At 44.5% G+C, this 288,358-nt stretch overlaps 1 protein-coding gene across 1 annotated transcript; it reads left to right on the top strand.

Annotated features, from left to right (window-relative positions):
* The first annotated feature begins 49,842 nt into the window (after positions 1-49,842).
* Positions 49,843-207,707, top strand: GASK1B (golgi associated kinase 1B). The gene is made up of 4 exons (XM_085641725.1): positions 49,843-51,209; positions 145,932-146,146; positions 191,620-191,846; positions 206,440-207,707. Exons 1-4 carry the CDS (start codon positions 50,264-50,266, stop codon positions 206,645-206,647), a joined length of 1,596 nt encoding a protein of 531 aa, XP_085497851.1. The 5' UTR covers positions 49,843-50,263; the 3' UTR covers positions 206,648-207,707.
* Positions 207,708-288,358: the final 80,651 nt, after the last annotated feature.

Genomic DNA, 288,358 nt, shown 5'->3' with positions numbered 1-288,358 from the left:
CCCCACAACGCCAGACCTGCATGCCTCAACCACCACCTCTCCTTCTACACAACCACCAGATATCTCTGCTCCCCCAAACAGAACCTGGGCACCATCCCAGGGATCCGCAAGACCACGGCTGAAGGAAGATCCTTCTCCTACCTTGCTGCGAAGACCTGAAACTCCCTGATGCTGTACCTCAGACTATCACCATCGCTGCTGCAATTCAAGAAGGACCTCAAGACCTGGCTCTTTGATTGAACTGCAGATCCACCCCTTCCCCTTCACACTGCACCTTGAGACCCTCACAGGTGAGTAGTTGCACTGTATAAGAAACCTGATTGATTGATTGATTGAGAGAATGAGTTCACTTCACAACAGCAACGGCAAGAACACAGCCTCGCACTGTGGGGGGCACTTTCAATTGAGCGTTTTCATTTTAGTGAGTACAATTGGTACAATCGTTAGTTGCCAACACTAATACATTGATAGATGTGTTTAGTAAAGCTTTGTACGATGAATAGTTTGGAGCCCTCATCTTTTCATTTGCTTCGTCTGCCTGCTAAGGAAACACAGGGCTTCCCCATGGAGACACACCCCGCTCATCCCATTGGTCCTGTAACTTGAAGCACTGCCAACTTTCCGCCCTCCACCTATTAGTAGCTGCACTTTGTACTGTGGTCATCCGTTGCTGAGCCTGGTGGTCCATTTATCTAGCAAATCAAATGGCCTTCTGGGAGTTGTAGTTGGATGATATCATCGTTTTCTTCTTAATGCTGAAGTGCGCATACAAAGATTGATCTTCTCTCTGCCTCTATGGATTCTTACACCCACAACATTATTATGCAGTTTAATGTAAAGCAAACTACTGGAATGATTTACATAAGCCCCAAATTACATTACACAAGTTCAGATTATTATTTTTAAAGATACCGGTAGATTACGTGATTTGCTCAAAATCACAAGATGATGACCATACGCCAGAACTCGAACCTGGTTCTCTAGTTCCAATGCCGGCAGCTCTCTTACCCAACATCGATCTGGCTGCACAATCAACGCGCACTGCTTGCTTTCATATGCGAAGTTTAATTATAAGCTCCATTTTAAAAGCGGCTTTATGGTGTGTATATTGAATTACGCAGGTCAACAATTTTTAAACTGCAAGCACGCCATTTATCAATCTGCATTGGTCATACCACAATGCATGATGGTATATTTTTGGACAAGGAGAAATTGGAAAAAGCCTAAAGTATGGACCAAAAATTAGATGGACCCAAACAAAAATCACAAGAGTTACTTAATGCAGCATGCCGCTCAACAAAAAAGGAAGAAAAACACAAGAGGATGGTAACAAAGCAAGCAAGAGGCTGTCACGCATCAAAATAAATGACAGTTTCAAATCAAGGACACTAAGATGCTGTGTATTTCACATCATACCCATGCTTACCGAGATATTTCGGGTTTCCTGTATTGATTCATGCTTTTGCTGCCCTCTCGTCCACTGGTACTAATGGATTTAAAATCCACCTGCCCTCTGATAGTTTCCTGTATGCATTTCTTCAAATATGCTTAACCTCGCCTTTTTTCACATCCCTTGTTCGCATATTCTCGTTATTTTTCATGCATTTGCCTTGCTTTGTAGCAGGCCTCCTAAATGCTTAAAATGCTAGGGTCTCCTCAGAACACATTTTCACTTACACTCTTTACACACTGCAAGCACTTTCGCAGAGCATCGAATGATGTGAATCTCCTCTGGAAAATGTCAACACCGGAACATATTATACCTTCACCTTCAGCTATTTGATATTTGGATAATGCTCTGCCCAAAATTCTGAATTGCTGTACATAGGCCAACACTCACAATTCTGGACAGCAGTCAACCTTTGCTTTGACTTGTTTTGCAGAATTCCCAAAACATTAACATGCTTACTTGACCTTTTGAAACCATAGTATTTAGGGCGCTCTTCCAATGCTCATTCCATTGAAATGGCAAATCAAACACGCTTTTACTTATTTATATTTACTGGAAAGTGGTCTGAAGCACTCCTTTCTGTATGAAGCCCCTTCTAATCCTTGAAATAGTCGGCCTCAGTTGTGTTTGCTAGCACAGCAACGCAGTATGATAGCCCTAGCACGCTCTGAACCTAAAACACTTTTAGGTCTGTTAAGTAAAGAGTAATGATTATTATCAGTGTGCTGATGCTCATGCAGTGCTTTGAGGCCTGGTTTAAGCGATGTATACTTGAAGCTGAAAATATAAAACATTTTACAGAACTATACACATGCCGCATAATTCCACTGCTCAATTCCACTCTACACCACACAGTTCCACCCCACACAATTAAAAATTCTACAACTGACAACGCAACCCACATAATTCCACTCCACACCACATACATCCAGTCCTCTCCAAACCAAAATACATAGGTAAAAGACAGTAATTTACAACACCAATAACTCTAACTCTAGCAAATGTGAGACCTATTGGCATTGCCAATGCTTGTTATTAAGATGTACTGTTGCTGTTCATTGTAAGTATGTTTTTTGCAGTCTCGGAGCATGAAAGGGTCGGCTCTTTTACTGATTGTAACTCCAGTAGTTAGTAAGCGGCTGCTCAGTAAAAACGTCACACGTCATTACTCTAGCTTGGGAATCTCTTTAGCTATTGGCTGTTTACAACGTAGTGAGCATGCTCCCCTGAGGAAGGTTTTAGTGCTTCCTTCAGCTTCATAAGGACTCGTTTACTTATGCGCTGTATTAGGAGTGTACCAGGACCAAGAGGGAGGCTGGGGATCTTTTGTTACAGTAGGAATCAGAATTAAAAAGTAATAAGATGAGATGAATGCTGTATCGTGGTTTAAGACTTTTTGTCATCAGTGTGAATCCACTTTTTTTTTAATTACTCGTTTAGAGAGTGAGTGCCAAAGACATCAGTCCTAGTCTTAGATAAAGGTTGTGCCCTACTGAATGTGTCCTCTCGTTCCTGATATTCATATGTAAAGGCTGATAGAGCCTTCTTCAACTTGATGTTCAAAATGTATTCCCTTCTGGGAACCTGATTTTATTTCATTAATTGAAAATATTTCTAGAAAATAATCTGGTTTTGAGGGGCAGCAGAGGTCTGTGTTTGGCATGTAGGAATTGAGTCCTGTATGTTGGGTTTCAGAGTTCTTGTGATAGGCTTACAGCAGACGTCGCAGGAGATGAACAGCAAAATAGGTCCATAGCTGATTTCGGTCCGGCTTGCCACGTAGTCAGATTTTTTAGTATGGAAGGCTTGCTGGTCATGGCTTTGTAGTCCACACAGGATGAAGTTGAAGCCAACGCAGTATTTTACAGTGAGGTCGATATGTTCGAATGCTCCCTTTTTGATGAAATACAGTAGCTGCTAGCAGGGCCGATTCTAGGTGTTTTGCCGCCCTAGGCGAGAATTGAAAAATGGCGCCCCCTCCCTTTTACTACCATCACTCTCTCCCCCTGTCATCCAGGCTAGAAGAATGAGTCACCCAACAAGACATTCAGCATCGGGAGTCTTAAAGGGGTGAGTGAAAAGTGAGAACATGTGAATTTACGAGCGGCAGAAAGAGTGGAGAGAGATGAGTGACAGATTAGAGGGAGGGTTCAATAGAGAGGCAGCCTACGGAGAATCTCTAGAAGAACCTCAAACAGGTGAGGTAATATGTGTGATCATAATAAGTAATGGTTGAAAATCGGCAAAAATAAATTCAGCATCAATATTAGAAACACATGTAACCACTACCTTTTTCACCATTTCAGCAGATAAGTACAGGGATTGCCCCTAGCAGAATGTGTGGTAGATGGAAATTCATCATTCTACAGAGGCGTTAGTATGGATGCGGTATTGAACCATAGTATGGGATTTGAAGATTGTTTACATAGCAGACCTAGTCTACAGACGCAAATACAACAAGGGTCAGGTTCAGAGTTTGAGCAGCAGAAGTATTATCTTTCTGCTGCAGATTTTGCAACTCTGCATGCTGGCAGAGGGAATGTTGCCATATTTTGACATGCCCCCTAGGATGGCGTAAATCACCCGGATGGATTCCTGCTAAAATGAGCAAACTTACCTGCCTGTGGAATTTCTAACAATGGCTCAAAGTCTGTGGCAGAATTTCCACCAATGTGTGTACTCGCTACAAATGCACCCCTAATGACAAGTTACACTATTTACACCCATATTCCCCATACCATGGTCTTGCTATGAGGCTCCCATGAGTTGAGTGCATACTCAAACTTTATCTTCCCGTTCCTGCCAGATATACATGGTGGATAATATGGACGAGAGGACAGCAGGGCCTGCTTACTGTTGGGGTGTAGGGAGAGCTAGTGAAGAGGGCACTGCCGGTCCAGGGGAGCAGGGTGGACAGGAGTGTGGAAGTTTTAACTAAGGTGTAGATGCTTAGAGTCTGGGGCGGTGAGGCAGGAAGGTTACCATACGTAGGTACCACAGCACTTGCTTTGGAACTAGCACCCACGGAGGAGTTTGGTATAGTAGTGTTTCACTGTGTTGCTGTGGTGCCAAATACAAGTATTGTGGAATTACTGTCCGATCAGCGCAAGCAGTGTAGTTCTTCTACTTGCTGATCCTTCAGATGAAGCAGACATCGACACTGAGTCGTAAATAGCCAGTGCTGTCATGCCCCTACCCTCCCCACCGGCCCCTTAAAAGGCAGCGGATAAATGAAACCGGTGACGCGCAGTGGGACCAGTGTGAATCCTACCAGGACACGCGGAGCACCATTGCATCATGCTCAGCTCATGACATAGCCAAGGAATCTCAAAGTGTAGGTACTCGGTATCTCAGAGTAACGGTTTGCTTCTGAGAAGTGCAGGTACTCCTGTACTAAAAGCATTGCATCACTGCTAAGAAGTGCAGGTGCTCTCCCCTTCGAATTAATGAAGTGCGGGTACTCAGTGCTGTAGTGGAGACGGAGTTCCATGTACACACATTACTATGTTAGCATAAGCGGCTTAGATGTAAAAGGCCATCTTGCTTCTTTTTTCTGCTTTTGCACACGACACTGCAGGTAGCTGTTATTACAAGAAAAACTGCTTGCTTGCTTTTTCTTCACATGAGAACAGTCTGTTGTTCACATCCCTAGACGTGCACCGTGACCTTAGTCTGAACACTGTGTGCAGAAGCCGTCAAGGTCAAATGACAATGTATGCTTTTGAATTCATGTTGATCGACCCACTCTCTAGCCATGCCATGCACACAGCTGCAAATATCTGAAACTCGGGTGCCTTTAATATTCCGTTTGCATGCATGATTCAGACACTTTTGGAGAAAGCCTTTTCCAGACACAGAGCAGAGCTGATCCTGTGATGTGATTCACCTAAGCTGATATTTACGGTATGGGGTTCCACATTCAAGCCTAGAGACCTTCCATTAGTTTCATAAAACTAGCTCACTAGCGAAGGGAGGGTGGTTGGATTCCACTATTCTGTGTAATATGATTTCTCCCTTCATTTTCTATAGTATTGTAACAATGCTGATGGTTTTTTTAATCATTTGCCTGCTTATGTAAGCCAAAGTACTGCACCTTAGGGAACAGTAGTTAAAAATAAACATTTTAAACTTTACCGTGTCTCTGATTACTCTTGTTGTGAACTGATATGAGAATAATAACGAAAAGGTGTTTCTGATTCCCACCATTCCTGAGAGTACTCTAAGTCACTTGTGATACGGAGAACGAATGAGACACTGATGCTAGTCGGATAGGGGTTCTGGGTACTGAGGTGAGTTTTTGGTACACCACAATTCACTGAGGTCCTGGTTTCCTGCGCATAGTTCTGTGCATGAGCAGAATCCCTGCAACATGGTGCCCCTAACGTTTGGTCTTATGATTGAGACGCCTTAGTAGTGCTTATATTAGTCCACAATACCCTCCCTCTTGTTTCCGGTTAGCGGGAGTAACAGTTTAAACCTTCCTAACTAGTTAATATATAGGTTCTCTCAAGCTTGACAATTAAAAAGGTTTCGTTTTATCTTATACCCTTTTTGTGCTACTTTTCATATAGATTGTTTTTCTTCTCTGTGTCCTTATGGCTGAAGTTGCTATTGCACTGCATAGTCGCACGCCTCTCCGGCGTCATTTGACGCAGTTCAGGGTGCCCGGCGATGGGATGTCTATTATCTTTGTAGTGACTGCCGATGCATCTTATCCCTATAAGCTTTTTACTCTTGCTTTACTTTGCCGGAGGTGATTACGGACGATGGTATGTTTCACTCATACACACCTACGGCAGTCCCGGCAAATTACACGCCATATAGGACGCAGGAAATTCCAATTTCCGCTTGGCAGCATCATATTTGGTTCAATGGCGCCTTCCCCCACACGGTTACACGCTTTGTTTGGGTCCCTTGTCCATTTCAGGGGCCACTTGGCCAGTTTTGACCGGGTTTACACCACATCCACGTTATTTGCAAGCCCCGGTGGATGACTTACGTTAGCTCCATACCGCCCTGATTACGGTACATCGGGCTTTAGTGCAATACGTTTCACGCAATGTCCAGGTAGGGGCACCTGTGGCTGCAGTGCAACCAGCTGGCCCGGCCGGGATTACTATTAGTCCCGTCATGGTTAATTCGGTAATGGGCAAGCGCGCCCAAAATAAGGACGATATGCCTTATTGGCTTGCTGAGAAATTTGACCAGCTGGAAGCAGTTTTTCCGAATTCTACTCCTGTGGAAAAACACAGGATTCTCACCATTAGTTTGCAGAAAGACTTGGCCCCAGAGGTAGCTGATTGTGATAACTGGGGTAAAGTGTTTGCAGCAGTCTACTCGAAGTGCTTCGGCACCCCGTCTATGGTTGTGCTGCCCTCCGTGATCAAACGTGTTCAGGATCAACACGGTCTGGAGGCGGCGTTCGAGTTAGAAATGAGGCTTGTCGGCTTGTTCGACGTAGTTGCCACACTCATCCTTGCTAACGTCAAGGGAGATGCGGTTAACTTTCAATTGTCAAATGCGCTGCGCCTCATCGACGACGTCGATAAACCCCGGCAGTTACCAAAGATTATTGCGGAGAGGTATAAGACCATTGGCCGCAATAGTTTAGGGGTTAAGCCTTTTGTTCAGACAACAACTACACAACCGCAAACTAAGACAGGGACGTCTTCTAAAGACGACCGTCCATCTTTTCCTAAATAATATTGGAAAGCTAAAAAACAGGGGAAGCAGCAACAGAAACAGGGGTCTCGTCCCTCGTCACCGGTCTAAGCGACTACCGAACGCACATATGATTTGCGCGATCGCACTAGGATTAGGTCTCCTGATAGATTTCAGGTTCCTGAACGACGTTCTCCTTGTTCTTCACAGGAAACATCGGTCTTACAGTTCGGTGGAGGAGAAAGTGGCAAGGGTCGGGGTGCCCAACAAGGACGTGAGCAGCCCCGCCATACTGATGGTAAAGGCAAGCAGGACAAATTTGCACGACAGCGACCCCCGTTTCAAAAGAAGAAAGTTGCTGCACTAACAGCGAGGTATGCCACAGATAGTGAGAACGCAGCTTTGGAACCTGACATGGGCACTAAAGCTGCTCGACAGCGCAGCAGAGGTTATAGTAGTGCGGCAAGCTCTGCGTCCATATCTGAAGGTGACAGCAACTGACACATTCATTACTGTAGAAACTGCTGATACTAGAGTGGCTCCCCCTGACAGACTATATGACATAGTCCTTTTAATAGAAGGTGAAATACAACGTACCATAAAAGGGATTTTTGGGGAAAATCTGACCTCTACATATGACATTCTGTTAGCAGAGACAGACTGGCCCCAAGTTTTCGTTTTGGCAGCTCCTAGGGGGGAGGAGGTAATCCTCCCATCTTTTGCGCACACTGTGCCGAAGGATCAGGCTCAGAACTTTGCAGAAGAGTGGGCTCAGGTACTAGCTCCGGCGTTGTACCGTACTCAGGTTGGGTGGGATAAGTTGTCGCCAAGCCATGAGATTCCATTACGGTCTATGCCCCAGCTGCAACCCCAAAATCCCATGCGCGTGAAGCTCGATCTCACGTTGCAGAGATCCTTGGACGATTGGAATATCAAGGTGTTATTGAAACATGTTTGTCACCCATGAATAATCCTCTATTCACTGTAACTAAACCTGATGTGTCACACCCCCTAGTTTTGGATTACCGGCATTTGAACTCTCATTGTCGGACCTGTGCCGTACAGAATACCCACAGTTCTGCCCTCGTTGATAGTCTCGTGAGAAAAAAGTTTAAGACCACACTTGAGATCTCCAATGGCTTTTATAGCCATAATCTGTCCTCGAATAGTAGTCAATGGACAGCCTTTACTTCCGGCGGCAAACAATACCAGTTTAAAAGATTAGCCATGGGCTACAAAAACAGTCCAGGCGTCTTTGCCGCTCGTGTTGTCTCTCTGTTAGAGAGCATTGAACCTGATGCGTACTCATATGTTGATGATATCTATCTCACAGATGACGAATTATGGCCGCATCTGTGTCGCGTTGACCGCATCATTGTCATGTTTGCGGACTTCGGTTACAAATTCAACTTTGCTAAGTCACGCATTGCAGAGTATACAGTGTTGTTTTTAGGCTATGAACTCACCAATGAAGGTCGAGGATTAGCCCCTCACTTCCTGGAGAAGTGTGCATGTTTGCGTGCTCCAACGACACTGAAAAAACTACAATCTTTGCTGGGTTTTTTAAATTTTGGGCGTACTTACATTCCCGATTATGCCCAGCGTATCAAGCCGCTATATGCCTTGGTACAACCTACTTTTTCCAAATCGAGCTGGCTGCCTGAACATTCACCCATCTTGCAATCTTTGCAGGCTGATCTTCTTGCTTCGAAATACTTACTGACGCGTGATAACCACACTAACCTGGTAAAAAGAATTGTGCCTGGAGCAGTGGGTTTCACGAACTTAACGTTTAATGAGGGCGACACAGTCCCCATTGCTTACAAATCTCACTTGTACACTTCGGCTGAAATGCGCTTTTCCACAGTCGAGAAAGTTTTGACTAGAGTGCAGATGGCGATTCTGAAAGAGAGAGCGCTGTCGCAGGGGTAACGCATGTTGGTTGTCACACCGTATCCTGCCCTAGAGGCGGTAACGAAAGCCAGTGTACCTAATTCTAAAGCTTTGCATCCACGTTGGATACAATGGGCCACTTCCTTGACACCGCCGGATGTCACTTACATCTTTGATGCCTCATTGCAGACTCAGGAGTATTTGCAGTATGAATTTGTTCATCCAGCTCCTCTGTCCTTGCGTCCGCTTGATGATTACCATTGTGTCATTTACACTAACAGTTCGGCGCAACCGGCGACGATTTCTAAGCATGCTTATTCAGCAGCCTGCGCAATAGTGGCTTGTACTTTCGTGAGTGGTGAATTCAAGTCTGATGTCCTGCACACACAGTCATTGGGTGATTGTACCGCCCAGTTGGCAGAGCTTCGTGCTCTGGTGCTTGCACTGGAGTTTGCTGATCCTCGAGTTACTACTCTTATAGTGAGTGACTCTTTTTACTGTGTTCAGTCTTTCAACGACAATTTATTATTTTGGTCTCAAAATTAGTATCGTGATTCCAAAGGTAGCACAATCAAGCATAAAATGCTTTGGGTTCGAGTCGCAGAACTTAAACAGCCTCTGCATCTCGTGAATGTAATTTATACTCTTGGGCACCAGCGAGTAGGTGTCCACGCTGCTGGAAACAGCTTAGCTGACGAAGCAGCGAAAACAGCAGTGGCAACATATCTAGTAGCAGCAGTTACAAGATCCAAAAGTAAGATTGATGATGACATCTTGGCAGCTATTGCTGCAACAGAGAAGGGAAGTGATTACCCTAGAGGTTTCCCTTCTAAATACTCTTATCATTTAAGTCCTGATAAATTTCCCTATGTGAGAATTAACGACGTTGGTGACAGATTGATTCCCAACGCGGACTGCAGGCTTTACTTGATAAGAGCGGCTCGCGAAGGTATGCCAGCAGATAAAACCTTCGACTGCTGCACGCCACCTCAAACACAGTTGTACATATCTAATAAACCACTTGGGTGTAATTATTTAGATCACTGCGGTCCTTTCTCCTCTGATACTGCGTATAAGTACATCTTAGTTGCAGTGGATTCGTGCACACGTTTTCTTTGGGTCTGGCCACAACGGAGTGCTGATGCTCGAACTGTCATCAGGTATTTGCGTGTCTTTGTGGGAATTTTCGCATGTGGTACCTTTCATTCTGACCAAGGTCCTGCGTTTGCCTCTAAGGCGTACAAAGAAGCCATGAGAAGTTTGGGGGTCCAAGTCAAATTTTCGTCTCCATACTGGCCTGAGGGCAATAGTGTTGTGGAGCGAATGAACCGTGACTTAAAGGAATACCGGGCAGCTAGTATTTTAGGAAATGGCAGGAACTGGTTGACCCATCTGTATAGCGTTCAACGTGCACTTAATAATCTCCCTAGAATGTCTCTAGGTGGGCAGACCCCATACGAAATACTCTTTGGCATAAAAATGTTTGCCCCGGACCTTGATGGTCTAGACATGGCGGGGTCGGCCGCATCCATTGACGTAGATGATCACTGTGCTATATTAAAGAATCTACAAGAGACCAGAGACAGTCTTGCAAAGGAACACTTGCCCTCCACAACTGATGCTGCGCTTCAGATTTCGGTAGTTGGCTGGCTACCTCGAGTTGGTGACCTTGTCCGTGAGAAGGTGGAGAACAAAAAGGAGTTCGGCCCCTCTTATCGTGCTCCGGTACTAGTGCTTGGCGTGCAGGGTACAAGAACAGTCATTTTACCTCCACTTCCTGGTCGCAAGGATAACAGGTACATCTCCATTGACAATGTCAAACTACAGCGAGTGGCCATTTCTTCTTAGCATGACTCAGGCGGTCTCTTGTCCAGCAATGCTGAGAAATTCTGTTTTGGCTCCGGCAACTACCAACAGGGCTGACATTGCCATCGAGATGCATACAGTTACTAATCCTTTATTGCCTCCACCGGCTGGTGGTCCAACTGAAGATACTGAGTATACTTATCCCACAGATGTGTCGTTGCCAGGTTTACATTCAAGTGCAGTTAACCAGTCTCGTTTTTCGTTTGACACTAACTCTATGACTTCCAATGCCCCATCGAAAATTTCTGTTTTTGCTGCTTGGTTTAAAAAATATTTTTTAATTCCCACTTGGAATTACATTTGGCTGGTGCTCATAACAATTTTTTTGTTTATGTCCATTGGATTTGTCGTTGTGTTCTTTCGTCTAGTAAATGGACACTATCTCACCGAAAGATCTACAATTAGAGTAATTGCTGGAACTTTGGCACCCCACTCCTCGTCACACATCATGAAGAGGGACCAGACTTTTGTGAATATTACTGCCTGGCCTGTGTTAGATGGGATTGTATGGGATGCTGTTAAATTTCAAATTCATGGTCCCACAGAGGTGATTAATGTCCCCAATGTACTTCGTGTTTCTATGGGAGATGTTGTGAAACAAAACATCCGCTCTGATGATTGGGATGTCCAGGCCGTTGAGGCTCATTTCTCTGATTTGAAATATTATGCTGCTTTTGATGCTGAAGATTTGTATTTAGCCACGGCTAAGTATGGGGAGTGGTTTTGCTACCAACACTATGGCAATCATTTTCTGCATAAAGCGAATACATTTAGTAACGTTGTCAATTATACGCAATGGGAAAATTGCCCAGCGCCCATTGAAGGCAGCTCCAAAACTCTAGTGAACAAATTTACATATTTTACTGACTTCAGCGTATCTAAACCTGAAGCCTTTTAAAATGACTTCTGAGTCAGCTTCCAAAGTTAGACTGACCCATACTAAATTGTTATATTCCAAATCCTTTATGGATGAATTGGCTATAGGGGGCTATGCGCTGTGGAAAGATACCATTGATCTTAAATCTGTTTGGGGTTTTAAAGCGTGGCAGGTACAAGGTACAGAAGCTCTGCATCGTGCTTGCCTTATCCCGACCCACATATTGTTTTTGGATTCTACCATTTTTCAAACCACCTGCTTTGGATTGGCTACTTCTAAAAAGAGGAATTCCCCCTCTATTCCTGATCTGGGCGCTTATCCAAAATGGGATAATCACACAAATCTGTCCCTTGATACGTTGCAGTCATTTATTACTAATACATCCTTTAACATTTCCAACTTAGATCCTGAAGGATGGTTGATATGGCAGAAGAGCTCAGACTCCTGTCAACATCGTTTTCTGGGTCTATACCCTGGCTATACACAGGTTAGAGTGGACCTCCGATTTGAACCTTCCCATTCTGTTACTTCCTATTCTGTCGGGAAGTTATATCAGAACTGGCTGCAACATTCCAACTTGGCATCTGTTAAACTTAATTTATCAAAATTAAATGACAAAGTAGATTTGAAGGATTTTGTTAAGGGTCCTGTGGGTGGCAGGTCCAAAAGATGGGTATATGCTATTTATAACGAAGTTTGGAAATGATCTCAAATTGAAGTTGCTTTCAGATTAAGAGCTATTGATCAAGCAAATTTGGAAAAAGTGCTAGCTGTCATCGATAATAGCATTAACAACCTTTCTTCCAGAATTTACACATTAGATAATATTGTTTCATCTGTTGTGGATATTGTACAGGATAGTATGTCTGTTTTATACCATGGTCAAAATCATTTGTGTTCTATAATGCAGTTTGCATGGACTTTGTAAACATTGAAGGCTGGGAAAGTTCCCTGGGACTACATGAATACATCATCTTTATTCCTGCTGTTTAATCTGACTGCAAAACAACAGTTCATGTCCATGAAAGATGCAACATACTCATTATTGCATAATGAAAAGTTGGAACCTTTACGTTTCTCTGTGGCCGAATCGAACTCAGCTGTGTGGCTTATCCACAGTTTAATCACCTTGCCGTTTCCATTGTTTAAGTTCAGTTCATGTATGAAACATTATGCCCAAGGCAGATATGAACCATTGGGTACTGCTTTCCTGCATGAAGTTTGGTCACTCCCATTTACATACAGGTGCATGAGAGAGGGTAAAGAAGTTTATTTAAAAGGAGAGGAATGCACTTCCACACCTGATCACTCAGTAGTCTGTAGGCACATCCAATTGCATGGCACCTGTAACATTCAGGCACCAAATTTAGCTTGCATTCTGAAAGGAAATCCTGTGCCAGCTATTACACCCACTTTTACATTGTTAGCTAACGGTAGCTATTTACTTTTAAATAATGAGGCATGCTGCGGGATGCTAGTGGGAATTCTGTACATTGTAACTGTCTCACAACGCGTAGTCTGCTGTAAAAATGTCCTTTTCCCGCCCCCGCATGGGAGACTAGATGTATCCATCTGGCCTTCTATCCCAACCTTGAAAGCATAGTTCAACAAGATGAGCAGAATAAGGGCTCTAAAGTCTAAAAAAGAAGTCGCTCTGACTTCCTCCCGTGAAACATTCTTCCTTCACGTGGCAAACACCCTCACCGAGGTGCATGCGCTTTTAAATATGGATCTACCCCTTCATTTCGGTGCTCTGATTCATACTATATTCAATGCCTCATCAACAACTGGCTTAGTGCCTTTTTCCAAAATTGTGTGCTCCGGCCTCGTGACCTCCTTCTAAACAATATTTGGTGTGATACTGGCATTTTTTAATTCTATTTTTTCCACCGTCTTTGGCGGGCTTCCATTGATTCTCGCCCTGACTGCTGGTGTGCTCCTGTTGGTCTGCTTGCTGGTCAATGGCTGCACGATATGTATCACACAACAGCCTACCCTGGCTGCTTCAACTGCATAACCGGATGCTAGAATACTATGGAACATTACCACTGGCCACTTTAAGCGTAGCCTATGGATTATCCTTCCAGTTCTCCTACTTTACTTGCGTGCAACCTGTTTTCCATTGCCTAGATTGTCCATTCGAATGGGCTCTGGATTTGTGCCTGTCGAACACGGCGTCTCCTGCCCCGGATTATGATCGACTAATGAGTCCCTTAGTGGCTCATGAGTTGGACTGTTCTGGCATTGGGATTATGATCTGTGGAGCGGCACACGGAGTCCTAGGGAATTGTGATATATATGCGACAGCTTATGACTTCTTGGCGAGAAGTTATGTTGAAGAACACGCAAGTTGTCCTCTGATTGTGCTAGAGGCTCCAGTTATCGAAGAACATGTATGTTCATTTACCTTACTTGACTGGATGGCGGAATCTTTTACACAACATTATAATGACTTCCTCTTAGAGGCAGTTGCTACTTATTGTGCTTATACGTTGATGGATTAAATTGGGAGTTGTCCTTCTTGCGCAAGTCCAAACCAAAGTTTTTTAAATGTTTTCTTTTTTACTCCACATTAGGCTCTGTCAAGCCTCTGCGAGATTTTAAGTTTTTGCTTTTTCGAACACGTTTTAGAACTATCACTACCAATTATATGGATTGGCAATGCAAGACCTTGGTTCTGTCTCAATCGAACTTGAACTCTGCGTTCCAGCTTTGCTTCCCTATCATGTTCGTGGTCCGATAAAGGGAGGGTGTAGTGGAGACGGAGTTCCATGTACATATATTTCTATGTTAGCATAAGCGGCTTACATGTAAAACGCCATCTTGCCACTTTTTGCTGCTTTTGCACACGACACTGCGGGTAGCTGTTATTACAAGAAAAACTGCTTGCTTGCTTTTTCTTCACATGGGAACGGTCTGTTGTTCACATCTCTAGACGTGTACCACGACCTTAGTCTGAACACTGTGTGCAGAAGCTGTCAAGGTCAAATAACAATGTATGCTTTTGAATTCATGTTGATCGGCCCACGCTCTAACCATAATACGCACACAGCTGCAAATATCTGGAACTCGGGTGCCTTTAATATTCCATTTGCATGCATGATTCAGACACTTTTGGAGAAAACCTTTTCCAGACACAGAGCAGAGCTGATCCTGTGATGTGATTCACCTAAGCTGATATTTACGGTATTGGGTTCCCCATTCAAGCCTAGAGACCTTCTATTAGTTTCATAAAACTAGCTCACTAGCGAAGGGAGGGTGGTTGTTTTCCACTATCATTTGTAATATGATTTCTCCCTTCATTTTCTATGGTATTGTAACAATGCTGATGGTTTTGCTTTTAATCATTTGCCTGCTTATGTAAGCCAAAGTACTGCACCTTAGGGGATGTAGTTAATAATAAACATTTTAAATTTTACCGTGTCTCTGATTACTCTTGTTGTGGACTGATATGAGAATAATAACGAAAAGGTGTTTCTGATTCCCACCATTCCTGAGAGTACTCTAAGTCGCTTGTTCTGGGTTGTCTAATCATTGGTAGCTTCGAGATGATACGGAGAACGAATGAGACACTGATGCTAGTCGGATAGGGGTTCTGGGTACTGAGGTGAGTTTTTGGTACACCACAATTCACTGAGGTCCTGGTTTCCTGCACATAGTTCTGTGCATGAGCAGTTTCTGCAAAAGTGTCTTGCAAATGTAAATGTCTTTTACTTTGTTACCGGAGAAACACACGAGAGTAGATCTGATTTCATATAAGGTGGTAATTTTACTTCTCAGAAGAACGGATGCTCCTAGAAGTGGGCAGGCACCTTGGAGTCAGCACAGGGTGCGGCCGTGCGAGCACAGAGGTCCAACTCTGATTGGGTCGAGAGCGAATCAGAAGTCGGAAATCGGCGCGCACGGCCCCCGCCCGTGGCGCCGAACGTGACGTCACGTTGAATTGTAGAAGGCGTTACCCAATGCGCTTTCGAGGTCAAAGGCCATTCAAGGGGATTCCTAAACTCATATTTTTTGCCGCCCCCCCCCTTTTGCCACCCTAGGCGGCTGCCTAACCTTGCCTAATGCTAGAAATGGCCCTGGCTGCTAGCTTCGGCCACTAACTAGAAGTTTTTGGGAGGAAGAAAGGTTTGCTTTGTTGCAGTAGGCTGTGTTTAATCTTATGGTATGGTGATTTTTTTTATTTGCTCTTAGAATGATTGTCTAGAGGCAATGTGAATGTTTGACGGTTTAATGCAGGTCGAGAGACAGGGAGAAGCCATCCATAATTATGCTATTGAGGCTATTCTTGGATCTGAGGTTACAGAGTTGCCATTGATAGAGTTGAGTGTTAGGTAAAGGGTGGATATCCATATCTAAGTGGTGTTCAATCACAAAACTGAGGGTCTAATATAGAGTTCAGCATACGGGGTTCTCCGTCACAAACGTGACGTATATCTCGTCCACTTTATTAGAAGTGCATTTTGTCCAGGGCCACTGGAATCATGCCATTGTGTGGCAATTTTTGCATAATTATAGATTTGCCGCATTTGCTACATAATCCACCATCTGCAGTATATTCTGCAGATTTTAACAAAAAAAGAACATTGTTTCTAGCTCAAACGATTCAAATGTTACTAAAAATGCAGTGACCTGTATTGCCACACAGTGAAAGGCCTTTTGAAAAGGTGGACTTGTCACTTTTATGTTTCTTATTGCTATATTTGGGTATTAAAATGGTACTAATGAAGTGCAACCAATGCCCAGACAGTGTTAAGAGTTAAACAATGACGAAATAATGAAGTAAAACTATTACAAAATGTGCCGCATTACTCCACATAATTTGCCTTTTATTGCTGCATAATTTACTTAACTCTGCCGCATAATTTAGCCCCCCTGGCTGCATAATTCCAGTGGCCCTGATTATATTCAATGGCACTTGTAATACGGCGGACAGGAAATACGCCACGTTTGTGATGGAGTAACCTGTCTGGCAAATTCTAAATCAGGCCCTGAGTGAGGTAAAGTTGTCTTGATGATCAAGCAATATCATGACACCCCCAAATTTGACAGCTTGAATGGGGTGGGTGCCACTGAGTGGCGCTGTGTAACGGGATGCATTTAAACAGTTTACAGCTCCTTTTACTCCAAACAGAAGCTCATAAATACTTCTGCAGGAGAATAGTTAATGCAGCTTTGGGGTGGTGCGACAAAGGACGGCAGGGGAGGAGGGAAGGCGTTTTAGATGGATGTGGACATGGATGTAAAGATATTGTGATGGATAGATAAACGGAAGGCTGGATGAATTTAGAGAAGAATGTATGGAAAGATGGGTGTATAGAAATGTCAGACAGACTAATGGAGCAATGGATTGTTTTAGAGAAGGATAGAGAGGATGGATGGAGAGATGGATAAAGTGAAGGTTAAACAGTTGAATTGACAGACCGATAAAAGGGAAGCTAGATTGTTATAATAGCCCCGAGATTGCACACGCAGTGCCCTATATAAGTTAGCATTCACGGCACCATTTTCTGTTAAGACACCATTTTGAATGATGATTGAAACTAATTCTTTGCCATTTCCGAGAAAAGCCTCAGCTACGTTTTATTTCTGAAATGTTGAAGCTTTGCCTCACTAATGAATAGACTGCTCATATTAACGCATACCTTTCGTACTAGATAGAGGCGCTCTCCCACTTGTCTGGTGGCGGGCGAAGGGTGAAACTACCTTGGATTGTGATAGGTTGTGTGAGATACCAGAACCGAAACCTATTTTGGGGGGGATTCACTGTCCAGATGCATCTGCCGGAAAAATTCCACCGTGGGTGTGTTTTTACCCGGTGATGAAATGTACATAATGTATCTCTATGTTTGTTGATTTCAGTTCCTTCTGTACCACTCTTCGAGACGGGGTTCCACTCTAAGTGTATCTGAATAAAGCAATTTTTAGTGTATTCTCCACTGTTCCTCCGACTCTTCATTTTGTATGGAAGGCTGGGATGTAGTTGGAGGTGACCCGGGTGGCCCTAAGCGGATCACTTCATTCAAGGGTGGATGGAGAGAATGAAGACTGGTAGAAGGAAGGAAAAGAGGATACAGACACAGAAGGATGCATGGACAATATGGATTACTGACAGAATATCGAGGAGTAAAATATCGACCTGCCGAAATATCGATGACAAAATATAGAATGACAGAATATCGACTTCCTATCTACAAACAGGTAAGTACAAAAATATTGAATCCAAAATATTGTTGTAAATAATATAGTTTGTTAAAATATCGAACTTTTTAAATGTATTAAAAGTAATGTAAAATAATGAAATAATACATATAATTAAGTAAAACATACTTAAAAATACTTAAATAACCTTAACATTAATCAATAATTTATGTAAATTAAAAAAACAATAAACATGCATTTTTATTTTTTAATACATATATATGTTACCTTAATATTATTAAAAAACTATTCAATATTTTTAGTGTTGGATAGCGGGAGGGTAACATTTGCTATTCCCACTCCAGTGAGTGCAACAGTAGGGAAAGCGTTGGATAGCGGGAGGGTAAAAATTACTATTTCCACTCCAGTGAGTGCAGCAGTAGGGAAAGCGTTGGATAGCGTAGGGGTAAAAATGACTATTCCCACTCCAGTGAGTGCAACAGTAGGGATAGCGTTGGATAGCGTAGGGGTAAAAATTACTATTCCCACTCCGGAGAGTGCAACAGTAGGAAAAGCGTTGGATAGCATAGGGATAAAAATGACTATTCCCACTCCAGTGAGTTTAACAGTAGGTAAAGTGTCGGATAGCGTAGGGGTAAAAATTACTATTCCCACTCCAGTGAGTGCAAGAGTAGGGAAAGCGTTGGATAGCGTAGGGGTAAAAATTACTATTCCCACTCCAAAGAGTGCAACAGTTCGGAAAGCGTTGGATAGCGGGAGGCTAAAAATTACTATTCCCACTACAGTGAGTGCAACAGTAGGGAAAGCGTAGGATAGTGGGTAGGTAAAAATTACCATTCCCACTCCAGTGAGTGCAACAGTAGGGAAAGCGTTGGATAGCGGGTAGGTAAAAATTACCATTCCCACTCCAGTGAGTGCAACAGTAGGGAAAGCGTTGGATAGCGTAGGGGTAAAAATTACTATTCCCACTCCGGAGAGTGCAACAGTAGGGAAAGCGTTGCATAGCGTAGGGGTAAAAATTACTATTCCCACTCCAGTGAGTGCAACAGTAGAGAAAGTGTTGGATAGCATAGGGGTAAAAATTACTATTCCCACTCCAGTGAGTGCAACAGTAGGGAAAGCGTTGGATAGCGTAGGAGTAAAAATTACTATTCCCACTCCAGTGAGTGCAACAGTAGGGAAAGCGTTGGATAGGGTAGGGGTAAAAATGTATATTCCCACTCCAGAGAGTGCAACAGTAGGAAAGTGATGGATAGCAGGAAGGGTAAAAATTACTATTCCCCCTCCAGTGAGTGCAACAGTAGGGAAAGTAATGATTTAATAATTAAATATATATAAATTAATTATCAATACCATTAAGAATGTATTAAAAATGAATTACCAATTACAAATTATTTAATAATTAATTAATTTTCAATACCAATAAATATTAATTATTAAAAATTAAATACCTATTAATAATTAGTTAACAAATTATTTTTCAATACCAAAAATGTATAAGTAATACAAAATGTTTCCCAATAGATAATGAATTAACGGTAAATTAATTATGAATACACAAAAATATTTTCAATAATTACTTAATTACAATTAAATTACTTCCCGCTCTATTCCCCTATAAACCCACAACCCGCTCCGAATAATAAATTAATACAATTAATATAATTATTAATTAATCAATTATTAAACATTAATTACCAATTAATAAAAATTAATTACCAATTAATAATTAATTAACAATTAATTATTTATCAATGCCAATGAATGAAATTAAATAAGTACTTAATTACAATTAAATTAGTTCCCACCCTATTCCCCTATAAACCCTATAAACCCACAATCCGCTACAGAACTAAAACGCAAAAATAAATTAAAAATAATTAATAATTCCTAAAAATGTATATTTAATTTACTATAATTAAATTACTTCCCACCCTATTCCCCTATAAACCAACAACCCGCTAGGGAATTAAATTACACAAAAATTAAAAAACATAAAATTCATTACTTTAAAAAAATTCAAACATACATTACAAAAATAATACATACTTTTAAGACATATACTAACACTTAAAACACTATAAAAAATATCGATATTTCTTACCTGAATTTCGATATTCTGCACCACTATATTTTTACAATTCGATATTCTGTCCATTCTATATTAAATACTCGATATTCTGTCCAGTCGATATTTTTTTTTCGATATTGTGACTAGTTACCGGACAAAAAGGATGGGTGGATGCAAAAGGAGGAGAGAAACAGATGTTAAGAAGACAAAAAAATACATCAGGACGGAGAAAAGGAAAGAAAGAGGGACAAATCCCTAAAAAAGAACAACAATCTGATAAATGACTGCTGAGTTCTTATTAATGCCATTTTAGATTTGGTGGAAAGCGGGGTCAATTTTATTTTTCCTGGCTACTTCCTTGCTCTGAGGTATAGTGTGAATGATCTGGAGGAAAGTATTGAACCCTTTGGGAAATTGCATGTAGCAATATGGATGGGTCCATTTTCACAAATTGTTCTATGTCGAAAATGCAAAGCTGCAAAACATTTCTGTATAGTTAGAGTGTTACGACATAGTGGATCCCTAGCTGTTTCAGGAGGTTGATGATGTCAAAGGGCTATGGTCAGTTGAGAAGCTTAAGGAGGCAGGGATAACTATTGTTTTAGCTATTACTAGCGATTCCTAAAATATTGTTTACCAACTGGACAGCTACCTAAGTGCTGGCTCCTGAATTGAACAAAGAGGTTCCGATCCCGATCGGGTAAAAAAAAAAAATTCCCGTACGACTCGTATCCGTATTTTTTTACGTACGATTCGTACAAGTCCCGTCCCACCGGTAAAGTACGATTCGTACGTGAAAAATACATACGAATCGCTTCGGGAAAAGTCTACGAGACGTACCCGGACAGTTTTACATACAAATCGTAAAACTGAAGTCCGAGCGCACAAGTACAATCCGTACTGCCCTTCCGAATACACAAGCGTATGTAAAACGTCCCGTACGGAGCGAACTCTGTACCACTTGTATCCCGGGTAAACTTGTGCCCGGGATACGAGTCGTACAGCCCCCCGCGTATGTCCGCACGTACCCCCGTATGTCAGCACCATACCCCCGTATGTCAGCACCGCACCCCCCATGTCCTCACTGTACCCCAGCCCTGTACTTGTATGCACCGTACCCCAGCACCGTATCCCAGCCCCGTACTTGTACGCACAGTACCCCAGCCCCGTACCCCAGCCCCGTACTTGTATGCACCGTACCCATGCCCCGTACTTGTACGCACTGTACCCCAGCACCGTACCCAAGTCCCGTACTTGGACGCACCGTACCCCAGCACCGTACCCCAGCCCCGTACTTGTACGCACCGTACCCCAGCACCATACCGCAGCCCCGTACTTGTACGCACCGTACCCCAGCCCCGTACTTGTACGCACCGTACCCCAGCACCGTATCCCATCCCCGTACTTGTATGCACCGTACCACAGCCCCGTACTTGTACGCACCATACCCCAGCACTGTACCCAAGCCCCGTACTTGTATGCACCGTACTCCAGCACCATACCCAAGCCCCGTACTTGGACGCACCGTACCCCAGCCCCGTACTTGGACGCACCGAACCCAAGCCCCGTACTTGGACGCACCGTACCCCAGCACCGTACCCCAGCCCCGTACTTGTACAGACCGTACCCCGGCACCGTACCCCAGCCCTGTACTTGGACGCACCGTACCCCAGCACCGTACTTGGACGGTACAACAACATCGCGTATGGACGCACCCTACATACGCGAAAATGACTCGTACTGAACCAGGACACTGTGAAACAGCACAAGGAGGGTCAATTCGACTTGCACAACACCACAAAACACGTCTACAGTACAGAAAACAGCAAAATGACTGACCTGGCACATCCAAACAGGTAAACAGAGGCCCAAACTCACAACCACCTCTTATAACACACCCACCAAAAATTCAAACTCAGGCCCACCCACAAATGGGCCAATAAAAAGGGCCCACACACACAAACCATGAGCCTTTGCTACTGCAGCTACAGAGCACACCCCAACAACTGCACCCATACACCTTAACATATACACCTTCACATACACTCCTTCACACAAACCCCCTCTCCACATTCACACCCCCACACCCACAACCATCCACACCCTCAACCCACACCATGCCCACAGACAAGAATCCAAAGTTCACAAGGGAGGAGCTGGACATCCTTGTAACGAAGTCATCAGAGTCGAGCCACAGCTCTTTGGAACATTGGTCAGACAGACCAGCATAGCCGAGAAATCACGCCTGTGGCAGAGGATCGTCGATAGGGTGAATGCTGTTGTGCCCATCAGAAGGACCAGGAATGAATGCCAAGCCAGGTGGTACGATCTGCGGAGGGCAGTCAAGCGCAAAATGAACGAGGACTACGCCCAGAGCAACATCACTGGAGGTGGGCTGCCCCGCAGACCGGTACATTACCATCCCTGGGAGGAGAAGGTGATGGCCCTGCTTCCGCCGGTGGGAGTACACGGAGTCGAAGGAGTTGCAGAGCCTGGTGAGTACACTAACAACTTACGTAACATGGGGGTAATGGCATCCACACCCCAACTACACAAAATGCACGCAACTACCCCCAAGCCCTCACCGGACACCACCACACTCAAAAACAACGCTCATACCACTAACACGTGTATGCCCCATCCACAAAGCAAGGCCATGCCATGTCCCAGGCTACACGAAGCACAAACCCAAGACTGGATGTCCGGGATGCTGGGTGGGTGGGGCTCACAAAACACATTGTTCAACTCTGAATCAGACACCATTGCCCTCAGCCCATATGGCCCAGGTACATACCCATGCACCATGCTCAATGCACAGGGACTAGCAAAGTACTGACAAGGTAGCTGACACTTGGCCCTGCTGTAGCCAGCACAAGTCCCTCCTGGGAGACCCACAGCCAAATCACACTACACCCACCAGCAGGCCCTGTCACACACACCCCTTACACAAGCACACACCCCCGGGGCAGCCAATGGATTTACCCACTCTCACAATGGACATGTTGCACAACAAGATCAATACATAGCCAAATAAGCATCCAAGCCAAAAATCTACATGGCAAACACTCAGGAGAACATATCAATCTGTCCCCCGTAACATACCCATCCACAAGTGAACAGTGAGGGGAATGCTAGGCACATACAACTACCTGGAGGAACTGTGCCAACTTGAATATGTATGAAACATGGATGTCGCATGAAACAGCATTAACATTGTCTCTCTCTCACACACAGGGCAACGTCATGAATCTCCCCCCAACAATAGGGGGGAAGAATCACAGTCCCAGGCTCGGGAGGAACCTGATCCCACCGGCAGCGACGCCTCTCAACACTCCGTGGATGACCCCAACCCACCTTGACCCTCTGGTGTCCAAGCCCCTGCAGCACCTGCCTCAGGTACATCTGTGCCAACCACCACCCCCATTCCTGCCACATCCCAGGAGACACCCAGGAGCCCTGCCCGCAGTGAACAACTGAGCCAGTCTGACCTGGAGGGACAAGGTTCGCCGGGCACACAGGAGGAGGCAGACAACCCTGCAACTGCCATCCCTCAGGGGTCCCATAGGCCTGATGTGCCCACAACGGCAGGCCAGGCTCGTAGGGCAGGGGTGGTGGGAGTGGAGGCAGGCGGAGGCGAGAACCTGACCAGCCAGCTGAAGGGACCGGTATGTCACACATACGCAACATCATGGAGGCATACCAGCGTGACACCAGGGCCATCAGCCAGGTAGTGGAGACCCTCACAGAGATTAAGAACCAGCAGGCCGAGCAACACGCCAGTCAACAACAACACCAAGGACGGATGGAGGCAAGACTGGCTGAGCTCCTGGCGGTGCAAACGGACATAAGCCGTTCACTCCGTCGGATCGCCAACAACATGGGCAACCCTCCCTGTGCCACCAGGCGAAGACCAACACCAGCCACAGGGAGGGAGGAGGAGGAGGATTCGTCTGACGGAGCGTCCCAAACATCGTCAAGGCCTGCATCTGAGGGTCCCGTGAGGAAGGTGGGTCGTCCACGGAAAAGACCGTGAGAGGCAGCGGACCATCCACATCTCCCAGGTCACCTGGCCTGGCACCTGGCCTTCATGCGCAACAGCAGCACCTCATCCACTGACATTCTCTGCCATATGGACTTGCTGGTCACAGTCTGACCAATGATGACAAACACTGTGTTCTGGACTCTGATGACTTCAAATGCCAAGGATCTCATCTCCCCCTGTGAACTTTGGATTCTAGCCACACTGTATAGCACCTATTTTCACCCACAATATACACCCCCCACCGAGAATAAAACAAACTTTCTTTAATTAGATGTTGTAGTCATTTTGCATGAGTCCACAACATACGTGTGGGGAAATGCCAAACTATGCCTGAGTGTTGAATGAACTCCAGCCATCCATACCCTTGGATCTGAGTCCGGTACAGGACACACATGGGTCACAATGTATCATCCAATACAGACATGGAGCACAATACTCCCCCGTGATGGCCTCAAGCTGCTGAGGGGGGGCTTGCAATACTGTGCGGACAGACCAATTTGGAAGAGCATCATTAAGGTGTAGAGGTCATGGCTCATGTGGAGGTGCCCGGGGAGGGAGTCCCAGGTATGTGTAGCCAGGTGGGAGAACTATGTCCTGCATGCTGGAGTGCGGTGGATGTGAAGAATGTTGGACAGGGCAAGGTTGGATGCACGGAGTTGGCCCAACGGGGTGTTAGATGACAGACGTCCAAGGTTGGTTTGGGGTCTGCGGTTGTGGACTGCCTCCTGAGTGTGGGTGAGGAGTGTGAAGGTCATCCTGCAGCAGACAGTGATCCATTGCAGCTATCTCAGGTGGACGGTGATGTGGCTGGGGTGCGGGATGTTGAAGCTGAGGTGTGCAGATGCACCCTGGATGTGGACAAGTTTTCCGGGAGTTTGGCTGTACTTGCTCTGTAGAGGGCGGGGCTGTAGTTGACACGGCTGGTGTCGTGGACCTGGGGGACGGTCTGTCTTGCCTTGGAGTGGATCTATCTGTGGGTCATGTGCATCATGCGGAGGGTGTTACAGCATGAGGTACAGATGCTGGTGAGTTGCATGGCCATTGCGAGCAACGAGTCCATGATTTACACCATCTTGTGTGCATGGCCACTGGGTGCTGGTGCAGTGCCCTGGCGGGTGGGACACAAAGAGTTGACCCAGCAGTAAGGGGACAATCCACAGATGATTACCTCAGTCATTTACAAGTCCAGCCTCAGGTGGATGATGTTCAGCCATTCATCAACGGACCTCATGCCTTCTTGAAGGTTGGAACTGGCAATGGCTGTGTCTTTGGTGAGGGTGAGGAGCAGCTGGCTGTCAATGGCATACGAGTTGATGATGAGGTTGTGTGCACATGTGATGGTGGAGAGGGTGGTCATGGACGCATTGAAGATTGACACGCTGAGAGATGAGCCCTGGGCCATGTGCCAGATGATGCCACTGTACTACATGCTGAAGGCGTGAGTCCCACTCCCATGGCCTTGCTGGTGAGCCACTTGGTGATTTCATCCTGGTCCATCCCCTGGATACCAGTGTTGGAGATGTGTGAGATGACAGTGTGTGACCACATCATGCATAATGCTGTGGAGAGGTCAAGGGGGGTAGCCTCACCATTGTTGAGCAGGGCAACCTCGTCGGTGTTGGATGGCAATGATGACGGTTGCAGTGGGGTGATTACTGTGGAAGACGGTCTTGTGCAGGTTGCCTGGAGCTCTTTGCGTGGAGGAAGGTTACCAGTTGCTCGTTGACTGTCGTCCTGATGACATTTGCTGGCTAGGGAAGCACGTTGAGGTTCTTTGAGAGCCAGCGTTCCTGCCGTCCATTGTCTAAGAAGGGCCTGGGAAACTGCATGCCTCTATCTACCATGGAATGTGGATAACTCCAAAGATACATACATGACGTGCTGGACGGGGGCTACAAGGATGGGGAATGATGTGGTTGAGATGTTGTGTGGGAAGGGGCCTGATGGAGATCCCCAGGGGATGTTGCACATGAGCAGGGTGTTGTATCTGCTGCTGATGGAAGTCCAAAACCTGAGGGTGGTTTGTCCCGCGTATAATAGTGCATTCTGCCTCTGTGTGCCAAGGCTTGCGTGTATGTCCATGAGCTTGTAGTGGTAGGAAGTTGCAAGGGATTGGCTCAGCCTTGCAAGGGTGGGGTGTCTTTTGGATGGAGAGCTGATGTCAGTGCACTCACGATGCTGATGAGCTCCTTGATGTCGTGCTTTTTTATGTCCTCCTCCGTATCTGACGGATCTCCAATTGTCCTTGCTGATGATATGGTGATGGCTGTGTGTGCCGTTTTCCAGGGTTGTAAGGCCACTGATGGGTATTTGTGTTGCAAGCTGTGCACAAGAGTCCTGCTAGACGTGTATGAGTCCAGTAGGTCTGCCTTGACCCAGGTGGCTTAATTGTTGATGTGCGTCACAGGAAAGTCCGTCAACGTGGCTAGATTGTTGGATCAGTTGCTGATCCAGTGAGTGAGGTTGCAGGGTGTGGCGGTGGTGTTGGCTCCAGTGTCCCACACAGCATGTCTGTGTTGACTTACATCAAGCATCTTTGGGGGATTGGTAGCGGGGTGTGTGGCAGTGTGTTGCCCGTCGGAGACGTGGATGCTAATGTGGATGGACCAATGGTGGATGCTGGTGTTGTTCTCATCCAGCCAGAAGTTCCTGGCCCACAGCCACATGTATCCTGTGGATGTGAGGGCGTGCGTGACGATGGACGTGTTGATGGCTTTGCAGAATTGTGGATGTAGGCCTGGAGATCTGTAGATGAGTGTTACTCTGATGGTTTGCAGGGGGTTTGTGCCAAACCGGATTTGTGACCCTGAGTGCGTACTTGGGAATAGATATCAATTCATCCTCCGGGATTGTTAGTGCCGTCCCTGCGGGTGCTCTTGCTGAGATGGCAATGAAGAAGTTGTGTGCTGAGGATGATTTCATCCAGGTCACTGCCATAATGGTGATGTGTGGGCCTGTTGTGTTGAGAAGGTAACAGAGTCCAATGGCGTGCTGTTGGACGGAGCCGGTGTGGAGTAGGAGGGACATGACCTGGTTGGTGTGACAGGGCCTGGAAGGCAGGGCAGCGCTGTGTAGGCAGTTGGAGTTGCACACTCAGCACACGTAGGTGTCGTGTGTGCGCTTAGGGTATGCCTGAGAGCAGGCGGTAGATTTTTGCTTGGACATTGCTTGGAGGGTGGCTGCAACATGAGGCTGTTGTGTGATGTGGGTCATGCAAGGACATGAGGGTCGTGCAATGTGCACGTTGCATGCGCTGACGGTCCTGCCATTGGCACCGCCTGGCCGCAACAGTGGCACAGACAGGCTGATGACAGCCTATTTAATGGGTGGAGGGAGGAAGGGAGGAGCATATTGGAGGCGTGTGGGTTGCAGAATCCGGGTACTTGGTGGGCCCTTGCCGCAGGGCCCGCAGCAGCAGGCGGCATGTACTGGAAAGTAGGCCAAAAGTAGCACACAAAGACAAGGATTATCCGAAAGGACAACTGCAACAGGTGCATGTTGAGGAAGGAGTGTCAGGTTAGTCATGGCTCACCCAGAGAAAATGGATGAACAATCACCAAAGATGACTGACACAGGATCAGGAAACAGAAGGCCGAGCTGCGCACAGGAGACACACCCTCAGCAGGCATTGATGGCCCGTTGGTGGGAGCAACCTCACCAAATACATACACAACAATGGACTTCATGCACAATAGAGATCATTATCCATGAAGAACTGCATGCATGTTGCCGAACTACACATACACTCATATGCACAATCATTGACAACTATGCCAGAGATGACGCATGCAAAGTGGCAAGAGTCCTGCATTGACAGAGATGAGGCACTTCGGAGGGTGAGGAACACCTTTATTACTCAAGCTCACACTGAGGGAAATGCATCAATATGAACAGACTCACAGGTCATTTGACTGAACATGTGGGACCTACGCTGGACACCCCTTCACAACACAGATGTAGTAAATCCAAATGAACTGGCACACAAGTTAAGGGGATTAGCCAAACACCTCCTGCTGCACACGGAGAGGCTGCAATTCCCCATTGAGCCCGTCATGGGGATGTCCCACACTATGTCCACCCGTAGCATTCCATATGTTTCAGAGGGAAGTTTTACTCACATTGATGCCTTAATCAGAATCCTAAATCCATTACAGATGACTGTCACGAAGGGTGATTGTCGATTCATGGGAGTCATACAACATGTTATGTGCCCCATGGTGAGTCAACATGTATGCATGGTAACACAACATGCACAGAGGCAGTCCCCACACATTCCAAACACGTACCACCCCCAAAATGCCTTGCTGCACTCCTTACCCAAAATGAAATGTTCCCATGTCCGTGCATGGAACGCTGATTCAGCACACGTTGCAATACTCATGAGGAATAGCAGGAGGACAACGATGACACGAGCAGTCAACATGCGCAAGAACCTGGGAATGACAGAAGCACAAGAAGTTAGCGAAAATATTTTTTCTCCGCATACATGGACATTAACTAAACAGGAACAATGTTGTCCCCATGCTAATTTAAAATAAACTGTCCCTGCTAAAATGTGTGGAATGACATCATCAATCGAGTCACACAGAACACACATCTAAGTCACTTAGCATACAGTCAGCTGGACACACACATTGCAACACATGCCACCCAAGCCTCCAAGCATGCACACTCATACCAAGTGACTCACCATTATGAGAAGAAGTTGCGTATGAGCTGACTCCGGATATCCTCCTCCTCCTCCTCCTCATCACTTGCCTCGTGACCAAGCCCTTCATCCTCCACGGGTGGATGTTTCTGCTCATCCTGCTCCAGGATGAGTGGCACTACCTTCTCCACTACCATGTTGTGCAGCATGCAGAACACGATGAAGATTTTACAGACCTTCGCCGGTGCATATGGGAAGGACCCGCCTGTCTTGTGAAGGCACCGGAATCGGCTCTTCAGGAGACCAAACATCCTCTCAATCACTCGCCTGGTCTGCCCGTGTGCATTGTTGTACCGGTGATCTGCAGCTGACCTTGGGTTGCGGAGAGGCGTCACCAGCCATGGCATGTTGGGATAGCCAGAGTCCCCTACATGGAAACATCATGTAAATAAGTGGGTCACGAGATGCCGTAAGAGCCAGAGATACCGCAACACACAGGACAAACAGAGTATACCCTCCAACAAGACATGCTCGTTCGTTGTGCAGCCGCAGCATCATTTGTGGAACCCTGCTACGCCTCATGATGTAGGCATCGTGTGCTGACCCTGGAAAACGTGCACAGACATGGGAAATCAGCATGTTAGCAAGACACACCACAAGGGCATTTATAGAGTGATAATGTTTACGGTTGCGATAGGCTACCTCCTGTGCCTGTGGTGGTACCAAAGCCACATGTGTCCCATCAATGGACCCAATGACATGGGGCATCCCTCCCAGGGCATAAAAATCACCCTTGACACCTGTCAACTCCTCAGGAGTCGGAAAATGGATGAATTCATCAAGGTGCTCCAACATGGCTGTCAAAACATCACGCAGGACATGGCTGAACATGGTCTGTGACATGCCACCAACATCAGCTATGGTGAATTGAAACGTACCTGTGGCAAAAAAATGTAGGGCTGCATCACCTTCATCTTGGGGGTCAGCGCAGTGGGATACCTGTGTCGCGGTTGGAGGTGTGGTGCCACCTTGGCGGTCAAGTCCTCAATCAACTGTTGAGTGAATCGGTAACGTCGGATGCAGGCACGTTCCCTCAAGGCACCCAAGTCTGGCATTGTTCGGGGGACAGGCGGTGCCTTGCAGAAATTTGTGATGAATGACGAGGATTGAGAGCATAACAACATCAATGTCAATGAACAGAGCACATGCTCAACTGCTACTACACATCTGCTAAATACAGAGTCTGGTGTGTGCAATACATCCAGGACACGTATGCTAGCTTGGTGATACTCCTACGAAAAGCCAGATACACCCGTTGATTGGCAAGTCTACATGACATGCCCTGAAATGAGCTTGGGGCCAGTCTGAGTGAACAGCCAGAGATATCACAGGAGTGAAATACGTCCACATAGCTGCATTTGTAGGATGTCATCTCATACAGACAGCTGACGGCAAGCTAGACACACAGGTCACATGGAAACTCATATGTACAGATCACACACATTGCCATGAAGGGGTACACGTGAAAACAGAAAACACAGACATTGAGACGACGCAGATATGTCCTGAGGTGAAAATATCATGTCCGATGCATACAGACCCTGTTTACGTGGGAATCCACATGTGGCATGGTGTGCGTAGATGTGTGCCATGCCCATCTCCACACAGACACATGTTGGATGCAGCAACAGCAGTTGTAGTTGACGGAACATTAACAGCAAGCTCATGGTAACACATGACACACACATGACATAGTCACATCGGGGTATGCTGATTGTGAAATGCCAGTTGTTAGTGTCCATGTCCCTGACATCAGGGGACAGTTGCGGGTGGTGGTGGTGACTGTGCCATACCAGTGATGCTGTGCTTGACATGTTTGTACTACAGGCACACATGTGCAAAGTGTGAAGGGGAAGTGTGCCACATAGTGCCCCATCACACATGACATTTGTACACAGGTCATTACACATCAATTGTGCAACTACATGAGGAGACATGTGTAATATCACTGCCTGGCACACCTAGGCCCTGCACATGAAAGTCTGCAATGACAATGACTTGATGTACAGCCTCGTGCGAGTCGGAGACCTCCATTCCTTTTGTGTGTGCCTCCTATCACAAGTGTAAGCGTGTGAAACGCACCATACACACGCTCTGAGAGCGTGTGTACGGTCCGTATCACTATAGTAGTGGTGCCATAGGAGTACGCGTGGTACGGACCGTACACACATGCGTACTCCTACGGCACCACTACCACAGTGATACGGACCGTACATGCGCTCTGAGAGCGTGTGTACGGTCCGTATCACTATAGTAGTGGTGCTGTAGGAGTACGCGTGGTACGGACCGTACATACGCTCTCAGAGCGTATGTACGGTCTGTATCACTATAGTAGTGATGCTGTAGGAGTATGTGTGGTACGGACCGTACACACGTGCGTACTCCTACGGCACCACTACCACAGTGATACAGACCGTACATGCGCTCTGAGAGCGTGTGTACGGTCCGTATCACTATAGTAGTGGTGCTGTAGGAGTACGCGTGGTATGGACTGTACATATGCTCTCAGAGCGTATGTACGGTCCGTATCACTATAGTAGTGGTGCTGTAGGAGTATGTGTGGTACGGACCGTACACACGCGCGTACTCCTACGGCACAACTACTATAGTGATACGAACCGTACACAGGCTCTCAGAGCCTGTGTACGGTCCGTATCACTATTGTAGTGGTGCCGTACGTGTACGGGTATCTGTGAAACGCACCGTACATGTTTTTTTGATTCAAAAATTGCATAGAGGACAAGTATTAGGCCCAAAATGCATGCTGGTTGTCATGGATACAGAGATTTCAGTTGCAATGTGGCCATCATGTGGGCTTGAAAAGTCAGTTGGCCCAAAAATTACAATGTTGCAAAGTGGTGTTTGCCTATGATGCTCAAAATTTGAACCATGCAAATTTGTGTCATTGGTGTATGTTTAAAGGGATTGGAGGAAACGTAGGATGCAAATGAGTCTGACGAATCACTCTGTACTCCTGTAAATGAAAGACCCCAGCAAGACAGATATACATCAGCCAGAATCCATGAGAGGGCACTTGCCTGCACAACTTTCCTGTCGACCACACTGCTGCTGTCTGTGCTTCCTCTGGCACCATGTCGCGGACTGTGGAGAGGGCCCAGCCATTCACCATGGAGGAGAATGAGGCCCTGCTGAATGTCCTCCTCCCACAGAACCCCAGCCTGCATGGGAGACCAGGGGAGCAGGTGAGTGCTGACCCCACTACCTTTGACAGTGCACCTGTTTCGTGGCTGTCACTTCTGGCATTGTGTCCAGGTGTGACAGACATGCAATGAGGTTTAGAGTGGGTCCCAGGGGGGGGAAGTCTTATGTCTGTCATGCAGAGCATGAAGTAATTCCTGTGTGCACTCCTCACTTGCATTGTGCTTACTGTGACATTCACTGCATAGTGCATGACACATTCAGCCTGGCAAATCCTGGGTGGCATTTTTTGGCTATTGTCCTGAGGTGATTCAGTGGTCCCCCCGGTGTGACAGGTGACTGTACCCACAGATGTGTATGAGTTGAGGGGAACTGTGGTGAGAGTGTCCAAGTGATGTGTACGCCCTCCTGGACATTGATGTGTGTGAAGGTTCCTTGTCATGTGGGTGAGTGTCTATGTGAAGTGTTGCACCACAGCTGCATGGAGGAGGCAACAGCTCTACGCATCTGATGTGAGGAGTAAGCAGTGCTGTGTGTCTGACTTGCTTGGCTAGCCCGACACCTGTGACACCCCACTGGCAAGTGGCACATGTGCAGAGTGAGGTATGTATCCGCTGTAGCCAATGGCAGGTGATTGATCTGTGCCTGTGTGTGTCTGTGTACTCTGCTGAGGTTGCGTCAGTGGGCTGGGGCATGTAACTGCTTTGAGGTGCTGTCCATCAGCCTGGTGTTGCATGTGATGCACAGTGTGTGCCATGATCAGGGATTGTGTCGCACCACTCCTGCCACCTGTGTACTTTCAATGCCATGTAGTGCATTGGGGCTTCCACAGAGGCCAATGTCTATATGAGTAAGATGGGATTCCTTGGCAGCATCCTATGCCCTTTTCAACATATCATCGATGTTCAAATGTGTGTCTCTGTGACATATAGCAGGTGTAGTTATGTTGTCTCACTTTGTCATCCTCACAGGTAACTGCCTATGAGAAGGGGGAGATTTGGAAGCGGATCGTCAGGGCCGTGAGAGTGGCGGGGGGTCGCAGTCAGCGCCTAGCCCAAGTCAGAAAACGGTGGCAGGATATCCGGTTCTGGACCCGGCGGATTGCCCGGGTCCAGCTGGGGCTCTCACCTCCACGCCCCCACGGCGGGTGCCGATGCCTGACAATCCCACATGATGCGTGTCCTGGCAGTGGTGTTCCCTGACCTGGATAGGGATAGGGGTAGGCATACACGTCCACTTCCATTGTTGCGTGATGCAGGGATTGGTGGACACGCCCCCCCGGAGTGACCGGACCCTTGAGGTAATGTATGTCCTCAATATTGTAGGTTTTAATTTGGGTAGGGGGTATGTTTCCTGCCGCTCACCCCCCTTGGCCCCTGGGTGTTGTGCTCACCTTCTGCGGCGTGTGCATCGGGTTCGATGCACCAGGTCGTAGGCTAAGAGGGCCGGGATGACACGTAGGATTTGGTCCATGGCTGTCCGTCGCGTACCGGGGCTCCGTTTTCGCCTCGGACTCAGTTTACCGGCTTTTGTTGGCTGCCGTAAAAAAATAGCTGTGCGGAGTGACGTAGGGACGAATCGTACTTGCTGGTCCGTAAAACGCTGCCTGACTCCGTACGGACGTCGCGTATGCGCTGTCCAGGATCAGACTCATAGGTAATTTTTAGCCGTACAGTGTTTTGTACGATTTGTACGGAAATGGTATTTCTGTATGAGTCGTACTTGCTGGATTGTACGGTAGATTTCCCGGGTACGGGTCGTATGGAGAATACGCTCCGTACGACGAATCGTACTCGGGTTTTACAGGATCGGAATTGGCACCAGAGTGATAGGATCAGAGTAGTTTGTGGAATCCTTTACCTATTACTTTCTTAAGGATCCTCTATTGGAGGGTGAGAGGTGGGAAATGTGGCAGCTGTAAAAAGAGTCCCTGCCCTCGATATTTTTCTCAATATTTTCTGATAATTTTTAAAGATTTAGCCCTATATAGCACATAGAAACTATGGGACCTATTGGGACAACTGGTCGCACTAGATCAGGACAATGTCAAAGTTTCAGGGTGACCGCAATGGAGACCTGCTCGGCTACCCCTTGCGGTAGGCCTTGGTGAAAGTATTTACCTTCTGACTTAAAAACTTTTCTGGAGGTTTTCTTCCCTGGGTCCCTCGAAGCTGTCAGCCAGTCCGGATTCAGTGAGGATGCGCCGGCTTGCCTTGCAAGTAGCTCCCGGTAAAACCTATTGAAGTCAGACCTCCAGGGCATTCCAGCGGGGTGAAAAAGAGATCCATGCTGGGCAGCAATTGAAGGTGGGTGGATTAACTCTTGCAGTTGGTCTCGGTCACCTTTTCTACTTTCAGACTTAGAAACTTTTATGGAGCTTTTTCTCCCAGGGTCGCTCAATGCTCTTCACCAGGCCGGATTCGGAGAGGGTTCACCAGCTTGGGTTTTGACCAGCTCCCAGTCAAACTCTGGAAGTCAGACCTCCAGAGCTTTTCAGCGGGACGAACCTGAAGGGCATGCCGGTTTGCGGTTGAGGGTCGCGGGCGTGGCTGGCCAGGTCGAGTCGATCCACTTATGGAACTTTTTTCAAAGTTACTCCAAATTTCTCAAAACTTCTGGAACTTCTCCCTGAAGTTCCTTTGAGGGCCCCAAAGTGTCCAAAACTTACTCCAAGGGTCTGGAAGCTCCAAGATGTCCTTGAAAGTTTGGGACTTCCAATTCCCACAATGCACGTAGACAAAACTCCTACAAATCCACTGGAGGCACTTCAGGCTGGGGATTTTTTGTGGTGATGGTTCAGGTAAGATCTGTTAACATGTAGCTTGCAGGGAGTCCACTTTGTAGTCCTTTTGAAGCAGGTTTGATCCACAGGGCTGTAGTTCCAGATTGTGCAACAGGCACAGCCAGAGTGCAGGGCCTGGTTGGTGCAAATCAAATTTCCAGCATGGACCCTACTTCTTCCTTTAGTTTCAAGCAGCAGATCTGAGAGGCACTGCCTCTCTCAGATACTTATTCAGTGTTCTCTGGGGTCACACAGGAGGGCACTCCTGCCCAGTGAGGTGCAGGGCAACACCCCAGAGCATGACCATTTACTCCAAAGTTTGGCACAATGGTCTCCCAGAAAGCACTATGTATCCAAAATTCAATATGTCTGAAGTCTCAGCAGAGAGGCAAGAGCTAGCTAAAGCAACCTCCAAGGATGGGTCATCCCCATAGACTCCCTCCCCCTGGCATCTGCACATTTTCTCCTTAAGCCTGCCATCTGGCTGGGTTCAGAGTGTAGGGGTGTCAATGAAACTGGTGTCTTCTGCCTGTCCCCTCCTTCTTTTGAAGATCATTGTTTACTCCCCCTCCCCCTTGCGCTGGCATTCCTATTCAGCAGAACCCTCTCCTCCCAGAATGGCTTTTCAACACAGGGGCTAGTTATCACCTCATCAAAGCAGCTTGGCTAATCCACTTAGCTCTGACCAATCAGGGTAGGTCACTGGAAGGCTGAAGTTTAGCTTACAAACAAGAAAGTCTTACAACTTGTTGTCTGTACGTTTTAGGATAAATTCAACAATAGCATATTGTTACATTTATCAATATCATTCTAGTAAGTCCATGAATTATATTTTTGTGTTTCCTGGTGGAAGTTATTACTTAATAACTTCTTGCCATGTTAACCTATGTGTCTGGGGATTTCGAATGGGAAAAATTAACTGGGCAATTTCCCCAACACCAGGGCTTATAAAACATCTTTTATAAGGGCCCTGCCTATCTCTACAGGACCCCCGCCCCTGGAACACCTAGTAGAGAGTTCTGAATGTGTACCAATATTGCATATCCTCACTCCACGGTGCACCTAGCACAAAAGTCGATTTTGGGAAGCGCTTTACTATAAAGGGGGAATTGAAATGTGCAATGTCACGATCCCAAGGGCATATAAAACCACTTTTATAACGGCCCTCCTTATAAATACCTGGCCCCCTACCCCTGGGACACCTAGGGGAGACCCTAGTGATACATAATATATGCCGCAATATTGTAGTTAATTAATGTTTAGGTGCCTCAAACACCAAAGTCAAGTGTGTGCACAATGTACTTGTTAAAAGCAGTCCTACAAAGCAAAGGTTGCTTTTAAAGTGGCCTCAGCAGTGCACACACACTAGTGCAGAAAGGACTGCTGGCCTCTAAACTGCCTTGCCCTATCATAATCTAGGGACTTGAAGGTAGTTTTCATCCTCCTGCCCTATTATGTACTAGGGCCTTATAGGGGAGGTCATGCCAGTCAAGGGGTACCCTAACCCATAGTGTACTCTAATATATGTAGGTGCTTTCACTGTATTCTAAGTGTGTTTTCAGCATAGCACTGGCCATGGGCCTGGTTAGGCAGAGCCCAGGGATAGTCAGAGTCAGTTACCACCAGTACAAGTCAGCAAAACATGGGGGTGCCCAGGCCACAAGATGACTTTGCAATTCTCAGTGATAAGCTGAACTTTTCAGTGCCAAGCTACCCAAGGGTGAGCGCAGGTTATACAGTGAGTGTAATCACCAATCCCTGATGAGAGTAGTAGGTTCAGCCTGGCTAGGGACTTGCCTCAGCCAGCTAGAACATGCCAGTTTTAACACCCACCAAAACCAACAGCTTCAGTGGTACCTCGCCCAATGCTTACCCCACTTCATAAAGACTTCCTTGGACACAGCTTGCTGCCTTACCCCGCTGAAGAAAAGATTAAATCCCAAGATAAAAACTGGGAAACCTGATTGGTGTACCGACCTGAGCTCCATCAAGATGAGCATCAAATAGTACCTAGGTACTGGTCTACTGCGGCATTGACTACCAGTGGTACTTTGAAATTTTTGGCTCTATTTTATCTTAAAAACACATATCTTTGATTTTTATTATTTGATTATTGTCATTTTAGTTTAAAAAAATGTATTCTATTGTAGCTTTCGTTTTACGTTTTTTTACTTGGTTTGTGATTTTTATTGTTTGGTGTTTTGACTTCATTACTGTTTTGGTACTGAAAGAATACTTTATCTAGTGCCCTAAGCGAAGCCTCTATGCTCTGCGGCATAGCCACCAGGGGATAAGCTCAAGTTAATTTAATGATTTTGAGGCTCACCCTCCCAAGGGTTTTGATTTTTCCTTGAGGTGGGCAGTCACCCACACCAAACAATAATCCAATTTTTTACAAGTATGTTGTGGAAGAACCTGAAGATTAATGCATGATTGCTCTTCCATTAGCCCGGATGATGGCTCTGTGAGTTTATGGTTCTTGCTGAGATCTGGTGTAATCTATCTGAATGCCTACAAGGCTGTCTCAAGCTTCCATTCTCCTGCAGTTGGTAAATTGAGTGCTGTTATATTGGGTAACACTAATACCTAGATACAGAACTTAGAAAAGCCACGTACATTATATCAAACACAATGGGCCTCATTACGATGTCAGTCAGAAAGTCTCCGAACAGCATTTGGACAGCCTTTTCAAATCGGTCTGTCCAACACAAAAGTTTGTTGTAAACTGACTTTGGGGGCCCGTAGCAGGCCCCCTGTTAGAACTGGGGTCTCTAGTTGGCTGAGGTAGATACCTTAGTCGAAATAGGGACCCTTGCTTCTAGTCAGGGTAAGGAGGGACACACCCTTAGTTAACCCCTGCTCACCCCCTGGTAGCTTAGCACGAGCAGCCAGGCTTATCTCCAAGGCAATGTGTAAAGTATTTGCAACTACACTCCCAGTAACACAGTGATAACACCACAAATGAACACCACACTGGTTTCATAAAAATAGCGGTATCTTTATAAAAAAGGAATACGATGAGACCAAATGATAGAAAACCAACATATGCACATTCGTAATAATTACCTTGGCTGGTTATTAGGCCAGCAATCACTTGTAGGTTCTTGCGGTATTAATGGGCAATTCACGGTCTCTAATATAGTCCTAGTGCAATGCTATGCAGTTTGTAATACAGTTCGAAATGTAGTAATAAGTCAGTCCTTAATGCAAGAATCAGGCAGTTTGTAATGCAAGAATAATGCGATTCGTAATGCAAGAATCAGGCAATTCGTAATGCAATAATAATGCGGATCGCAGTGCAAGAATCAGGCAGTTTGTAATGCAATATTATTGTGGTAAGCCAATCTGCGCGGTCAACTCGGGCACCACTAGGCCCCAATACCAGAGACAACAGTTATAGGCTTAAAGGGGCGGCCCCGGTACTGGTGGGAAGGTACGGCCCACTCGGGGACTCAGCGCGTCTAAAGCGGTGCAGTGGGAGAGAGCTTGAAGCACTTCTGTACTCCTTCTGCACGCCTCACCAGGCCACACACGCTTGCGGCTCCTGACCGGAGTCCAAGCCCTACCTGGGGGCGGGGTGTGTTGCCTCGCCCTCTCTTTCACCCCACTCGTCGGACGTCCTGCTGGGCAATCCCGATCACGTTGCTGCTCTGTTGCTAGGCAACGCTGTAGCCGGACGGGTTACGGCGCTGGCTTCTCCATCGTTGATGATCTTGGGCAGATTCCTTTTGACAAACAATGATCACGGGGCACCTCGTAAACAGTACCCCGGACCGCACGTCTACTTCAAGACACAGCACACAAAAAAGTCCTCACAAGCAGGGGGACACAGCACACAGCAATGTCCATTGTCCTATTCTTATTCAAATCAGAAAAATGCAGGCCAGCCCCAGAACAGACAGCAAGGGCAGTCCTTCTCTTCAGTCTCTTCAGCTGTTCTTCTTTGGGAGAGGTTCCTCTTCCTCACAAAGTAGGTTCAATCCTTTTTCAGTCTGGATTTCAGTCTTGAGTTCAGGAGTTTCAGCTCTCACATTTATACCCCTAAATGCCTTTGAAGACTTTGTGTTCAGGGGCCTCTGACCTCGGTCCAAACCAGATCTGGGTGTCTTCTGGCTAGTTCACACCCTCCCCCTTTGATAGTCAAGGTCTGGGGCCCAGACGCTCGGCAGGAGGTGGAGCCATCCTTTTGTGGCAGCAACACATCCCTCTTCACATCCAGGGGGCTACTCCTCCCCCAACATCAAATGCAGGCCAGCATGTTGCTGTCTCACCTTCTCCTCCCTGGGGTCAGTACACTTCCCAGACCCTGTCACATCTAAACCCAGGCAGGCAATATACAACCAGGCAGAGGCACACAGGATGGTTTAAGACAAGAAACCAGACATTTCACACAATTCAAAAACCATCTTCACAAAAGATGTGTTATTAAATTCTGAGTTCAGGCACACTAAACTCCATCGCTCCATCTAATGCCTATGGGAAGATATACTGGAAACATGGGACACAGCATTCCCCATTTTGTCCTATCGACAAGATGGCCTTGCAACAGTGAAAAACGAATTTGTAAGTATTTCACTGTCAGGACATGGTACACACCTCAGTACATGTCCTTCCTTTTACATACACTGCACCCTGCCCAGGGGGGAACCTTGGTTCTACTATAGGGGTGTCTGATGTGCATAAAAATGGAAGGGCGGTGCACTTGCCAGGACAACAAGGCAGTTAACTAACTGCGCACAGGCACTGCAGTGGCAGGCCTGAGATCTCTTCTTAGAGCTACTTGTGTGGGTGGCACAATAAGTGCTGCAGGCCCACTAGTAGCATTTGCATTACTAGCCCTGGCACACATAGTGCACTGTACTAGGGATTTTACTAGTAATGCAAACATACCAATTATGGACAACTAATTACCATAACAATGTATGCAGGGAGCACTTGCACTTTAGCACTGATAAGCAGCAGTAAAGTACCCAGAGTCCTAAAACCAAAAAAAACAGGTCAGAAACACTACAGGAGGAAGGCAAAAAGTTCAGGGATGACCCTGCAAAAAGGGTCAAGTCCAACACCCCCTTTCATCCGGAGGCCTCTGGTTGGGGCCCGTGGGGTACAAATGGGACCCCTCTTTACAACCATGCACAGTGTGACAGGCACCATGGGGTGCCCGCCACAGGGTGCAATGTTTTCTGCAACCAACCCTTTTTTCAATGGGAGCCTGTGTTGTTGGTCGGAACTCCGGCTCCCATTGAAGTCAGTGGGAGACTTTCGGAACGGTGTTCGGAAACATCGTAATCAGTCGGTCGGACTCTCCGATCCTGAATCGGTCAGAACCGATTCTGACAAGGAGTTGGTGAGAATGCTTTCCGACCGAAATTGTAATGAGGCCCTTGACCTACAAAACAAGTTATTATTATTTAAATCTATTAAAATTATTCAGCTAGGTATGTTCGAAGTCTCTAATATTGTTCCCTTCAAGTAGAAAAAAATAGTATGCTTTATCAACTTTACTATCTGGTCACAATTAATGCATAAATCATATTCAGGCAGGCTTCACAAGAATATTATAAATTAATCCTGACCGGAAATAAGCTCCATTCATCAGACAAACCAGGGCTGCACCCTCAGTATCGTATTACCTTATCCAAACAAGTGTTGACATGTTCATGAATATTACACTGCGAGGTTGTTTATATGTGATGCTTCTCACAGCAGGATTCTCTAGGGCTGGCTCCGAGCAGGAGTACCCCCAACATGGGTGCATTGAAGTGTGAGATACCTACACTTGGCTGTCATCACCCTTCCTGAAGCAGTAATCCGAGACGAGCAAAAGGGCAGATCTGACCTTGAAACTCCCTCACTTTGAAAAACATAAATTGCAGTCCCACTCCTCACTCCTCACTCCTACCATCCACCAAATGGCAGCGCTCAGGAAGAACTCATCAGCAGCCCCTTGCTAACAAAGATTTCTTGGGATTTCTAATGGCAGCCCCGTCTCCTTTCTCATCGATAGAGTGCTTGGATTTCCATCCTTGAGACACAGAAATGCTGGCATTACACTGCCACTGGCTTGGAAAGCTATCTTCATCCTCCATCTTATGCCATGCTAAACCAAGGGATCTCACAAACATACACCCCTAATACCACACGTATGTCAGATGCTTACTATACACGCACACAGGATGTCAGAGCCAAATACTTGGTTACCCATACCTGCGGAACTTTACACGATATAGGTTTGTAGACCACACTCTCCCTTACACAGAAAATGTTCTTGACACATTACAGATCCATGAAACAGACTTCCATCCCCTGAGCTGAACAGTTGTCCTTCATGAAACAATCGTAGACCAGCAGCAGGCAAGCCTTTTCCCTAATTCCAGTGGCTCTCAAAGGTACCTAATATAGCGCTATTTCATTTTAAAATAATGTTTTTCTTTCTTCCATTTGCATCCTCAGATTTCTTTCTATCTCAAATCGCCTCCTCTTTGTTCCTGAAACACCTCGTGAAAAATGTACTTACATTTAAAGCTTCTGATTGTTGTCTCTCCTTTTTTTTAATTACATTATCCTTTCTGTCCATACTCTGCGTGCCTCCTCTCTCTGAGAACAGCCTATTCTATGTCAAATGTATGTTTGCCTTAATCCCTAACTGTATTTTCTGCAAGCTGCCCAGATCTCATTTCAAAGATCACTAGCTAGCCTTCTTTGAAAGTGAAAACCCTGCAACCTAACAATACGTATTCTTCTTCCGCCTGTCTGTGAATCCCACTAGTCATTTGTATGAGCTGTCTTAGGCCCCCATTAATCTTCTTATGTAGCCTCTATTTAATCTCCTAAAAAGAAACTGGGGCAGATGCATGGAAAGATTTCCTTGAGAGCAGAAGACTAATTTCAGTAAACAACAATAACCTATAAGCATTGGATTAACCACTAAGCTTGGGTTCTGGAGCTGTGTGCTGTTTGTTAAGCACCTCAAAGCCTCGTCAGTGATATAGGCGCTATACAAATGCAATAACAAAATAATACATTGTAGAATGTCTATTATTGTTTAGGAGCACTGGATTAACAACTAACCTCGGGTTCCAGAGCTGTGTGCTGTTTGTTAAGCACCTCAACGCCTCGTCAGTGATATAGGCGCTATACAAATGCAATGACAATACAATATATTGTAGAATGTCTATTATCGTTGGTAAGCACTGGATTAACCACTAACCTTGGTTCCGGAGCTGTGTGCTGTTTGTTAAGCACCTCAACGGCTCGTCAGTGATATAGGCGCTATACAAACGCAATAACAAAATAATACATTGTAGAATGTCTATTATTGGTTATAAACCCTGAATTAACCACTAACTTTGGGTTCCGGAGCTGTGTGCTGTTTGTTAAGCACCTCAACGCCTCGTCAGTGATATAGGCGCTATACAAATGCAATAACAAAATAATACATTGTAGAATGTCTATTATTGGTTATAAGCCCTGGATTAACCACTAACCTCGGGTTCCAGAGCTGTGTGCTGTTTGTTAAGCACCTCAACGGCTCGTCAGTGATATAGGCGCTATACAAACGCAATAACAAAATAATACATTGCAGAATGTCTATTATTGGTTATAAACCCTGAATTAACCACTAACTTTGGGTTCCGGAGCTGTGTGCTGTTTGTTAAGCATCTCAACGCCTCGTCAGTGATATAGGCGCTATACAAATGCAATAACAAAATAATACATTGTAGAATGTCTATTATTGGTTATAAACCCTGGATTAACCACTAACCTCGGGTTCCAGAGCTGTGTGCTGTTTGTTAAGCACCTCAACGGCTTGTCAGTGATATAGGCGCTATACAAATGCAATGACAATACAATATATTGTAGAATGTCTATTACCCCCAGGTCCCTCCGTCCTCGACACCGTCATGGACAAGTGAGATCTACTATCTCACTGACAGAAAAAAGAACATAGGAATGCTGGACCTACCCTCCCCCTCCCACTGGGAGTACTTAAGGAGTACCGTCCCAGCATTCCTCCTGTTCTTTTTTCTGTCATCCTGACAGTGTGAGGACGCGGCAGGAGCGTGGGCGCTCCTGCCTTCTTTCTGGATGTAGCGTTGTGGCTGCTGGGTCTTACCTGGTGCCGGCGGCCCTTCGCTGTTGGCCTCTCCCTCCCTGCTGGGCTTGGGGGGAGTGGCGCGGGCCTCTTCGTTTTCCGGACCTCGCGGCGGTGTAATACTGCGTTGGTTCTCTCCTGGCCCGATGGCCGCCTCTCCCGGCCTGCTGGGCTTGCTGGGGGGCGCGGCCGCGCTGCTCCTCTGGATTGGTTGGAGCTGATTCCCCGGCCGGATGTGGTCATGCCTGACTTCCGGTTTTTGAGCGTGGGGACGGAAGTCAGGCGCCTCGAGGTTGCCGGCTTTGGGGAAACTCGTTTAAAAACGAGAGTTTGGGGTGAGTACCGCATAGCGGTTGTTATCTCTGGTGATTTGCTGTTGTTGGTGTGTTCTTATGATGGGGAAGCATTCCAGGAAACGACATCACCGGGAGAGGTCTTCCTCTTCCTCTAGTGCTTCCAGGTCTCCCTCTCCTGCCAGGTCCAGGCGCCGTGATACTGGTGCTGATGCGCATATTAAGCGCTTGATCAGGGAGACTTTGACTGAGATGGGTGATGCTGGATCCCGTCGCAGGTGTCCTGCTCCTGTTTCTTCGGACTCTAGTGGCGATGAGTCTGCGGGTTTGGGAGAGGAGGAGTTAAAAGGCAAATATGTGGACAAGGAGACTATGTCCGCGATTGTGCAGCATGTTAAAGAGAACATGGGGTTCCCTGACGGAGACGCGCCTAGTACCTCTAGGGGCCCTTTGTTGCGACAATTTCAGAGTGCTGCCACTGTCGATGTACCTGTCCATCCCTTCATCAGGGATGTTTTGAAGCGCGAGTGGGCTGATCCAGATCGCATCCTGATTCCGCGATTCATGGCAAAACTTTATCCTCTGCAGGATATGGCTACTGAACTGCCTGATTCGATTCCTATTGACTCTTTTGTGGCTAGTTTGGTGGGGCGTACTTCCCTTGCTGAGGATGCTGTACTGAAGGATCCGGTTGACAAGAAGGCGGATGTGGCGCTCCGTAAAGTGTATTCTGGTTCCCACCTGGCCTTACGGGCAGGCATCTACGGGACTTATGTGTCGCAGTCACTGTTGTCTGACCTGAAGTCCCTCTATCAGTCTATGGATAATGCCACGGACTGTTCTGGTTTGCTGGAGCAGATTGAGCGTCAGGTGGAACTGCTATCTGATGTCTCCTTTGACGTGCGTGCTTCGGCTCTTTCCGGGGGAGCTTGTGTGGCTGCTCGGCGCAGTCTTGTCCTTAAGGACTGGAAGACTGACTCTGCGCAGAAAGCATGCGCTTTGAGGTTGCCCTTTCAGGGTACTATGTTGTTTGGGGGGGAGTTGGAGGCGAAGTTACACAAATTGTTTAAGGAAAAGAAGCATTCCTCTTCCTTTAAGGTCTCTACTACTGCTCCTGTCCCTTCTAAACCCAAATCTTTCTTTCGCCCTGCTTCTCGTAGACAGTTTGTGAGAGGCCAGGGTAGGTTTGCTTCTGGCCGTGGTCGGGACCGTAAAGCTAAATCCCCTCCTCCTGCCAAGCCGCGTTCCTGACTCTTTGGCGGTGGTTCCCGGGTTGTTGGTTGGAGGGCGGCTGCGCTTCTTCCTGGCTGCCTGGGTTCAGTCTTGTTCCGACGTCTGGGTGTTGGACATCATTCGCCAGGGTTATGTTCTGGAGTTTACGACTCCGCCTCCGGACTCGGGTGTTCGGCCGACTCCTTGGCCTTCGAGTCGCGTAAAGCGGTCTCATCTCTCTCTCGGGATTCTGGACCTTCTTCGAAAAGGTGCCATTCAGGAGGTTCCCCCGTTAGAGACGGGGTTGGGTTTCTATTCCCTGGTCTTTCTAGTTCCGAAGAACACAGGGGGTTTCCGCTTGATTTTGGATCTGCGGGTTATGAACAAATGGGTGGCCAGAATTCCTTTCCGCATGGAGACTTTACAAAGGATAATTCCGTTGGTGCTGCCGGGGCACTTCATGTGTACCCTCGACCTTCAGGATGCGTACTACCATGTCCCGATCCATCCTCGGTCCCGCAGGTTTCTGAGGTTTTGTGTTCAGGGACGTCATTTCCAGTTCATGGTCTTACCGTTCGGTCTCCGGTCGGCGCCACGCGTGTTTACAAAGGTGGTGGCGCCTTTGGTCGCGTGGCTTCATCTCCAAGGGGTGATGGTATACCCCTATTTAGACGACTGGTTGATCCATGCTCCATCTCGGGTCCTGTTGCTGGAGGCCAGGGAGGTGGTGTGCTCGGCGTTGCGGGCCCATGGTTTCCTGATCAACTTGCCCAAGTGTCAACTGACTCCGTCTCAGGACATGGTTTTTATTGGGGCCCGATTCCGTTCGGATCTGAACCGTGTGTTCCTCCCCGAACCTCGGGTGACGACGTTGGTGTCCCTTGCTCGTCGTTTCTGGTTGGGGGGAGCCTTTCCGGTGCGCCTTTGGTTGCGTCTTATGGGTCTGATGGCGGCGACTGTTTTTACAGTAGCTTGGGCGCGATTTCATCTGCGCCCCCTTTGGGTGTACCTTCTGTCTCTTTGGGATCCCCGGTCCCTCGCTTTGGAGATTCTCATTCCTGTGTCTCCAGTGGTCCTCCCGGTTCTTCTTTGGTGGTCTGTGAGGGATCATCTGTCTTTAGGTCTGCCCCTGCAGTCTTCTCCTTCTCTGGTCTTGACTTTGGATGCCAGCGCCTTGGGTTGGGGGGCGACCTTGGGGTCTCGCTCCCTTCAAGGTCGTTGGTCCCTCCTGGAGAGCCGCCGGTCATCCAACTGGAGAGAGCTCACGGCGGTGTCCCGGGCTGTGATGGGTTTCCGAGCTCTGTTGCTCGATCGGAACGTGTTGGTGCGGTCCGACAATATGGTGACGGTGGCCTATCTGAATCATCAAGGGGGGATTCGTTCGGCGTCTTTGAATGCGGTAGTGGTGCCCCTGTTTTGTTGGGCGGAGGGCCATCTGCTGTCTCTGACGGCGGTTCATCTTCGGGGAGTGGACAACTTTGTGGCGGATGCCCTGAGTCGGTGCTTTCCGGATTCTCTGGAGTTGTCTCTCACCCCGGTTGCGTTTCAGCTTGTGTGCGGGAGGTTTGGGTGTCCCTTTCTGGACCTCTTTGCCTCCCGGCACAATGCTCAGCTCCCTCGGTTTTGCTCCCGGTTTCTGCAGGAGGGTTGCTGGGGGGTGGACGCTCTGTCTCTCCCGTGGCCATCGCGTCTCCTCTATGCCTTCCCCCCCCTGGCGCTGGTTCCCAGGTTTCTGGCCCGGTTGTGTCAGGAGGATCGGGAGGTGGTGGCGGTGCTACCGTTTTGGCCTCGGAGGTCTTGGTTTCCGACGGTGCGGCTTTTGGCGGTGCAGGGTCCTTGGTTTCTTCCCCTGTCTCCGTCTCCTCTGCGGTCTTCCCCGTGCCTGTCTCTTCTCCGGTTGCGGTTGTCGGTATGGAGGTTGAAAGGCAGGGTTGGCGAAGGCGCGGTTTTCCGGAACATTTAGCGATGGCTCTTCAGCGTTCCCGACGGCCTTCTACCCTTAAGGCTTATGATCGGCATTGGGGTAATTTTGATCGCTGGTGTTCTGCGTTGGGTGTCTCCCCTTTGTTCTGTTCCGTGCCGGTTGTCCTTCAATTTTTGTGGGAAGGTTTCGAGAAGGGTTTGGCTGTTTCTGCGCTGCGTGCCCAGTGGGCCGCTGTTCGGGCTTTTCGTTCCCCATGGGGGAATCTTTCGGACGTTGAAGATTTGGTTTCTCGTCTTCTTCGCAGTTTTACTGTTTCCCGGCCTGTGCCTCGCCCTTCTTTTCCCCTGTGGGACTTGCCTTTGGTCCTGCGGGTTTTGGTCGGTCCTCCTTTTGAGCCCTTGGATACGGTGGATTTAAAGTTTCTCACCCTCAAGGTGGTTTTCCTGGTGGCTGTCACCTCTGCTCGTCGTCTTGGGGAGTTGGGGGCCTTGATGGCCCGTGCTCCCTTTCTGTCTTTCACGGAGGGTGGGGTAGTCCTCTGCCTGAATTCTTCCTTTGTGCCGAAGGTTTCTTCGCAATTTCACAGGTGCCAGGAGTTGGTGTTGCCCTCCCTGGGCTCTGTCTTGGATTCTCCCGGTGGTCCCCGGTGGTCTTTGTTGGATGTGTGCAGGGCTCTGCGCATTTATCTTGACCGCACTGCGGGATTTCGCAAGTCGGACTCCCTTTTTGTCTCCTTTGGTGCGGCTTCTCTGGGGTGTAAGGCTTCTTCTGTGTCCATCGGCCGTTGGCTGAAGCAAGCCATTTCCTTGGCCTACTCTCTGTCTGGTTCTCCTCCTCCTTTGGGGGTTCAGGGTCGTTCTACGAGAGGGGTGGCTGCTTCTTGGGCGGAGGTTCGGGGTGTTCCTCTCTCTGAGATTTGCAGGGCTGCCACGTGGGCCTCTTCTAATACCTTCATCAGGCACTATCGACTCCTCAATCTTTTGGGGGATGATGGAGGTTTTGCATTGGGGGTGTTGAGCTCTGTTCGCTCCTAATGTTTTTTTCTGCTTTATTTCCAATAAATCTCTGGGTTTGTTTGCTATCCTGGTGATTTGTTGTGTTTTCTGGTATGAATGCCGGTGTTTGCTTTGGTATTTCTCACTTGTCCATGACGGTGTCGAGGACGGAGGGACCTGGGGGTAATGTCCTATTACTTACCGGTAATCTTCATTACTCCGGGTCCCGTAGTCCTCGACACCGTCATGACTTCCCTCCCTCCCTCCCTGTCTGCCGGCCTTCATTGGTGCTTGGTATTTCAGGAGGAATGCTGGGACGGTACTCCTTAAGTACTCCCAGTGGGAGGGGGAGTGTAGGTCCAGCATTCCTTCGTTCTTTTTTCTGTCAGTGAGATAGTAGATCTCACTTGTCCATGACGGTGTCGAGGACTACGGGACCCGGAGTAATGAAGATTACCGGTAAGTAATAGGACATTATCGTTGATAAACACTGGATTAACCACTAACCTTGGTTCCGGAGCTGTGTGCTGTTTGTTAAGCACCTCAACGGCTCGTCAGTGATATAGGCGCTATACAAACGCAATAACAAAATAATACATTGTAGAATGTCTATTATTGGTTATAAACCCTGAATTAACCACTAACTTTGGGTTCCGGAGCTGTGTGCTGTTTGTTAAGCACCTCAACGCCTCGTCAGTGATATAGGCGCTATACAAATGCAATAACAAAATAATACATTGTAGAATGTCTATTATTGGTTATAAACCCTGGATTAACCACTAACCTTGGGTTCCGGAGCTGTGTGCTGTTTGTTAAGCACCTCAACGCCTCGTCAGTGATATGGGCGCTATACAAATGAAATAACACAATAATACATTGTAGAATGTCTATTATTGTTTATGAGCACTGGATTAACAACTAACCTCGGATTCCGGAGCCGTGTGCCTTTTGTTAAGCACCTCCACGTCTCGTCAGTGATATCGGCGCTATATAAATGCAATAACAAAATAATACATTGTAGAATGTCTATTATTGGTTATAAGCCCTGGATTAACCACTAACCTTGGGTTCCGGAGCTGTGTGCTGTTTGTTAAGCACCTCAACGCCTCGTCAGTGATATAGGCGCTATACAAATGAAATAACACAATAATACATTGTAGAATGTCTATTATTGTTTATGAGCACTGGATTAACAACTAACCTCGGATTACGGAGCTGTGTGCCTTTTGTTAAGCACCTCCACGTCTCGTCAGTGATATCGGCGCTATACAAATGCAATAACAATACAATACATTGTAGAATGTCTATTATCATTGGTAAACACTGGATTAACCACTAACCTTGGGTTCCGGAGCTGTGTGGTAGTAGTTAAGCACCTCAACGCCTCCTCATGTGTATAAGCACTATATAAACACAATAACAATACAATACATTGTAGGCGGTCTATTGTTGGTTATCATTAGTGATGCAGGTATGGGAAAAGATAACAGTTTTTTCTCTACACTGGATGGCTCCTTTATGTTTACACCTTATTTTTCTTTAACCCCTAGTTCCCTTTCTCTAAAATGGAACTTTGAAGAGGGGTTTGGGGGGGGGGGGGGGGAGGATTGAGAGCATCTATAACTCGTCACAATCTACGGGTGAGTGCATGCATCAAACCCTCCAAGCTAGAAAGGGGCTAAAATTAAACAATGGATGAACAGTGAATTTTATCCGCAGCAGCTGCGTCAGCGTTTCAACAGGTGTTAATAAATACAGAATGAGGGCTCCTTTTTTTGAAGAAGTTTGCAAGTAAACCAGTAGGGGGAGCCCAATAGTTTGAAACTCGTTGAGTGTGGGTCATGCAGTGGGATTGAAGCGAGCTGCTTCCTACAATAAACCTTTAAGCATCCTGCTCCCCTGTGCGATCCTTCCAGTATCTTTACTTACAGTCGAAGCAACAGATATAATTTATTGAATAGAGCTTTCGAGTCAGAACCCGATGTAGAGAATTATTTCCAATTACACAAATCTTACAAGTATGTCGAAATGACTATTCGCTATGCTCTGTGCAGTGTTGAAGGCGGACTTCCTCGTCGTGCATGATGGACCCCGGTGAACGCCTAGGCAGGGAGCGGGGACCCTAACAGGTGTGGGAGGGGGTACTTGCAAAAAATGCAGTACAACATGGAAGCAAATGACTGCTCTTTCAAACGGATATATGCAGGAGTTCGCCCCCAAAGACTCGCGCGAAGGCGGTTTGTTGGCGCTAGTTGTTTACTGCTACCCGACTCGATGATGTCGACCCTGAGAGGATGAATAGACTTAATGGGACTAGAGCCTGTGGCCATGGCACTAAACACACATCCGTGGATCTGGTGAATCAGCCCACTAGACCACAGGACCCTGGCATCCTTACATCAATCCGTCTGAATTGGCAGATAAATTGCATTAATGTTGTTTCGATGCCTACGGCGTAAAATTGACGTCAAAACATTGACATGCACCTCCATATAACACACTCATGTATTTCTTCAGTTACGTTTCCCTTGCTAACCAACTTTTAGTAACACTTGTTACCTTCTCCAAAAGTGTGAGGAGATGGGATGGGTGGAGCGTGAAGACGGGGTTTGAAGTGCATCCCTATAAAATACATGTGCTGAAATGAGTGGCGGTTTCTGTCCGCGTGTGCACATGTCGCCTGCCATGTCCTGTGCGCGTGTTGACCCTATTATACTGAGACTGCCTCTCTCTGCAATCCTGACTCCCTCGACAGCGCTCCAGAATGGAACCTGAGTTCACCCCGCCCAGACAGTGCTTGGTTAACTCTGTTTACACAGTTGCCTCCATTCATAGCTGAAACAAATCACTGCCCGGCCGCTGCTGATAAGGGGTCTGCAGCTCGTTGCAGCCGAGTGTCAGTCATTGGCACACTGCCGGCTCACGGTTCGATCCTTGCCAGCGAGCACTTTTGCACACAGGATTTGCGCAGAAGAAGAAAAAAAACATATCCTGGCGGTCTGAAAAGCATGCATCACCCCAGCTGGAGACTGGAGGCTCGCAGTTCGTCTCACGATGCGGATGCACAGAAACGATGACATTAGCTCCGCTGGGCAAGTGGTTCGTTTTTGGGTTCTTTTCCTGGCTCCTGCGGGCGTGGGGTGGGAGACATCCCAAGACCCGAAGGAACGTGCTCATAGGGGCGGCGTGCGTGGTCTACGTTTTCTTTATCGTTACCCAGGTGGGTCATGTTTTGCCCCAGCAGAGCGAGCGTGAGAAGACACCCCACGGGAGAGGCACGGATGCCAAGACCCAGTACCAGGGGATGCCCCCGGACAGCACGTTTCAGATTGACGCCGAGGACCCAGGCGTGGGCGTCATCAGCAGCGTGGCCTCCACACTCAAGCCCAACGTGGTGTACATTACGCTTAGGTCAAAGCGCAGCAAGCCGGCCCATATCCGAGGCACGGTGAAACCCAAGCGCAGGAAGAAGCAGGTGTCGCCTATTCAGGCTGCAAACGTCCCAAGCGCCCCCCAGGACCCGCAGCGCGGGATGCGCCTGGTGGACCAGGGCGTGTGGCAAAGGGCAGAGGGAGCAAAGCCACGGCAAACCTGGAAGCCTGGAGCTAAAACAGCGACTCTCCGTCTGGGGAATATAAAGCTCACACACCAGTGGCAATCTCAGGGTCGTGATAGCAATATCCGAATGTACAGCGAGCGCGCACCTGCCTGGTTCAGCAAGGAGGACATCCGAGCCATGCGCTTCTTAGCGGATAGCCGGGTAACGCGGGTCCTGCAGGTGCAGTCTTCACACGGGGGGCTGATACTGTTTGAAAGCAACCCCGACCCGTCCACGACTCATTTCCCTTCCGGGCAGAGCCTGGGCGAAACAGCAGGACACGATGGCTGTCAGCAGGGCGGCTGTGGCCTCATCAAAAGTCCGCTGGACACCAGCGAGGTGTTCGCTTTCCACCTGGACAGGATCCTGGGGCTCAACAGGACCCTTCCGTCAGTGAGCAGGGCTTTTGAGTTTTTCCAAGGTAAGAGAACGAACCCCGCTGCCCGTGCCCTTTGAGTTATGTGGAATTGGCACTTAACACTTGCAAAGACACTGCAGTCACATCTGTTGTTCACACAACTGTTTTCTATTTGAGGAAGGGAACTCCGAGGCATTGAATGTGTAGGATTTGTGTTGAGATTATAGGGAACATAATAATAATCCACATTTGTAAAGTGCGAACAATCACCCGTAGGGGTCTCCAGGCGCTGGGGGCCGTCGGGAAGATTAAGCACACAGAGTCACATGGTGCATTGCTAATCTGCTGCTGGCGCCGGGGACCGAACCGTGATCCCCAGATTCCGGAGTCAGTCGCCCTGGCCGCGGCGCCACACCTCTTCCTTCCATCACATGTACAGTACCGGCAGGGTCCGGGACACTGGGATTGTGTGGCAAGGGAACGCTAAATTATGTGGTATAAAGCAGCACTTTCTGTGAAATATTATTTTCAAGTTTTGTCATTTTAAAGCTCTTTAGTGCGCCTGCATTGCCTCAATGATGGAGTTAATAAAAGAAAATCTACATCCAGTATAACAATATTTCTGTAAACGATGTGTAGCACATAATATTGGATAGATTAGTTCCTGTGTAAAATATTCTGACATACAACTAAGGGCTCTTTCATAAAACGCCATAGCCTAAACTAACAGCACGGGAAGTATGGTACAGTGTGATAACATCTGCTGAGCAAAGCATGCTGGGCAGAGTGCTCGGTCATCGCTATCTGAATAATGCAGAGCTGTCTTCTGTTTTTGAAAAGGAAGGCCCCTAATAGTTCTGGGTGGCTAGTGCAATAGCACATGTTTTGAGCCGCAGGAGCAGACATGGGTCAAATTCCTGAACATAAGCAGAGGCTCCTACATCAGGGTCAAAGGCGTTCTGGGGACTGCTAGCCTCCACTCCTGTAGTGACGGGAGGCAACATGAGAGGGTAGGTCTGCATGATTTGCAAATCTTCTGGTGTTTCCCCACCCAAAAAACCATGGTCCAGGCCATCATTATGTCCCACCTTTACCATGGGAATGTCATCTATCTGAGCATTTCACAGACGTTAACAAGGCGGCTTCAAATAATTCAAATGGCGGTGGCACGTCTTCTCCTACATATTCCCAAAAAGCAATCTGTTTCAATCCTGTGGACCTTCGACATTGTTTATTGGTTGAAAGGCGCATTCACGTTAAGGCCCTCTGCTTTGCAGTCCATGTTTTCGCCAATACAGGCTGTCTTTATCTTCAAGAACTGATTAAGCCCTATACTCCTTCCAGGACTTTGAGGGCATCTAGCCTAGGGCTAGCTTTCGTACCTGGAATCAAAAGAGCCAGACTGGGAGGCCGTTCCTTCTGGTATCTGATGGCTAAACTCTGGAACAGTGTACCGCTACATTTGTGCCAAGGAGCCCCAGCAAAGCTATTTTTAGGAAGCAACTGAAGAGTTGATTGTTTTAAGCTGTACTGATTTGGCTCCTTCTGCGTATGTGGTGGCAGGTTCTTTAGCCACGGCAAGCCCTGGTAGGGGCAGCTATACACATTGTAAATCCTAAACTTAAAGATGAGGGAGCATTTAAAGGAGCAGGAAACTGGGGTTCCCTCCCCATTTACAAACCGGCATACTTGACCTTTCCTATTCTACAGCACATGGGCAGTCAGAACGAGTTTGATGGTATATAATGATTTGGACTAAAATAAAATACACTTCTCGCCAAAATCTATTCTGAAACCGATGGGACTAAAGGTAGTTTTTGCACTTTTTCTTACATTTTTCTATCCAGCTCTTTTAGGATGTATAATATATATGGTAGGTCGACCACAGGCTCATCTGGGTCAAAAACTCTGTTTCATTTATAGAATGTGTTAGGAAGTACCCAGTCGATCCACATTCAGGACCTCTGTGTCTTGGGTATTTATGTGGGATTTTGATTGTCTGTTGGGAGATGATCTTCCTCTGACAGATGATACTGTGTAGAGCGAGGGAATAAGTGGGTGACCCAACCCTTGAATGCCAAATAAAATAAGAGGCTCTCATGACTCTCAACAACTTCTGAATATCCTTACTGTTTAGGGAATAGGGGCTATACATGGAAGAACGAATTGACATTCCCCTGCTAGATTTACATAAATTGGCCAGTCTCAGTCTCCTATGGAATACATATCCAAGGGGTTTCAATCATGGCATTCATGGGCAAGATACGAAAATCTGTCTGCTAGAGAGGAGCAGTCATGACCCTCACATTCCAGAATTATGGATGGTTTGCCTTCCTGTTCAACGAGCTCTGCCGCTTCCGATAGGAGCAGTCAAGTAATCTTGAAATTCCACAGCGTCTGAGGACAATTAAGTGGATAAACCTAAACCATGAAGTGCTTTACATGATATTAATTTCAAGAACCATCCCTTCACCTTGAACACTCTGTCCTTGTTAATAATATGTTCTTCCATTTTGCAGTTATGGTCTACCGGGAAATATTGCACTCTGTGAAAAGGGGGTGAGCCAAGCCACACAGTCACTGAATTTCTAGAAAGGGAAGTCCTTGTTTGTCTCTGAATGTTTTCAAATAAAATAATCATTTATTTTACTCCTGTATATTCAGCAAGGGTCAACAAGGGCGAACTTGCAGTTGTTACGTTCCTGCAGGCATATCTGGTTGAAGAGAAGAAACTGTCATAAAATAAACCACTGATAAGCTGCTGTTAGAGCTGAAAACTGGGTGCTGTTTTGGAAACTGTTAGCTTGGGAAGTTTAAGCCTTGATTACGCCCCCGGGGCTTTAGAGGGAGTGAGCTGTTGTATGATCACTTCAGTAAAGTATATGCTGTACTATGGCTGGGAGCAACGACATGATGTTTTGGATGGTTCCCTGGAAGTTTTGTACCTGTTTGGCTGTTGGGCAACATTGATACTTTTGCTCTTAAAAACACGTGCTAACCAACCCAGAAACAGTTGCCTTGTTATTAATTAAACAAATACAAGGTAAACAGATGCCTTTAATACATGATAAATGATGAATAGGCGAGGTGTTGGGATCTACTCCTGGTGAATAATGTCACTTTAAGATAGTAGTGTCCATTGTGCTATGGTTCAATTGTTTTGCCTCTGTTGATGGATGTTCTGTCCACTGGTAATCACTCGCTGACTGGAGGAGGGAGCAACACTCTTGAGAGATGTATCTTCAAATATACCCTTTCTTTGCCTATGGGGGTCTGGAAGAAACCCAATTACAACAAGAGGCTTGAAAGATAAAGTGGAAGATCATGCATGCAAAATCTACCACTCTCACCCCAAATCAGAGGTCTTTGCAAAGTTATTTTTTCCCAAAAGTAATGAAACATATGAAATTTCCCAAGGTTGGCTAAATCATTAAGTTGAGAACCGGGCTCATTTCTCTCTGCCAATCTTTAACAAAGAGGTTTGTTTAATCTTCCAATTTCTTGCAACAATAATCGGGACTATGACTGCTGTGTGCTGGACTAATTTGGTTCATCCCATTGCTTACAATTGGTTGGCTTTCTTGCCAGTCTCGTTTGTGTGCATCCTGTTTAATGGCTTTCCTTCCTCTTCTCATGTTTGTCCATCCCCTGGAGCATAACTTCTTTACCATCCTTTTGTTTGGCTGGTCTGCATCTTTCCACAGCCCCATACCAGGGAACTTAGGCCTGATTTAGATCTTGGCAGACGTATTACTCCATCACAACGGTGACGGATATCCCATCTGCCTAAATATAAATTCCAAGGATATAATAGCACTGTTGTTTCCCGTCGCTGCTCCCACGACTTACTTCCCTCCTACCATCCCCACTGTTGCTCAGCCACCCAACCCTCCCCATCACTTTATTTTTTGCATTAGTTTTTCTTTTTTGGTCGATCTAGTAGTTGCATTTGGTTATCAGGCCGCTCTTTTCTATAAAAAAATCTACTCTTGCACTCATTTTATATATTTTGAATTTTCTGTTCCAAGATGGCAATCCTCTATCTTGAAACAGAAAATTAAAATGAAATTAATATTGTCACTTCTTCATAACGCACAGGTTTGCATGCTTGATCACATATGTGCATGTATTTGTCATCACACTTGATTATTATTTTTTGATGTTGCTTTTCCATATCGGCAAAAAAGCATTGCTGTAATTTGTATTTGAATTCGAGTCATAACTGTTTACATGTTTAGTCGGGCCTGACTAATAGCCACTTCCTTTGACTGACAGCCTACCCATTTGGCCCATTTGCCTGCTTATCCCAAGGTATCTTTCTCCTAAATTTGTAATAAAGAATTACAAAGTACTTACATGAATGCAATGCCAAATTAAAGATTTAGGCCGCAGTTGTAGCCTTGTAAAAATACTGCTTCAAGAGCAGCTTTGACACACTGACTGTTTTTTGAAGTAATGATTGTACGATATCTTCCAACAAATAAATCGGACTTTAGCCAGAAATTAAAATGAGATCGAGCCAAAGTTTCATCTCAATGGTACTGGTACTGGTGGAATTTCATATTATTCTCATATATGTAGGGGTTAATGTACTCAATATTTATTTAACAAAACAATACCTTTTCTCAGATCACTGTATTTGAGTGAGGGTCCTAAGTAAAAACAGTCAGTGTGTGCCTCGGGACATCCATATCAGCCATTGGCTTTTATATGTTTTTCATGGTTTGTCCTTGCTTAGATTGGCAGTCCATCAAAGCCCTGACATTTCCTGGTTCCTACATTCTCAGGGGCTTATTTATGAGCCCTTGCGTCACTTTTGCGCCGCCGGTGCGTCACTTTTTGTGATGCACCAGCGGCGTAAAAAGTAAGCCTTGTTGCACCATATTTACAAAGTGACGCATCTACATTGATGCGTCACTTTGTAAACCCCTGCGTCACATTATACCTGCGCCAGGTATAATGTATGCAGGGGGGCGTTCCGACGCAAGAATGGGTCGTAGAAGTGATGCAGTGAAATCTATAAGATTGCACTGCGCCACTTCTAGGACGCAAATGCGTCAATATCTTATGCCTGCCTCATGCAGGCGTAAGACTGACGCAGGCACATTTCACATGGGGCCTGCCCATGTGTAATGACCCATTGCTGGAGTTGCGTCACTTTTGAGATACACTCTAGCAGTGCGTCATTTTTGCGTCTACAGATACATCAGAAATACTGATGTATCTGTTCTCCTTGCGACATGATGCGTCATACAGTAAATATGGCGCATCATTGGTGTCGCAAGGAGAGCGCAATGAAAAGTGACGCATCGCTGTTTTCTCGCACCGATGCGTCACTTTTCATAAATGAGGCCCTCAGTTTGTGTTCCCATTAGGTTTGTTTGATGAGAATAAAGCTATCCTTTTGTTCGGCTTCAGATATCACAGTGGTCCTCAATGTACGGCCCACGGGCTAATGGCAGTCAGGCAACCCTTTCCTTGCGGTCCACAGTCTTTTCTCTGGAATTGTGAAAACAACAGCAGAGAAATAAAGCTACTGAGATCCAGTTTTTTTCTCTTTGTTGCTTCTAGCCAAGCATCATCCTATGGTGATTCTGTTTCTTTTTCTGTAGTCAGTTCAGCTTGTTTTATGAGCAGGGCTGCCCTGTACATAGAACAAGCTAAAATGACTGTAGAAACAAAGCTCGGAATTAGAAAACACAGAAAACTATGTTGCAAGGAGGATACATATATTTGTACTCTAGTAGTTGTGGGCTTTGGTTTTACAGCTAGTTAAATCTGAATTCTGATCAATGCAGGCCTGCTCTTAGGTGAAAGCTTAGCAGAGCAGACTGTGGAAGAAAAAGTATGTGAACTGGGAACAAGAGTTTAACAGGGAGGGGTTATTGAGTGGGTGTAGGGAGTCGACAAATAGCTAAAAAGAGCGAAATATCATGTAAATATGTTGCTGGTCTTTAACCTAAAGGTAAACTGCATATAAAATGTAATCCACACACTGTAATTGAAAAATGAATGCAAGTTAAACTAACATCATCCCTTCCATGTATCACACATCTGAGGTTAAACTAAAGCGCATTGTCTTTTAATACCAGCATTGCCATAGGGTCAGAAATGTGTCACACTTATCAGGTGATGTAGTTGAGCATAGCTTTCTTACAAATGAAAACAGAATAAATCTTACTTTTTTCTGTCGTCACTATTATTGCCATATTGTTGTTAAGTTCTCCATACAGTGTCATTGCTAACAAAAAAACTACGCCAACGGCAGAACAATTACATCGATGTCTATTAGTGAATGTGTCTCCTAGTCCCATGGTTATGGAATCTGCTCTCTCCATAAGAGCCCAAGTTCTAGCATAACAGAAGAGCTCAAGATGTAGCATGACAGAACTCTCCAATTTATCAGCGAGCTACTCACGTAATAATCAGTCCGAAGTATATTCCCCAGTATGTCACTAATGTATAAAACTGTGTCTTTACTAAGTACATTTGAGTGAACTTTTGATATTATTGCTGTCACTCAGTGTACATGTTACATGTGAATGGCAACGTTTTTTCTCAGACTATTCAAATTATTAATTTTATCTATGTTTTGAATGCACTCCCTCTTTGATTGTCCTAACAGTGATACTATGTAATTGTGAAGCGCTCTGATACCCAATAGGCCATGTTTGCGCTATGCAGAACACTGAGTAAACAAAATAAATTAATAAACAATACTAATTGCTGGCAGTCCCCCTGCCTCTCCATTATTTGCTATGTACAAACACCATACACTTTCCACTAATAATAGCCTTTTTAAAATGTCCATTGTCTACCTCAGTTCTTTTACACAGTTATTATTACAAGTGTTGTCATCTTATTACAACTCACACTCTTGCATTACTTCATCTTACATACTAAATAAGTACAGATTTTAATTTGTAAAGACTCCTTTTTTGCTACTACACAAATACACAGAGATGTACTTTCCAATCCAACTGTCGTTTTTGTGGGCCTGATGTACAAAGATTCCTTGTAAGAAATTGTAAATTGCATCAAATAACAATTTGCAATGTGCAATTTCTTGCAAGAAATCTACTAAAAAAACAATTCAGTGGAAGCGGTTGAAACACCAACTTCTACCAAATGCTTTGGTATTTGATGATCAAGCCTATGTGTTAATAGGTTAGTTCACAAATTACCTATTCAAACTGGGTTGAAATTCAACATATCTTATTAATATGCATGAAGTAGGTCACAAATTGAGCCGTAATACAATTGGTTAGAATCACTGGCATGGTGGGATTGCTTATAGATAAGCAACCTTTTTTGTAAATGGAGCCTGTTTTCATAGAAGGAAAACTTAATGCGTTTGAAAAAGAAAGTGAATATTCTGGGAGGAGACAGTTGTCTGTGAACCACTGCATGCTCCTAAAACCGTTTTGCCTTCTGTCACAGACAGAAAGTGGTCCCTTGGGGACTCCTTGTTTGCAAATGGTTACAATCAATTTGGATTTGGAGGTAAACTATTAATGTATTATGACTGCAAAACACTAATACATAAGTTAAGGAATCAGTATTTGTAAGGGAAGCCCTCTACGCGCTCCTTCAAAATACAGATTCTGTATTAAGTCGAAACCCAATTTGGGATTTAGTAACATGTTACCGAATCTCAGTTTGGGTTTGCACATATAAAAAAGCCATTTTGGAATCTCAAATGGTCACATTTGACCTTTGTGAACGTAAAATTGTTTTGTACACCAGGCTCTAAATGTACTAGACATCCATTTGTCTACCTCAGCTCTACTACACAATCATGATTTTAAGTATTACCATCTTATTGCAACCCACACACTTGTAATATTTCATAATACATAAATACTACTTTCAAACAGTAACTATTTCTCTAACACTATACCTGTCCACTCTCCCATAACGTGTTTCCTTTACGTTTGAGGAACTTGGACTTTCTTTGTTGAATTTATTATCTACTCATGGAGCAATGCACACCAACATCACCTTTTTTCATCCACTTGTGACGCACAGTATCGCTTAGTGTATTTATACTAATATTTTTATGGCACGTCTTTAATCTTGACATAGCAAAAAGGAGCTAAAGGGGAAAAGTACAAGACTGGGTCATCCCCCACTCAAAGCAGTTTTCCAACAAAAAAGACCCAATCTATTAAGTACAGGACTACTTTGAACACTATGTAAAAAAGGAATTGAGAGGTATCAAATTGGCCTCTTCAGAACCACCCCCAGCTATCTAAACTTGTGGGGTGGATTCCCAATTTACCAGAGCCTGTACTGATTTATAAAAATTTGCAAGAACCCTAGACCAATGTAGCAGTCACTATGTTCAGAAAAAATCAATATTTGAAAAAAACGGTTTAATCACAGGGATGTACAACCCACACCGTGAATATCAGTGAGAAAAACAGTGAGAAAAAATGTGCAGAGCAAGGTAGCACCTCACGTGCGCAACACCATAGTGGGCTGACACTGGTTAGATCATCACCAGTACTGCCACGTTTCTCATCATAGGTTGCCACCTTGCTCAAAGAAAACTGGGTAACTCAACCAGAAAAAAATCAAAAAAGGTGAAAATATGTGAACATCACACACCAAAGTCCTCAATTAAAATTGAAAGAGAACCATGGCCATCATAATTTTATTCTTAGCTCATGGGTCAATTCAAAGATAAAAAGTGCTGTATTTTAACAGACAGGAAGCCAGTAAGCCGACATGTTTCATTGCCTTACTTTTACGGCAATTTCTTCAGGGCAACAGGACTTCATTCACCTTATCAGCACACTTGCAATGAACTATTTGTGACTGCAAAACAAAGGAGATCTTGGAATTGGAAGAAAGCATTAAGAGGGATACCACACTTGCTGACACAAAGGAACAGTTATCCAGAATTCAGGAGGATCTCTTTGATTATAAAAACTATATGATAAATCAAAAAATAAAGGGTTTGAAGCGTAATTTAGAACGCTTCACCCACGAATGGGCATTCCCATATGTGGAAGACAGCTATTACCAGCAAACAACTGATGTGAGACCCCGGGGTGGGTTTGCCAGGGGAGGGAGACAGCCCTTTAAACGATCACCCTACAATTGGACCTTTGACAACACCTCTTCTGAGGAAGACGAGATTAGTGGACCAAGTGGGCAGGGTGATAAGACCAACAGGGTTAGGTTTAATCAACCTGAGCAAACCAATGAAGATCCAGGTTTACTGTTGAGGTCTTTTTTAGGACAAAACCAGAGAGGACACAGAGGGCGGGGAGGCCAGAGGGGCAGAGGTCAGGCTCGACTCAATCGAGATCAAACGTGGCAAGGGTTTTCCCCTCGAATAACACGGAGTCGAGGACGGAATCAACTTTGAATGACATTGTAGTGAACTTATCTGATTATATTTTGTCAGACGATGAAAGACGGGTTTTGAATAAAGGTTTGGGATTTGTGCCCACTCCAGCACATGACAAATTCAAATGTCGTACTGAGTTTCACAAAACAATGAGGAAGATTAAAATCAAAAAATTCTTTGCCAATAAGACACAGGACCCCCCCTCTTTGTTTTCTTCTGATTTACGCTGCCCCTCTAACTTTTGCCCGCCTTCAGCGAGTTTGGGTCCAGAAGTGGCGGTCTTTGAGAATAAAATTCTTCATGAAATCAATGTCCTGGAAAATAAGAATGAGAATCATATTTTTAATAATATGAGTAAAAAAGACTGGACAGCAGTTAAAAGTCTACAGGATAACCCCCTTGTAACCATAAAATCTGCGGACAAGGGTGGTGCAATAGTCCTAATGAACACTAGGGACTACGAGGATGAGGTCTTGAGACTTTTGAATAATCGTGAAAATTACCATCCTTTGACTCGTGACCCTCGTGGTGAACTTCTGGTGCTCATTGGGACTATGGTATCCGCGGCGAAAGAAAAGAAATGGATTACTGCAAAAGAGGCTGAATTTCTTGTGAATGTTAAATCTAGGACACCGGCATTCTATATTATCCCGAAAATTCACAAGGCCGCCAGGCCACCGCCTGGCCGCCCTATAGTATCGGGAATACAATCAGTCCTCGAGCCTCTTTCGCAGTTTGAGGATTTTTTTCTAAGAGAATCGGTCATTAAACAAACCTCCTTTGAGCAGGACACTAGAGACATTCTAAATGTACTAGAAACCGTGAATTTTGACACACAATCTGAATTCTTAGTGACGATTGACATCGAGTCAATCGTCCTCTTCAACCTCGGTGGAGGAGGAAATTGAACAAGGCAGCCTGCCTTCTCAGGAAGATTTACCACAAATTGGGGGCTCTCTCCCAGGCTCTCCTTCTCGGAGTGCTCTTGGAGGTCCAATTTCTAATCCATCTGGGTTTTTAAACCCTCTGGCCCCCCCTTTTGTGGTAACAATTGACTCTGAAAATTCTCGCCCTCCGGCCCGGCCTGTAAGTACGTCAAAGGCCCCTGTGGATGTGCGTGTACTAGATTTTGTTCCATTATTTGATACTGACCTCTTATTAAATAGAGCCTGGCTTCTCAAGCGTTTCAGTGAGGTTGAATGTCTCTATCACATTCAGTCTAGAGACATTGAACTGGTAACTTTGTTGGGTGGTAGTCGGGTTTTGAGTATTCGGGTGAAATTTTATTCCCCTATCATAACAAATTTGATACTAGAACAGGCTGAAAATTTTCAACGCTTAGGTATTGATATTCTACCTATCCCTACCCCAGGCAAGCCAAACTCTTTCGATAAGCAGGGGTTGAGGGGTGATGAACAAAACGGGGTAACCTCTCCTCTGAGAGACCTGAAAATTTGGGTTTCCAGGGGAAAACGCACAGTATCGCACGTGAAGCCTCTCCCACTAGTTGAGAATTCCACACTCAATGATGACAATAACCGGTGGAATTGGCTCCATAGTGCATTATCAACAAAAAATAAGGATAACCCCAAATTGTTCCACCATCTTTAACCCAGCCTTAAACATAATTTCCTGGAATGCGGCCGGATTCCATAGCAGCCCGGAGAAAATGACCTTTTTATCCACTCTGGAGGCTGATATATTGTGCATCCAGGAAACATGGTGCATAGATAGGTTAACGCCTTTAAAAGATTTTTATGTTTTGGAAGTTCCGGCTGCGCCCTCTAAGAAAGGGCATGCTAGGGGGGGGCTCGCTTGCTTACTGTCAAATAAGTTTCAATGGAGATTTTCCCATTATATTGACTCCAGTAGACTTTTCCACACAATAACATTAGAAAATATGTTCCATGACAATGTAAAATATCCCATGGTAATTTTCAATGTGTATATTCCGCCTGAGGAATGTTTTAATGATAAATTGCAGCGGGTTCTCCAGTATATGGATAAGATAAAAAATTCACCTCCTTTTCCTGTAATTTTGCTTATCGGTGATTTGAATTGTAAAGTTTCAAACGCTAGTCTAAAACTTTTCAGGGATAAAGCTAAGGAGGAAGCACATTGCATCCCCCAGACGCTCTTCCCTGAAAACTTAAAGACAAATAAAAGGGGGAAGATCTTGTTAAAAGAATTAGCGATTGGGGATGGTATTATCTTAAATGGAAGATTTCCATCCGACGTCCCCGCAAATCATACCCACAAATCCCCCTTTGGGTCATCAATTTTGGACTATGCTATCGCCAGCTACAGTCTGTTTCCCCAGATTCTTGACTTAAAGATCACACCCACGACTCTGAGTGACCACAGTATATTGTCACTATCAATTTCGTTAAATTCTATGAATACGGCATCCTGGTCGCTAAATGGCAGGGAGGCTACCTTCCACTCGACATCTGGAAGATGCTTCTGGAATAATGCTGCCATTAATGGGGTGCAGGAGCTACTGACCGATACCCTTAGGGAAATAGAAGAGTGGAACGGAAATGAAATAGTTTGTTTTGAGGAATTCATGGTAAAGATTTTATTGAATGCTAAAAAAACTGTCCCCCCTAGGAAAAAAGGAGAGGTAGTTTCTCTAACTCTCCGTAATCTGAATAGGGAATTAAACAAACTAATCCGTGCACAGTACGTCGAAAGGGTACTGGAACGTGGGAAAGATATCGATAGGTTAAAAAGAAAGAGAAGCAGACTTAAGCTAAAAATTAAAAGGGACAGGGAGGATGAAGTATGGATTAAATTAAGGGAATCTGCTGCTTATGGCAACATTAAAGATTTTTGGGCAATAATCGGGAAAGGATGTGGTACTCGCCACTCCCCTACTCCCATAGCTATACCAGAAGATCTATGGTCCTCTCATATCCGAGAATTATATGCAGGGAATGGGACCACAGGTGTGGATAACTTCATGTATGCTGCCCCTGATGACTCGGTCTTCTTTCCCTCTGAGAAGGAAATCGAGTTGGCTATAAAAAATATGCGATCCTCTGGGGCTATGGGACCGGATGAGCTTCCGATGACGGTCCTAAAACAAGACCCTTCAACCTGGAGTAAAATCTTGTACCCCCTGTTTAGGGCATGCCATCTTTCTAAACGTGTCCCTGCATCGTGGAGAGGAAGCATTCTGGTCCCTATCTTCAAAAAGGGAGCAAGGGACAGTCCCAGTAACTATCGCATGATTGCGCTCCTCGACTCCATCGGAAAGGTCTTTGCGAAATGCCTCCTGAGATCTCTTTCTGATTGGGTCGAGGAGCGCAACATCTTGCCGTTGGAACAGACTGGCTTCCGAAGGGAACATGGCACTCTGGACAACCTGACTGCCCTTCAGGTTATTACTGATAAATATGTCCAGGTGAGAGGGGGTGTTGTATACGCCGCCTTCATTGATTTCTCCACAGCGTTCGATAAAGTAGATCGGGGAACGCTGTGGAGAAAATTGGCGAGGATGGGTGTCCCTACTCCCCTGCTGGAATTGGTGCGGGCTCTGCACACTGAGACCTGGTGCAGGGTCTTAATGGGGGGCGAAAGGGGGCTGTCGGCCAAAATACCATCTCAGAATGGCCTTAAACAGGGCTGCTTATTGGCGCCCCTGTTGTTTTCCCTATACACAACTGACCTCCCTGCAGCTGTGTCCCATAGAGAGGGGATCGCACCGTTGATAGGAGGGGTGCCAATAGCCTGTCTGATGTATGCCGATGATGTGTTATTGCTTGACTTAACTCCCGTGGGTCTGGCTAATCGGCTTCAGGCTCTTCAGGACTTTGCTGGGGAGCATCATATGAAGATCAATATTAATAAAAGTAAAGTGATGTGTATTGCTGGTAGGAAGAAATGCCGCTCGACAAATTTTGGTTGGGCTATCGGAGGGCTTAGATTGGAGGTCGTAACTTGTTATACCTTTTTAGGGAAAATATTCTCGGTCAATATGAGCGAGAATTCTCATATAGAGCATTGCTCCCGCAAAGCTCTTGCCCAAGGCAATGGGTTAAAGTCCCTATACCTGGCAACGGGGAAAAGACATTTTTCTAGCCTTCTAGAAGTATTTAGAGCTAAAATCCCCGCAACCATCTTGTATGGTATAGAAATAATTGAGATAAAATATTGGGACTTTTGCCACAAGACTGAGGGAAAACTCCTAAGATCCCTCTCGAATCTTAACAATGCCTGTCCACTGGCTGCTTGCAGGCTGGATTTTGGACTCAGGAGTGCCTGGGTTCAGGGGCTGTGCGCCTTAATAAGATGGGTAGCCAGCTTAGCCAGAGCGAGAGAAGGAACCCTGCGAGTCTTACTCAAAAATGAACTTTTGGGCAATTTTAAGGAGTTCTCTAAACTTGTTAGTAATTTTAGAAGGGCTGTGAAAATCCTTAGACTGGATGAAAGCGCTCTTTTCTCCTATTCTCCCACGCAGTTAAAGCAGGTCCTCAGGGAGGCTTCGTGGGAGTATTGTTTTCTATCTGACAAAAAAACAGTTGGAGATAAAAGGAATGTGGAGCCGCTGATCTCCTCCTATAGGTTGAAACAGCCCCAACCATATGCCCTGTGGAACCTGCCACATGGGATACGTAGGTTTTGGTTTTTATTACGTTATGACTTAATCCCTCTTAACGTGTTGCTGTCTAAATGGCATGGCACTTCACCGTTGTGCAATCTATGTAAATTAAATAACCAGGACTGTATGCATGTACTTTTGATTTGTCCTATGTTACGTAGCTTGCGCAAGCGATGGCTTAAAGTAATTTGTCTTCGCCTCAGCATTGTCACTTTACAAGATTTTCTTCATGCACTTTATTGCCCACCAAATGAAATGTTCTGTGCTTATGTTTTTAACTTTTTTAAAGGATTTTTAGCTATTTATTAAATTCTCTGGAAGATTGTGCCGGCCCGGCCTTGTGGGACTGATGGCTTGCAGTGTACCTATTACGGTCCGAATACTATGTTTTTATAATTCTTGTACTTGTGATGACTGTGTTGCTTTGTCTGTACATGTTTATGTGGCCCTCTTTGAGAGCCAAAACATAATAAATAAAATTTGAAATTTGAATTATTTGAATGACATTGTAGTGAACTTATCTGATTATATTTTGTCAGACGATGAAAGACGGGTTTTGAATAAAGGTTTGGGATTTGTGCCCACTCCAGCACATGACAAATTCAAATGTCGTACTGAGTTTCACAAAACAATGAGGAAGATTAAAATCAAAAAATTCTTTGCCAATAAGACACAGGACCCCCCCTCTTTGTTTTCTTCTGATTTACACTGCCCCTCTAACTTTTGCCCGCCTTCAGCGAGTTTGGGTCCAGAAGTGGCGGTCTTTGAGAATAAAATTCTTCATGAAATCAATGTCCTGGAAAATAAGAATGAGAATCATATTTTTAATAATATGAGTAAAAAAGACTGGACAGCAGTTAAAAGTCTACAGGATAACCCCCTTGTAACCATAAAATCTGCGGACAAGGGTGGTGCAATAGTCCTAATGAACACTAGGGACTACGAGGATGAGGTCTTGAGACTTTTGAATAATCGTGAAAATTACCATCCTTTGACTCGTGACCCTCGTGGTGAACTTCTGGTGCTCATTGGGACTATGGTATCCGCGGCGAAAGAAAAGAAATGGATTACTGCAAAAGAGGCTGAATTTCTTGTGAATGTTAAATCTAGGACACCGGCATTCTATATTATCCCGAAAATTCACAAGGCCGCCAGGCCACCGCCTGGCCGCCCTATAGTATCGGGAATACAATCAGTCCTCGAGCCTCTTTCGCAGTTTGAGGATTTTTTTCTAAGAGAATCGGTCATTAAACAAACCTCCTTTGAGCAGGACACTAGAGACATTCTAAATGTACTAGAAACCGTGAATTTTGACACACAATCTGAATTCTTAGTGACGATTGACATCGAGTCATTATACACCTGTATCCCCCAGGATTCGACGCTGGTGGCAGCAGCTCGTGCTCTGGAGGAACAGGAGTGGTTTTACGACACACCACAGTCATTCGTTCTACAATGCATTGAGATCGCATTAACTAGGAACTATTTTTGTTACAAGAATGACTTGTTCCTGCAAGTCTCCGGTACTTCAATGGGCGCAACCTTTGCGCCCAGTCTGGCCTGCATTTATGTAGGCCAGTTTGAAGAACATCACATTTACCATCATGCCAATCCCTTCCAGAGGAATATTTTCCTTTGAAAGCGGTATATTGACGATGTTCTGTGTATCTGGGCAGGAGTTGCTGCTCTTTTTGAATCGGTTGAACACACTAGATGCGAGCCTTAGATTTACTTGGACATATAGTCGCCAGTCTGCTACCTATTTGGATCTTGATATCCGGGCTGAACAGGGCCAATTGAGAATGATGGTACATCAAAAAACCACTGATAGGAATTCCTTGTTATTGTTCAATTCTTTTCATCCCCGGGCCCTCAGAGATAATCTGCCGGTGGGTCAATTCCGCCGCTATAGGAGAAACTGTTCGTCCACAGCGGATTTCATGCAACAATCCGAGGGTCTGTGTGATAGATTGATTCAAAGACAGTATCCTAGAAAGGTGGTAAAAAATGCGAGAAAGAGATCCTTGAATACACCACGCAGCGCTCTATTGGAGACGCCTCAAAAGTTAAAAAGTGACTGTTTGCCAGTTGTTATGACATACGATCTGTTAGCAAGCAGACTTAGACAACTTATGCGTAAGAATTGGGATCTACTGTCTACAGCAGATTTTAAGATGCCATCTCCCAGGTTTGCATTTAAAAGAGCAGGCAACCTGAAGGACAAACTAGTGCACTCTTGGGCTAGAATTGAACAAACCACATCTACACTACCAGCAGGTCATTACCCGTGCGGGTCATGCTCTGTATGTGGTTTGACTTCCAAATGTGACAGAGTAACTTTGACGGATGGTAGAACATGGTATTTAACTCAGTTCACCAATTGCAACACAACCAATGTGATTTATCGCATTACGTGTAGGTGCGGATTGCATTACATTGGTTTGACTTCAAGGAAGGTCAAGATACGAATTCAGGAACATCTAAGTACCATCAGGATAGGGAAACTGACTACAAAATTTGTGCAGCATTGTGTCACTGAAAAACATGACTCTAGATCTTTGACTTGGACAATTTTAGAGAAGATCAAGGGTGATGCTTCGAATATGGATACATTATTAATCAATAAGGAAGCTCGCTGGATTTTTTCTGAAAGAGTCGATAAAATTGGATTGAACGATGGGATAGAATGGAATAAAATCTCCCTGTGAGGCTGAGGCTGGTGATTGTTTCTTTGTGTCAGCACGCCCCTAATACGGGCCTAAAAATGAGCCTGGTTGCGATTCAGAAGGAGGTCTGCCTGTCCAGTATGGTGGTACTGATTATTGGCAGGTAATAGAGAAAGACATCTCAATGAACTTTGTTCTAGGGCTCAAGTTACAGTTTCCATTTTTGGGAATTTGGGGGAGTCTGTTTTTAATTCCCTTGATGAGCTGCAACCTGTGGGGTACATTTAAAAACCTGTAGTAGTGAAAGTATATCTAGCTGAAAGAATTGTGCTTATACCATTAAATGGGTATATTTTGAGGATCCACGGAAGACTGGGTTGGTAGCCGTCGGTACCTGTAAAGGTATTGACTCACTGCACTTTAGAAACATGGCGTTTCCTGTTGCCCATTCCATTATGTTTGTTCCATAGACATGAACGAGCACACGTGATTGTTGTGTTTGGGGCAATTAATGTTATCATCCAAATGAGGATGGGTGTACGTTATTATTAGGGCTCCCGGTTTTCCGTTTAAACGGATTTTTACATATAAATACAGACGGAAAACAAGTTTTCCTTTGTCTGTATTTATATGTAAAAACGGGAAAATACTAGTACATTTTGCGGCGCTGCGCTGCTCCACAGAGAGTTGCAAAACAGGATGGTATGGTGATTGCTCACAAAGTATGGCCTCTGGTGTTATCAGCATTTACAACAAAGCCTCGTTAACAAGTGAATGGTCTTTTAAAGACCTGCGAAGTACTCAGGTGCGGCTGGTAACTATGGGAGATTTGAATATCAGGCGGCACACGTGTGATGACGTTTACTCGGGAGAGGGGGGTTGAAACCCTGCTATTTTCTAGCTGTGTGGTCTTGGTAACCTATAGGAATTGACCTTAATTTAAAGAAATCAACGCCTCTCGGCATCTGTTACCATGTCTAATAAAAGTGGAAGTGCTTTAGAAACGTTAGCACCTGTAGTAGGCGCTAGAAGCGGCATCGGCGGGTGACGTGGGTGGCAGCTGATATCAACAATATTTAGATAAATCATTGGTCCAGTGCGTTAATGTAAAGCGCTTTTACCCGTTTAGGTAATTAAGGTTCTCTCCTTGGAGTACACATTTGAAACACCCCTGACAACGTTTTTTCATAATGCATGGTGCCAAGATTGTGGCTTCTCGTCGCTGCACGGGTTTTGCCAGCTCCGCGATGGGAGCACCAAGTTTGTTTCCAGCTGCACTGTTTACCATGAAGCACAATTTCATCGTATCTGCATTTTTCACTGTCTGTGACTGTTGTAGGTAATTAAACAGCGGCCATAGGCGCAGCCCCTCCAGATATTAAATCTGGGTGAAATAAAGGGCAAGTAAAATTCTGAGAAAAGTGAGGGCAGTAAGAGAGGGGCGGTGTCTTCGGCAGTGACCCTGAAACTGCCCCTTAGTTTTTATTATTTTCAGCATGGTTCAGCAAAGAATTTAAGTGCAATGCTTGTGTTTAAAAAAAAAAAAAAAAGTTGCACGGAGAACCAGGTCGGTTGTGCTCCACGGCAAATTCCCTAACTGCCCCTACTTCCTTTAGCTACGAAAAACTGAAGCGCTCGGAGGCAGCATAAAGCACTATATCAAAACTGAAAACTTGAACACAATGACTGGATTAGTTCATAAGTGAAGATCGATTTCCAAAAAGTTTAACTTTTAGAATTGAGTCTCTTGAAATGGAGCACCCCGCCCCCCCACGCTCGAGTCTAAAGGAGTGACCACATGGGATTATAGGATTTTCTCTAGAGTGCAAACAGAGTCCAGTCCCACGCAGGGCTTCTGGCCAAGGTCGAAGGCCTGTGCCTCCTTCCCTCACACACACACACAAACTCCTGATTGTGGTCGGCGCCAAATCCACACTTTTCGTCGGACCTGCCCATCTTATCCCGATAGGGTGGTGTTTTCAAGGTCTCCTGCGCTTTCAGGAAACCAAAGGTGCTGCTTGAAACGGGGCTGCATGAGTGGGTCTATAAATTGGGACACCCCCAGAAAAAATTATCTAAACGTCACTGCCTGGGGTGCATTGTAGCCCCCTAAATCCACTTCAAGGGGGGGGCGCTACTGGGGCAGAATACAACGTTAACAAGACCCCTAACTTTGACCTGGGTATGGGGGCACAGAGGCTAAACGAGGTGACGGAGAAATTATTAAAACCGAAACGACAATGCAAAAAGGTGAGAGGAAAATTGAACGAGGGTGCAAAGAAGGGAAAAGCGTGCCAAGGAAAGGCATGCATGAAATACAGAAAAAAGGAATCCGAAGGAAAGAGGATACAATTAGAAGGGGGCAAATGAAGATACAATGGAAAGAATGGCTTTGAGGAAAAACTCAAATAAAATAAATGGAAGAAGGGAAAGAGAAGGAAATGTACATGCATCAGTGCGGCTCCGTAGGAAGGATCAGGACCGCTCATTCCGTAGTATAACGTTCAAACTGGGGGAAAGTATATATATTTTTTGTTTTGTTTTATGTAGCGCGAACTAGACCCGAGAAATCGGGCATCAATCAGAGCGCTTCACATGAGCACCTGTTTCGTTACACAAGGACACATTCATTTTGTTAGGCACTAGGAGATTAAGTGATTTGCCCAGAATCACAGGATGTGGAGTCGAGCCCGAGACTCGAACCTTGGTCTCCCAGCTCCAAAGTCGACAGTCTAGCCATGAGACCACATCTCTGTTACCAGAGACACCAGGTGTTAAGTGAGGGTGCTTGCATTAGTTGAGCTATGCATATCAGCACAGAAGGGATAAGTTCAGGGCTCGAGTCGGGGTACCATGCGGGTGGACGGCGTCCCCCCACTTATTTTACCAGGTTTTTACCGGGTGGACGCCGTCCCCCCTACCCAAAAGCTGGACTTCACTCTTTGGCCTCTCTGGAGCGAGATCAGAGCTCATTCAGAACGTCTGTCTACCTGCATTCACTGCGGGGGGGTTAAACGCAGCCTCCGCGAGGTAGGGTGCAGACCACCTTTCATCTAAAGGCATATGAATACCCATGAGATTCCTGCCGTGACGTCACTTCCGGTGACAGCGTCCCCCCACTTCTTTTTTTAGGACTTGTGCCCTGGATAGATTTGATGGATAGGAGGTACTTCCTAAGAATGCGTCACTCGCATGCCAATAACCTGTTTATTGCTCACTGAAGGCTGTTTCTTAGCGCTGGAGTACATTTACTAATAAGCTGCACCTTATTGCTCTTCCTGCTGGTCTGATTCCGGGTGTGTCTGAAAAGGTGGTTATTTCATGTGTTTCTATTGAAGACCTTCATATTAAATCCACTGACTTGCAGTGATGGCAAATATGTATTTTAGGTCTGAGAAAGGAGTCTGTGTGAAAGAGGACCTTAATTCAAGGGGTCAGTAGTTCAGTAGTTCAGTGTAGTGGCCAGGGTTTAAATAAATGTGGAAAAATACTAGCTGTAGCCTCATCTTTTACTTGTGGGAAAAATATATGTGGATAAATACAGATAAAATGCCCAAAAAATAAATATGGATAAATACAGACGGAAATGGCAACAAAAAAAAATACCATTAAACCGGGAGCCCTAATTATTATATACATTGAAATTGCCTCGTTGTTGTCTACATATGGTACACATTTTGGGATTTAGAACCATTTTTGCCTGGTTCTCTAAGGGAAGAGACTGAAGATTTGCTCATTCTAAGATGGCGCCCCGTCTTACTCGATGTATCACGTGACTTTGTAGAAACCAACGTAGGTCACGAAGTAACCGGCGTGTATATCAGATGGCCGCACAGGGATCCCGATGCGGCTGAGACGAAGCTCGGGACGCGACTATTTTGCGGTGAGATGTATGGGTGGGGGAGCGATGCAGGAATGAATACATTTATACTTATGGCGATTGTGTACCTAGGTGTGAGCTATGGTCACCGATCCTGTGCAGAATTTTGCCTTGGGTTATATTGTCTGATAAGATGCTCTTGGACGGTGTCAGATAGCGGAATCAGTATGATTACATCCCTAGATAGATAAGGGATATAAAGTTGAGATGAACTTCAATATCTCCAAGCCTCTACAACTGAGGAACATAGACGATGTGTTAGATGCTCTTTGAAACACATTTGTTGAAAGATTGTTTCTGATTTAAGTTAATTTTTCCACAGAATGCCCAAAGTATAAGAGGGCTTGCGAAATACAGGATCACTGCAAAATTCACAGTGCCTGTTTGACACGCTGTCGAGCTGGTATGAAAAACCTTGGCTGATAACGGGTAATGATAACCCATGTGGTTGATTGATTTTTTATACATGTATGATTGGAAGAGTATGGATCGTGTGAGATTCTGTTTTGGCGCTCAGTGTATAACGGCAAGAACCCTCTTCTTCTGTGTTTTGCAGTCACAAATAGTTCATTGCAAGTGTGCTGATAAGGTGAATGAAGTCCTGTTGCCCTGAAGAAATTGCCGTAAAAGTAAGGCAATGAAACATGTCGGCTTACTGGCTTCCTGTCTGTTAAAATACAGCACTTTTTATCTTTGAATTGACCCATGAGCTAAGAATAAAATTATGATGGCCATGGTTCTCTATCAATTTTAATTGAGGACTTTGGTGTGTGATGTTCACATATTTTCACCTTTTTTGATTTTTTTCTGGTTGAGTTACCCAGTTTCTTTGAGCAAGGTGGCAACCTAATGATGAGAAACGTGGCAGTACTGGTGATGATCTAACCAGTGTCAGCCCGCTATGGTGTTGCGCACGTGAGGTGCTACCTTGCTCTGCACATTTTTTCTCACTGTTTTTCTCACTGATATTCACGGTGTGGGTTGTACATCTCTGTGATTAAACCGTTTTTTTCACATATTGATTTTTTCTGAACATAGTGACTGCTACATTGGTCTAGGGTTCTTGCAAATTTTTATAAATCAGTACAGACTCTGGTAAATTGGGAATCCACCCCACAAGTTTAGATAGCTGGGGTGGTTCTGAAGAGGCCAATTTGATACCTCTCAATTCCTTTTTTACATAGTGTTCAAAGTAGTCCTGTACTTAATAGATTGGCTCTTTTTTGTTGGAAAACGTCTTTCATCTTACCATAGTACCTTTAAACCTTTTCCTTGAGAGGAACGTGAGAGTAGTAACTCACACCACACCAACACTGCATTTGGTACATGACTTTTCCCAATCGCCACATGTAGACAGTACACACAAACACTGTTTAGCCTCTAATCCTCTACCTTACAAAAGCCAGACCGATTGACTTTATGGTGCTCTTTAGGAAATGTGTTACCCTTCATGAAGAATCAGGGAGCTAGATGTAAAATTATTTGGTGTGTAAGCTGGTGTGGCCAAAGGACTACCGATAAAGGCATTGCACAGGACTAGCTTTGATACTGGCATCATAAATGCTAATTATCATCTTTATAAGAATAAAATCTCACTCACAAAATGTGGCTAGCTGTGAATGGCAGGGGTGTGGGGCATTGTGCCACTGATATTTTGCCCCCCAATTTCATCCAAGTATTATTTGTATTTCACTAACAGTGAAAAAACGAGCTGTAACACTGCCAGTATGTAGAAGTGGCCTGAGGAGGTGGGTCTTATATTGACAGACATAGTCCTGTAGTGACGATAGCCAGCACGCACCTGAGCCCAAGTGCGCATGCCAGGTTGGACGGCTGCCTTTCTCCAGCCAACCGACATGCACATTAGAGTCATCTCTACCTACCAATTAGTGAGCGTGGGTGACTCAAGGCTGAATCCCCTGATCTCAGAAATAAGCGGTGAGGTCCCCAGCACCAGCCAATCCTGGTGCTGCTGCAACAGCAGGAGGAGCGCTAGTATTGGCTAAGCTTATAGAGTAAGATGGCGGGTTGGGAGGAGGCAGTCTCTCCCCCATTTTCATGCGATTGGAGACAGAGATAGTCGGTGGTTGAAACCGACTCCCGCCTGCCCAGCTCCGAGGATGACCTGAGAGGCTCGCCCAGGGAGAGCTGCTGCTGTTAAAGAACTTAAGCAATACTATTGGCCAGACTTTTCTTTTCGGTGGATAAACAACTTGCACAAGTTGCACCCGCTTTTCGCCAGGTAAGGACTAGCAGAAATCCATGTTTACTATATTCTAATGCTTCTTTTTGGATAATGTTAGCCTATGGCCCCTTTTCTTGGTTCGCGCTGGGACACTCTGTTGAGTAGCTGCACGCGTTTTAAATTGACATAACTTAACAATCGGTTAAGTACTTAAAGCTCAATAGGCTATAGCATTTAATACACAAATGATTGAGTAATAGCCTTTTTTGCAATGTATAATTTATATATCACTTCGTATTCCTGATGAGACTGCAATGCACTCTGGTTCGCCTTTGGTTCCCAGGGGCCATTTCACAGTGCATGGTTGATGGAAGGGTCTGGGTAGAATGTAAATTGGCCTGTGGGAGGTGGTCTGTGCGGTGCGTGACGATCTGTGATACACTCCAATCATGGTGCGGTGAACTAGGAGCGGTGGCTAGGTATGAGGGGCGGCAGAAAATTGTGAGAACTGAATTGATGCGATCGTGTTTGTGGGTCTAGCAAAGCTGTCAGTAGCCTACATGATTGAGGGAATACTTTTCTCATTGCTGAGCAACCTTTTGTTTGATATCATGCAGTTCTGCCTGTTGTTTTGATTGGTTACAATTTTATATGAGCCGACCCAGTCCTGTCTATACTGGCAGATTTCACTGCGAAGATATACCATGGTTTTCCAGTCGGGTGAAATAAAATGTGACATATATTGTAAAGAATGGTTTTGTCTGATTCAGAAGTTTTATTTATTTTAAACTGTATTAAGCTTTCCTTTTACAAGGAGGAGTATGTTGATGCAGATTCTACAAGCATGTCCTACATTAGATGTTCTGCATTCTAGCCAGAGCACATATATAAACTGTATCTGGTTTATCGAGACTGGACTGAAACCACTCTGGATAAACTGTCTTTACTTGGTGATGAGGTGTTGGCAGTTAAGGTGTAGGTGAGGGGTATTTTGCCTCTAAGCTATACACAAGCCGGTTTCTGTGATCACTACCTCTTTAGCCCAATGTCTCAGGTTAATGCTGACCCTCCCTTCACTCTCTTGTGTCTTCCTAGTCATTAAGAGAATAATGTGTGCTTTTGCAGCACGCCTTACCAGTCCTTTTACATTTGAGTCAGAAAACATCTGAAAGAGAAGTTCCATATAGTAGGCGGGCCCGCTCTTCCCTAATGCCTGGCTTTGCTACTGTTAATCCTAAATTACTTAGCAGGAGGTTGTATCTGGGCAAGTCGACATCAGTATGTACGCTAAGCAGGACATATTTGGGGTCCATCGGGATTTGTGTCTCAAATATATTATTCAGTTTTTCTACTATCCGTGTCCAATACCTATGTATTATTTGGCATTCCCATAAAGTGTGGATATAAGAGCCCTTCTCTGTTTTGCATCGTAGGCACTGTGGCGTCTCAGCTCAGCCCATTGCATGAAGTCTTGCCCTGTCATAGTACACTCTATGCAATATTTTAAACTGGATCAGTCTCAGCCTGAGTTTTATTGCCACTTCTCTAGGGTGCATTAGGGCCGGTTCCCAGCCTATGTCTTCTAATTTACCCATTGTGGCCTCCCATTTACTTCTAAGTGCTAGTAGATTGTCGGGCATATTATTTAGTAGTGTTTTATATGTCCACAGGACTGCCTTTTCTATAATCTCCTCCTGGAGCAGCCTGCCTTCTAGTGGAGCATATTGAGGGAGATCAGTAATGTCAGGTTTCTGCGCGTTCCAGGCATGTCAGAGCTGAATATATTTGTAATGTTGCCTATCAGACCTACGTACCTAAAAATGTCACCCAGATTAGTTATCCCGATGGGGTCCCATCCTTTGAACCCCCGCAGTTTTGCTAACTCCTGCAGCTGCTTGCCTCCCTATAAGGGGGTAGCCCTTGTCAACCTTTTTTCCCATTTCATTTGACGTTCTGCTTCTTTCCAGACTTCTATTACTCTCTGTATAGCCGGTAGTAGGCCCTGTATTCCATGACCCCATATAAACGTAATGTAAGTGAGAGTGTTTTCGAAATTGGAGTCTCTCTAAGGCATATGGAAGGTGGTACTGGGTGCATGTCCCCATTCGTTAAGTACTGTGAGGTGAGCAGCCCGATAATAGGCCCGAATATCTGGTAGCACTATACCCCCATTATAATGACTGCGTGGTAGTGTTTGTAGTGCTACTCGGGGGTGGCCTCCGTCCCACAATGGCGTGCGGACTTGGTTGTTTATTGCCTGGAAAATTGCCTCCGGGATCTTGTGGTACGTGTTTTGAAGAATATATAGAAGCTTTGGCAGTGTGATCATTTTATACATGGCAACCCTTCCGAGTAATGTCAATGGGAGGCGCCGCCATCTAACAACGTCTTCCTGGAATTCTACCAGGACACGTTAAACATTATGGGTGAGGCAATCCGTGTCATTGGTGGAGATAAACAGACCCAGGTTTTTGAAGCCATCAGCTGCAATGGAGAGATACAGCGGTATGAGTTGTGTGTCAGCAGGGCCACCAATGGGATATATGCTGGATTTCCCCCAGTTAATGTTATATCCAGCTCGTTTTCCATATTCTGTGACTAATTCAAATACAACGGGAAGTGTTATGTCTGGGCTGGCAATATATAGTAGCATATCGTCTGCATAGAGGGAGATTCGTTCCTCCCTCATCTGTCCCTCGTCATCCGGGAATCCCTTCAATGCTGGGTGTGCTCTGATTAGGCATGACAATGGTTACAGTACCAGTGTAAACAGCAGAGGGGACAGTGGGCAACCCTGTCTGGTCCCTCGCTGGATGGGGAAGGCCGCTGATTTGTTACTCCATTGACTTTCAATTTGAAAGGCATGAAAGGCCAATAGACATTATCAAATGCCTTTTTGGGGTCGAGCGATAGGAGTGTCCAAGGCCTGTCTCCCCGTTTAGCTGTGTCTATCCAATTTGCCAGTCTGCATAGATTAAGACGTGTGGAACATTTAGGCATAAAGCCCAACTGATCCTTATGAATCAATGATGTGATAAACATTAGCAGTCGTGTGGCAAGTATAGAGGCCAAAATCTTAGTCTCAATATTTAAAAGCGAGATTGGGCGGTAGGACCCACAGTCTTCTGGGGTTTTACCAGGTTTTGGAATGACCACCAACGTGGCTTGGCAAAGATCCGGGGATAGCGTACCCGCCTCCTTGCCCGCCAGAAGCATTCTTAATATGTGTGGGGCTAGCAGACTATTATTCCGTTTGAAAAATTCCCCAGGTAGCCCATTGGGACCCAGAGTTTTCCCTGATTTTTGTTTGTCAATAGCGACCTATACCTCTTCCAGAGTGAACTCTGCTTCTAGGGCATCTATATCCTCCTGGCACAGGGTGGGCATTTCAATTTCGCTAAGGTAGCTGCTTATATCATCCTCGTCAACTGTTACCTTCGCCTTATAAAGATTAGTCTAATATCGCTCAAATGCTCCTGCTATGTCTGCTGCAGTATTGTGTTGTATACCTGCTTCAACTATCTGGCCAACTCAGTTTGCCTCCCTCTCCTTCCAGCTCAGCCAAGCTAGGAGTTTCCCTGCCTGGTCACCTGACTCATAGAAATTGTGCTGCGTTGCCTGTATTTGTGACTGGACCTCCCTATCAACCAGTGCATGAAGTTGCCTGCTTGTGACCTCTAACTGCCTAAGCGAGGTTGCCTAATTTTTAGGGGCAATGTTGTGTTCTAGGTCAAGAAGTTGGCATTCCAGGGTTTCTATCTGAAGAACTTCTGCTCTGCGTTTCCAAGCTATTGTATCCTGCAGCCTACCTCGAAGGACTGCCTTATAGGCCTGCCAGAGAGTGGCCTCGGAAGATACTGAGCCGTCATTCTCTCGAAAGAACAGCTCAGTCTATTTAATAACCTCCATCACTGCCTTGTCACGTAGCTCCCATGCACTCAGCCACCATTCTGACCGTGTTCCACATGCTCTTCCTCCTACTTGTAACCCTAGCGGTGAGTGGTCAGAAATACCTCTAGCCAAGTACTCTACTTCATCTATTGTCTTTATTTCCCCTGCTGGAGCGAATAAGTTGTCAAGTCTAGAAAAGGTCTTATGTGCCCTGAGAAATAGGAGTAAGCACGTTCTAATGTATGGTGCCGGCGCCACAAATCTGTTAGCCCGATTGACCTCACAAATTCAGCCAGCAGGGTAGGGACACAGGTCCCTACTGACGGCTTGGACTGATCCTGACTCAGGTCTACAACATCATTAAAAACACCTCCGATACAAATTGCTTAACATTGAACATTTTGTACAGCATTGACTTTCAGTTTGCTTTTGCACCTTACTGCTGCTGTCTAGCTAAATCACTGCCAATTTTAATGAATGTTTTTTATTGCACACAATGAAAACTGAAATGAAGTCTGTTTAAGCTTCTTCTAAGAGAAACAAATTGAAGTAGGACAAGAAGTGATTTTGCTAGGATCCCAAAATGTGATCAATTGTAGAAGTGTCTATTCAAACTTAAGCGCTCACCCTCGGGAACTCCTTCTCTCCACAATCTACACATTCCTTTAAAGTAACAATGATGAACACATCCTCCATTGTGTATAGTAAAGTGCTAGTGGCCAGGTTTCTAGACATAACTCTCCCTAGCACAGTATTCTGAGTGGCAATGTCTGTTCTAGAATGTTTATGTTGCTTTTAACACAGATCCTACATGCAGCTAAACGTCTCACTTCAGCATGCAAACATACTTGCTGCTGCATTGGATTAATAATTCCGAGTGGCTGTTGGCAATTTTTTAAAGCAAGTCTTGTTTTCCCCTTTAAGACGATATAGCAATATAGTTGAAATAATTTGTTTAAAATACACACAGCTGCTACTTTAAATAAATCCCCATAGGGCGATAAATCTTTCTAGCACCCTTTTAAGGATGAGGCAGGTCTGGTCCTCTTGATTTATCAGTGATGCCTGGACTACAGTCTTTGCATCTTGATGCTGTCTACTTGCATGTTGCTTTACTTTATTTAACAAGCTACTATTGTTTTCATTGCTTTTTAAACTTCCAGTTTTGGGCAACAATTTCTCACTCAGTTTTGCCACAACCTGAGCATGGCAATAGGCTACAGCATCCATAGCAGCTGCGGTGGAAGGGGAGTGCAGCACGGTACTAAAAGTATGCCTGAACCCTGTCTCTAAATCCGGTGCCAAAGGAGGTTAAAAGTAAGGAGCTCTCATAGGTTCCTTCTGTATGTTCTTTTTGTACATCTTGTTTGCTTGCTATCTATACCCACCCAGAACTCAGTCTCTATCTTGTCTTCATGAATTCTGTTTATGTATTTCTGAAGCCTTCAGCAATATTTCTGCTTCAATTATTTCTGATAGTTTGAGAAATCGACTTGACCATAAGACTTTTAATTTGGCAGCATGTTGAATTTGAGTTTGAGCGCCAAGCGCTCTGAATTTTTGAACTCTCAAAGTTTATTCAAGGTGTCAAAAGAGCAAGCTGGACAGATTTTCAAAGCAAATTCTTTAAAAGCAAAATCTCATCTTGATGGATATTAGTTATATTGCCTTTTGCAAACGCTTTTCTTTGATTCTGAAGCCTTGCAAGTACACAAAATACTCCTCTACTGTTTGTGGTTTGCCTCCATCTTTTGGGGCGTGAATGGTACTCTCTGTGCTCTGACGATTGTCAAGTCGGTATGTGGCTCTTTAAGGACTGTACTAGAGATGAGTGAGTTTTGTGACTTTTTAAAATGAATTTTAATATTAAGTTGTCCTGAATAAGGTGGCCTGAACCATTTCTAGTACCACCGATATGCTGCGTCGACAAAATCTTTTTAAATTACTTTTTAATTTAATGTATTTTAATTTTTGTGTGTAATAAAATGTGAAACAGTTTCTTTAATGTGTTTCGGGAGTTCAAGAACATTATTTGTGGTTATTGATTTGGAATGGATCAGAAATGTATTAGAGGAAAAGAAACTGGAAAGATGTTGTTTTTTCACTGTGTATTTATATGTTTTTTAATCTGTGCACTATACGTGCTATATGGTTGATATACTTGATTGTTTTGAAGGATTCTGTTGGTTCATTAATAAATGTGAATTATTTAATATATTAAAGAGACAGTCAGTCAGTTAATAACAAGAATTTAGTGAATGTTTGCCATTTCTTAGTGCATATTCATTGAGCTAAAGAGAGTATAACTAGGCCCCATAGAAATGTATCCGCACGACAGGGAATTCTTTCTGGTTTAAGCTTTATACCACCCTGCCCCTTTCGGTAGCGGATGGTGACTCTTTTTGTTTCGAGAGTGTATGTACATCTATAAAGAGGTGTGCCTTCAGTGCTTTCCAAAAGTATAGCAGGATTGAGGCTGCGATGAAAACAGGGATGTTGTTCCACGTGGGTGCATTAATGGGGAAAACCTCTTGCCTTGTTTTTTCTTGTTTGAACATTTTTGTCTCCTGTGTGATGGTGTCCTTGCTGCAGGTTTGCTGATAGTCACAGAAGGTGCTTGTTGTGATGGCCTTGAAGATGATGCATCTGCCTTTGAAGATGGTATTGGCTAGCAAGAGAAGTCAGTGGACATCCATTAGGACGGGTGATTTGATCATGATTCTTCACGCTTTGATTAGACATGCTGTGCCCACTAGGATGTTTTTAGTGGGAACCAATGCAGAGGATAGTTGCTGTGGAGCAAGGCACTGCCTTACCTAACAGTTGTGAAGTTGTTTTCTGGTAAAAACCAGTCCCACTTTCTTCTGTAGAGAGAACTGCGCTAACCCTTCTTGGTTTTCTTAGTAGGGTTCTTCTTGAAGGTTAGATCCATGTGCAAGGTGAAACAGAGGGACTTTTCATTGGATGTAAGTTAGCGATTGAATATGTTTATTCCATGCAGATTTTGCTTGTTGTTCATGGTAAATAGCAGGAATTCTGTTTTAGTGGGATTGAATAGGCACGTAGGTGCTGCACAGGCCAGGTCTGCAGGAAATGTTTGAGGTAATGGAAGTCTTGCTCAGAGAATCCTTGTTGAATACGAAGGTGAAATGGATTTTCTGAGACCTGGTGGTATCCATGTACATGTAGTGGTGGTGATTGAATAACTAGGAAGAGAACTGAGAACTAATTTAGGATTTTACTGGTAAATGGCATTCGAAACGTCAGTTTGTTTAGCAGAGTAGTTTGCTTGATGATGTCGAATTCTGCTCCGCAATATATGCATATGTTTAAGGAAATGCCTTGTTTGCATGTTCACCCACAATTTGTGGTCTGGTGCTGCTGTTTTTTTTACTTTATTCACTAGGTCTTTGCTAACCAGACACTGTTGTATATGTTCTGACCATAAGACATCTCAAATAAGTTATAATCCGATTTGGCACACTTAACTTACCTATACGTCCCTAGTATATGGTACGAAATGCAGCCAGGGCCTGTAAGTTAATTAAAAATAGTGCACGGCATCAAACCTTGCCCACCACTAGAGCGACAGTGCAAAACCTGCCTGCAGCCCGGCCACCAGTAACTGTGTCTGTGCAGGTTTAAACTGCAAATATGGCATGTAATAATAACCTCTTTACACAGGTCTAAGCCCTCCTTTTAAATATTTAAAAGTAGGCTTTAGTGCCCAATAAGGCAGGATGCATGGTATTTAAAAGTAGTACTTGAAACGTGTAATGTAAAACATGTACTTACATTGACAATGCCCTAAAAGTAATTTCCATTGTAGCACGATTAGCTGTTACTTAGGAAATCATTGGGATTTAATATTAAAATTAAATAGTGTTTTCTCCACTGAGGAACCAGCTTTAAAGCTCATTCTTAGACGTTTTAAATTATTTATTACAAATTCAATTCATTGATGAAGTTAGATTTGTACTAAATATTTTAAAAAGTCAACTTTAACCTGACATAAGTTTCTAGAGGCCCATTTGCAGGAACTTCCACCTGTCACCCAAGAGCTGAATAGATTCTTGATGAGGTGTGAACTTGCTCTCAGGGCTGTGCAGAGGTGTTCTGGTCCTCTGAAAGGATGGCCATCTGAGCAGCATCTGGTAATTTAATTACCTTCAAAGAGGCCTACCCTACCGAGAGGCAGATGTAGCTAACACCTGGGCCTGCCTCATCTTTTGTCACTCTAGTTAGTCAGGCATCAATCCCGTGGGAGAGGGGCTGCCCCCAGAACCAGTTTTGAGGGATCACAGAGGAGGTGGTTTATCTTTTCCCAGGCCACACATCTAGGGTGAGCAAAGGAGCTCTACCCAACGGAAGAAAGGTTCTACCATTTAACTAATTAGAGAGGGCACTGTGGGATTGTTTGGCAAAGAGCACAGAGAAGTGGTTAGGCTTACCTGGGGGATCTTTTTTCCAAATTGATTACGAAGGGTACACAAGTCACCTTCATCATAGTTAATGCTATCTTCTTCTTTTGACGTCGGAATCCATCCACGCTGAATCCTTCCCCAGTCTTGACCCGCAGTTTCATCTGCACCGCCATTGAAAGAGATCAAGTTGCTGCCGAAGACCTCTGTGAACAAAAGCTTGAACTTCTCCCCCAAAGCTTTTCCTGTCCAAATCAACAGTTTCACCGATGCTCCAACTCAACACCGGAATCTGTAGACGTCTAGCCCCTTCTCACGGCACCTGCCCTACCTTTGTTCACTGAAGCCTGTTGACACCGAGAGGTACATTTTGTAAGGGGAAAAACCTGGTATCTGTATCTGACCTGTGCTCAATTGCGGTTGGCCTTAATTTGCGCCTAGGTAATGGTCTAACATGACAAATTGCATGCATTTAGCGCTTTTAATTTTTTTGGCTCTATTTTTATTTAAAAATGTAAACCCTCATATCTCCGGCTCCCCTTATTGAATTTTTGCTGTTTTACTATCATTTGCCCATCAAATTATTCTCTGTTTTTATAAACTGGAGTGGGATATTTATTGCATTGTGTTTTAAATTGTTTTAGTGTTTTAGTACTTCGAAATGCCTTGCACATTTTTCTTAAGTTAAGCCTGTCTGCTCTATGCCATAGCTTCCAGGGGATTGAGTTCAACTTTAAATCACTGAAACCTTTACTGGACCTAACAAGTTTAGTGACATTCACCACAACGAAATATCTAATTCTTCACATTATGTTTACACACACATTATTCTATACAATACTGTTGAGCTCTGATGAGATCGAAAATATGCAGTAGATGATCTATCATATTCTATGTTGATGGAAAAAGTATATCACTGGTGTGAAAGATGTAAAGTACTTTACCCAGAGTGGTAAATTCTTTATCATTCTCTCTTTTCTGTAGGGAGACGTTTGCTTCTAAAATATCACATATGCTTTGAGTCATATTTTGGCTCAGCACCTTGCTTATAATTGGATTGCTTTGAGAACCATTTCAGCTGTCTGCTTTGATTCAAAGGCTTTCCTCCGAATTATTGTTTGTCCTCTGCAGAAGTATTTTGTTCTGTGTTCAGATTGGATGAGTTGTATTCTTCCACTCAATTTTCTCTTTTTATTTTATGTTCAGCACTTCATTGGAGTACATATGTTTCCTTGTAATCTTCCCCTGCTTTTTTTCCCACTGTGCTCCTTTCAAATCCCCCTCCCTGATGGTCTTCTCTCTGGCCCTCATCCCACTCCCCATGGTTTATTTATGTAATTTTATTTACAAAATATTATTTTGCATGAGGGCCCAGCAGCTGCGAAGTGCTGCCAGCCCACTTCAACCTCTGTTGACACTTCCCTGTTTGCTTCTTTCATTTCCCCTCCCATTTCCCCTGCTCCCTGGCCCACTCACCACCCACCAGCCTGCGATTTATTTCATTTTTTGCAAACGAAGGTCCAGCAGCTATAAATTGCTGTTGGCCTACCCGATCTATTCTTTGTGCTTTGCCCACACTTCCTTTTCATAATTATTCGCATTTTAATGTGCTGTTCTAAAATGACTGTCTATCATGTCAGAGCAGTACGTTAAAATGTCCACCTGTGTTTTAATGCATAGGCGCTTCGCGACACATTTATGCCCTTGTTTCGAGACTCTTGCGTGTGCATCGGCGGTCGTCTTGGAACTGATTTTTTATTTAAATTGTAAACCCATTCCATTATTGCCAGCCATACATGTCCATGAGCTGTGACATTCCATTGCCTTCCTTGAATTAAAACTAAACGTAAGAGTTTGAAATCTTACCGTATTCACCTGAGATATGGTGTCCTCTTCTGGAATGATATCTTCTGCATCTTATTCAGCAAACCTCTTCTGAAAATTTTAAAGGTATAATAGTATAGGGTAAACCTAAATCCACTACAGTTCTAATGAAAACATAATCAGTATTTTGTATCCATTCTGTTTTCCCAATTTTCTTCTTGCTTTTCATTTCTACGATGTATGTACACTGTTCATTCTGAATGTGACTAGCCTCTAGGACCAACCTTTACCTGTTTTCTATTTTTTTATTTTTACAAACTCAAACAGCAGGCCCTTGTTAATGTCAATTATTGCTCTTTTGCTCTCTGGCATAGCATTTTTTTTAAATTAGTGTTGTGACGAGAGCTGACACGGCAGTAACATTGTTACTTGGCATCTGTTCTGCCTCTTTCTTTTTCACCATAGACACCCCTCATTCTTCTCTTTGGTTGACCCCTTGATGATTTTTCCTTTGGTGTTCTTTTGTGCAACTTCTGTACCTTTGTTGACCCATATTCTCACTGCTCAGCATTTCAACTCTGCATAGAAGACTGGCTATGTCCATAGAGGATGGCATCACCCATTCACAGAACATCTGTATGGTACATTGGCATTGTTGCTTTGCTGATCTTGCATAAAGTATTTCAATTTAATGGCAAGCCGTTTAAGAGCCACAACTTAATCATCAGTGTTCACTGACTTGCCCTGCTTCCTTTAGAAAAAAATAAAATGCCAGTAGCAATACGAACTTTGGGGTCTGTGTAACAGTCAAGCGTTGCCAAAGCTGCAATGTATTCTCCTTCTGCTTTTCATCAATGACTTTAAGAATTTGGAAATTTCCTGCACTGAAGCATGTAGGAACATCGCTCTTTTCTCTGCAGATTTTGCTTCATCCTGTTTCCTGACTACCGTGTGATTCATTTGTTTCCCCACGCCGTCATTAACCGCATTGGATGTTTAGCACATGGATTAGTAAATGTAAAGGGATTATTGACCAATTATGTGCAGACATGATGGGTACAGAACATGGTTAATTCAAAGTATTTTCTTTACTACCATGGCTTGGGTGAAATAGGTCTCAGTCTTTACATCACCACACCTCTGTATTCCAATGTATCAAAGAGAATACTGCACTGATGAGAAGGTATAACAGTTCTTTTAGAGAAAGGATATTTTTAAGAGACTTTTATCTCATGTTGTACGTTGCAAGATCAGAAAATTGTTTGTCTTGCTGAATTTATATTTGTAGATGTGCGCATAAATTCGGGTGAAATACTTTATTGTTAATCCTCAATTCCATCAGTCGCATTTTTGTTTAGGCAGTGGTTTGTGTTTTTCTATTTTAAATGTTATGATTAAAGATGTTTTGTAAAATACTTTACACTCTTAGAAGCCTTTTTCTTTTTAACATATGTGGGGGTCAGGTTAGCAATTCAATACGTGAAATTAGATTGATGGACTGCTTCAGGTACAGTGCTTTGACTTATTCCCCCAAAATTAAAAGCTCCCTCCCCACCCCATGTCTTCCTCCTCCTTCACCACCACCTCTACAATCTATGTTTTCACCTCCGGAGCAGCTGAGGCCTGGTAACCATGCCTCAATTTCAAGTGCTCTGTTTGAAAATTGAAGTTTTTACTTAAAATGTGCATTCCTACAAGTTTGGTAAATTAATTCTATGTACACAAAGGTGTGGCACAATCGTGCAACGAGCAAATATCGGGCAAAACATTTCTCACTGGCACCTAAATCGTAGTGCGCTTTTAGAAGAACGGCTGCAGAAACTGTGGAAAAGGTTTAAACCCTTCTTCGAGTGTAAAATCACTCAAAAGTGTGGACTTGCATGCCTCTCATACCTAAAAAATAAAACAGTAGTAAATCCAGCACCATGCATGGCTAACCACTGATAGTGCAACACCCTTCCACAGAAAATAACGAATGTAGGAACTTAAAAACTCTATAGGAAATAATGTTGAATTATGTAAACTAGTTCAAAATATAAATATAATATAATAAATATAATGTAATGTTACATTTTATTTCAAGATAGTGCATACTTATTACTTTATTATAACATTTAAATTACCTCAATAAATGTAAAAAATAATGTAATAACTTCTATAAAACTATAACTAAATCACTTAAATCAACACATCACTTTTGATAATTATTAATGCTAACTCTAGGGGGGAATTTCTTTTTAGTTTAAATTTCAGAAAAATATGTTTTACTAAATAGAGTATATTAAAATTAGTTGAAGATATAGTTCAAAGTTAAGTTAAAAGTGCCGCTGCTTTTAAATTTGGTTCTACATATACAATAAATGTATACACTTAATTTGCATTAATAGTTAGCATAAAAATATTTGAACAATTTTTTTTATAAAGTTTAAAAAAACTTTTTTAATTTTCCATGTGCTTTACTCAGCGCCGGGAGGAGCGTTGCCCCACTGAATTGTGCAGCAGTGAAATAAAGGAAACATTTTATGTTTTCCTGCTGCTGCAAGTTTGCAGGTGGGGCGGGGCTGCTCCAATGACAGAGGAGCTGGGGGAGGAGTGGTTTGCCCACTCAAAGTGAGCATGAATCTTTAGCCGGCCCTCTTGGGCATGCTCTCCAGGCAGGCAGGTTTTTAACATATGGACCAAACAAGTTCTTGGTCATGTTTTTTTCTGGGGAGGGGCTGTTTGTATAATGAATGGTCTAATAATTGACTCAGGTTTTATTTGATAGACCTTTTGACTAAGAATCTTATATTTGATTTCCTTGAGTTTATTTGAGAGTATCTGTTAATAGACAATGAAATTATTTGTAATAATTTAAATTATTTGTAATTATTTAAATCAAGTTGAGGGCTTAGAAGAGTTGTTTATTATAACGTATAGGCATAGTGGGTACACATAGGCCCCATATAAATCCACACACCCTTTTAGTGAGTGTCTTCAACTTGTGTCCTGTAGCCTTTATTTGATTCCATTCAACTAAATAGACCAATGCACCTTAAATAAGTGATATGTAGGAGGAAAAAAATCAGGACTCGAGACAGTCTCTCTAATTATCTGCAGAGTGGTGTTTACCGCACCACTGACAGTAATTTGGACTCTCTTTCACAATCATACAATGTCAAGTCTCCTGTTAGTTAATAACACTAGCAACTGCAGAAACTTTCAAGCTGATTATTCAGTTTTTATTTCTTAAACAAAAAACAATATGCCTATGTTAATGCTACAACACAGATATTGCACAGCATATACATTATTATGCAACATAATAGTTCAGGACAAGCAAGTTCTCTAAATAATCCTTCAATAAATGCCCATATGCACCCATTATATGAGAGAATAAATGGTAACATTGTTATTGAGAGCCAAATTTAGATCTTGACTGTCTTACTGCCTTCCCACCGCGGCAGTGGTCCCAAGTACTCCGCTGAGTTGAAAGCGTCCGGCCCTCCTTATTGAGATGTTGCAGCAATAGACAGGTACCGCCACAGCGGCGGTCTTCTCTGCTGGCTAGCAGTACACCGTCACTGTTAGGCTGGCAGAATTATACCGAGATGATTTAGATGTTCCCGTTGAGTTGGCGGTGTCTTGGCGGCGGAGTCAGACGTAGTGGGGCAATGGTGTTGTGGAGATAGGTAAGTGCTACTTTTTTACATCTCAATACACATTTATGTTGTGGATATGTTAATATGTACATGTAGGTAAAGTGTACTGGCCGTTGTTATACATATAGCAGTGCACACCAACAATATGCATACACCATTGACTGTACAAGCACACCCACCACAAAATCCTACCTTAGATTCCTGTGACAGTGGGGTTGCTGAGCGTCATGGTCAGGTACCAGCAGCACAGAGAGGACCTGGACAATAGCATTCTAGACAGAATCGGTGGTGGGACCCTGACAAAAGATGAGTTATCACCCCATCTTCTTAATTTCTGCCAACCCGAACTTGGGGGTGTCCTCGACGGAAAGGCACTTTGTCATCTGGATGGCGGAAATCTCGGCGGGACTCCCTCCAACAGTCAAGGCAGCCTCTGATGCTGTCAACGTGGGTGACATATCCTGGCAGTCTTCCCTCCAGTGCCCAGTCAAACATCTAAGTCGGGCGAGCGGACTGCCAAGGCGGCAGGCGGGAAGACTGCAAAAAAAGCGATGGCGGGACCAGCCCGCGAAGTTCTAAATCAGCCCCTAAATCTGATCCATTTTATGCAATTTATCAGGCATACTTGTGTTGAAATTTCCACTGTCAGATTTAACCTTACTGACTGATATATATTTTGTTTTGCACAGCATGCATCTCATTCAGTATCTGTTCTTTCTATGCTCAATTTGGGTTTTTCATTAGCCATTCCTATCATATCTTTTAAAGGTACTTCAATGGTAGGATGTCATATATTGTACAGATGAGTTTCTTGCCCTCTCTATGTGGCACATGGCTGATAATGTATATTTGCTCAGCCTGTCCCTCACTAAAAAAAAAGACTGCCGATCTTTAAAGAATGTGACTTTTACTAATAGATCAGCTATCACATGCATTCCAGTTCAGTGAACTAGTGCCTGCGGCAACCGGTCAAGTGTGTGGTTCAACACTGGCTGTTTCCAATATCCATATACATTGTAATCAGGTATTAGGTTCCCAAGGTCTGCTTAACTTGCTCCCACCATAGTATATATTTCACCATTGGTTTGAAATTGTATTGTTCTGCCTCCTAGATTTAAATGAATGAATAATTCTTGTTTGTCTCACCCCTTGTTTTTTATTCCTCTGCAAGGGTTCTCACACAAATTGTTGTAAAACCTGCTTCAATATTAAGTAGGGTGTACTAACAAAGCAGAAAAACACCTTCAGCAGCAACATGTTTGTCATCAAGGCAGTCTGCCCATCATCGAAAGCGGTAGTTCCCCTCATTTGCACAAGGGTGAAAAGCAGTTTCTGTGATTCTCTGTATTTATATTCCTGAAAGTTTGGCTAATATTGTTATGCACTTACTCAAGTAGACAAAATCATTGTGAATAATGTGATGAGAGTTCATTTGTGGCCTGTCATTACATCTAAAACACTATTTCATTATTGCAACACTGTATGTTGTATTTCTATATGGTGAACACAGGCAAAAGGCAGCATAGTGCTGTACAGGGTCAAAGATAAGCATACAGTCAGGAAGTGAAAGGAGAGGAAGTTGGTTTGTGGACAGTTAATGCATTGTAGTTCTTTCTAACGAATCAATAATTCAACAATTCTTTTAACATGTAGAAATAGTGCAAAAGGCTTCTAATATAGCTACTTATTTCACCCATTCTTATTCATCTTATTTATATAGGATCTTGATCACTCTGCTGATTTCTGAGATCCTATATAAATAAGATGAATAAGAATGGGTGAAATAAGTAGCTATATTAGAAGCCTTTTGCACTATTTCTACATGTGAAAAGAATTGTTGAATTATTGATTCGTTAGAAAGAATTAGGAAACTTGAAACAACATGGTTTGCTTATTTTATAAAACAAGATGTAATGATTGTTTGTATTGTACAAAGTGTGTGTATTATAAAAAAGTTTGTAAATAATGTATATTAATTTTATAAATATATATGTATTATTTATAGCCCTGAAGAAGTCCGCGAGGATGAAACGCGTTGGCTATGGTCTGTTTTAACATGTTTGAAAGAAATTTCTGAATAAAGGATCGAAGAAAAAAACAACTCTGCTGAAAGTCCATGTTTTCTTATGGAAGATAATCCACTGACATTTACTTGTGTCATAATAATGTTTAACACTTGAACTGTATTTTGGGTGCAGGACCATTGGATTGTGTTTATGGTTATTTGAAGCGTTTAGCTTCAGGAGATTTAGGGGTTTTGGATCTCCGGTCACTAGCACCATGTTTATATAAAACTCGACTAGGGATAGGTGCAATTGTGCTTTGCCCCAAACCCTTCTTTTTTCGCTTAAGTTAATGCATTGTAGTGTAGTGTTCTTTAAAAAGGTGCGTCTTCAACTCTTTCCCAAACTGGAGCAGTGTTAGAGTGGTCCCGATGGATATGTGTATGTTGTTCCAGATACTGGGTGCTTATATGGAAAATGCCTGCTGTCTTACTTTTACTATTTTTAACAATGACACAAGTGGCTTGTTACCAGTAGCCAATAATGTGGGACATAGAAAGCACCCTGCCGTTTACCCCCACTAAGGCAATTGATTATTATTAGTGCTTATTGATGAAGCCAGATAACCACTCAACACATTTTCAATAAAGTTTGTGCCAAATCCTATCATATCAAAAACCTTCTATTGTTGACTCCAAAGCATCCTAAAATAATTTGCAATGATTATTCGAGTTGAATATCCAGTTTGCCCTGCGTTCACTTACACCATAATTACTATCTCAAGATGGTCAACTATGTTTTTCACCAGCTTTTTCTGCTACAATGTAATATATATATATATTTTTTATTGAGATCCAAAATATAGTTGTCAATACATCAATTCGTTACTATTCATAAATATTGTTCATTCACCGGTCATCGATGAATACACCATACATGATAAAAGATACAACCCAGGTTGGGCAGAGAAATGCTACTAGCTGAAAAAGACCCACATAAGAAAAAGTGACATGAAGAATATAATTCTAGCAACCTCCTAAAATAGACAGTGCCGAATACATAAAGTGCATCTAGATCTAAAATGTGCAAAGTAGCAATATGGAAGCCAAGACTTCTGCTCTGCCCCATATTTTTACACAGAAAACCATGCCCCCCCCCCAAATTTATAAAACTTCTTATTCCCCCCATTACGGATTGCATATGCCTGTTAGCTATTTCTGACTTCCTTCATTTTTCTCACCCACTCCCCTCTAGTTGGAACCTGTAGTGAGGGCTATTTTTGGAGCCGAAGGGATCCAGCCACCGTATTCGGTTTCCTGATACAGGAATATTTCATTCCAGAACCCGTAGATAAAAGGACACTGATCGATGATATGAATCCGTTTGGCTGCAGGCCCATCTAGACAACGAAAACAGTAACTCGGCAGGTTAGATTTAACTTGTGAAAGAAATTGTGGGATTCTGCATAGTATGCATTTACTAAAAAATAACATCCGTTGACAATTGGCTCTCCTTAGCATGCTGAAGTTAAGTTTGTTCAGTTCATCCCACATCCTAGCTGTTACTTCCAGACTTTTGTATGTTGCCCATTTTTCAATTGCCTTCTGGGTGAGATCCAGACTTTTTATAGAAGCTGTTGGACTTGGCCCTTCTGGCAAGTTCACCCCCAGAACTTTTTGCATTATCCTAGCCTTTTTCCTGTGTTGTACTAGTGGTTTTAAGCCTCTAGGCGCTTTAACACTGTGTCCCAGGGTAAAGTGCGTGCGCTCTGGGTTACATTGAGTGAGACTGACCTGCCCTCCCATAGGAATGCATGGGGGAATGTATGTGTCCCTGGTAGTTCCTGATGCGTGGGGAGTGCAGGTGCGAGTTTGGTATGTACGGACTCGTGTGATGAAATGCTGCGCAATGATGTGTGCGGCATCCATGTAGCTAGTGTAGAAGTGCCACTTCTAGACGCTGGCATAAATGTGCAGTGACTGCCTGGCGTGTGATTGGCTGGCGAGCCTGGCTCCAGGAGTCAGGGTGGGTCTGCCCCAGTGGTGGGTGGAGAGCTCTGCAGGTTGATGAGTGGACCTGAATAGGGCTGGGCTTTCCCCACACAATGCTGGCTCCGCCCCTGTGGTGCGACTGATGACCCTGGCCTGCTCTGTGAATAGGGAGAGGGGCTGAGCAAAACAAAGTGCTCAGGAACCAGTTGTATCTGGTTCGCCCCTTCCCTGCACCTTTGAGACAAAGGGATTTAGGGTATAAAAGAGGGGCTGTGACCCCATGAAAAAGTTCTTGCGTTCTGTCTTGAATCTACCAGGGGCGTGCTGCTGCTGGGGCCCAGGGGAAGGCTTGCCTCCCTGGGCCCTCCCAGCCCCTGGATGCCCTGGATACTGGAGGACTTTACTTCTAGCACCTGGTGAGCGCTTTATTGCTTGTTCTCTTTTTGGACCCTGACAGGAGGGGGCTTGCTGCTGGTGGGGCCCAGGAGGGACCGCCATGGGTCTGCCTCCCTGCTGGAGGGCCCTGTGTGCTGGCCCCTGGGCCCTACATTGCCCCCTGGATGCTGCCAAAGCGTGGTCCAAACCTTTGTGCGCCCGGAATGCGCTGTGCTTCCCCAAGAGAGGGAGAGCCTGGGGGCTGAGCAGCGCGGCGCTGCAGCCCTGGCTGAGGGAATCCCCAGCGTAGGGATTCCCCCCTTTTGTGATGAGACTTGCGGGTGCCCACTCGCTTTGGAGAGATTCCCCCTTGAAGCTGCCCGGCGGGTGCCTACCCCGCTACTGAATTTTTTTATAGATCGCGGGTGCCCACCCCGCGTCATGGCCGCCATCTTAATTTCTCTATTTACGTTGCGGGTGCCCACCCCGTTTACTTCTCTCACGTCGCGGGTGCCCAACCCGCGACTTAACTATCTCGAAAATCACCGCTGCGGCCCCGTTCGGCTGACCCGGAAGTCAGGCACTCCTGCCCGTGACGGGGGCGGAGCCTGCAGCCGGGCGGGAAGTGGCGCCAGCGTCTCGACTCTGCGCAGGGCTCCCGTGTGTCTGAGGGAAGCCCCGCCGCCTGTGAGAAATCCCGGCCCCTAGGAGAGGGACCGGGTGAAAGGGACGACAGCTGCCTTCGCCGAGAGCCGGTAAGAGGCGGGCTCCAGAGTGTGCCCGTTTAGTTGCTTCCTGAGCGGACCCGCCATTGCGGGCCGCTCCAACGAGAGGGGGCAGTTCCATTACGGTCATGCTGGCTTGGAGCGCTACTCCAACAACGGGGGCATGATTGAGGTTAAGAGCCCCGTGGCTCCAACAAGGGGGCATAATTGTTATAGAGCCCCGTGGCTCCAACAACGGGGGTATGATTGAGGTTAAGAGCCCCGTGGCTCCAACAAGGGGGCATGTTTATTTTAGGAGCCCCAGCTGGCTCCAACGCTACGGGGGCATTATGCATTTCTGAGCCTGCGTGGCTCCAACGATGGGGCACAATTATTCTAGAGCCAGAAGGCTCCAACAAAGGGGGCATTATTGTTTCTGAGCCTGCGAGGCTCCAACGCTTGGGGACATGTGTATGTTTCAGAGCCCAGGGGGCTCCAGCGTGTTGGATATTGCTACAGGGGCCATTGAGAGCCCATGCCTCCTATTTGCCTTCCCCAGCTGCGCAGCACTTAGTGCCAGCTCCAGCGTTTAGGCCCTGTTCTTGTCCCCAGCTGCCCAGCAAGTAGTGGGCAGCTGCTACGTTTAGGTTCTGGCGCAACCTGGACTCTAATGGGATTTTGGTGCTAGGAAATGTACTGTGTAGTATGTTTTGCGCACCCTGTGTTCATGCTTATGGTGCTAGGAAATGTACTGTGTATAGCATGTTTTGCGCACCCTGTGTTTTATACCTCTAAATGTGGTCATTTCTGCCTAGGAGGTTGTTTCACCTGTTTAGGTTGGTGTTTGGGAGATTGTACTTCCCTGTGCGATATACGCCCCTAGTGTAGGTATACTTAGGTGGTTAGGTCTAATGCGTTAGACCAAGGAGAAATTGCATAATGTGTTTATGCCCCTGTGATGGATGCAGGATAGGTTTTATACCTGTTGCTAGTGTGATGACGCTGAGGTCATTATTGCGCCAGTAGTTACTGGTTGTGCTCTACCGTGCTAGTTTGTGCTACAGTAATTTTATATCCTAAGTTCTAAAAGTGCTAATTCCTGACAGTGGTCCATGTGGCCCTGTCCCCTGTACATATAATCCCTTGTAAAATTCTGCCCCGTGCCAGTTGGCACAGTGTAAATTGTGTGAATATTATCTAATGTGTTTGGTATAATACAAAGGCTATTTTTATATAATACCTTGTGTGGAGTTTCTTTTGTGGGGGGCCTAGGGTGTTGTTGCTGGGTGCGCGTGCAAACGCTTTACACATCGCCTCCGGGATAAGCCTGACTGCTCGTGCCAAACTACCAAGGGGGTGAGCAGGGGTTATCTTTGGCATATAACTCCCCAGCCCTGACTAGAGTGGTGGTTTCTGCCTGGCTTTGGCGCAAGCCCTAGCCAACCAGAAATCCCATTTCTAACAGAAGCCAACTATCTTTTCCATTCCCCGGCATTTTTATCTTTGTCAAATTCGAGTAATGTGAATACCATATTTTTACTAGAATTTATATGGCCCAATTCCAAATTGCTGAAAACTTTATACAGCATTCTATATGAGCCAAGAAGGAGAAACTCAATTTGAATTAACTCGTGGACTTCTGAAATGGTAAGCCAGCTTTCTATCAGGAGAAAGTATAATATTTTCCTAAACCCTACTTTTGCCCACTTTTGGACTATTTCCGGGGGCAATTTAGTCCCGGATTCCATAACGAGTTCTGAGAGGGGTGTTGGGGCGTTAATATAGGGATTAGCATATCTTCTCAAACAAATCCCTGCGTTTCAGAAAGAACCACTGCATACTCTTTTATCTGACCTTTTTGGATGATTTCACAGTTTTTAGCACATTACCTATCTGATTTTCCGTACAAATCTGCTGCATAAAAAAAATTCTAAATTATTCCAGTGTGGGGTATTGCTTTAAACCTGGACATGTACTGTGCAAAATAGGCAAAATAGTAATCCCTAAGATTGGGGTACACCAACCCAGCTTTCCCCAGATCCTCATATAAAGTGCTTAGTGCAATTCTGGTGATTTTGTTTCCAGATAAAAGACATGAACATGGACTCTGAATTAAAAAAAAAAGGATACAGTTAAAACACATGGGATAGCCAAAAATAGGAAATTAAACAGCAGAAAAATAGACATCTTAATTAAGGAGACCCTCCCTACGATGGTCAGAGGGAGTGAGTTCCAACGTGAAAATAGATCTCATATTTTTAAAAGCAGTGGAGAGAAATTGAGATTGTATAGATCCTCAGTCCGTGATGAGAACTTGATTCCCAGATATCTCTTCAGGCACACATTCAAGCACGAGATGATATCTGGATGCAGAACGTCCTGGTTGCATCCGCAAAGTGTTATTTCAGTTTTCTTTTTATTAATTTTATAACCTCCAATCCCTCGAAAAATTCGAAAGTCTCAAATACCTTCGTGCGCTTACTACTGTCGAGGATTAGCATAATGTCATCGGCATTTAATTTTATCTTCCCCATTAATGGTAAAGGGGGGCGAATATCAGTGTCTTCTCTAATCGCTAATGTCAGTGGTTTGATAAAAAGGTAAATAAAATTGGTGAGAGCGGGCAATTCTGTTGGGTTCCACACAAGACCATTATTTTCCCCACCTCTGTTGTGTTGTCTATGATACTGGCTTCTGCATTACGATACATCCTTTGTATCAACCACGTGATCTGAGGTGGTATTTCAATCCTTGTCAGAATACGAAGTAACGTTTCCCAGACCACAAGGTCAATTGCTTTCTCTGCGTCTAGCAGAAGCACTAAAGCAGGTGTATTATTAGCCACAAAGTAATCTAATGCTTCGGCCAAATAGTGTGTGTTTGTCCCCAACTGCCTCCCCGTAATAAAACCATTCTTGTCTAAATGAAGTAGCTTTGATGCTAATAAGTTAAATCTGTTAGCTAAAGGTTTTGTGATCTGTGTTTAATAGTGTAATTGGACGATATGAATTTGGGTCCTCACAATCCTTCCCTTTTTTTAAAAACATGCAACATTACCCTTATGAAAAGACGCCGGTATAGGACCTCCTCCTAACAATGCACTGGTAACTAGTAATAAATGCTCAACTAAGTCTCCTAAAAAAGCCTTAAAAAATTCAGCTGGGAAACCATCTGGCCAACAGGCTAACCACTTCCGTAGATTCCTAATAACTTCAATCAGTTCTTCTTTAGAGAAGGGTCGCATGATATTTGCCCCTTCTTCTTCAGATAGCACCGGGATATTCTATTCCAATAGAAACTGTTCAAGGAGCTCTTTATCAATGAATTGATTTTGTATGTAAATCTGACTGTAATGTTCTAGCATTATTTCCTCCACCCTTGATGGATCCTTACACCTAATGCCAGTGGTGGGGCATTTCAGAACATTAATCTGATTATTGGCAGCTTGTTCACCTGCCTCCCTAGCGAGAAACCTCCCCGTGAATGTACTTTCCTCATAAACCTTTTGTGTGCGGGCGCGATTTAATATTTCACATTTTGCATAATACACCTCGCTTAGCGCCTGCTCAGCCGTATCAAGGTTTCTTTTATTAAACACAGATGGATTTCTTAAGAAACTTTGGTGACTATGCTGCACATTTCTTTCTAGGCTTTGCTTTTGTAATTTGCCTTTTTTCGTATTTTACGTGTCCTTGCCTATCCCCAGCCCTTGGATGTATGCCTTTACAGCATCTCCAACAATGCTTGAGAGAGCAGTCCCACAATTTGTTGCTGTGAACTCCTTTATCTCGTTTTTACAAAATTGTACCCACCCTTCCTCCTGTAAGTACTGCTTGTTAAAAACCCAGCCCCAAGGATGTACTCGGGCTTTCCCTCTCTCGAACTCGACAATGATCATTGCATGGTCAGAAAAAACGTTTGGTAAAATTAGTTTAAAAAATGTTTTGGAGAATAGAAAAAAATCAATCTGGGAGGAGGAGCGGAATCTTCCGGAAAAGCAGGTATACGCAGTTTTTGTGGGAAAGGATTCCCTGCAGGGATCAATTAACTTCAAAGTTTTACAATAGTTCCTCTAAAGTGTTTTGGTTTCAAATGCCTTTTTAATTTGGCTGAAGAGTCCATTTTCGGATTTTGCAAGATGTTGTAGTCCCCCCCCCCCCCAATAATTACTTCACCGGTAATTTGTAGTAAAGAATGGAATAACTCCTCATAGGGCATGGTATTGTCTTTGACTGGGGCATAGACACTCACAAATGTGAGGCATCTCATCCCCACCATGCAGCTCACCCAGCACCACCTTCCATTTTTATCGATGGAAAAATTAACCACTTCAACATCTAGCCTTTTTCCAACACAAATCGCGGTGCCTCTGTGAGACGCTTTTGGAGGAAGAGCAGCCCCTGGGGTTTAAATATAGTGATTTCCGCCAATTTTCATGCCGAAACATGAGTGTACTGGATTAGGATCACTGATATGTTTTCGGTTTTGGTCCAAGCTTCAGTGGCTCGTATTTTCCTTTTGTTATTAAGGCCACTAATGTTAAACAAGACTATCTTCAGAGTATTATTTATTATCGTTTTATCATTCTTACTCTCAGATTAAAACCAAAGCTGAATATTGCCAGACCATTAGTGATCCCCTTGTAAAGAATAAAATCTATATTAATTAATCCATATGTCTGCACTATACCTCTAGTGTATATTCTAAACTGAACACCAACACTTTTCAGGCTAGTCTAGCAATCAAAACGGTATATGTGCCCCCCATCATGAGATATAAAAATGTTGTGTCTCTCCCATTTGTGCATGTAACAGTGATCACAGATTCAGATCTGCCAATAATTGCATAATTGGATCACTTTTTAACAACCCTTGTACCCCAAACACCTCCCCACCCCTCCCCCCACTCCCCTCCTCTGTAAGCAGCGGTGGGGAGATCCTCCACCCCATCTTGGTTTGCCTTTCCACTCACACCTGACGTGCTCTGTCCCCCCAACCAAACTCGCACCGTGGTACTGTGCCTTGGCCCAACGGTCCGTCTCCCACAACCCTCCCCACACCAGGAGAGAAAAAGAAAGAAAAAAGAAGAGAAAGTGACAAGGAACAAATAAAGAATCAGAAAAAGATCATAAAAAAAGCAGCTGGACCACCCACCAACCAACATGTCAGGGATTTTACGATACCTGCTCTTCCAAACCCTGGGGAAACATAAGTCCAAATAGCAATTGACTGTTACAGAAAGCGACCTCACATCAGGCTTTAACTATTTATAAGGACTTTGTGGAAGTTTACTGAAGCAGCTCCTGTGCCTCCAGAACATCACAAAATTGATGGAATTTCCCTTCAACCACCACCTTCAACTTAGATTGATGAGCAATCATTGCCTGAGCACCCTACGCTTTAAGCAAGTGAAGCATTTTTAAAAATTCTTTCCGCCGCTGGATGCAGAGGCTGGCATGACCGGGAATATGCGGCATGGGGGAACATCTGGCATGGTAAATTGTCTTTGTTGCATTGCCTTGGTTAGGACTTGCTCCTTAATACAAGTCGACAAGTATAGTGATTGGAAACTTGGAATTGAAAGGCTGATATGTCAGCTTATGGTGGACTCTCGTTAGTGTCAGATCTCTGGAGTGTTCAGGAAGGACATGTGTTTTTATGAAAGAGTCAACCCATTGGAGTGTGTGTTGGCCCTACTGTCCTTCTGAAACACCCATAGTACGGAGGTTGGCATGTCGAGAATGGTTTTCCAACTCTTCGAGTTTGTTCTCTACCGTGGATTTTTGTTTTTGGAACATGTCCACTTTTGCTGCATCAGAGTGACAAGGTCCTCTAACTGAAAGATCCTGCACTCTGCTTCTTTCAACCTTTCAGGGATCTGGGCCCTAACATCCTCAATTTTGGAGAGCTGTGCATGCAGAGCAGCTATTTCTGTGGTTTGGGTAGTTTTTAGGTCACGTATCTCTTCCAAAATGAGATTGAGCATACTTTTTGCGTCTCCCTGCATGAATAAAGGTGTGCCTCCTTGTGCCCTGGCTTCGCTTGGGGAGTCTGGAAATGACTTGGAGTGTCCCTTTAAACATCCTAAGTCAGCCTGTTCAGGTGCTTGAGGCAAAGACAAAAGCTTCTGCAAGGCAGTTACTGATGGCTGCGATATGTCGGGATCACCGCCAACAGGAGCAACCAATACTGGAGGAGGTGTAGGTAAAGCGACAAACTGAAAGTGCTCTGAAACTTCTCCCTCTATGCCCAGTGTTTTCTTAGACTTAACAAACAAGGGATGTTCTTTAATTTTTGTGGGGCTAGCCTCTGGTCCCAGCGTAGGACCCACAAGATTTCCCCCTGGGGTCAAGGATTTTCCTCCTAGCAACTGCTTGAGTGGATCTACTCCAGGTATTCCATTGTCAATGATACCAGCATGGCTGATGGTTAAGTCCTTTGGCTCTTCCTCTTGCGAGTGCCTTGGGGGATTTACTCCCCCATCCTGACCCTCTGGATTAAGAGACATTGCCAGATCTTTACAAAGGGATGATTTGCCTGAGCTGCAGCTTGCCCCAGATAGTTTTTGTACCCTTTAGTCCAGGACTGTTGTATCGCTACTAGTTGCAGTACCTGAAGCTTTGGAGTGACTTAGCATATTTCCCACAGTCTTTTTCTCCAAAGCCAATATCAAGACTTGTGAGTTTAGTTATATTGAAGTGGACCCAGAAATCAGGCAAGGCACCCCCCAGCAACCCTCTATGGGGTAGTTATTTCCTGAACCTGCTTTGACCGACCCGCAGTGCTGACACTAACCCTTGTTGAGAAATCTTTGGACCTTGCTAACCCTATATCACCTGGATCGATTACTTTATAAGGACACAATAGAAATGAGTCCTAGCATATAGGTGCTGACCCCTCATAGAGCAAACAGGATCCGCTGGAAGCTCTTAAATGTCCTCAGGTGAGAAGATAGGGACCCTGGCATGCCATGCTGCCATTCACAATAAAGGAGAGTCACTTTTGGGCTCTGTTTTGTTCTGACTATTAGTCACCAAGAAATAGATTTCAGGCGCTACATCCCATGGCAGGGCTAACCTCTTTACTACCGGCATGGAAGCCCCCATCCTTAATTCCTCAGTGGTGGGGGGTGTAGGAAGTCCACCTCTTCAAAAGCCCTTCCAAATGGGACTTTGATGCTCACTTGATGTGCCAGCAGGTTGCATTTGCAACTACCAAGGTGGTTGTGCAGCATCCTCGTTCTTCTCCTTACGGCCATGCTACAATGATACTGTGATATGTAACAATGCTGGGAATTTAAAGGCCATCATTATGAGCCGCCTAGAGCTCTGTGCTAGGTCAGGCTAACTCTCTAGGACTTTCTAAATTTGCTTGTGTTTCCAGGTGTTTCCAGGTGAAATTATCAGGCCCACAACCTCATATATGATCATTCTGGACCCGGAGGCTCCAGACCTGGATTTCACAGAGGAAGCTGCTGCCCCTGGCCACCGCCTGTTCTTTACATTCTACTGGGGAAGCAGCAAATACCGCCTGCCTCAACTAATCTGCCCTCCTCCCCACATCCCAACACCACCAGCACCAAGGGTTTTATTAAAGCACCCCACACATTTACTGCCTGCTTAAAGCAGGTGGCAAAGGGGTTTCCACCCTGAAGAGGGAAATGCAAGCACACTTGGATCTGGCATTGGTAGGTGCATGTTTGTAATTATGTTCTCTTTGAAAACGGACGCTGGTGAGCACAGCACGCTCTCATTTTAAAAGGCATGGGGCTTTTTAACTTTGAACATTTATCTACGGGACTGCGAGGACCAGGGTGCATCCTTCATTCCTGATCACCTGCACCTGGCCTCCTCTTCCCGCTCCTCCCCCAGGCAGTACTTCACGCTTCGCGGGTGCCGCTCGTAGGCGCAGGACTTTGCCACAGACACCGGATGGGCTTTAATCCTCTTTGAAAACGGACGCTGGTGAGCACAGCACGCTCTCATTTTAAAAGTCACGGGGCTTTTTAACTTTGAACATTTATCTACGGGACTGCGAGGACCAGGGTGCATCCTTCATTCCTGATCACCTGCACCTGGCCTCCTCTTCCCGCTCCTCCCCCGGGCAGTACTTCACGCTTCGCGGGTGCCGCTCGTAGGCGCAGGACTTTGCCACAGACACCGGATGGGCTTTAATCCTCTTTGAAAACGGACGCTGGTGAGCACAGCACGCTCTCATTTTAAAAGGCACGGGGCTTTTTAACTTTGAACATTTATCTACGGGATTGCGAGGACCAGGGTGCATCCTTCATTCCTGATCACCTGCACCTGGCTCCTCTTCCCGCTCCTCCCCCGGGCAGTACTTCACGCCTCGCGGCCCCCGCTTCGCGGGAGCCGCTCGTAGGCGCAGGACTTTGCCACAGACACCGGATGGGCTTTAATCCTCTTTGAAAACGGACGCTGGTGAGCACAGCACGCTCTCATTTTAAAAGGCACGGGGCTTTTTAACTTTGAACATTTATCTACGGGACTGCGAGGACCAGGGTGCATCCTTCATTCCTGATCACCTGCACCTGGCTCCTCTTCCCGCTCCTCCCCCGGGCAGTACTTCACGCCTCGCGGCCCCCGCTTCGCGGGAGCCGCTCGTAGGCGCAGGACTTTGCCACAGACACCGGATGGGCTTTAATCCTCTTTGAAAACGGACGCTGGTGAGCACAGCACGCTCTCATTTTAAAAGGCACGGGGCTTTTTAACTTTGAACATTTATCTACGGGACTACGAGTACCAGGGTGCATCCTTCATTCCTGATCACCTGCACCTGGCTCCTCTTCCCGCTCCTCCCCCGGGCAGTACATCACGCCTCGCGGCCCCCGCTTCGCGGGAGCCGCTCGTAGGCGCAGGACTTTGCCACAGACACCGGATGGGCTTTAATCCTCTTTGAAAACGGACGCTGGTGAGCACAGCACGCTCTCATTTTAAAAGGCACGGGGCTTTTTAACTTTGAACATTTATCTACGGGACTGCGAGGACCAGGGTGCATCCTTCATTCCTGATCACCTGCACCTGGCTCCTCTTCCCGCTCCTCCCCCGGCCTATATAACTTTTACCTGTTCTCGCGATAGCGGGACGCGAGCGGGGCGCAGTCCGGGGCGAAGCCCGGGCCAAGGGCGGGCCCGTCTGAGCCCGTCCGAGAACGTCTGAGAACGGAACGGGACCCTCCACTAACATCCATTGACTAAATCTATCTGCCTTGTTGTAGTATATAGGCTGCGGTCAATTGCTTGCAAGTCAGCGGGATACCTGCTGACTGAGGCCACCAGTTTATATATCAAGGTAAGGTCAAAATGGCCAAAAGGGACGGCATTACTATGCAATCTACAGGGGGTGCACTAATGGGAACTTTAGACAACTTCCTGGTGCGAGTACAATCAGCGCTTGCCAAAGACATTGAATTAACAGAGAAAAGATTATCTTTAGATATTTTGTGTGATAAGAGGTCCTCCTTGGGAAATATGGCCAATGTAAGATCGCCACCATGCTGCCAACCAGCCAGGTCAGATTCTCTGGGCTCTACTTCTTTGCTGATTGAGGAGCAAAATGATGAAATATTGATATGCTCTCCTTCCTTGACTGGCACGTCGGATGAAATTGTCGACTTTACGAACATTAATAATGTGGTCTTAACAACCAAGCCTCTGTCAAGTATTAAGACTCGTTCAGCCAGTAATGTAAAAGTGGTTCCTGCCCACCAACAACTAATCCCTACCCTGAAAAAAAACCGCAGGGGAAATCAAAAGGCAGCCGCTGACAAGAATGTAAAGTTAGGCTCCGTCCCTGTTTCTGTTGCAAAGAAGAACTTAGCCCCATGCCATAAGACCTCTGATGTAAGGCCAAATCAAACACCATCTTCGGGGTCAACATGTATGGAAGTAACTGATACACCGTCATTCTGGAGTAAATTGGAAAGTACAGTTAAAAAACTATGTGACCCGATTTATGAAAGGTTGGGCTCTATTGAAAGTAGGCTTGTATGTATGGAATTGTCACTTGCCTCGGCTCAACCACGGGGTGGTAGACTGGCCCAGGGTCAACAAAAAGAGTGTCTTAGTGCTATGGGCGCATCGACTGAGACTATTACCACTACTAACAAATCATCAAGTGGTACTGCAAAAAATAATCTTCCTACTCCCCAGGAACCCCATCCCCCCTTGATTGTCGAAAGTCGGGCTAGAGATGATCATCGTCCCGCCCGAGTCGAAACCAATAGAGGTGGGGTAGGTAGTGTCAGCAAAGATAAGCAGCCCCTATCTGCCCAAAACTCAGTGCAGTCCTTGCCTGGCTTAACTAACCTACACCTCCCACCCGAAGCAGCTCCCTACGTGGTGGTCTTAACAGGGGTCCCACCGTTGGAGAACGGAATAAGGGAATCTTATGGGGACTTAAAGAACAAATGTACATTCTGGTTAAATGTTAAGCGACCACTACCGCCCCACATGTGTGCGGAAATTTTATTCGCTAGAAGAGTAAACTGGGTGGGTAAGAGACCTAAAATGCTAAAGGGGGATTGTATAGTTATTAATTTTAGAGACAGGCGTTGTGTGGAACATATCTGCTCTTGGCCGCAGAATGACCATCTATCCCTAATAAACACAATGCCACTGTCTTATTTCTATGCACCCTTGTCTCCGCCCTTAGGTGGGTTTATACCTGGAGACCCCTTGTTAAAAGGTAGTACCCTTGAAGATATAAGATCCATCAATAGATTTGATGTACTTTCTGGGCTAGCGGATTGTGACTGACTGACTAGTGCCAGAGGTCATTCTAACTGTGACATGTTAAATACAGTTCTATTGGCAGGGGATAATTATGTAAAGTCTCATGTAGCTTTCGAAACAGAAGAAGGCCTAAAGAAACGAGAACAGCCTGGAACTGTGGGTGAAGGTATGGTTGATATGTTCCCTGATCAAATAAATCCTATTGGGGACAAGGATCAAGACCAACAAACAGTACATCAAATGGAAACCCCAAGTACCAAGGAACTATCATGCTTTCTATCAGATGTAGTTCCTTTCCAAATATCAGCCCCTGGGATTATTGCAGTGGAAACTAGTCTAATGGGACATGTATCGTTTTTATCTTGGAATGTGGCGGGTATGGGATCAAAACTATCGTCCCCAGCCTGGACAGACTTCATTAGCAAGCATGATATCTGTCTTTTTCAGGAGACATGGACGCTAGAGCCTATATTCATGCTGGGCTACCTGAATTTTTTTGTTCCAGCGGGAAAAAGGCCTAAGGGTCGGCCAATTGGAGGCCTGGTCATCTGGGTTAAACAGAGTATGGAGTGTAATATCCAACCTATCTTAACCCAGAGTGACGATATTCTAGGCATTAGGTTGACTTACCCGCTTAAATTCAAGATCGATATATACAATGTATATGCTAGGGGCTTACCAGGCGGAAAAAAATCTGAGGTGATGTCAGTGTTGAGCACTCTAGTGGAATCCAGCCCTGACGATGTGCTCCCATTGATTGCCGGAGATTTTAACACAACTTTTGAGCCATTAGGGCCTCAAGATATGCTTTTAACCGAGGATGAGGACCTAAGATGGGGTGTCCCACAGCTCGAGGCAAAGATAGTGAGTAAATGGACTGAGGCAGTTCTGTACATGAAAGGGTTCTGCCTAGGCAACCAATTGAGGGCGGCCAATGGCAGAACCACATCTGATAGGACATGTACTAAGACGTTTAATAATGGTATCAGGGCAAGTAATATAGATTATATCCTGGTCCACCTGGAGATGTGGCATACCCTCGTGGATATGGAGGTTAAGATACGGATTGAAAGCGACCACAATCCACTAGTTGCTACTTTTAATTTTGGGACGGGATACAACAGGGACCGAGGTGTAGAAATGGTAGGCCCAGCTGATGCTCTAACAAATGATGAACGCCACCTTAAGTGGAATAACGTTATAGAGCACCCTGATCTTATAGACAGCATTGAGAACTATGTCGAAGAGGCTCTGATGTCTATAAGGGCGGTGGGTCATAATAGCCATCCCCAAGCCGCATTTGGTAATATACATGAAAAACTATTTGCCAAACTCAAATCCTGTTTCTGTAGGCCTTTCTTGGGCAAACAAGTTGCGAGAAGCAAACAGGAGGATTGGTATAATGCCTCCTGTAAACAAGCTCGTTGAAATTTGGTACTTGCACTTAAAACTAAAGAACCAACTAAGATCAAAATAGCCCGTAGTCTCTACAGAAAGGCCCAATGGAAAGCAAAAAAGGAATGGGAGGAGTGTGAGTGGCAAGATTTAAAAGCAGCATGCACAGATAAAAACCAGAAGAAATTCTGGAACATCTTTAAATGGAAGAAGGGCGAAATTACCGATAGCCCCCATAACCACATTCCCCAGAGCTCCTGGGTAAAAAATTTTAAGCCACAATACTCAAAAGGTGACGTGGACGTTAGTACGTATCCCCAGGAGAGCTTGTTCTACAACAGTCCTGTGTTCAGTACAAAGGAGGTTGGCATTGCTCTTGACATGGTCACCCAGGGTCGTGCTCCTGGCATGGATTGTATTCCGGCCGATTTATTCCTGCATGACAGACAAAGATGGAGTTTGTATATTACACACTTAGCCAATGCAATAGCACAGGGAATGCAGATCCCCCACTCTTGGAAAGGCGCTGAGATTGTCCCGATATACAAGAAAGGGGACAAATCTTTGGCCAGTAACTACAGACCCATTAGTTTGATTGATGCTATGCAAAAAATCATGGGACGTCTGGTCCTGGGTAGGATCCAGACATGGATGGAGGCTAGCAACATTCTAAGTCCCCTCCAGGCTGGTTTTCGGCCAAAAACCAGCACCATAGATCAGATTTTTAGGTTTACTGTCCTCTACTGGAGGACGGTGGTCCTAGAAAAAGGGGTTTTGTATGCCGTGTTTGTTGATCTGCGGGCGGCCTTTGATCTGGTTCCACGTAGCAAACTCTGGCAGGTATTGGAGGAGTTGGGGATGGCACCGGAATTGCTGGCACTAATCGTCCGCCTACATGAGGACAATTTTGCTCGGGTCCGATGGGGTCGCCAGGGTGAGGTAACGGAGTGCTTCCCCGTGGAGAGGGGAGTCCGGCAGGGTTGTGTTTTGGCACCGACTCTGTTCTCGCTCTTCGTGAACGGGGTAGCCGAGTTCCTCGCCCAGGTCCCCTCGGATGCACCGGCTATGGTTGGTACCCGAATCCCAGTCCTCATGTTCGCCGACGATACGTTGCTGATCTCAAAAACTCCGAGCGGCCTGCAGCTCACCCTCCGACGTTTCGAAGAGTTTTGTTTGCTGCGTGGACTGGAAATAAACATTTCCAAGACAAAGTTTATGGTTCTCAATGGCCCTAACCCGTGCAGATCTTACAAACCCTTTAATGGCGTAATCTCTTTGAACGGCTCGCCCTTGGAGCAGGTCGATGCATTTACTTATTTAGGAGTCACGTTGCAGAAGAACATGTATTGGAATAGCCATTTGGATTTAACCATCTTGAAGTTCCAGCAACAGGCAGGCATCCTCCTGAAGAGATTTAAATCCTCAAAAACACAGCCAATAGGCCCACTCCTTGAAATCTATTCAATGAAGGTAAGAAGCTCATCTCTATATGGGTCAGAGTTATGGGGGTATGGCAATAACCCAAAACGTCTGAATGTCATGGAGAGTGCGTTTATCCGAAAAGTGGTTGGCGCGCCTCAAAGCACTCCTTTAATACCTCTTTTTTGGGACCTTGGTCTGAAAACCTTACAAGACACCGCCAATTTGCGGCCATTGTTATATTGGCGTAGGGTCTGGTCGACAGAGGAGGTTAAACATTATGCTTTGGGCCTAAAGGAAATAATGGAGAAAGATATCTCCCGTAAAATAGACTGGCTGAGGTCTATCAAATTGTTGCTCTATAGACTAGGATTGAACAAGTTATGGGATGACCCCCAAAATGCGGCCTTCCCTTCTAAAGAAAATTTGAAAAACATGTATTGGGAAATGATCGCTATGGAAGTAGCTTCCAAAGGGAGTACATCGCAACTAACAGCCAGATTTCTAGAATTTAAGGCCTACCCTAGACTTGAACTATACTGGGGATTGATCGAAATTCCATCCGATCGTAAACTTTATTTCCAGTTCAGGATAGGTACCCTTCCCATTTGCATATTTACATCAAAATGGACAAAAGGATCAACGGACAAATGTCCGAATTGTAGAGATTTACCCGAATCCTTGAGTCATTTTTTGTTCTTTTGTCCCCTTTACGTGCTTCCACGTAGAAAATGGGTGATACCCGTTTGTCGGCTTTTAGGCACCAGAAAGCACGAGGAGGCATTAAGAATTTTGTGTACTGACCCAAGCCCGATTATTGCAATAGCAATGGCTAAATTCATAAAGTGGGCTTGGATAATATGGTCCAGACAGAACCTTACGAAAGTATTCAATGAATAGGTACCCAAATGTAATCATTTATTTTTGATATCCAGAAATGAAATGTGTCTAGCTGAAAGTAAATATTAGTCTTAATATTGTTTATATTAAAGTGTGATTAGTGTAACCTCCGCCCTGGTTCTTTGCTGAAAATTGATTTTGTTTTAATTTATGTTGATGACTGATGTATGTTACTTTTATGACTTAATTGTCGAAATAAAGTTTTTGAATTGAATTGTAATTATGTTCAGGAAAATAACTTGTAATCCCTGGGTTTAGGTCAGGCATATAGTCCAAAATCTGAAATTCTGGCCCTCCGGTATCCCTCCACCTAGATCCTGAGAGCTCGTAATGAGTGCCCTAATGAGAAATTTACCTGGCTGATGGGGAATCACTGTCTGTGATTTACGCACTGTGTTGATGAAATAATCGTTCTCCAGTGCTTCATTAAACAATGCTTCCACTTGGAAGATAGGCAGGGTGGAGAAGAATTGGTATAATGTTTTGTCAGCCACCTGAGTACTGAGATGTTTTATCTGGGAACATAGCTTTATTTGCTGAATGTGCTTTGTGGTCGGTTGGTAAGCCTGCCCAGCCATTTTTGTTTCTGGATCCAACCTCATTTTGCTACACTTCCCAACTATGTCACTCAAAGTCTTGACACAAACCTCTGAGGAATCTGATACATTTGTAAATTGGTTTAATCTAAAGTAAGAATACGTTCAGTGTTGTAACTTAATTATTATTACATTTCCCTCCCACATCAGCAGCTCCTATGAGTTCAGTTGCTCTAACTTGGTGATTGTCTCCATTTTCTGCACTGTCATGCTTGGTGCCATAAATAAGGAAAAGATGTATGGCTCGATTCTCAACAATGCTGGTCAACACTAACCATCTCCTCTGCTCATTGGTGTGATACTTTTATGGGTCCATTCTTCCCTATCTTAACACAGGCATCCATTGCCCTAGACTTTTAAGAGCACCACTAAATTGTGCTACAGACCTACTGTCCAGTTTGAATTTGCTCATTCCTGATAAGGTGTGTCTCTTTCGCCAGTACATCCTGGCCCCTCGCCTTCTCTAAGTGCTCAGTCATGCACTGTCACTTGGTGGGATGATTAACATTGCTGATATTTACATAGTTACATTTCATTTCAATTCTAGGTTTAGGCAAGAACACTGTGTCAGGCCACACTAACTATCCTGTTCCTGCACTTCAGGCCTGAGCTTTACTCCCACTTTTAACATAAAGTGGTACATACACAGCATGTGTTCCTCCCACTATCCTCTCCAGTTCCTGAACACCATGCATTTCCCTCATTTCCCACCTTTAGCAAACGTCAGTGATCCTTGTCTGTCAGAAGCATTTGTATGGCCCACTGGTATACAATTTGGTAGGTTCCTCCTAACCCATTTTGCACAGCAATCTGGGCCGCAAATGCTAATCGCTTTACAGTATTATTTAATCATCCAACTTTAACGTTCCTTACAATGCTCCACTGAGCACTTTCACTCTCTCTCATCTCTTTCCCTCTTCCTGCATGATCACCTTTCCTTTGCACCTCTTTCAACCCTTCAGATCAATCAAAATAGCTGCGAAGTTGTCCAATAGCAGCTATTTTGCATTCTTGGTCTTACAGTTTTACTTTTCCATTATAGGAATGGGCTCAAAAAGAGCATTTGGCTTAAAAGTCAGAACTAGGGAATGTACCAGTCATGACATGAGTTTGCATAGCAGTTAAGGCTTTTGTATTTGCCACTCTCTCAACCATGTACCTGCCTTCCTCTGACCTATCAGAAGGGGTCATAGGGAGCACTATTCCCCAGGCCTGCACTTTTTCTCGGCTATGTATGCATGCTGCAAAATGTGCTTAAAGATTTTGAAGCAAGCCTATCCTGTTTATTAATAATGAGGCATCTAACATGGCCATACTACTGTGATGTCAAACATGGGAGCTCCCATGTTCTCTTTTTCCCTGGAGGAAATGTTTTTTTAACTTAGAAGGAGGTGCTTGTGCTTTGTGGGTTCGTTCATGAAAGGTTTTCCTGGGGCCCTGCAAAAACATCTCACATGCCTGCCCCGCTTCCCCCTACTTTATTGGTGCCCTAACTTCCTTCAATGCTTCTATCACTTGAAAGAAATTGAATATCCCCTGCTTTACGCCAGACTCGGTCCCTGCTCTCTGTACTTCTTTCATCCAGCTCTTACTTTTTCCACGTTTACATGCTGCTGATCAGAAAAAAGGGAATTGGCTGCCACTTCACCGGTGTCTGTAGAAAGAAATGGGGTAGTCATGGTCTTCAAGACAAGACTCCATCTCTTTTTCAACTCTGCCAACTATTTCCTGCCAAATCTGAACTAAGAGGATCACAACCTAGCCTAGTTATCTTTTTATATATTAAAGATCTATTCATATCCTACTCATCTGGGGTGGCTTCTGCTTCAGAGGTGTAATGGGTAAATCACCCTGGCTGTTCCTGTACATTTAATTGTGATTACTCTCCAGTGACCACGTGGCCATATAATACACAACATCTACCTATTTACTAATACTGATGCTACACAACTCCCTCCCTTGCAACTGCCAGCTGCCTTATATCTGCGGGCGGTGGTAGCATACATCTCCTGCTTTCAGGGTATAGTGTAGTAGCTGTAAAAGATTCAAATGTTATGTTCATCTAAGAACATATTCCCTACCCAGAAATGTCAAACATGTATATTGCTACTCCAACCCTGTACCTTGAACAGACCTCAGCCAATGTACTTCATGACTCATATTACTATTAATCTGGTATGTTCAGGGTCACTTAGCCTTGAAGTTGATCCTCAGTCGAGCATGGTGCATGAGGTGTAGTATTTTCTTGTACTTCGTTCAGGAGTTGCATGCCTCTGGGAGAAGTGCTGGAATATATGGATTATGCAGTCATGGCACTGAGTTGCAGCATGCCTAACTCAAGCTTGAGCCTTGCATAAAGGTTGCTTTACCAGGCTCTGTGTGTTAAGCCCAGTATCATCCTAAAAATGCATGGTCTTAGTGAATAAATGGTTCTTGGGTGCCTCAATACAGGTCTCCATTGTATCCAGTTCATACCATTCTAGCAAGCATATTTACATGAAAATAGCACAGTCAATCGTACTGGTTTGAGAGCAGTACTAAGTGCTGTATCACAGTTTTACTTTGCTCCTTGCTGGCTGTTTAGGTCTTGTTTTCTTTTTTCTCTGTGTCTGAGCTATATTCCTCCACTTCTGATGTTCTGTCCGCAGCTTACCTCTTTTCATAAAATATTCTGATTATTAGTGAGAGAATCAGTTTTATCTCCCAGTGTTGTGTTTTCTTTTAGGTCTCACCTGAGACTTTGCATTCCCTGTCATTTGAGAGGTACTTTTTTACAAACAGGCTTAGGGCCTGATTGCGAGTTCTGGCCCATTGAAACTGTGGTGGAGGTGTGGTGGCGGTGGGGGACCGGCACACCAGTGGTCTGACCACCGTATTATGACTACCATTTTGGGACCACTGCAACCACCAGGGATCCTCAATCCCTGGTGTTGGCACTGCGGTCTTGAGACTGCAATATGCTTGGTGGTGCCACTGAGGCACTGACAAGCATATTACAAGTTTCCTCCCCACCACAGTTTTCATGGTGGTGAGGCCACCATGAAAACTGTGGCAGTGAGGAAACAAAGGAGGGCCTACTGGGCCTTTCTTGCCTAAGGGCCAAAGGGGACCTGCAGGGGGGCACCTGTTGTGCCCCATGTGTGCAGTGACCCACTTTTCTGCACAGCATGGACTTTGTAGTCCATGCCGTGCAGTAACAGGCTTTGTCATTCCCATTGCAGTGTTTTTATAATTAGCACCACGAAGGGAATGCCAAAGGACCGCCATGCCAGACCACGAGATTACTCATAATATGGTGGGTGGCCAGCGGGCATGTTTGACAGTCTTGTAGCGGGGCGCTGGCGTGGCGGCCCACTCCAGGACCACCAAACTCGTAATCAGGCCCTAAGTGTCTGTCCATTGTTCACCATTCGTCAGCTTCATCATCACTCTTACTTCCTTGCTTCTGGTTAGTTAGCTTCTCCTGGTTTCACTTTGTCTTTGTTTGTTTGCCGCTTCAGTGGAGCATGGACCCAGTACTGATTAATTTCTTTATTAGTGTCCTTCTGCTGCTTGTGCTGGGATTGAGGTACTTTTTTTTTCTTCTCCCGTTGTCAATGCTTCTCCCGTTGCCACTTGTTTGACTTATTCTCATATCGTCAGTGCTTCTGCAGTCCGCGCTTGTTCCCTCCAACCAAGGTACTTTTTCAAGCTGAGATACTGAACATGTGGTTACCACTTGCCTTTGAGAATAGCAAGCAAATTAATTAAATCCCTTGCTCTATTAGCGGCTATTCTCTAAACTTGCGTTTATTCGGGACCAGAAATAACAGTGTAGCACTCAGCAGCGCGAAGGATGCCTCTCGGCTGCTCACTAGCGCCTGATAAGTAACAGAAAAAATTCTGTTTAAAATGCTTTATTATATGATACCGTCACAATTGCAAAATACGTCCACATACATGCTTTACAAATGAAATTTTAAAAAATCATTCCAATAAATCACGTCTGCCGTTGCACTAACTTGACTTTAATTTTGTATTAATTTTGCTATTTTTTTAATATATCCCAGTGCACACCTACTTACCGTTATGCATTCTGTCCTTATCACCGTTAAATGGCTCTATTTTAGCTAAAGTCAATGGTAAAAAACTTCAACAAGTACTATAGGCAAACGTTTAACTTGGGGTAATGTGTTTGTTCCAAAGCTATATTTTTGATGACAGTAATAAGTGACATCTATATAGCGCACTGTTTATGTTTTTTTTGCACTGTAAAACATGGATATATTGTTGACTAATTCAATGGTGTTCAGTTTAGTGACCTCAGTGGCTGTCACAAAACCTACTGGAATATGCTAGAAGAGATTACTAGGCACACAGCAGGCTCGGGCTTTTAATGTTTAAATGATGTGTATTTTTATTTATTTTATTTATAAAGTTTTATGTAGCGCGAACAAGATCCCAAGGGATATCAGAGCGCTTTACAATCAAACTAGAACTGGAAGGATAATAATGTAACAACAACAAGTTAAAAACACAAATGATCATAAGGTGCACGAAAATTCAAATGGAAGTTATGTTATGTTAAGTTAAGTTATGTAAATGTGTACATTTAGACTTGCATGTTTAAGCTGTCTGCCCCGTATATGGAGCACTATTTATAATGCTGTTTCTTTCTACAGCTTACATCCTCCGATTGTTTGCTGTCTCATAAAGCCTTCTCCTGCTATGCTCCTAAAACCCTGTATGAAAAATGTACCTTGACTTACTTCCGCTTGATTCCTCTCCTTTCTTTCTTCAGAGTGACCCTCTCCTTACATTCCACCCCCTGCATGCCTTCTATATCTGAGGATAGCCTCCTCCCAGCCTCATGCCTGTCTGCCTTAATACTTATTATTGCAATTCTTCAGTGGGCTGATACCTGATTTCATAGATCACCACCTCTCTTCTTTATAACCTGAACCATGTACCTTATCATTACCTGATCTCCCACAGCCAATCTATCTCATCACCCAGTCTCCTGAAACCAGATTCCACATTAATGATCACACCTAAGTGGTATTGATGTAATCGATCACAAAATTACTGGAGTAAATTCATGCACTTTTTTCTTGAGAGGACGACTAATCACAATAATCAACTATAACTAGATTAACGTCTCACCTTGGGTACCAGAGTAGCGTGTTTCTTTACATGAGCACCAGAATCAAGGATGCTTGAGTCTCCCGCAAGACTCGAACCTGGTTCCTCAGCTTCAAGGTTGGCGCTCTGCCCTAAGGCGCTTCAATGTCTCAATAGGGGGAGTAAGCATCATATAAATGCAATTACAGTTACATGTGTCTCAGCAGCAGGTGCTTAATTCGCTGAGCTATATGACAAACTTCCATCCATAAAACCATAGTGCAAGAGAGCCCTGGGAAACAAGTCTATTTATGTCTATTTATGTCTCTGTGTCGGTCTGGGCCCATAACCCCACTGTGTTGCTCCTGTGCCATGCACGTGATTCCCTGAAGAATGTGTGTGGCCGCCAGCTGTGTGTTAGCTTTCTGTTTCTGATGTATTTGCAACATATACGTTTGTGTTTTTTCTGTCATTGTGGTTTTTTTTTTAATTGATCAGTGCTTGGCCTGTTGACCAGTAAGGAAACCATGCACATGAGAGGTTATTGGTGGATAAACGCTTGAATACACAATCATACAGCTGCCTCAGTGTCACTGGCTAGAGTTATGCGCCTCGCCCTGACGTTGGGGCGCATGAACTGACATCTTGGGATGGTACACGCTGTTTAGCCGTGGCATTTCACATCTTTCTAATCACGTGTAAATAAAACACATTTATATCTCTCTCACCTGGTGACATCAGGAAGTCAGGGCCAAACGTCCCGTCAGATTCTGCCCGCAGCATGTCAGAATGTGTTTACACACATCACTGCTCCCTTACTAGTGAGTGAACCAGCGTTTCAAATATTAATAGGTGGGCTCAATGACCCCGGGCAGCATTGGTCCCAGGCACCTAGCCATAGCTTGCACCCTGGCCCAGCATGATTACCCCCACTCTGCGGCCGGTAGTTGGTGTAAACTGCAAAATCTAAAACCAGCCGGTGCCAACGACCTGGCCAAGACCAGCAAACCCTGCAAAGGCCACACATGGGGAATGACTGTAAATCAAATGGTACCCGATCTCATTTGGCATGCAGTGATAATACTCTCAATTCACCCAAACCATGATCATATTTTACGAACTCATGGCACAACTATTCGACCAATCACTAAGCAGGCTTTCTTTCACAGTAATACACAGCAAATTCTTGAATCACCGAGAAATACACCCCTTGGCCTCTTAAAACGGGGATTGGTAAATAGGATAACCAGCATTGGCAACGCCAATGGGTCTCGCCTACACTAGGGCTATTGGCTTTGTAAATGTGTTTTAATGATCGCTGACCCCGTCATGGTGTTTTTTTCGTTACTTACGGCCATGCTGCACTTCAGACGTGCTACTGTACAACATGACTAAACTAAATCTTGACAAAGCAATCGCTCTTGCGTAAACAAAACCTGTTGGCTTTGCCAGTGCTTGTTTAAATAAGGACTTGAGCTATATTGCTATTGTTAAGGTCTATGCATTCCTGTGTGCAAGAAGAGGGCGAGATCTCAATTGGCATCTTGGGAAACAGAGGGTGAGATCGTTACCTGTTTTTGAAGCTTTCTATTGGTTACATTGGCCAACAACCATCTCCTGGGAGGGAGCATGTGCGTGTGGGCCCCCGTCAGTGTTATGTCTCTTCAGAATCTTTCATGTTCTCATACCAGCTTTGCCTCGACACTTTGTGCGCTTGAAGAGCTCTCTGGTGTGTGCTGCATTGCTTGAAATAGCATTAGGGTCTAGCGGCTCATCCACATGGGATCAGGATCCTCTTGCTGCTCACCACCCGTCAGACTCAAGTGCAGCACCATTCACGCATTCTACAGATCTCATTACTGTTGCCTAAGAGCATGCTCTATCAGCACACCTCTCCCTCCCACTACATCTCGTAACTACACTGCTGCTCCCTACCCATTTAACTCTGTGCACCTTGCAACCGCTGTGTTCAGGCCCCCTTTGCTAGCCTACCAGCCCGGCAACCTCTGCAATTTAGCATTTTGGGCCAATCTGCCAGCGGGTCTCTGTCATCCGGCTGCTGTCCTCGCCTTTGTCTACCCAGGCCTCAGGAGAATAGATGGCCACCATCTTGCCCCCCGCCGTCAGGTGAAAGGAGTTTGTAGAGATTGTGTTGCGCCTGAGATCTAGTGGGCATACACGTGTGAGCCCAGCGTATCCCACCCTTGGAGCCCTACCGTGATGCCGCTCTCTGTGTTGTGACTGGCGGAGACTGAGAGCTTCACGAGCCCCAGTATCATGGCTTAAATATTTATTTACTAAAAACACGATCTTTAGGGGAAATAACTTATCCCTACTTCTTATTGAAGTAATAACCAGCAGTTAAATTAACAGCACAAATATGGTGGCTCAAAATCAGCATTTCTTTTTTTTAAAATCTGAAAAACTGATTTTAGACAGGTGTGTCAGCAGCTTGCAGTGCCATACTGTCACGAGGTAAGTAATATTTTCACTTCTTACTAATGTGTGATTTTAAAAAGCAGTGATAAGCATTTCCTGTGGTTAGCTAAATTAAGATCATTTTTATGGTTAAGAAAGTTTATATTATTTCAGGCAGTAAACTGCATAATCGAATGAACGTGCTTTTAATGAATACTGCTGTTTAAGCTGCTGAGTTTGCTTCCTTGAGCCAGGCAAACTTCCTGTTACTGTTATGTCCTCCAGTTACTTTATTTGGTTTTGCAATCTGAACTTTTCAGCCAAGTTCTTGTTGGTGTTTCCTGTGAGTCACACGGTTATTCATTTATTTTACACAGCAGGCCTTCTGTGGCGATAACATAGACTTCTGCACAGCATTGAAGTGGCATTATGACCAAACCGCCTACAGGGTGGAAAAGGTTTATTTTGTGACCTCTCAAGCAAAATCACAGAACAAAGTGATACGTTTTAAAGGCAGTGTGACCTTAAATATAGCATTTTTGTCAAGGATTAATAACTTTAAAAGTAGTTTAGCAATCTGCTTTGCTTAGGACTCTTTAGTGTGATTCAGGTTGTAAGATATTGGATTCTTATTTCGGGTGGGGGCTAGTCACCTCAAGGAATATTCACGACCCTTGCTTGTCAGGGTGCACACTCAAAGTCACTAAACTAACCTGAGCTCAACCCTCTGGTAGCTGTGGTACATAACAGACAGGCATAACATGTAGGGCACTGTGTAAAGTATTTGTCCAGTACCAAAACCGTAATAAAGTTAAAAATCAAAAAGTAAAAATCCCGAGCCAAATTAGAAAAAATGGAATGTAATTTAATAAACAAAATGACACCAAAATGACAGCAATTCAATATGGGCAACCGGAGGTATACATTTTTAAAATTTATGTAGGAATAGCGCCAAGACGCATAAAGTGCCTAATGTTAGTCAATGGTCATGGTAGTCTGGGACCTAGGCACAGTTTTACACTGACTGCAATGTAGCACTGATTGGATACAACAACCAGGTTTGTCCTGGTCAAAGATTTTACCTTCTAACTTAAGTCCTTTAAGTCCAAATCCACCACAGAGGTACATTTCTAAAGTCCCCCAGGACCTCAGGGGAGGCACTTCTAGACTCACAAAAGCCAAACAGTAGGGTCCAGTCTAGGTCGGCTAGACAGTTGCAGGAAGAGGTCTCTGTAGGTTGTTGTGTCTCTGTATCTTAAACAGAATGTCAGCCTTATCACATTTGGAGTTGCCTTCTTTGTCTTAAGTGCAGGGTAAAAGATAGCACAAATCCAGTCCTTTCACTGCTCTTCTCAGGTCGTGGACAGGAGTTTCAGTCCTCCTTTGAATTTCCTCAGGTCCAGGAATTTTCTGAAGTGGATGCCTGGCAATGCCAGAGTTATCAAAAGAATCAAAAAGTAGAGGTAGAAGTGTTTTTTGTGAGATGCACACTGCTTCCAATGCTTAACTTAGGGGTAATCACTGGGAGTGGTCCCACACTATTCTCTTGGTTTTCTAGTCTCTTCATTTCGATGGTAGTGAGGCCCTCACTGACCACTTTCCTCAGTGTTATGCATTGGACACTGGCATACTTGTAGAAAATCGCAGCACCATAGCGCCTTTCCTCCACCAGCAGGTTGAGTCTCTATCCCAAGAGACATGATGGGATCTGTGACAAACAAGTGAGTTAAAATTGCTTACTGTCTTCTAAAATAACATCTTTACTTATAAACATAAAAAGGAACAGTATCAAGGATAAAAATCAAAGGAATGTGAAAAGGACCATTAGGTCGTCCTGCACATCCTATAAGTGTTCAAAACAGGTGGTCAACATGTTTCAGCCTGCTTGTGCCCCATAGAGGGTCATCGGGTCATCGGCTTTCTTCAGGACCAAGTAAACTCTCGGATCCATGCTGTACCTCAATTTGTCCACCCCGGAACTCTGTATTACATTGCAACTTGCACATTCATCTGGGGTTAATTCTTGATAGACCCTTTTTGGAACATAGTAATGATTCCCCTCCTAGCCTGTGAAGGAGACAGACATGCAAAGGTGACCCAGTTAAGCTGTAAGATGTGGTATGCACATCAGTGTCAATGTTTTTGCAGCATCTTCAAGGCTAAGGGAGAGGGCAGTGGGCTGACGTGTTGTTTAACACGTAAGCGGTGTTGTCGGGGTGATATTTCCTTCCTGGGCTGGACTTGACATGACTTGACACTGCAATGCTAAAATGCGTCCCACTGTGACTGAAGCCTGCCTGCCTGGGGGATGGACAAAAGTATGGTCCTGCCCAGGTGTCAGCTAACATTTACCAGTAGCAGGTCTAGTCTCTTTAAGGTGCGCTTCGATTGTTATATGTAAAAGCCAAGCACACCTGTCGAGCAACATGTGACACTCTAGCACGATTTGACACAGTGATGTGAAAAAGAACGCTCACGGCCGTCACCCCCCAAAACACACACACATATTCTTTCATGTTCATAGGGGTCATCTCTGCTCATTCAGTCAACCTGTTGTTTGCTCCTGGGAGGAATTTCACATGCATTCGCACCTATTCAGATGCTAATTACTGGCTGGCAGTGGGATAACAAATGCAAATGAGCGTCCAGGGGGTTTAGGAAGATATAGGTCAATATCTTAAAGTACCTCTTCCATTTAGCAAAAATCCAACTTCACTAAATTGGATTTTTTTATAACCAAATTTTATTGATTTTGTGTAGTACAAACTATAGATATAGTGTAGTCATAGAAATAGATCAGCCCATAAACGTATGGCATAGATAATGACTATGACTCCAAAGAGTCCTCAGCCCATAGTAACTCCACCATTTCCCCCACATTCTGTGGTGATTTTGATGACAGTTTCACGCTGTGTAGATAGGTTATTCTTGCTTCAATCAACAGTTCATAGCCATGTGCCATTCAGAAAAGGGAGGGTGTGTTGCAGAGTTCCAGTGACTAGCAATTTCCCTCTTGGTGATCACGGTTCTAATCCTGACCATGGAACATTCCCCGCAGCGCCTCCACATATCCTCTGCTTTTCCCAAGAAGTGCAATGTGGGGTGAGGGCTCTAGTGGTCTCCCTAGTATGTGTACAAGGGTGTTAAAGATTTTAGCCCATTACCACGCAATAAGCGGACAACTTCATACCATGTGAAAGAAATCTCCCCCAATGTTAATGCAGGGGAAACTGGTGGGCAAGGCTATCTTCTTCACTCACAACCTCTTAGGGTTGAGGTGTGAAATATGTAGGCATTTCAATTGAATAAGTCTCAGCCGTGAGGATATGGCTAGTTCATGTGGGGCCATTCTGGCATCCCTCCAATCACTGTCCTTAGGGGGACCCATCCATGTTTCCCACCTCTCCTTCAGGGGCGCAAATAGATCAGGAGAGTTCATGAATAAGGATTTATAAATATGAAATAACCCATATTCTTCAACATTCTACAAGGGGTCGCATCACAATTTTGGCCTCCAGTGGGTTGAATTCAGGTACCCTCCGACCAAGAGATAGGGTGGTGTGTTAAGGGGCGTTGGAGTTGTAAGTATTTATAGAACTGGGACTTATGAAGCTCAAACGTCGATTGAAGGCCTTGCAAAGATTTGATATGAGTAGATTGCTACACACATCCCCCTGCTGTGAAATCCCAAAAGATCCAATTTACCAAACCCCTCGAGCCATATGGAGTGGTCAAGCCACCCTCCACATGACAGTGGGGTTTCCAGGGTTATTCAATGATCCCAGCACATCTACCTTAGGGCTGACCTCCAGCCAGATAACACTGCCCTGGTAACCACTGTGCGAGAACAAGGAAAAGGTATCCATACAACATCCCCAGTATATTGTCTCAGCCCACTAGAGGAACCTCTGCTCAGAATGCGGTATCCTACCACCCTCCATTAAGGCAACATTTAGTACCAGGATCTGTAAGGCCCAATTGTACAACAGGGTAGCCATCAGGTCTTTCCATGGGTCATATCCTTTAAAGCCTCTTGTATCTCAGCAGGTGTGATGGGTTGGTCCAGGTGCTCTCTGTCAGGCACCGAGAGAAGGGGCAAGGTGAGATCAGAGAGAAAGGTAGTGGCATGTTCCCTAGCAGAACGTCTACACTCAGCATAAAGGTCCTGGTAGTATGCAGCAAAGGTAGATGCTGTATTTATTGCCATTAAGACCCACTTGCCAGTCACATCAGTGAGGGTGTGAATTATTCTAGAGTCAGTGTTTCTGGACGCCAACGTGTACAGTAGTTTGCCCGATTTGTCTGCCCACTTATAAGCCCTCTTAGTGGATTCAATTCAATATTGGCGAGCCTCGCCAAAACATAGCTACCTCAATGAGGCCCGTTCAACCACCAGTAGGTGGCCCATCTGCTCCCCACTTTTGTTATTTTATGAGCTCTCAAGGGCCAAGATATTCTTTTCGAGTGTGGAGATCTGTTGTGGCTCTTTCCTTTCTCCTACTCTTATGTAGGATTTGACAGTCCCTCGCCTGGTGGCTTTCCCAGCCCCCAGAACGGACCCGGCTAGTCAACCGTACCACAGTTAAGGTCCAAAAAGGCCCTTAGTTCTTGCTGCAGGAATTATATACACTGCTTGTCCACTAGACAGCATATGTTAAGTCGCCACTCAGGTGAAGCTATCCAGTAGGGGTGTCTAGTCTGACCATCACTAGGAAGTGGTCTGAAATCTCTGGATATAGAACCTATGCAGACTTTGTGCTTAAGACATCAGAGGCGGGAGCAAGAGGAGGTCAGTACTTGATAGTGTCATGTGGGAAGGCGGGGGGTGTGTATATACTCTGTCCATCAAGTGGCAAAGATGCCAGGCATCGCATAATCCAATAGCCGGTACCCAGTCAACCAATTCCCCATCTCTTTCGTGGTCAGCTGTCTTGGACCCTATACAGTCCACTTAGTGGACAAGGGTGGTATTAAAATCTCCCCCCCACCCATAATGGTGATGCCTTGTGGCAATCCCAGTTCAAGCCCCTTCCCAGTTTCCAGTAAGACTTTCAATAACTGCAGGCAGATGTAGGCACTTAAAGAATTGTATCTCTTTCCTTCCAGCCTCCCTTCTACTGTGACACATCTCCCTAGCAATTCATGGAAAGTCCAGGAGACCATCAGTCAATTAATTGATTAAGGGTTTGTAAAGTACTGCAGATCCCCCATGAGAATCTGAAGGCACTGGAGTTGCTGCTTGCTTCATGGTGAACTGTTCATTCCTTACAGCCAGGTCTTGAATCCTTTCATGAATTGCTGGAGCGAAGGGTGTTCCTGAGGTGAAAGGGAAGGTCATTTCAAGCTTTGGCTGCCTGGTGTGAGAAAGAGCTTCCTCCACTATTGCTTTGGCGAATCTGAGGGGTGTCTGTGAAGGAAGAGGGAGGCGGAACGTTGGTGTCTGGTTGGTTGGTTGGTTGGTGGAAGGTCAGGCGTTTGTAAGCTGCTCCTTCATTGTGCAGAGATTTGTATGCCTGGGTCAACATTTTGAGCAGGCATCTCTTCTGGATCACGAGCCAGTGTAGCTTCTTGAGGTGGGGTGCGATGTGGGTATATCTGGGGAGGTCAAGGATGAGTCTAGTCATTGTGTTTTGTATTGTCTGTGATTTCTTCAGGAGGCGTGTGGTGATTCCTACAAGTACAGCCTTCTGGTTACAAGGGCCCTACATGATGGCCCTTCTGGTGTTCACTGGGAGCCACCTGAACATCTTGTGAAGTATGCGAAGGGTGTGGAAGCAAGCAGATGAGACTGCATTTACCTGTTTCTTGATATAGAGCTTGCTGTCCAAGATGATGCTGAGGTTGCGGGTTCAGTCAGTCGGGGCAGAGGACAGGCAGAGTTCCGCAGGGCACCATGCATTGTTCCATGGATAGGTGTTGTTCTTAAAGATGAGGACTTCCTTCTTGTCCGTGTTGAGCTTGAGGCAGTTGTCCTTCATCCAGATGGCGACATTCATCATACAGCTGTGGAAGTTAACTCTGCTGGTGGAGGGGTCTTTTGACAGCGAGATGATGAGCTGGGTGTTGTCAGCATAGCAGAGGATGTTAAGTCTGTGTGATCTGTCGGTTCTGGCAAAGGAGGTCATGTATGTGTTGAAGAGGGCCGGCCTGAGGGATGATCCTTAAAGGACGTTGCAGATGATCTTCTTGGTTTCTGATCTAAACAGTGGGAGTCTGATTCTCTGGGTTCATCCGGTGAGGTATGAGGTGATCCATTTGAGGGTGCCTCCCTGGATTATAATGTGGTGGAGTCTGTTGATCAAGATGTGGTGGGAGACGGTGCAAAGGCCACTGACAGGTCCAGTAGGATGAGGGCTGCCATTTCGCCACGGTCCAGGAGAGCTCTGATGTCATTGGTTGGTGCAATCAGGGCTGTCTCTGTAGAGCAGTTGTCTTGAAATCCTGATTGAGAGGGGCCAGGAGGTTGATGTATTCCAGGTGTTTGGTGGTGAGTTGTTGGTTGATTGCCTTCTCAAGAACCTTCACTGGAAAGGGGAGCAGGGAGATGGGCTGGTAGTTTTTTCGTTTTGCCAGGTCGGCAGATAGTTTCTTCAGGAGGGATCTCACTTCAGCATGCGTCCAGTCTTCGGGCAAAGGCTGAGTTGATGAAGGTGTTCAGGACTTTTTTGAGCTTGTCGTCAATCATGTTGCTCCTGAGGTTGAAGACATGGTGATGGTAGGATTCCGTAGGTGCACCCAAGTGCCCTGAGTTCATGATGAAGATAGTAGCTTGAGTTGTGAAATGGTCCCAGTGGGTGATCAGGTGTTTGGGGTTTGTGTTCGTGGGTGTGAGTAAGCTGATGCTGTCGGCAGCGGTGGGTTTGGGTTTGAAGTTTTCGTAGATTACAGAGACCTTGCCGTGGAAGAAGTCCGCCAGGGTGTCACATCATTTTTTGGAGGGGTTGATGCTGTTCTCGGTGGCTGTGGGGTTGGAGAACTCTTTCACGATGGTGAAGAGTTCCTTGCTGCAGTTCGTGCTGGCTTCTGTGCGGTCTACTAGGGTGCTCTTCTTTGTATCTTTTATGAGGCGTTGGTAGTGGTTGAGGTCTGTCCTGATGGTGGCATGGTCTCCTGTCTCATTGTTAGTGCGCTGCTTCCTCTCTAGTTGCCCACAGTTTTGTTTGGGGGATTTCTACTCTGTGGTGAACCAGTTGGCTCTTCTGGCAGGTCCTTTGGATTTGACTGACTTGGTGGGGGTGATTGTGTTGGCTCATTCAGTGATCCATTGGAAGACGTTCTTTGCAGCTGTTTTGGGTTGGATGTTGTGTCTGGAAGGTGGGAGCTGAGGTCCATTTCTTCTGAAATCTTTTTCCAGTTTCAGCGCGTGGAGCTGGGGGGTAAGGTGCCTGTGTTGGTAGGTCCTGAGATGGTGAAGTGGACACTGTATTGGTCTGTCCAGGTGAGCTGAGAGATGTGGTTCCACTAGACTTTGTCGCTCAACTTGAAAATGAGGTTGAGCGTGTGTCCTGCCATTCAGGCAGGGACGGTGACAAGTTGAGTTATCTTGTAGCCTCCAGGGGTGGCGATGGAGATGTCCGGTGTGTTACAGGGACTCTGCACATACACAGAACTATGTGCAGGAAACCAGGACCTCGGTGTGGAGTGGTGTACCAAAATACTCACTTTGGTGCACAGAACCCCAATCCGACTAGCTATAGTGTCTCATTCGTTCTCCGTACTACGGCGAAGCTACCAATGATTAGACATCCTAGAACATGTCACTTCGACCCTCTCAGGAATCGCGGGAATAAGAACACTCTTTCGTTCAAACACTCGTACCTGTCCACAATGTGAGTAAACAGAGACCCTGTATAGCTTTAAATGTTTATTTTAACTAACGTGCTCGATAATGCAGTACATGAGCCAATGCTAGCAGCAAAATGCATAAGAATAATATAATCAGCATTGTTACAATTCCATATAGCACAAAAGGGGAAACCATATTATAATAACAGTGGAAACAGGACTACAGCGCTTTGCCACCCTCCCCGTGCTATGAGTTAGTTTCTTATAATAATAGAAGACCTCTAGGCTTTGTCAGGGGGATCCCAGAACTCCAAGTTAGATGCAAGGATTTTATACATCTCTGGACAAGCACAGCTCTGCTTAGTTGGAATGTGTTCCTCCAAGTGCCCTTTCATGCATGTAATGCCATATTAAAAGCACTCGAGTTTCAGTAGTGCAGTTGTGTTCCATGTTATGTCTATGGGCGTGGGACTGACTAAAGTGAATCAACAGCATACATTGTTTTTCGACCTTGAACACGCTGTGCAGACGAGGAGCAGAATGTACAGCTAGATGTGTGTAAGGCAGACAGTTCTCATGTGAAAGAGCGCAAGCAGAGTATTTACGAGAACTGTGCCATTTAGTAACGCGTGCAAAAGCGGCAAAATGGCAGCCAAGCATATGCTAACTTTGTAATGTCCGCAGTTAACCCCATGTCCTCACTACAGGTGCAAAGGCGAGGTTCAGCCAGGTCTCTGTGAGGAACATGACGTCCGGGGTGAGGGATGAGATTGTGTCCCAGATCTCTGTGGCATGTTTGCTGAGCGATCGTGCATTGAGTAGGATTCACTGAAGTTGTACTGTTGTGGTCTCGGTTGACGAGGCGGAAGCAGTCATATTTGTGGTGTCTCTAGCGTTGTGGGTTGCACCGGTGTGGCATGAGAAGAGGCAGTGGCGAGAGATGAAAGGTCCTACCGTTGATCGTGGAGATGAGATACAGCAGTTGTTCGGCGTCTGATGTCCAGGACTCAGAGCTCTGCAGCAGAGTATTTGTGGGTGGCAGGAGAGGCTCCTGGAGGTGGGCGCAGTCCAGGAGCAGACGGGCGTAGATGGGCTTGCCTTTGGCATGCCAGCGGTGCGCACGTGCTGCAACCTTCATTAATTAGGTCATGGGAGGTTTGCTGGGAGCCCGTGGGCAGGGTAGGCAGGAAGTGGAAGGAAGAAACGGCAGGAAGCGTGCAGGCAAAATAAGGATCAAAAACAAAAAGTAAGCAAGGAACCAAATATCAAAGTAAAATAGACAGAAAAGGCAACTATCAAATATCAAAATGTACCCAAGCAGAATACCGGCAGCGAAAATCAGTGGCAGCAAGCGCTGCGAGGGGAGCAGACTTGAGGACCTGCTTAATGGGGTCGAACTGCAACCCCGATTAAGTATGTCCTGGCAGGTGGGAGGCGGGCAACAGGAAGGAGAAACAGCGGGAAACATGCACGCAAATCAAGGAACAAAAACAGAAATTAAGCAAGGAACCAAATATCCAAATAAAATAGATATAAAGACAACTACTAAATACCAAAATGTACATGAACAGAATACTGGCAGCGACAATCAGTGGCAGCAAGGGCAGTGAGGGGGAGCAGACACCAGGAGCTGCTAAGTGGGAAGCTTTTATGTGTTAGAATTGCTGCCCAGCTGCAACTCTTGCTATGTCCCACATAGTAACCTCTATCATAGCCAATTCTATCAAGAAAGGAGGATTTATTGCCCAGAAGTTGAGTCTCCTGCAATATCAGCACAGCAGGTGTGTGGCACTTGGGAAACCTGAAGACTGCTCCCCTGTTAATTCAGTTATTTAACCCATTAACATTCCAGATAATTAGTGGAAAAGTATGCATAATTCTAACTCCAACAATAATGCTAAATTAAGTAAAAATTCAGTGCAATATGAATTACCCCCTTTGGAGCCAAAAATTGTGTTGAGATACATTTTTGCTGTCTTGATAAGTAGTAGGGGTAAAATAAGTAGAGGTAGCCCTACCTGTATCCCTACACATAAGGATTAAGCCCAGGGCTCACCCCCAGGGAGCTTTGCCATAAAGTCACTATGAGCATTATCCCCTTCGATTTAGGAACTTTGGGCCGATGGTGATCTGTGCATTAGGCTCGATCCCTGGAATCAGTCTCTTCCCTGGCAGCTATCCTCGGCTTCCGAGGAGTCTGGAGATCCCCGATTTGCACCACTCTGCTTTCATGAGACCTTCTGCATCTCTCCTATTTACTCTCTATACAGCTCAGTGGTGACTTGGGATCCGCCTGAGTGATTCCATTGGTGGTATCGTATTGTATTTGAGGGTTCTCTGTTCTGTTGACCAGTCCCGGGCAGATTCAGGAGAGTCAAAAAAGAAGGATTTTGAGTCCAAGAGCACTTTGAGCCTTGCTGGGTATATAATAATTTATTTGAGTTTCCTAGCTCGGAGTTACTGTTTGACAGCATTGAAGGGCTTTCTTTACTGTTGCACATGAACATGAACATCATAATGCCCTTGATTGGAACTGCAGTGTTTTGGCAACCCGGGCAACCCCGATGATCACATCTCTGTCTCTATAATTCAATATTTTAGCAATCATAAGGCGGTGAGTGGGTCACTCTAGGTGATCTTTGCACCAGGGATCTATATGTCAACAGATCCCAAACAGGCATCCATGAGGTTATCCAGGATGCTAGAAACTCATTTAAATCTAAGCCTTCTGCATCTTCAAGGAAGCCTATGAAGTGGAGATTGCTCATTTGTGCCCTGTTTACGGTGGACTAGGATTTTGTTCAACACCACGAGCCACGATACTGTGGTTTTGAGTGTTTGGACTTTATTCTCCAATTCAGACATACATCCTTTGACTTTCCCAAATCTGTCCGCCACATTTCGCATGTCCTGGTGGAGCATGGAGACATCTAAGTCCACTTCTCCAGTCTTGGTCTCTTTACCACTCTAGAGGCTTGGATAGCTTGTAGGATGGCACTTGTTTTGGTACAGGCAGAGAGGCACTGACACAGACCACCATCGTTAGGGGACCATGGGAGTCCAGATGTTAGGGCAGTGACTTTATTGATCTTTGTGCTTGTGAGGTGGGGGACATATTATGCTCCTTTCCCAGATGAACTCTTGTGCCCTCCATGTCTCACCGGTCCAGGAAAACAGCCACCCTCAATTTTGCTAGGCCAGTAATACAAGAAGCAGGTCGCTCACCGGACATGGCTCTTAGATTATGGAGTGCCACTCAAGCATTGGCCTGCAGGTCCTTTATTTCCTGGAGTCCTCTCGAGGTTCAAAGGGCACTGTTCGCCTCCGAGGGCACAGTCGAGCATCTCTCACTGGAGCCCCAAAACCACTCTTCCCACCACAGCTCAGGGGGTGAACACCACTAGTTCTTCTGTCAAGTTAATGGCTGATACCTCCCCACACTCTTCTCCCAGTCCAAATAGACCCCACACTCTGCCATGGGCTGGCGAGTGTCAAATCACTGACGATATACTCTTAAGATCGGGGCCCCAGTCAGCTTGTTTATCTGATCCCTTGGTTAAGTACAAGCAACACAAGCAGCTGGGAGGGTAGGATCCAAATCCCTCCAAAATATAGAGTGTGTGTCTGTGGAGTAGCACAGTTAGTATTGAGGGGTGGTGGAGAGGCCCGGCTACAACTTCTGGGGGTCCTCTTCTTGAAGTCTCACGAGATCACGTTATCCGCCCATGGATGATCTGGCAAGGGAAGGAGAGCTTGCATACCCTGGGCAGGACCCAGCCTCCAAGAGGTGTGCACCGCGCAGGCCTCCCTGTGCTAGTCCAGTGCTCCACCAGATATGATGCAACCCTTTGGGCCCCAGCCCTGCCGTAATCCGCCACCTGGGGATCAGGCCTCCGATGGAGATAGACGCAGCCCAATTCCCATAGACCAAGGGACCTTCCCCAGCCTGCCTTTCCCGGTTTAAGTCTACTTTGGCTGTGTAACATCGTCTCTGTGGGGGGGTTCAATTGATTGGCCACGCCGTAGGTCTTTGTGCCACATAAGATAAGTGGGACCATTGACATTCTCCAGCACCGCCACTCAGCTTAGCTTGCCACATTGCTGGTCTTTTCCCACTCCTAACTGAAGGTTGGCAAGGACACTCCCAACCCCTCAGTCTCCGGCTGAAGCTGCCCTCAGGAACAGTCCCTGGTGCCATGTAGCAATAATGTCGAGTCCCCCCCACCACTCCGCCTCACTTCAGAAGACTTTCCAGCCAGTCAGGTGTTACGGGGAGCCGGAGACTTTTATCGTGCTAGGGCTTAGGGATCAGGTCGCAGGGCAGACAACCACTGCAGCAGCCTTCTCCTTGTCAAATCTTCACTGGGGAGCCACTCAGGGGCATCTTTAATGCTGCAATATTGTGCTTGGGGGCCATAAAGTAACCCCATGTTTTCCTATGGAACAGTCAGTCTTGCTACAGTGAAAATAGCTTTTGTGGCCGTTTCACTGTAAGGACATGTTTAACATTAAATTCCTACATGTCCTACTTTTAAATACCATGCATTGTGCCTTATGGGCAATAAGGCCTAGATAAAGGTGGCTTGTACGTATTTGAAAGGAAGGTATTGACATGTCATAAAGGGTTATGTTGACAGGTCAACTTTGCAGTTCAAAACTGCAACAGCGAAGCTACAAATGGTAGGCCTGCAGTCATGTTTGCACTTTTACTGTAGTGGGTGGCACAATAGGTGCTGCCGTCCACTACTGATATTTAACTTACGGGCCCTGGGTTCACATTGTACTATATAATATGGACTTACATGTATGATAAATGTACCGTATTGGGGTAGCCAATTTCACCATATTAAAAGGGGAGCACCGGTACTTTATCACTGGTTAGCAGGGCTAAAGTGCACAGAGTTCTACAGCCAGGAAAAATATATGGTCCTGCAAAAGCCGAAAATTCCAGGGTCTCATGCAGGAAGGGCAAATATCCTACACAGGTAACCTGTTTTTAGTGCACTGAATAACAAACTAACAGATATGTTGAACCAAAGAACTAATAAAATTACACATTGTAATGTGCTGTTCAAATTACTATTTTTCCATTTCAATCTGCACATCAAGCAGCCGGGCAAAGCCCTGTGGATTTAACCCTAAAATAAATGCACACTCGCAAGTTAGGGTAGGGAAAGTTTTCATAAGTATGACCCATTGTTGGACTATTGAGAATGCATAGGTTAATCATAACCTAAATGTTGTTGTTTCCTGCTCAGACAGCCTGCTTGCTGCCAGCACTTGATTGCGATGCAGTGAATCATCAAAAAAAATACCCTAACTTGAACTGACTGGGAAAAAAGAAACATGTGATCAACATATGCAAAAACGCCACAAAAAAGTAAAGAATTAACTGGAAGGCTCAGTTATGTTTCAACCCAGCGTGACTAGACCCGGCCGCCCACTGTCCCCTTCTCCGTGCAGTCTTGCAATGGAACCATTCATTAGTAAGATGAAGAAAAACATGCAACGACGGGCATCAAGCGCGGGCCCAGCACTCGTGATCCCTCTTCCAATGCAAATGATATATGGTTCTGTTATAACATGTTACCCTACGGCACGGAGTTTATCACAGTTACTTGGATGCCAGTTTATTTAGAAATGACTGTAAGACTTTGAATTTATTTGTCTGATCAAACAGGAGCAAAAGACTAGGCATGAAGACAAGGGCACAGTGTGAAAATGTTGTGTGGCACAGCTCCACTGGCAGTACCATGGAGCACATCATATGCCCACCATGAGCTAAAGCTCCCTTCCCCCAAATGTGGGAGCCCTACTCCTTGTCGCACCACCCAAGAAGCTACACTAACCAAGCGTGGCAGTGGTGGCCTGGAGGGGTGCAGTAGGAAATTTAAAAAGGTACACGTAGGGTAATGATGCACAGCAGACCCCTCGTTATGGCTGCACAGACACTATAGACATCATCAAATGTGAGGTTACTTATTTTGTGGAGAAAAAAAATCAATCTTTCACTGTAGTCAGGTGATAATTCCACATCCTGTCAGAGAAATCCCTAAGTACAGGAGATTGGGTTGGTAAGAGCAGTGGAAGGTATCTAGGGACCTTCTATAGTGGAACTTGAAGAATCGATTATTCTTAAGAAAGTTGCTAAACTTAGACGGGCGAGAAGAATGTGTTTGCCTTCCACCAGGCTCCAGGCACCAGAATGGGAGCCTTAGGACAAGCTAGAGATGAATGGCACTGCAGTGGGATCCTGCTGTGTAGAATGTACACGGGATCTGTGGTGCAATGTGTGGGTACACAAAACATGGAGCTCAGTGGCACTCCAGGCATACTAGGCAATGGCAGTGTTTCACAGGTCACCCCAGTGCGGTGACAGAGCTGCCCTCACCAAGCGACTTCCCTCTCACCTGTAGTCTGGGACTGGATGCAGGTACACCAGCCCTGGAAGAGGGTAGTCAGTGCACAGAAAAGCAGCAGTGACAGGAGGAACTGGCCTGAATATGAAACCGGAAACCGGCATGTTTATGGGTCTGTGCTTTAAAAGGAACAACTGAGTGAAATCTCCATTTTACACCTTTTTGTTGGCTAATAAACGGCTCCCCGCGACCTGGAAATAGCTTAACCCGATCCCCGAGTGCCAAAGGTTACTGTGCCGTGGTGGCAAATGAGCGACCGTTGAACTGACAGGCCTGGGCCATTGCCTGTATCTTGGCTAATGCAAGTTTCTCAGCAGACCACTGAGACAATATCTAGCACAATGCTACACCCCACATACAATATTAATATTTTTAGGTCGAGCATTCGAGACCTCTTGTATATAATTTAGTATATACTTATGTGTGTATGTACTTTGTGGGCTCTGGAGATCAGCCCTAGGACTTGTCTGCTTCCGCTTGGAGACTTTTTTTCTGTTCAACTGCCACTATTTAACTGTCTTGATAGGAAACGACCAGCAGAGGTCAGTAAAATACCAGAATTGCTTTCTGCTGAGGGACTTTCTTTTTTTAATTTTTCTGGCAACTGCCTCTATTTAACTTTCTTGAAAGAAAACGACCTGCAGAGGTCAGTAAAATACCAGAATATCTTTAGCATTCTTTAGATTACATTCCATAGAAATTGTCTTCCACGAGCACCTGCAGACAATAATATTTCTTTCAAATCTTGTACTTTCAGTTATTACCGAAGGCCCTGCTTTTATATTAAAAACAGAGCTTTGGACAATACCATTTCCCGCTGAAAGGCCACGCAGTTTGGAACTCACTATCCCTCCTTGTTAAAGAACAGTAGATGTTTCAGCACCCAGGCTAATCTGCTGCATAGCTAAATACATATAAGGTCCCAAAGGCGAGACCTATTACATTGCATATGCTTGTTTCATACTGTACTTCGTACCCCCCACACACTTCCATGCTCTGTAGATAATCCATATTACTATTACCTTGTATTTTGGTACTCAGATTACCAACCTTGGAAGAATGAAAGGCTGAGTTGGCATTGCTAGAATTAATAATCAGGACTACAGAGCTTAATGTTTGTTAGAGGAGAGCTTTTAACTCACTCAGAGGGACGTCTGCAACACACTGCAGAATGTCCAGAAGGTTCCCCAAGGATTCTACATAATAGCATGAATGGGAGGTAGAATCAGGGGCTATGATCCAAGTACAGGGAGAACCCCCAAATGTGTGCTTATCGTCCGAAACAAGAGTAAGGGTTCACGCGGTACTTAAACAGAGACAATAAAAAGTGGCAACCAGAAAATGTAGGGATATGGAAAAGGAACATATGGGAAAATAAAGATTCGATTTCAGGCTGGCTTTTTTGCATGGTGTCATTCGACATTTTCGCATCATATTTTATCTGGCAAGGGAATAATGCTACCACACTACTGTGGAAATGCTTCCTTTTATGTCTAAAACTAAATTAAGGCCTAGGCGTATCCTTTAATTCCCTGATGTGGTTCCAGTTCTCTCTGCTACATTTGCCTTGGTCCCTTGGCGATGCTGCCAATCCAGTGGCAGGCAATGAGTCCTATGAGGATGATCAAATTTACTGACATTCCATGAATCACCCGGCTGCAAATAGCAATGAAAGGTCCTCGTGAACGGCAGAGCATCAACAGAACCTCACGTGCACCCTGTAGCTCCCGCACCTCATGGAAAGAGGAAACAGACTCATTAAAAGAAATGCAGGCTTGTGTCCAAAGGGAACAGCTTTTTAACTGATTTCATATACTGCATTAGGATTTTAATTTAAAAGCTAAACTATTAAGGAATTGGCATAAAATAAACAAACAAACTTGCCTCTTCCTCCCTAAACTCTGCTTTACCAGCTCTACTTAGCTTTACTTACTTACTATTTACTTAGATGAAATACTTGTGATAGAAGATCTGAACAAATAAGAATCCTCAACATCTAAGGACCGAAATCCATTTAGGTAGAACGTAGGCCACAATATATGCAGTCCAAACTGAAAGGCCTGCGTTTTGAATCCCTCACTTGTCACCCCTTAGATTTTCCATTGTGCATGATAATGTGAATTGTCAATTTACTGAAAAGCAAAAACTGCACTAAACATGCACCTTCAAGTGGGAAGCATTATAACTCGCACTGCTCCACTATTGTTGATACTAGGGATGTACATTGTTTACATTTTTAAACCCTTAACGGAGATTTATTTATCCAAAAATATATTATTCTACTTCCGGAAACTTGGTGAAGAAAGGATTATGATTGAGATGGAGTCAAGTATTTTAACAGGGGCGAACCCTCTGGCAGGCAAGTTAGGTTGCATCCCATCAAAATAAACGTAAGTACTAGCTTTATGGCAACAGAATGTCTAGTGAGAATGACAATACTGATTGAATTTGAAGATTCTCAGTCACGTTTCAGCTAGATTGTTGTGTTAAATCTTAACAAAATGCAGAAACATAGTTTCGATTCAGAACTGCCAGGTCTGAAATCTCGTCCTTTAATTCTGTGGGATAAACTACAAGGGACTCATGGATAATTGAATGTTATTTAAATGTAATATTATCTCTCCAAGAATCGTATGATATGACTGGTGAATTGTTACATACTCCATGATCCATGTAACTGACCAATTTCCTTAGGATAACCGGTAGGCAAAACATTTGAATTTCGAAATGCCAAATAAGCAATTGACTATAAATTTTTATCTCCAGAATTTTTTTGACTAGTATTTCTGTTTAGAAGATTATGATTCCAGTGGCCATCTATGTCTAAATGTATATATTGAAATTCTTGGGCAGAATTGTATCATGTATATCCCTGATTTTGGAGATTGAATATCCTAATCATCTCTGAACAAGATACTCATGAAATTAACTAATCTTCAAAATTAAATATAAAAATATTTTGGGCTGTACCTGGGTCTGTCCGAAATATTGATAATGCAGGTAGCAAATTGTCTTAAAATTAAACCTAAGGTATTGAAACGAAGACTTGTGTCTCAATGTAAACATTTACCTAAAAATCCATAGTTTGACAAGGAATGTAAATGACTTAAAAGAGAGTGAAATATTGCAGTACAGGCCTAAATAAAGGTGTGGACCAATAAAAATGTTCTGCTGTTCAAGGCAAAAGACAAAATATACAACACAAGAAAGAGACTTGAGTGTGTTTGCAGCCAACTAGGTCCTATTAGGTTTATTTGGCTTCTCCTGTTTGTGGGTTATCAAAAGATTTGTGGGTCATCAAAAGATTTTGAGAGGTCGTCTCATCCTCAACTTATCAAGGCATGCTTCATCATTTGACGACCTCTCACACCGGGTTAGGAGCAATGCCAACCCGGTGGACTCGACTGAGGAAAGCTAATCTAGCCCTGGGAGTTCTCATAAATCTAAACTCAGGACAGTACAGTCGGTCCTGTTTTTATGTTAAGAGTGAGTATAAAATATACCTAGAGGTATACGCCCAGCATTATTTTATACGACGAGTACCTCCGGTATGTTTAAAAATACTTTAAAAAGTGGTCATATAGCGAAATACAATTTCACTATATGACCACTTTTTCACTTTTTTACAACTCTGTAAAAGACAAAATATATCATTAAATCATGGGAGATAAAAGGGCGTTTCTAACAAAAAATGGGAGGATATATTAAATGTAATTTGAACATTTTAATTTTCATTTAAATGGTTTGATTATCTCTCAATGGAATATGATGTCTCTAGTTTACCAGCTCGAGTTGATCAATCGATCATTCATGAGGTTTTGCTGGAATCAATTAGTATTGATTTAATTCTGATTCTAACTCAAGTCACAGTCCCAGACTGTATACTAGCTTATATATTTCGAATAACTTGTGATTGGTAGGCCAGAATACTATATTACCTAATTATTGTTAATTGGAACATTCTCCTTTCATGTTAGAGGGCAGAAGTTAAACCCTTCTTTAAAAAGGGGACAGAATAATCCAGCGTGCTACAGAATGAAATCGGTCATGGATATGGCTTCAAACTTTTTTTCTAAATTGTACTCATGTGACTTACTGATTGAATTTTGGAAAACAATAATTCCAACTGAACAGAGAGGCTTCCAACCTTCTTAGTCAATCATGAACCATTCTTTTGTGATGTGGTAGTTGCCAGGCAATCGATGGAGCCTAAGTGATTCTTATTCAGTTGCTTTGTCAATTTTAAAGTGGTATTTGGCTCAAATGACTGGTCTTGCTTGTGTTGTAAATTAGACAGAGTGATGAACTATCCCATGAGGTGTATTATCAATCATCCAGTTATTGCATTCTGAAAATTGTTATGGGTGGAAATAGCTCCAAATGGTAAATTGCCTAAGGAAATCCCAGTAAGAAACAAGCATTGGCATAGCCAATAGGTCTCGCCTTTGGGACCTTATAAGTGTTTAGCCATGCAACAGTTGCATAACTAAATACTTATAAGGTCCCAAAAGCGAGACCTATTGGCTATGCCAAGCGGCCTGCGGCTGCAAGAGTGATCGCGATCAAACATCAAAGCGGCCGTGTGGCCGTGAAAGTGAAAGTAATCGCGGAAAAGCGCGGCGCGCGCTCCCGCGCACATGCACTGTAGCTCTAGGCTGGTCTGATAGCACTTTTTGGAGCCCTCTCAATAAGTCTCGCCAGAGCAGCGCCTGTGCTGGGTCAGGCGAGACCTAAAAACCTAAATAAAGGATGCCTTCTTTCGCCTCCTACACTGTTTTGCCTATTGTTGGTGGACTTACCACCTACAATTACTCAATCAAACTTTTTCTCACCAAAAGTGGGATGATTCCATATAGATTCTCCCCTTTTTTGCTGGTGATGTTGCTGTTGTTGACCAGATTCTGATCAGTCTCCAAAGAAAAATGAATGCTTTATATTTCTACTGCAGGGCAAATAAATAACCATTTGTACTGATAAACCCAAAGTAAAGTGTTTTGAGAAAAATTTATCTGCTTACTTTTGGTTAGTTAAGTGGTATAAAACTTGAAGTCGTTAATGGTTATTAGTATTTGCGACTGACATTCTCAAAGAACCAATCTTGTGCATCACAATGGCAAAAAATGGGTTTAAAAGCACGTTGTGTTAGTTTGCTTTAACAAATTGAAGGAGTTTATTTCACTAAGTCTACTTATGCAAGCTATTGCATGAAAGAATATCCCAATCTTTATTATACAGGTCTACAATTTTAATATTACACAGCTCTCACCCTTTGGTAGATTTGGAGGGTAAAATAGTAAGGAGAGTCTTGTGCCTTACATATTCTGCAATGATTTCATCTATTAGGGTAGAATTAGGTTTATGTTTGTGGTCCCGTTTTGGAAAGGATTGTGTTTAAAAATGTATTTACTCATTTACAGGACGCTGAATGTAATACATTTGTAAAATTTGACTGATGGGGATTCTGAATGGAAACTGCTATGCATGTTTGGATACATACAAAAACTCCAAGCATTATTTTAATAGATTCCATTTCATAGGTGTGTAGGAAAAAATATCACACACAAGCAGGTATTGCAGCAAAATCCATATAAAGATTGACTATATTTAAATTTAAAATTGTCAGTTTCATTAACAAGAGCTAATTTTGGTTCACTAGATCTTTTTAACTATTTAGTCCTTTTTCCTTACCCGGTAATGCAGGATGCTGTATTTGGAATGTGGTTTGGCATTAATATTGGCTGACGATTAAAAAGTTTAATGCCATTAAAATGGCAAGCATTAGAAAATGTATACGTTTTTAAAGTAGCCACTTTTTCTGAACACATTTGAAATTTGACTGTAGTTTATTTTTAAAATATTGCAAATATTTCAGACTATTATTTACAAAAATATGTCTGGTCTTCTCGCCAGTCTGCAAGGAAGTTGGTGTGGGAAATGATATTTCAAGATGTGGTGTTTGCCTTAGGTAATTTTATATGAACATTGAATGGTTTTGTTGTATGATATGTATTTCATTTTATGATTGACTGTGTTTTGAAGTTTTACTCAATGAAACATACAAATATATATTGTAATCAATTTCACACTCTATTTAGGTCATATTTTAAACAGGGAGTACTATGGCTAGTTTACACAGTTTATAATTGTGTAAACAATAAATATGAAAGCCAAGAAATGCAAATTGAATTGAATTGAATTGAAAAAAAGAACAGAGCATGAAAAATGAGACCCACGGATACTCATCAGGTCAGTAGTGATTACATAATCACTGCTGGCCTACTGTGTCATAATGTCCTGGGTTTAACACATACAGACACCTTGCCTGCCTGATCAAAAAAACTCAGATTATCTCCAGAAGCCATCCATACTTACACAGCAAATCAAGTTATGGGAATTGCCACTCAATTGTTCCACCGCCCTCCATTTGACACATGCACAATACACCCAGCTCAATGATACTGAAACACACAGCATATGCACCAACAGCATAATTCTGTAACATGCAATGGAAAAGTTGCACACAGCATTTAATGACCTGCCCAGTCATCTCCCTCTTCCTTATTGGTAGAACATTAATTGTAGGTGCACTCACCCTAACTGTTTGTCATATAGAGACAAACACGAAGCCCTTAATTGACTATGAATTACCAGAAACATTTGAACACACTTTGAAAATATTGTTTTGCAACAAGATTCAACCTTCCAGAAATCCTACAAAGTAAAACAGGTAATTTTCAGGTACAGTGGAACAAATGATGTACGCATTTACTACTGTGATGAATGTGTTTACACAAGAGTGGGAAGCAATGGAAGACATTCTGGTCACAGAGTGACTGTATCATAACAAGGATAGTTCACCTCAGAGAAATATCAGGCAAGACTCAGAAGGTATATAACAAGTAGCTTTTTATTTTGTTACAGGTACATTTGTAGAATAAATGCTCCACCCAACTGCTCATCGTCTCATTCTCTTACTCAGCTGCCAGTGTCAAATAGTGATATGTGCAACATTTAGTTTACATTATCCTAATAAAGAGGCAAGCAGTGGTGATGGAGAATTTGAGCCGTAGGATGGTTTTCCCCCTTAACATTTTGCCTACTTAGCTTCAATTTTTGCTGAGATTCATTTTTGTTGGCCTTAGTACTCTGTGCACTTTCCCACTACTAGCCAGTGCTAACATGATTGTTCTTGTGCTTGCTCCTCTAAACATGGTTTGATTGGCATATACCTAATTAGCATATTTAATTTACTTATAAGTCCCTTGTAAAGTAGTATTCCATATACCCAGGGCTTGTAATTTAAATGCTACCAGTGGGATTGCAGCACTTATTGTGCCACTCACTTAAGTAGCACCCTAAAACAGGTCCCAGGCCTGTAATTGCAACCTGAATGCAGGTTTAAACTACCATGTTGACTTGGCATTTAAACCCTCTTGCCAAACCTTAAGCTACCCTTTTATTACATATAAGTCACTCCTAAGATAGGTACTAGGTTAATCATAGGGCAGGGTGCTGTGTAATTAAATGGTTAGACATGTACTTTTAAGTTTATCATTTCCTGGTAGTGAAAAACTCCTAAATACGTTTTTCTCTACTGTAAGGCCTATCCCTACCATAGGATAACATTGTGGATTCCTTATAACATTTAATAAGCTGTAATTCCTAATTGGTAGCAGGTAGATATATCATGTTCGGTACCTATTAAGTTGTAGCAATAAACCCTCTTTAATGGTAAACTCAAATTTTTCATTACAATTTTGAAAATGCCACTTTTTTACAAAGTTGGTATTTTCCTGAACTTAGCCCTTTTGTGCCTGCAGCCTGTCTTGGGTCACATGACTGGGTGTATCTGAGAATTAGACTTAGTGAATTCCTCCCAGACAGTCACACAGAACAGACAAGGATTAGGTGTGCCTCAATGGGCCGTCAACTTGCAAAACGGGTGATGGGGCTATGCTGAGCACAGTCCCACTTGCACCTGAATATCCAGGGGTCTGCCTTGACACAAAGGGCCTAATGACCCTGTATTGTCACTTCAGCCAACTTGGAGCCCGGGCAGAGGAGTCAGGAAAATCCATGCACTTCAAATAACCTTTGCAGAAGCTTCTCTCATCCTCCAGAAGAAGGGCACCAGGGTATAAAAATAGGACCTCAGACCCACTCTTCAGTTATCTACTGGACCTGCAGAAGGACTTTCAGAGGACTGCCTGCTGCTGTGCACTCTGCCAAACTACTGCTGTATCTGGAAGGACTGTTTTGCTTCCTGGAGCCTGCCTTGAACCCTCAGAGGCCAGCCCTGCAGTTGAGCCCTGCATCTTCATGTGCACCCAGGACTACCAGAAGTTACTCCAAAGGCTATTTTGCTGGCCTACTGTTCAGACCCACATGAACATAGCCCACACCTGCACCCACCCTGAGTGAGGTCTGAACCCCCAAGAGGTGTCCCACCAGTCTTGCACCCTTGATTGTGGTGCTAAATGTGCCCATAAGGCCAAAAAACAAAACTGAGGACTTAGGGCCTGCTTTAGATCTTGGCAGGACCACGGCTGAGTGGGCTTTTTTTGCAGTCTTCCTGCCCACCTACCTGTCAGTCCGCCTGCCCGATTTAGATGCTGAAGTTCAATGTGTGAGAAGACCGCCATCGGTCCCGCCGACTCTGCCAGGACTCCACTTCCTGCCCCTTTGTGGGGTGGGATGCAGCAGGTGGTGGTGGGACTCCAGCCAGGTTTCCCGCCATTGGTATTTGGTTCTGGCTTGTTTCGAAGGGAATTTTGACAGGAATACTCCCTACTTCGAGTCAGCAGAAAGGGATGAGAAGGGGTAAAAACTCACCTTTTTTCGGGGTACAGGCTGCGATTTGCTCTTCTTCACCTTCATCCAGGTCTCCCCATCCTTGGGCACCTTGACCGCGACAGACCGGCAGCCCATTTTGACAGACTAGAAGGTAAGTGTATGTGATGGGTGCGGGTATACATTGGATGGTGTGTGTATGTTGGCTGGGTGGAGACATGGGGTTACTGCACCACAGTCACCCCCTGTCAGTACTCCACCGACAGGACACCGCTAGTCCAACAGGAACATCCAAATCTGCTCGGCAGGACCCTGCCATCAGGACAGCAATGGCGGGCGGTTGCCCAGCACAGAAGACCGCCACTGCTGCGGTTTTCTGTGTATTAAGTATACATCTAAATAGGGCAGGTGGACTGCCGTCAGCTCAGTATTGTTTCTGAGACCGCCGTCACGGTGGGCCGGCAGGAAGACCGCCAAGATCTAAATCAGGCCCTTAGACATATTTTGGCCCAAAAGTGCTCTGGGTGGAGGGGTAGGTTATTCCAGGGTTTGGCCGCGAGGTAGGAGAAGGATCGACCCCCTCCTCTGGCTTGACAGACGCATGGGACGTGAGCAAGGGCTAGATGGGTTGGGCGGAGTGTTCTGGTGGGCTTGAGGAAGTGGCAGTTGGGGGTTAATGTAGGCTGGTCCTATGTTGTGGAGGGCCTTGAACATGTGGGTTAGTAGTTTGAAGTGGTATCTCTTCATGATGGGGAGCCAGTGGAGGTCTCCAAGGTAGGGGGTTATGCTTGCCCGTCTTGGGAAATCCAGTTTGAGTCTGGTTGTTGTGTTTTGGACGGTCTGGAGTTGTTTCAGTAGTTGGGTTGCGATTCCAGCATAAAGTGTGTTCCCGTAGTCCAGTCGGCTGGTGATGAAGGCCTATGTTACTGTTTTCCTAGTGATGGGTGGGATTACACATTCGGAGGATATGGAAACTTGAGGAGGTTACTGAGTTCACCTGGCGACAATCCGCCCTCGGACACCTCCTAGCCCCGCTGAATGTAACCTTCTCAGACACTTTTTCTCAGAATTTCTTCCAAGTCCAAAGGTAAGCGCTGACCGGGCCAAATCCACTTCTTGTATCCGAACCACGCTCCATCGCATTTACGAGTTTGACCGGGTCTTGCACAACTAGATTTCTGTGGTTGGTGCTTTGAACTTTTAGGTGCTTTTTTTCACTAAAACCCTTAAAAATTCATAACTCTGATTCTACAGATTACATATTTGTCGTTTAGGTGTCAAATAATTTATTGAAATGTAATGTATTTTTCTAAAGTGGTTTGGAATTTTTTTTGTGTTTTGTTTTCACTTGATTACTGTTTGTGTGCTGCATAAATACTTTACACATTGCCTCTAAGTTAAGCCTGACTGCTTTTTGTGCTAAGCTTCTCAGGTTTAAGCACAGGCAAATTTAGTGTCTTATTCTTGATCACCCTGCAAGGTATTGTGGCTGTTGCTTGACCAGGGCTCACACCCCTGTAACCAATAACCCAATTTCTCACAGGGGAACAAACAAGTTATTAATAATTAATAACATAACACATCTCCATACTTTAAGCAAAACAAACTACACACAACACAACACTACATTTACAAACATATAGAAAGTGCAACAATGTGGAGACGCGCGAGCGCGCGATTCAAGATGGCCGCCACCCGGTGAGCTCCTCCGCGTTTTCGCCCGTTTTTCCATTTAAAACGACGATTATCTGTCAGAATTTTGCTTAAAAAGAGGTCGCTGTTAACATCATAGGCTTACCAGCTTTGTGAAGCGATTTTGGGCCTTTTTGATCGTGGGAAGTCGTGTCTCTGGCTCCCTGGTTCCTGCTCCGAGCTCTGCATTGAGGTACAGCCTGGTTAGTCTGTCAGGGGGGCGGAGCATACTTCAGGAAAGGGCCTGGCTTGGGCCTAGCCACACCCCTAGCCCAGTTTAGCTGCTGCACCAGTATTTTTGAGGATTGCTTTCCATCTTTTCGTTCTTTTTACTCATAATCTTTTCATTTTTATTCAAAATTCATTATTTTTTCTCAAAAATGGATAATAAAAATCCCCTCAACAATAAAAGAAAACAGCAGATTTCACCGCCCCCAATAAAATCAAAAGTGGTGGAGTCATCTGAACCTTCGCTTTCTTTAATTTTGGAGGAAATTCAGGCTCTTCGTGCGAATACAGAAACTATTGCGACTGAAATAAAAAATGTACGAAAGGAAATGGCGAGCATGTCGATGAAAATTTCAGACAACTCAATTAAAATTCAGGACAATAAAGTTAAAGTCGACGCTTTTACTCCACTTGTGGCGAAAATATCACCTCTGTGCTCACAACTTCTGGACATGGAAAATCGCAATAGACAATACAACCTTCGCATATTTAATTTACCAGAAGAGGTTGAGGGATCTAACTGTCGACTATACTTAGAAAACTTAATTCCTGGTCTTTTAAATGTCAAATTTCCAGAAAAATTTGAAATTGATAAGGCTCATAGAATTCCTTCACGTCGCAATCCTCAACATACCAAGCCTAGACAAATGATATTTAAAGTTCTCCGTCATCATCATTTGGTTATAATCAGAAAAGCAGCTAGAGAGATTCCTTCATTGATGGTCAATGGTCACAAAATCTTTATTCATCAAGATTTTGCCAAGGAAACTGTTGCAACGCGTAAGGGATTTACTGATCTTCGCCCACGATTGAGAAGCCTTGGATACCAATATGGCCTTTTTGATCCTTCAACTATGCGCATTTGGAAAGATAATTTTTCAAAATCCTTTCAGCGTCCTGAAGATCTGCGACAATTTCTGGATCAACAAATACAGCAAACTATGGACACTCAGGGTCCTACCACTTGATTTTTGCCTGTATGATCTTCTTTGACAGAGTTATATAACTCATAATATTTTGGGCTCCAGCGGTTCTGGCCATGCTTGTAAAGCGTGTGTGCGTCCCAATGTTCATATTTATGTATTTTGTTTGTCTTTTTTGCTATATTTTATTTCTTCCATTCCCTTTTGTGTGTTTTGGAGCTACTTTCTTCTTCACATTTGTGTCTTTTTCTGACCTTATTCTTCCTAACCCTTCTCTCGTTTTTATTTTGTCATGGCTAATATTAAAGTAGTGTCACTGAATGTTAAAGGTTTACGCCATCCTGTGAAACGTACAAAAAATTTGGATTATTTGGGTAGTTGCAAAGCTGATTTTTGTTTTTTACAAGAAACTCATATAGATGATAACATTTTAAACTATATGAAGAAAAAATGGGTTGACAATATTGTTTCTTCTCCTGCTAATGGCAAGAAAAATGGTGTAGCTATATTATGTGCGAAAAAAGCGCATTGCCAAGTTTTGAGCAAAATTACAGATACGGATGGCAGATATTTAATTGTTAAGGTTAAAGTTCATGATTCTATCTTATTTTTATTAAATGTTTAGGGCCCTACTGCAGACGACCCTGTTTTTTGGTCTACTCTTTCAACGGAGGTTGTAAAAATTGGTAATGTACCTTTAATTGTTGCAGGTGATTTTAATGTCATATCTGATCCTTTATTAGATAGATTATCTCGTACTAAATTCCACCCCCCTAAGGTTTATTTTGCTTTTAAATTATTTCTTCAAACCACTAAGTTAGTTGATATTTGGCGTTTACACTTCCCTACAGAAAAATGTTTTACTTTTTTTTCTAACCCACATAGTTCTCATTCTAGGATCGATTACATATTAGTTTCGAAGCAGCTGATCAACTATGTTAGTAACCCTAAGATTGGCAACATTGACGTCTCTGACCATGCTATGGTTTCTTGTAATTTAAATTTAAATTCCACCTTTACTAACCAGCCTAGATGGAGAATGAATTCTGGTATAGCTCTCAATGAACTTAATAAACCAAAGCTCCTCTCTGCCATTCATGATTTTTTTCAATTTAATCCTGAAGGTACTACATCATTGGTTAATAGATGGGATGCTTTTAAAGCTTATATTAGAGGGGTTACTATTTCTATTATGGCTCACGAAAATAAGATTTTTAATGCCAGTATTAAAAAGCTAGAAAAGCAAATAGCGGAAAATGAACGACTTTTTATTTCGTCTAATGACCCTCAATATAGAAGTAAGTTGCAAAAGCTTCGATATGAATTTAATACAATTCTTAGTAAAAGAGCTGGCGTTCAGATTTCTAAGGCCAAAGCTAAATTTAGTTTTAATGCAAACAGATCTGGAAGATTGTTAGCGAATTATTTACGTATCAAAAAAGATAAAACTCAAATCACTTCTATTCACGGATCCAATGGTAAAATTGCTTTATCTCATAAAGATATTGTGAATGAATTTTTGGATTTTTACTCTAAGTTATATGATAAACCTGATTTTCATAATGACTCTTTAGTTGATTCTTTTTTATCTTCATGTGGTCTACCTAATATTTCTCCATCAGATAAAATGGGGCTTGACTCTCCAATTACTAAGGATGAAATTTTAGCCGCTATAAAATCTCTTTAAAAAAACAAATCTCCGGGTCCCGATGGTATCCCGGCGGAGTTTTAAAAAGAGTTTCAATCCCATCTTTTACCCTTATTATTTCAACTTTTTACAACATTTGGCTCTACGGGAATTACTTCAGGATCCTTTACTGAAGCTTTAATTATCGTTCTTCCCAAACCTGATAAAGACCCAACCCTTGTATCTAATTATCGCCCTATCTCTTTAATTAATCAAGATTGTAAATTATATGCCAAAATATTAGCCACACGATTATCCCCTGTACTAGATTCTATTATACATTCGGATCAATCTGGTTTTATGAAAAATAGACACTCTGGAAATAATACAAGAACTTTATTACATGTCATTGAACAGGGTCATACGTTAACTACTCCTGCAGGAATTATGGCTCTGGATGCTGAAAAAGCCTTTGATAAATTGCATTGGCAATTTTTATTTCATGCTTTATCATCATTTAACTTTGGCGATAATTTTATTCGTATGATTTCAGCTCTATATTGTGCTCCTACTGCTCGTCTATTTATTAATGGCCAAGTTTCAAATCAATTTTCCCTCTTTAGAGGTACTAGACAAGGATGTCCCCTTTCCCCGCTTTTGTTTTTAATTGGCATTGAACCCTTCCTTACAGCTATAAGAAAATGTGATAACATTAAAGGAATTATTATTAATGAGATTATTATTAAAACTTTAGCGTATGCTGATGATGTACTTTTGTTTATTAGTGACCCCTTATCCTCATTTCCTTCTTTATTAGAGATTATAACAAAATATTCTATGGTGTCTGGTTACAAATTAAACACTAATAAAACTGAATTTTTCCCTTTAAACATTTATTGTACTCCTGATATGATACCTATGAATGAAATTGTTTGGCAGAAGACTAAATTAAAATATCTTGGTATTTTATTTTCCTCATCCATAAAATCTACAATGACTTTAAACTGTAATTTTGTCTTAGATTATATTAAAGATAAAACGTCTAAATGGTCATCACTGCATCTTTCCTGGTGGGGTAGACTGGAATCTATTAAAATGAATATTGCTCCAAAAATTTTTTATACTCTTTCCATGATTCCTACTCAATTCCCATTAAAATTTTATAAAGATATTGATAAACTTCTCTCCAAATTTCTTTGGAATAACAAATCACCTCGCATTAGTTATAAAAAATTAAAAATGTCTAAATGTAATGCTGGATTTGGTATCCCAGATTTTTTTCTTTATCACAAAGCTTTTATTTTAAAACAAAGTGCCATATGGTTTATTCTTTCTCCTTTACATAATCCACCTTCTTGGCTCCAAATTGAAAAATCTATTGTAAAGCCGTTCCCATTACCAACTCTGGTAACTATGTCTAACAACTCATCATTTTTTCATAAATCTATCATTCTCAAATCCACTAAAATGGTTTTTAATGATCTAGATTCCATTTTTCTATACCCCACGTATAACACTGTTGAATTATCATTATGGTATAGCAATATCATTAAATTAAATAGGAACATTAGATTTTGGTTTTCATGGATTAAAGCGGGTATTTATTATCTTAAAGACATTTATTCCAACAATAACTTTATACCGTTTGAGGATCTACAAACAGGGTTTGGTTTAACTCAATCTGATCTTATTAAATATGAATATTTAATTAATTCAATTTTAGATTCCTTTCCACAAGCTATTCCGACTAGTGTTACAGCGGACCTATCCGTGTATATTCAAACTATATCGTTGAAAGCTAATGGTGTCTCCATTTTCTATAAAAAATTATCTAACACTCTAGGAAGTAACATAACGATGATTGCAACCTTCTGGAATAATGAACTTTCACTTACATTGTCTAATGATTCATGGGAAATTATATGGCTTAGAAATATTTCTGGTTGGTTACCTGTCTCACTTTATCAAACCAATTCCTATATTTTATTTAATTCTTTATGGACTCCATTACGTTTATTCCAAGCTAAACTCCTTCAATCTGACATTTGTTGGCATTGTAAATTACATCCTGGTTCGTTACGACATATGCTTTTTGATTGTCCTTTAATTGCAAAATTCTGGAAAGAAGTTTGGGATGTTATTAAGAAGTTGTTAAATATCCAGGAAGACTTATCATATAAAATGTTAATTTGCAAATCAGTTACATTATCACAATCTCTAAGTAATCTTGAATGTAGGCTTTTTGATTTTTTGATTTCTGCTGCGTTAAAATCTATTACCTTTTGCTGGAAAGATGTTTCTAAGTTATCAGTTCATGCTTGGTGGTCTTGGGTTATCTTTACAAGAAGAGGTGCTCAATTATCTTTGTCTGGGGTTAATCATAATCCTATTTCCTATCATTCTTTTTGGATTCCTGTTGATATCTATTTTGCATCTTAGGGGTATATTTATGTATTGTAATGCTTTTTACGATTTTTATATTATTTATTATGTCATAGTAGCTCTATTTATTGCTTACACAATATTTGGTATTAGATGTTTCCCTTCCCCCCCTCCTTTTAAGTTTATAAGAATATGACTATTTTCTTTTCTATTGAAATGAATTCGATAATGATTTTGTACGCATTGTATTAGATATTTTAGTTTATTATTACTCTTTTTTGTATGTCTATGTTGTTGCTGTTCATTATAAAATTTCAATAAAATATTTTGAACACAAAAAAAAGAAAGTGCAAAAATGTAAATGACACGAATCAACAGTCAAAAATGGTGAATCGATAATCGACAACTACAGAATAGACACACCAAATCATCGAAAAATATAACCATAATGAAGAGCATATTGTCAACCCTACTCAGTATCAGATGGCACTTCTCCAAAAAGTCAATATAAATCAAATGTGAAAGAATCCTACATTTACTAAAGCATAGCAAACACCGTGATAATACTTAACGTATCCTTCTACATCTCATATAACTTGATTGCTTCATTGAAATAACATTCTGGGTTAAGTTATTAAACTTGTCTTCTACACTGTTATGTCAGATTAGATCTTATTATAGAGGAGTTGTGAACATTTAAATATCAAAGAGCAGACGCTGCTGTAGTAATTTACCTGTAAGTAATGTAATATATATTCATTTTCTGCCCCTGAAGCATCTGTCTCTTCTGCTAAACAATCTCATTTCTTTATCCTAGATGGCCACCCATGTCCGGTTGTCCTCTGGGATTCCTCTTTGTTGCTGACAGATAATGAAACCCAGTCATCAATCCGAATAGACTGGGCAACTTATCAGCATTTACTGAAGCAGAAATGCTGGCAGAATGGCAAGGTCCCCAAGTCTGAATCAGGGTGCAAGGATATTCATCACCATGAATGGTCCAAGATGGCCCTCTTTGATTTTCTTCTGCAGGTACGTTCATGATGGTGCTGTTTTCTTAAAGTCATAAGCTCGGTGTACATACGTCACACATTAGAATGTTACAGGGATTATGTAGTGGTCACCAATGTACTGCAAGTCATCGAGCTGTATGTCCATGTAGTTGAAGTAGAACTAGTAACATATATCCTTTAAGCTCACAGCTCAACTGATGTAGAAGTAGTGTGTGTATATATTGTGCAGGCCATCAGAAAAGCTCTGTAGTTCAAACAGATGAGTATTGATTTTCCCCTCAATTGCTGTATTACATCTTAGTTTCTGAAGTATGAAGTTATGTGATATTTATAGACCTTTTAAATTGGCAGCAACACTAACATATCTCACAGAAAGTTAAACAATAAGTTGATGGGTTCAATCGCTGATCCATTCTTAGTCAGTAATCATTAAACAGGGCTGTTTTCCAGGCCACGGTGTCTTTGCTCAGTGTGTCACTGCTGACAACGACCAACTTTACGTACATCAGCCTTGGTTCTGGTTCAAGCCCTAACTGCCATGCTAAGTGCCATCTCTTCGAGAATATTAGCAACCCCAGAACAGTTTCTGCCTTGTTGGGTCACATCTGTAAGGTGCAGCTTAATTCCAGTGTCACTGCCAGCCCGTGATCCACATCAAACCAGGACAGGCTTGATTGAATTCACCATTTTCTGTGACAGAAACTGCTTGCATCTGCATTTGTGCATCAAATGCTATATTGGTCCCGCTGCAATCCACATTTCACCACTGTGTTTAGGTATTCATCCAGACAGCTGTCTGCCAGAGCTCATGTCATCAATACACACACAAATACATAATGGGCTATGGCTCAGCCCCTTCAGCTATTGGCTTTTTGGTCAGCACCCTTTAGCCATTGCTTGATTGAAGTATCTGTCACTTTTTGATGAGCCTACAGGAATATTGTACAATTATATATTTTGCACATATGATTTGAAAGCGTTCCAGTTTGGCATCGCAGTGCATAATGAATGGGTATAGAAGTGAACTCGGGCATGGCTGTTTTCTATGCAGTCTGTGTTAAGGGCTACGCATGAAATGGATCAAAGTGGCACATATTTTATTCTCCTATCACATGCAGCAGGCTGTCAATATGTTTTGTGAAACTGGAAATGGGGATTCCTTTCTGAGCCTGAGCTCTTTATATCTGGTTGGTGTTAATGGCCTGCTTCAGAAACACAGCATGTCCATCTAATCCACCCACCAAAGCAGTTTGAGCCAGCAACAGACTTCCTAACAAATGAGTGCCTGATAGGCTCCTGGAAGGGTCCACATTTTGATATGGTGGTGCTCCCCATCCCAGTCTTCATTTGACTGTCGGAGCAATTGTCAGCTGTGGTACCCCCTGCAGGTATTCAAAGTCTGCCCTGGGCTTTGCTGCTCAAACTTGGCAACTTTGTGAGTATACTATCTCCTAGAAACATCCTGTCTTGCTTTGCAGCCTCAAACAACTCAATAATAGCTAACCCCGAAGAGCTGCACTGGTAGAGCTCAGGAAGTGGATGCAATGGTCCTATCCTAACTATGGTACCTTCCTGCCAGCCATACCATTCATTTTTGCAGGAAGGGCTTGTCAGTCAACAGGGTCTATGCTTATATACGCTGTGCTCACTGCAGTCTTCCTAGATTGCCTACTGTCTTGGTGGTTTTTCAGCTAGTTTGGTGTCCTAGCTTTTAACCATACCAGTGTTGAACCTTTTCTTTGAGTTCTGGTACATGTTTCCTTTTAATACTCCATTATGAAATCAAGAATACATGTACCAGAAGCCTAGGTGTTAAAAATGGGGTCATTGGTAGTGGTTTGCACCTTGTCCAAGTAGGGATCGCACTCTAGTCAGGGTAAGGGAGTCACACAGCTAAGATAACTCCTTCTCAGCTTGGTAGCTTGGCAGCTTGGCAGGAGCAGTCAGGCTTATCTCAGAGGCAATGTGTAAAGCATTTGTACATATACACTCAGTAACACAGTGCAAACACTACAAAACGAGTCCACACCAGTTTGGAAACATTGCCAATGTTTATCTGAATAAGACCAGACCAAAACCACAACAATCCAACATACACATATTAAAATATCACTTTTAAAAGAGTAAGCATGTTTAGTCCATAGAAATCAATTGATGCGTTTCTTTAAGCACAGAGTACCTTGGATGTATCAAAATTCAAAGACGAAACAGGCGGAAGAGAGGTGAGGTGCTGGAAAAGCAAAGCAATGCATCGGTTCCTTACTCCCAGTAGAGGTGATGTGTTGGTTCCTTACTGCTAATAAGGGGATATGATGCATCAGTTCCTTACTGCAGGGGAGGTGATGTGTCAGTTCCTTACTGGAAGAGGAGGTGATGTGTTGATTTCCCAACACGCAACCTCGGTTCCTTAGTGCTGGGCAACGTCATTTAAAAAAATCAGTGCCCAGGAAGGATGCATCGAACATCCAGACGTGCTGCGTTGATTCCACAGCGATTAAGCAGGCACTACTTCAGAATTGGAATGGTGTGTCATGGACTTCTGTGATGCAGTTTGCAAAACTCACGCTGCAGCGTTTCTTCTGACATGCTGCGACGTAAAGCTGGGGATGGAGACAGCTTTGTGTGAGGACAAGCACAGCCTTATTCAGGTGTCAATGATAACTCCTCCTGCCACTCTAGCTCAGGAAGCCCATCTGCCTGATGATGGCCCATCAGGATATGCAAGGCACACCACAGTACCCTTTGTGTGACTGTCTAGAGTGAATGCACAAGAACCAAACTGTCATCCTAACCCAGATGTGGGTTTACAGACAGGCAGGAGCACAGAATGGTTAAGCAAGAAAATGCCCACTTTATAAAAGTGGCATTTTAAAACACGCGAACAACTTCACCAGGATATGTACTTTTAAATTATGAGTTCAGAGACCCCAAACCTCTATCAGCTCCCAATGGGAAATTACACTTAAAAGATATTTGAAGGCAATCCCCATTTTACCCTACCCAGCACATGTCCTACCTTTAAAATACACTGTGCCCTGCCCTTGGGGCTACCTTGGGCCTACCTTAGGGGTGAATTACATGCATTAAAAGGGAAGGTTTGGGCCTGACAAGTGGGTGCACTTGCCAGGTCGAAAATGGCATTTTTAAACTGCTCTCACAGACACAGCAGTGGCAGGTCTGAGACATGTTTGCAGGGCTACTCATGTGGGTGGCACAATCAGTGTTACAGGCCCACTAGTAGCATTTGATTTACAGGTCCTGGGCACACAAGCTGCTCTTTACTAGGGGCTTATTAGTAAATTGAATATGCCAATCATGGATAAACTAATTACCAATACAATTTCGACAGAGATCATATGCACTTTATCCCTGGTTAGCAGTGGCAAAGTGCCCAGGATCCTGAAACCAGAAAAAGCAAAGTCAGAAAAAATAGAAGGCATAAGGCAAAATGTTTATGGATAAGCCCTTAAAAAGGGTCAGGTCCAACACAAGGCAAACACTTGAACTGGATAAGCTACTCATGGGTGGACTTTGGAATATTTTGGGCTGTGCCTGTGGAACTGCTCACCTGGAATCAGTCACTGACACTCTGACAGGAAAAAGAATCCCAAGCACACTCTATGGGCCAAATACCAGATCCTAGGAGAGGACAATCTGGGCACGAATCTCACACTCAACCAAGTAACTAATGTGGTCTTAACCTTATCTGAAAATACTTTCTCCTCCCATTGAATATTGTTTTGCTGCACCTAACCTTTGGACTGACCCATACACCATTAGAGTTCCTTTTTGGAATATACAGAATCACCAAAACTTTCCTGTACCTATCAAATGTACCTGCATGTTCTTAGAATATGCCATTCCGCAAAGTATCTTTGTACGCACTGTTGATGCTGTCTCTGCAATTGATCTGCTGAGGAGAGGCAGAAACAACCGTTCTCTGCTGAGTAGTATGACAGCAGAATGGCTTACGTGCATTATAGTTCCTGAGGGATCACAAACCCATACATCAGCAAACATCCCAGGTAATTAGTTACACCTGTAGTGATTTACTGTCTCATTCAATGAGCCCCAGTAAGCCTTATTGCCTGATTCACAACAATAGTGCTTTGAGTAAGTGTGACCCACTAATAGTCTCGATTTACTCCTGAATTCCAGCAGCAAGCCACAAATGCATTAGTAAGTCAGGAGAACGGCAGGTAGTACTTCAAAGCAAAATCATTGTGATTCAGGTCTTTGGAGTGGGAGGGTTAGAATAAAAGGAGCACCAGAAACAGAACAGGAGTGTGTTTGTAATGCATTTACGTTACTGCAGCGAGTAAACATCAAATGTCTCACATCAATTGTACTAACCCCTGCTGAACCGCTGGCATGTACTTCATTAATCAACATCACAAATTAAGTCTTCTTTTTACAATTACAGGTTCAGTCTGCTTTGTATGTATTAAAAGTCTATCATCAGTACTGGACTGGAGTGATGCTATATGCCTCTATATGTGGATCAAATTTCTCATATTTGTAGGATTTGTAAAAGATCCATGGAATACTCAAGGGGACCTTGTGAGTGTTGTAAGGAGACGTTTAAGTGCATCGGAGTAGAGTGGAGGACACTCAGATATAGTATAAGTGCTGGGGAAGAATATGAAGGAGCTGAGAGATGTTGCCCCATTTAGTAACTTGAAATCATGGGAAGCAGAAAGCCTGTGCAATTTCACATTTATTGCCAGAATGCCATTTGTTACATTGCTGCTTGTTCATCTTGAATAACGTGGAGAAACCACAACTGGAAATGATTTTTGTAAATGAATGAATACCCCAGCTGTGCGTAAGTGTTAATGGTTCAATGTTTATAGCAGCTTAGGTGACAAATGTTGCAGAGTCAAGTATCAATTACCCAAGGGAACCTTTCGTGCTGTTCCCACATCCAGCACATAATGATACACAAACATGCTAGGGAACCCAAGTAGCCATCCTCAGGATGCAGCCCAGGAAGCCATTATGTATTTTATGGAACTTCCCTAGATACCCCAAGAAAAAGGTCTCCTGTCAGTCTTTAGCAATAGCTGACTGAGTTCATAAGTATAGGGGAGTGAATATCCCCTTTGCAGTCAGCCTAAATTTGACAGCAAGTTACTCAGGTCCATTCATTGGTTGGGCTGCAGTACCTGCAAGTCTCTGAGTCCTTCATACCCAGACTTGTTGGGTGTGAGAAAACTGAGGCAGGGTTCAAGTAGACAAAAACAAGTGGTATTCATATCTGATAAATAGGTAGGCAAAGGGGGAATTCATATGGAAAGGAGTACGGTAATAACACGCCTAGATGTTTTGCCCATTACTGGGTTATTATATCAGAATAACCAGGTAATGACAAGGTAATATTGGACTGTACTGTTAATTCTGGGTGCAGAGTTAACATCCTTAGTGTGCTGCGTTACTTAGAACTAGCCCGTTATGCTCTTTTTACAATTGAATCATATTGAGGCAAATGGGAATAGCTAATGAGTGCAAATCTTGCTCCTTCACTGAACTAGGAGATGGAAAAAGTTCTTAAAATGTTTTACCTGTTTTCTGTACAAAACCGGGCACATTTTAGGTGAAGCAACCCCGTCCTGGGGGCGGATGGGCTGACCATACGAAGGTACCAGCGTTTCCAAGGTTTAATGGATAGAAGAAGCTAACCTAGGCTGAAAACTAAAGGAACCACTGACTTCAGGTGTTAAAATAGAATTAATTTTAGTATCTGATACAGACTTCTAGCTGCAGATTCCTTCAGCGGACCTTTCCCAGGTGGCAGACTGGATCAGGAAACTTTTGTGTGAGCAGGACCCCTGCATGCCCTGGGATGGCTCCTATTGGTTCTGCGTGGCATCGTTGGTGCTGGATGTGACATTGTGGTCACCTATAAAGGCACCAATGACGTACACGGACGTCAGTTCTTTTCTTCCCCACCAGTTAGCACTGATCCGGAGAAGAGCTACCCCTCTGGCACTTTTTGACAGACATTTTTCAATGTTTTGTTGTTGTATGTCAAGGGATGATCTCTAGAAAGGTAGGGTAGAAATAGTGTGGTGCCTGTCACCGTGCCATGTCGGTACTGACCCGTACCTTGTGTGCTTTTGGTGTCTTGAGCGCGACTCAAAGTCATGCTCGAACTGCTGGGCCATGGCACTGAATGCTTTGAATGAACAGTCCCTAAAGCTGCTTGTGGCCCATGAGTCGACACCATCTAGCACAACTCCTACGAGATCTTGGTCCCGGTCGAGGAAGAGAAGGTCACGGGACTGCTACAGGAGCCCCAAGTCTTCTTCATGACACTCCAGGTCCTCGGGACACACAGGAAAGAAGCACAAAAGGAAGAAGTCCAGATCGACTTTGACTTCACCTCGTCCCTTTAGGATTGACAAGACGAGTGGGGAACATTGTCGTTCCAGTCATGGTTCTGCGGAGCCATTGCCAGGTCCAGCTCCGCACCTCTTCCCGTGTCCGGGAGCCAGAGCGACTCCCACTCAAATAAAAGTGTTTTACAAGGCCATGCGCCAAGTATTTGAGTGGATCAATCCCTCCGGTGTTCCTTCGAGCTCCATTGAGTTTGCTCCGATCGGGTCTCATGGATCCGATCCAGATCCGCGCCAGTCATGCCAACGCAACCTTCCCCGGTGACGATGTTGGTCTCGACGTCCATGCTCCCGGCACCCACCGGCAGTGACAGCCCCATTCTTATTGCTGATGAGTTGGAGTCGGAATGGCAACTAACGGAGTCCAGTGATACTAGTTCATTGCCTTAGTGCTCTGTGGAGCATACAGGTTTGGGGGAAGAGTGGGAGGGGTCTCTGGATACTTTGGAACACCAGTTGTACACCCCTAATGAGAATTTGGACTGGTATGAGGATGTAGCAGAAGCCAGTGGATTAGACACCTATCCAGACACTGGTATGCTCTCTCCACCTACCGGGCTAGGGAGGGAGCGTCTTATGCAATGGTGATGAAGAGGGCAGCGGACGTCATTGACCTCGAACTTTCCTCTGTAACAGTCAAGACTAACCTCTTGACTGGGTGCTTCAGCCTGGGGCTTCTCCTCTGAACCCCTATTGTCCTTTAATGAATCCCTGACTGATGTCCTTCTAGGAACTTGGTCCAAACCTAGTGTAGGGACTCCTGTGAACAGGGCAATTGTCTGCGGGCCATCTCCCTGCCCTGAGTGATCTAGTTTCCTCTGCCAACACCCTAGCCCTGAGAACTTGGTAGTCCAAGCCTCGACTTCCCATAGCGCGTTCCCTGCCACTCCCCCAGTCAGGGAACCCTAGAGGATGGACGCACTTGGAAAGAAGATGTTTTCCTCCACTAGCCTGGCATGGTGGTCAGTAAACACCACATGCCTTTTGGGCTGTTACTCCCATACCCTATAGGAAACAGTTATGCAAGTGCTGCCATAGGTCCTAGAGGAGGCCTGGGCCATCATCTCCCAAGCCGAGAAAGACGGGAGGGATGCAGCAAACTTCACCATTAGGTGTGGTCTGGAAACGACTGACTCACTGGGCAGAGCGTTTTTGCCAACAGTGGCCTTGCGGCACCATGCCTGGCTGAGAAAATCTGGCTTTTCAGAGGATGTCCAGGCTACCCTCATAAACATGCCCTTTGATGGGACTTGTCTTTTCAGAGAAAAGGCAGACTCAGTGCTGGCCCCATCTTCCTTTCGCCCCTTTTGTGGCTATGGAAGGGGCATGCCACTGTCTCAATCTTATCCCAGCCACCGTCCTGCACAGGCTCCCCAAGTTGTGCGAGAACGTGGACGTGGTGCATTCTGACCTTGTGCGAATGGTAGCCAGAAGTCATCTGCCACCAACCCAGAGGCAGTGGCATCCTCTAAATCCTCCCAGTTTGGTTCTGCAAGACCATGGGTGTCCAGTTAGAGGGAGAATCCATCATCATCTCCTCCACTGACAGTCCATAACATCAGACAAATGGGTCTTGCAGATTATTCAAAGGGGTTACTCTCTTCCTTTCCAATCTTTGCATCCTTCTTTACCACCATCTCATGAATGGCTGGTGGAGAATCATCTTATCTTGCTCTGAGAGGAAGTTAAAGCTCTCCTGGCCAAAGGAGCTATAGAAAGGGTTTCGATAATAGAAGAAGTCAGTGGTTGTTATTCCTGCTACTTTCTGATTGCATAAAAGAACAAAGGGCATCTCCCTATGCTAGATCTACCTCCAAACCGTCAATCTCTTCCTCAAAAAGGAGAAATTTAGGATGCTTACTTTTGCTCAGGTCTTGTCTGCCCTAGACCAAGGAGACTGGCTGGTAGTGTTGGACTTGCACGATGCATATTTTTATATCCCCATTCTGCCTGAACACAGGCGTTACCTGCAGTTCAAAGTAAGCCACAAGCACTTTCAGTTCACCGTGCTACCTTTTGGCCTTACCAGCTCCCCTTGGGTGTTCACCAAGGTGATGGCAGTGGTTGCAGCTCATCTGCGCTGGCTGGTGGTGTTTCAGTCTTCCCCTACCTCAACAATTCACTGTTGAAGACGGCCTTGCCCCAGACTGTCTTCTGCCACCTCCAGACTATGGTGGATCGCCTGCAGTCACTGGGGCTCACTATAAACATGCTGAAGTCACACCTGACTCCTTCTCAGATGCTTCCTTTCATCTGAACTGTTCTGGGCACAGTACGGTTTAGGACTCATCCTCCCGAGCAGTGAGTCCAAGATTTGCAGGTTATGATACTGATGTTTCAGCTTCTATCCTGGTTGATAGCTTTTGACTTTCCCCCGAAGTTTGCAAAGTTATCTTGGTGGCCAGGAAGCCCTCCACCAAAACAGTATATGCCTGCTGTTGGAAAAAATTTGGAAGGTATTGTGCAAAAAAGTCTATTGACCCTCTTTCTGCCTCCTTTTCTAATATTCTTCTCTTTATTCTTACTCTTGCCCAGCAGGACTCTGCTTCTGGTCTGTCTGCTTTCCTGCAACTACCTGAACAACACCCATTATTTAAGTCCCTTGTCGTGAGTTGGTTCCTGAAAGGGCTTCTACATATGTTTTCCCCTTCGCCTTTCATAATGCCTCAGTGGGTAATGAACCTAGTTCTCACTTATCTCATGTGTGCTCCATTTGAGCTGCTTCACAATTGTCCTCTTCGACTGCTTACCATCAAGACAGCCTTTTTAGTGGCAATAACATCTGCCAGGAAGGTGAGTGAGCTGCAGGCTTTATCATCCATGCCTCCCTATCTGATGGTTTTCCTTGATAAGGTGGTGCTTTGCACCCGGGCTTCTTTGCTGCCTAAGGTAGTGTCCCCATTCCATTTGAGACAATCTGTCATCCTGCCCACCTTTTATGCTCCTCCACATGCCTCTAAAGAAGAGGAATGACACCACCGTCTCGACCCAAAAAGAGGGTTGTCATTCTACTTTGACCACACAAAAGAGTTCTGGGTGGACGACCAATTCTTCATGGGCTATGTAGAAGTTAAAAAAGGTTGAGCAGTTCCGAAATGAACCATTTCACGCTGGGTCATTCTCTGTATCAAGATCTGCTATGCCCTGGCTAAAAAGCAGTCACCTAAGAGCTTACGGACCCATCCCACCAGAGGAAAAGCTGTGTCCACAGAATTGGCTCATGGTGTTCAAGTCCTGACAATCTGCCAGGCAGCAACGTGGGTGGGCATCCCTACACACCTTTGCCAAACACTACTGCCTGAACAGTCTGGTCCGCAGAGACTGGCCTTTTGCCCTGATAGTCCTGCTGGACTTTTTAGTTTAGTCAATTTGTCCGCAGTCCACCGCCTATATGCTGTGACTTGGGTATCTAGTCAAAGGTAGGGAATCTGGAGCTAGAAGTCTCTATCAGATGAACAAGTTATTTACCTTTGGTAACGCATTATCAGGTAGAGACAATATCTAGCTGCATATTCCTTACACACCCACCCTTGACTCCCCGCTCATCTGACACATTTTTAGGGTTAGGGTTGTTCCCTTTTCAGGGACCTAGTTTGGACACACACTAGCCCGTTCAATTCATGGCTCTGAGATTCTGGTGTGGAAAGTCATGAGAAATAAAGGAGGTCTGGTTGCCTGCGGAGCACCTATATAGGTCAACACAATGTCACAACTGGCACCAATGACGCGACGATGCCACGCAAAACCAAACGGAGCCATCCGATGACACGCAGGGGTATGGCTTACACAAAAGTGCAAAATTTGCTTAAGACTATTCAGTGACTTTTCACATTCTCCTTTCAAAAGATTCTCTTGTGTGAAACAGTTCCAGTTATGAAATCTTATAATGTCAATTTTCTATGTCGTTGGGACTCATGTTCCACCAAATTGGTTAAGGAGAGTTTCAAGGGGCTAGCCCAATTCATTAACAATTTGTCATCACCTTCTTTAGAGAAGGAAAGGCCCCAGTCATTCTGAAGGAATTATGAAGTTTGCACTTGTTGGAATTTTTTTGTAGCTTTATGGAATCAAAAAGGTACTGTTCATTTCCAAATGGTCGTTAGCAGCTCCAAATATTTTTCTTTTTATACCTACAGGGAAGTGAGAGGAACTATAAAAAACGTTCACTAGTACCTTCTCCATATCATCAGCTATAATATGCCCTTCAAGACAGAAACAATCAAAAACACTTAGAAATACTATGCTCTAAGTAGAGTTTTTTTTACTAAATCAAGGAATATCCAATTTTTAAATAAAAGAAAAGTCACTCACATATTGTAGCATGCAAAAATCATATTGTTATTATCTCATCCTAGAATCGCTTGATCTTTTTGGTGGGTCAGAAATTCTGAGATAAAGTATTTAAAATTGTCTAAAATAATTCACCAGAAGTACTTTATTAAGGGTGCCTTTGACGATATTAGAAATAAAACGAATCAATGGGTTTCGCAGGATCTCAATTATCCCTACATTCATGTTTCAACATGTTTCAGGGGGGCCCCAAGGAGCTTGGGGGCTGCGGGGGCCTGTGTTACGCCACTGCTTGTTTGTTTATGAATCTTACGCACCTCCTGTTGAATAAAGAAAAGGGAAACAAAACTGAGGTTAGTACCATACTTCTTGTAAGAATAATGTAATGAATTGACTGCAATCCCAAAGGAACCATGCATATACCATTGTATTTTACAGCACTCAAAACAGACCCTCTTAGTGGAAAAGCATAACAGATGGGCTAACTCACTCTGCATTTGTTGAAGAAAGGACTCATGTGAGATGAGCAGTGACCTCTCCCTGTAGTACAGGCTATGAATGAAGTTGTATGGGAGTCACAGTATGCAATTGAAAAAAGAATGGTTCTCAAGTAGAAGAACAGCAGGTTAGTTCCAATGCCACACATGCTATTAGACTTATTCTGTCAAGGGAAAAGATCTGCCAGTGGCAAAAAATCCCCTGATCTCCCGTAGTCTATGAGCTACTCCTTTTGTCCTTGTGTGAATGCTGTGGAGGTGCTCCAGAGGGCTCTTCTTGCTGTGTTGTAGCGTGCATTGCGTGGCTACTAACATCATCACGTGAGGTTCTGTAATGATGTGCCTTCACTAGTGCCTCTTCTTTCATCTGTATAACCTTGTCACCTCATTCTCTGGGAGCACTCTTTTTTGAGCATACTAATTTTAAGTGGTTTTCAATCTGTGTGTATCACTGAACTTGTTGCTTCAAATCTTAAACAAAACTGACACTATGCAGTTTCAGGACTATGTTGAGCTAAACTGCATCCTGAAAATAATCCAGCTTTCACCACTAAAGAGAACAGTATGAGACTATATTAAAGCTCAATATGTTCACTATGTTGCATACCACTACACAATCAAGATATGTATACTTTTGCCATGTTTAACTCTGCATCTACTTACCTAAAACTTAACTTGCGACATGACATAGGGCCCTATTTACAAAGGTAGATTTGCTTACCTGTGAATTTACTTTTGCACTTTGTAGTACCTTTACTGCTTTTCACCATTACTAGAAAGTGTAGACTTGCATGACTCCACCCCCTGGAACCAAGGGGCGTAACCAAATTTGAATGTAAAAATTATAATAAATTAAAATAAAATAAAATTAATATGTACTTTATATATATATATATTTATTATTCAAATTAAGTTTCTTCAGTTTGACTTTATTTGCTTTGAAATATTATTTTAAGTTGTGAGAAAATGGATTGTTGTTTGAGGGGGGTGTAAAGAACTATAGAAATTATCCCTGAAAGTAGATTCTTGAGGGGGGGGGGGGGTGGTGTCAACTCGTCTCAAGCTACAGCCACAAACCTTCGTAGGGTGAATCACTAAAGCCACAAAATGTACCTGTGCTTGACCCTCTGGTAGCTTGGCACAAAAGCAATCAAGCTTAACTTAGAGGTAATGAGTAAAGTATTTATGCAGAACTAAAACAGTAATAAAGTGAACCGGAGATATGCAATTTCAAAGAGCTAGGTAAGTATAGCGCCAAAAGCACAAAGCGTCACCTAAGGTTATCTGGTCATGCTAGACTGGGGGAAAGTCACAGGTTCAGGCTGACTGCAATGGAGGGAGGGCCAGATACGGAGACCAGGTTAGTCCTGCTAAAAAAGGTACCTTCTCAAACTCTGTCGGGAAGAGTCTGATTTGTGGTGGAGGAGGAGCAGAGATAGTGTTGCGGATGTTCGGCACTGTCGTGCACAGAGAGTGCCAGGTGTTGCTGGCTGTCTTCGCTGTACCACGAATACCCTGTCAGGCGTCACAGAAGGCCATTGCTGGAGCATTGTGTTTCGTGGTCACCATGGGCTACTGATGCACTAGCGTAAGGCACAGATCTCGCTTTGCTGGTTGTCACTGGCAGTCACTGTATCGCTAAGCATCGTGTCTACTGGAGCTTCGCTTTGGCGGTCGTCACAGGTGGCAAGATTGCACTGTCATGAAAATGCCAAAACCTCAGAGTTTCTCTTTTTCTTCACAGGAGGAGCTCAACTGATGCTAGCCAAGGACCCACGACCTAGGGAGGCACCTCTTGGAAATCAGGAACTCCCTCCAGCAGGGCGCAGGCAGGTCCTGTGGCTGGTCCAGTGCAGCAGGTCTGCTGGGCAGTTGCAGGAGGCGTCTAGAGCTTATATCCTTATATCTCTGAACCGGACGTCAGCAAACTGACACTTGAAGTCACTAGGCCTGGGATGAAGGGAGCAGGTCCAGTAGTCCGTCTCAGAGAGCAAGGCAGACCTCAAGCAGCAGAGCAGTCTTCTGGCAGCTGGGCAGTCGTTCTCCTGTATTATCCACAGGTCCAGGGATGTGCTGAAGAGTTGTTCTGAGGGTCCAATATTTATACAGGGTGCCATCTTTGAAGTGGGAGAAACTTTTAGACTTTTTATGTGCTCACTGTGCAGCTTCAGACAGGCTGTATCCATTTCTAAATCAACCTTGGTCTTACAATAATAGAAACTATTCAGCCCGGACTTCCAGGCCATGTCCCTTCTACATGGAAATCCTGAGGCTTCACTTGTAAAACATCAAGCCCGTAAGCTGTTATATTGAAGCCAATCTCAGTTTAAATGCTAATATTACATAAACGTGAAGACTTCCTGATATTTTTTTGTACCTGTACTTATCTCGATGGGGGTAGCATTCAGTGCTCTTCTGGTTGGTGTCCATTAGACACACCTGACTGAATTAGAAGGTTTCTTCCATGCACCAGGACACCTTATCAAATGTCATTGAATCAGTGACAGGATTCTTTCTTAACTCACTGCCCACCTGCATCAGAACCAAGCTTTGAAGGTAGTCAGTCCTGGTAGCCCATAATACCTGTCAACCAAGATCAAGACGTCTGGTTGAGCATAAACAGCATGCAGTAGCAGCCGTGCCAGAATGGAGATGATGGAAGTAGAAGAGAAGACGCCAAAGGCCCTATTATGTATAGGGCGCACTTTTCCTGTTTGCGCCTGGTGCACCTTAAGACAGGTGCACTGGGCGCAAACAGGGAAAGTGCACCCTATTACATGGAATGCACTTCCCCCAGAGCAGTCGTGAACTTGCGCTGCCCCAGAGCAGTGCATTCAAGTGAAAAGCAGAGCGACTTTGAAGCAGCCGCTCCGTGTTTCACTGTGCAGGAGGCAACCCGCCTGCAGTTTTATAGAGGTTTATAGATCCCTTTGGAGGCGGGTGCAGGGAGTAACTGCACCCACCTGCAATTGGATGTCTGGGGGGGTCCATGGGACTACCTTTCCCCCCTCGAGAGGGCTGCTATCACAGGACGCACTGACAGGTGGCACACTGTCAGGGCGTGACAGCTTCTTTGTCTCAGCGCCCGCGTCTATTATACAGCGCGGGAGCACAGGCAAATGTATTCCCTCATTTGTATGGGCTACGCCTCCCATGCAAACGAGGGAACGCCCTACTAAGAAGGCACTGGCGCTGTATGTGAGCCAGTGCTTTCAGTATTACAGAAGGGGCCGCACAATACCAAAGTGCAAACACCTGTTGCGCCCCCGGGGCACTTTGTGTAGTATGGCCCCACGTGTTCCCTCTATATGCTTCATGGGTCTGGAATGCCATCCAAAGTCAGATCTGCCAATCTTCTTCCCTTTTCCGAGGATCCGAAAATACATCTTGTCAAGCAACAACTCACTACTTGGTAATAACTGAGATGCTGAATCACCCATCAACAGTCCCGATTAACATTATCCCTGCCTCACCCCCTCACTCTTAGATCTGCCACTAACCCCTTCAATCAATAGAAGCATCTCCACTACACTCTTTCCCTCTGCGTTGCTGACACCTGCCCTGGATTTCGGATCCTCGCTTGACCTCTCATCCACATTCTTCTTTTTTGCCCATTGTAAAACCGCACCATGTAACGAGCTCTGTTGCTTGGCAGCTACATTTGGCCTACATATTTAGACAAATACAACTATTTGTAAATAGACATTAAAAAAAAAAATAAAGAACAAAAAGTGCCTTTTTGCTTCTGAGGTTAAACCTGAATGCCCACGAACTGCGGTAAGGAAGAATGAATGAATATATCTTAAAGTAACAGGACAACCGGATAATATGCTATAAGTATCAGCACCATAAAGTCATATCATTTTAAATGTCTCCATAGAAAGCCATCCTCACCTGTTGCTTCCGATGGAATACAGACTGAAAACCGCTGATGCTTGAAGCATTTTATCAAAATGCCCATCCATTCCAGGGCTCGGGCATATGACTAGACCAGAGATCGCCAACTTTTTCTATATTTAGAGATACTTATGTTCTATAAAAATTAACCCGAGCCACTGACTTAAGTTATCAGTGTTACAATGGCGGCCACTTCAGACAAGCTTCCATTAATAGCCATTGCATGCAGGATTACTGCCAGTGAACCCCTCAGTGCACCAGGAAAGGCCTCCAGCGTTAACAGCGTTTATTTAAAAAAAAAAAAATTAAAAAAAAGCTTTATCAGTTTAATTTTGACTGACACTTAAGAAATAACATTAATGATAAATATCCCTAATGAACCATTTATAAACCTGCCATAAATATATTTTTTTCTGCAAATGTCAATTTATGAGTTCTGAAGATTCACCCATTTTACTTTTAAATACAACTTATTTTTTCATTTTTAGAAACACAACAATATTAGCTGAACAAATTCTTGAAATGTATCAGTTTGGGCTTCAAATAGGGGAGCTGCTCAGAATACCCCCTAAGTTGCTCTTTGGAGAACCATAGACTAGAACAGTGGTTCTTAATCTGTGGTCTGAAGACCCCTTGGGGCTGGAGAAGCCTTCTCAGGGGGTCGACGACTGCCTAGAAAATTACATTATATTAACATAATAATAAAGTGCATATAAATAAAGAAGTAAAAAATAAAATTCGGAACTTTTAAATGTTCTGTAAATTTGAAGGATTTTGAAATTGAAAGCTAAAGATAGGGGGCAAGATTCACAGAGGGTGTCCACACTCCTGGCGGAAGCCCCGCACTCGCGGCAGGGTCCCACACTCGTGGCAGGGTCCCGCACTCCTGGGGGGGGCGTGGAGGGGGGTTCATGCACTTGTGGCAGGACGTCCGCTCTATAGTTACCCATTGCAGGGGTCCCGCCACAATTGCGGGCCCCCCCATGACTGTGGGGCCTCCGCCATGAGTGTGGAGCCCCTTTGTGAACCAGCCCCTAAGTTAGTATCCTCAGATTGATTTTGTGGAGGCATTGCAGATGCATCAAACAGACTGTAGTATGGACAATGAGTGGCCGCAATTGAATTTAGAAAAGCTCCAACTTTCCCTTTAAAAATCTAATTTTGATTTTTTTATGTTTGTGAATTAAATAAAATATTTAATAAATTGTGTATTTGTTGGATGAATGCTTGTTTCTATATTATTTGAGTATTGTTTTGCGGTTCAAATCATAGAAAATGCTTAGCCAGGTTTCCCGCTTTCCAATAGTGACTCAGTGGGGGGCCCCGGATTCCAGTAAGGATTCAGTGGGGGTCCCCGGATTCCAGTAGTGATTCAATGGGGGTTCCCAAGTTCCAGTAATGATTAAGTGGAGGTCCACAGAAGTCAAAAGGTTAAGAACCACTGGGCTAGAACATTGAGGTACACAGCTGGTTGTTCCAAAGTTGGAGCAATAACCGCTTAGGAATTTGTGGCCTTTCTGTCAACAGGATGTCACTGTGCAAAACAGTGCACTGATTATATGTCCACGTCTTCTCTGTCATTGTTGTGGAGCTGTTATGAACACTATACTTGGCCCCTGGGATGTTCTCTCAGTGAAAGCTTGTTTCTAACGATGTGCCCCTCTAAGTGTATTAGTTTGTCCATTGCTTTTTTATTTTTCCATATGACATAGTACAGATTAATTTTTATTTATTGCACATGATTAGATGCACAGCCTTTCTTAAATATTTCAAATGCAAGTATTTACTAAGTCTGGTGTCTTTATGGTATTCTTAGTTCATTTATTTTGGGTACAAAGCATTTGGTTCGTTTCTTTTTGCTTTTAGTTAACATTTTGAAAGACTTAGAATGTCAGACCTGAAAATATGGACGTCTTTCCATTGTTTTTGGATTTTGAATACTAAATGAAAAGTAATAGTTATGAGAGGTGATTGGCAGAATCCTCCTTCCTCCGTTTTTCTAAAGTCCAAGGACAACCCAAAAGGCAGAACAGCTAATTCGTAATATAAACAGTGCTTGAAAAGGAAAAATAGAAGTGCAGGTACTCTGTACCAGAGTACCTGCTTGTTTTTGAGAAGTGCCGGTACTCTCCAATTAAACGTATAGCATTTCTCTTGAGAAGTGCCAGTAGTCAACGTCTCAAAATAAAAAAGTGCCGGTACTCCGTACCGGACAGTACCGGCCCATTTAAAGCACTGAATGTAAATATCCCAGGGTGCCACAAGACGTAAGCAATTAAGCATACTTATGAGACTCCCAGGGTGGACATAAAATGTTAAACATACTTCAACTCTCATTCTGAGTGGTTTGTTATTTGGTGCACCCAGTAAATACCATAACTACAAGGTGCAGTTTTTATTTAGTGACATATTGTCTCTTTAAACACACAAAAGGTGATGGAATGCCTGCGATAAGTCAAACTACTGGCAATCTCTTAGGGTAGCATTCCAACCCATTGTTGTTTTGCCCATCATGCCACTTCAGTTTGGACCCAGCAATATGCTAATCAGTCATGACCCTTCTCCAATAGGAATAGTCCAGCCCAAACTGCCAGCCTCTCTCAACAGGAACACAAGCAACCCAAGTAAGGTTTCTCCCTGATTGGGGCCTGTCAGTTGTGTGGAGCTGGGAGGACTTGGCTTGGTAGTTCGGGCTCGACTGTTCCTATTGAAGAAAAGTCATGAATGATTAGCATATTGACTGTTCCAGTTGGAGCGAGGTCAAGACTGATTTCCATATGGCTGGGTCCAAACTGAGGTGGCATGGTGAGCAAAAGAACAACGGATTGGAATGCTACCCCCAGCGATTGCCAGTGGTTAGGCTTAGTGCAAGCATTCACCTTTTATGTAGTTGATTTACCACCAAAGTACCAAGGGGGTGCCCTGACTTGCGTCCTGTGCTCACTCAGCCACTAGAACCAAGCTACACTCGACTGACGAGCACGAATTACGGGGAAGTGGTTATGAGTTGCTTGTGTACCAACACCTGCTTTAATGGTGGCCCATGAATTCTAGTGACAATTCATGACTTATTATGGGCATGCATGACATGAATGTTCCCACTCTGGCATAATGCTGTCTCTGGTTTAATGTGGTAGTTCATGGCATATTGTATGCAACCATGGCATAATGGTGCCAAGGCAGGAATGTAAATAATTGTTGTCATATTTTCATTCAGGCAGGCTAAAAGAAGAGAGGAACACATGAAAGAGAAGCTATGTAATGTGTGTGCTAGTGTCTGCTTTGTCAACCCTCTCTTCAAAACCCAGCACAACTATACTTTTGCCAGTGCCTGGGTTTCAGAGTTTAAATCATTTGGAAAGGTTTGTTCTTTGATGTAGGAGGGGTCATTTTGATGTCTGTTACAAACATAGCATATTTGTGTGAAAGAGCTTTGATGTCATGGAGAGTTGATTTTTTCAGTCGTTTTAGTGGGACACAAAGTTGTTTCTTCAGAGAATAATTTCAATTGAATTGAATTATTGTACCAATTATATTGTGGTTAGGTACTCCTTACTTTATTTTGACTCACAGTGGTATGCAGAGGATGGGGAGAGGATGTGGTCTAACGGCGAGGGCGGTCTACCTCAAATCTGGGGAACCAGGTTCAAGTCTCGGCAATGACGCTCAACATCCTGGGATTCTGGGCAAATCACTTAATCTGCCTGTGCCTGAAAAAATGAATGTGTCCTTGTGTAATGCAACTGGTGCTCATGTAAAGCACTCTGATTCCTTCGGGTCAAGTTTGTGCTATTTAAAACTCTGGATTTTTAAAAAATAATATATGATCATTATATTATGATTTTCAAAGTATTTTTGTACACCTTTTATGTTTTGAGCTGATGTTATGCTTCATCTTGTTCCGTTGGGGAATGTAGCAGTGGAACTTGCTACCAGTTGTAGGACCAGTTGTAGGACACTTCAGACATGGCCACTGAGTTGCCTGAGATTTTACTGTAAATACAAACTCAGTTGAATTCAGAGACGATTGACATGCTCTCACTGCATTTTCTCACTGTAACACTAAGAAAAACTGTCCCTGCTCACAACTATATGTTGGCCAAACATCTCAGCCTATCAAAAATAGAATCCTCCTGTGTAGAATCACAATATGCTGCAAAATTGAAATTGCTCCACTTGAACAACAGTACCTGTTACACAAACATACCAAAAATGATCTTGAAAAGCAGTTGATTGAAGTCATCAAACCGGATTCGAGGGAATGGGATCTTTCCCAGCTGTTATCCGTTTGGAAATGTCATTGAATAGACCAGTTACTCACCACCAAAGATGGCTTGAATGAACTTTATGCCACCCTATAGACCCAAAAACTCTCATAGGCCTGTGGTACACCTTTTGTAAAATCACTCATGTTTACTTGGCATTGTAGTATTTTCATCCATTGTTCTAAATGTGCCTATATATATATATATTTACATAATTACAATTTACAACATAATGTATTTGTTCGTGATACTATACTCACAATAATAATGTCATCACAACTATTCTTTCCAAACAAATGGTCCGATTCACATGCCACAGTTATTGCCGGTGTCCTCACCTAATGCTTTTATTACTAATCTTTGCCTCTGATTATTAGTTGTACAAATCATGCAAATGTATACTTTCCTAATGTAATGTTACTATATGCATTGTTATACCAAAGTGGTCTGCTGTATCTTGACCAAAAGTGTTTAGTAGTAATGTTTCTCTTTAGTTATTAATTGTACAAACACACTGAGTGTATGTTCACACTAAGCAGATGCAAGACATTATTTATTCAGAAAGTATCATTTACAACTATAGAAGATGTAACCAACTGTCTCTCCACTCTATAACCCTTCGTCTTATACTCTCCTTGTCTATAGTCACTAATGATATATTTTTAAGGTATATATAGTATCTCTCAGAGTCTTTCTTCAGGATGCATATTTTGCATTTCTGTAGAGGCATCACAGAAGCCTCACTTCTGGATGTGCCTTTGTATTTTTGCAGGGATCTTTCTAACAGTGACTATGGAGTTTCTTTACTCTAGCAGCTTTGGGGGCCTGGTTTTTAAAGGCCTGTTCCAGTATCTCTCGATGAATGATGGGTACTTTGGAAGAAGTGCAGCTCTTCTGATCGGAAAGTGTGTGCGTTGTTCTTTTGTACTTCACTGTTCACCATGACAACAGTTCTTCCACTGTTGTGCGTGATTGTCATGATCAAGCTCTGCTGATACCGACCAGATGGAGATACAGTGTTATGCTCTGTGTGATTGACAGTATCTGGTTAAGCTGCCTGCTGGCTGTTAACTTGCAGTGGGTTTTGCACAAAAGGACACATCTTTCTCAAACTTTTGATAGGACTGGAAGGTTCTCTGTGGTGAGCATCTATTTTTGTTACAGTCACCCGTGTGTGGAGCTCTATTTAATTCACTATAAATTGTTGTTCTCGATGTTCTTATTTTTGTTATATTGTTATACAGGTCCAAATATAAGGGACTCCCTCATATGTGAGAGTCTTTTGTAACCCTGTTGGACGTTTGACTACAGATAGTTTGTCATTAGTTTGTGATTTCCTTGTTTATTTCCCTTTTTACCTGTGGTGTTTTAGGTGATAGTCTGACAGATGTTTTTATTCTTTGCCCTGATGATACCCGCCGTGGACTCGTGCCACTGTGAGCCCAAACATCAACTTTGATTACAGGAAACGGATCTAGTGACATTGCCACAAGTTTTTAAATGGACAGAGTCTCATTCCTGTCCACATATTTAATAGATAGATGTTTGTATTTGTCTGCTGCACTGTATAGAATTTGTCCAATCACGCAGCTACTGTGCAGAGACGTCAGCACTTTCACGTCAGTTTCTGAATCTATATGTATTACATGATTAATGAAAGAATACATATGGATTGCTGAAGCTAATCTTGAATCTGTTGAGTAACATTCGTTCATTATTTTAATTTCTAACCAACGATCAACTTACCACGGAGCTGATGAGCTCTCTGATACCGAGGACAGATTGAACTGGGAATAGGCCTGGGCTAAAATTTCGTTCCGTTCGTGGAAATTGCGATAATTTGACATTTTTACGTTCCGCGGAAAGCGCGAAAGTGTCAAAATTTCCACATTCCGCAGCTTGCCGATAATTTGTTTCTTGCTCGCGCTGTAAAATAATACATTCTCGCTCGCGAGCGATCGCCTTACCTGAATCCCTGCGTTCGCCGACAAGTTTTCTTGATCCGGTCGCGTTCTCCATGAGATGTTGTATTGTTTTTAGCCATTTGCGCTGTCTCGCGACAGTTCGCGCCCGCATTGACGTCATGCGTCGCGCGATCACGTCTTTCTTCTCGCGATCATGCACCGCGAGACAACTGAAAACAAGATGGCCTCTTCCGCGAGCAACCACATGGGTAAGTTGGCGAGCCGCAACCATGCAGAAAATCTCGCGAACATGCGGGAAACAAACTTCCGCATCTTCGTGATATTTACGTGTGTTTGCGATAATTTTTAACATTTTCGCGATAATTTGCGAAAGTGGATTTCGCAAATTCCACCCACCCCTAACTGGGAACCACAAGCCCTGAATTGCCCCCGTGAATTACTTCCGGGGAACCATTACGTATATTGTTCCTGATATACTCAGGATCCCATGGGAAAAAGGGCAAATCTTAGTGTTTTTCTCATTCCCATAGCACCTCCTACAAGGATTAAAAATCGCACTCGCCCAATGACACATACGAACATACAATTTTGTCACCCATTGAAAGAAACACAAATGTGATTACACTCCTGCTGGACACAATCAAGTTCACAAATACTACGACTGCACTGTCCCATCATGCTCCTTCAAACTTACTGCCTCAAAATTGTTTCACAGTCGCTCATGCACAAACACACTTACCGGCACATTGTCAGAGACTCTCCCCTATACACTGTCGCACACTCAGTCACAGACTGTCTCATATACCAACAAAGAGACACAATATCACGAACTTTCCTGCTGAGATCACAGAAGACTCATATACACAGAGCCAGACATTCTGGCCATTCGCTACTCCCTCCCCCCATCTGCGGCTTCCTATAGCTAATATCCTAGTTTGTCTTGATATGTGGGCACAGTTGCTGTTAGTACTTGGCTATATGTTTCCTGAATTCCTGGCGCTCTGCCTATCTGAGCCCTCCCCTAGGCCCCCGTCCACGCTGACACACTTACAGATGAGGTGAACACTCCTCATGCGAAGAGGAGGGAAGGGTGAAAAGGACTGATTTGCCAACTTTTCTCTGAAAATCATGCCTGCTCTATTCCTCTTGCAGGAACAGAGCAGGCATGATTTAGGAAGTAGGTGAATAACCATGTCTTTAGGGGCACCCCATCAGACATCCACAAGGATTCCACCCACTCTCAAACCCCATCCCTAAATAGCTGTCACTTTCAAGTATTGTACGTGGGTGTGCGTCTGCACTCTACAAATACCTGTGAGGTGGTACATAGGTACATACATGTAGGTGGTACATTTTTTCTGCCTAGCCCCTTACTTTTCAAATGTTATACCTACACGATGAATGGTTCTTTTCTGTCCTGGAAGTTGCATTTATTTATGGGCCCACACCATGTACTGTGAATCGCATATTTTGCTGACCACCTTTTTCACCCTATCAGTGATTGCAGTGTACTGTTTGCCTTAAATTCATATCTGCTGTATCCCAAACGGTAAAAATTATTCTTAACTCTAGTGGCTTAAAATATGCTGACGAGAGCATCAAGTTTATTTCCTTTGTTTTCAGAAGTGGAGGGGAGTGGTGCGGAGACAGAGCGGCTCAGCGCCTTTGACCCGGAATTCCTGCAACGCTTAGTCCTTGTTTGTTCACGCTATATCCCCATCATCTCTCTGCAGATTCCATGAATGCAGATGGGAGTTTCCCCTTTGGGGGTTCTATTTTTGTGGCTGCTGTTGAAATAACAGAGCAGGAATTTCCTGACTAAAATTAGAATATAACGGCCTCCGATGTCCCGTCGTTTGGTGACACTGATGTGACTGGCTGGAATCATATATAAACTTGTGTGCGGATAACATTAATCCCTAAGATAGCTGTGGCCATATGTAATTTGTGTGCCCTATGTCATGGCTTGAAAATACTGGTTTGCTCATCAGGAGAACAAACAGATGCCCGGCTTTCTAGCCTCTGATGCTGGGGGTGACGCTCGTGTCCGGGGTTGTTGCCGGAATCGCAGGAATTCCTTTTTTCTAATTCCAGGATCTAGAATCGAGTCTGCAGATCAATCACACACAATACAAAGTCCTCTGTTCTTCGGACGAGCTCCTGCCCGAAATAGGTTTAGGAGGGCAGAGCGTTCTCTCTGCCATGAGCTCACCAGATCAGACATCAAAAATATCTATAAAGCAAAAAGAACGCCGGCTCTCTCTCTGTCGCCGGGTGTCTGTGAGCAGCATTCCTCAAACAGCAACACGGAGTGGGAGGCAGCCACGTGCGTAGAGAACCACTTCTGATTGTACAAATGTGTCGCCCACGAGCCACCAGCTGCCTGATTTCAATGAATTGTGGGCGTGCTCTCCTGTGTGCATGTGTTCAGTATGATGAACACTATGTATGTTTCCTGCTGAGAGAAGAGAAAAAAATGTGGCCTGCCCCCTGTTCTGATGAATAAGTCTTACACATAGGAACATTTATCAAGAAGTCAAAATAGGTTATTAACAGCACAGTAAACGAAAGATGGGTGCGGAGTACTTATGATAGAAAACAGAAAAGTAATACGAAAAAACAGTAACTTCAGTGCTGCATGTATGTAACTCAAACACGAGAACCGCACTTTGAGGCTTTGTTTGGAGAAAAACACAGTAATTGGTCACACGCATGCAAATGAAGAAATTAACATCTTTTCTCCTAGTACCTGCTTTTTTCTGACGCTTTTTTATTCTCTTTACACGTATTGCAGTCCTATCAAAATAACAAACGTTTTTTTAAAAAAAAAAAAGCTGAATAGGCCGAACTTAATTACGCTGAAACTACTTTGAGTATTCTCCCTACATACATTTGCAAGTTTATCTCTTTAATTTAAATATATAAAATACGAAAGAGGGTGCACATCAACTACGATAAGATTTATCCACGAACATAACATGAACATGCTGAGGGTACAGATTGCCAACGCCTATGACCTTACTGAAAACGCTTATTTTAAAAAGAAATAAATATCTGCAGTATGATTATTTAGTTCTGTGAAAAAGTGGCCGAATGCCTCAACTGTTCAACGTAGCCTCCCTAAAGTTCCAAAAAAGAACTATGTGACAGTACGAAGTAGTCTGTCTTTATTTCTATAATCTCACCTAAATAGTTCTGTTTGAGATAATCATTCGCCTGAAAATGAGGGATCAGAAATATTGGGTAAGGCAAGGTGGTAGTTGAAGTGAGTCTCTGATGTATGTGCATGCATCTCATTCTAAAGAGGCTCAGATCTGCAGTTTTTGAATTGGGGATTTTTTACGCAAAGTGAGGAAGTTCGCAGAACTCTTGCCAGGGTAGAAGATGCTTAAAGCCGTTTTAGTGCTGGAGAAGGTTTGGTCGTGGGCGCAGAGTATACCCTATGTTTAAGTAAATCTTATAGGCTAGAAGCTGACAGGATCCAGTCCACGGTGGCCCAGTACACCATGGGATGTGAAAAAAGCCCAATTCTGAGGTGATAGAGATGGGGAATATTTGCAAAAATGTGACGCCACACAGCACAACAACCAAAGTTGTTGCGTCGTGTTGCGACAACTGGAGAGTGGATATCAGCGACATATTTTGTAAGATATGGCCTTGTTTTTCTCTCCTCCAGCGCCGGTTAACATTGGTAAACAGGCTTTACAACAATGCATTTACCACGAAATGCCATTAACATACATAGTAAGTATTGGTGAGGTAAGTGTGTGTGTGTGTGTGTATATATATATATATGTATAACCTACTAGAGGTTGACAGCAGGTAGTTATAGTTAAGACCTAATTTCCATATGAGGAACATTTTTTGATTTGCCAGTAACTTTGGTGTCGTGTGACGAATCTTTGCGAAACTTTCAAAACTATCGGGGCCGTCACTTCAGCTGCTGTCTGGAAATTTTCAGGGTGATTAATGAAGCAGGGGCTGAGAAAAAGGGGGGGGGGGGGCAAAACTCTTTTTCTCCATGTTAATTTCCATAGGAAACTTTAGACACGGCTACAGCCTGAACAGCTGGACGAAATTACACCAATTTTGGCAAAAACGTGTCTCTTGGTCGAGAAAACACTATTTTTGTTAAATGGTGTAAATCTGTTCATTAGTTGCTGAGAAATGTAAAGATTTCTCAGATATACAACTGAGGACGCAGTGGATCTGCAACCCCTCCCGATCTCATGCCTGAGATCTGATTGGCTGCCAGCACTTCAAACCAGGAAGTGTTGAAAGCCATCTTGTGGCTCGGTTCAACCGATTCACAAGAAAAAAGATTTAAAGAAAAGAAAAGGGGGCAGGGTAGAAACACCCTGACCCCCTAGGTCTGTTCAGGAGGTTCCACAAGGACCCTCAAGGTCCAAAAAGGCATTAAAAAACCAAAAATTGATGGGAATCACGGGGGAATACCAAATCCGGCTGCAAATTAAACAAAATCTAAGTGCGGACTCCGGCGCTATGTTCAATGTTGGCCCCAGGGTGGACCAGGTCCCCTGGGGCAATAAAAAATAATGATGGGTGGCCTGCCACCTGGGGCTGATTCACTGAAATGCGGGGGACCATGTGGCCACTGCGCTGCCCCGGGGACACCACCTCCCTGGGGTTATTAAAACATAATGTGTGTAGGGCTCCAGACCCCCAAAGCAGCCCTGGGGACCACTGCACCCTTGGAGCTAATACAGTGAAATGAAGGGGCCACGCGGCAAACCACAGGCCTGGGGACCACCACCTCCCTGGGGCTAATACACTGAAATTCTGGGGAGGTCACACGGCAGCCCCAGGGACCACCACCTCCTCGTGGCTTAATATTTGTTGGAGGGGGCCTCGTGGCCCCCCTTGTGGAGCCGTAGAGGACCCTGTGGACCGCCACACTCCAGGGCCGGCCGCAGCAATGTCCTGGGGTGCCCACCCCAGGACACTGCAGTTTGCTATTGCGTGACGGAAGCACTGTTCCTACCAAGCCATAGGAAACTCTTGCCCGCTTCATGGAAGCGAGAACATTGAAAATGCTCTCGCTTCCATGAAGCGGAGCAAAATTGCTTTTGGACAGAGGGAGCTGCATGTTTGCAGCTCCCTCAGTCCAAAGGCAGTGCCAGCTCCTGCAAGAGGCAGGGAGCTGGCAGGGACCACAGGGGCCTTGAGGCTTCCACTGTGGTCCCCAACATGCTGGATCTGGGTAATGGGGTACCCGGAGCAATATCAGCCCGGGGAGGGGGGGTCCGTGCTGGCCCCCCTCCCCAATTAAAAAAAATTGTTGAAGGCCTTCCCTGGGGAATGGGGTCCCTGTGGCCGAAATATGCCTGGGAAGAGGGGCCACGCGGACCCATCCCATGTCAAAAAATGTAAATTGAGGCCTAGCCTCATAATACAAGAGTGGATTAAACATCTTACAGCACTCAAAGTTCAACCTACCATCGTGGACTCAGCGAAATCACTCGGAATTACTCTTGACTGTAACCTCAATATGCAAAAACACATCTGCATTGCTACAAAGGGAGCAAACTTCCAGATAAATACACTAAGGAAACTTAAACCTTTCCTACCACCCAACGACTTCAAACAGGCAGTACAAGCACTAGTCATACCAAGACTGGAATACGGTATTATCTCTCTTTGTGGCCTTCCCAAAGTATCAACTGCACCATTAAGAGCCTCTATCAATTCGGCAGCTAGACTCATCACTGGCTCCAAAAGAAACTCCCACATCACCCCGGATCTTCAATCCCTGAACTGGCTACCCCTTGAAGCCAGAATTCATCTGAAAATAGCGTGTATGACACACAAAGCCGTGCATCATAATGCACCCACATATCTGGCACAGAAACTGACTATCTCTGGCAGGATCAGACCTTCAAGAAGTGCGGATAACCTACTACTGAAACCACAAAGGTTCCACAAGAAGAAAACATATAACAGATCCTTCTCCGGGATGGCACCCAGAATCTGGAATGCCTTACCTCCTGAAACCAGACTTAACCCCTCCGCTGCTTCTTTCAAAAGGGAGGTAAAATCGATACTCATGGCCAAATTCACCTAACTATGGACTATAGACATCTGGGTTCAAATCACATCCGTGTCCCTAACAAGACGGTCATAATAGACCATCTAAGCAACTAGACTTTTTGTTTTTTCCTCAGGTTGATTATTGCTCTGCCTACACAAGATGCTCTGTGTAACATTTATTTGTTGTATAGTAACCTTTATTGATTGTATAGCGCTCTGATATCCGTTTAGGATCTTGTTCGCGCTCTATAAAACTTTCTAAATAAATAAATAAAATAAATAAATAAATATCCCTGCGGGATGGGGTCCCCAGGGCTGAAATTGGCCTCAGGAGGGGGGTGACGTGGCCCGCTCCTATTTTTTTTTTTTTAAATGGGCACGCTTTGGGTGGGTGGGGTCCCCGGGGCCAAAAATAGCTGGGGAGGGGGCCCCTCGACCCCCCTCACTTTCAAATAAATGGGGTCCCTGGGGCCGATTTCAGCCTGGGGGCGTGCGGCCCCCTCCCATTTTTTAATAAAAAAAGTAAAAAGGATCGGTAAAAAGCTGCAACTCACAGGAGGCGGCCCCTTTCTCCACTACTCTGCAAATGCGCCTTCTGGCACATCCCGGTTGGGGGATTATGTTCCCTTGGCTGCTGAGGGATCTTAAGGGTCAAGAAGATCTCCTGTTACCTCCAGTAAGCCCCACACAGCTGGATTGCTGAGAAGTGATCAGAGGCCACCCCTTTTCTCCACTACTCTACAAATGCACCTCTTGGCGCACTGCTGGTGATTTACCCCTCTCAAATAGCCTGGCAGACAGGACTGGGTTGAAAGGGATCCATGGGCATTTCAGAAAACTGCCTTGAAGTCACCCCCTACATCAAGGACACTTTGGGTATATGTACTGTGTATTTGACCCCTAAAATCAGACACTTCTGGATCTTGAACTGAACCTCTCTGAGAAGGACTGCTGTGCTGCTTGAATGACTCAACTGGTCTGCTTTTCTGCTTGTTTCCCTGCTACCTGCTGCTCCCTGCATCTGCTGAAGGAGAATTGGACTCTGCCTTCCCTCCAAGTGATCACCAAGGGCTTGCTGGTTTGCCTCCTCTTTTCTGAAGTGTCAGGGTCACAAAAGACTGCCTGCAGTTGTACTGGTGCTGCTAGACTCTGACTTCCGCAAGTCCTACCCTTGCCTGCGGTGTCCTCTCTAAGTTCTGGGCCTCAGAAGTGGGTTCTGAAGCTGTTTTGCTACAAAACCGATGGGAGACAGCGTTTACAATGCTGATTATACCACGCAGGTAGATAACAACACGGACGTTACATCGTCCGCGTTGTTACCATGCATGGCATTACATCGCAAGTCATTTCGACGACTTGCGCTAGATGGCGGTCAACACCAGGGAATGTGTTGGATTTTAAATCCAACACCTTCCGTGCTGTTGCAGTAACTGGAGTAGGAATAGTAATTTATACTATTCCTAAATCCAGCACGCCATCTAGCGCAACTTGTTGAAACGACTTGCGATGTAATGCCATACGTGGTAACAACGCGGACGATGTAGCGTCCACGTTGTTACTTACCGCATGGTATTTGCTCGCAGTGTAACATCACATATTCAAAGCTGATACATCGTCACCTTTGCGGCGATCGTAACTAACGCATCACCCTTCAACGTTAACACAAGGCTGTTCAATGACAGCGATTGTACAGCCTGTGCAGCCTGACGACAAAACTCTGCGCGGCTCAACGACAAGGCATTTCTTTCACTTCAGCAAAGATTGACGAAGGTGGAGGAACCCGACTGCATGGAAAACATTGACACATCGTGCCCTCAGCGTTGACGCTTTGCTCCATCTAAGGTACTTTCTCAGCGGGCCCTGCGTGTGTCCTGTAGCCAGCCTGCCCTCCATCACTGGTCCCTCAAAACTTCAAGTAACCTTTTGACAGCTAGTGACTTCAAAGTACTGTTTTTGCATTTAGTCTTTAAAAATACATAACTCAACTTCTATACATTGGATTTTGGTTGTTTTGGTATTGTTTTGTTCAGAATGTAATTATCTATTTTTCTAAACATGTGTGAAGTCTTTTAGTGATGTATTCAGTGTGTTACTTTGTGTGTGTGTTGCACAAATACTTTACACATTGCCTCTTTATATAAGCCTGACTGCTCTGTGCCAAGCTAACATAGAGTAAGCACAGATTACCTTTTAGTGTGTATCTAGCTTATCCTGGCTAGTGTGGTGGTTCCTGCCTGGCCTGGGTGCATATCTTGCGATCAAGGAATCCCATTTCTAACACACCCTATACCACTACCCACCCCTAAACCCCATAATTGCCCGTATTGCCCTATACCTATACCCAGCCCTGTAATTGCATTTATACCCTTGACTGACATCCATTGCCGCACTCGTAGCTGCATAACAAAATTTAAAAGCTCGTGGATGAGCCTCAACAGTCAGGACACTTCCTCATTCCTATATCTGTGCTCCACAAATTTCCGTGGACTTCATTTCCTATAATGCCCCACATAAAGGAGGAGCCTATTTGGGCCGTGGAATTTGCATTTAAGATGTCGAATGGAGACCGGAACTGCCGTCAGTGTACCTCTGAGGAAGAAGGCAAGCCCTTCGAAACTCGTCAGGTTTCATGGACGGAGCAGCTGTTGTATTGTATTGACAGTCAGGACGATTTCCATACCTCTAAATAAAGGCTTTTTACCTTTCATCTGTGCGGAGTGCTGTTTAAGCTTGGGCAACCTTTGGAGCATGGCTATTTGGGCGGCAACCTTGCCGTCGAGCATGCACCACCCCACGAAACATGGGGGCCACTCGGCTTGGTATCCAACCGTGCCACTATGTGCTGTTTAAGCTTGGGCAACCTTTGGAGCATGGATACATATTGTTGGACTTGGCCCTTTTTTCAGGGTCATCCCTAAAGTTTTTGCCTTTCTCTGAGCCTTTTTTCTGACATGGCGTTGGTGGTTTTAGGATTCTGGGCACTTTAGCACTGCTGTCCAGTGTAAAGTGCGTGTGCTCTCTGTGTTAAATATGGTAAGATTGGTCTACACATGTTTGACCTATTTAATTTACCTGTCAGTCCCTTGTAAAGTAGTATCTCAGGTACCCATGGCTGGTACATTAAAAGCTACTGGTGGGCTTGCAGCGCTGATTGCGTCACCCACCAAAGTAGCCTTTCAAACCTATCTCAGGCCTCTGCCATTGCAGGGTCTGTGAGCGCAGTTTTACTGCCGCTGTGACGTGACACCTAAAGTGTGTGCCATGTCCATGACCCTCCTTTTACTAAATGTCAGTCACCCCTAAGGTAGGCCCTAGCTAGCCCTATGGGCAGGGTGCATTGTAGGTAAAAGGTAGGACATGTACCTTAAGTGTGTGACATGTCCTGGTAGTGTCAAACAGCCATTTTGGTTTCTCACTACTGCGGGGCTGCCCTCCCATAGGAATGCATTGGGGATTCCCTGATAATTGTCTCAGTGGTGATCCCTGATATGAGAGGCACAGCATGGTCAAGTTTGGTATGTTTGGAATAGTGATAATAAATGCTACGCAATGGTGTGCGCAGATTTATTATAACTATTTTAGAAATGCCACTTTGAGAAGTTGGCATTTCTGTGTGCTATGTGTCTGCCTGCCTGATGTGAATTGCATGTCTGGCTTTTGAGTGACAGGGGCTGATGAGGTGTGTGTGGCTCCAGGAGGGGCAGCGTGAGTCAGTGCTAGACTGAATGGGACATCTACATTTTGAGTAGTGGAAGGGGAAGTCCCTGGTCCCTGAATGGGAGTGTGCCTGCCCTAGTGAATGCTGGCTCCACCCCCCTCTGGTGTGTCTAATGACGAGCCCCCACCTGACAAAGGAGGGTGTGAGCACTGTACACAAAGTGCTTCAACACCCCCCAGAACCAGTTAGAACTGGTTCCCCCAAGCCCTGTGCTCTGCGGAACAAAGAGAAACGGTGTATAAATACTGGGGCTGTGACCCCATGAAAAGGGGGAGCTGTTCCTGAACTTACAGGGGGCTTGCGGCTGCGGGGGGGCCCAGCACGAATCGCCATGAGGGCTTACCTCCCTGCTGGAGGGCCCTGTGTGCTGGACTCCCTTCGCCCAGCTATGCCCCATGAACCTGGAGGAACTTTTGTTTGGATTCCTGCTTTTTGACTGCAGGACCTTTTCTGCATCTAGCACCTTGTGAGCGCTGTACCTTATTTGCCAGGAGGGAGGAGCGTTAGCCTGTAAGTGAATCCCAGCATGTGGGATTCCCCCTGCGTTGCTGATTTGAAGAGGGAGCCCACCCCGCATGACTGCCGTGCAGCGCCGTGCTGCATGCCGTTTCCTGGAGGGAACCCCAGCGTGAGGGGTTCCCTCGAGTTGGTGGAGAGGAGCGGGATCCCACCCCGCTTTATTATTACTTAAAACGGCAGGTGCCCACCCCGCTTGCGCCTTACTTTATTTGCGGGTGCCCACAACGCGTCCAGTGCTGGGAATCACCGCCGCAGCCCTGATCGCGTAAAGGAAGTCAGGCACGTCGGCCTGGCCTACGGCAGAGCCTACGGCTGGAAGGAAGAAGTCCCTAGAGGCGGCGGAGGCCACCGATGGCAGCGCAGGGCTCCTGTGAATGAGGGAAGCCCCGCGTGCAGGAGAAAGACTGGCGCAGCTCAGCGGGGCTCTCATAGTGAGGAGAGAGCCCCACGTAGTGCTTGCCTTGCCGAGAGAAGCCGTGGCCTGACCGGAAGTCCAGGCCCCAGGAGAGGGACCGGGCGAAGGGGGCAGAGTCGTCTGCCCAGTGAAGTCACCGGAGGCTGAGAGCAGCACCGGAGGAGGCCAAAGGAGCCCCCGGACAGTCCCGGTGAGTGGAGCTGCCGCGTGGCACATTGCCAGTGTCAAGTCCTAGTTCTGAGCGGTCCCGCGAGAGAGAGAGGGCCACTCCTACGGGTGGGGGCCATTCAGTTTACAAAGTCCCAGAGTGGGGCTTGGGGGCATTCCTTGGCACAGTTTGTTGGTGCCAGTCCAGGCCCAGTGCCTATTTGCTGAGCGGACCCGCCGTTGCAGGATGCTCCAACCAGGGGGCAATTTTATTTAGTTATAGGCCCCGGGGGCCCCAGTAAGTGGTGCATTTCGAGGCACATTGTTGGTGCCTGAGCAGACCCGCCATTCCGGGTCGCTCCAACGCTGGGGGGCCAATTTTATTTAGAAAGGCCCAGACGTGCCAGGGCCCCCTTTACTTTGTTTGTTCCCAGCTGCACTGTACCAGCGCAGGCAGCTGCAACGTTTGGCATATTTGTTCTCAGGGCACAGTGGTGCCGGGGCCTTTACTTGATTCCCAGCTGTACAGCACTTAGTGGCAGCTGCATCGTTTAGGTCTGTGCAATTGCGCACTTTGAGATGCCCTGACATATGGGACATATGGCATTTCAGCCCTATGAGAAGGCCAGTTGGTAGGGCGCAGGGCCCTAGTGTGATTTATGTATGATGTGCCAAATGTGATTTATGCACCCTGATTTATGCCTCTAATGATGTTTATGCTCATGAGGTTATTGCATAATGTGTTTATGGTTAGGAGGGTGTCTGTGCTAATGAGGTTTGAGCCTAATGTGATGTATGCCTAATGTGAGTTATGACTAGGATGTTATGGTCTAATATGTTTAGGCTTATGAGTGGGCGTATAATGTATTTTGAGCCTGATGGTATACTGTGCATAATATGGTTTATGTTACAGGATGGTGCCAAGTACAGTATGATACCCGTAGTTACTGGTTGTGGTTTATATTAACTTACCTGTTCTTGTGGTTCTGACCGTGGCCTGATTGGCCTGGTCCTGTATATAATCCCCTGTAAATATTGCCCGTGCCAGTTAGAATGGTGTAAATGTGTGATTATGTTTCTAATGTGGTTATGACAATGCAAAGGCTAATTTTTTATATAACCTTGTGTGGAGTTCCTTTTGTAGTGTGCCTAGTGTGTTGCTGCTGTGTGTGTGTGTTGCGCAAACGTTTTACACATTGCCTCCGGGACAAGCCTGACTGCTCGTGCCAAGCTACCAAGGGGGTGAGCAGGGGTTATCTTTGACGTGTAACTCCCATGCCCTGACTAGAGTGGTGGTCTCTGTCTGGCTTTGGCGCAAACCTTAGCCAACCAGAAATCCTATTTCTAACACATATATATCTATCTATCTATCTATTTATCTATCTATCTATCTATCTATCTATCTATCTATCTATCTATCTATCTATCTATCTATCTATCTATCTATCTATCTATAGATAGATAGATAGATAGATAGATAGATAGATAGATAGATAGATAGATAGATAGATAGATAGATAGATAGATAGATAGATAGATAAATAGATAGATTGATATAGATATATATACACACACCAAAGAAATCAAACAATGAAAAAGTAGTTTATATTTATAAATAAAAATAATAAAATGGTATTATTATATGTTTTTGCACATAAGCCATAAACAATACAAGTATTTGAAATAGAAGACAGTTGTAAAAAACAGAACACCTTTAAAAACATTGAATTATTCTTGAAAAAACTGTTGAAATAGTACATAAGAGCTTTAAAAAGTCACAAAAATGTGAAATAAATTGTACAAAAATAAGAAAAAAACTAAAATGTTATGGTGAGAAAATTAACCATTAAAAAAGTAGAAATTCACTGGAAAAAAAACAAATGTTACAGGGATGTTATAGTTAGGAAATAGAATAAAAAACAAACCTTAGAAATTCACTGGAAAAACCTAAAGTTACGTGGTTGTTATAGTTAGGCTCATATTTCACTCATACAAAACCTGAGATATTCACCAGTTATAGTTAGCCGAGCTAACTATAACTTACTCCCCCGCAATGCACTGCTTATGGCCTCGCATATTACATCACTCATCACTCAAATTCAACGTATCAAAATACCCCCTTTTGAGAGACCTAATCCTCCTTTTAAATATTAATAAGTCACTCCTACGTAAGCCTTAAGTGACCATAAGGCATGGTGCATAATATTTAAAAATATAAAAGTTTAGCGCAAATTATATCCTTACAGTGACAAGATGCCAAGACCTGTTTTCAGTGTTGCAAGTTTAGCCGCTCCATAGGAAAGCATTGGGAGTCAATATTCAAATTAAATAATGTTTTCTCTGCCTAAAAAACAGATAATAAGTTAATTTATCATTTTTATAAAATTGTTATCTCAAGGCAATTTATAGGCAAAGTCGGATTTGTGCTATATATTTCCCCAAAAGGTACATTTAAAAAGTCACTTTGTACCTGCCTATAGCCTCTAGAAGCACACTTGCATGAGCTTTCTACTAACACACAGGAGATGAATAGCTCCTTGATGAGGTGTGAACTTGCTCCCAGAGCTGACTTCAAGGACTTGAGTGTGGGAAGGTGACCTGTTCCTCTGACAGGATGACCATCTTGGCAGAGCCCAAGAAGGTAATTATCTTCAAGGGGGCCTTCCCTCTCATAGGCAGATTTAGCCCTCACCATCACTTGTCCTTCTAGATTGCCAGGCACCCATGCAAGTGGGAGAAAAGGTGCCTCCACAACCAGTTTTGAGTAACTACAGAGGATGGGTTGCTCATTTCCTTAGCCATACATCTAGGGTGGGCACAGGAGTTTAGCTCAAAGGAAGAAAGTCTCTGTCATCTTGGTTTTGGGTAGAGAAAGGCACTGTGAGATTGTCAGCAGTAGTGCACACAGGAACTAGGGAAAAGTGGGTAAGGTTACCTTTGGGAACTTTTTCTCGATTGGTTAGGGAGGGGCCAGGAGTCACCCCCACTCACAGGATAGTGCCAGGAATAAATTCAGCACCCCTACGCACCTTCTTTAGAACACTACTGGAATCCTACAAGAAACAAGGACTGCACCTGATGTGAGACCCTGAGGAGACACCTAAAGGCTGGAACTGCTCTCTTTTACAAGGATAAATAAGGGGACTCTAAAGGTCAGTATGCTGATCTCCTGTTAAGCTACAGGTACACAGAAGCTGCAAGAAGCCCACTGTCCTGGAAGAGCCAACCATAACAGTTTCAACTTGACCGGCCCTAGACCCTGCTGGTGGCATTTGTTGAAGGGAGTCCTGACCCCCAAGTCCTGGAACCCTGGCTGATGTCGGAGTGTACTTCTCCTGCCAAACCCTAAAACCTCGCACTTAGAAACATTTTCAAGATTTTGTGCCCAGAGTACCGTCATGGGACTGGGACCAACATGCCAGCCAACCTGTTGAGGGTGCATCACCAGTGGGCCTGACCTGGCCACAGCTCCCCTTATGTTCTTATCCACAGCAGAAAATCTAATTCAGTGGGCCGGATGCCAATTAGCAACCAACAATGCCAAAACTATTTTTCGGCTATAGTCTGCACCCTTGAAGAAGTTCCAGAAAAGAGTCTAAGTTTAGAAATAGTAAGCATCACCGGGCCCAATGCCAAGCAGTATCCGTTTGACGTCAACAAATTCCTTGGCGGGAGTCTAGACTGTTCCTGCTCATTAATTTTGCCTCCTTCGTCAATGGTTTCAAGACCTCGTCCTTTGCCAACCTGTCTATGACAAGCCCATCTTTAGATTCAGCCTGCAGTCTGGCCCCGCTGAGGACTTTACGTTATTGAAAATTTACAAATTCATATCTTTGGTTCCCTTTATTGGATTTTTGTCGTTTTGGTGACATTTTGTCAAGTAAAACTTTCTCTTTTTTTATAACTTGTAATGGGGATTTTATTATGTTGTGTTTTCAATTATGTAACTGTTTTGGTACTTCTAAATGTTTTACACATTTTCCTAAATTAAGCCGGTCTGCTCTGTGCAATAGCTTTCAGGGGTAGTGCTCAGGTTTAAACTATTGAAACCTTTACTGGACATAAGAAGAAAAGTGACATTATTATTTGTGATGGACTACCGTCCATCCCAAATAATACAATTTCTCACACATATAGCTACTCCTCTCGTCGTTCCTTTGCCTCTTCCTCCTCTCATGACCTCATAGCACCCCTTGCCATCTATTGCTGTTCCACTGTTTTTTACAGTTCTATTCCACTGACTCACTACCTCTCTAATCTCTCTAGCATTCATTACCTTTAAACGCTGGTGTTTAAAAACCTGCTTTTGGTGGCCATCAGTGAACTTATGCTATCTATGCAGCGATCATGCATTCCGTTTTGACAAAATTAATCCAAAATGTTTACTTAAGTAATCTTAAACTGTATGGCACTTGGACTATATTCAAATTTATGTATTAGTTAAGATTTCTCAATGAAATGTTTTCGATTAAGCTTGTACAGATTTGGCCCAAACACTTACTGTGTAGCATATTTGGTACAGAGTATATCAGGTAGCTCAGATATACTATAGTGTTGTCTGCTTATTGGGACTCCATGGGATTTATGTCACTGATTGTAATTGCCCGGTATCCCATTGGTGTTCTTGATGTACATGACAGGAGTTCCACCACCAAAGTGAACAATATTAGGGACAAAGGTCGTTTCTGCCGGGTGTCTTGTTACAGGGGCCAAGATTTAGACACAGTCTTGCCCATCTGCCTTTAGTGCTTCCACCATATAATACCATGGCCAAAGATATACTTTTGGAGTACCCTAAAAATAAGTTCCAATTTCAGCATGTTGAAAGCACTTTTGAAATCCAAAGACACCACTACATACTCTTCCCTCTACTGTGTGCAGATAATATTTCACATAGGACAGACTCTGTGTGGGTTATGGCATGGAAGGAATCCTGTTTGTAGGCAGCCATCAAGGTCAGGAGATTTTCTCCTCTTCATGAGCTTGAGTGTGGCTAGCAGCTGTATTTGATCAATGCGTCATCTTGCTGGAATCAATTTCAAACCCTTCTAAATAGGTAAAATCCCTGTCAATCTGATACCTCAGCAGTCATGTACAAAGTTCAGAAGTAATACATAAACACTGTGTTAATTCCTGTCTGTACACGTCTCTCCAGTCTTGTCCACTGTACATAGAATAGATCACCTCTGTGCATCCTACGTGCCACCCTGTGCAACTTTTGTGTAAACAATGTGTAAGAGTATTATCTAGGAAGGCAATTGCTCCCTAAGTTTCAGGTTAAGTTAATTTTCCATCCAAGTCTGCAATCATTCCCTTTGTTTTCTTTTTATCTGATTATCGTTGATGAGGCTCCAGAGATTTTTCTCGTGCAGGTTCACTTCATTACCACTTTCGTCGCATCCCACTCTGCCGCCCTAAATGAGGCAGAGCCAGTGGTTATTCCAAAATAGCCCAAGAATGTGTAGCCCATGTCTGTGCAAAAGGGTTCTGTAGGCACTCCACTCCAAGCCTCCTAGCTCTCTAGCCATGCCATGTGCATAGTAAACGGGGCAAGGAGTAGTTTGAAATAGTCCTATCCAGGTAATACAAGCAAGGAAACCTTGCAGGTATTCTATGGCTGACAAATATGTAATCTATTCTGCTAAACGAGCTGTGCGGGGTGAATAATATGTATATATTGAGTCCCTTGGTTGGTATTCGTCTCATGCATCCACTAAATTCAACCGGATAAGTATGTTATACTGTTGTACTGCGGTTTTAGATAATGGTTGTACCACTAAAGAAGATCGTCCCAGCATTCCATAGACGGTGCAATTACAATTCCCTACCCTGATCATTTGTACATCTAACCAGGGAGGGACCTGGTCAATCCGTTTTTGGAAAATAAGGGCATTCTTTTACAGAGAGGGTATATGCATTGAATAAAAACTGCATTTGTCTAGGGGTATGTATGGCCTACTCCTACAATTCAGGAGTATGCTAGGAGTCCTACAAAAGTAGGTCAAGGCAGAACCTTTGGGAATTAGACCAACGTTGTTTGTATCACATAAGAATATTTCCAGTGCCTATGTGAATGGTGGTATTCCTAGAAATGATAAAGCACACTTAGAGGTTTGTTGGGAATGTATTACATACCAAAGTGACGAGTCCTTCTTCAAAAGAATTCTTGTGGTGAACAATGTACCTCCACTACATTGCCTGCGTAACATCGTCTGGGATTGTTTTACCAAAACCGCAACCTTGTAAGCCAAAACATTGCTGCCCATTACACCAGCTTAAGTAAGTATGTAATTAGTAAAACATTTAAGTAATTGCATCACAGATAAGGATAAACTATATTGATGCTAAACTAATATAATTAAGAGTTAAGTTAAATTAATTTAAACAGTAGCAAATTAAAATAAGTAAATTAACTGCGATAGTTATAGTTAATCAAACTATAGACCAATAGATTAAAGGTTAAGTACCAATACACTTACATAGGTAATTATGGAATTGCTGTAAAATAAAATAATTAAATTAAGGGTAAAAATATATGAAATTAACTAACTTAATAATAAATAGGTTATGGATAAGGGTTAATTATTACATTAATATACCGGGGCGAAAACAAGTGTGAGAATTAAATTCTTAATTATTTTAATTCAATACCCAATAGTTTAAAATCAAACTTAGGGTTACTTTAATAATTAAATAAATTAAACAATGCAAATATTAAAATATCGAGGAAGTATTCATTATTTGTAATCAATAAAAAAAGAGGTCCGAGCTTTCCGATGCCACAGTTTTTGTGCAATAGTTAATAAGAATGTATCATGCATTCTACACTAATCAGAAACCTTTGACTTGCATGATGTAACAGCTAATAAGTAAGTATATGGTTCCATCACAGAAATATATAACTGAAAACAGATGTAAAAGAAAATAAACATTGCAGTATCAATGTCAAAGGTAATAATTCAAATTCGAACCACCCATTGAAAAACTAGGTCCGGCTGTTGACCTCAAGATACATTGGCGTTTCCCCAAGCACTGCTCATTTTAAATTCAATTGTAAATATGTCTTGAAAATGCGTTTTGAGATTGTGACTAATATTTTATTTTGTATCTTGTGGTGTTTACTTTACTGTCATACCTTTTGTTACCTGCTCTTTATGCCCTTCAAAATTTGTTTTAGTATGATATCTCACCGTTTATCAATTCTTATTCTAGACTTCAGACTTCTATATATTATAATAATTGTAGCAAAACACACGTTGGCATTTTTCGTTCACTTGACAGCTTGGTGTTATCCTGCTGCAGTTCAAAGATTCTGTATCTTTATGAATTTAAATTTACCTCAATAATCAATAAATGATTAATTGCCAAATTATTCTTTGATTGTTTACCTTCTTGACAATAACCTTGTCTTTTTGAACCAGAGAATGAGAATTACATGTGAATTAAAGTGTAGCTCTCGGAAGGAAAGTACTGTAAATTGCAGAGCTCTAATTATTGGTTCTAAATAGCAGTTCACTTGATGGGATGTAATTTCATTGTAGGGAGAGAAATTCATGTGTATGCATATATATTCCATTTTATATCGTCAGATAAAACATATCAGTGCAACAGGTCTAACTTTCTCAAGATTTTACGGTGTTTTTGCTGTTATGTTTATACATATTTAGTTCATTTGCCTTCTAATTTACAGAGACAAATTATATATAATTTTCTGTTGGCAAACCAAGAGGATTCAGTTCCTGTTTTCCATACACCCATCTAATCCTGCACATTCCACATTGTATGTTTTTTTCTCTGTTAATACAATTATGCACTATCATTTTGCTTTCCCTCAAAGCAGAATACAAATCCTAGAAAGGTACGACTGCCAAATATTTGAAGTTTTCAAAGAGGTTTCGAACGACATGTTTGCTCATTTCAGGGCAATCTCTCAGAACAACTAGTACGATACACCTCTGATTTATGATAGAAAATGTCTCCAGTACTAAGCCTCAACACAATAAAACATATTATTATATTCGGCCTAAAGAAATTGTAGGAGGGTAGAAGCCCCACCCTTGCTTCTTATGTGTTAGCAAACAGGCTGTGCTGAAAAAGTTTTAATCTCTCTGATAACCCTCCAACGTTTGTCCATTTTATCCTTTATTTCTCTAAGAAAGCCATTGCGAGTTGATGAGTGGACGCACATGCTTTTCTCGTGCATCTCTAGAGGTTTCTTTTATTTATGTCAGAAAAGTATTATTATTTTAATCTTATCAACATATTAAATCTTATGAATTTTTGAAAGGAATTATAAATATAGATTTTATGTGAATGTAATTTTACTCAAGTGATGAATAATGTATTGTGTACACACTAGTGTTTTATTCTTCTAAGGTTGAATTGCAATGGTTTTAATTAACTATGCTAATAAACTATTACATACCTATGTCAGAAAAGTAAAGATATGCCACGGTTTTGAGGTGGTGTTATGCTATTAACCCAACCTTGCAAAAACAAGTGGATGTACAGAATGCAGAAACATGTCATACATTCACCCCAGTACAGAGATCTGGACCTAAATCCATCGTTTTTTGCTCACCATGCATTCCAGTTTGAACCCAGCCATATGCAAATCAATCTTGACCCTGTGCCTCATGGGAACAGTCCAGCCCGAACTGCCAAGCCAGGTCCTCCCTGGACTGAAAATAAGCATCCTAGGACCGGTTTTGGGGTTTCACCCCTCTTCAGCCAGGATAGCTTGATTCCAGTGGCATGGAGAGCACGGGACTCACGTCTGGGCATATCTGTCCTACTCAGGGTGACAAATGCAAAAGCAACACTTGATGGACAGAATGCAGAACAATGTCATAGATTCACCCCAGTACAGAGATCTGGGCCTAAATCCATTGTTTCTTTGCTCACCATGCCGTTCCAGTTTGAACCCAGCCATATGCAAATCAGTCTTGACCCTGTGCCTCATGAGAACAGTCCAACCCGAACTGCCAAGCCAGGTCCTCCCTGGACTGGAAACATCCTAGGACCAGTTTCGGGGTTTCACCCCTCTTCAGCCAGGATAGCTTGATTCCAGTGTCATGGAGAGCACGTATGACATTGTTCTGCATTCTGTCCATCAATTGTTGTTTTTGCATTATCCCAAACATGGCATATGTCACAAAGTAGATGATATTATGTTGATGTGGACGAATCTCTCAAGTGTGGATGAACCCCGCAAGGGAAACATATTCCATAATTCCTGCCTGAGTTACTATGAGTGACAGAATAGGGCCCCATTGGTATTGAATTGCTGCTTTTTAAAAAATAGATTTCACGAAATAGGAAATTTTGCGTTTTGCGTCGCTTAGAATAGACATGTTTAGGAACTCACTTGGTTTCTAGTTGTTACAACCACTAACTCCTATTGAACAGGCACCTGGCACACTCTACATTTCATAATGCATATCAACCGCAAGACTACATCCAAATCTTTTAAAACAATTTATTTTCTGAATTTGCACATGCTAAGATAGCCACCTGTGGTAGATGACATGCCAGTACTGTATTTGATTGGCTTGATAGAAGGCCTTGCTTAAAATCACTTTTTCTTCAAATGTTCACACAACTTGATATTTCACCCCTATTTTCTCCAACGAAATATATTAAATCTTTCCAGAGACATCTTAGATTGCGGATACCTGAAATGCACATATATTGTTACATTCTGAAGGGGACCTGTGCAGGGGACAGCACCAACAGCTTACCTGAGACTACTTGGTTATAGAAGGCGAAGAGGCACTCCTCGTGCAAGCCCAATTTTGACATTCTGCGCAAGCTACAGAATTAGTGCACCGTTCTCCACTCAACTCGCGAAAAACCCTTCTGGCTCACCGCAAGTACATTCGAGTGGGTAGGATGCTCAACTGCGGTCTGAGCCTGGTGCCTCGACAATGTCCTGATGGAGAGGACAATGCTCTTTCATATTTTGATTGAAGTGTAATTCTTCTGTCACACTCAGTTTAATGGTGCATTGCTCTTAGATGCTCAGTTTACACTCCTGTTTCTCAGTTGATTTATTCATAGGGCTGCAAGTTGAATCTAGTATAAGAAAACGAAACTCTTTTTCAATGTAAATAATAAGCAACTTGTATGCATTTATTGAATGCATTCTTCACTTGAATGCTGCATATGTGGCCATGCATAGTCTCAAGCACCTGGTTGCTGGCCATTTCGAAAGCCTTGAATACTAGTCATGAACATGTGTATTTTGGAAGAAAAAATACCAGTCATTCCTCAGTAAACTTTGGAGACAGTGGTATTCATATTAAATATTCATTAAAAGTCACAATAATCATTGGGAGGCACCTGCAACCAGCAGGTCCGAAGGCTCCCCGAAAACACAGATGGTTACGTTCTCATACACTTCCAATGGGATGCATCTAAGCATACACAGTCAATAAGTGGCATACCACGGCCAGTTGATTAGGCCAGTGTTTCTTAACCTTTTAACTTCAGCAGACCCCATTGAATCACAGTTGGATGCCTGGGACCCTCAAGCTATTTCTACAATTTGAACTTTAACAATATAATGTTTAAATATGAGAGCTGCTACACACCGATATAAGGCCCAGATTTTATTCACAAATCAAAAGGCAACCATGTGAAATCAGAGCTCCTAGCAGAAGTGGTGAGTAAGAAGTAGTAATTGGATTGACTTTGGCCCTGGACATACAAAGGGCAACTATCGAGCTTGATATGGAGTAAGCCGGAGACCGTGGAGGGTCTTTGTGTCAAAAGGTGACAAAGAAAGTGAATGCTTAAAGGCTTAAAGATCATATTCTCATTTTACCTGAGTACATGCCACCTACTGGGAAGCAGTGCTCTATTTGAGTATTTCAGCTCTGCTGAAATTTGCAGGAATGTCCCATTTACAGCACAAGAAGAGTAGGTGTTTGAGGTCTATAGTTCCTGATCATGTAATGATGTGGAAGGGAGAACACACAGCTTGGAAGGGCCCTTTGGGCATTATACCTGTGTATACATGCCAAGATCACTGGGTGGTTAGAGCGTTAGCTTAGTAAGTATACATAGGCGTATGATTTTGTAGAAATTCATAAGCAATTCAAACATGTTTTTAGTCAGAAGGCGATTTAAATGCATCCATGACTGCGCGCATTCACACATGCTCCATCCTGATCTAGCAATCAACTTCTGACAACATTTGTTTTTTTTAAATGCTTATAATTATTCTTTAAAATATATCTTTATTCATTTTATTATTATACATATCAAGTAGGCATTAATGTTACATGATTCAACTATTCGTTTCAAAGAAAGCACCGCCTTTACACAGTTATTTAGTGTGAAATGCTTATAATTATTGATAAAATATTGGTTACATGTCATATGGGTCTGCGGACCACAAGGGGTGCATTGACCACAAGCTAAGAACCACTAGACTGGTGCAGCAGTTGCTGATCACACGCTAAGTAAACTGTAGCGTGAACATCGTTAGTGGATCTGAAATAAGGCAGTCTGCAATCAGCAGAGCAATGGCACATTTTCCATACATATTTAATAACAAATCATGTAATGGGTATGCTGTCATAATGAGCAAATTTCAGTAGGGTCTATCTCACCCTTGTGTTCTAGGTCACGGGCCTAGTTACGAAAAGAACTGTTCTGTAAAACTGCAACCCCACCTATTTCACAGTTCTTATGCAACCAATGTTCCACCCTAGACTCATCTTATGTCTCTTCTTACACAGGTGTGTGCTGCAAGCAATCAAAGCCACTTGTTCAAATCTTCACCCTTCACCACATAAAACTCCTGCACACTCCCTTGCTCACAGACCTCTAGCTCAGCTAATACCTTATCGCTGTAATGTTCCCTTCCCCAATATCCTTGTCCTGTGGCTTGTCATAGAAGCAAATGTATTCTTTTTGGCCTAAACTACACATGGACCCACTGAATTATACCATCAATCTATTTATATGCAGTGTGTGTGTGTGTTTGTAAACTTAGTTAACCCCCCATTAGAATCATGCTAGATCAATACAAGTGTTCTTAGCATTTTTATATCCAAGTTTCTTTAAAGAACCAATCTTACACAGTAACTGCAGTTTTCTAGGCCAAAACAGCTCCAGTAAGGAATCAAAATCAGCTGAGTATCTGTCTAAGGTGGTCAAACATTTAATAACTGTAATTTCTGCAGCTCAGAAATACAGCTGGAAGTCTGGCCTTGCAAGGCCTTATTGTAGCAATGCCATGTTTTAAAATTTGGAGCACCTATTTCCTCAAAGAAATATAAGCATACAAACGTATATCTTTCTAAAAAAGAGTTGGAATATTAGTAGTCTGGAGTACATGGGAAGCATAGGTAAAGGAATAATTTTGATAAAATTCACTCTTCTAACCATCTAAATGGGAAGATTCTGTTTTTTATCCAGCAGTGATTTACCTTCTGAACAAATAGCCTTGACATTAAAGACAAAATCTTCTTCTAATTTACAAGGTGTCTTAATTCCAAGATATCTAACCTTCTTCACTGGTAGTAAGTCCAATACGTTCACCTTTGCCGTCGGACTCCGCTACCCCCCCCCCCCCACACCCGGCCCCGCCCCGGCTCACCGCCTCACAGCGTTACCTCTGTGAGCCTCTACTGCATGATCAATACAAATAAATAAGGCACAATAAGTTATAGAGTGTAAACCCTTCTTCAGCTCGATAAGACCTTTTCCTGATTAAAGCACTCCTTGCTTTTTAAGCATATTATGTTATCGCTAATAGAAAAGGCAATTTGTTTTAAAACCCGCGCTGTCTTAAGATAACAAGTATAGAAAAGTTTGCCCTGCAAGCACTCTTGCAATACAGTCATAGCTTTGAGTCCTTTTTATATGGCCACGGTTTGTCTCCTGCTACTCAACACATTAAATTATTCTGCACCCCCAGTTAGATCCTGTTAATTATTCAGGAACAGGTTCAGAAAAGTTCCAGGATCAATTCCTTAGTTAGACACTCGCACACTCTATTAGTGTCATGCTTCATCATCGAGTCAATTGTTTCCTGCTAACCACAAAGCTCTCTCTTACGATACATGCTTTCCATTTTTCAGGTGTGTGTCTTTTTCTTAATCTAACTTAATTTATTTGCATTCATCTATATTGGAATCATGCTTTCCTTTTACTGGCAGGCACTCCTCACAGTCTGTCACTCTCTGCTGTGGTAGATTGGCTATTTCCATACTGCGGCATATGTGAAGTTTCACACAACTACCGAAGGTACCGAGCAGTGCACCAGTCTTTGTAAAATAGTGTAGAATTTACAAAATGGTCATATATGTCAGTTAGAATGCAGTTAATCATCTTATATTTCCTTTTATCCTTCCCTCTGCTCCCAGGTGTACAGTCGGCTGGATAGATACTGCTGCGGCTTCACACCCCGCAAAGAAGATTCTTGTGTGCAGCAAGGACTTGAAAAGAAATGTGAAGACTATGGATCTGCTGCCCTAGCTCACATTGTTCAGAGAAAACAGGACCGAAGACATTTAGTCTGGATTAACAACAAGGGCTTCTTTGACAGGAGTGAAGATAATCTGGATTTCAAATTACTAGAGGGAATACAAGAGTAAGTACAATTACCACATTTTTTATCATATGGCTCATTAAAGTTATGTCTTAGGTTTGAAACTGAAGCAGTGTTTTATTATGCTTTGAAACAAAACTAAAATCCCCTGGCTTTCAAATTATTTTACAAATAAAGTCAGTTATTTATCTCGGAATTTGAAAGCAAGGATTCAGCTGCTTGAATGGAGAAGTAAATACAATCTGTGTGTACTCTGTGAGTGAAGCTGCAGGAATGTACTTTTGTGAGGGTCCATCTTTTCGGTGGTGTACACCCATGTTTCTAATCTCTCAGTGACCTGTTTTTGCAGCTCAACTGAGAATTTGCCCTGTGATTTTTTGACCTTATGCAAAATGTGATGCAGTGCGTGCAACCAATTTCGTTTTATTTATTTAAATGTGTACTTACCTCCGTTCATCCATATTCCGGTGTTTACATTTCCCCACTCTGCCCCTCCCCCGCCCCGCCTCACTGCCCCACCAAACTCCCTCCACGGACCGCTACTGTCAGGCAGTGTTTCTCACAGTCAAGACCCCTAGTAACAGCCTGGCATGCTGCAATCATGTGCTCCTTACTCATGGGACACTAGAGAATAGCAGGTGTGCATGCCTGTTTAGCATGTTAATGCATTAAATCAAGACCTGGAGGATTTGTGATTGTTTGTTAAATGTTGCCACAGGGATGCTGATAATGGAATAAACATGGTAGGAAGCAAGGAGAGTGGATAGATTCTTATGGAGTGTCCTTGGGTATTCAGAACCTGGGGTGACATGCCTGTAGCCACAATAGGAGCACGTTGAGAGAACTGCTCAAGTAGTGCATAATCAGAACCAGCCTGAATGCATCAGATGCGCCTGACACCATAGTACAGGTGAGGCCAGCCATGTAGGTGCTAGAATGTGGAGGTGTCAGGACTTTGTGGAAATGACCGAGGCAAACTGATTTTCAAAAATAGCCACCATTAATACTCATTTTAAGATTGATTACCCAAAAAAGTATTTCATGAAATCTTTCCATTGTAATGGGATATACCAGTTTTGAATAATATATTGTTGGCAAATGCTGTGATCATGGAAACAAGATCTCTGTAACAGAAGAGTACATTTCACTACTGCTGATAGAGTTTATGAAAGGAAGAGGCATACACTACATAACAGCACATGATGTTCAACATCTGACCAGCAACATGTGAAACCAAGCTTGAATCCAAGTGATATATCTCAGTGGACCAACATGCCCACTACAGAAAATTGAGTGTTGTCTCCAGGGCACACATTTGAATACCTCAACCTTTTATCCTTCACTGGTTTAAAACATGTTCAATATTAGGTCGTCGATACAAACAAAAAATCCTTCAGTTAAGTAACAAAAGATTATTCCTTTTGCTGTGTGTGCCATTAAGACTTCATATTTGTATTCTTTTTTTTTTCAGCGACATATTCACACGCAGGGCATTGGTGAAAGGGCTTATGGGAAACTACCTAATGTAATTTGAATGTGGGCTTTCCAACGCAGGCACCCTTGCACCAGAGTGCAAGGATGTCTGCGTGTAGGGGAAGATTGTTTATGTGTAGGAAGGTGTCCATTCCTGCACATAAACAATCCTAGAAATGCCATTCTGTCACTTTCATGCGTGCTGCTTCATGCTTCAGAATGGCATTTTTAAAAAAGTTTCTTTATGTACAGGAAGGGACATCTTCCTGACCAAGTGGCTTAATGCTGCCTTGTACATAAGGCACAGCCCCTATCGCCAACACAACGTCACTATAGGTGAAGTTGTGATGGAAACTGGGGCTTGTACATATGCCCCACTTAGTTTCAAGTAGATATTTTCAGGTTTGCAAACCAGAACTAAGATGCCGGTATTTTGTTATGAATAGCAAAGGTTTGGGCTTTTCAATAGCATGGTGATGCTACCTAGAGTTGTAAAGAGTAAAACACTGCAGGGGTAGAAGATGTTATTTAAGGAAAATCAATGTCAAACCTAGGCTGCATTTATGGTAGACTGGTTCAAGGGAGACAGATTATAGATTGCAAACCAGTATGCACATTTTTGCCAAATGTTAATATTTCAAGTGTACATAAAAATTATATAGTAGACCTAAAACCAGAAATTATTTAGAGACAAGGGCTACTTGCAGTTACACTTCAGAGGTCTTGGTTGCAGGGCAGTGGCCATGCTCTACAGGTTCTGGCCACAGAGTATGTCCTTAGACCCTGAATCTGCAGCTATATTCTGTGCATTTCCTACATGGCATTCTCTTTGCTCAGTGTTGACAATGGATGATGACAGGCAATTTATTTTGGACCTGTAGGACATGACTTGAAATATTCCTGGCACTGTGACTGGGCACTGGCAAGGCAGACATCTATACCATCTGCCCAATCAATACCCACAAAGCATGCCTGAAAGGTTGAAAGCATGGGGTTGATCATAACAATAGCATGTTTCCAATACTAACTGGGCATTGCCGGAAGGTATATCCTCTGGAGTCTGAGAATAGGGGCACTTGGCACAGGGTATGGCCAACTGCCAAGCAGCATGGGTACTGTGGCATGAGATTGAGCCAATGTCCTTTGCCTGCTGCATGCAAGGTTTATCTGAAAGCCATGCTTAACAACTTTAATGGGCATACATACTAACTACACGACATTGACATTTGTTTTTTTTCCAGAAAACTTAACAGTGATTAATGTGTCCAAAGTCTACACTTACGCACCATAATGTGGCGAATAAGCTCTCCTGTAGTTAAGCAACCCCATCAGGGCTTGTAACTTCCATAATATATTCATAGGTTGTAACGTAGCATATTTTCCTGTAGGAAAAGAGCTGTGATAAATATCCTGTTCTGTCCGTGCTAGGTATCTCCCTTCTGGAACTACAATATGCTCGTTGTATAGACACAAGCGGCAAATATAGAATGCACAGTTATTAATATTGTTATGTTGGCAACATGAAAATTAAACTTGCTTAAATATATTCAGTATTTAATCTGAGTTTAATTTTCTGTTCCAAATAATTATTGCTAAATTGAAAACAAGGTTTCTTGAAAACTGATAAGTGCATTTCTCGTTTATTGTTACTATTATTATTATCATACCATTGTATTTCCACCCTATACAAGTTCCTGCAGCATGAGTACTAGGGACAAGGCATAGCCTTTGTCCTTGTCAGTTCCCATTACTCTCTAGCCAGATCCTTTCTTCTGTGCAACTATGAGTAGTAGTCACAGTGTGTGGTATATGAACATGCCCTTTGCCTAGTAACCAAAGGCCATGGTCATGGGGTATGCTCAATGTATTGAGTCCAAATGAGCCACACAGCATGCCCTGTGCCCAGTAGCTATGGGGTATATACTCTGGTCATATTCTGTGGTTTCTGAAAACATAGGTCTGCGGTAACCAAGTGTACTGTGGCTACAAGTCTCGTCCTCAGTATCCCATACATCTAGTAAGTAGGGTGGCAATTGAAATGCATGGCAATCCTGCATCCATGCACTGTGTGTGATTCATAAATGAGCTAAGTGGAGAACATGACTGCTAATCTACGACCAACCATTTTCTGATCTAAATGGTATCCAAAGATATGGCTTGATACTAAACCATAACTACCACATTTTTGTCAGTTCAATTAGTTGTTGGATATCAACCATAATCTCTATTTAAGTGTTTTTTCCTGATTCTATTTTCCCGTACCTGTAAGATTTTTTGTAAATTTAGTTAATATGTGATATTTGTTCAGAACCAAAATGTTCCTTTGATAAAGATGTGAATATATGTCTTTATGTTGCATGTATCTATGTAATAGTATTCATATTGCACACACAGTGCAATGGAACACTGTACTGGGCATGAGTAGGTTGTGCCTATGAACTAGGAAAGTATTGTTTTTCATCCTCACTGCAGGATAGTGACCCTTTTTTTACCACCACTTTTTGCCAGAGTTTTTTGCTGGTTTACGGACTCTACACACTAGGACACTGCTGTCCAGTACCCAGTGTATGTGCTCTGACCTAAAAGCATGTCAAATCGGTAGATACCTAATTGGGATATTCAACTTACCAATACGTCTCTAGTATATGGTACAGACTGTGCCCAGAGCATGGAAATGTAATGTCATTAGCGGACTGCAGCACATATTGTGCCACATTTAAAATGACAATGCAAAGATGTCTACAGGTCTGCCATCTGTAACCTTGCTATGCAGGTTTAAAACTGCTTGTTCGACCTGTCAAACTAACCCCTTTTGACAGACCTAAACCCTCTGTTTGAATAATAATAAGTCATCCTAAATAGTCTTTAAATGTCCATAAGGCAGGGTGCATGACATATAAAAGTAGGGCATGTAAAGTTAAAGGTTAAACATGTCCTTACAGTGACAATGCTCTAAAAGTATTTTTCATTTTAGCAGGGTTAGCCTTGCAATACTTTATTAAAGTTAATAAAATTATTTCTGTATAGGAACCAGTTAAAAGGGTAATTTAGGGACTTTTTAAAATATGAATTACAAATCCAATTCATTGGTATAGTCGGATTAGTAATAAATATTTTACAAACAATATTTTTTTTAAGTTGCCTTTAGGCTCTAGAAGCCCCAGGTCCAGTTGTCACCAAGCAGCTGAATAGCGGCTTGATTAGGTGTGAATTGGTCCCTAGAGCTGAAACACAGGCCTTAGATGTGTGGAGAAGTTGACCGTCCCCTGACAGGAAGGCCTGTGGGTGCCCAGCCGCTTGCATATCTCTAAAGGAAGTCTACCCTGTTATTGGCAGATGCAGATCACGCCTGGGCCTGCTCCCTTTTGCCTCTCTAGTCAGCCAGGTTCTGATCTCAGTGGGAGTGGATATGCTCTTGGAACTATCTACATGAGAGAGTTTTCTCATATCCCTGGCAACACCTCTATGGTGAGCATAAAAGCTCTGCACAGGGAAGGAAAGTTCTGTTATGTTGGATTTAGGTAGAGAGGGGTACTGTTGGATTGTTTGCAGTAGTGAACACAGGAACTGCTGCAGAAATGTGTAGGGTTACCCCAGTGAACTTTTCCCCTGTTGGTTAGGGAGGGGCCAGGAGTCACCCCCACCCACAGGCTAGTTCCAGGTATTAATGTGGCACCCCTGTGTACCTTCGTCAGAACACTATTGGACCTGTGGAAGACAGATGAAGGACTGCACCTGCTTTTGAGACCTGTGAGGAGAACACTAAGGGCGGGTCCTGCTTCAAATTGTACCCAGAACAAAGTAGACTCCAAGGGTCAAGGCTCTGTTAAGCCACAAAGGCACAAAAGCTGCAAGAAGATCACTTTACTGTTATAGCCCAGCTGACCAGTTTCAACTGGACCTGCCCTGGGCACTGCTGGTGGCTTTGGTTAAATTAACTCCTGACCTCCAGGTGCTGTTCCTGAGGTCCTGGAATCCTTGGCTGGTGTCAGAGTTTTATCCTCTTGCCCCAACTGTAAAAGCTTAAACTTAGAAACTGTATGACAACTTACTGCTTGTAGAACCAACAGAAACTTGGGTCGCTGTAGAAGCCACAGCCATGGATGTAGAATCACTAGTCAACCTTAACTTGCTGGTGTTGAAAAACGAGGCAGTATTTGTGAGGCCTGCACAAATAACATGTCACATTAGTCCTTCACTGGGAACCAAACACCCTAGTGTAGCGCCTGACTCTCAGAGGGTAGCGTTGCAGAGCCGTCTAAGTCTTACTCTAGGGAGGTGGTGTGGGCTAGTAGTATTCGCCATTACAGGTACAGAGTAGGTCGCACACTGCTCGTCATACTAGCAAATAGCCCCATAGAACTCTGGATACTGTAGTGGCAGCGGAGAGTACGCCTATGCCACGAGTGTAAAAAATAATGCCATCCCTGGACACGTGTTTCGAGGTAATTGCCTCTCGTCAGCAGGGAGCAGGTAGGTGTGAGGGGTGCCCAGGGATGGCATTATAGTGACATACTCGTGGCATAGGCGTACTCACCGTTGCTACTACATTATCCAGAGTTCTATGGGGCTATTTGCTGGTATGACGAGCAGTGTGCGACCTACTTTGTTTATGTATTTAAGCTCCCTCGAGCGATTTGGGCTGACGAGCCTTGGTTCCGCACCTGCGCGCCGTGAGAGGTATTTTACCTTTAATATTTTGGCAGTCTACTTGGCACCCCACATACCTACCTGCTCCCTGCTGACGAGAGGCAATTACCTCGAAACACGTGTCCAGGGATGGCATTATAGTGACATACTCGTGGCATAGGCGTACTCACCGTTGCTACTACATTATCCAGAGTTCTATGGGGCTATTTGCTGGTATGACGAGCAGTGTGCGACCTACTTTGTTTATGTATTTAAGCTCCCTCGAGCGATTTGGGCTGACGAGCCTTGGTTCCGCACCTGCGCGCCGTGAGAGGTATTTTACCTTTAATATTTTGGCAGTCTACTTGGCACCCCACATACCTACCTGCTCCCTGCTGACGAGAGGCAATTACCTCGAAACACGTGTCCAGGGATGGCATTATAGTGACATACTCGTGGCATAGGCGTACTCACCGTTGCTACTACATTATCCAGAGTTCTATGGGGCTATTTGCTGGTATGACGAGCAGTGTGCGACCTACTTTGTTTATGTTTTCGCCATTACAGGTGCACAGAAATAACACTCAATAATTGATTGTCTAGTCTGTACTTTGCTTTATAAAAGTAAGAGTACATTTATTATACACACACACTACTCAATACTATGCACCAATTTACAAACATACATAAGCTGATGGAATTACTTTGTGACATTGCATAATATCTCCACCACTCCTGCAGGGGGTTGGGGTCCAGTACCACCACTCCCATGTATGCAAATCATCTTGCCCCCTAATGCAGTTTGTTGAACATAACGTGGAGCGGGGGCCATGCGCACAGGCACCATCCCAGTGGCGACTCACCCCATTATCTCACCAAGCATTTAAACTAGGCACACCTGCCTGGGGACACATAACCCTGACTGAGCATCTCATACTGACCATACAGTATACACCTGTACATCTTAGGGGCTAACAGTCTGGGTTGTTCTTCACCTAATGCAGCGGCAAGAATACATTTTTAGGCATCCCTTTAAATCAGGTACTTATCATAGCTGATAACCGTTGTAATGCATTGCAATTAAAGCCCCTAAAAGGCATCACAGTTGAAATCACAGGTTTAAGCATATACAGCCGGACACCCTATCAGGAATGTCCCGCAACTTAACCCCTCATTGCTTTTGATTTCGCATTACACATGGGACCTTCAGTCCCTCAATAGAAAGAACATTAGTAAATGCACTTCTTGTGTAAATACACCTCTTCACCTCCAAGAGATGCCCTTCTCCAGACATCCCCCAACTCAGCCCTTCACTCCTTGAGGCAATACCTAATGCACCCCCAGCTGCAGTACAAAAGTTCAAGCCATGGGAAGCTGATGACGCCTGGCTGAGTCCTTGAGGGGTTATTTCTATGAAGTCCCCTGAGACTTAGGGAGGGACTTTCCATTTTCATGGTGGGGGAGACTGCGTTGCTCCTGCAGCTCCCCCTGCACCTTTGCACTCCCTTGGCGGTGACCCCGTCCTCCTGGGACCACCACAAACCATGCAAACGCTGCTTTCCCTTGCAGGCCAATACAGGCCTGCAAGGCACTATGGGGCGCTTCTGCCATTTCCATGAATATTAGAACAGTGGCTACCCCGCTGCTCCATAGAGAGCCATGCTGACATTCTTCCTGGCAGCCTCGCGCCGCGTTCAGACCACGGTGGGGGGCCCGTTCCCACCCGGACCCCAGGTGAGTGTTGGCAACACTAGGAGCCCACCCTTGGCTGCTCTGGCTGGTTGTCGGGGGCCCGGTCCCACCTGGGCCCCTGGCAACTCCTATTCCATTTCGGGTCCCTCCTGGGACCCCCGCATGGTCTCCATGTTAGAGGACAGCCCGGGGAGCCCACCCCCGCGTCCCCCGCCGGCTCCCCACCCAGCCAGCACCCTCGTGTGCTGCCATGGGAGCCGGCACTGCAGTTCTGGTTTGCCCGCTCCGGCGGGCAGACGCGAAGACACCCGCCGGCCCGGCCGGTTCTCGGGGGAGTGCGGAGTGAAGACTCCCCCGGCCTCCTCCTTCTCTTCGGGGCCCGGAGATGGGGTCCCGGGCCTCCGGACGTCCCGGGTCTCCTGAGTCTTCGGGGGCCAGGGTGGGCTCCTGGCACCCCGATGGGGGCCATTTTCATGACTGGTCTTCACCCTCTTCGGGGCCCGGAGTTGTGGTCCCGGGCCCCTGGTCAGTCTTCATGGAGAGTGCGATGGCACTCCCCGGCTGTCTCTTCTCCCGCGATGGGGGTGCGCAATGGCACCCCCCCTCCTCCACACCACCAGCACCGGGGGCCGGAGTTGGTGATCCCGGACCCCCACGATCTTTTCGAAGGGGTGTGATGGCGCTTCCCCTCCTCCAGTGGCTTCAGGGGCCAGGGTGGGCTCCTGACACCCTGGTTGGGATATGTTCATGGGGTGCGCATTGCGCTCCCGGACTTCCTCTTCTTGGGGGCAGCCCCTGGGACCTGACCCACCCCAAGGGCACATTTTGGACCGGCGGCGGAGCCCCACGCACTTCGTTGTCGGTCCCTGCAGAGGTCAAAGGTCGCTTACCTTCTGGGGGGCGTATCTTGGACCCCAGGCACCCAATCGGCTCCATTCTGGCCTCTTGTTGCTCCTGGTGGCACTCCCCAGCCACTGGGAGCACTTTCCTTCGCCCTCTGGATCTCCAAGAGAGTGAATGCAGCAGGGAGTGGTTTTCACAGGCTCTCTGCACCAGCCTTTCACCTGGCTCTTCTCCTGGGCCTCTCTTCTCCTTGCACAGAGGCCCAGCCTTCAGCTCACTAGTCCTGGTCTCCCCTTTTGGTGCAAGGCAGGGTCCTGGGCCAGTCTGGAGGTTCTTCCTTCCAGCTGCCCATAGTGCCAGGGTCCAGCACCAGTCGTCCTCAGTAGACCACACCCCAGAGAGAGCTCTTCTTCCTGTGCAAACTCTTTTAAAGAATTGGGGAGGAGGCTGGCAGGAAGTCTCTGTTTGCCCTATCACACAGCGACACATCGCTTCTCTGCCCCTGCTCCCTCCTTCTTGACCAGGCCTCTATAGGGTTTGTTCAAAATGGCGGTGTCCAGGGGATTCATACCAGATGGTCTCTGAAAGCTCCTTCCCCCCTCGCTGCCTTCTCTCCAGAGCAGCTTGGTGCCTGGCACCAGGTGTCAGCTGCTGATGGATGAACCTGTAGCTCCACCCATCCACTCTTCTTGGAGTGGAGGCCCTCGCCCTTGGAATGCTTGTTGTGCAGGGCTGGACCTCTGAGGCTTCAGCTAGGCCCTGGTTATGAGCTGACTCAGAGAAATATGTCATTTCTGGATGACCCAAAAGCAGTACAAATATGACTTTGGACTCTGCAGAATTCTTCTTCTCACATATGTTACAGTGGACTTTGGTGTGTGTCTGGAATTTGTAGGCCCTAGGAAAGTTATACTAGCCCATGTGCTCCCCATCCTCATAGGAGAATAATGGAATAAACAGTAAAGCACACTGACTTTCCCTCAAGTGTTTCTTCCCTTTGTAGAAAGCCTATTCCATGTCACCACCCAGTTCTGCATAAGTCCTGCCACACCATTCACTTTGTAGCTGCTCCTGGGCTGCTCACGCCAGCAATCTCCCCTGCGCATCCCTTACACATGTGCACACGCATGTACACACGTGTCTGCATGTAACCTAGCCGAGTGCCCCTTACTCTAGCTGCAGCGCAGTAGCATACTCGCGCCAGGGGGACACCGGTAAAATACACATGCAGTCCCGTTCAACATGAGTTCAATGTAGGTGAGTCCCAACTTATGAGGCTCTCCCACAGGTAAAGCTCAACAAATAGGTGTTCAAAAAGCAAAAAATGTGGGCGGCTCAGATGGTGTTAGAACTGGGGGTCTCTAGTTGGCAGAGGTAGGTACCATTGACCAAGTAGGCACCCTTGGTTCTAGTCAGGGTAGGGGGGTTACACTCCTAAATAACCCCTGCTCACCCCCTGGGTAGCTTGGCACGAGCAGGCAGGCTTATCTCAGAGGCAGTGTGTAAAGCATTTGTGAACACATACAGTTATACAGTGAAAACACCACAGATGGACTCCACACAGGTTTTATAAAAATAAGTATTCTTTATATAAACTTAACAGAAGATCCAAATGACAAAAATCCACAATACTGTAATCAAAAAATGGACTTAAAGATGGTTGAAATAGCCTAGTTCAAGTTGATGATAAATGCGACACGTTTCTCACAAAGTACCTAAAATGCGTAACGCAAAACAAACAAAAGGTTCGCAGGGAGGGTGATGCGTCGGGTCCTTGCTTCGGGGGAGGCGATGCGTCTGTTCCTCAGTGCTTGCGCAAGGTAGGCGATGCGTCTGTTCCTTACCAGAGAGGAGGTGATGCGTCGATCTCTTACTGCTTTCCGGTTACGATGCGACAAGATTGCGCCTTGATGCGATACGATGATTCGGTGCGATGCGACAAGAAGCGACAAGATGCGATGTGACGACATGAAGACAATGCATGCACGCCCGACAGCCATGTGGCGAACTCTGTAACTTCGGAGCTTCTCCAGTGATGCGATGGTGACCCTTGCGGTGGTGACACGCTTCTTCGGTGATGCGACGATCAGCATATGCGGTTGAGACACGCTTCTCCGGTGATGCAACAACAGCCCTTGCGGTGGCGACACGCTTCTCCGGTGATGCGACGACCAGCAGCTGCAACGGAGACACGCTTCTTCAGTGATGCGACGGCGACCTCTGCGGCGGCGACACGCTTTTCCGGTGATGTAACGGTGACAGCTGCGGCGGCAACACGCTTCTTCGCGTTGAGTCACGCTTCCAGCTCCCAACAACACGCACGTTTCTGCAGACAGAATCGCCGGCAAGGGAATTCAGGGGGGAGTTGGTGGTGAAGTCTTGTATCCCTGAGACTTCAGCAGGAGGCAAGCACAATTCAAGCCCTTGGAGATTCTTTTTCAAGATGATGAAAATTTCAATAAAAGTCTTTCCCCTTTCCTTGGCAATAAAGAAACCACTGCAGGCCAACCCGAGAAAATAGCACACTGGCACAGGGGCAGTCAACTCCTTCAGCTTCTCTGGTTCTTCTCCTTGGCAAAGGTCCGTATTGATTCCCAGAAGTGATCTAAAGTCTTGGGTTCTGGGCCCCAATATTAATACTAGTAAATCCTTTGTCCTCTTTAGGAAGAGGGTGCCTGTACCTAGCCAAAAACAGTTCTGTGCAGCTTCCTGGCAGGAGGTGGAGACAGCATTGTTGAAAGCAGACCCGGCCCAGGTGGCTGAAAGGAAATCTCCTCCCTCTACTCTCTATTCTATGAAGGCTGGGGGCACTGAAAGAAAATTGCCGCCCCCTCTACTCTCTATGCTGCCAAGGTCCTATTCAGCCCAGCCCTGGCCCTTCAGACTGCTGGAGCCCAAGCCCTCCTGTCACTCACAAACCAGACATGCAATACACAACCTAGCAGCGGCAGGCTGGATGGTTAGGCAAGAAAATACCTACTTTCCAAAAGTGGTATTTTGAAACACAAAAGGTAACAAACAACTTCACTCAAAGATGTATTTTATCATTCTGAGTTCAGGCATACTAAATTTGTTTTTCTATCATGTTCCCTGCGTCAATTAGGATTATAAGATGTTATAATCAAACTGCCCAGTCTGTCCTATGGGGACAGGTAGCCTTACAATAGGTGAAAAACGTAATTGGCTGTAATTCACTATCAGGACATGCCACACACACCAGGGCATGTCCTACCTTTCACGTACAATGTACCCTGCCCTAGGGCCTACCTTAGGGGTGTCTGATATGAAGAAAAGGGAAGGTTTAGGGACTACTTGGGTGTACTTACCAAGTCAATATGGCAGTACTGGACTGCACACAAGCTCTGCAATGGCAGGCCTGAGCCACGCTTTACAAGCTGCTTCTGTGGGTGGCACAACCAGTGCTGCGAGCACACTAGCAGCATTTGATTTACAGGCCCTGGGCACACGTGGTGCACTGTACTAGGGTCCGACAAGTAAATCAAATAAGCCAATTATGGAGTCACTAATCCATTACATCAATTTAACATAGGGAGCACTTGCACTGTGGCACTGGATAGCAGTGGCACAGTGCCCAACGCATCTAAACCAGCAAAACATGTCAAAAACAGAGGAGGCAATCAGCAAAAAAATGGAAGGGAGACTCACTCCAATGGTACCAGGTCTAACAGATGGTTAGAACCACCTTCTAACAGCTGGCTTGCCGTGCTGAAGGAAATCCTACTTCCAAAAAGGTTTCTAAGTCCAAACGTAGAGGGCTTTGCCTGACCAGCGCTGCACAGCATCTGGTCAACGTTGAGGCCTTCTTGGTCATTGACTTTGCTCGTTCTGAGTTTTCCCACCTTAATTAACAATTGCACAGGGACCTAGCGCTTCAGCAGCCTGTCATTGTCGGACCCTTCGGATCCAGCTTGCAAGTTGCCCCTTCAGCATCTTGGGGACCAGAAATCTTTCTCCAAAAAAGTTTGTAAGTGCGAAGGTAACTCTTTTCCGGGACCGACCTGGTCCTGGTATCCGACCTGTGCTCCATCGCCAGCCTCTAACCTTACCGTTGTCCATGTCTAGCATGACCAGTTTCCCACGGTTGGCACTTCATGCTTTTGGGCTCTGTTTTTATTTAAAAGTTTTAAAAAATCACGTATTGGATTTTTGTAGCTTTGGTGTCATTTTGTCCACTAAAATATTCTCATATTCTCTGTTTTTATACATTGGAGTAGGATTTTTATTGTGCTGTGTTTTCGACTTTTTAACTGTTCTGGTGATTCTAAATGCTTAAACAAAGTTCTTAAGTTAAACCTGTCTGCTCTGTGCCATAGATACTAGGGTGTATGCTCAGATTTAAATTACTGAAACCTAAACTGGGTGTAACAATAATAGTGCCGTTATTCCTTGTGGTAGACTCCCATCCTCCGCAACTAATAATCTACTTTCTCACACTCACTAAAGTATGCTTCACATTATTTGCTTCTGTGTTTCGTAATACAAACACAGGCTCACTGAACCATTATTGTGTGTCATGTTCGTTTCCCTCTGCCCATGAGATGGTCCAAAGTGCTACTTGGATTTAACTGAAGCAAACAGAATTATCAACTGTTGGTGATTTCTGTTTGAAAGCAGCTTAACATTTAGGAATCATGGGTGTAAGATGTGCAAGAGTTTGGGCCCACCTAAACATTTATCTCCAGACCCATGGTCTTGGTAGCAGCTTCAGAGGTAAAAGGTAGAAAATAATCACAGTTAAATATCAATACAGTGTAACTAATTTGGTCACACAATAATTCACCCAAGAACCAAATCTGAGTTTAGTAGGGTTTAATTATATATTTAGAAACAAATCAATATAGACCAGCCTCAACATTAGGTAGAAATGCAGAGTGACCAAAATGAGTCGATATTTCCTGAAGAGATTTACCCTATATAATACAAAGCAGACGTCCAGAGCTTAATTTGTAAACAAATAAGTGCCAGAGCCGTTGTTAGGTGGTCGCTGCAGCTCGCACCACCCATAGCACCTGCGAACGCTGCCAATGATGGTACCTACACAGCTACTAGCCATCACACTGCTTCAACTGAGGCAATTCAGACTGTTAGAAGGCCCCCAAAGCACAAAGAATGGTATGGGAGACATACATTAATTCTAATCAGTTATTAAACAACTGTTGTCCTACTCATCTCTAAACTACACAGATAGCTGGCAGCTGCCACAAGCGCCGGTGTTGACAATGAAGTGCTGGTGCCGAGCACCTGAAACCACCGTCTCAAATTAAGCACTACCGATGTCCAACTCTATGATGACAATGCCAATAACCAGGAAAAGGAATTTAGTATTAAACTGCATCAAATGATTCTTCAAGGTAAACATGAGCAAGCAATCTCACCCTACACTATTTACAAAAGGCAACCCTAAACTAAGAAGCATTTAGTAACAGGGTTACAGAATGTGTGCATGTTTCTGCACAATAATAAATGCTGCTTTTTAATACATGTATAAATTGTAAAGGATTATGAAGATGTCATTCTAAATGCACTTGCATGAAATAATTCTTGTTACATATATAATTGTTTAAACATTAATCTACACATACACATTCTATTCTCTTGTTATTTTTTATGTTTGTATACATGTTGCTGATAATTCTATCAGGGAGGTTAATTCTTGTAAAGTTTCTTCAATGGTGCCAAAGAAGATGAAAGAACAATTGATGTCACAACCTGTGATGTCATATTATATGCAAATTAGAGCTGTCTCACATTTCCTCACTCTTCCCTGGGCACTAAAAAGAGGAGGATAAGGCCTGCCATCAAATGCTACATCTGACTCTTTTTCTCATGCAACCCCACAGGCACCTGTACACTGGCAGGCGTTCTAATGTTATGATTGCTTGAACATCATGGTGTTGGAGGGGGGGCAGAATGTTTTTTTTCAGTTGTATAATAACGTTATCTGATGAACGCTTATACTTTTTTGGTTCCATTTCAGGTTACCCGAATCTGCGGTGTCTGTACTGAAAAGTCAGCATTTACGAGAGAAGCTTCTTCAGTCATTCTTTCTTGACAAAGTTTACTGGGACAGCCAAGGAGGTCGCCAGGGGATTGAAAAACTTATTGATGTGATCGAAAGGAGGGCCAAAATCCTTCTAACCTATATCAACGCGCACGGAATCAAAGTCATGCGCATGAATGACTGAAGGCAGCAGATTCGTAGATGACGTACAAAATGGAGACTTCCATTGCTCATACCTGTTGCAGCAGACTTTACCATATCATAACCGGAAGTGCAGCAGAGCGCTGCATAGCCATTCCTCGAGAGCACAAACACGAAGTAGCATGCCATACCTTCTCTCATTGGCTCCGATTATTGTGGAACAATGCATTGAGCTAACTGATCAAACTTGTCACAACAGCGTATACTGTCGATTGGTTCATTTAATGGCAAAAAACATTTTTTACTTTCCATACCGACAAAAGCTTGTAAACGCACCTTGTTTACAGGTCCTCCATACCACAATATTGTATCTTGTCCTTTAACTCGTAAAGCACTGTGAAATGCGCGAGAGGAGCGTAAGGAAATGTAAAGTTTACAGAAAAACCGTTTCATAATTCTCGCTATTAAAGGGAACGAGCTTGCCCTCTGGTGCTCCCCACATTGTATCACTGCAGCTTTACACTCTCGGGGTCTGCAATATTCTCCACTTCACCACACTGATGGCAATTCAACACCCACATCCAAAAACATAGTTTCAAACATATTTCGTCCTGCTGATAAAGGCAGAGTGTGTATTAGTTTTGCAGGTACATGTGTCATCGTGTAACAAAGCAAGGTTTCGAGTTTTGGTAAATTGCACATTTTTTGTCATACCTAAATGAAAAATTGGAACACGTGTTCTCCCTGAGGAAACCAACAGGGATTTCCTTCCGCATTATGAGATATTTATTCTGATTGTCACATTCCGAATGTAAAGTGCAGCCCGTGGAAAAAAATCTTCAGAAATGTAAGAAATGGGTCAAAAGTGTACGGGAAATTCCTTTTGTGATTGCAGCAGCTTGGTATGACAACTGGCTCTTCAGCCAGGCCTTTGTGTAACGTCCGTGGAATGTAGTGTTGGCTGTCCAGATTTCACAGCATCCTGTGTTAGCCAGCGGAGAAGCACAATATGTTAGGCAGAACATGATTTTTTTACATGCTGATAATAAGCCAGAAGTCATTTTTTTCTACAAAATAAACATGATCACCGCACTAGAAACGCAGCGAGGCCTGAGCACTGTGTCCTTTGTGTGGAGTGGGGTTTAAGTGCGCAGTTTTTTGTGGTTTATTGCCACGTCGTGTTAAATGTGTTATGCTTGGAAGGTTCCTATTTGACATTTAACTGAGAGAAGTGAGTGGGCGGATGTGTGTGCGTGAGCACGAGTCTGGGTGTGAGAAAAAGAGGGGACGAAGGTCAGCGAGAGAGAGAACGGAAGAGGAGATTAAGAGAGAGAAAGGGGAGTATTGTGCATCCTTTACACAATAGGCGGCAGTGTCTGCCGAAAGGCCTGTATCAGCAAACATCAAGCACTTGATCGACAACTAGGATTCAAACTCAAAGCTAAGGGGGTGGGAAATTGTAAAGTGTTTATTTTATATTTTCCAAACGTTCCTTATTTCACACGAATACTGGTTACTACTCACAGTTTAGTAAGTCTCGGTATGTGAGTTTTCACTTTAATGGTTTTACCTACACGCCCCGTTTAAAAGGTTTAGAAAAAAAATAGTTTTTCATAATCGATCCATTTACAAATTCTGAATGACTTTGCAGCATCGATTTGCAGCACCTGCCTGCCACCCAGGGGCGTAACACAGGCCCCCCACATCCCCCGCGGTGAGGGGGGCCCCAAGCTGCAGGGGGCCTCCTTTGCACAGTACCTCTGCCTGTGCGCACCGCAATAAATCCAGAGGGGGGCCCCTCCGTGTATTATTGAGGGGGGGGGGGGCTTGAACTTTCGTTACGCCACTGCTGCCACCATAAATATTGCCAGTGTGCAGAGAAAACGACGCAAGGGCGCAAGACGCAGGATGTAGGCAAGACTTTGCTCGTGTGGTAAACACTTTGCACAACCTTACAGTGGCTGCTACAAGAGCCCTTCAAAGTCCTCAGCAGTGCACAGCTCAAAGTCGGCAAACTGTTAAATTTTACCAGAAAGCAAACGCCGAATCAATTCATTTTCCATTTGTGAATGTCAAAGTAGGTCGCGTTTACACTGTGCAAGTTTACCTTCATTTCTTATCTGAGAATTTTGACGTCATGTATTGTATGATTTTGAAAGGCCGTGCTGCAGGACAAAGAGCTTTTAGACCATCGGATACACGTCCTACCTAAGAATAACTTTAAAGTTGAATCCATAAAACGAATGAATAAAAAGAGATGACGTATTTTTCCTATTAGTGAGCCACCTAGTTCTAGGATGAAAAACATTAATTACCTTGAGAATATTATTCAATACTCCCATTATGTTTTAGAAAATGATTGATCCTAGCAAATATTAGAGGTTGTTATGAGGGGCGAGTTCATGTGCAAATGCCTAAACGAGGTGTTGATGTATGAGGTGAGTAGTCACACTTTTCCACCCTTAAACGATAACAAAGTTAGGTTATATAGGTTGCACAAGACCTGCTAATGTTATCCAGCGACCCATTGTACAGCTGATAAGAAGTGTGTGCTTTCTTTTTGTGCGTGTTGGGGCACGAACACTTATAATCCCAGCTGCCCGAAAAAGGAGCGTCCCTCTAAACATTAACATGTAGCCACATCCTAGTTCGAAGAAATATTAGATGGCTATAGAAACAAACAAAAGGGCAATAGGTCATAAGTCCCTGACTGTATAATATGGTAGCGTGCTGAGGGAAAAACGCGTGACCTTTGCCACTCAGTCATTCAAGATGGAAGTAGTGGCCGGGTTATGGCAGCAGGCATGCCTGGTGATTCTTTCAGGCAAATGATAAGCTAGGTCTCATGATGAATCAAGTGCTGTTTATGATTGGCAGGGCCTCCTGTGCGGTGCCTTCATCCATGGGATAACACACAGTGCATGTTAATTCTATACAGCTACCCACGTGGCATCCAGGAAACATCAGAATCCTTGGACTAGTCCCCCGCATATCTACACAAGGGCCTTTGGGGTGGAGGTTTGCACCGCACAACTAACTGTCTTAGTTAAATATAAACTCACCCCCACAACTGAAAAAAGAACAACAGCCAACAAGCCTAACAATAAATGACCTCCACTTATCGCTCTAGTGGGAAACATTTCAAATGCCTGTTCAAACTTTGTTTTATAGCTCCTCCTGTGAAAGGAATAGAGCACCAAAAGGCAATAGCTAGCCCACTTTTATCGACTGATGTCACTTAACTTTCATTAGTTAGATTGTCATAGAAAAAGAAGCAGACACACGAACCTTTTATGTCCCACAATCATTGTGTCTAATAACCTTGATAGTTGTTGTGGTCAAGCAATTGGCACTTCCAACGAGTGTCCCGCAGAATCTGTGGTCATGAAGTGCTGCGCTGGTGTATGTGGTATTTGCATAGCGCAAATGTAGCCAAAAGGAACAAGGCACTGTACATGGTCAAAACAAAAGTCAACAAGTCATAGGAGGGTTAACTGAGATCTCATAGGGGAAAATAATGGTTACTGTGTCAAGATAGTATTCTTTAAAGAGCTGTGTCTTCAGCTATTCACTAAACTGAAGCATTATTCGGGTAGAACTGATGCACCCACTGATGTTGTTCCTGATCCTCAGTGCACAGCTGTAGAAGGTCTGCAACCTTATTCTTTTTTTAGTTCTTCCTCATCTTCATTCTCATGGTGTCCAAGCTGCACATATGGCGAATTTTCTAAATAGGGGGGCTGCTGGTCATGATGGCAAACTTTTCTTTTGAAATATTTGAGCTGCTCCCAGTGAGCATGTTAATGTATCTGCTTCCTAGTGAGCTAGTACGAGAAGCTATTGGTTTAGTTACATTTTTACGAAACACACCTTTGTAATTGTCTATTCTTGAATAGAATTGGCACGCCCTAACATAACTAGACATTGACTACATTTTTAAGGCTTTTCTTTTCCTGAGTAAGTGTCAGGGCTTCAATTAACAGCCCATCCACCCAAGAAAGTATCAAAGACATTCAGAAAACTCAGGGGCATATTCTCAAGCCCCTATCGCCACAGGAACGTCACTTTTTTGACGTTTCCGTGGCGATAGGGCCAGCGTCCAATTCTCAAGGCAGCATTAACCCACTTAACGTGGCTTAAAGCCACATTAAGTGGCTTAACGCTGCCTTGAGAATAGGGCCCCTTTCACGCTAAACTTAGCATGAAACGGGGCGTACAGTGCGTGTTGTGGTGGGCGTTCCACCGCAACACCCATTGAATTCGATGCTCCCACCTATTAGCAAGGGCGGTGATAATAGGTGGCAGCGCCAAACTTAACACCAGAAAAATCCTGGTCTTAAGGTGGCAAAACGAGGAGAAATGCTTAATTTCGCCTCGTTTTTGCTAATTCCATTTGTGTTGCCTTGTGCAGCACACATGTAAATAGCAAAATGCCATGGTTTGTTTATGTACAGGAAGGTGTCCCTTCCTTTACATAAACAAACCTTTTAAAAAATGCCGTTTTGTAACTTACATGTGTGCTGCATGAAGCAGCACACACAGTAACGGCTCGTGGAGGGAGGGCCGCAGGGCAGTGGGGCAGGGCGGGGGAGGGCCAGGGTGGGGGGTAGTAAACTCCGGCTCCCGTCCGACCGGAGTAATGTCAGTAAATAAATAAATAAAACGAATTTCATTGCAGGCGCTGAAACGCATTTGGCATTTCAGCGTGCGCAATGAAATTCGTTTTATTTATTTATTTATTTACATTACTCCAGTTGGCCGTGAGCCGGAGTTTACTACAAATGAATCAGTTATAAGAGAAATAAGGAACTGATCTTTCTGCACTGGGCAAAGCACATTTATATAATCTAAAAATCAACCAGCAAATTGAATCCAATCATGAAAAATGTAATCATCGAAGAGCTTGAAAAATAACTTGTGCACGAGAGTGCCATAGATGCATAAAAACTATAGCTTTCTTCTTCATAATAGAAGAATGTTGTTTTCGTTTATTCCACACTACTAATGTTCACCAGATTAGGGGCTAATTGAGTGGCCAGAATATTACATATTTGAACAGGATGTAACTGCTCCAGAAGGGCTGTAATAAGCGGCAAATGATAATGTTTGTTTTCCGGCATAATGAAATTCAGTGTAGTCAGTCAGCCAGTCAATCCACTTTATTCGATTAATTAAAATCATAAAAGTACAAAACAAACAACAGACATAGACAATATTACAGATCATTTAACATAATAATTAAAATACGTGGACAATGTTGCAGTTCATTTAAGCTTAATATTTAAAACACTATCACAGGATAAAACCCCTTATCTGAGTTACCAAAATTTTAAAAATAACAATAGTCCATAAACTCTTAATTAAGAAAGAATCATCATCAAGTTTCTTTTTTTCTTTAACCTCGCCGCCGCTACGAGAAAAGATGCAATATTAAAAATGTCACCAGGGTTACTCAATGACTGTAGAAAAAGTAACGCTGGTCTAACCTGAGAAAAACCCCTTCCTCTCAGGATGGGTACCAGAAATCTCATGCGAATATTAGAATAAAAGTCACAGAACATCATAAAATGTAAAGTATCCTGGGATGAAAATTTGTCGCATTGGCAGGGTTCTGCATCATCAGGATTACACCATGCCTTGTAATCCCCCAATGTGAAGTGAATCAAATTAAAGTGGAGCCTAATTAGGAGCCAGCGATGATAAGGCTTATTTACCATTGACAGGTAAGGTTCCATATTAATAGTTGTTTTTAACAAGGAATGAACCCTAACTAAAGGTTTGCATAGCTCCTGTTCTTCTCGCCTAAGCATCAAAAAATTCTTTAAATTAAATTTTACCCACATCACATCCTCCTTCCGGATTTTATCAGGGTCCTCATAAAGTTCTGGCCGTCCTATTTTGGATAACATGCTTTTAACATACGACAGCCACTTAATTTTAGAGGACTTATCTAGCTTAACGCAGTCCCGTAAGATCATATGATTCAGGGTTAAATCAGGGTTTAGCCAAGTTTTGAGCCAGCAAAGCAACGGTGCTGTACTCAAAATATCAGTAACGTAACCTAGCCCTAACTCCTGATGTATAGCATACGATGGGGTGGATTGTGGTACAGACAGAAGACTCCGTAAGAATTTATTTTCAGCTATCTGTATCCCAACCTGATCTTTGTAGCCCCATATAGAGGATCCATAGGCCGCAATGGCCAAACACTTAGCTCTATAGACCTTTAGAATAGTCTCTATCAGTCTGGCCCCCAACCGCTGTGTAAACCCTAAAAGAGATAAAGAAGATCGCGTGACTGCGTTCTTTTGAACTTTTTGTTGCAAAACCCATGATGACCTATCGTCAAAAAGGACCCCCAGGTAAGTAAAAGAGGACACGGAGGAAACTTCCACTCCATTACAGTAGAAGGGTTTCGTTTTTCTAGCTCTGTGACCTACTGACATAGTGTTTGACTTTCCATTATTCTCAATCCAAAGAGTGCATAAACGCCCCAAAAGCATCTAAAAACCGCTGCAGGCCTACTGCAGTGCGGACTAAAAGTACAGCGTCATCCGCGTATAGGACGACAGGGATTGGGCAGTCTCCCACACGCGGAATATCCAGAGCTGCCTCCAGAAGTGATTTATCCAGATCATTAATATAAAGAGTAAAAAGCAGGGGTGCCAAAATGCATCCCTGCCGGACACCCCTGCCCGAAGATCTAGTGCAATCACCAACCTGGGATATCCTAACCGAAGCCGTAAGATCTTGATGGAGATTAGCTAAAAAATAAACTAGACAAGGATCAAGTCCCTTTTCCAACACAATATTCCAAAGCTTTGACCTGTTAACCAGGTCAAACGCAGAGGATAGATCCATAAATGCCATCCTCAAGCAACCCTCTTTAGCCATGGTATATTTGCCTATTAGTAAATACAGATTCAAACACTGATCCATAGTGCTCCTTCCACATCTAAATCCATTTCAGTGTTCTTTAATGCACCTATGGATGCAAGGGTATCATTCTTCCTAATACAACATGATAGGAGGTCCTGCAAGTGACTTAAGAGCTGATGTTTTGCAGTTTATTGTAGCACAAACCTGGTCCAAAGGCATTTGAGCACTTTACAACAAACCCAGAATATGTTGCACATTGCTTTCTCTTTTTTTAGGAATAGAGAAATAGAGTGATTTGCCAAGAATCGCAGAATGCAGGGCTGATGCCAGGGCTTGAGCCAGGATCTCCATGTTCCAAAGTCGTTAGCTCTAGCCACTAAGTCACATGTCTGTGTCTAACTTTCCTCGCATTCTAATTTTCAGAAACATCTAACTTCAAATCGTTTTTTCTAGATAAAACTTATGAAGCTAAATCAAATAGTTACTTTCTCAAAATAGTTTTGAAGCACCCAGCAGCACACTCGCTGTTAGCATAAGGGATCCAATAAGTTCACTGCAGCTTCTCCAGGTGAAAATTGTGTTTCTTTAAAAAAAAAATTTTTTTTAGCAAAGGTTTTTTCGAAAAGAGGCCTCCAAGCTCTGATTACATGCAGCAGTATTTACCATCATCTCTGGAAGGGTAGGTTCCTCATTGAAGCAGACACACAGGCACAGTCAAGGAAAAATCCTTAGGACAAGTACCAGGTTGTCACTTTTTCTGCCCCATTGCAATTATACATTTTTCCAGAAGACACTTTAAGACACTTGATAGTGGAGATATGTATACAGACTAAGCAGCTCACAGCGGTGAAGGACTTCTATTGACTGGTACAGATTAACTCCAGCATAGCTGCACACCTTTTTGGACTCACAGGATAAGTTCACAGCCATCAATTTCTAAACACTAGTCCTCCACCAATTTCCACTTCATCCAAGCAAAATTTGTCCTATCTCCTAAGTGGCCAATAGGAGAATTATTTTCTTAACCCTGGCAGAATGAGATTTTCCAGAGGATCAATATGGACTCACCAGCCTTCCAGGCACTCTCCTACGTTGCATCCTGCTCCTTCTTATATTTTCCACAGCAACAACTACATCTTTGTTAGTATTCGCATTAGTACAGTGAAACTGTGAAATGCCATTAGTATTGAAAATAATCCCTCAACCAATTTTCCACTCTCTGAACCTTCTTCCCGGCAGAAACCTTACTTGCCTCTATTATTAGAAAGCTCACATGTTGATCCGAATCCACTGTGATGGAAATCCTACACCAAATAGATACAAAAGTCTGCTGTGGTTTCTTCCTTCTTTAGAAATCTTACAGTGCAAAAATGTAACACCCTTTTGACAAAAAATTTGCATGCTCTAATCTCTCCAGCCTGTTCAGGCGAAATCTCTTCTCATAGTATTTCACTCCCGGAGTAAAGTTCATTGTTCATGGCATAGCATGGCATAACTGTAAATAGAAGAAGCTAAGATACTCCACATCCCCAGTTCTATTTTATGTATGACAAATCTAAATAGTAAGGAACATCATTGTTTTCACTGTTTGGGCTGGAAAAGGGACTTCAGAACCCAGCCTGCCTTGCCCCAATGAGGGGTTGGACCACCACCATCTCCCGCACTCCTACCAGCAGCGCTAAAAAGCACTTTGATGTACCCGGCACTTAACACCATTGTTGCCGCTGTTTGGGCTGGGGAAGGGACTTCAGAACCCATCCTGCCTTGCCCCAAGGAGGGGCCAGGCCACTGCCATCTTCCTAACTTCCGTCTGCAACGCTATAAAGTGCTTTGATTCACCCCGCGATGCGTGACACCATTGCTGCCACTGCTTGGGCTGTAGAAGGGCCTGCCTTGCTCCAAGGAGGAGCCGGGCTGCCACCGTCTCCCACACTCCCGCCTGCAGTCCTATAAAGCGCTTTGATTCACCCGGCAGTGCAGAACGCATGCAGGATGTGCCCAGGCAAAGGGTGGGCCTATCCTGTGCCTGTCAGCGCCAGAAAGAGGCAGGGCAGGGCCACCCTCCCTTGCTCTGGTAGAAGGATGTCCCTGGACTCTTTCTGATATTCCCGGTGGACGTCCATCTCACTGGGAAGGTACGTGGCCACTTGTTTTCCCAGCCGCTCGTTCTTCTGGGTACCTGCCTGATAGAGTGACGCCCTGGGCCTCCTGCTTGCTTAGGAATTGGAAGATTTTCAGTAGGTTGGAACACTCGCTATGGATTTGACCCACCTCTACTGCGGTGACAGACTCTCTCGACGCCTTCCTTATGGCCGCAGCACACACCAGGGTCTGAGCTTCACTGACTGAGGGCAGTAATTCACACACATGATTCTTTCTATTAATGCACAGTTATAGGCTCATCGGGAGCCAAGTGCTGTAAGGGGGAGCATTCTTTCTTTTTTCTTCATACTGTTTATTTATCTGTTTATTTTTGGTATATTTTATGTGGATTTTCTCAGTGGGTGGCAACAGTTCATTTATTCATTTAGCATTGGTGAGTTAAGGGATGGGGAAAAGGAAAACAACTGGGTCTAGCTCCCCTCAGGTTGCACCCTGAATTACCACCATCGAGGGGATCCTGACATGGGCAGTGGGAGTCATCTCTAAAGAGATTGATTTGGCGGAAAGAAGGCTATCCTTATCAAAGACATAAATCTCCACCTAACAAGGGTCCTTCCTCTTAACTATATGAAGCAAGTGCTTCTTTGATTGGTGGGGATGTTTTCATATTCCTTGGCATCCTCTCCAAAATTGGCAGGAAACGCACTGGGGAGGCTACTTGCTAATCTGTCTATCATCCTGGAAAAAGGCAGGAAGACCTTTGGGTACTACTAAGGTGGGCTGGGCCAAATAGGCAGGCATCCAAGTGATTGCATACTCGTCACAGTCACATACAGATTGTGCTCCAATAGATCAACGATGCAGTCACCTCCACAAAGGATTTCAGATCATTTTTCAATATGGAATTTCCGAGAAAACACATTTGCTTTGCCTTTGCCAAACCCAGGAGTTAGGATCATATGACCTTTACAGAAGTGAAGCTTCAACGGGGGCACCTGCTATGTTTATATTTGTAAGAACTTCCTGTTGTGGTTTAATTTCTGTGAAATGAGCATCAGGGCCAGAACGCCCAAGGGATCCCATCCACCGGGCCCAACCACAACTCAATGGGGAAAGGTGGCCGTGCGGCCCCCTTCCCGGGCTGATTTCTGTCCCAGGGACCCCATTCCCCAGGGCCCAGTCACAATACAGTGGGGAGAGGGACTGCATGGCCCATCTCCCCAGGCCGATTTCGTCCCCATGGAGCCCATCCCTGGGGCCTGTCTGAAATTTAATGGGGGAGGGGGAACACAAACCTCCCCTCCCTGGGCCAATTTTGGCTCCAGTGACACCATCCCGCGGGGCCCAGACACAATACAGTGGGGGAGGGGGACTGCACTGCCCCCCTCCCCGGGCCGATTTTGGCCCTGGGAACCCCATCGCCCCGGGTCCGGATGATGTCCCTGGGTACCCTGGTCCCACCCAGGATCCCATTGTGCAGAATGGGGACCATGGGGGGGGAGCTTCAAGACCCCTATGGTCCAGCCTACGGCAGCCAGCATTGCTCTTGCACGAAGGGAGCTGCTGGAAATGCAGCTCCCTGCATGCGAAAGCAATAGTTTTATCTCTTTCCCTGCCCACATGTCTGCGGGCAGAGAAAGTGATGAAACCTTCACTTTTAGCAAGCGTGAGCATTTTGACTGCTCCTGCTTACTGGAAGCGGAGTGTTTGCTTTTGCTTGGTAGCAGCTGTCCCAGCTCCTGCCAAGCAACAGCAAACAGCTATGTCCTGGGGGTGGGCTACCCGGGACATAGCAGGAGTTGGCCCTGTGGGACGGCAGTTTCCAGGTTGATTAATGGCTACAGGAGGGGGGGCCGCGTGGCCTCCCTCCTTCTGTTTTCACGGCTGGCCCCGACTAGATGGTTGTCCCCTTGGCTGTAAATAACCCGGGAGGGGGTCTGTGCAGCTCTCCCCTCCCCATGTATTTTAATAGCTGGCCTTAGGGAGGTGGTGGTCCCCAGGGCTCTAAAGAGCCCATGAGGGGGGGGTCCATGCCGCCCCTCCAATATTTTAACAAAATCCCTGGGGAACTGGTGGTCCATGGGGCTCAAAATGGCCCATGGAGGGGGTTCCACGCACCACCCTCCATTTTGAAAACAAAGCTCCGTGGAGGTGGTGGTCCCCAGGGCTCAAAGAGCCTCAGGAGGTGGGCTCTGTGCTCTCCCATTATTTTTTTATTAAAATACCCCAGGACCTGGCCCACCCGGGGGCCCTTTTGAAAAAAAGCGTGGGAGCCCGCACTTTTTATCCCCCCGTATTTGAGGATCCACTGCAATTTTCTGAGAAAATTAAAAAAATAACTGTTTTGCCATGGCAGGTTCCCTCTGATATCCCAGGACCTTGAGTATTCCGACCCTGCCCCCCCCCCCCCCCCTTTTTTTAAATGTTTTTTCAGGGACTCGGCTGAAGCCCCAAGATGACTGCCAACACTTCCTGATTAAAGTGTTGGCAGACAATCAGATCTCAGCATGCAATTATAATGGTTTGACAGAGCCTTAGTGTACCTAGAAATCCAAATTAGTTTTTTCTTTAATATCTCCCAAACTACCGAAGGGATTTACACCAATTTACAAAAAGGTAGCTTTCTGGACCAACAGCTACCTTTCTGCCCAATTTGGTGCAATTCCCATCAGCGGTTCGGCCTGTAGTTATGCCTAAAATTCCTATGGGAATTAACATAGGAAATGCAAATATTTAGACCCCACCCCCCTTTTTCTTGACCTGCTTGATGAATCACCTCAAAACTTTACATGCACAGCAAGAATCCTCGGGGCACCTTTTTTTCAAAACTTTTGAGAATATTTGTCAAACTGCGCTAAAATTATAGGCAAGTAACAAAACCCTTTTCCTATGGAAACATGTTCCTAACTATCACTACCTACTAGCGACCACCAGTAGGTGATATATATGTGTGTGTGTCTGTGTATAAGAAAAGGGAACAGTCAGTAGTTCTGAAGTTTTAGTTCATTAGTACTCTCTGCAACACCACAGACGCTCCAAATCTGCTGTTTTTCTAGCAATGTTTTTAAGCATAAGGTTAGCACAGTGCCATCCACGCTGCGCTAGAAACTGGCAAAGCCTTTTGCCATTTATACAGCAAAGTCTTTGAGCACAAGTTTAGTTAGTGCCATCCACGCCGACCCAAAAAATGATAAAAGACACAATTCCAGCCACAATATTACAGCTTTGGATTGGCAAAATAACCATCCAAGCCACCTGTAATGAATTAAACAAAGCCCCTGACACATATATTTGTCTCTTATTAGAGCTTATCAGAGAGGTATAAGTTTTTCCAGACACAAAGGAGAAACCGTTATAAGTCAAAACAATGCGATTTCAGGCTTAGTGTGCCACGTAAATGAGCTCACTGAACTATAGCTGGTGAATTTCATTAAATGTTTTAAGTTTAACAGCTTTGGTTAAATCAAGATGGCTTCAGTGTTTTTTACACTTTTGTCATAAATAAGATTTTTAGTGTTCTAGCTGTTCATCGGAAAACCATGGGAAGCTGCAGTGAAATCGTGGGGAATCAACTGACAAATCTTCATAAAACTTTCAACAAAAACAATAAATCCATCTCAGCTGCTTCCTGGAAAGGTTTGGGGTAATCTGTCAAACGAGGACCAAGGAAAATGGAGGAACCCAAAATGTTATTTTCCCCATACCTTTACCCAAAGTAAACATAGACAATACTACAGGCAAAACAACTGAATGGAATTAAACCAAATTTGGCAGAAAACCCACAAACTCTACCCAGAAAGTAAGCTTTTTATGATTTGGTGTAAATCTGTTCAGTAGTTTTTGATAAATTGAGGTTCAGATTTTATGTATATATAGTGAAGCAGTAGTATAATGGGTCCGGCAGATCTAAAAGATTAGCTTTCATTGGCAGCCTCAAATCAACAGAGATGTTTGGCAGTCATTTTAAAATTTGGGCACTCAATCGAAGTGTCCTGAAACAAAAATAAAAAAAAACACAAAAGAGTGCTGGGATACACTGACTTCCTAGGCCTGGGGTAAAAAACAGATTCAATGTTGCTATCTTTTCAATGTACAGGACCGTGGTAAAATACAAAACAAAAAAGAGCAGGCTCCCTCCCCTTTCAATAAGAATCTCCCTGGGGTGGGCCTGGGCCCGGGTGGTTGCTGCCTCTTTAAAAAAAAGAAATATGTAGGGAGGGGTGGGTGTGTGCATTGCCTCTCTCCAGCCCATGAATTGGCCCAGGGACCTCATATATCCAGGGCCGACAATGAATAATGCTCCCCTCTTAGTTGGGAGTAGAAAACAACACCCTTTGTCGGCAGGGTGCAAACAGTTAATGTGCTCCCACAGCAGGAGCTGAAATTCCTCCTGCCGGTTGGGAGAACATTTACTGACACCAGCTCACGCTGTACCTAGTTTGGTGCTGGCTGGTGAACAAGAGGGCCATGGGGGCCGTGAGCCTCCCCCAGTTGCTCCAACAATTGGAAAGATGTGAGTTCCCCTGGTGAGTCGGGCCACCCACCACACAAAAATAAAATAAGAATAGGACACAGCAATGCAGGAGTGGGCTCCCTGTGCTGGCATTAAAAATGAAAGATAGGCTATGGGTTACCAGGTGTGGCATAGCGGGAGTGGGCTACCCGTGCTGCCTTTATAACAGATAATAAAATAGCAGCATGTTGGATTTGGCCTTCTCTGCAAGAGTTACCCCCAAACGTTTTGCCTTTATCCCTCTTATTTTGGCTGATTTTGTTTAAGTTGGCCTAAGGACTCTCTGCACTTTACCAATGCTTAAGTGCTTGCACTCACTCCCTAAAACATGGTGAAATGTTTCATTTACTTATAGGTCCCTGGTAAAGGGCATACCATATACCCAGGGCCTGTAAATTAAATTCTACTGGTGGGCCTGCAACATTCATTGTGCCCCCCACTTAAGTAGCCCCTTAAAACATGTACCATGTACACCGTTGCAGCCTAAATGCCATTTTCAGCTGCAAATTGGACTGGGCAAAATAGTTCCCTTGTCAAATCTTAAATTCCCCTTTTATTGCACATAGTCATCCCTAAGGTAGGCTCTAGATAGCCTATAGGAAAGGGTGCATTGTAATTAGGGCTCCGGGCTTTATGGTATTTTATTTTTTAAACAGTTCCATCTGTATTTATCAATATTTATTTTGTGTTTTGCGTATGAATGAAGTTGTAAAACTACACATTTCCATACTTATTTAACTGATAGATGTGCACTTATACTTTGATGTCAGTCGTGTTTTAGCTATTTAAGCTGCCAAATATTACATAACAATACATCCACTGGTAAATACTAGAATAATACCATAAAAGTATGTTCACATATGCCATTTTTTAAAGAAATTTCATCCTGTTTTTTAATTTCCCATGCTGTCCATCTGCTCAGCTGCTGGACTATAATTCATGAAAGTCAGCATGCAGAGTCACTTAAAAAAAGCACAATTTTCAGTATTTATCCACTATTAAAAATAAATGGAGACAGAAAAAACATTGTTTTCTGTCTGTATTTTTCTGTAAAAATCCGTAGAAACGGAAAACAGGGAGCCTCAATTGTAATTAAAAGTTTGGACATGAATACTTTTAAGGTTTACAATCCTGGTAGTGAAAAACTCACAACTTAATTTTTCACTACTGTTAGCCTACCTCTCACGTAGGCTAATACTGGGTCACCTTATTACACTTAATTAGTGCTAACATTTAATTGGGAACAGGTAGGGAATTCATGTTTGAAATCTGAGAAATTGTAATTTAAAATAATCTTTAATTGCAGAGTTGAATTTTGTGTTGCAATGCTGCTTTTAGAAAATTGGAATTTTCCTACTCTAACTATTTGGTTACTCGGTCACATGATTGGGTATAGTTGGCAGTTGCTCTTTGCATATTCCTCCCAGACATCCACATGATAGAGGAGAGATTAGGTGTGTCTGTGTGGGCCATCAGTGGCAGGATGGGAGGGTAAGCTGGGAACACCCCACTTGCAAATAACTAGGCTATGTGCTGCTTTCACACAAAGAACTTCACATGAGTTCATTGTACCTACAGCCAGGCTGGAGCCAGGACAGGCTAGAAACATCTCCCTACTTCAAAGAATAGGACCCTCAGACCCACTCTTCAGTTCACTTTCTGAACCTGTGGAAGGACTCTCAGAGAGCTGCTTTCTGCTGTACTTAAGAAGACGGCTTCACTGTACCTGGAAGGACTGCTCTGCTACCTGAAGCCTGTCGTGAACATATGAGGCCTCTTCTGCTGCTTTAGACCTGTTTCACTGTTTGAATCCAAGGACTATCAGAGTAACTCCAAGTGCTCGTTGGCTGGCCTCCTCATCAGAGCATCGGCATCAGGGACAGATAAGGCTTCGACCATCTTGAACCCACACCTGGACCCAGATTGAGTGTGTCCTGACCGTTCAAGTGGTGCGTCTCTAGTCCAGGACCCTTGGAAATAGTGTTAAAGGGACCCAGATAGCCAAAATCCAAAACTTGGAACTTGGAAAGTTTTTAGCTAAAAAGTGTTGTGGGAACCGAGAGGACCTACCTGCTCGTTGATCTACCCAAGGTGCATTGCCGGTTGGCCTGTTTTCAAAGCAGCTCCAGCTACGTTTTTCTCCGCAGCATCAAATTTTGTTCAGCAGTCCTTTTCAGAAGGGGTATCTAGTCTTGCGGAGCCCTATTCGGCTACAGCTTAGCTTGCAGCTTGGTCCCACTGGAGGATTCTGAATTCCAATTAAAGAGACTAAGGCCTGATTTATATGTTGGCTGGACGGGAACTCTATTGTGGCTAAATGGTTAAATTCAGTGATTTTTTTATTTTAAAAGGGTATTTCTTTTTTCCTATTGGTAGACCTACGTATAACTCCACTTTAACTTGAAATTATCATTTTCACAGTAGCTAGGCAAGTGGTCACATTGCTCAACATGGGGTTTCACAAGCCCACATCCTGAGTGCTAACTTCCATTTGGGACCACCATACCTAGAACACAAAGGAATCAAATTAAATGTTATATTAACAATGACTTAAAACTGTGGCTGCATTTCAGGCAACTTTTCATTCAAGGATGACTTTAGAAAGTCACCACTTGCTTGCCACAAACATCTAGTAGCAGCCTCTGATTTTCTGCAGAAGTTGTCAACTGAGACAGCCTGCTGCCTTACTGCTAAGAGATACAAAATACTCCCCGGATGAGGAACAAAGGGTCTAATAGAGGGAAGAGTTGTGACCTCCTCCTGCCAGGATGGCCCAAGTGTGATGGCCACAGATGGCCCAGCTTCAAAGAGGCTGCAGCTTCTAAGAGGCAAATGTACACCTTGGCTTGCCCTTTGTATAGGTAGACAGGCTGGCATCTGCTCTAGAGGGGGGAAACCTGTTGCAGAACAGGTTTTCAAGGCGTAGTGGCTCATTATACTGAATGTACCTCAGGGGTGAGCCCACAGCTCTACCCGAGAGGAGACGGGTCCTGAAATTTTGGATTCGGGTCAAGAGATGCACTGTGGTATTGTGTAGTACCAACCTCACAGGAAGTAATGTAAAATTGGGTAGGGTTGACCCATGGGTATTGTAGCCCCATTGGCTCGTCAGTTCTTCCCACCAACAAGCTCAAAATTGGCATACAAGTGGCATCCCTAGCTTGCAGCCTCAGAACACTGCTAGCCTCGGAATGAGTAGATGAAGGGTTACAGTTGGTGAACTTGCGGTCCTCAGAAAGTAAGGCTCTACCAGCTGCACCTACTGAGCCAGGACAGGACTTCAGAAAGAGAAGGGCTGCTCATGCTTTTAGAACCGCAGAGAGAGACCCAAGGACTGGACCTGCTCTCCCACTGAAGCTGTGGGCCTGTGAAAGCGAGGCTGCATCAAGAAAAATGGCACCTGCTGTACCTAATGAGCCAAGACTGGACTTCAGAAAGAGAAGGGTTGCTCCTGCATTTGGAATTGTGGAGAGAGACCCCAAGGACTGGACCTGCTCCCACTTTTGTCATGGACCAGTGAGTGGACTCCAAGCTAGTTAGCTAGCCTCCGCCTTAGAAACACAAAAGTTAGAGAAACTCTGCACCTCCCAAGTGCCCAGCTCACCAGTGCACCCTGGACATTCCCTGGATTCTGCTGGTGTAGCCAAGAGATTCTAGCCCTCAAGATGTCCCTTTGTGGTCCTCGTTCCTTGGCTAGTGCTGAAGTAGACTCTGTCTTGTCACAGGACTACAACTCATGAGTCAAAGCCAAAGATAATGGTTTCTGAGAACAGAGTCTGAGGCTCATAGGCTACAGCTACGTGCAGTTTATGCCACTAGGAACACAGCCTTTCACTGAACCCCTGGACTTCACCAATCCACCGATCTCAAACCCTAGGCTGGGACCAACTCGACACCCACATCTCACCATGAGTTCCATTGCAGTTGGCCTGAAACTTTGACTTTGCCCTAGACCCTTGAGCGTGAGGCTCGTAGACTACCACTAAAAGTGAAAAGTAATGATTTACAAACTTTAAAAAACTTTTCCATGCTTTTGGAGTGAAAAGCAGTAATTTATTAAAGCATTGCAAAATTCATAACAGTGGTTCCCTTCATCTGATTTTTGTCATTTTGGTGTCTGATTATAAATAACAATATATTCTATTTCTATAAATTTGAGTAGGGTTTTTCTTGTGCTACATTTCTTGCTTATTGACTGTTTTGGTGCTGACCAACGCTTACACTTGTTTTTCTTTGAGATATACCTGACTGCTCTGTGCCACAGCTATCTAGGACTGATATAAGGTTTGACTTAAAGAAACCTAACTGGACCGGATATGGATTAGTGACATATTACGTGGTGAATTATCATACCCACCCCTATCAGAAATCCACTTTCTTCACAGTTACATTGAAATAAAACCAAAACTGAAAAAAACTCGAAGGTTAAAGTGACATTGTAGTTAGGTGTTAAAGTAACCAAAAAACTAATACCTGAAAACCCCAAAAAATGAAATTCATCAGCTATAGTTTACTGAGCACTGTTGACCTATTAAACAGCATCATTGAGGACACAGCTGAAAACATTTAAGAAACAATATGTCAATTAATATATATATTTAGCTATGTATGTATGTACATTCAGATGTATTCTTAATATATACTTACTTTTGATGGTGAAACTAAAGGTACTCTGAGTGTAAATGCTTCCAATGTAATTGCCACCGTTTAATGGCTCCACATGTAAAGGCATGCAAAGTAGTTACACAACCTTTATTTGGATATGGTTCATTGTGAACAATGGGATGTAATAATCCCTTGAATGGGCAGTGGAGAATAGTCAATGTACATAGGATAGATAGTAACACCAATCCCTCACGGTAAAGGTCAAGTACTTAAATATTATACATATGGGAACAGGTCTAATGCCCCTTTTCTAAGAAAGAATGCAGGCAGTTACTTTCCAAAGTTATAACTGCTGAAATTAACGAAGCCCATTATTAGTTCATGTTGTGTTTTTTGTTTTCTTAGATCTAGCAAAGCAGTGTTCATTAGGTAGAAATTATTTTGTGTTGCTTATATCCCTCAAGAAAGGATTCAACTAGGATGCACATAGGATTAAGGATCCAGGGAAGGATGGGTCCATATCATATATATTTTGGGAGCTGTCTGCTTGTATTAGTTTTAACGTTGACTTCCTAGCCTACAAGACTCTTCATTTGAGCTGCTTATCTGACTTATGTTATAAAATTAAAAGTCTGATGTGAAATATATCTTGCACAGTATTCAGTCACTTTTACTATTACAGTAATATTTATTTGCTTAGGAAGACTATAATTCAAAATATACTACTTTAATCCTTGATCTTGGAATCTCTCAATTTATCCCAAAGTGGGGTGTTTAAAATATAGACAAAAATGGTGCTTGACTGAGCCATAGAAGGAAGTTTGTTGTAGCAAGAAGAGTCACAGAGGCAAGGTAGGGGGAACGGGTAGTGATGTGGGAATGGGCGGAAGTGGAAACCTTTCATGCATAATCCAGCACCCGGTGGTTACAATAGGTGCTGCAGTCGACTGGTGACATTTAACTTACTACCTCTCTGTACCCTTTGTACCATATACTAGGGATTTATAGGAAAGTTAAATATGTCAATCCGGGATAAGCCAATTGCACATACAAGTTTAAAGATCCAGGGTACATGCACTGGGGTCTGGTCAGCAGGACCCAGTGCACTTTGAAGTAACAAAAACAGCAGCATTAGTCCAAAAAGTTGGGGTACGGGCTAATCATGAAAAACATTGCTTTCCTTACTTGTCCCCCTTCCTTCCAGCTGAAGGGTTAGGTACAACTGACTCACTGCCTGGTAGTTCTTATCATCTAAGTGGAAAAACCTGGAAAGTCTATCTGCAATTGCATGGGAACGCCCTGGTCTGTGCTCCACTGTAAAGTCCATCCCCTCTAGGGAAATGCACCCACTCACCAGTTTGGGATTTTCCCCTCTCATCTGAATCAGCCACCTGAGAGCCTGTGGCCAGTTAGAAGTCAGAAGTCCCAAGCAAGTAGAGTCTCAGCCTCTTCAGGGACCAAACCACAGCAAAAGCTTCCCTCTCAATGGCACTCCAACACTTCTGTCCGAGCAGGAGTTGTCTACTAGTGAAGGCAACTGGCTAATCCTGGCCCTCATTATTTACCTGTGCCAGCACTGTCCCAATCCCTTTGACCTAGATACACTGTGCATGGCCTCCCTCTTCAAGGCGGCCCAGGTACACAACATTCCCTTGCCCTATTTGACACTTGCTTGCCCTAATAGTCAGACTTGCCTACTGCAGGGCCTGAAGCGCTTCTTTCAGGTGAGTGAGGTATTCCTCCTAAGTGGAACTAAATACAGCAATATCTTCTAGATGTGCTACATTGAATGCCTCCATCCCAGACAGAGCTCTGTTCCCAACATTTGAAAGGTGGCAGGGGCATTTTTCAGACCAGTGGGAATCACCCTAAACTGAAAGTGGGCCTATGAGAGGAGAATGATCAAAGGTACTCAGGTATTTGGCAGCCACCAGTTTCTCTATGAGCTCATCAGCTCTCTTGGAATGGGGTGAGCAGCATCTGTCTTGCTCACTGCATTGAATCCCCAGCAATTCACCCACAGTCTTAACTCTGGGTTCTCACCATTTGGAATGGGTTTGGGTACCAGCACCGCTGGGCTGGACCATGGACTACAGGATGGCTCAATCACCCCCAAATTCAGCACCTTTGCAACCCTAGATTTAATGCTGGCCTTCACCTTGTGAAACAACCTTTAGAATTGACTTTTGACAGGTAAAATGTCCCGGTGTATATATCATGAACACACTACTGGGTCTGACCGGCTGATGCGGAGAACAATTCAGAAAACTTTCCAAACAGGTTGTGACAGTTTCTGTGCTGTTGTTCTGTTAGTGTGGAGAAGAACACTAAACTTTCTACTGAACCATCCTTGACATTTTGTGGCAGGAGGTCGGGTAGAGGCTCACTTTCCTCTTCCTCCCCTCCATCTGTCACCATGGCCATTGTCATGTCAGCCCTATCATTGTGGGGTTTCAATCTGTTCACATGGATCACCGTGGGGGTAATCTGGGGGCACCTAGGTCTTTCAGATAAGTGAACTCCCTTTTTTCTGTGAAATTGTAGGTCCCCGCCCACTTGTCCTGAAAGGCCTGGGGGTAAGGGGGACACTCATCACCTGACCTGACAGGTACACCACCAAGTGAGCCTTCTGGTCATATCAGTGCTTCACAAGTTCCTGTCTGGCCTCCAAATTCTTGTTTGTCATCTTCATGTACTCTGCAATCCATGGTCATAGGTCCAGCACATAATTCACAATGCCCTGTTTTGGTTCTCTGGGCGGTGTCTCCCAGCCCTCTCTCACCAGACTCAAGGGACCTCTCACCAAGTGACAAAACAACCCTTTTGTGGAACCTCTCTGTTGGGAAACAGTAGGCATGGGAGTACGAATGCCCACCTTATCCTGAGTTCATCATGCAAACCCATGATCATATCTTTCATGATTTTGTTTAACGTACCAGTCACATCTTTTGGTGTGATGTTATAAGGAGTGGTAAACTTGTAGCTTTTCCCTCATTCATCTCACATAGCCTTCAGGTATGCAAACACGAAATGTGTATCTCTATCAGATACTACCTCCTGTGGAAACTCCTATCTGGTGAAGACACAAAATAAGTCTCAGGTCACTGTGGACACAGTCACTGTCCTTAAGAGCATTGCCCTGGGATATTTTGTAGCATGGTCTGCCACCAGTAGGATGAACCTATTGCAGGAAGTCGTTGAAAGGTCTAGTGCACCAACAATGTCAATTCCCACCCTAGCAAAAGTTGTCCCAACCACATGCAGTAGAAATAAGGGGGCCTTTGGCTTTTCCCTGGCCTTGCCACTGACTTGACAGGTGAGATAGGAGTAACAATGCTCCTTCACTTTTTCTGATATCTTGGTCCAGAACAAATGGTTGACCAATGTATTCCAGGTCTTTGTCTGCCCCAGATGCCCAGCGAAGGGAATTTCATGGGCCAAATGGCAAATGAATGCCATTAGTCACCTATCTGGTCCAAGTTTGGGGTCCCGTGCCTCACTGTATAAAACACCTTCCCCTCAATATCCTGTTTTTTGGTCCTCAGTCTGCTGCAGAAGGTCCTCAAGAGTAGGAATGGTTCTCCGTCCTTGGAAGAACTTCTTCCTGGAGGGTCCTCCTGACCCCTTACAGCTCTGCAAGCTCTGTGGTGATTCATGCTCCAGGTTCTTCCATTGAAGGCCAGACTCCTTCATACCATTGTACTGTCTCAAGCTGGTTTCCTAGACCTCCTGCCTTTCCTCTTGTTTGCAGGGGTCTGGGCCAATATTCCAGGCTCCAGGCTTCCTTGACTAATCGGATGTGCTGATTGGGCCCTGGTGGCTACATACACCCACTCAAAGAGACCTAGCATTTCTGCATGACCTAGCAGAGGTTTCTAAATACCTTCCTAGTAGACAGTCCACTGGGATGGCAGAATACCCAGCTACCTTCTTCGACCCAGTAACACATACCCACTCAAAGTTTATCATAGCCATGGGCTGTAACTTTAACTCATTTTCAGAGTTGGCAAACTTGTGTAGGAAATCCGGATGGTCCGCTTTGGGTAGATTAACTTGTCCACCACAGTGGTCATGCTGTCAACTGTATCCTCCAGAGACTGTACTTTGTTACTGCTGATTCATGGCCATTGCCTGTACTTTACCATGCTGGGAGGTAAGGCAGCCTGGGTCTCAAATTCCACCCCACCCACAAATGCTAAAGTGGCCTCAGTGTACCCTTTGGTTTCCCCTTGGCAAATGTTCACTTCAATCCCTACATTAACAATTCCTGGGGAATGCCCACCTGTGGGGGCTTCCTTGGAAAAATAGGATCTCCTCTCTTGTACCCAGACTGCTGACAGCCTTTAAAGGGTCAAAATTCTTTCCCACTTATCCCTTCCTTGGATGGGTCATGGAACTCTCCCTCTTTGTCAAATGTATGTGGCCCTTTGGAGAACTCCCTTTATTTATCCTTAGTGTTTTCCTCTTTCTCCTGTAGGGGGACCTGGCCCCTTTCTTAGGATCACATTCTTTGGACTGCTTGGGAACTCTGGTGCATACCCACTCATCAACTGTCTTGCCCAGCTCTCTGAGACTGGACAGCTTAGAGTCCACTAAATGCTGGTGCAGTTTCTCTGAAGAACAATTGGTTAAAATGTGCTGTTTGACAATTAAATTGTACAGCTCATCATATGTTTTAATTTCATTGCCCTTCAACCAACTTTCTAGTGTCTCTACTGATACATCTACAAAGTCCTCCTAAGACTGCTGTGCCTCTTTGTGGGTGTTCCTAAACTTCTTTGTGTACTCCTCTGGGATAAGACCGAGCTTTTTTTACTAGGGCATCATTCATGTTGTAATAAGACTCTGCTAAGCCCCCATCTAGTATCAGGAGCCTATTCCTCCCACTAACTGGAACTAGCCTCCACAGCAAGGTTCACCAGTGTTAATTGCTCACCTTACTCCTCCTAAGGTTCTCTGAAAGGCCCCAAACTTGGCAACCTAGGGTCATGCGACCCCTCCTCTCCCCGTTGATACCCTTTGTCTGATGCCACCATCTCTCCTGGGCTTCAGGTTCAGCTTGGCCCTCATCTCTTCTAGGGCCAACCGATTCTCCTCAAGGACTGACATCCTCTCCTGCAGGGCCACTAAGATTTATTCCTTTTCTAGCTCTTTTCAAACCCTTTCAAACTGTCTGGTGCTGACTGAGCTTCCTTCACTGCCACCAATGGAGGATGTCCTTGCTGTATTGTCTTGGGACGGACTGTACTCCTCAACATCTTTCACCAACGGAGGGATATTGTCATCTTCCCCCTCTATGGCTTCTTCAGTTTCAGAGGTGGCTGCGTTTGGCTTTTTCAGAAGCTTTCAGGGTTCTCTAGAAATTATCCTTTGTATGTCTGTTGCCTATCCTGAGATGCGTTGCCTTGTACAGGGTTTTCAGCTCCCACAGGTACAGGTTGTGCAAGTTAGCCTGGGGAAGATCCATGGTTCTTTGAACTTTTAAAAGGGGCACAAATGAGACTCAAAAATTAATTTGGAAAAATAAAAAATGACCCCTTAAAACCTAGACCCAATAAAAATCCAAAACAATTTTTGCCAGGGGACAATTTCACGGTTTTTATTTCCTTAGAATACTAGCTAATTGGTATAGCTAAACACAAGTTCTGGATTTCACCGCTGAAACACCAATTTGATAAAAGTAGAGGAAACTGAAAACCTGGATTTGTAAGCAAGATTAATGTTATTTAACTTAGCTACTTTCACTGGAGGTGCAGAGCACCAGGACACTCCTTGGAGTAACAGAGCTCTTAAGATATGCCTTTTACATTATTTTCCATTACATTATTGGTTGGGGTGATTGTGAGACCTCACAAGTAATAATGTCACTAATCTGGATCAATTCCAATTAAGATTTTTTATATCAAACCTTAGCTCAGTCCTGGGTTGCTGTGGCACAGAGCAGTCTGACTTACCGCAAAGGAAAACAAGTGTGAAGCATTTATCAGCACCAAAACAGTGAATAAACAAGATACACAAAGACTAAAAATCCCACTCCAATTGATAAACAAAGAACATATTTATCTTTAATTAGACACTAAAACGACAAAAATCAGATGAAGGAATCCGGAGTTATGAATTTTGCAAGGTTTCTATAAATCACTGCTTTTCACTCCAAAGTGTTTGAAGTGCTTTTCACTCGGAGGAGAAATCCAAGTCTTCCTTTCATTCAGATGTTTTAGATTTAGTCCAACACATAACATTATCCAACTAGGACATAATATGAACACAAATATATGGACTGGCATTCAATCAACCACTTATTGTCTGAGCATAATTGAAGACATGGATGCCCTCAGTTTCAAGCAATTGGCTAAGGATTCCACCCATGGTGGTGGTCACTGCCTTGACTTGCTCTTCATATTATCCCTGAACTCCAAATCCTTTACATCCTCCAGGTATCAAAGCCCCATCACTTCCTAATAAGATTCAGTGTAGAAAAACTGCCACATACACAACCACTGAACAGCCGCAAATGGGGCCCTCCCACTCCATGGCACAACATGAACAAAGTTGAGTCCTGTGCATTCATACATGCACTTGGAGAATTTCCTAACCCTTTGCTCAATAATACAGCAGGGGGAACAACCTTTACAACGCAACTTTTACAACGCACTACCTTTACAACGCATTTTTTACAACGCATAATCCATTACAACGCATGACATTACAACGCATGACACTACAACGCATTTTTAAAAACTACCTTTACAACGCATTCCATTACAACGCATACTACCATTACAACGCATACCATTACAACGCATAATATTACACTACACTATCCAACACTTACCCTACTGTTGCACCCCCTGGAGTTAGAATAGTAATTTTTACCCCTATACTATCCAACACTTACCCTACTGTTGCACCCCCCGGAGTTAGAATAGTAATTTTTACCCCTATTCTATCCAACACTTACCCTACTGTTGCACCCCCTGGAGTTTGAATAGTAATTTTTACCCCTATACTATCCAACACTTACCCTACTGTTGCACCCCCTGGAGTTAGAATAGTAATTTTTACCCCTATACTATCCAACACTTATCCTACTGTTGCACCCCCTGGAGTTAGAATAGTAATTTTTACCCCTATACTATCCAACACTTACCCTACTGTTGCACCCCCTGGAGTTAGAATAGTAATTTTTACCCCTATACTATCCAACACTTACCCTACTGTTGCACCCCCTGGAGTTAGAATAGTAATTTTTACCCCTATACTATCCAACACTTACCCTACTGATGCACCCCCTGGAGTTAGAATAGTAATTTTTACCCCTATACTATCCAACACTTACCCCACTGTTGCACCCCCTGGAGTTAGAATAGTAATTTTTACCCCCATACTATCCAACACTTACCCTACTGTTGCACCCCCTGGAGTTAGAATAGTAATTTTTACCCCTATACTATCCAACACTTACCCTACTGTTGCACCCCCTGGAGTTAGAAAAGTAACTTTTACCCCTATACTATCTAATACTTACCTTAAATGCAATTTAATATTATGCGTTGTAATGGTATGCGTTGTAATGGTAGTATGCGTTGTAATGGAATGCGTTGTAAAGGTAGTTTTTAAAAATGCGTTGTAGTGTCATGCGTTGTAATGTCATGCGTTGTAATGGATTATGCGTTGTAAAAAATGCGTTATAAGTGCATGCGTTGTAAAAGTGTGCGTTGTAACGTCATACATCCATACAGCAGACATCCTAGATCATTCGAGCTCTAAGTGGACCACTAAATTGGACTCTCTGGTTCCCTCCACTCTCAGGATTTGGCATCTTTCTAAACCCACCAACTGGTACACTGATAAGTTGTGCTAACTGAAAAGGTCAGGTTGAGCACTAGAAAGGCAATAACGAAAAACATGGTCACACCTGAGCTGTAATGCCTACTGTATAAATGCCATATGCCATGGGCTACAAAGTTGCATGTACAAGGGCAAAAAAGAATACTATCAGTCATGCATCACCACATCCTCAACTCTCCCAGAGGGCTCTTCTGAATTTACAAGGAGTGTGTTTCTGCTTGCTATCATAAAAACTCGCCCTTTTGTCAGAGCCGTGCAAGCATCTCATTGCATTCTTTACCAATAAAATTCAATCCTTGAGAACTAAAACACCTCCCTAAGCACCCTGCTCCTCACTCCACAAGCAGCTGTAGCTTAAAAGAGTTTGTCCCTGTCAGTTAATCTGAAATCAGTAAAATTCTGTCCGCCTTTCAAGAAGTCTTCACCCCCCACTTCTTCATCAAGGTATCTCTCTCTGTGGCATTCCTTACCTATTCACCTCCGATTGCAAAAGGATCACTGCAAATTCAAAAAATCTTTGCAGAACATCCTCTTCCCTATGACATTCTGATAATATCATTGTTCAGCAACTATATACCTAAACGTCTTTCAGTCTGTCGGTCAGACACCCAAGACTGGTCACCCCACGCCTGGGTTCCTAGTAATGATATTCAAGGCTCTACCAATTTTTGTCTTGCTATGTGCTCTGAGGCTTCCAGTAGATGGTGAGCAGCATGCTACAAAAACCTTTAAAATAAACATAAAAAATAATTCTCATTTGAAATTTACAAACACAAAATGCTCTCCGAATGCTTCTTGTAGCACTCCACTCATGCTCATTTGATTAACTGTTCCATGCCCACTTTTTTCTTCTTGATTCTTTCCTCCCTGCATCTCCTTCCTATTGGCTCTCAGCTCATCATGAGCCACATCTAACACTTGTTCCTCCAAATCATCAAACCCTTCACACTCTCCACAAGAATTCTCATCTGCTTCTCTTTGTTTTGACATTAACCCATTATAATCTGGCATTTGCCCACTTTATTTGGCTGAGGTAAGCCTACCATAAAATATAAATGTGTATTCCCTTCCACCAAAACCACCTCCACTGTATCCTTATTGTACATTACCTGTCTTTTCCTTTTAGCACTCTGCTCTCATAATACAACTCACTCCCAATTGGTGTACCCCAGTTGACTGTCCCGGTCCCACTACTGTTCTCTTTTTTGCACCATATCTCTTGGTGATACATGTGTTCTCTTTTGATTTTACAGACAGACCTATTCATACAGATGACACATAGATAGTCATTTTCTAGTTCCTCTCATATCCCAGTTCCCACATGCTTAACTTGACAAAGACAGAGGATAATCCGCAGTCAATTCTGCCTTGATGTACTTAACCCATCACCATCTGCAAGGAACCTGCACTGCCTTGCCTGTCAGGTTCCAAATACTAAACATTACTAAGATTTGCCTCAACCACCTTTTCCATAGCACTAAATCAATAATTAACTCTCGTAATGGGAACATTTTATTAGTGTAATTGTCTACCTGTATGGAAAATTTGAGTTTTTGTAGTGTCTCCTTTCAGGACTCGGTAATATATGTAACCAGTATGACTTGGCTTCAACATGAACCCACCTTTCTCTAAACATGCAAGGAGATAGCTCTCTACCATTGACAGGGTCCAAGGCAAGCTCCTATTCTTAGCCTTCAAAACTTTACAAGAAATCTCAATCTCCTTTCTTTCATAACTCGTCAAGTCACATCCTGAATAAATCCTTATCTTTAGTGTCAACCTGACCTTTTAGTGTGGCAGTGGAACTACGAATGCCCACCTTCGGGAGAAAAACTTCAAAGCTGCCTTATCATGGACCCTAACATCAGGGAAACTATAGCTTCTGGTGATCCCAAATAGCAATTTTAGCTGGAGTACAGAACAGAGATCTTAAGTACTCTGCACCAAGCTATGGAATTGTCTTCCCAATAGATTGAGACCCACTTCCCGGGCTTTAGGAAGGCATTCAAGTGCTTCTTGGAGCCTGACTGACCTCCCTATTTTCCTGGATCATCTATAGTCCTGCTGTGGCACTTGGTGGTCTACAAGTAATTATATTGTTATTATCCCTGGTGCCAAAGGCAATGAGTTGTATGCAAATAAATATTCTTAAAAAGATCCCTGAACAAGCATTTGATGGAAATTGAAAACTTTCCTGCACGACCATTGTACAAAATTTATATCCAGGCTAAAAGTAATTTTGTCTTGTCCCCTGACCTAACTCACCTATTAACTCCCAATTTTCACCGGCTTCCAAGTTAATGGAAACATGCACATTTTCATCACTTTCCATTGGAAAACGAGGTACAGCACATCTTGTTGAATTAAAGAAAAAAAACAAGAACAACGAACAATAGTTTCCATACACCATTCTTCAAAAATTTCTGTTCAGTGTGTCACTGTCGAGGCTTGTACAACAATCTCATGCTTGTTACACAATGGGCTATTAACCATTATCAATGCAAATCTCTTCTCAGGGACCGCTGGTCCCAGGTGGCTGCAGAGACACTGAAATAGTTCAATAAAACCTTTCTAGGAATAAGTCAGATTCGTCGTGGAGTGTTTAGTGTTCATCAAAGTGTTCACATAGTGTTCATCAAAGGGTCAAGGCTATAAGAGAATTCAACACATATTCTCAAATCATCACACTAATTGTGAAATAGCCTATCACAAATTTAACAGTTTTCCATTCCTCTGGGACCTATCAGAATTATGTAAGTACTGAAATAATGATTCCCAAGGGAGAACTTCTACTTGGTTTGTCCATTCACATTGTCATGTGTGAACACTGAATATTTATATTTTTTGGGTTCACAGTTAAACATTTCCCTTCCAATGAAGGTCAAATACGTATAACCTCCGATTAGGATAATTCCTGCCTGACCCAGAATGCGGACTGTGCACCAACGTGCATTAAGACTGTTGTGGGTCATGTGATGTCTAAAGGTAGTTCTGTTTGGTATATCTTTTGTTAAAATGGATCCTTCATCTCCCCTCCTCACTTACGTTAGGACCGTACAGCATCCACTGTGACTGTAAAATGTTTTCTTAACATTGAGCAAATTAACCTACAAGCAGCGAGAATTGTGGGTGCATTCAAAGACGGAAACCTCGTACATTCAGTATTCAGTTATAAAAAAGCAAAGTAAAATTTCAGGGGAAGCCTCATGTTTTTCTTGGCTTCCAACACCAATTCAATAGAACCTTGAAATGAGTCAATCAAACAAGCCAGCTGATCAGTATTTTCACAGCAAAATCTTGGGTAGTATTAAATTATTACTGATGAAAATGTCACGTCTTCAGGCAGGCTGGACAAGGGGTAAGTGACGGGCTGCTGACCGTGCATGGAACTAAACCGCAATAATCTTGCGGTCCCCTTCCTTGACCTAGGGCACATTACGGCCAATGAGTAGGGGTTGATTTATGGATTCATACTGGGGTGAGCATGACATAGATACCTAGGATCTACTGTATCACTACCAGGGATTGAGTATAATAAGACTCTAGATACCCACCCTAATTCAGGGGTAAGGAACATAGTTTTTTGTCCTGGAGAAACACTTGGGATCCAGCACTGGACCATCATAGTGTGAAGCATGTCAACCTGAATAATGAAACCACAAAGTTCACTACAACACACTCACTGAGTAGCGGTGTATCATAACCTTGCGCACACTACCGCATCTTAGTTTTTAACCTTACCAAAGGGCCTGTGAATAAAATGTGATCTCCTTTAGGTAATTTTAAGATCACAATCTCCACCTTACACACTATACCCCAAACACCTGCATGCACCTTCACGGCTGATACAAGAAAAGATCTCCGACAAAGAGCCATCTAGTGGGCCCCATGGAGAATTGCAGCGCCGGCCCCACGAGGAGCAAAACACCCGATGATGAAGCATGACACCCACAAGGGTGTGTGAGGGTAACACTTCAAAATAAGGACGATCCCCCTGAAACCATATATTCCAACCACACCTTTTCGAGAACGTTTTCTATACCCTCGCAACATAGGAGCAAGTACCCACACTGATTAGACGTGTCAATTAGAGTGAGGGGCACGGGTACTGGACCTTAATCTGGCTCCTAGTCCCCCTCTTTTTGATTCATGATTTGGCAGTTATGTACCAAGAAAATGTAGAGACCAGTATTGCTGAGGCATTTGCATAGATATCTTTGTGTATGATTACCACAGATTTTAAAGTAATTCTATATCAAATGGGTAACCAGTGCAGTGACATTAGAACTGGAGTAATGTGGTTACATCTGGGCCACCCTACTATCAGATTGGCAGTTGCATTCTGTGCTAGCTGTAGACGTTGGATCAATTCGGCTAGACATGACTCGTGCATTACCAACCAGTTAGAGAAGGTGAGTGTTTAAAAATGGAAGGATTCGTTTTAGGATTTACAAATTAAAGAAGTACCTTCTAACAACCGTTCTGTTTAAACTGCTAATGAGATATGGTGCAAAACATTATTATTGCAAAACACCTTCCACCAATGGCTGCCAACTTCTTTTATCTAATTAGATATCTTCCCCTGATTGGCTGGTCTTCCTTATTTTCATCATGCTGGGCAAGGTCTAATCATAGTAGTCATCTGTCTAATTTTGGGGGTGTTTGACACACGAGATGCCTGCAGGCGCTTGCAGTGTTGGAAGCATCTGCTTGCAGCCCACAGTCCAAGTCATTGGTTTACTGAATCACTCCAGGACATGTCAATAGGCACTGAGAAACATTATCTCCTAGCAGGCATTCCGACGGTACAGATATAGCCTTAGAGCCTACCATAGTAGCCATTAAGGCCAGCTCGAGGGCCTTAAACAAGGGTGCGAGCCTTTAATGGCCGTAGAGCCTGCTATGGAGGGCTCTAAGGCTATTAGAACATTCCGCCCCTAGAGGGCAGAACATTCTAATTTGTAAAACAAAGGCCTCATGGAGCCCGCGGAGTTGAAATTCCCTCGGACTCCATGAGGCCTTTGTTCACAGCTGTTGTGAAAGACAAATATTGGAATGTTGATGCTCCGGGCTTTTACCAGCTATTAGAAGCCGGAGCACTCCATTGTCTTCAATGGAGCGCTCAATATTCCAATGTTCTAATAAACCGTCATCAAAACCTTAAATTGATTGACAGATATAGGTGCCTAGCCCATGTATGAAGAGCTTTCCCTGTGGCTTGTGAAACTCAACCAGAGTTTAGGAATGCAGCACTCCTTATTGCAGACAATGTTCAGTCCACCATATAACAGTAGGTGCTATCCTGAATGCAAAACCCTGTTTCTGCACAAGGCATCATTGACTGCTCCATTATTAGGAAGAAACATTTGCTCTCCCATTCTCCTACTTGGAATTCCTGGGCACTCGCGGAGTGTAGGTTGGCATCAGTTACCAAAAACACAGTGACCAGTAGAGTGACATACATAAAGGTGGTGCTTTTCCATCAAGAAAACAATAAGGTTGAGACCTTCGAGTGCCTTGTTTATAGGCGGTGATACCACGGAGACAGTGCGGCTCCTCCATCCTGATCTGTCTCTTTAACTGTAACCACCTGAGTTCCCTTTAAGGCCGTTACAGGCGTCCCCTCCCACCCACTGCTCTGTGGGTACTCTTCCTATCTCCTAGAGCAGGAAGGAGGTGTCACACAGGCGCAATAGTTCCTCTTTAATTTCTAAATACTAAATTATGGGAATTTCTCGTTTTTCCAACTCCCCAGGAAAATTATACACACCGCCCCCTATGCTCCCGCTGACCATTAGCTATTTGCAACCACAGGCTATTTACCCTAACATGGGGTATCTTTCCTTCCATATGCTAGTCCTTATTTCACAAACACACTCCACGTTAAATACCACACCCCATTTGCCTGCCACTGCACCCAAATTTTGTTTTTTCAAATATCCCTTACTTACCTTGATGGTGGCAAATAGGAAGTAAATAAGCAATGTAAACCATACTTTAAGAAATTTTAGCAAGTAAAAAAACTGTTTTTTCCGCTACAGAAAGCAGGTGATGTAATATGCTTTCATGGAAAACAACATCTTTAAAATCATACAATTCTTAGCACAACTGCTCCTCGCCACATGAGCTAATCTTTTCCAGGAGCAGCATGTCCACGTCATTGGCCTTTGGGATGTGTCAATGATCCTCTTGAAACATTTAGGCTAAAGTTGAGCCTCTCGATGTACAGTACACTGCTCTGTGTGTTTCCATGCTGTACATTGGCAACACTTCCAGCTTTCCTCTCTCACCAAAAAGAACTCCTCCCAGATCCCTAGACACATCCCCATTTATACAATAAAGCACTGTTCCTTGTTAAACAAATACAGATCACCAGCCTGGGACGCCCTTCAGTTGCTGGGAATACATGATTCATTGCGGTAAAGAGCTCAGGCCCGAGTCATCCCGGATGTTTCAGGTTCAACATGTCTGCTCAGGCATAAGGGGATCTAACTCTCGCGCTGATCACCACGGGGAACCTCTTAAAATAAACACGAGCCCTGAAGGTCGGTCTTGCACAACTCTGCAGTGTCTGCGGATGCGAGTTTAGCAATCCGGTCAAAGGAAGAATACTTACGAGCTGTTCAGTTTCATTGTTGCAAATAAATGCTTCCATCAGCTGTGTCAAGACTTCTAATACAGATATGGAACAATGCATGGTACCTTTGAACATTTGTTAGAATGTGCTGAACGAATTAATTGATAGAAAACGGAATCAAACAGTGCAGCGTGGATTTGTAGCAACAGTTGCTGAAATTGTAGTAGTTTGTATGGCTATGAGAGGCTAGGTTTGTGAGAAGGCCCCTTACCCTGCAACCCCTGCTTTCTTTTTTAAGATTTTATGCACTAAGGGCCTCCTTTATGACATTTTGGCGAAGGGCAGCGCAGCAAGGCACCTTGCTGTGCTGCCCTATGCCAAAGTGAAAGGGCAGTAATGCACCATATTTAAGCAATAAGGTGCATTCCTGTTCTTTCTGCCTGTGTTGGCACTGTTTCTGCAGCCTAGTGCCAACGTAGGCACCCTTGCACCATGGTGTCTCCGTTGCAGGTAGGATTGTGTTTTTGCAGGAAGGGGCTCCTTCCTGCATAAAACCAATCCTAAGAGGCGTTTTCATCTTGCTATGTGTGCTGCAGAATGCATGGAAAGAGGACAAAACAATAAGAAAATAAAATATTTCTCCTCGTAACCCCTCACCTTGGGAGGAGTACGGTTTTGGCCCTTCCCCAGGTTTACATGTTTTTTTGTAAATCTGGGGCAGAAAGAGGAAAAAACAAGGAGATATTAAGATATTTCTCCTCGTAACCCCTCACCTCGGGAGGAGTACGGTTTTGGCTCTTCCCCAGGTTTACATGTTTTTTTGTAAATCTGGGGCAGTGTCAAATTCCATGGGTGGTGAAAACCCACTGCAATGCCCATGGAGCGACTCCCAGGTGCAGAGTAAGGTGACGCAGTGATTTGCACTCTGTCACCTTACTAATGAGTAGATGAAATGAGTAATTTACTGAAATAGCTCCAAGGTTACTGTCATCACCATCTCTCTTTGAAAATTGTAATCCTTTTGTGCTGATGGCATTTGCAGAGCACTGTGGCTCTGCCCCTTATCTAGTGGTTTAATGACAAGATCATGATCCGATCATAATTCTTTTAAGGCCATTTTTGTTGTTGTAAGGTTTTGGAAGGGAGCCTTGTGTGATGGATTCATTAGGTCAATATTGTTGATCACCACCTGTTCAAAAGCTAAGATCTCTGGGGGTGTATTATTATATGATGGGGTGAATAAAGATTTGTTGCATAATCCTGTTTTACTATATTCTTGTCTCTTGTCCTCCTCATTGGACAAGAAGCTCTTTAATCCACAGTTCGCATCTCAATTTAAATTTGTCTATTTTACAAGCTGGAACAAAGCTGAATCAGGAGGTTTAGTTTTTGGCCTGCGAGTGGAGTTGTGGAAAGATTAACCACTATGGTGAATGTTTGCTCATCCCTGGTACAGCATCTCTAGACATGCTCCTTGTTAATCGCTGGTTCATATCTTCCCATTGTATTCTTTATCCTTTTTTTAGTTTACCCTCCCTCTTCCACAAGGAAGTCCTAAAAAACACCTTGCATTGTAAGGTAACGGAACATTGTATGGATGCCCATATATCTCTAGCCACATGAAAAGGGTCCTATTTGTAGAGAATGAAAGAACATGGGAGGGTGGGGTCTGGCCTTGAAACTTCCCACTTCCTTTTACACTTCTTTCCTCACCACTTCTTCCATCATCACAGATGGATTGCCAGCTATATCTAAGCATTACATTTTAATGTAAGTATTTAGGGTTGGTTGACTTAGATGATAACTGATTATAGTATTCTCCAGCAGTGTATGGAAAAATAGTTTCATGAGAGAATTTTTCAATAGCTTTCTGAAATGTATTTATTTTTGACTGGGTCAAAAATTATTTAAATTCCGTAATTTTGTTATGCTTTCCTTCTAGTTTGCACTTGTACAAGCAGTTGCGGGGGGGGGGGGGGGGGGGGGCGGCTGGTCCGCCCCAGGGGGCATACATTTTGAGGCAGCTTTTTTTATTTTCGACTCTGACCTGCGGCCGTCGCAGGGCGACTGCTGCAAGAATTGCCAGCGCCCACCCCTGCTCTTACATACGGCCTCCGCAGCGTGGCCGCCGTAGGAAGCGCCAGGGGGTGACAAACTGTCTAGCTACACCACTGTGTATAAGCTAATTTTTATTTAGGTGTTCAACCGATTCTCACATGTCTATATTTTTACCAAGAAGGCATGAGGTAGGTGTGTTATGGTGTTTAAGATCAGAATCAATCTGTTCCTCGTACATTTCCACAAAATGAGGGACCAGTCTTTTCTCAGGGCCAAATCATCTAAACAAATACATAGCTTATTAGTGATAATTAATCCTTAAGGTGCAGCATTAGGCTGAAGATATTCCATCATAATTGCACCATAGATGAGAGCTTCTAAAATTCTGTTAGAGCGTTCCAGCCTTTACCTGTGTTAGTGCGTATCCCCCAGCAATGGAGGGGCTGATAGTATAGAGTTTGCTACTGTATGAAACACCTTGTTGTTCAGACATTTATTAGGTATTATTTAATAATGGCAATTGTTATAAAAGAGCAAGGGTCCAGATTAGATTAATTAGGTCTTCAACCTCATAAGGGTCCTATATTTTAGGATTATTAAGTTAACACTACTCCTACTGCTGTGCGTTGCTAACAAATTGTCTGATTTTGTCACACAAATGTAAGGATGACTAGTACAGGTAGAGAGGAAAGTACAGGTAAACAAGACTGAGTAAACCTGGGGATGAGATGGGATGGAAAAAGCCCATAGAAGAGCAATGAAGTGTATCAGAGAGTGTGAAGAGAAAGCTGGGAACATCATAGTGAATCCCTACCTTCTTTTGGAAATAAGCAAAACACAGATGGCAATGGATCCTGGTGCCCTGGTGACATACATGCAGAAGGTCTGTCGATTGCAGAATCCGGGGGGAGATTAGACAAGTTTTGAGTGTATCGCTTAGATTTAAGAACTGTTTGCCTGGACAGGTCACCTGGACAGAATACAGAGCATATCCAACGAGGCAGCAGTGATATGAGGAAAACAATATGGTACAGCCATATTATCCTGAGAACAATTTATAGAAATAGAATACGGTCTTGTCTGGAATAGTTATTATTTAACTCTATAACATTTTATTTTAGTTAATGAGGAGCTTACAAAATAAAGAGGATTAGAATAATTCTACATTTTAAAAGCATAAGAGCACCACATTATTAACAAAAAACAATTGGTGCATGTTGGTCTTGTCCCTCCCTGCAGGGTCATCTGCAAATGTTTTGCCTTCATCCCTCCTATTTTTTGTTGAATTTGTTTTTGTTGGTCCTGGGACTCTCTGTACTTTACCACTGCTAATGAGTGCTAAAGGGATTGTGCTCACGCCGTAAAACAGAGTAAAATTGGCTTACACCTGATTGGCCTATTTAATTTACTTATAAGTCCCTTGCACAGTGGTATACCATATATCCAGGGACTGTAAATGAAATGCTACCGGTGGGCCTGCACCACTGATGTGCTACGGTAAGGGGGAGTGAAACTCTATTCAAACAGAAACCGCAATCCTTGTCAGGGGGAAGTCACAAGCAAACCCCCAAATGAATTTGTGCTCAACCCTCTGGGAGCTTGGCAGAGAGCAGTCAGGCGTAACTTAGAGGCAATGTGTAAATAATGTATGCAGCACTTCAAACAGTAATAAAGTGAAACACAACACAAGAAAAATCCAACACCAAATTAGAAAAATAAAGTAAAATTTAATTAATAATTTAAGACCAAAACAAAAAAAAAATCTAATCATTAGATCCGGAGACATGCATTTTTGAAGAATTTAGTGATGATAGTGTCAAAAAGCACAAAACACCAATTGTGGATATCTGATCATGCTAGGCCAGGACAAAGTGACAAGTTCAGGCCAACAGCGAAGAAGCGGGCCAGCTATAGGGACCTAGTTAGGCTTTCTGAGCAAGAGTACCTTAAAACCTGGTTGCCAAAAGTTGCGGGGTCCCGTGTTCAGGATCTGTCACGCAGCCAAGGCGATGTGAGGTCCAGGTCAGAATGCATCATGTAGTGTCAGTTCCAAGGAGCAGTGAAGTTGCAATATGAGGACCTGTGTCGTCATCGAGGAGTCAGTTGATGAGGGGGCTTGCAATGCGAGGTCCTACTTTGAGGATACATAACTCACTGGCTGGTCGAAGACGCTGCGGGGCTTGTGATGTGGAGTCCTACGTTGCCGTAAAGGCTGATATCAACAAGAGGTTTGCGATGCGTGGGCATGGATCTGAGTCATGGATGTGTCACACTGCGGCAGTTCCAAGGAGCCTGCGGGCTGCAAGGGTGATGCGAAGTCAATGCACCAGGAAAGTCGATGCAGCAGATGCAATGTGTCGATCTTGCTCAGGGATGCACAGCAGAGGAGATGCGTAGGATTTGCTGGGTCCATAGATGGGCTGGCAGAGCACCTTCAGGCCCACTTCCAAGAGTCCATGACCGGGGAATACACCACTTGGCAGGATAAGACTCACAGATTCCAGAGCCCAGGTTCCGGTTTTAAGGTTGTGGGAAGCCTGTTATGTACCTGAGGCTTCTGAGCAGGAGGCCAGCCAACTAGCCTTTGAAGACACTTTAGGGTCCTGGGTTTAGAGATGGAGGTCCAGTCTTTCCAACCAGGCAAGAGGGCAGCATGGCAACTCAGAAGGGCAGCAGTCCTTCAGAGCAGCAGTCCAGTAGAATGGCATCCTTTCAGCAGCACAGCAGTAATGCAGGTCCAGAAATGTAATAAAGAGTTGGTGTCTGAGGGTCAATATTTATACTTGGTGCCCACTTTGAAGTGGAAGAAGCTTCCAGGGATTCCGCCCCCCAGAGGTGCTTTGAAATTGATGCCTCCCTGCCCTGGCCCCAGATTGTCTGAGGTCCCAATAGACTACTGTCAAACCCCTTTGTGAGAGTGCTCAGCTCAGGCAGGACCTTTCTGATATGCAAGTGTGGTAGATGACAGCTCCTCCTCCACATTAACCCAGAGTATCCCATTCTGCCACCATTATCTCACTGTTTGGTAGCAATACGCAAAGGCCAACTCCCATCGACACCTAATCATATGGCACAGGATGTAGGCAGCAGACACCAAATGGTTGGGACAAGAAAATAAAATCATTCTAAAAGTGGCATTTTCAGAGTTGTGATTAAACATTTGACAGTACCATTGAAGAGGGCTTCTAATTGCAATCCTTTAGACACCAAACTCGAACTGTCTATCTTCTCCAAATTGGAAGTTACAGCTTATTAAATATAATATTACAAGACGAACTGACCATTTGTCTTTCTGATGTTAATGCCGAAAGCATCTGTTTAAATTGCACCTGCACCTTAATTGAGGGCGGGGGAGTAGGTTATTGACTTCCCCTGTTGCCTCTCTGGCTGCTATGTTTGAGCCAGTCAGCGGTCTTGTCGTTTGGGACCAGCGGATGTCCCAACATTATCACAATCGAGCGTGTGGATACGCAACGGGTGCACTGCTGGTGCATTTCACACAACTTTGGGCCAGCGCTTAGTCTACTCCTCTTCGGAACTTCATTCATTATGGTCTGGGATGCTCTGTAAAGATATGTGTTCTATTCCTGGTACTGTTTTACCCCCCCCCCCCCGCTCTTGTTTTTTCTGTTCATGCTCCTAGCCAGGTCCAGATAGGCCACAAAGTTGCACTCACATGCATCATATGAAACCTTGGAATACTTTAAGAATTGAAGGAGCAATTGGTAATGTGCGGTCTTTTCACAAAAATGCCTTGCATGTCTAAGAAGATAGCCTCCTGCTGTGGCCTGCTGTGTATTACATAAGACTGCTTTACTGCACCTGGAAGAACTGATTTGCTGCCTGAAGCCTGCCTTGAACACTCAGAGGCCTTCCCTGCTGCTTGAGCTCTGTTCTACTGCTTAAACCCAGGACTACTGGAGTGACTCCAACGGCTAGTTAGTTGGCCTCCTGATCAGAGCCTCGGAGATAGAAACGGAACTCACCATCTTGAAACCGCACCTGGACCCAGCCTGAGTGAGTCCTAACCCCCAAGGAATGCCCCATCCAGTCATGGACACTGTGTGGTGGTATGAAAGGTGCCCAGATAGCAAAAATCCAAAACGTAGTCCTTTTTGGCTAAAAACTACTCTGAGAGCCAAGGGAAGACCGCGACCTATCTTCTTGATATTCTGCGTAGCAGCAAGTCCTATTCAGCGGTCCTTCACCAAATGGGTATCCGGCCTCATGGAACTCTTGCCTGCTACAACCTCCAGCAGTCTCCCGCTGGAGGTTTTCAACTTCCAAAAATGACAATAAGTCTGAACAAAGAAATCTTCATTACAACTTTGTCCAGTGGCACCCCGATGATGACACCTTATCCTCGGACACCACCTGCAACCTTACTCCGCTGAACCTTTACCTTCTCACAGACTTTTTGTTGAAATTTCTTCTAAGTCCGAAGGTAAGAGCCTACTGGGCCCAAGCCACATTTTGTATCTGACTTGCACTCCGTCATGGTCTGACGCATTTTTTTTACTTTGACCCGGTCTCATGCGATTAGATGGCCAGGTTGGTGCTTTAATCTTTTAACCACTAGTTTTTACATTAAACTTTTAAATTTCATAACTCTGGTTCTACTGATTGGATTTGTGTCATTTTCTTCTCCAATAATTTACTAAAAGTTACTCATTTTTTTTGTAATTGGTGTATGATTTTTCTTGTGTTGTGTTTTCACTTTAGTACTACACTCTGACAGAGATTTTGGTTGCTGCTTGAGTATGCGTTGGCCCCCCTTAGCAACTAATCCAGTTTCCGACAGTGAAAACATATTAAAGTACACCAATATCAAAAGCAATCAAAAAAGTGAGACATGACAAAGCAATTTCAAATGAGCTCAAGTCATATAAATCAACACGAGACACAGATTAAAAAAGAAGTCAAACAAACAAGATATATCAGGTTCCCCGGGCAATAAAGGTACTGTACAATTCAGTTATATATATTAAGATAATCAGTCACTAATTTAGGGAAAACATGTTATCAGTTTTGTTGAAGAATGGAAACATTTTGAAGAAGAGTGAGAGCTGATAGCTCTCAATGTAGATGTTCTAGGAAGATTATAATCATACAGCCATTGGTTTAGAAATTTACTAAGTGAACTAAACAAAAAAACAGTATAATCATTCATTTTCCTTTGCAGAATTCAAGAAATATTGTTGCATGCTTGTTCCCACACCTTCAATACTGTCTCACATATCACAATATTTGGGATGCTTGGCTTTGGTTCCTATAATGTTTAACATCTATTATTCTCCATAAAATGAAGCACTGCAATTCTTTGGATGACTACTATGCTTGGATTATTCAGCGCTGGTAAATGCATTCTTTCCCAAGGTTTACATTAACCTTATTGAAACTCTTAAGGAGTCTCTTCCGTGAACGCTCTGTACTGGTGATATGCTTTTATTTTCCTAATCACTCCTTGCTTCATAGCTTGCTTGAGGATGATGAGAGGAGTATTTATAATCATTATATCTTAAACCATGGCATATTGCATACAGGGGAGGCAGGCTACAGTCTTAGATGAATAGAAGTCAGAGTGAGATGGAGGGAGAGGTAGATGATTGCTGATGGACTACATTAATTCTCATGTAATTCCAAAGGTTGCTTTTTTGGTGCAAAACTGGTCATGCATGGCTTTCAAAGTTAGGCTTGTGTGACCCCAGGCTGGTTTACCAACAAATTTAAAACTAGAGGCTGTAATCTCATATTTTGCAAAATTTCAGAAGATTATACTTTTCAAGCAAAATTTGGCTTGTTGGTATATTGTGTGACTATTTTCATGCATGTGGACGCCGAGCGTAATAACATCTTGTGAGAGACCGGTTACAGCAGAAAATGTTGTTTGCCGAGATTGTATCTTAGTGAAAAAGCCACCTACATGCAAGAATTATAGGAAAGGTGCATGCAAAAGTTTCAAGAAATTTTGTGAATTTCGTGTAACATGAAATTCAGAAATTAATTGAATATCGCTACCATCATAATATGTTCGTTCAGACCTACTTAAAACCTCTTTACCACCAAGAACGCAACACATTTTTTTTCTACTTTGAAGCTAAATCTTAAACTGTTTAATGTGGAGATTACATTAAGCTGACTAAAAGGAATTGTAAGTGTTTGAAACATTTGATAAACAAGCATTGGTAGGGCCGAAAGGTCTTGCTCTCTTTGAGGAAGTAATGAGATTCACTTGCTCATGCTCCAAAAGCTGCAAAAAGCCCTTTCCCAATGCAGGCTGCAGTACTTTAAGCTCTTAATAAAAATATCATGGCATAACTTGCCCCTTTTTCACTAAAGTCACACAGGGTAGGCATAAGCTATATGAGCTACAGAGCTGGAGGTAGATTATGTATCGTTGCAATTGCGTTCCACCCATTCAGTACGCCCAACTTTTTGTACCACCTGGTTTTGGACTTTTTACTGTGGGTGAGTCTCACTACATGTGTCTCACCCACAGTAATGACATGGCAAATGGCCTGTATGTATTTTCCACCAGAGTCCACATTTTAAGATATGGCTGCTAAGATGCTGCTAGAGTAAGAGGCACTTGGATGGTTACATGTGAACACGTGTACACACATATGCGAACATGTGTGTGGGCAGCGCATGGGAGACAACTGTTGAGTGCAGCCTGGTAACTGTACACAGGTAGTCTGGCACTGAGGGGACTCTGCAGGATTAGATATTGACCTGGGGTAGGCTTTATAATGTTAGTGTACACTAATAGGGAAAGTCATTGTGCTTCGCTGTTTTGTCTGTAGTTACACTTTATAATAGACATAGGGAGAATCTGCGTTAGAGTGCAGTTTGCTCCCCATAGCTTACAAAGTCCAGTGACATATCAAAATGGGGTGTCACCTGTGCGCGAAAATCAAACCTGCAAGTTCCAAAAATATATCTGTACAACATATGGGTCATCCAGAATTGTCATATTTCTCTGGCTCAGCTCAGGATCAGAGTCCAGGTCTTTTGTCACCCTGCTGTGCTAAGTAAATTATATTTCTCTCCAGCAGCAGGAAACAAGGCCTCAACATACAAAGGGACCAATTAACATTGCTTCACTCAGCTCCTAAAGAGGAAATGGGAGGGAGTGAAAGATCTGCATCAATCAATCAGCTGCCACACTGCACCAGGGATGGGTCAGCCCAAGCCCACTAAACAAAGGAGAAAGCCCAAATCTCTGGAGTCACCAACACAGGAGGAGGCTCTCCTTTGAAGATTTGGTGAGAAAGGCCCAGGCAGCAAGGGGTGGCACTGAGGCCCCCAGACGAGTTCTGACTAGTGACTCCTGGATGACTCTATCTTGAACTGTCCCAGCATGCTATGCAGGCCAGTCGGGAAAGGGGTGGGGACTTGACATGACAGCCTAGGATTGGCCAGGGATGACTGGCTTCTGGAACCACCTACATTGTTTTAAAAACTCTTGCACAAGGGAGAGACTCTTTCTTGGTTGGTAACTTTCTGCTCTGCGCTGCTGGACACTGTGGCTTACGTGGCAAACTGGAAGGAGGAATCCACTGATGCCCAGAAAGAACTAAGTACTCTGCCTCAGTTGACCCAGGACCAGTGGGTCTCACCAAGGGACAGTAAGGCTGGTTCCCCTCTCACCCTCTGAGGACCAGTTAGAGAAAATCCATGAATGTCTGCACCCAGAGATAAAGACAAGGAGGAAGGCTTGTGTAGGGAGCCAGGAGAACAAGCTCCATATGGATTGCACCACTTTGGAGGTGAGTAAGTCGGCTGAAACTAATCCTGGTGGCTGAAGCTTGCCACCAGGAGTAAAATGAGCCCAGCATCATCCAGATCAGCCCAACAGTGAGTGAGTAATGTCATTTAGGGAGGGGTCTTAAATGTGGCCCACTACCCAGACTCTCCATTGACCCAAGGACCCTATTTCCTGGGGCGTTAATGTAGAGAAGGGGCCCGGGACCCGAACCCCAACTCTGTCTCCTCCCCAGTAGTGGTGTGCCTGCCTTGCTCCCTGAACGCGTGTCTGAGGGTAGCAGGTGGTCACCACCAGTAAAGATATCTTCCTGCGGGCAGGGAAGGAGTAGTTGCTGGCTCCCACTGTAGCATGCGGAGGTGTAGAACATGAAGGAGCCAGTGGGACAGCAAGGGTGGGCTCCCTCAGCTATCCCCAACATAAAGACAGCAAAGAGTCATGCAGCATGAGGCCGATCGTGGAAGAAAACAAAAAGCATTCTCCCAGCACAGCAGGAGAGTAACTCATCAAGTATTTGCTGCTCCTGGCTGGAGTGCCCTATAATGCTCTGTGTGACCACTTGATTTGCATATTTTTCTCAACTTGTGGTGTCCCCAGGATGGCAGGTGCACTATCAACATTTAAACGAGAGCATGGGGTGCTTCAGAATTGCAGCAGTTCCCCCCAAGGAGTTTTTTAGAAGGACTGACCTTATGTTTGAGGGGGTCATAGAAACTAGGACTCCTCTGGAATTTCTTTCTTGTGTCAGAGCACTCCTAAAGGTGGAGCTTTACAGCTCGGAGTGCCATGTTCTCTAAGGGTTTGTTCTATGGGTGCATTTATTGTGGCCTGGAGACCTGAAGATGTTTAAAGAAGGTACATGTTGTGCAGCACTCTCTAGGGATTAAGTCTGTGGTTGTACGTTATGTGAAAAGAGGGTGATGTCCTTTAGGAGCTGTTTTATGACTGTATTTTAAATGGCTGAAAGTATACAAAAAGTGCACAGACACATGTTTTGCTCATTTTAAAATGATTTATTGCTATAATAATTCTGACAGTGATCATGGATCAAAGTGAATAAGCTTTATTAACAGTAATAAGTGCATGCACACATGGTTATTATAATTTATTGCATTTGGCCACAAAATGATGGTATTTTTTTAATATGTGGTTTGTTGATCTTGAAGCTTTGACCAAGCGAATTGACTTACCTTATATGTTTGTATGCTTCCTTTTGGGGGGGAGCAAATGTGATTATGCAATGTCATCTATGGTATTTTCCATCTTCTGATGTATATATTTGTATATTAATGCGTAGTATTTAGTAGAGTGTGTGCCAAACATATGCTTTTCCTTTTCCAAAGAAAAAGCACTAACCGGACAATCATTATTGCATGCCACCGAACTGTGATTACTAGCCCACACCACTGAGTAGGCATTGGACTGCTATGCTTTGCTACTCTGAGTTAGTCAAGTGTTAAAATGGGGTGCTTGGTTCCCAGTAAGTGGAAATTGTGAACCTATTACTTGTGCAGGCCACACAACTAATAACCCAATTTCCTACAGGTATGGTAATTAAGGCAAGTTAGTTTAAGTATGATAGGTTAGAGATAGTATGTCGGTGGGTAAGTAATAGTAGGTGAAGTATTTTAGGTGTGGAACTTGTGGTTGGTAGATATGGTGGGTAAATACCTATGGAAGGTAAGTTTGATAGGTATTCTAGGTTAGTTTTGATAGGTTAGATATGGTAGTCATGGAATATATATGGTAGGCTAACTATGGTAAATATGTTAGGTTAGGTAAAGTAAACTAAGTGTGATAAGCCAGGTAGGTGGGTATGGTATGTTTACCAGTAGGCAAGTATGGTAGGTACTTATGCCAAAGGGGGTTTGGTGGGTAGGTACTTTCAGATTGCCCTGGAGAGGCTATGAATTCAAAGGTCAGTTGATGAGTGTAAGCACAAAAGGCCCACTATATAAAGAAAAGCATTTATTAGCAGAGCTGTTTTATGGTCTGATAAGTCGTTGATGTGTTTGAAAGGTGCAAGGTTTTTTAGATGTTCATGGCAGAAGAGGGTCTAATTTTGCCTTATTGGTTTACATGTTTGTGGGAGAGCATTGGGCATGGGGTGAAGGTTGGATTTCAAAGATTAAATGTTTGTTCACGAGCAAATCCAAAGAGTCTAGTAATTTATCAACCAAGTGGGGACCACTGTGAGGAATGGGGAAGATAAAGCGCCTCGGTACTTTAAAGAGATTCTGATGAGGAGTTCTTCCTGTATCCTTTTTTGTACCATAGGTATGGAAACACTCGCTTCGCTTTCTTTTGATGTTTTGGCCGGCTCTTAGTTTGTATTTTAGGTATAACGTCGTTTTCTTTAGTGTCACATTTATCGTATAAAATACCACCCAGGACTGTTGATTGAATGAACCCGACCAGCTCCACTTTTTGTACTGCCCCCGGGTGATGAAAAATCCCTGGTCAGTGACGATGAAGGGATAGAGAGCTTTGCTGCACCGTCGGCCAGCTCAGACAAGCAGAGAAGAAGAGGAATGAGGTATCCGTTGCGGTGAGAGAATCTATATGCAGCTGCTGGATGTGTACTGTGGTGCTATTTGGACGGATGTGATTGCCGGTGGTTTGTGAGCAGTTCGGTGGGAGCTCATACTTGGACTTTGACAAAAGGGAAGATGATGCCCGGTTAAGCATAATTGCATTCACTCTATAATTATGAAAGTTCAGTAAGCAGCAGATGCTCGGTTTTCAGCGCTCATGACGCGCTCATGTTTCTCTGCTTTGTTGGATAAACCTCACAATAGCACAGCTGAATGAACGTCAAAAAAAGATGTTTTGTACCTCGAAAACTCAAACCACTTTCTTGGAAAGGAAAGGTCATCGCAGACGTACTGGTAAGGAGAACAAGGGAAGCAACATGTTAATTAAGGAGGGGGACTTATGAAACTTTGGTGCATGAAGGGCAGATAGACGTGATAGAGATCTGTGCCAATTAAACCCAAACGCTAGCGCCTCCTCTATCTTTGCTCTCAAACTTGGCACTATGGGAACTCTAGAGAATTAGCTCGTAAGGTCCAAGTAATAAATTCCTTTACAGCAAGCTCATTCTGAGATGTTGGGAATGAAGCAGTGCGTTTAGCCAAACGAAAGGATGACTCAATTGGGATCTTGATTACATCCATCTGCTATCCCAGGGTCTTTAAATCAATTAGAAATCCCAAACTACCTCCAAAGAAATTTACGAAAAGGAAGACTCACGTGGCCTTCGGATAGAGTGGTGATATGCTGTTAAAACTACCTTGTTCTAGGACTGGCCTTTTTTGTTGAGGATGTTTAGGCTCCAATTTACACTAACTACTAATGACGTCTTTAACTACACTTTCTCATTTTTAAAACATTTTTAACAGTCTAAAATTAATAGACTAAATCACTCCATTTCATTATTTATTATGATACAAAAAACCCCAAATATTTTAGATTTATTCAACATTAGATACATCTTACACATAAAACATTGTATACCTAACCAAGTAGACCCAACACTCATCCTAAAATCTTAATAATTCATCCTGGAAGACAGAGTCATCCATAGTAAATGGGGCACATTTTAGATCCCAGTATCCACATCAAATAGGCTTTTTTTATCTTGCCAAGCTCTTCTTTTATAGGCTTCTTTTGTGCGTCTATTGCCAAGACCCCTTTCAGACGATCATGGGGCATGCAAGGGCCACTGGGCACAACCATGGTGGTTGAGGCCTTTTACTCCTTTTATGACCTACCTTGTATCCTGAGCAACTGGACCAAGTACTTCTGCACTTGATTCTCAGTGGTAGCTGTGGAGGAGCAGCCAACGGTTCCATAGGGGGGAAGCATAGATACAGATTAGTGGACAGATTAGTGAACATGACTCATAACTCAAAGTGCACACCACATTGTCAATATATCCATGTCAAGTAAAATACTTACTTTTATACGAAAAATAAATATTTAATTTCTAACTTAACACATGAAAGGGAATACGATATTCATTAGCAGCAACACTACCTGGCAACCCTGTATGCCAGGAGGGACTACCGGTACAGATAATGCTAAGATGTTTGGGGCGTTGGCCGAGAAAAGACTGAGGCTGCCTTCAGTGGGTTGAGCCCGCACAGAGAGGGAAGTGCCTATTACTGACTCCCAAGGACCATAGAAGATGCCACGGATGATACTGCTCCCCCGCTCCCTTTAAAGAAATTCTCTTTACGCTTAATCAATGGGAACGTCCGCCTATAGCTATCCTACAATATGCCAACTAGATTAAAATGACCTTATTACCCAAATTATTGTATCTACGTAGAGCCCTGCCAATCTATCTGCCACCTACCTTTTTTTAAGAAGATAGATGCCCTGATTACTTCTGTCATATGGGGACATTATATAACCTAGACATGTCTCGAGATTGGGATGGGATCATCCTAATTTCTAGTTTTGTTACTGGTCAGAATTATGTAATAAACTAATGAAATTTACTAAAGATCATGCCAGGATGCCTCTATTTATGGAAGTCATACTAAACAGACAAACACCATTGCTATTGCTCTGATTTGCAGACCCCAAACGGCATTCCAAACATGTCAAATTTAAGACAGTAGTGGCTCTCATCAAGTGTGGCAAGATATATTCAGGTATTTTAGGGCACGTAACTTCCACAGATGTGCACCTGTCTGGAAGAAACCACAATTGCTTAGCTCTGTTCATATAGCTAAGACTTCCCAGTGGGCAAAAAACAATATGCGTATTGTTGGACCCGGCCTCGTGGCATGGTCCTTACCCCCGTGGATTGTGGCCGTTCCCCGCCCCGGCCTTCACGGGCCACCCTTCTGAACTGCACCGAGGCCCTTCATCCTGAGCTGCACGAGGTCGCATACCCCTCGTGGCTCCGCCATCTTGTTGGCACCCACGTGACTCTGTGCACCAGCCAGCGCGACCCCGCTCAACCCGGCCTCGACCCCAGCGAAGCCCCGACATCGAGGCACCACGAACTGGCCAGGGGGTGCCGCAGGAACCATTCATCGCCCCCGGCGGAGGACAGTATCGATGGGACCCCCAACTGTCCTCCCCTCTCGAGGTGTGATCGCCCTGCAACTCCCTTGGGCCTGGCGCCTCTCCTGCTGGGCGTCTGGCCACCTCCACCCGGCCTCTCCGCCCCCACCGGGCGCCTGGGTCCGGACATCAAAGGGCTCCAGACCTATATCTGGGGCGACCCCGCCACAGATCGGCAGTTGTATCCCGGAGTCGAGAGCCCTGCTGATTGAATCGCGGCTGACCCTATGGAGAAGAACTCTTGTCGGAACCATCACGAGCCCTGCTGACTGCGTCGCGGCTCCTTCTTGTGAACACTTTGAAGCCACCTGGAACATCGGAGCCCTGCTGACGCTGTCGCGGCCCAACCTCGCTGAAACCTCCCTCGGAGCCCTGCTGACGATGTCGCGGCTCGAGCCGAGCAGAAACCATCTTGAGAGCCCTGCTGATTGGATCGCGGCTCTCCACGAACTGTACGCCAGAGCCCTGCTGACGCCGTCGCGGCTCGACCCCTCCGAGATCCGGAGGTCCTCCAGCTTGAGGATAAGAACTGGGCCCCAGGTACCCTCGTACCGCACTCCTGTCGAAGACTGTCCCGCTACCCCTACCCTTCCAAAGAGACACTGAGACTTTTGGTGGATCCCTCGATCCCTTCGTGTAAATATTGACCTCGTAACCTTTTTATTGCTGATAAAGAATTGCTTTTCTTGAGACAACCTCCTTGAGTCCTGTGTGGTGGTGTTACTGTGCTAGTACGTGATAGGAGAAGGATCTCTCAGGAGACTTCTCGGCAGCGCTCGGCTACTTCGTACAGTGTGAGGGCCCCCCTTGGTGGTCTCGCCGACTCCTCGGGGTCCGCCTTCCAACACGTATCAACTATTTTCCAATGACTTCCTTCGAAGATTTCACCAAATTATAGATGACTTTGATGTATCTTATAAGGAATTCTTCAAGTATTTACAAACTAAAACATGTTTAAATGAATTTAAGACAGAATTAGCTCCGGGTCACTTGTTAAAACGATGCTTCTTGTTGGTAGGACAAGATCTGCAGAAAATTAAAAGGCCCATAAGATGTTAATAGACTCAGTGAAAGACCAGCTTGCACAAGAGGAACAAAAATGGCCAAGTTAGCTGGGAGTATACATTACACAAGAAATAACCCCTCAGTCATTTGCTATGGGTTACTCTGTAACTAACATTGCAAAATTCAGGATTCATCAGAATTACAATTTATTTGGCTTCCATGGTACTTTAGACAAAATTGCTAAATGAGTAACTAATGTGACACCTACTTTCCCCAGATGTTGAATTCAAGAGGCAGATCATGTTTATAATTTTGCAACATGTCCCATTATGCAATCTTATTGGGGCAGGATTTCCATAAAATCTCCCAGGGAACTGGTCTCCCTCTGACCTAAGACATCTTATTGATTATGATTGGATTTAATAATGACTTCAAAAATAATGTTGTGTTCCTTGCAGTCCTAAGAACACCTTTACAACTTACTCAACATTGAAAGACTCTATCCAACCCAATGTTGTTTTATGGACTTGAGGTGCTGGACATTTATAATTTTGAGAAACAGATTAATGCTCGATCCTCTACCAAAAGATACCAGCATGTGTGAGTCGCTTGAATATGTGGAATTGAATCAAGGGCTAAAACAAAAACAAAGATTGCTTAGATAAGTCCCAGTTGGGATTCAATTGGAAATATGTTAATAGCTTAGTTCCAATTTATTTTGATTATGCTGTGGATATGTCTCCTGTTGTTTCTGCTCAAAAAGACATGAAAATAAAGTTCTACTTAGTTTGTTGCCGGCTCATGCCAAGACACATTCGTTTCCGAGCTTTCCTATAGGGAAGTATTCTTCTTAAGAGTTACTCTTATGAAGGATGTAGGGACCTTGTTGGAGCTGGCCCTGTTTGCACGGTTATCCCCAAACATTTTGCCTGCTTACTCCTATTTTTTCTGACCTGTTTGTGTTGGCTTTAGCACTCTGGGAACTTTACCACTGCTAACCAGTGCTAAAATGCATATGCTCTCTGCCTAAATTGTACTGGTAATTGGTTTATCCGTGATTGGCATATTTGATTTACTGGAAAGTCCCTAGTAAAGTGCCCTAGGTGTGCCCAGTGCCTGTAAATCGAATGCTACTAGTGGGCCTGCAGCACTCATTGTGCTACACACATGAGTAGCCCTACAAATATGTCTCAGACCTACCACTGCACTGTGTTCAGTTTTGAACTGCCATTTTGACCTGAAGAGTGCACCCACTTGCCAGGCCCAAACCTTCACATTAATTACATGTAAGGCACCCCTAAGGTAGTCCAAGGCAGCCCCATGGGCAGGGTGCAGTGTATTTAAAAGGTAGGGCATGTGCTGTTGTGTTTTATATGTCCTAATAGTGAAATACTGCTAATTTCGTGTTTCACTATTGCAAGGTCTATCTCTCCTATAGGTTAGCATGGGGATGTTAAATGGTAGCGGCAGTTGCAGTCGATAACCTTTCAAGGATTGCCCGGCGATAATCGCCTCTTATACCATTCGATGATTTAACCAACAAAAGAGGCAGGCGCCGGAGACTGGAAGGCAGGAAACAAAGTTTTATTCCGTCGGAGTAGAACACATCAGATCAGACAGCAAGGTATCGTCACGAGGTGCTCTAACTGCATCTCTGAGGCCTGGCCTCTTATACACACATTTATGGCGATAACACCAGTTTATTGTACATGGCACATTCTTGAGATTGCTTTGAAACATGAAAGAATCCCCAGTTCAGATCCGCTCCCACACATGACTACAGTGGAAGTCCCCACCCCACCCGCAGTAGGAGATGGCTATCACACAGCAGGATATTCCGCCAGTTCCCGGGGGTGTGTGCAACCGGTCGGGTCTCAGGGGGTGGGGGCCTTGATCTACTGTAGTCCCTTTGATGTGAGGTGTTTCCTTTACAGTAGGGGCAATATACAGCATCCACAGGGCTAGGTGGTGGTCTGGGATCGGTCCGGACAATCGGGTGCAGAGGAAGGGGGTTATCAAAAGGATGAATGACCATGTACGGGATGAAAGGAGGTGTTGGTCAGGCACGGGGTGCGATTCCATGGCAGGGTTGCGCAGAAGGAGAGGTTTTATGGCCCATGTATGAGAGAGCGGGGGTGGCCAGCGCGCGGGGGATGTTCGCAGCGCCTGAGGGACGCGCTGGTGATCGGCAATGAGCGGGGAGAGAGAGCGGGGTGCCTAAAATGGCTGCCGTGCGTTTTCTGTGCGTGGCGCTGGGGAGAGGCAAGATGGCGCAGATAATGTTCAGTTTGCAAGCTAAATTTCCACAGTCCTCCCTTTTAACATATCTTGCCAGCTTGTTTAGTTCGGATCTATCCCCATAATACTACGAACTTCTACCTCGTACAGGGCTTTCATTCGTTCCGCTTCAAAGTTCAAAGTCTTAGGGCAGATGCAGTTCATAAAAAGCGAACATACAGGTGGCAGACACTGAATCCCCAAGCAACATCCACATAGTATCATGATCGGTATTAGGATAAACGAAAACAACCTCCACCCCCAGCTCTTTATTGTGTCCCCAAACCAACTCCCAAGCGACCATCCTTCCTGTTCTTGATGAATCTCTGAGGAAAGTCTGTGGAGGTGTTCGATCGCCTTGTAGACTGAGGGTGAGTTGTCCGGTACGTAGGTACAACAGCTGGATCCAATGATGCGGCATGCTCCTCCACGGTCAGCCAGAACCACATCTAGAACAAGGCGGTTCTGAAGAGCCACCAGGCGGACGGCCTGTAGCTCGGCGGTGTTGTTGGTGAGGATGCCAGCCGTAATGTTCATTGTTGTTTCGACTGCCTGGGTTAAGTGGCGGATGGCATGGCTGTTTGCCATTGGGCCCCAAAGTGGAACAAGTCCTTTTACTGCGTCCATGAACTGTGCTCCGGTGGAGTCGGCTTGCACAATGTCTTTGCCACGTTTCTGTCGGTGATGGTTTGCTGGAGCCACATCTGTCGGAGGAAGGACAAAAGCGATGTAGCAGGTGCCTCCCCAACCTTTCGGAAGCCAGGTGTAGGCCTTAGTACCACAGACGAAGTACATATTTGGGGAGGTAACAAAGGAGGGTGGATCAACTGAGTCCAATGTTCGGGTGATGAGGCAGGAGCTGTGGCCCACCAGCTGCGCCCCCAGGCCTTCGAGGCACACAAGTCCAGTGATGTTGATGACGGATAGGGCCACTGTTAGGGTGGCGGCCGTTCGTTTCCGGAGGTAAGAGAAGGTGGGTCTGGCTGGGTTGTTGAACACCTGCATTTCAACTCGTTCTTTGGCAGGGATGTACATGTGAAAGGAAGTGTTTGATCTCAGAGGACAGAAGGGAGCAGAAGTTTTTCCAGTTTTGTTCAGCCAGAACCCATGGTAGAAGTGTGACACAGTTTTGCCGGAAGTGGCATTGTCCTTGTAGCTTTCTTGCAGGAGGATTAGCCAGGCGAGGCAGGAGCCATGGACAGAAAAAGGTGAAGGGATGAAAGGGATAGAGTGTCCAGTGGCATGTGGTAGCAATCCACAGATCCAGCAATTAGTGGCATTGGCGGCAAGATTGTGTTGGTGGAGCAACTGCACAAAAGAGTTATTCCAGAACTCCTTATGCCTTTCTCGGAGTTGGGGTGAAAGTGAGATCAGATGGTGTTCTTTCATGGTGGTAGGTTGAACGGTGGTCAGCAATGTCTTATGAGCGGGTGCGCTCTCCTCCATGATCCAGAAGGTGACCATGAGGAGAAGGCAAAAGAGAAGGGTAATAAAAAGTGCAATAGTCTTTGAGCGGTGCATTTTGTCAGTCTTTGGGTTTTTGTAGTGGATCTTCGGACGTCCGGTTGCTTCCATCATCTTCATGTCGGGTGCTTCCATCATCTTCAAGGGACTCGGTAGCGGGCAGAACCACAGACTTTGTTTAATTTCTCTTCCTGAGGCCTTTGGGGTGATTAGGCTACCGTTTTGAGATTTCGACTTAGTTCGTGGTCTGCTTAGCCGAGGTTCCCTCCTTTCATCGCAGGTTATACCCTTCCTTGGATGGCACAGTGGGATCGGGATATTTCATTAATTCAAGTGTCTCTGTATCCGGGTAGCAGCTCAGGGATGGTCGGTCTTTGTCCAGGGGTTCCTCTTGGGCGGTGATGTTGTCGGTTGTCGTCAGGGTCGGTGATATCTTCTTACAATGGTGTGCGTGCAGCCAATTACGCTTCCCCTCCACTCGAAGAGCTGTTCGGGTGGTGATTAGGACAGGCAGGGGGCCCGTCCACCGGGGCTCCAGACTCTTGGTGCGCTGGAAGTTACGCACTAAGACAAAGTCACCGGGTTGGATGTCGTGCCCGGGGCCCCTGGAAGCATCGGGAATGGCTTGCAGCACCTGCTGATGGATAACAGACAACGTTTTAGTTAGGTTGTACAAATAGTCAGACATGAGGACGTCCGGGACGTCGTGGATGGATGTCGGTTTCGGTGCAGTCCAAAGGTTCATGGGCCGCCCGAAGACGACCTCGTAGGGGGTTAAGTGGTGTTTGGTAGGAGTGGAACGCATTGATAGCAATGCTAGCGGGAGAGCGTCTGGCCATTTTAGTCCTGTGGTTGCAACTATCTTGGCTATTTTGAGTTTCAATGTGGCATTATGTCGTTCAACCAAGCCCGCAGATTGGGGGTGGAAGACCGCATGAAATTTCTGTTTTACACCCAACCCTTTTAAGATGAGTTGGATAACTTCGGCTACGAAGTGGGGGCCGTTGTCGCTCCACAGAATTCGACAAAGGCCGTAACGGGGGAAGAATTCTTTCAGCAATACTTTTGCGGTAGTCATAGCAGTGTTGTCGCGGGTTGGGTAGGCTTCCACCCATTTGCTGAAGGCACACACAACGACAAGTACGTACTTCAAACCTTGGTACCTTTCTAATTGGATGTAGTCCATTTGTAGGACTTCAAAGGGGTGATTAAGAACCCCAAACCCTCCCCGAGGTACAGCAGTTCCTTTCCCAGGGTTGTGTTGGAGGCATACCAGGCATTGTTGGACCAGACGTTTGGCTGAGTCTGGGATCTTGTCATTGTGCCAATCTTTGGAGATGAGTTCGATCATGGGGGCAGACCCTATGTGTGCGGGGGAGTGTGCCATGGTCAGCATGGGGATCAAGTATGAGTCAGGCAGCAACCATTTGTTCGAGTCTTTAGTTCGCCAGCAACCGTCATCGTCCTTCAATCCCACCCGTGCCCATTCAGTCAATTCGTGTGGTGAGCTGGCTAATTGGATGTCCCTAATCGTTTCTCTAGCATCCTTCCACTTCTCAGTTTGTGACCTGGTCACATACATGCGGGTCGTGGACCTATTCTCGGCTGTGGTTCGGGCAGTAATGTCAGCCAGAGCATTTCCCTGTCCTATAATGTCTGTCACCTTCTTGTGTGCTTGGCATTTGATCACAGCTAGCCGTGTGGGGAGGAGGACTGCTTCGGTCAAAGCGGAGACTAGATCTCCATGTAAGATGGGTGTGCCATGTGAGGTCAGGAATCCCCTCTCTTTCCATAGGAGCTCAAAGTGGTGAACTACCCCGAAGGCGTACTGACTGTCTGTGTAAATGTTTGCGGTAGTCCCTGCTGCTAGGATGCATGCTCGTGTGAGAGCGATCAGTTCAGCCGCCTGAGCGGATCGCTGTGTGATGCGGGCTGTCTCTACAACTGTTCGGGCTGTGGTGACTGCATAGGCGGCTGAGGTGGTGCCATCGGGGAGCTTGATGCATGAGCCATCTACCCACAGTTCTCCGTCAGGGTCCGGGAAGGCAGTATCTCGGAGGTCAACCCTACTCTTGGTCTGTTCGTCGGTGAGGGTCACGCAGTCATGTATAGGGGACGCATTGGGGTCAGTGTCAGGGAGAGGTAGTAGAGTAGCTGGATTCAGAGTGGTGCATCGTTTCAATGTGATGTGGGGTGCAAGCAGAGTCAGTTCATAACCAGTCAGTTGTGCGCTAGTCAGGTGCTGAGTTTTGGTCTGGTTCAGGAGGGTGTCAACCGCATGGGGTACTAATACAGTGAGGGGGTTCGAGAGCACGATCCCCTCACTTTGTCGGATAGAGACAGCAGCGGCGGCTACTGCTCGAAGGCAGGCGGGCAAAGCTCTGGCTACAGGGTCAAGAGTGGCAGAGAAGTAGGCACAAGGGCGTTGTTTAGGACCTATGGACTGGGTTAGAACAGACAACGCGCATCCCTCCCTTTCGTGGGTGAAGAGGGAGAAAGGTTTAGTGTAGTCTGGGGTTCCTAGGACTGGTGCTGAACAAAGGGCATCTCGCAATTCTTTGAAGGAGGACTGGCATTCGGGTGTCCAGGGGAGGGGGAAGGGGACGTCTTTAGCCAGCAGGGAAAGCAGAGGTTTTACAATGAGGCTGAAGTTTGGCAACCACTGTCGACAGAAGGAGGTGAGACCAACCAGGGACCGCACTTGCTTCTGCGTTTTGGGGACAGGGGTTTCTAGGATGGTCTGAATTCGGTCAGGTGTAAGTTTCCTCCCGTCTTTGGATAGTAGGTGGCCTAGATATGTCACTTGGGGTTGGCAGAATTGCAACTTCTTCCTGGAGACCTTGTGACCGTTTTCCGCGAGGAAGTGGAGGAGGTGAATGGTGGCTGTGACGGCAAGTGGAGTGGTGTCGGCCGCCAAAAGAATGTCATCGACGTACTGTATTAACACCACTCCATCGGGTAGTTGGACTGCATCTAGTTGTCTCTTGAGGGCTTGGCTATAAATGCTGGGACTCTCAGTGTAGCCTTGGGGTGCCCTACAGAATCTGTACGAACGGGCTTTTAAAGTGAAGCCGAACAGGTAGCGGCTGTCTGGGTGGATGGGGATGGAAAAGAATGCGTTCTTGAGATCAATAACGGTAAAGGTAGTGGCAGTGGACGGAATCAGGGTGAGGATGGTGGTGATGTCTGAGACCACGGGGTACTGAGGTATGACTACTTTGTTAACTTCTCGTAAGTCAACAATGAAGCGGTATGCTTTCTCATCGCCCTCGCCTTGCTTCTTTACAATGGGTAGGATAGGGCTGTTGCAAACATTACTGACTACTTCTTCTACCACTCCTGCATCGACTAGGGACTGGATGATTTCCACCAATGCCTTCTCGCCTTCGGGCGATATCCGATACTGTGGAAGCTTTGGGAGCACTGCGTCCGGTCGGACGGTTATGTGTACAGGGTCGATCACCATGCGCCCTACATCTGAGTCGGTTTTAGCCCATAGATGTGAGGGTAACGTGTCGAGTAGGGACAGGTCAGCATCGGTTATAGAGAACATACGTTGTGTGAGACAAGGCCTGAACATATCTGGGTTATCGTGCAGGATGACTCGAACTCCGTCTGGGGAACATCTGATGGTAGCTCGGAAATGTTTTAGCAAATCGAGTCCCATAATAGCATCGGGGGTGTTGGAGGAGAGCAGAAATGTCGCATCAGTGATGTTATCTTCTAAGTCAAAGGAGATTGGTGCGGACAAGGGATTAGTGGAGGGCGTTCCATCAAAGCCTATTGAGGTTACGTGTGAGCCAGACAAGGGTGCCCTAGGAATCAGTCGTTTAGATAACGCACTACGTGTCGCCCCAGTATCTATCAAAAATGGAGACTTTGTGCCCAAGACCTTAGCAGTGACGTAAGGACCTTGCTGGTCAACACGGAGTTAGACTGGATCCCTCCCTTGCCCCTGGCGGTCCTATGCAAAGTCATGGGTGTTCTCGTAGTCGGACTGCTGGCACTGGTTCTGTCGGGGGCGGTCAAAGGTGTTTGGTCTGCCTGGCCTGTCGTTTGTGGCGTCGTTCGTGTACCCTTGTCCCTGTCCTCTACTTCTGGGGTCATGTGCTATGTCTCTGGTGTCTCTATTTCTGTTCATTTCCAGAAGGACCGGGCACGGAGATTTCCAGTGTCCGAACCCTCTACAGAACGCACATTGGTTCCCGTCTAAGTCTCTTCGTCCAGCGTAGGGTGCAGGTGTATGGTCTCTAGGGGGTAGCTTTCTAGGAGCGGGTGGTTGGTAATTTCCTTTGGGAGGCTCCCTTCCTATGGTCACCCCTTGTAACTGAGCTATCATTACTCTTTCCTTCAGTTCCTTTTTCTTTCTTTCGGACGCCCTATCGCTCTCATTCTTTTGGTGTTCGTAGTATTGGGCCATCTGAAGGATAGCTGCGGGTTTGGAGGCTGCCCAACTACTTTCGCTGGTCTGTAGCTTCTGGGAGACTTCTTGTGACAGACCCTTCACGTAATTCTGGACAAAGAGGTGATGTCCGGTTGCAGTGGTCATGTCCTGGCCACTATAATCGGAAAACACTGTCTCGAATCGAGAGAAGTATTCAGACACATCCTCCTGGGGTTTCTGGCGACAAGCCGTCACTATCGACCAGTCTACCTTTCTTTCTGGGATTAGAGTCTTCAATTTCTGTACAATCTTGTCTGGGAGCTCCAATATGGCTTTTGGGGGTTTTTGTCCCGGTTCTCGCTGTTTATCTATGGTATCGAGTTGTACCCAGGTATATCCGAACGGCTCAGCGTGGTCGACTTTCCGGATTTGCTTCCACACATCAGCCGGCAGACATAACCCGAAGAACAAGTCGATATCTGCTAAGGTCATTATTGTTGAACCTAAGGCTGTACCTAGTTCGGTGTAGAAGGCAGTCGGGTTCTTTCTTAAGTCGGGTAGGGTTTTTCTAAAGGTCAAAATGTCTTGTCGGTCCCATGGCTGGTAGACCCAGTTATATACAACCCTTCCCTTCGCATCTTGGTGGTTGATGTCGTCGTGTGTTCCCTGACCTCATGGGGGGACCCAGTAGGGGGCGGCTTCTTTGATGGGCATCATGGTATCAGCCCTTCCTGCCTGCGGTTCAGTCGCTATGGGGGTCTCTGCTTTGGTTGTCTGTCTGTGTTCGTTAAGATGCCGGGAGACCTCGAGTGTACGAGTGAAGAGGTCCGTCACATCGCCCTCTCCACCTTCCCCAATGTCTACCTTCCTATATAGGGTCGCTAAGCCTTCGGGACCTTTATCGTGGTACCTATCCTCATATGTATTCAGGGCGTGATAACAAAGTCGTACGACGAAGTGCCGTCTGTGGTTGTCGGCATACGAGTTATACATGTCTGTTATATACTCCTCACTTTCCTTTCGCTCTACTAGTGTCCTTACTATCTTATCGATTCCGGCTCGTTCATCCTTTGTTAGTCGATTCACTCTGGCGGAATCTTTCTTTCTCATTTCAGGGTCATCTAACGTTATTGCTAACGTTGTGTTTAGTACAAGAGGCTCGGCCGGCGCGGAGGCCGTGAGGACCGAGGCCCTGGTACTGCTTTCGCTTGCGTTTGGGGGTTGTGGGTGCTGCACTACCGGTTGGGAGGGTGCGTATGGAGGGGGCATGTAGGTGATCGGGGGACCTAATAGCAATTCGTCATTCGTTCGTTGCTTGGAAGGTAACTCAGGGTAGAGCGTAGATGGGGTCCTAACAGGGTACTGGCCTGATGTTTCAGACTCTTGTTTTAGTTTAGCTTCCTTTCTCTCCTTTATCTCTTCCTCTAACTTTCTAGCGGCAAGGTGAGCTGCCTTTCGTAATTCCTTTTCTGCTTTTACTTCTTCCCTCTTTTTCCGTTGCGTTGCTTCTTTGCGCCACATGCCGATACTGTCGAGCATAGTAGGCTTCGTTTTATTACTACGTAGAGCTATTTCTAACGTTTCCATTTTATGGTCATCGAAGGATCCCATCAGTGGCCACTGACTCTCGGGGTCCTTCTTTGTATAATTATGCCATAGCTTGCTATAAGCTACGGCGACTAGTCCGTATTTAGTGAACATGTCCTTATTAGGGGTGCCTTCCAGTGGAGCCGGATGGTTCACCTCTAATAAGCGGTCCGGGCAGAACCAACTACCAATCAGTGGGGAGAAGACAGGCATGACGGGTTACAACGGGGACAAAAGTCTGCACTACCTATCTTTTCACTGCTTTCAAAGACTAGACAGAATATCTCCGTTCCACGTTATTTGTAAGCAGAGAATACCTCCAAAGAACCAATATCGAACAACCAGTGTTCAGACAATCAATCAATCAATGGTGAGAAAGAGATAGGCACGACGAGTTACAATGGGGACAAAAGTCTGCGTTACCTACCCTTCACTATTTGCAAAGACTAGACAGAATATTTCTATTCTACGTTATTTGCAAACAGAGAATATCTCAAAGAGCACTATTCTTCAAAACAATCAATATTCGTACAATCAATCAGTGGGGAGATAAAAATAGGCACGACGGGTTACAATGGGGACAAAAGTCTGCGTTACCTACCCTTCACTATCTGCAAAGGAAGAGAGAGTATTTCTACTCCTCCCCGTTTGTAGACAGCGAATATCTCAAAGAGAACAATCAATAAGCAATACTAGTATTTTCAATCAATCAATCAATTATTTAGCGATCTGTCGTATTTCACGACCTTACCCGGACCGCGTGGACAGTTTCTCGTCTTCCGCCTCCAGCGCCCGATCGTCCTCTACTCTCCGTTATTGCCGCGGCACTCCTGATGGTTCCCAGTCAGGACTGTAGATCACTCGAGAGAGGTCTGCTCGGAACCAGTGAAGTTCGGATGATCGGCTGCCAGACGAGGGTCTATCGGGCAGGAGCTCTCCCGATCGTTGCAGTCGTTCACTCTGTCGTCGGGACCTCTCCCACTGGATCCACGTGTCGCTGATGGGCCCCACGCTTGGGACGCCAATTGTTAAATGGTAGCGGCAGTTGCAGTCGATAACCTTTCAAGGATTGCCCGGCGATAATCGCCTCTTATACCATTCGATGATTTAACCAACAAAAGAGGCAGGCGCCGGAGACTGGAAGGCAGGAAACAAAGTTTTATTCCGTCGGAGTAGAACACATCAGATCAGACAGCAAGGTATCGTCACGAGGTGCTCTAACTGCATCTCTGAGGCCTGGCCTCTTATACACACATTTATGGCGATAACACCAGTTTATTGTACATGGCACATTCTTGAGATTGCTTTGAAACATGAAAGAATCCCCAGTTCAGATCCGCTCCCACACATGACTACAGTGGAAGTCCCCACCCCACCCGCAGTAGGAGATGGCTATCACACAGCAGGATATTCCGCCAGTTCCCGGGGGTGTGTGCAACCGGTCGGGTCTCAGGGGGTGGGGGCCTTGATCTACTGTAATCCCTTTGATGTGAGGTGTTTCCTTTACAGTAGGGGCAATATACAGCATCCGCAGGGCTAGGTGGTGGTCTGGGATCGGTCCGGACAATCGGGTGCAGAGGAAGGGGGATATCAAAAGGATGAATGACCATGTACGGGATGAAAGGAGGTGTTGGTCAGGCACGGAGTGCGATTCCATGGCAGGGTTGCGCAGAAGGAGAGGTTTTATGGCCCATGTATGAGAGAGCGGGGGTGGCCAGCGCGCGGGGGATGTTCGCAGCGCCTGAGGGACGCGCTGGTGATCGGCAATGAGCGGGGAGAGAGAGCGGGGTGCCTAAAATGGCTGCCGTGCGTTTTCTGTGCGTGGCGCTGGGGAGAGGCAAGATGGCGCAGATAATGTTCAGTTTGCAAGCTAAATTTCCACAGGGATTGTCTTGAAATATCTTTTAAGTGTAATTTCCCATTGGGAGAAGATAGAGAGTCGTCAGAGTTTGGGGCCTCTGAACTCACAATTTAAAAGTTCAGCTTTGGATGATGTTAGTTTTCAAATTGCGTGTTTGAAAATGCCACTTTTAGAAAGTGGGCATTTTCTTGCTTAACTATTCTGTGCCTTTGCCTGTCTGTAGAATGCACGTCTGGGTTACACAGAGGGAGCTGAAGTAAATGTGTGCCCTGCATCTCCTGATGGGCCTTCCTGAGCTAGAGTGGTGGGGGCAGTTGCCACTGACACCGGATTAGGGCTATGCCTGTCTTCAAAGAAAGCTGTCTCCACCCCCCGCAGCGTGTCTGGAGCCCAATCAGAAAAAGGTAGTGTCTTGTGCACTACAAAGACTTTCACTTGAAGTTTGCCTACTTCAAAGCAGAAAGGGATATAAGTAGTGGATCTCTGACACTTTCAAATCAGAACACTTCTGAAATGAGGACATTCTGCCAGGAAGAAGAGCTGGATGCTGTGGGAGGAACTGACACTCTGCCTGTAGCTTTGTTGTTGTGGCCTGCTGCTTACTGCTTCTATCCTGGGAGTGAAAGTACAGGACTTTGCTTTCTCTATCCTGCTTCCAATGTTATCCAAGGGCTTGTGCATGCTTGCCTATTGTTAAGAAGTCTCAGGGACATCAAAAACCTCACCTACCAGTAACTGGGCTCTTCTGCTGGAAGTCTTGACTTGTCAACTGGTGCCAAATCCAGTTCCTGGGCCCTTGGATGCAGAATCTGGTGAACTGAAGGAGAAAAACCCATTCATCGACTCCCAGCAATTTTTTTTATTTTATTGATGCATTGCTACAAACTATGACGCATCACTGCTGCCAGCACCAGAGTGTGGTTCCCGAAAGACACGCTGACCACAGATTTCACAGCAGGCCCCAGCAAGTCCGTGATGTACCGCTCCAACTCTGAGGCAGTGCCTGCTATGCAGCTGTGGATTTGACGCAGTGCCTGAATAGCCGCTGTTGCATCGACACAATGCGTGGATTTTCAAAGCATAATCCCTGGGCGGGGATATCTTCATTGACGTTTCCCAGCAGTAAGAAAATGAGGCAGCTTCTCCAGAGGTGGACACATCACCTCCCCTTCCAGTAAGGAACCCACGCATCTTCTCCCCTGACAGTAAGGAACCGACACATCACCTCCTCGCCCTAGCAGTAAGGACCAAACGCATCACCTCCCTTGGCAGGAAGGAACTTATGCATCTCTTCCCACAAGAGTAAGGAACCAACACATTGCTTTGCTTTTCTGGTACCTCACCTCCACTGCCCCTTGCATCTTCTTGGATTTTGACGCATCTATGGCACTTTGTGGTAAAATAACACATCCATTGCTTTCTATGGACAAAACTTGCTTAATGGTTAAAAAGTAATACCTTGACTTGCGTATGTAGGATTTTTGTTGTTTAGGTCACATTTTATTCAGATAAATATTTGCTATTTTTGTAAACAGGTGTGGACTCCTTTTGTAGTGTTTTTACTGTGTTGGTGTGTGTGTGTGTGTGCGTGCGTGTGTGTGTGTGTAGAAATACTTTACATATTGCCTCGGAGATAAGCCTGACTGCCTTTGGACAGGGTGGACAGGGTGCAAACCACTGACAACTAGAGATCCCGCTTGTAAAAGGCCTGTACTGTGTTTGAGACAGTGAGAACATTCTTAGAATGGTAGTGATCGATTTGAAGTGGCACGCTATTTGTACAATCTTTTTGTTTCTGGGGAAAGAACAAGCAAATGAAAATGTGGCATGCTGCTGAGTGCTTTCATAGATATGTCCAGAATATTGGTGGTATGGTACTAACATGATAATTTTGAACCCACAAGTTATCAATTCTACCTCAATACTAAACCAAGGCTCCTGATGATTAAATTGGATGTTTTTAGGGTAGAAGTAGAGTTTTGTTTTTTTGGCTAAAAAGGTTGATGGTGCTGTGCATTAACTGATAGGCCACTTTAATTTTGCTGAAAGAGCTGAAATGCGTGGAAATGGAAAACAAGTGAGGACGAACTAGTGCTGGTATTGAATGGTGCGTCATTGTGGAAAGAAGAGAGTCAGTTGAGATTTACATAGTTTTGGCTGGGGACACTGATTTTGACATGATCATTGTGTTGTATCCAAATTTTAGTCTCAAGGTCCACACTTACCAGTGGCCTGCAATGTAAGTCAAATAATGAGCAGTTGGCAACGTAGAAGGTTCAAGCGTTTATTGGCCAGACAGAACTCTATATAGAGGAGCCTCATCGACCCTCACCCATCAGGTGCGCCGAGGAAGACTGCTGGCTCCTTGACAGTAACACACTTTTATACATCATCAGTACAGCATACAAAACCATATATGTGGAAAAGTACCAGTTAGTCCTGGCGCCCCTAATGAGCTCATGCCTATTTCTAGTTTCGGTTACACATACAAAGGGTTACTATCTTTACAGAGAAGGTCGAAAGGGTGACTCCCTTCTCGTCCCAGGCCTAGAGGAATTTGCCTGATACTCCCTTTTAGCAGATGTGACCTTGCTTCTCAGCAACTCAGCCTGTCTCCTAATTAAATGCAAGGAAAGGGGAAAGCAGAGGGTGTGCGGAAAAGACCACGTGACTCCCAAGTGAGAGAGAGAGCCACAATCCAAGATGGAGGCGGTTCGGTTTCTCGGCCCTTCTTGTCGTGCTAAACATAATCGGGGATTTCGAACCGTTTAATACACCATAACGGGGTAAACCATCATTAGATATACTGCGCTAATCATATCGTAATATCTTGAATACCTCAGAACGGCCCTTTTAGCGCAGCATAGCTAATAACGAGGTCAGTCTTCGAAAATACCCTCATCAATCTGCATTAAGTCGTGCGTCTCCTTCTGAGCCCGCTGAGTATCTATTCTGGTTTGGACGGGCTCGGGCCTAGGGATGGATCGGCGAACTTGAGCAGCACAATATGCACAGCAAGCAGGCCCACACTGTAGACAAAGACAGCAGGTGAAAATGAACCCCACTATTCCTAAAAGAATCATAAATAACTTCCATCCCCAGGTGGTCACCAAATCCCAAAACCACCCAGACAAAGACCAAGTACCAGTCTCGGTGTGAATTTCTGAAGCTAGCCGATGTAGTTTCTGAATGGCTAAATGGACAGAAGGGGCGGAGTCAGGTATATATACACAACAGGAGCTGCCGATGACTCTACAAGCTCCTCCGCGATCAGCTAGGATAACATCTAAAACAAGACGATTTTGGAGGGTCACAAGCCGGGTCGCCTGGAGCTCCACTGTGATATTAGTTAATATTCCTGCAGTAGTATTAACCACCCCTTCCACTACCCTAGATAGCCTCCTGACTTCTTTACTATTGAGGATGGGTCCCCATATAGGCAATGCCCCTTTTATGATATCAACGAAGTGTTGGGCTGGAGTGTCAGTCTGGTCAGTGGCATCATTTCTGGCGGCTTCAGCTTTTAGACTCCGCCTATTCAAGGAATGAGATTTGTGATAATCAGAAGGAGCTATGTAGACCGGTGGGTAAAGGAAAGATAAGTAACATCGACCTGCCCATCCCCTGGGTAGCCAAGTGTATGCATTTTCACCGCACACGAAATAAACATTGGGAGGGGTGAGTGTTGGGGGACTACTGAAAGTCTGTAGTTTATAAGTGTAATTACATCTACTATAACCTACGGATAGATGTCCAGTACCCTGCACGCAGAAGGAGGAGGACGTATTCAATACCGGGACCGGAATGATTTTCTCATCTGAGACATTTCGCTCCTGGAAATACTTGAAATACTCATTAAAATTAAAGGTCATGAAATCCAACACTTCATCCCTCAACCAGGTATCATTCTCATGATCAGTGTATACGTTCATACAGGCGGTAGGATCAAGGGTATCATCCGTCCCCTCAGCATTAGGAGTAAAACCTTGGTGTGTCTCTATATAGGCTAAAATCAAGGCATAATCCTTCTCTGAGAATCGACGTTCATCTATAGCGTAGTGTTCATATAGCATGGATAACATTTTGAACCAGGCTTCGCAACTACCTAAATAAGACAAGGGCATTGATATGAACAGATCTTGCTTATGCATCACTGACGGGAGAAGACCACAGACCCAACAATCAGTAACATTTGTGGAACTATGAGTCTGGTGTAGCATCTCAATGAAAGCATTATGTACATATGTCTGTCGGTGTCTCTCCTTATGGGGGGCAAAAGTCTGGAAATTATGTTCCTTAGGAGCAGGGGTAGACACTATCAAGGTGTGCACAGGATGGCGAAACTCTAGATATATAAACAGACCTAAGCATAGTACAAATGATACAATCAATATAGAAATGAAAACAATTTTAACACGCAAGTTCCATGAGGAGAACATTGGCAAATGCGGGGGAATGGTACGAGGTACTATGGGCCGCCCTTCTTCAGGGACAAAACGAGCAAAAGGGTACATTTTCTCACTAAAAGTCCAATATAATCTCGGGAAAAGGGCTACGAGCAGTCCGACCTGCCGGAGGGTGCTTCTTTCCTGTGTCCGTATCGAGCCTCACAGGCAGACTCCTATTGTTCAGAAAAACAAAAAAAAGAAAGAATAAAAACTTCTCGCGTTGGGGTCGCACTTGACGCAACCCTTGTTGAAAGGAAACTCCACCTGGGCCCCCACCAACCGACCAATGTCTCTACCTTCGTTCTGAACAGAGCTTTACTGAAAGTTCCATGCTCTCAACGAGTTCAGTCCAGTGTTCTACCAATCCTCAGGTCTCTGCCGAGGCTTCCAACTTCACTCGCCACGGCTAGACCTGGGATTCCCTATTTCCGGGGCCGCAGGTGATATCGATCCCGACCAGGGGTTTCAGGATTCACAAACAAAGCAGGCACAGTGGGATCAGACGAGGAGCTAGGCTCCCGACCAGACGCCTCACTTGGAGCAATTGAGTGGTCGCAAAAAGGGTCTTTCAGGCTCACAGCACTCTCCCCTCGCCCGTCAACTTCTCTGCGGGTGTCCAGGGAAAGTCGTTTCCTAGTGCTGGGTTCGCCCTGGTTTGGCAGGCCTTCCTCCTGGTCAAGCTGCTCCCTTGGCAATGGGAGAGGAACTCGCTTAAGATGGGAGATATGGATCCAGCGCTGCTTACCCTCAACTTTCACCGCCGTTCGCGTTGCCAGGAGCACCTGGTACGGTCGGGACCAGCGCGGATCCAAACTCGATTTTCGTTGGTAGTTTCGAACCAAGACCCACTGTCCAGGTTCCACGCTGTGTCCGGATCCCTCCGGCAGGGGCTGCAGTACGGCAGATATCTGTTGATGAATGGAATGGAGATCTTTAGTTAAAGCATACAAATAATCAGTCAACATAGGATGGTCGATGTCCCTGAAGGTTTTGGGCCGGGGTACTCCCCACACGTTGGCAGGTCTGCCAAAAATTACCTCATGAGGGGAGATACCGCTCCGGGAATGGGGAGTAGTTCTTACGGACAACAGGGCCAGGGGCAGGAGATCAGGCCATTTTAATCCTGTCGTGTCCTGAAGTTTAGCCAGTTTCAATTTCAGAATCCCATTATATTTCTCAACTAGACCCGCTGATTGAGGATGTCGGGCTGCGTGAAACTTCTGCTGAATGGACAGACCCTTGCATACATGCTTAACTAAGTCCGCATTAAAATGTGTCCCGTTGTCACTCCAAATCACCCGTGGCAACCCATATCGAGGGAAAAACTCCTTTACCAGAGCTTTCGCGGTTGCCAGGGCAGTATTTTCCTTTGTGGGATACGCCTCCACCCATTTACTAAAAGTACAGATCACCACCAGTACGTATTTCAGATTGTTAACTCGTTCTAGCTGTATGTAATCCATTTGAAGCACTTCAAAAGGCAGGGTGGGCGGCGCAAAACTACCCGCCAAGACGGGAATGCTAACCCCAGGATTATGCTGGAGACAAATCATGCAATGCTGAACCAGGTTCCTAGCTGTCTTATGGATATTAACATTATACCAGACAGGATCCAATGTGGCACAGATGCCCTGGACCCCTACATGTGAAGGTCCGTGCGCCATAGTTACTACTGCATTTACAAATGCGTTTGGCAGTAACCATCTACACCTCTCTGACAAGTCAGTCCAACATCCATTCTCATCAAGCCTCCCCACCTGTTCTTGCCAGTATGTCAGTTCTTCCGGGGTCACCTCCTTTTGTAGCTCTTTCACACTGTCTATGGTGTTGTTAAAAACCCCTGCCTCTATCATTTTTGTCACTACAAACATGGAAATGGTGTCAGACTGGGCTGTTTCTTTGGCGATCCTATCCGCAAAGGAATTTCCCCTCCCCACATCATCCACTATAACCTTGTGTGCACTACATTTCACTATGGCCAGGGTTATAGGCAACGTTAATGCAGCCAGCAATCGGTCAACTAATGGTCCATTCTTTATCTTTTCGCCATGAGATGTCAAGAATCCTCTTTCCGCCCATAACCTCCCGAAGCTATGTGCTACACCGAACGCATACTGGCTATCGGTGTAGACATTTAGCTTCAAACCTTTCCCCAACTCGCAGGCCCTGAATAATGCAACCAATTCGGCCGCCTGGGCCGACCGGTATGGTATCTTGGCTGCCTCGACTACCGTTTGCAGGGTAGTGATCGCATAAGCCGCAGCTGTCGTACCATCCGGTGATCTAAAACAGGACCCATCAACATACAATTCTCCTTGGGCATCAAATAGTGGGGTGTCAGTTAGATCTATCCGGCCCTTGGTTTCTTCTTCAGTTCGAAAAATACAATCATGTATGTCTTGTCCACCATCCCCTGAAGGGAGGGGCAACAACGTGGCAGGGTTCAAGTTAACACATCGTTTGATCGTTATATGAGGTGCAAACAGGGTCAATTCGTACCCTGTAAGACGCGCACTAGTTAAGTGCTGCGTCTGTGTCCTGTTTAATAATACGTCCACAGCATGAGGCACCATCACTGTCAGATCCGTATTCAGGACTAGCCCTTCCGATTGTCTGATCGCTACAGCCACTGCCGCTGCAGCCCTCAGACAACTGGGAAGTGCTCTGGCGACGTTATCCAAAACCGCCGAGAAATATGCACAAGGCCTTTGCTTACCACCAAAGTCCTGTGTCAACACTGAAAGAGAACAACCGTCCACCTCATGCACGTAGAGCACAAAAGGTTTCCGGTAGTCAGGGGTGCCAAGCACAGGAGCAGAGCAAAGAGCAGTTTTCAGAGCAGAAAAGGCAGTCTGGCATTCATCAGTCCAAGGTAAGGGTTCATGCACATCCTTCGTAGTTAGATACAAGAAAGGTTTAGTCAAGAGAGAATAGTTAGCAATCCATTGGCGACAGTAGGAGGTTATACCAAGCAAAGCGCGGACATCACGTTGCGTACGAGGGACAGGCATGTTAGTTATGGTTGCGATGCGCTCAGAAGTCAACCGTCTTCCCTCCTTCGACAGGAGATGACCGAGATAGGTCACCTCCGGTCGACAATATTGAAATTTAGAGAGCGACACCTTGTTACCATGAGTGGCCAAATGCCGTAGCAGGGTAACCGTGGCATCGCGGCAACCATGTTCTGTATCAGAGGCCACAAGGAGGTCGTCAACATACTGCAATAGAACATTACCTGGCGGCAATTGTAAGGAATCCAATACTCTTTTTAGGGCTTGGCTGTAGATACTAGGGCTTTCGGTATACCCCTGGGGGGCGCGACAGAATCTAAAGCTGCGGCCCCCCAATGAGAAACCGAACAAATGTCGGCTATCCGGATGTATGGGAATACTAAAGAAGGCATTCTTCAAATCAATCACCGAGAAAAATGTGGCAGTGGGAGGAATCATGGTCAAAATGGAATTAATGTCTGGTACCACCGGATATTGGGGTACCACAATCTTGTTAATCTCTCGCAGATCAATCACAAATCGGTAGGTATCAGCATAATCAGGGGATTGGGGTACGGGGGCTCGTTTAAGAATCGGAAGAATGGGACTGTTACAGACATTAGAAGCCGTTTCCTCCACCACCCCTGTTCTAATCAAGTCAGAAATAATGGCCAGTAAAGCGCGTTCCCCTGCGGGGGCTATTTTATACTGTGGGATCCTCGGCAATTTGGCATTCTGTTTCAGGGTGATGGACACCGGGGGAATTTGTAGGAATCCTACGTCAGTGTCCCCCAGGGCCCAAAGATCCTTCGGGAGTTGTGCAAGCTCAGGAGGTAGTGAGTCCGTTTTCGAAAAACATTGAACGGAGGGGGTAGAGGTATTCCGAATGGTCAGATAAACTCCATCGGGGGAGCAATAGATGTGGGCATGCAATCTTTTTAATATATCCATACCCAGGAGATTTTCCCCACACTGGGAGGTGAGGAGGAAAGGTGATTCTATCGTAACCGGTCCCAGAGTAAGGTAAAGTGGCTTAGAAATGGGGCTCACCACCGGAGTTCCAGAGAACCCCACGGACACATTAGTCTGGCCAGACAGAGCGGCCCCCGGGACCAGGGCACGTGAAACAGAACTGTTCATAGCCCCTGTGTCAACCAAAAACTTACCTGATGCATCCAACAATCGCGCATGGACATAAGGTCCAGCTTGATCTATCGGGATTGACACATGCCCCTTACTCTGCCCTTGGCTGTCCTATGCTTGAGTATACCCGGCGTCTTCGTCCGTCACACGTCCATCATTGTAGTACTGTTTACCCTGGCTTTGGTCGAAATAATTCTGACTGTTCTCACCTCGGGCTGCCTGTTCTTGTCTCGTGTATCCACCTCGATGCCCACTCATCCTTCCCCGTCCACGACCCCTTGAAGCCGTATTCTGTTCATATAGTAACGGACACTGCGCTCTCCAATGCCCCTCCTCTTTACAGAAAGCACATTGATTTATGGCCAGATCTGTTCGCCCAGCTGTTTGCGTCGGTCCCGCCCCTCTTGGAGCGAAATTCTGCAACCCTCGTCCTCTTCCTCTACCCCTCTCCACTTGCTGTAGTAACACTCGTGTTTTCAACTCCTTTGACTTTCTTTCTGTCTTATCCTTGCTCTCATTCTCCCGATGCTCATAATACTGAGCCATGCTCAGTATTGTGGAGGGCGTGGTGGTCGTCCAGGTACTCTCAGCTGCCTGTAACCGAGCCGATGCCTCAGGTAGCAAATTGGTTACAAATCTATTAACAAATAAACGTACACCCCCCTCCGTTGCCAAGTCCTGTCCGCTGAAGTCAATGCACACTCCCTCAAACCTCGTGAAAAAATCAGAGACACTCTCGTCCTTCTTTTGCTTACAGGCCGTCAGCTTGTCCCAATCTACTTTCCTGGGTGGGATGAGTGAATGCATATAAGTTATTATTCTCTCAGGCAAGGCCAGTATCTCAGGTCGGGGCTTGTTCCCTGGTTTACAATCTCTATCCCAGTTTCTCAGTTGATCCCATGTCCCACCAAGTTCCGTAACATGGTCCTGGTCATGTACCTGGCGCCAAATGTCCACCGGTACTAATAAGGCAAAGAATAATTCAATATCTGCCAACGTCATTACCGCTGACGAGGCGGCCTCGGTCAGTTCCTTGTAATATGCGGTGGGGTTCTTTCTAGGATCTGGCAACTGGCTTTTTAGGGATAGTACCTCACTCCGCTTCCAGGGGGTATAGACCCATTGTTCCTGGAATCGGGCGTCTACCCCGGGACGGGTAACGACGCCGTGGGCATCTACTACTGCGGCAACTTCTGGATGGAAGATAGGGTGCACTTCCCGCATAGGGAACTGGGAGAATCCGGCGGGAGTGGCAGACTGCAAACGAGTTCTATAAGAGACCAAAGTCTGTACCTTCTCATACACCTCCTCCGGTGTCAACTGAGATTTATGGACCTGATCAAGAATATCATATAATATAGCCGGAGCCTTCCCTTCCTGATGTACCTGTTCCCACACAGAAATAAGACGGTTGGCCATATGCTCCAGAGCATGCTGTTGCATCACCGGTTCATAGTCTCTCATAGTACTCCAAATATCGGCAAGCGTATAAATGGGATGTCGCATCCACTGGGATGCTTGTGTAGCAATAGTTTCCCTTTCTTCCGTTCCCAAGGCCGAACGAGTGAACAACTTCCTACCCTCAGTTAGACTGGCCGGACGTATCGGAGTAGTTGCAGCTGTTACCGGCGTGGTACTGGCGGAGGAGGAAGGCAGAACAGAAGGGGAAGGCATTGACCCCAGCGACAGCTGAGGGGTCCCGGCTGCAGCTGTCATCAATAAATTAGGCAGTATGGCCATAACTTCAGACACAGATGTCGGTAACCGGGAGAGGTTCGGCAGGGAGGGAGGGGTAGTGGTGGCCGGGGGAGCCGAAGCCGAGGCCCCCAGGGACATATTTGGAGCCGGGGCCGAGGCCCCTGATACCTCCGGATATATCCTCTGTGGCACATAAGGGGGTGGTGGTCTGGTGTCCAGTAAATCCTCTATCTCATCTTCTGCATTCGGGCGGGTCACATAGCTCTTATCCACCTTTAGTCGAAATTCACGATTCATGCAATCCAATCCCCTTTCTACTCTGTCTCGGTCATAGGCCATAGCTTTCTGAGTAACATTCTGTCCTGCCTTGGCTCTGGCTACTTTCTCTTCCCTTATTCGCCGTTGTTTGGCCTCTTTCTGCCATGCAATGAGGGCGTCAAACATGGCCTGCCTACTTCGCCTAGAAAACAGCTGTTCCTTTAGGAACGCAATTTTCTTTTCATCAAATGAGCCCGTTTTGGGCCAGCGTAACTCCTCATTGCCCTTGGTATACTTATGCCACAGAGTGCAAAACAACAACGGAGAGATCCCATGTTTGACATACATAAAATGGCTAGGACTGCCCTCCGGCGGGGCAGGTTGGCTCTCAGCTAGTCTGGAGTCACTTGTTCGACAGCAGCAGCCAAAACAATTAAATTTACTAAAACAAGACATTTTTGTTAGTTTTCAGACATGTATACACAAACAACAATCAACATGAATCGTACACAACATACAATCAGTGTCAGAGAACCAAGCCCGTCGACTCTGGTTCACAGTCCAAACACCAGACTGTGCGCGGGATTCCGGCCACCCTCCTGGCTCACCACTAAGGCCAGCCCCAAACGAGGACTCGCCCCGTCAGGAGTATGCCCTGTGGCTACCCAGTCTAGGTCGCGGGTCCTTCCACGCACAATCTGTTTTATAATCCTTCGGCGCGCCGTTTTTACTCAAATCAAATACAACCTGTACGTACTTCGAGTCAAACCACGGTAATGCTAACCTCGATCAAGCAAGACACCACCCTCCGGTGCGTGTCTTCAAATCAATGCACCGCTGTCCAGCGCGAGCTTCAAACAAATGCAATCCGTGTTCAAAATCAAAAACCGCATCGTTCTCAACGAATGCTCTCAAATCAATCAAATAGCACACCGTCTTCAACGCGTGCTTTAACCAATAATGCACCGTTTACAACGCGTGCGTCAAAATCAAATCAATACTCACCGGGTGCACCCAGATACGAATGTTCGTTCTCCGCTGCCAACTCCTCCCGACCAAATCGATCCAGTTTCTGGGTTAAGCCCGTAGGACCCCGGTGAAGGGTAACTAGCAGCAGGGGACGTACCGAAAAGTCGTGCAGGGTGGGAGAAATCCTCAGGCTCCTCTCCCGCCAACCGGTCAGGACGCCCCCAACCCCACCACCCGAATACGGGGGGGAGACCCTTTCACGGGGTCCCTTCGAGGTCGCCAACTGTTGTATCCAAATTTTAGTCTCAAGGTCCACACTTACCAGTGGCCTGCAATGTAAGTCAAATAATGAGCAGTTGGCAACGTAGAAGGTTCAAGCGTTTATTGGCCAGACAGAACTCTATATAGAGGAGCCTCATCGACCCTCACCCATCAGGTGCGCCGAGGAAGACTACTGGCTCCTTGACAGTAACACACTTTTATACATCATCAGTACAGCATACAAAACCATATATGTGGAAAAGTACCAGTTAGTCCTGGCGCCCCTAATGAGCTCATGCCTATTTCTAGTTTCGGTTACACATACAAAGGGTTACTATCTTTACAGAGAAGGTCGAAAGGGTGACTCCCTTCTCGTCCCAGGCCTAGAGGAATTTGCCTGATACTCCCTTTTAGCAGATGTGACCTTGCTTCTCAGCAACTCAGCCTGTCTCCTAATTAAATGCAAGGAAAGGGGAAAGCAGAGGGTGTGCGGAAAAGACCACGTGACTCCCAAGTGAGAGAGAGAGCCGCAATCCAAGATGGAGGCGGTTCGGTTTCTCGGCCCTTTTTGTCGTGCTAAACATAATCGGGGATTTCGAACCGTTTAATACACCATAACGGGGTAAACCATCATTAGATATACTGCGCTAATCATATCGTAATATCTTGAATACCTCAATTGTTAAGAAGTGGTGCAGAAGGATTTGGCTAGAATATGAAGAGAGAGACTATTTTAACACCTTACATCACTTGTATTGAATTCTTTGTGATCATGCTAGCTGAAACAATCTGTGGAAATAAAACAAAAACATAGTTTCATAATCTGACAGGTGGTAAGCCCCACATGTTCTAACAGCTAAATGGCAAGCTGCCTTCCATTAATGAGAATGCATACAGCCCTAATTTCACATTGGTTGAAATTAAATAAGCACCAAAACAACAGATACATTTCCTTATTTCCATCTGGTGACATTGAAGGAACTGGTTCCAGAAGCAGATGAGCAGATTACACTTGTTCCACAAGGCAAAGGGAATTTTGAATTCTCTGAACAATTTCCTTGGTATTCAGGTTACTCATAGGCTGTACTTAGCTAAGTATGAAATAAAACTGGACAACAGGCAGCGTTTCGAGTTTTTTAAAGAAGCTGCAGCAGTGTTCCATGGAAGACTCTATGGAAATGTTCCATCAGTGGGCTCATCTCAAAAGGAGGATTAGATCATGATTCATAACAAACTTTTGTTATAAGTGGGAAACACCCTCTAATTTCCTTGATAAGTGGATGATGATAGGTTTGGCAAGATTCAAAAAGTCAAACCATGAAAAGAAGGAATGGATCTCTTCGCCAATTTGCACATGCTTTACTGGTTTCTGTTTGAGGATCTCCTATACTAGCATGCATATATTGGGACATTTTATGTGCCACTGCTTCCGAATGATACTCAGATATTAAGGATGAATGGAGAAAACCAAAGAGTAATCCAGAAGGATTCCTGCCCCCTAAATGACAGGTGCAGTATAAGTTTCAAGATACCCTTTTCCAGCTTGATTAGAACAGAACAAGCCACTTTAATGACTTTGGATGCACAAATAAAAAGTGTACTGTGTTTGATGAGAATAGTCTAGGAGTACCTTAAGGTAGGTCCAAAAGTAATGGGCAACTCTTGGTGCAAGAGATCTGTTCACCTATAATGATTTATAGATGTAGCTTAGTAAAAATAAACCGTCATTGATTTTGGTGACAGACAATAAGGAATAATTGGCGGTCACCAAAAATAAGTGTGTGACCCCTTCTGGCAACCACAGGTTTAAGTTAGGCACTGTTGATATTTTACTTCCGAATTCAGATGGCTGCCTTCTGGAAATTCCATCTGAATTAGTTGGTAGAGTCAAATATCATAACAGTTGGGCAATACCTTGATGTTGTCTCCAATTTTTTAAATCAGCAGAGGAGAGATCTACATTGGTTGCTGTCAGACACCATTTATTTTCTAGATTCAGGTTCTAGATTCAGCTTTCATGCGAGTTGTAGGCTTGGATGCATTTTGGCATAGAAGTTGGTAGTGCATCTTTCATGGTCGCATAGGGAGCACCTCAGCCAACAGAAATTGGACATTGGAAGCAGAACAGCATGGTAGGCCCCTACAGTGGTCACTCATCTTCAGTAGTTGTGACCTCCAGGCTGGTGGTGGATTTTCACTATGACAGTCTAGTCAGGCCTCTTGGGAGTCCAAGCCCATCAAGGGATGCAGCAGAACATGTGCCTCTGGTCATGCCAAGGTGATACTGGACCGCACACAGTCAGTTGGGGTTGATAATGCTTGATATACTTTGCCACATAAACCATGAAGGGAGACCAGGAGATCCTTCATTGCTTAGGTCAGCACCAATTACATTCCTTCAGCAAGTCTGCTGTTCTGGGTGATCCACACTCTGGGACTACAGTTGGCCTTCTTCTCTCGAAGGGCCAGGCATTCTATTTCTTTCTTTGATAAGGCAGTCCTCTAGGCACTTAGCAGACTCACAGTTGTCCAGCAAGTTGTGCAGACTTCAAGTGATGTTACCTCCCCTCAGGTAGACAGGCTGTTGGGCAGACACCAGTTCTGGGTCAGAGTAGCCATTTGAGTACTCTGTGTAACACTCCCTAACATGGTAAAGAAAAATGTGGAACTGGAAAAAAGTGGGATGATTTGGATCCCACCTTGATACTAATTTTCCAGACATATGATATTGGTCCAGTGTTTGGAGTCCAGGAGCTAATTCGGTCGGTTCCTTTAAGATTCTTAATTTTATGGCTGCAATGCAGACACATTCATGTGAAAGGTGAAGACTCTAACAGCCAGAAAAGATGATGCTAGCTCCAAGCAGGAGTATCCAAAACACAAGCAAATGAAGTGTGAAACCTCTATGCCAGACATTTGATAGCCTCCCTGATGTACGTGCTACCTAGAAACATCTATCCCTCTACCAACAGAATATGCTGGCTCACTCCCATTCCCCTTCCAATAACAAAATGGCAATGATCAGAGAGCATTAATCAGTAAACCCTACTAAGACAGCCTCCATAGAATTCCCTCCAGTCAACATTAGGAATGCAGGTATTACACTTTTATTGTCCAGTGAAACTGTACCCCGACTTCCTTTCTGTGGTATGTAAAACCATGGGCAATCCAAACATAATCCCACTGACCTTAAGTGCCATACACTCACCCTTGACACACACACACAGGATGTCAACACATGTGTCTGGGTGCCAAATATAAGCAGAACTTTACATGAGTGAGACCAGTTGGCTGAACCGGAGAAAAAGATTTGTTCAGAACTACAACTCAAATGGATTTGCTGCCACCGCTTTAAATAAAAAATACAGGAATTTACATTAGTCTCAATTCAAACTAGAGGGTACGCTTGGTGTGCGCTCAAGGATATCGATGAAGATGTGGACTTCAGAACCATCATGGACATGGCTATGCCTCAGCATACATGCGAGATTAGCTTGTTAACTGCGCCAAAGAAACGTCAGGATACCAATTTCACAGAGCTGCACTGTCCCATCGGTAAACTTTTGAAAGCCATGAACACTCTTTTATGGCCTTGACATTGTCATTTTGGCCCAGATACATGCCAGTGGCTTATCTGAAATGCTCATGCATTTTATTTATATAAATACAACTCAATTTAACCTATGAACCAATAATCAATTGGCTTATATTAGTAAAAAGATATATTGGTTGAGGTAAATTTCAAATTCTGCTTTGAATTCTGTGTTCCTTTCTTCATCCATTCTTGACACTCTATATGGGACTTGTTTGTGTCTGCCTATACATGAATATTAAGGATATGCTGTCTACTTTCTCATCACAATTTTCCCCATAAGCTGGCATCTTGCTTAGGTGTATTTACAGTCCCATAGCGGCAGCACAGTCTTTTTAGGTTATGATGGCACAGTCGATGGAAAGTTCAACCACAATGCCATAGTGAGTTCAAGTTAGCAGAAATGGAAATGCTGCCATTGGATGTGACTGAGAAATGGTGGTTTCTGAAGGGCAAACTAGAAGCGCCAGCTATGCTTGAGACTAGGTTGTGCCTTAATTTGTGTCTTATATGCTTAAAATAAGTTGGGATGCCACAAATTACACTAGCTATTTGATAGAGGACATTGTCTGCTCTGCACTGTCTAGCTGTAAACATTAGAGGAGCTAGGCCCTGCACTTTGATCTCAGTGTGATTAAGGGCCAAGTCCCTAGACATGCTGATTGCACATTTTGATAGATTTGATAGATTTATCTGGGTGCATGGTAGCTATGATGCTAGACAAAGGGTTGTGACACCCCTAGAGTCTGTTGCACACTTTTTAAAAAGGTAATTATTATCTTTTAGAAGACAAAGCAATGTAGTCTATCTGATCAGGAAAGGAGCTGAACAACTGTTTACGTTTAGCTCTATTCCTTCAGTCCAGTTAAGTGCTGTATAATTAAACAAAACAAGCGAAATTCCAAAGGTTGATTATCAAATGTCTTTTTTTACATTTTAATCTCAGAAGTGATGGGTTTCTCAGGCACAACCTGTGGTTGAGGGGTGTAATTAGAAAAAAAGCTTCTTCAGCTCCAATGTTTGAATGAATTTTAAAGCGTCAGTCTTAGTTCTAAGTTAGTGCATAAGCTACCACGGGCAAAATGAGAGGCCCTTACTTCCATCTCATCTTCAGGGAGAGGTCTGGATGAAAGATGAATTACTATCTTTTCTGGTCAATTTTTCACAGTTTTGTTTGTGACCATGTTTTCAAACATTCCTCTTTTCTGTTGTTTTCCCTGATTTCTCTTTTTTTCCCCTTTTCTTGCCATATTCCTTTCCCAAGTTTTGTTTCTCACAATCTAAATATCTGGTAATCTCATTTGTTTTAGTTCTGAAAAAAAAGATGAACCTGCTCTTTCTGAAGTGCAATTACCTTTGTCGCAATTCCCTTCTGTTTCAGGACCCCTGGCTTCAGATTCACTCATAATAACTGTCCTTGCTGTGAATTTGAGTGTTGATCTTTTCATCTGGTCAAACATTCTAGTATATGAATAAACTCTTGCTATTCTGTTGTCTGTTTCTTCCTTCCTAGACTTATTCATTATTCTATTTATCATTTCATACTGAAATTTTGACATAAAGTCCTCAAGTATTTCATAATCCTTTCTTTGTACCTTCAAATTTCAAGTCAGAAATTGGTTCTTTAAATTGATCAATTTATATTTTTAAATCATTAATTTTATCTTCAGGTTACTTAATTTTTTGTTTTATAAGTATTTTTAATTCCTCTTTTAGGCTTCTTTTCCATATCTCTGCCTTAGCTTTATTTAAATTTTCCACAGCCAGAACTATATTAATACATTGTGCAAAAGTTGGTCGCACACTGCTCGTCACACCAGCAAGTTGCCCCAAGGAACTGTGGTAAATGTAGTGGCGACGGCGAGTACGCCTATGCCACGATGTATAAAGAACAGGTATGTGTTGTGTTAGCCATCCCTGGACACGTGTTTCGAGGTAGTTGCCTCTCGTCAGCAGGGAGCAGGTCAGTGTAAAGGGGTGCCGCGTGGACTGCCAAAATGTAATTAAAACAGGTCAAGTACCTCTCATGGCGCGCAGGTGCAGATCCAAGGCTCGTCAGCCCGTTGGCTCAAGGGAGCCGTAATAAATTGTGCAAAAGTTGGTCGCACACTGCTCGTCACACCAGCAAGTTGCCCCAAGGAACTGTGGTAAATGTAGTGGCGACGGCGAGTACGCCTATGCCACGATGTATAAAGAACAGTATGTGTTGCGTAAGCCATCCCTGGACACGTGTTTCGAGGTAGTTGCCTCTCGTCAGCAGGGAGCAGGTCAGTGTAAAGGGGTGCCGCGTGGACTGCCAAAATGTAATTAAAACAGGTCAAGTACCTCTCATGGCGCGCAGGTGCAGATCCAAGGCTCGTCAGCCCGTTGGCTCAAGGGAGCCGTAATAAATTGTGAAAAAGTTGGTCGCACACTGCTCGTCTCACCAGCAAGTTGCCCCAAGGAACTGTGGTAAATGTAGTGGCGACAGCGAGTACGCCTATGCCACGATGTATAAAGAACAGTATGTGTTGCGTTAGCCATCCCTGGACATGTGTTTTGAGGTAGTTGCCTCTCGTCAGCAGGGAGCAGGTCAGTGTAAAGGGGTGCCGCGTGGACTGCCAAAATGTAATTAAAACAGGTCAAGTACCTCTCATGGCGCGCAGGTGCAGATCCAAGGCTCGTCAGCCCGTTGGCTCAAGGGAGCCGTAATAAATTGTGCAATAGTTGGTCGCACACTGCTCGTCACACCAGCAAGTTGCCCCAAGGAACTGTGGTAAATGTAGTGGCGACGGCGAGTACGCCTATGCCACGATGTATAAAGAACAGTATGTGTTGCGTTAGCCATCCCTGGACACGTGTTTCGAGGGAGTTGCCTCTCGTCAGCAGGGAGCAGGTCAGTGTAAAGGGGTGCCGCGTGGACTGCCAAAATGTAATTAAAACAGGTCAAGTACCTCTCATGGCGCGCAGGTGCAGATCCAAGGCTCGTCAGCCCGTTGGCTCAAGGGAGCCGTAATAAATTGTGCAAAAGTTGGTCGCACACTGCTCGTCACCCCAGCAAGTTGCCCCAAGGAACTGTGGTAAATGTAGTGGCGACGGCGAGTACGCCTATGCCACGATGTATAAAGAGCAGTATGTGTTGCGTTAGCCATCCTTGGACACGTGTTTCGAGGTAGCTGCCTCTCGTCAGCAGGGAGCAGGTCAGTGTAAAGGGGTGCCGCGTGGACTGCCAAAATGTAATTAAAACAGGTCAAGTACCTCTCATGGCGCGCAGGTGCAGATCCAAGGCTCGTCATCCCGTTGGCTCAAGGGAGCCGTAATAAATTGTGCAAAAGTTGGTCGCACACTGCTCGTCACACCAGCAAGTTGCCCCAAGGAACTGTGGTAAATGTAGTGGCGACGGCGAGTACGCCTATGCCACGATGTATAAAGAACAGTATGTGTTGCGTTAGCCATCCCTGAACACGTGTTTCGAGGTAGTTGCCTCTCGTCAGCAGGGAGCAGGTCAGTGTAAAGGGGTGCCGCGTGGACTGCCAAAATGTAATTAAAACAGGTCAAGCACCTCTTATGGCGCGCAGGTGCAGATCCAAGGCTCGTCAGCCCGTTGGCTCAAGGGAGCCGTAATAAATTGTGCAAAAGTTGGTCGCACACTGCTCGTCACACCAGCAAGTTGCCCCAAGGAACTGTGGTAAATGTAGTGGCGACGGCGAGTACGCCTATGCCACGATGTATGAAGAACAGTATGTGTTGCGTTAGCCATCCCTGGACACGTGTTTCGAGGTAGTTGGCTCTCGTCAGCAGGGAGCAGGTCAGTGTAAAGGGGTGCCGCGTGGACTGCCAAAATGTAATTAAAACAGGTCAAGTACCTCTCATGGCGCGCAGGTGCAGATCCAAGGCTCGTCAGCCCGTTGGCTCAAGGGAGCCGTAATAAATTGTGCAAAAGTTGGTCGCACACTGCTCGTCACACCAGCAAGTTGCCCCAAGGAACTGTGGTAAATGTAGTGGCGACGGCGAGTACGCCTATGCCACGATGTATAAAGAACAGTATGTGTTGCGTTAGCCATCCCTGGACACGTGTTTCAAGGTAGTTGCCTCTCGTCAGCAGGTCAGTGTAAAGGGGTGCCACGTGGACTGCCAAAATGTAATTAAAACAGGTCAAGTACCTCTCATGGCGCGCAGGTGCAGATCCAAGGCTCGTCAGCCCGTTGGCTCAAGGGAGCCGTAATAAATTGTGCAAAAGTTGGTCGCACACTGCTCGTCACACCAGCAAGTTGCCCCAAGGAACTGTGGTAAATGTAGTGGCGACGGCGAGTACGCCTATGCCACGATGTATAAAGAACAGTATGTGTTGCGTTAGCCATCCCTGGACACGTGTTTCGAGGTAGTTGCCTCTCGTCAGCAGGGAGCAGGTCAGTGTAAAGGGGTGCCGCGTGGACTGCCAAAATGTAATTAAAACAGGTCAAGTACCTCTCATGGCGCGCAGGTGCAGATCCAAGGCTCGTCAGCCCGTTGGCTCAAGGGAGCCGTAATAAATTGTGCAAAAGTTGGTCGCACACTGCTCGTCACACCAGCAAGTTGCCCCAAGGAACTGTGGTAAATGTAGTGGCTACGGCGAGTACGCCTATGCCACGATGTATAAAGAACAGTATGTGTTGCGTTAGCTATCCCTGGACACGTGTTTCGAGGTAGTTGCCTCTCGTCAGCAGGGAGCAGGTCAGTGTAAAGGGGTGCCGCGCATTAGAGGTACTTCACCTGTTTTAATTACATTTTGGCAGTCCACGCGGCACCCCTTTACACTGACCTGCTCCCTGCTGACGAGAGGCAACTACCTCAAAACACGTGTCCAGGGATGGCTAATGCATACACATACTTTTCTACATACATCGTGGCATAGGCGTACTCGCCGTCACCACTACATCTACCACAGTTCCTTGGGGCAACTTGCTGGTGTGACGAGCAGAGTGCGACCAACTTTTGAATCATTTATTACGGCTCCCTTGAGCCAACGGGCTGACGAGCCTTGGACCTGCACCTGCGCGCCATGAGAGGTACTTCACCTGTTTTAATTACATTTTGGCAGTCCACGCGGCACCCCTTTACACTGACCTGCTCCCTGCTGACGAGAGGCAACTACCTCGAAACACGTGTCCAGGGATGGCTAATGCATACACATACTTTTCTACATACATCGTGGCATAGGCGTACTCGCCGTCGCCACTACATCTACCACAGTTCCTTGGGGCAACTTGCTGGTGTGACGAGCAGAGTGTGACCAACTTTTGAATCATTTATTACGGCTCCCTTGAGCCAACGGGCTGACGAGCCTTGGACCTGCACCTGCGCGCCATGAGAGGTACTTTACCTCTTTTAATTACATTTTGGCAGTCCACGCGGCACCCCTTTACACTGACCTGCTCCCTGCTGACGAGAAGCAACTACCTCGAAACACGTGTCCAGGGATGGCTAATGCATACACATACTTTTCTACATACATCGTGGCATAGGCGTACTCGCCGTCGCCACTACATCTACCACAGTTCCGTGGGGCAACTTGCTGGTGTGACGAGCAGAGTGCGACCAACTTCTGAATCATTTATTACGGCTCCCTTGAGCCAACGGGCTGACGAGCCTTGGACCTGCACCTGCGCGCCATGAGAGGTACTTCACCTGTTTTAATTACATTTTGGCAGTCCACGCGGCATCCCTTTACACTGACCTGCTCCCTGCTGACGAGAGGCAACTACCTCGAAACACGTGTCCAGGGATGGCTAATGCATACACATACTTTTCTACATACATCGTGGCATAGGCGTACTCGCCGTCGCCACTACATCTACCACAGTTCCTTGGGGCAACTTGCTGGTGTGACGAGCAGAGTGCGACCAACTTTTGAATCATTTATTACGGCTCCCTTGAGCCAACGGGCGGACGAGCCTTGGACCTGCACCTGCGCGCCATGAGAGGTACTTCACCTGTTTTAATTACATTTTGGCAGTCCACGCGGCACCCCTTTACACTGACCTGCTCCCTGCTGACGAGAGGCAACTACCTCGAAACACGTGTCCAGGGATGGCTAATGCATACACATACTTTTCTACATACATCGTGGCATAGGCGTACTTGCCGTCGCCACTACATCTACCACAGTTCCTTGGGGCAACTTGCTGGTGTGACGAGCAGAGTGCGACCAACTTTTGAATAATTTATTACGGCTCCCTTGAGCCAACGGGCTGACGAGCCTTGGACCTGCACTTGCGCGCCATGAGAGGTACTTCACCTGTTTTAATTACATTTTTGCAGTCCACGCGGCACCCCTTTACACTGACCTGCTCCCTGCTGACGAGAGGCAACTACCTCGAAACACGTGTCCAGGGATGGCTAATGCATACACATACTTTTCTACATACA

This window comes from Triturus cristatus, chromosome 2_2, assembly GCF_964204655.1.
Source record: "Triturus cristatus chromosome 2_2, aTriCri1.1, whole genome shotgun sequence".
NCBI lineage: Eukaryota > Metazoa > Chordata > Amphibia > Caudata > Salamandridae > Triturus > Triturus cristatus.
This window is presented reverse-complemented; position numbering and strand designations above follow the sequence as displayed.

Coding starts and splice junctions, on each gene's coding strand:
- GASK1B (XM_085641725.1), top strand. CDS start 50,264: ATGACATTAGCTCCGCTGGGCAAGTGGTTCGTTTTTGGGTTCTTTTCC. Junction 146,147..191,619: donor TCTTTGATTTTCTTCTGCAG/GTACGTTCATGA, acceptor CTCTGCTCCCAG/GTGTACAGTCGGCTGGATAG. Junction 191,847..206,439: donor TTACTAGAGGGAATACAAGA/GTAAGTACAATT, acceptor GTTCCATTTCAG/GTTACCCGAATCTGCGGTGT.